This window comes from Moschus berezovskii, chromosome 18 (assembly GCF_049115385.1).
Source record: "Moschus berezovskii isolate FMDL1 chromosome 18, NW_MosBer_1.0, whole genome shotgun sequence".
Taxonomy (NCBI): Eukaryota; Metazoa; Chordata; class Mammalia; order Artiodactyla; family Moschidae; genus Moschus; species Moschus berezovskii.
In genome coordinates, this window is record NC_142477.1 from 73,241,459 (window position 1) to 73,513,966 (window position 272,508).

The 272,508-nt window shown below is 49.9% G+C and overlaps 3 protein-coding genes and 2 long non-coding RNA genes across 5 annotated transcripts; 3 read left to right on the forward strand and 2 right to left on the reverse strand.

Moving 5' to 3' along the window:
* Positions 1-308: 308 nt before the first annotated feature.
* On the reverse strand, positions 309-16,672 carry RPL26L1 (ribosomal protein L26 like 1). The gene is given in 6 exon segments (XM_088827765.1): positions 309-541; positions 543-613; positions 1,323-1,463; positions 6,308-6,484; positions 7,170-7,350; positions 16,261-16,672. Coding segments are annotated over 5 exon segments (447 nt in total). The 5' UTR covers positions 7,185-7,350; positions 16,261-16,672; the 3' UTR covers positions 309-498.
* Positions 16,673-16,859: 187 nt separating this feature from the next.
* On the reverse strand, positions 16,860-130,385 carry ERGIC1 (endoplasmic reticulum-golgi intermediate compartment 1). Its single transcript, XM_055421833.2, has 10 exons — positions 130,015-130,385; positions 77,266-77,327; positions 70,054-70,126; positions 58,901-58,995; positions 54,687-54,811; positions 42,463-42,567; positions 37,224-37,284; positions 32,327-32,427; positions 29,467-29,589; positions 16,860-18,715 (listed from the first exon to the last, which is right to left on the reverse strand). Exons 1-10 carry the CDS (start codon positions 130,383-130,385, stop codon positions 18,608-18,610), a joined length of 1,224 nt encoding a protein of 407 aa, XP_055277808.2. The 3' UTR covers positions 16,860-18,607.
* On the forward strand, positions 128,727-149,069 carry LOC129553155 (uncharacterized). Its single transcript, XR_008685403.2, has 3 exons — positions 128,727-128,961; positions 138,269-138,726; positions 140,083-149,069. It is a non-coding gene; the product is annotated as an uncharacterized LOC129553155 (long non-coding RNA).
* Positions 149,070-187,465: 38,396 nt separating this feature from the next.
* Positions 187,466-190,568, forward strand: DUSP1 (dual specificity phosphatase 1). Its single transcript, XM_055421830.2, has 4 exons — positions 187,466-188,088; positions 188,363-188,508; positions 188,872-189,091; positions 189,517-190,568. Exons 1-4 carry the CDS (start codon positions 187,722-187,724, stop codon positions 189,885-189,887), a joined length of 1,104 nt encoding a protein of 367 aa, XP_055277805.1. The 5' UTR covers positions 187,466-187,721; the 3' UTR covers positions 189,888-190,568.
* A 29,893-nt stretch (positions 190,569-220,461) lies between these two features.
* On the forward strand, positions 220,462-261,370 carry LOC129553149 (uncharacterized). The gene is made up of 3 exons (XR_008685399.2): positions 220,462-220,688; positions 259,892-260,052; positions 260,970-261,370. It is a non-coding gene; the product is annotated as an uncharacterized LOC129553149 (long non-coding RNA).
* Positions 261,371-272,508: the final 11,138 nt, after the last annotated feature.

Sequence of the window (272,508 nt, forward strand, 5' to 3'; positions counted from 1 at the left end):
GAAGCTGGCTAGAGGGCAGCAGGGCAGGCCAGATTGGGAGTACTGAGCGGTGCCACTCTCTTGTGCCTGCCAGGCCGCATCCTGACTTCCGTCGAGCGGGGCAGACCTCTGCATCAGGAACCAGAGCCCTGTCCTGTCCACCCCGTTAGTATGAGGGTCTAAGCAGGAGCAGGGCCGTCTTAATCTCATAGCTGCTGCTGTGCTGCTCTTTGTAGATTAAAAGTATGAAAGACTCCCAACGGGGAATTTAGGATTAAGATGGATTTTACCTATAAAGCAAAAAAAAAAAATACCATTTGGAACAAGAAAACATTTCCAAGTTTTATTCATAAAATTATTAATCAAAATAGCAGAAGTGGATTTACAGAGCCACATAAATAATAATAACAAAACAGGAAGGAAATAAAATACTCCAGAGAGACATCTTGAAAAGTTTTAAAGGCCTACACGCCAGGTAGAAAACCTACAGATAAACCGTGGTTGTGCAACAGGGTATATTCATTCCTGCATTTTCTCAATCAGTTCCTCCTTATATTTTCCCCTGTTGAGATTTGGCTTTGCATTCAAGAATTTTTTTCCGATCTTTGTCCACTTTTAGCCTGGTGATGACCACCTGTTAGGATGAGAAAACAAACAGATCTTGATTTCTTTTTTAAGGGGAAAGGACATAAAAGCGTAATTACCTCACACAGCAGATCTTCCCTCAACGATAGCAGCTTGGGCTCCTTCTGCTACCTGGTCTCCTGCCCCTAACTCCTGTGGGTCTGGGGACCATTTGTGTAGTTTAGTGATACAAAGATCGAAGATTATACTGCCAACATGGATGGTTTATCTATCATCCCTTGGCTGACAAAAGGCATTGTTTTTAAAAATACTGCATTCCCAGCAGCTACTGGGTGATATAGAGATCACACAGATGAGTGAGACCCAACCATTCTGCCCTTAGGATGTGAAACGCTGGAGGAGAGACTCTGCAGTGTATAAGCTGGGAGTTTAAGAGGAACGGTCAATTCCACTAGTTGGGAGTGAGGGCTGAAGGGAGAGGTGTTCTCTCTAGTCCCTCTGTGCACGCCCTCGTGGGGAAGTCATGCCTGCAACACTCCTGCTACCAGCTTGCAGATGGGCCACCACCGAGGATGACAGACACACCAGAAAAGAATCTGGATCCTTGATGCTACCACTAGCCAGTGAACCAACCAAGCCGGCCTGAGCTCCCTCTAAAGTCCTTCTCACATCTGCCTGTGTGGGCAATACCACACCCAACAACCCCAGCGGGAATGCTGGGGTACATAGCCACCACCCTGTGCGGCCCCGGGCCCCACCTTGCTGGGGTGAATGCCCACGAGGACAGTTGTGCCATTAGCCTTCTCGCGCTGCACCCGTTCAATGCAGATGACCTATTTCTTTCTATACACCTGGACTACCTTGCCAATCTGCTGACCTTTGTAGTATCCTCGAACCACCTAAGAGAAAATACAGAAGTGAATTCTCCCCATTTCCAATGCTTGAATATCACAGTGAGGGAACTAATGATCAGGAACATACAGGCTAACAATGAAGCTTTTCGCACAAAAAACAGATTAATCTTGGCAGTCAAAATCAGCCTTTTTTTTTCCTGGTATAAATCTGCTCTGGGTTATTCTAAGTCAGGTGGAGGTTCTTCACCTGGATTTTTTTTCTTCTCTTACTTGAACAAAACATTCCTTGAAGTAGGTTGGTCATTACACAACTAGTCCTGAGAATAAAACTAACACAACATTGTAAATCAACTACACTTCAATTTAAAAAGAAAGAAAGAAATATTGAGATTCTCAGGCAACCATCTAAAGCCCATGTTTTCAAAAAACAATTTATGACCTAGGGAAATGTTCAAGATATGACCTTTAGAGAAAAAAGAACACAAAGCTAAACTGAGTCTGAATCTTGTGTGTACATGCTTCATACATATGGTATACACAAGATGAAAATATATCCCAGTGTCAATAATGGCTGCCATTAGACAGGAAGCAGAATTCTTAATTTATATTAGTCCACATTTCAAGATTTCTACAGTTAATACAAATATTTTATCATCAGAAAAAAATTAAAATGTCAAATTAAAACATTGTGGGCTACTTTCACATACTAAGCATCCGTTCATACTTCAATTCTACTCTAAAAATCAACTAGACTATGGTTTTCCTAAAGGCAAGAGCCTCTGAAACAGCAGCCACATGAGCACACAGAAAATGCCACATGTAAAGAAACAGAGAGTCTCACTACTCCTAAAATGTCTATCTACACTGTCCAGCTTACCAAGGTGATTTTCAGGCTGCAAAGGGAACAGCCTTGCACGCCTCACTGTAAATCCATCACAGTCCGAATGACCAGAGACCCTCATGTGGAAAGTCTGTGAAAAGGCCCCTATTAACTTATCATCATGACTAAAGACAGATTAAAAAGGAGTCAAAGGAACACACCTGTGATAAAAACTAGATTAAACACTAGACCCAGTGAGGAAGGAGACGGGATTAGACTCAGTCAATGGACTGAGAGGTGAGGGATGAGGCAAGGATGACATCCAGAGTCCAGCTGCGCACCTGGATGTACGGGCATGCCTTTCCCAGAGGCAAGGAACATGAGATTCCATACACGGGGAAGGCCAACTGGGCCAGCAACAAAGACTTGAGAGTCATCCACAGAGATGGCAACTCAAAGCCTGAGTTTACTCAGGGAACTGCTGGTATGAGACAAGGGCAGAATGTACAAATCTAAGAACAGCCAACATTTTGGAAGGGTTTACAAGAGACTGAAATGGCCTGAAAGAATGGGAAACCAGGGAGTTTCCCTGGTGGCTCAGGGGTAAAGAATCCGCCTGGCAATGCAAGAGACACAGGTTCAATCCCTGATTTTGGAAGATCCCATATGCCACGGAGCCATTAAGCCTGTCTGCCGCAACTACTGAAGCCCTTGCACCTGGAGCCCATGCTCTGGAACAAGAGAAGTCACCACAATGAGGCCCACCTACTGAAACTAGAGAGCAGTTCCCACTTGCCACAACTAGAGAAAGGTCCACGTAGCAATGAAGACCCAGCACAATCATAAATAAACAAAGAAAAGGGAAACCAGGGAGTATGGTGTTACAGGAGCGAAGAGAAGAAGGTCAGATGCTGTGGAATGGTCAAGAACAGGAAGGATAAAGTAACAGATGACAACAAGCTGGTCACTGGTGGTCGTGGCTACAGTGCTTTTGGTGGAGCAGAGGGATGAAAGTTGTTTATGGTAAGGCTGTGAATTCACCAGAGGTGAAAAGATGAAGATGAAAAAAGCCTGGGCCAAGGAGCTTGGATCTGAAGAGGATCGGAAAGAGGACATGTGCTCTATAGGGATGTGAAGTTAGGGATAATTTTTTATTATTTAAGAAGGGGAAACATTAATGTGTTTAAATGAACAAGTATGGAGGAAAAGGTACAGGAAGCTGTAGAGAAAGGAGATAAGGGACAGAAGGATCTGAAGAGGGGAGAAGAGAGTGGTGGATGTCACATTCAGTGGCAGAGGGAGAGCTTTGGATAGAAACAGGATTTATAACAGGAGGGAATGAAGACAGGAGGGGTGGAAATGCAGGTAGTAAGCCAGAGGGTGTGGAGCCAGGAGCTCTGGAAGTTCCTGGATGATAGTTTTAATTCCCTCTGTAAAGAAAGAGGAAGACTCAACTACTCAGAGAAAGAGGCAGGTGAGACTTAGAAGATACCAAGAGAGAAAAGGCAGTTTTAACAAACTATTTTACTTTCCTGGCTGGAGACGTGCTTACCCTATATAATAACCTCTGGAGTTAAGAGACCTGTACTCCTGGCCTGGACACTCATTTCCTGTATTATTCTTTATTATTTTACCTGAGTTTCACTGTCTTCATATCTAAAAAGGAAACAGTTCTTGCCCCCTTTCTTTATCTCACATTCCAATTCCATCCAGTCAATCATTTTCATCCATTCAATAAATACTGATTGTGCCCCTGCTGTGTGCCAGGCTCTGCACTGAGGTCAAAAAAGTTATCTGGCCTCAGGGAGCTTGGTCTGATGAGTAGTAAGCAGTTAACACGTAAACATACAAATATATGGTCCATGCACAGGGCACATGGGACGATACTGAGATGGTAAGACCTGCAAAATGAGGAGTTAGGTGAAGGGGACAGGAGCACTCCAGGCAGAGGGAGCATTCTGGACAAAGACCCAGAGCATTCTAAGGACCTGAAAAGACCGATGTGTTTGATGTACAGTGCAAGTGGGGGGCTTATAAAATGAGATGAGGCTGGAGAATTAGGCCTGGACTGGATCACTGGAGCCTTATCAATGACTTAGATGTTACAGTTAGCACATCAAGCACCACTGATAGGTTTTAAATAGGCTCTGATTTGCAAACAATCTGTCTGTAGAGAATGGATTAGGGTAACAGTGGAAGCTGAAGATGCTTTGAACTAAAATGGAAATATAAAGAAGTGTCAGATTTAAGACTGATTTTGAACGTAAAACCAACAAGACATAGTGACAGAAGAGAGGGGTGAGGGAAAGTCAAGAATAACTTAAAGTTAGGGTGTATACAGGTGGGGAGAGAGGCATCACTTACTGAGGTGTGAAAGACGGAAGGAGAATCAGACTTCAGAGGCAGTGGGTGTCAGGGTCTCACGCGTAAGAAGCTTGAGACGTCTGTGAGGCAGCCAAATAGATGTTCAGCGGGCAGTTGGATCTTAGGTCTGTGGTCAGAAAAGTGGTTTGAACCAGGATCAAAAGGAGGAAGGTGTTAGCCTAAAGCAGATATTTCAAACTCTAGGTGTAAGTATTACCACCGAGGTAGACAATGTAGGCCAGCCAGTGGAAGAGCAGGTGCAGGCCCTGACAAACTCTAGTATAGGGATCAGACAGAGGAGAACTAGCCAGTAATGGAGACTGAGAAGTTGGAAGTAAACTGTGAGCTTGAAGTGTCACAGAAGCTAAAAAGAGAGACGATTTCAAGAAGTAAGGTGATGCTGCCCATGCCAAATGCTGCCGAAAAAGTCAAGGACAGTGAGACGAAGATGGGACCATTGAATTTAGTCATAAAGAGGTTTTTGGTGATCTCAGCCAAAAGCAGTTTCTATAAACAAAGAATCCAGGTTTTCCAGGTCTCACAGAACTGAAGAATCTGACAACAACTGAAGAGTCTGCACATCCCTAACTGGCACCTACAGGCATTTGCAATTCCCCCATTCTAGAACAAGTCTAATGGGAAGGCTCCAGAAGACAAGAGGCTGGACCAAACTTCCAAATTATTTTTTCCACTCTATTCCTGTCACATTCTCAACCTAACTTATCTTCTGCTTCCGATCTTTTCGTCCTCAAACCTTCCAAGTCCCAGTCCCTTACAGATAACACCAAATTCCTTACTTCATTCTCTAAAATAATGGTTCTCAATTGGGGGAGGTTGTCAGGGGTGAATTTTGCTCCCCAGGGACAATACCTGGAAATACTGATAGTTCTGCTTATCCTAACGTGAGAAAGTGCTACTGGCATCTAGTGGGGAGAAGCCAGGGATGCTGCTAAATATCCTACAGTGCACAGGACAGCTGACCACAACATAGATTACCCAGCCCAAGAAGTCAACAGTGTGGACGTCGGGAAACCCCCGTTCTCAAATGTAAGCCCTATTGCAACAGGGACCCTGTGGATGTTGTTCACCATTAGAGTTCTAGCAAACGGTGCCTGGTCTGGTAAGTGCTCAATATATATATCCCTTCAAGGTGTGAATATAGCTCTGATCTATGTTATTCACCTTCACTTACCCTTCCCTACTAAACATTCTAAGCTCCAGAGAACAGACAGCTTATACTTTCTCAAAATTTCTCTTCTTATAATTTCTCAAAATTTCACACCTCTGATTTGCTTCCCCATTCTCCCTGCCAAATCCAGCACCATCGAATGTTCAGCTTCCACTAAACCCAATGATGCCAAAACCTTACTCTTATTCCAACACCTTCCCCTGCAAAGATCCAACACACTTCCCCCGAGCAGTGTCTGGGAACTAGCAACCTCTGGACTAAAAAAGAAAGCACTGTTTTGCTTGGCTGGCAAAGCAAAGCAAAACTTCTCAAATTATTATTATTAATGAATTGAGTTGGAATGCTCTAAATTAAGCTGGGCCCCAACTCCCGTCACCTGCAGGGTCACATCATCTGCCCCGGTCCTGAGGACGTGAGTCTCTGACTCCTCCACGTCCAAACACTGTTGACATTCTCCAGCAAAGGCGGCGCCCGAGCGCCACGCAGGTGGGTAACTGGAGCCCGGGAGACAAGTACCTGGACCTCGTCGTCCTTGCGGATGGGCATGGAGCGGACGTTGTACTTCTGTCGCAGCTCCTTGGAGAGTGGAGACGACGTGATTTTCCTGCGCACGTGGGAAGGGGCATTGAAGTGACGTTTGCGGTTTTTGCTGCGGTCCGAGGTCAAGAAGGGGTTGATCTTCATCGTGTCCGTCTGCAAGGAGAGGCAAGGGAGGGGGCGAAGGGACGCTCGGTGGGGTACCAGGGCTTTCTCTCCATCCCCACCCAGGGGTTCTAGGGAGGTGGCCTCGGAAGGAGACTGAGGCAGGAAAACGAAGGATACGAAAGGTCTGGGTGTTACACAGAGCAAGACGAGCGTGGAGGGCGCATGTTGAACTAAACGGGGTGGGGAGGGGGCGGCACTGGGGCCTTGAGGCTGAGGGACGAGGGCTCAGACTGCAAAAGAATGCACGGTTGGGCCTCACGCAGAGAGATCTCTGGAGAGGCCGGCAGACCCCCGGGCAGGCAGGATTGAGTCCACTGGAGCGGAGGGCTTCGTAGCCGGAAAATTCACCAGCTCCACGCACCTACCGAGCGACCGCCGAGTTCAGAAGGTGCGCGCGTAGGGACGGAAGTGAGGCTTCCTTGCTGCGCAAGCGCAGAAAGGAAACAATGCTCCATTCCCATCAAAAAGAAACTGAACAGCGCCCCCTGAGGCTTGGGGTGGGGTCGCAGTGGCTTGTTTCCAGGGACCCTGGGTGGCTAGGCGGCTCCGGGGATCACGCCCGGAACCCGGTGACTTGGTGCCGCCAGGGAGAAAGGGCAGGTTTGTAGGGCTAGCAATAAAGACTTGTTGATGTCCTCTTTATGTGTGTGTTGGTCGCTCAGTCGTGACTTACTCTTTGTGACCCCATGGACTGTAGCCCACTAGGCTCCTCTGTCCGTGGGAATTCTCCAGGCAAGAATACAGGAATGAGTTGCCACGCCTTTCTCCAGGGGATCTTCCCGACCCAAGGATCGAACCTGGGTCTTTCTCATTGCGGGCAGATTTTGTATAGTCTGAGCAACCATGGCAGCCACCTGTTGTTTTTAAAGGTGCATTATTAATAGTCTCTTTCCTACTCAAAACTCTTTGCCCCTGTTACCCTCCTCAGAGGTTGTTTAGGCAAATGATTGGGGTGATTAAACATCATGGTGCTTTAAATGCAATTGGCTGACTTGCTTCTTCACAATCACTGAGAAGTCTGTTCAAAATGCAAATTTTCATGTTCCACTACAGCCCTACAAAATCAGACAGTATTAGGTCGGGGTCAGGGGCTCTGAATTTAGAGCAAGCACTCCCCCTCACCAAAGACTTTGAGGTGCACCAATGTTTGAGGGCCATTACAAACCATTTGTCTTTGCAAAACTTCCCCCCAGTCTTTTAGCCCAGTTTAGAAAAGCTGGGGTTGTAGAATGACACATGAATTCAAGTGGCTCTTCAAGTTGCTGAAACTTGGGGAGATGCCTCCATGTTTCTGAGGCTGTTTCCTTATCTGTGAAATGGGGATGATCTTAAGTAGATGACTCGTTGAATTGTTATGAAGACTAAGTGTGTTAATCGGGTTTCGTGTGTTTAGAACAGTGACTGGCACATAGCACTTAATTACAGCTGTTATTCCTAAAGGCTTCTCAGGTAGCTCAGTGGAAAACTAATCTACCTGCCAATACAGGAGATGTGGTTTGATCCCTGGGTCAGGAATATTCCCCTGGAGGAGGAAATGGCAACCCACTCCAATATTTTGTCTGGAGAATCCAATGGACAGAGGAGCCTGGTGGGCTACAGTCCATGGAGTCGTGAAGAGTCAGACACAACTGAGCATGCAGGCGGAGAGATTATTCCTAGAGAGCTTGCTCCACAATGGCCCTAAGGGCAGCCCACACCAGAATCAGACTTCTGCCATTAACTCCCAGTGACGCAAACTGTAAGCTTTCTGTGTTTTATCTAAACACGTTCAGTGCACTCGTGCCAACTGAAGCTGTGCCCATTCTCTCTTTTTAAATTCTGTGAGTCTTTAAAAGCTTGGTAGCACAGCCAAGATTCTTCAGACTAGCGACCCTGCGGGTTTGGAGCCATTGCCCTGCCTGACTCACCCTGGGCCTGCCCACCCCTGCCCACCTTGTCCCCGCCTCGCCCCGCCTGGTTGTGCCGGAGCTCCTCCTTCCACTCCTGGTAGACAGACAGAGAGACAGACAGACAGACAGACACACACACACACACGATTATGTGTGGTGTAGATGGGCAACACCGAAATCAGATTGATTATATTCTTTGCAGCCAAAGATGGAGAAGCTCTATACAGTCAGCAAAAACAAGACCAGGAGCTGACTGTGGCTCAGATCATGAACTCCTTATTGCCAAATTCAGACTGAAATTGAAGAAAGTAGGGAAAACCACTAGACCATTCAGATATGACCTCAATCAGATCCCTTATGATTATATAGTGGAAGTGAGAAATAGATTTAAGGGACTAGATCTGATAGATAAGAGTGCCTGATGAACTATGGATGGAGGTTCATGACATTGTACAGGAGACAGGGACCAAGATCATCCCCATGAAAAGAAATGCAAAAAAGCAAAATGGCTGTCTGAGGAGGCCTTACAAATAGCTGTGAAAACAAGAGAAGCGAAAAGCAAAGGAGAAAAGGAAAGATATAAGCATCTGACTGCAAAGTTCCAAAGAATAGCAAGGAGAGATAAGAAAGCCTTCCTCAGCGATCAATGCAAAGAAATAGAGGAAAACAACAGAACAGGAAAAACAAGAGATCTCTTTAAGAAACTTAGAGATTCCAAGGGAACATTTCATGCAAAGATGGGCTCGATAAAGGACAGAAATGGTATGGACCTAACAGAAGCAGAAGATATTAAAAAGAGGTGGCAAGAATACACAGAAGAACTGTACAAAAAAGATCTTCACGACCAAGATAGTCACGATGGTGTGATCACTGACCTAGAGCCAGACATCTTGGAATGTGAAGTCAAGTGGGCCTTAGAAAGCATCACTACGAACAAAGCTAGTGGAGGTGATGGAATTCCAGTTGAACTATTTCAAATCCTGAAAGATGATGCTGTGAAAGTGCTGCACTCAATATGCCAGCAAATTTGGAAAACTCAGCAGTGGCCACAGGACTGGAAAAGGTCAGTCTTCATTCCAATCCCAGAGAAAGGCAATGCCAAAGAATGCTCAAACTACTGCACAACTGCACTCATCTCACACGCTAGTAAAGTCATGCTCAAAATTCTCCAAGCCAGGCTTCAGCAATATGTGAACCGTGAACTTTCAGATGTTCAAGCAGGTTTTAGAAAAGGCAGAGGCACCAGAGATCAAATTGCCAACATCCGCTGGATCATGGAGAAAGCAAGAGAGTTCCAGAAAAACATCTATTTCTGCTTCATTGACTATGCCAAAGCCTTTGACTGTGTGGATCACAAGAAACTGTGGAACATTCTGAAAGAGATGGGAATACCAGACCACCTGACCTGCCTCCTGAGAAACCTGTATGCAGGTCAGGAAGCAACAGTTAGAACTAGACATGGAACAACAGACTGGTTCCAAATAGGAAAAGGAGTACGTCAAGGCTGTATATTGTCACCCTGCTTATTTAACTTATATGCAGAGTACATCATGAAGAACGCTGGGCTAGAAGAAGCACAAGCTGGAATCAAGATTGCCGGGAGAAATATCAATAACCTCAGATATGCAGATGACACCACCCTTATGGCAGAAAGTGAAGAGGAACTAAAAAGCCTCTTGATGAAAGTGAAAGAGGAGAGTGAAAAAGTTGGCTTGAAGCTCAACATTCAGAAAACTAAGATCATGGCATCTGGTCCCATCACTTCATGAGAAATAGATGGGGAAACAGTGGAAACAGTGTCAGACTTTATTTTTTGGGCTCCAAAATCACTGCAGATGGTGACTGCAGCCATGAAATTAAAAGACGCTTACTCCTTGGAAGGAAAGTTATGACCAACCTAGATAGCATATTAAAAAGCAGAGACATTACTTTGCCAACCAAGGTCCATCTAGTCAAGGCTATGGTTTTTCCCGTGGTCATGTATGGATGTGAGAGTTGGACTGTGAAGAAAGCTGATCGCCGAAGAATTGATGCTTTTGAACTGTGGTGCTGGAGAAGACTCTTGAGAGTCCCTTGGACTGCAAAGAGATCCAACCAGTCCATCCTAAAGGAGATCAATCCTGGGTGTTCATTGGAAGGACTGATGCTAAAGCTGAAACTCCAATACTTTGGCCACCTCATGCGAAGAGTTGACTCACTGGAAAAGACTCTGATGCTGGGAGGGATTGGGGGCAGGAGGAGAAGGGGACGACAGAGAATGAGATGGCTGGATGGCATCACCGACTCGATGGACATGAGTTTGAGTGAACTCCGGGAGTTGGTGATGGACAGGGAGGCCTGGTGTGCTGTGAATCATGGTGTTGCAAAGAGTCGGACACGACTGAGCGACTGAACTGAACTGAACTGAACTGGAGGTGTTAACTAATGCTGTGGTAATCATGATGCAATATGTAGGTATATCAAGTTAACACACAGTACCTCTTAAATTCAAAATGTGATAGTTCAATTATGTATCAGTAAAGCTGAAGGTAAAAAGGAAGTCACTTCCTGTGGGCAAGGCGGGGCAAATGCCGTTATGACTGAGTGCACCTAGATGGTCCTGGTTTCCGGAGCAGCCCTTACAGTGCTCATCAGACCCAGGCACCCGGGAAGTCGTTCATTCAGACATTCATTCATTCCTCGCTCACTGGCCCCTTCTTGGCTCATTCATTATTTCCCTACCACATTCACTCATTTACCCACACACGCATCCATTTGCTTACTAATTTATTTGCCATGTATGTGGTACCTACGTGGAGGCACAGTTCAGGGCTAGAGCAAAGAGATATGGGAAGAAGTGAAACCTGGTCCCTGCTCCCAAGGAGAGCAGGGCCTCACTGGTGAGGGGCCACCATGTGGGGGCAGATCATTACATCCCAAGACTATCAAGATGTATTTACTGTCCACCAGAGAGGACAGCCAGTTCTTCATCCCCACCGTCTGCCCTCTGCTTTAGTCATGTCTGTCTCTTTTCAACCCCATGGACTGTAGCCCACCAGGCTTCCCCTGTCCATGGGATTCCCCAGGCAAGAACACTGAAGTGGGTTGCCATTTCCTCCTCCAGGGGATCCTCCCCACCCAGGGATCGAACTGGCATCTCTTATGTCTCTTGCATTGGCCAGTAGGAGGCCACCTGGGAAGCCTCTGCCTCCTATGGCTCAAAAGAATTAAGGGACATCACCAGATAAAATGACAAGAGACTGAGGCTCTGCCATTCTAATAGGATTTAATATAATTTAATAGATTTAATAGGTAGAAGGTTACTGTCCTGCCACACGCCTCCCTTGGAAACACGCACAGAGACTGGTGTAAAGCCCTAGGACCGAGCACAGTGCCTGGCTCAGAGGGATGCCAGGGGAACATTTTCATGCCTCCGAGGCAGAGGGTAATGTGGTGAGGAAGTGTGAGAGCCCTGGATTCTGACTGCCCGGGTTTGGATCTCCACCACTTACTGGCCCTGGAGCTTTGGGTGAGATATTTAGCCTCTTAGTCACTCACTTTCCTCATCTGTCAAATGGGAATGAGTCCCCACCTCATGAGTCTGCTGTCAGGATTCCGTGAATCTTTAGCACAATGTCTGGCACAAAGTAAGTACTTAACACATGGTAGAAACAATTTGCTTAATTTTTTTTTTTTTTTGCCACTTTATATGGTCATGGGATTGTAGTTCCCTGACAAGGGATCAAACCCAGGCCTTCAGCAGTTAAAGTGTGGCGTCTTAACCACTGGACTGCCAGGAAATTCCAAGAAACTATTATTTCTTAAATGAGTGAATTATTACAGCTTGTTGTATTAGGTTGAGCATTTACTGTCAGACATTGTGCTTCATAAAGATTACCTTATTTAATCTAGTAAACAGTCCTTTAAAGTGCCCCTTTCACAAGTGAGAAAACAGGTTCTGAATGAGACGGGAGGATGAGCCACTGTCCGATTCCTAATCATTATTCCCGTCTTGCAGCCAACAAGATGATGAGGATAGCAACTGTATCAACATAGGAAGGGGTCTGTTACATGAGGGAGAAAGCAAACTACAGTGTTAACAGCATGCTTCCATTTTGTTTATGGAAGAATATCACAAAAGTGTTAATGATGACCCCTGATCACTGAGTGGGATCATGGGTGACTTTATTTTTAATCCTACTTTCATTTACTCTTGATCTGTAAAAAATGTATTGGGTTATAGTTTATTTACAATGTTGCATTAGTTTCAGGTATAATGGGTGACTTTAATTTTCATTTTTCCCTTTTTGCTCTTTTCTGCTTTTCCTCCAGTGGGGCTATGAGCATGTCTTATTTGTGTAATTAAAATCATGTTGTAAGGGTTTAAAATTTTTGCCACTGGAAGAAGATCCCCCTATGGGATTTCCCTGGTGATCCAGTAACTAAGACTCCATGCTCCCAATGCAGGAGGCCTGGGTTCCACCTTTGATCAGAGAACTAGATCCCGCATGCTGTACCAAAAGCATCGAAGATCTAGTGTGCTGCAGCTGAGACCCACCGCTGCCAAATAAACAAACAAACCTCAGCTCTAATACAAACTATTACAAAAAACAGCAAGTCACCCAGTGTTCAACTCAGCTTTCCTTTGCAGGTTGTTTAAAAGGGAGAATACAGGAACCCCAAGTGCCCTCACCACTTTTGATTCCCAGCCCCTCTTTTTAAGGGGAGGAGTCAGTTTACTCTCTCGACAGGGGTGATTGTGGGTAGTAAGGCAGAACCGCACAATCCTCCATAACCCTGGAGGCGTGCAGACCTGGGTCTGAATTCCAGCTTCACCACGTGCTAGCTGTGTGACCTAGATGAATTACTAAGTCTCTGTGTCCCCCTTTAAAAAGGAGGCAGCTGCCACCTTGTAGGACTGCTGTGAGGATTAAGACAAGGCCTGAACCAGCCCTCCTTGCCTGGCACGTGGAGAATGCCCAACCGTTGGTAGCTATTACTACAAGAGTTGAGATAAAAATTACTCATTTTGGTCAGAATACAGTGCATGACCTCATCACACAGAACTGACAGAGGACAGCTGCTGGGAGGGGCGGGGCAGGGCAGCGTTGGGCGAAAGTTCTCCACACAGGCCTCTCACACGGCTTCTATCTGCTGGAGCGGCTAAGGTACCAGCTTCTTAAGATGGGATCAGGCTTGCCAGTGGCCTGCCATTTGTTTTGGGCAAGAACCAAAAACAGGCTTGTGACATTTAGCTATAAAGCCTAACTACACAGCTGCCACTTCTAAGCCCAAGGCTACAGCCTACTTCTCCCCAAGCTTCCCAGCACCACCCCGCCGCCAAGCAGCATGAGGTCAGCATGTGAGCTCTCATGAGCTCCTCACTGAAGCACCTCTGTGACTTTGTCTCCTCTGCAGCTGCAACACCTCCCCAGGAGAATCCATTTCTGCTGGATCTCCCACAGCCCCCAACCCATCATCTAGCCCACTCTGGGTTTGTATCAAAAGCCCTGATTGAGAAATCTTCTCCCATAATAACACTATAGTCTGCACTTGGTTAGGTAACTGAAAGAACTGGTTCAGAAATCATAAAAAACGACACCAGGCAGTCCAGTGGTGAAGACTTCATGCTTCCACTGCAGAGGGCAATGGGTTTGATCCCTGGTTGTGGAACTAAGATCCAGCACGCCAAGCAGCTTAAACACACACACACACATTACCTTAAAGGTTTTTCATCAACGTAAAACACATCACAGCCAAAACACAGTAGCAACCTAAGTGTCCATTGACAGAGGAATGGAAAAAGATGTGGTATGTATATACAATGGAATATTACTCAAAGAATGTAATAATGACATTTGCAGCAACATATCCATGGATGGACCAGAGATTGTCATACTGAGTGAAGTCACAGAACAAGAAATATCATATGATATCCCTTATATGCAGAATCTAAAAAGAAATGATACAAATGAACTTATTTACAAAACAGAAACAGATTCCCAGATTAGAGAATGAATTTATGGTTACTAGGAGAGGGCATGGAGAAGGCAGTGGTACCCCACTCCAGTACTCTTGCCTGGAAAATCCCATGGATGGGAGAGCCAGGTAGGCTGCAGTCCATGGAGTCGCTAAGAGTCGGACACGACTGAGCGACTTTCACTTTTCGCTTTCATGCATTGGAGAAGGAAATGGCAACCCACTCCAGTGTTCTTGCCTGGAGAATCCCAGGGATGGTGGAGCCTGGTGGCTGCCGTCTATGGGGTCACACAGAGTTGGACATGACTGAAGCGACTCAGCAGCAGCAGCAGGAGAGGGCAATGGCACCCCACTCCAGTACTCTTGCCTGGAGGATCCCATGGACGGAGGAGCCTGGTGGGCTGCAGTCCATGGGGTCGTGAAGAGTTGGACACGACTGAGCGACTTCACTTTCCCTTTTCACTTTCATGCATTGGAGAAGGAAATGGCATCCCACTCCAGTGTTCTTGCCTGGAGAATCCCAGGGACGGGGGAGCCTGGTGGGCTGCCGTCTATGGGGTCACACAGACACGACTGAAGTGACTTAGCAGCAGCAGCAGCAGCAGGGGATAGTTAGGGTGTTTGGGATGACATGTACACAATGCTGTATTTAAAATGGACAACCAGCAAGGAATCACTGTGTAGCACAGGGAACCCTGCTCAGCACTGAGGCAGCCTGGGTGGGAGTGGAGTTTGGGGGAGAATGGATACGTGTGTATGGTTGGCAGAGTCGCTCTGCTGTGCCCCTGAAACTACCACGAGATTGTTACCTGGCCCTGTGTTAGTCGCTCAGTCACGTCCAACTCTTCACAACCGCGTGGACTGTAGCCTGAGAGGCTCCTTTGTCCTTGGGATCTCCCAGGCAAGAATACTGGAGTGGATTGCCATTTCCTCTTCCAGGGGATCTTCCTGACCCAGGGATTGAACCCAGGTCTCCTGCATTGCAGGCAGATTCTTTACCATCTGAGCCACCAGGAAAGCCCCAATATAAAATAAAAAGCTAAAAATAACACAAAACATTGGGCCCATCTTTTGACTCCAAGTTAAGCAAAGCTTGTCACTGAGCTTTGCATTTCCTCTGTTGGAGTTCTCCTTTATCCTCCTTTTGTAAACTATGTCCTTACAAAAACCAGTCCCAGGGTTCCAGGTTTCATTTTCTTTACCATGGAATAAGAATTCACACATTTTCAATGTGGATGCAGAATCCTCAAGGACTGTCCTCCCCCAACCCTTTTCAGTCATCTTCTTCACATTGAATTTGGTGGGTTTTTTTGGCGGGGGAGAGAGGGTAGTTGCATGACTCCTGCAGTAGGAGCATGGAGTCCTAACCACTTAAGTGCCAGGGTATTCCCTGAGTTCAGTAGCACTTGGAGAAAGGGGTGGGTGGCAGCTCACCTTTACCAGGTCTCTCCAAAGTATTCAACTTAGTTTCCCCAGATCCTTTCATTTTTCGATCACATTTCACTGGCTAACTGAGTCACGTCACCATAGCACAAAGCCCAGCTGGCACAGACAGTTGGGGACACATTTCTGTGTGTGCACTTAGTCGTGTCTGACTCTTTGCGGCCACGGACTGTAGCCCGCCAGGCTCCTCTGTCTGTGGGACTTTTCAGGCAAGCACACTGGAGTGAGTTGCCATTTCCTACTCCAGGGGACCTTCCTGACCCAGGGGTCAAACCTGTGTCTCTTGAGACCCCTGCACTGGCAGGCGGATTCACCACTAGCGCCATCCGGGAAGCCCACACCTCTGACGACTGGTGGGCATTTACTCCTGGTCACTAGCTTTGAGTGTCACAATAATTCAAATGTCACACAGAACGTCAAGAAGAGAACAGAGAGGGCCAGTCAAGAGTCCCTTGCAGACTGGTGTGCTCTCACACTCATCTCTGACGTGTTCAACCATGTCCGTGCAGAGGAGGCCTTGAAGCCCTGGGCAGCGGAAGGGCAAATGTCCATGGAAGTCTCTTTCTTACAGCTGGTGAGGGGCCTCCCTTACTTGATCTGGGAATACCTATATGGAACAAGTACTGTTTTTGAAAATTTACCATGTACCACTCCCTGCATACATGAGCTTGTTCTGATCCAGTATAATTTATTTGCACAAACTATAGATTTAATTTCTGCAACAGTGCGTTGAGCTTAAGGACCTGAACTGACGCTAGGCAACTGGGACGTAAGTAGGTCAGGTTAACACAGCACAGTAAATCAAGCTCAAATACCTCAATAAAATAAATTTTTCAAAAAAAGGAGAGTAAAGAAAGTAGCCGATTGCGGAACATTCTGTAGGGATTCAATAAAGGAAGGACTGAATCCAAGGGTTCCTGACTTTCTGATCATGCTCACAGATATTCCCCATATTTCCCAGCTTCTCTCCTCTAGAATGAAATTCCATTCTGACTACGATCCCAGGCTCCAGGCTACCCAACCATAAGCAAGTCAAAAGTAACACACAGCAGTGTTTCTGAAAATCAGCCTTTTAATCTATTTGAACCCAACGAGTGGGGAAAAAACTAAAACATTTTTTTTCCCTTGAGATTTTGCTTATGAGTCAGAGGTGTCTCTTCCATAGGAAACTGACATCCCCTATGTCCTCAAGGATTTTTTTTAAATGCATCAACGTGGGATTTCAATTCACGTGCATGCCACACACTTCCCCACCCTGCCCTGCCCACTCTGTACAGGCACACATATTCACACACCCAAGGGACTCCTTTTGTAACGGGGGAAGAGAATGCCAAAAAAAAAAAAAAAAAAAAGAAATCCGTCTGAGTGGCCACAGATACCAGAAATAACCAAATACAGTTTACACTTACATCCATCAACTCAAATGCAAAGGGAAGCTTCTCTAATTGGAATCTAGAGCCAAAAATCACTAAAGGCAGAGACTTGAACCACCCATAGAGATAATTTAAAAATGCCTTCTACTGGACACTCCCCTTAATTACAAAAGTATGCAAACAATCTTGATATAAATGGAAAACATTGGGCGGCTCTCTCGCTGGGGACAGAGGGGCATACCTAAAATTCCCTGTGTGGAATTCTGCCTGGACCATGGCCCCTTCCTTTCAGGACTAAAGAGGAAGGAGAAGGGGGAACAGTGGGGTGGGGACCCACCCAGGAGCCAGTGAGAAAACAGTGGAGCCGCCCCAGGAACCAGGACTGAGCTGCTGTGTGGCCAGCTAACGGGGAGCTTGGTGGGGCAGGTGGGCCACAGCTGGGTTCAGCTGTGCACCCTTGGGAGCCCAAGGTGGACGTGCTAAGATGGGAGACGGGCTTGTCCACTTGGCTTCTCCCACCTAAGGCTTTGGGACCGCTGGCAGCCATCTGGGAGAGGCCAAGACATGATTACTTTAGGGTCTCAGAAAATGATGCTTCCCATCTGGACATCGAGGCACAAACCATGTCTAGTCCTCAAAGGATGACTTCTCAGTCACAGCCTGCCCCTCGAGCAAGCCATGCTGGGGCCACACAGCATGGGGGGCTGAGGCACGTTGGCAGGGGGTGCAGAGGAACGAGTTGAAGAGAGGGAGGGGAAGTCGCCAAGCGCCCAGTGACCAGTGGGCAGACTTGAGTCTATGCAGGCTGCTGCCCTGCCTCTGGGCATCTGCTTCTGGGTAGGAAAGGAAAGGTGTGGGAGAGAGGGCCTTGAGGCCTGGGCTCTAGGTCAAGCAGGAAGGGATGGAACAGAGGCGAGGGCTCCATCTACGGCACCACATTTCAGAGGCCTGCCTGGGAAGTACCGTACTTTGTTGAAGGAGCCAGGTAGGAGATGCCTTTGGGCAGCCTGGTCCAGAACCTGGAGCCCAGGTCTGCAGGCTGCCTGCCCAGGAGAGAACCCAAGTGGCCAGTGGGACCAAACAGTGGGGGCTGAGAGATTGTCAAAGCCTGGCTGCGAGCTGGTCAGCATGGGTTCTGGGCTTACCCCCAACAGGGAGAGGACTGTAGCTCTCCCAGGAGTGCGTCCCCGAGCTGTCCTGGCCTTGTCTCTGGTCTTGGGGCTCCTCAAGGAAAGAAAGGGGTGCCCCAACTTCAGGCAGTGTAATTTATCTAAAATTAAACTTGGGGAAAAGAGGTAGCGTCGAACCCAGGAGCCACCCCCTCTCTCCCTTCACCCCCACTTAGGACACAGCCAGATCTTGGGCCAGACAGAGGGCAGGAGGAGACAGGGTGCTGGAGGCAGGGCTGGTGGTCTCCTGGGTCCGTGGCCGTGGGGCCGGGCAGGTCATCAATGCATCTTGCCCAGCTGGATCTTCTTCCAGGCCTCCGAGGCTGTAAAGATACACGAGTCCAGAATGCCGGCCACAGTGAAGGTCCCACCAATGATGGCACAGATCTGAAAGTGGGAGGAATGGTCAGAGGTCAGTGTGGAAGGAGCAACGGCCAGACCTCCCTAAATCACGAGATGATGAGCTCAGCAAGTACTGATGCTCCGATCCGTTATGCCCACCCCATGGTAACCAGCAGGATTTGGAACACACCCAGGGCTGAAATAAAAACAATACTAATCACTGGACTTCCCTGGCGGTCCAGTGGTTAAGAATCTGCCTTCCTTGCAATGCGGGGGTTCAATCCCTGGTCAGGGAACTAGATCCCACACGCAGCAACTGAAACCCGGAGCAGCCAAATAAATAATTATAAAAAAACTGCTGTCATAAGGGGACGGCCATGAATGTCACCTGTATGTCTGTACTTCCTCAATTCACATAGTAAGATAAGACCTACAGCAAAGCAGACAGCACTTCCACAACACCTTTCTGTGCCTGGCCTGGCCTCGCATGCCGATGTGTCTACCTCACTGAACCCCCAGGCCAGCTCTCGGAGGGAAGCACTGCTCTTACGACTACTGTGCGGCCATGGAGACCGAGGCGCAGGGCCACTCAGTCACTCAGCCAATGCCACAGTATTTAGTGGCTGAAAAGTCAAAGTCGCTCGGTCATGTCCAGCTCCTTCTGTGACCCCATGGACTGTAGCCTGCCAGGCTCCTCTGTCCGTGGGATTCTCCAGGCAAGAATACTGGAGTGGGTTGCCATGCCCTCCTCCAGGGGATCTCCCCGACCCAGGGCTTGAACCCCAGTCTCCTGCATGGCAGGCAGATTCTTTACCATTTGAGTCAAACTGGAGTTCAAAACTCTCAGCTTGGCCATTGGCTGCTTCCCAGCTATGAACAGCCCACCTCACTGAGTTGCTCACTTTGCTTTGAACTTGACAGGACTCCTACTTGTGATGCATCAACGAAATGCTCCTCAAAATGTTCTGGCCTACCTATGAGTGCTTTCTGGGGCTATCAAAGAAACCAAAGTGCCTAAAAGATTTGTAAGGAAACTTTAAATGTGCTTTTTCCCTAAAGACATACTTCAATCATTCATAAAAACCAGTGTTACCCACCACGCCGTATGCCCTGGAGGGACGCACCTCTTCTCTCACGTACCCATGGGGTCCAGAGAGGGAAGGAGTTTGTCCAAGGTCACACAGCAAGGGTATGGCAGAGCTGAGTATGTTTGCCTCCTGAGCTCTCACTTCTTCCCCCATGCCACAGCTAAGGAGCAGGGAAATGACCACGGGGCTCAGAAGCAGCCACGCTGGGCCACCCTGCAGGCCCCTGCCGCTGAGCACTGGAGGATTCTGGGAGACGGCGGCGCCTCCCTGGGTCCTCGGTGCCATGTGGACGAGGCCAGGAGACACAGTGGAGGCAAGAGGGAAGTGTGCATCTCACCAGCATTTATTTTTGAAATTATATTTCCACCAGATGAGCTAAGCGGAGGCCTGTGAGGCTCAGACAGACAGAGCAGGTCTGTATGGATGAGCTGTAAGTAAGCAGCTGGCATTCCAGTAATAACAGCCCCAGAAACCGGAGCAGCCCCCCAGGGAGAGAGGAGGATGGGGGTGCTGGGGGGATTATTATGAAGTGTTTTCAGCGGGCAGGGCCTCTCCCTGCCCGCATGAGAGCATGACGCAGGGCCCCTTTTCAAGAAAGATGACGGCAGGGAAGCTGGGTTATTTCGGTAGAGTGGATCAGATGATGGGCAATTTTATACCACAAAAAGCTTTTAGAGCTTGGATCAGAGGATAGGAAAATGTGACTTAAGTGCAATGGAGCAAATAACAAAAAATAAAAAATAGCCACACACACATATCTGTATTCATCTGCTCGCTCTGGAGCCTGTGCGTGTGATGATCCACCTACACCTGGCACCCAGACTGAGGTCCTTTCACGGGGCTGGCCCCGAGCGGGAGACAGCACGCACTGAGGCCCAGGAGAAGGCGCAGAGCTGCGGGGAGACTGAGGCCCGGGGGCACGGCAGGTGCTGTGGGCGCCCACCGACGCCGCAGCCATGTGGCCCCTGTTACCCTGTGTCCACTCAAGCGCTGGTCACCAGTCAACTGAGGGGAAGTTCTGGCACCTTCAGGGGGACAGTCCTCAGAAGCGGAGAGAAATCTAGCCGCCCGCCTGATGTGGCCACGGCCCCTCGCTTTCCTAATTCTGCCCTTGGCCTGCTGGAGCACCCCACCTCCGCACATCCACAGGGGGTGAGGTGAGGCAGGGGTCGTGAGGAGAGGGTCTTGGGGTGCTCACAGGCTGAAGGGCTCCCTCGATTTCAACAGATGGTGGCCACAGAAAGTCCCATCACCAGGGGTCTGCCACGTCTGGATTCGTCCTAGAGGGTGGTCAGTCATGGCCGTGACCCCCATCCCCAGGAGGTTTCTATGTCTGAAATGCAAATGCAGCTATGAGGCTGCACCAGATGGTCTGTCTGCCTTCAGACTTGGGCCCTCCGTTGCTGGTGGTAAGATGACGGCTTCACCAGACCTGGCTGATATAGGGGAGGAGATGACCAACCACACATGTTAGCAGGCTGATCCGGCTCTTGAGATAAAGGCCTCATGGAAGGGAGGATGGTGACTTGGCATCTCCCTGACCCGGGAGCGGGGACAGCGTCCAAGATGAATACAAAGGAAAATGAAGCAAATCATGTCCACGACACTTGGTTCCCCTGCCTGTTGCTCTGTAGAGCTAAGAGAGCTGGGCCTCTGTGAGTGTGGAGTCTGGGAGGCGTGAACCTCCCCACGGTACTCGGCCAAGGTGGGGAGATGAGGACTGAGGAGCCCGCAGCGGCCTTCCTGGCTGTGGCAGTGGGAAGAGCTTGGCCTTTGGAAGCCGAGTTGTTTTGTGGCTGTCATCTTTTAACTCTGGCCACAAGAGAGCCTTCCTGGGCCCCAGTTTTTTGATCTGCAAAATGGGCAAACCATTCCCACTTTGCCAATGACTGTATTGTAGGCAATGCCTCTGGAGTGCCTAGCACTTAGTAGGTGGTCAGTAAATGGGACCTCATCTCACCTTCCAATTGACTGGAAGGCTACAACCTTGTTGCTAAGATCTGAGATTTTTCTAAGCCTGAGACCCAGTCTAAGAAGAACAACATATAAAATATCACTTATTCCCCAGAGCAGGCCTTTGGAGCTAAATTTCCATTCTCTACCTGACTCTTTAAGCGGAGGACAAGGCAATTTACGGAAGGACAGGGCAGTGAGGGTGTCCCAGGCACTGCAGGCAGGTTCTTTATAGTTGCTGAGGTCTCAAGCCCTCTGAAGGTCCATTCTACAGATGGAGTAGTTGAGGCCCAAACAGGTTTGCAAGAAGCGTAGGTCATGAAGAACACATGTGGGGGCAAAGCACCGCAGACCACAGAGGTTGTTTCCAGCTCTGGGCCAGGCAAGGAGCGCCCCTTAACTCCCCACGCCCTACCCCAACCCTATGGCTTAGAGCTCGCTGTCCTGAACGCCCCAGGGAGAGAAGACAGCAGAAGAGCCGGAGCTACATAGGCTCAGGACATGTTCACTGAATAAAGGAGCGAGGGAGTGAGAAAGAGCAGAGGAGTGGGGGAATGAAGGAGCACATCAGCGTCCCAGGAGAGGAGGAGGGCTCCGCGGCCCAGGCAGGGGAAGGGCGACTCAGTCTGCGGGGGTGTGGGCCAGGGGCCGGCAGGTGGAGGACGACTCAGGATGTTGGAGGCCGCGCCCATCGCTCCCTGAGCCTCAGTTTCCTAACTTTTACAAACGGGAAGGCTGATCCCCACCCCTTCCCGTGTCATACACACCCCCTTGACTGCCTGTTCCCTTGGCCTCCTGCATCTCCCACCTTTAGGCAGGGGAACAACCTCGGGAGTGGGGGTAGGGGAGGGTGGAGCGGGGCTGCTGAGCTGGGAGTGGCCACCCCGGCTGGCACACGTGAGTCCGCTCCGGTCAGCAGGCCCGCTCCAGAAACGGAGACGAGGACAGCTCAGTACGGAGGCCCCAGTGAGTCTGGGAGACGCACATTCCTTTGCTTCCATCAGAAGCCATCCATAATGCCCCTCTGTTCTCAGGCTGACGCTTCCTGCCTGTGGCTCCCCCAGCTGCCCACCCTCCCACTGTGGGGAGAATGAAGTCAGCTCGTCTACCTTGAGAAGAAGGGGTGTGTGTGTTCCCTTGACATTTTAGTCATGGCTCTTGATGCCTTATAATATGAAGAGGACACGTTCCAACCACACTGGCTGGCGGCCTGAATCCCTCTGTTGTTCCACCAGGCTCCGGAGTCAGCATTCCTGGGGGCAGCTCCCAGCTCTGCGACCCCGGCTGGGAAAGCCAGAGGACCTCCCAGAGCCTCACTTTCTCTCATCTGCGAATGGGGTCCAGTAGGAGGCTCTGTCCGGCTGCCTGATGTGCTGCTGGAAGTGCCTGGGAACCGTTCGTTCAGTTTGCTCCTGCAGTCAGCACTGCTTGCAGGGCTCGGGGAAAAGGCACAGTCTGAGGAAATAAATAATGAATCAGAGTCCCATCAGATGCTGCCGGCGGCAGTCAGGCTGGAGCCTCGATGAGAACACTGAGGCTGTGGCTGAGAGCGGTGGGGGCTGTCCCGGAAGGGAAGCTGATGACTGGAGCTGGGAGAGGTGGGAAGGACAGGGGGTGGTGATCTCCAGCCACGGGGTCATGTCTGCCGAACCTCCCACTTGTGCCCCTCATTCCAGGGGGCTGGGGGGAGAGAGTGGAGCCCTTTCCTTGACATTTTTACAGTGGCTGCAGCTGCAAAATGCCCACCACCCTGGAGACTTCCCTGGCAGCCCAGTGGTTAAGACTCGGTGCTTCCAATGCAGGGGGTGTGGGTTCAAGCCCCAGTCAGGGAACTAAGATCCCACATGTCACACGGTAAAGCCAAAACCACAAAAACAAAACAATAAAACCCCCAAACCCTCCCCGTCGCTGCGCCCTCTGTTCAGCACCTACTATGTGCCAGGAGCGAGACAGCACTTTTCTTCTGCTTTCCCACCCCATCGTGGCAAGTGGCGGGACAAACGGGCTGAGCGCCTTTTCATAGTGAGGAAGCAGAGGTTCGGAGAGGGAATGACTTGCCGACAGTCACACAGCTACCAAGTGGGCAAGCGGGATGGGCACCCGGGTCTGGAAGGCTACTTTTCTTTACTTTTCAGGAAAGGACCTGCTTTTCTTCAGTTCTTCCACCTGCTTCTCCCCGACCTGAGGGCTCCCCTCACTCCTCATCTGCACGTATGGGTGGCTTTTTTTTTTTTTTAATGGATGGCTTCTTTCTATTTTGTTTTCTCAGCTCTGTTAAGTCTTACGTATCAGATATCCCGAGGTAAGAAGTCTCTGTCAGGGAAGTTCATGAAGAAGCTGTGTGGCTGTAAAAGTAAGTGTAGTTTATACAATGTAGCCCGTGCCATTCTAATACTCCTTCCTTGTCTCAGAACCTGCCCCAGAAAAGAAGTGCCAGGAGTCTCTGCTCCAGACCCAGCGGGAGGAATCAGTGCCTGGGGCACAACCCTCTGGAAGAACGAACTTGGCTCAAATGCCCGGCAGGACCAGAACTGAAGCTTTGTTATTTTAACCCATTTCCAGACCTGAATAACTTAGCTAATTTGGGGTTCTGTTCTGTTCCTCAGATAATGGAAACTGTCTCGTGGCGGGTGGGCCAAGATGTGTGCCCTCCCTGTGCTGGCTCACTGTTCACACCCCCTCAGAACTCGCTGTGCTATCCCCGGTCTGGAGGAACGGTGCTGGAGCCCGCCCTCCGGGAGAGAGAGACGCACCCAGGAACGCCCGAGTGGGAGAGAACGGAGGCTCTGAAACGGCTGCTGCGCCAGTCCAGCCACCAAGCTGGTCTCTTCCCAGCAGAGTCTCAGGTGGAAAACCTCAGTTTTATCTCCTCTCAGGTTCTGCTCTTTGAACCATCCCACGTGCCCCCACCCCATGCACCTGCTGCCTTTTGTCAATGGAAAAATCCTTGCAGGTGCCCAACAGATGAGTGAGAAGAAATCAGATAAAGGCAGGAAAACCTGCACATCACCAGCTGACCAGTCTCGGACGGACAGTCTGCCTGTTTCCTTAGTTCTGAACGGGTGTGACTTTACCACACATGCTCATAATATCGCCTTGCTTCCTGCTATAATATTTCTTCTTGAGTCCCAGGATAGACGTCACTATATCAGATGATCCTGGTGTCTTATTAAGGGCTCCGTGGTTTCTGGGGGTTCTGTAGCTGGAACATCCTTGAGAGTCTTTGTTTTGGAAACTGCAGGCTCCCAGCATGGCAGAGGCATGTTTGGAGGGCAAAGTCCTGGCCTTGCCATATCCTGCCAAATCCTTCCTATCTTAGAAGAGTTTCTTTACCTCTCAGGGCCTCAGTTAATTTCCATATAAAACAGGAATGATACCGTCTACCTTGGAGGGCTCCTAGTAGGATTAAAGGCAATGACTGTAAGATTTCCTGGTACCCAGTAGCTGCTTAACAAGTGCAGCTCTATGATCACTTCTTTAAGCAGCTGTCCCTTGTACATTTCTGAGCACCTACATCCAGGCCAAGGCCCGTGCTAGCTGTGGGTAACAAAGAGGTGAATTAGACCTGGAACTCCTCATAATCAGGCCTGGCGGCTATGAAGTGCAATCGAAAGACTGGGGCATTATTTCACAGGCAAGAAGCATCATGAGGTCAGGGACACTATCTAACTCAGCCATCCCTGCTGGCCAATGGGGACGTGTCATCACAGCAGCTACTTCCCAGTGGACAAAAACTCACAGCCATACTGACCCAATTTGGTATATACTAAGTGACTTCTGGTTGCTCCCCTCAAGTAGAATAAAACACACAAGGAAAGCAATGTGACACCTCCAAAGCCATCCAATCTGTCACCACTGCCCACTTGAAGGCCATCTCCAAAAAGGGGCTTTGGCAAGTGGCGGCATAGAGAACAAATGTGCGCATGTGGGAGGGGGCACTCTAAAGGATCGCCTGCATGTTGTTAAACACCATCTGTTTATTCCCTCAGTGGTGGAATTTTCTGGAACAACACAAGGTGGAGGTCTGAGCAAGGTTCTCCGGGGATCCAGAGAGAGGAGCCCCGGGCATCCAGAGAGAGGAGCCCCGGGCAGCCTGGTGGAGAATTCAGGAAGATGCCTCCTCTGCTCAGGCTGGGGATGAACAGGTCCTCTGCAGGCAGTAAGAGCCTGGAGGGTCATCCCTGGATAAGCCAGGGCTTTGTTACTTAGAATGCTTCGGGGAGGTCCCACCTGCCTCACCCCTCCACACCCACTCTCCTGCCCCGGCCTGCACCCACCCCTCATTCCAGCCCACCCACAGCTGCCTCCACACAGCCGCCACATGACGACATCCTGGCTTAAGCCCCCTCTTCAACAAGCCCCTCTGAGGCGCTATTTGCAGAGGCCCCCCTTTGGAGGCTCGGGGGCTTTGCACACAAGTGTCTGATTTTATAAAGAGAGAAAGAGAAGTCACAGCAGGTGCCTCCACTTCCCTCTCAGCCCCACCCTGCCCGGCGAGGGCTCCCGGGGGTCTCTGTGCTTGTGTGTCTGCGTGTGAGCGTCATCCCACATCTGCTGCCCGGTGACAGAGGCCTTTGAAGCTCCACAATGACGCCATCTGCCAGGCACAGCCGGCGGGCTCGCGCTGGACTGACCCCACGGTTGCTGTGGCAACCAAGATGGCAGCATGGGGCCCTCAGGAAACCCAGCAGGCTAATGATGTCAGGAGGTACCCTGCGGAATGGTCCCCATTCAGATGGAGGTGGGCAGGGCAGGGGTGGAGGAGCGACTGGTGGCTGAAGGGAAGAGAGGAAGGCCTCCGGGTGATGCAGGACAGGCCTGTGCCCTGGGGGTCTGGGGGACCTCTGGCTCTCAGAAGTCCTTCCCCATCAAAAGAAGCTACAAGGCCTCCACAAGACACGCTGTGCTGTATGCCTCAGCACACACTATTCCCTTTGCTGAGACTCTCTCTCCTTTGCTCACCAGCCTAGAAAACGACTCCTCACCCTGCAAGACCCATCCTGGGGTGTCCTTCTCTGAACTTTCCAAACAGAGAAAAGTCTCCGTCACTGGGATGCCTGGTGCACATCAGAATCCTGGCCGATCTGGACTGCAGCTCTGCATGCTCAGCCATCTCCCTGACCTGCTAGGAAGCAAGCTAAGGTCAGAGACTGTCTAGTTCACGATTCCTGCTGTCCAGCACAGGGCCTGGTGCATGGTAAAGTCTAGCAAATATTATTTAGCAAATAAATGAAGTCACTTCACTTCTCAGCCACTTGGCAAGAAATTTCAACACGCAGAGCCTCAGCTGTCAGGAATGCAGGAGCAAACAGAAAGCGGGCCAGAAGATCCTCCTTGACCCCACGGTGAGGTGTGGGCATGGTCATGTCTCCGCCACTGTCGAGGCTGCAGACCCCAGCGCCTCTGAGATGCAGACCACGTCTGCACAGAGGTGCCTACTTGTGTCTTCGCTTCTGTCCTATTCCAGGCGTGCAGTAGGAGTACTGGCTGAGACTCAGTACTACGACATACTTGGGCTGCTACCCTGCAGGGCCTTGGGTAGAATCACTTGCTCAAATTCCCTAATTTGGAGCCAAAGGGTTAGTGCATCTCCATCCAAAATGGCTGAGCCCATTCACATCAGAGAACATACGTGGGGCCTCCTGCTTCGCATCCTCCCAGTCTTTACAGGGCAGGCCTATCCCTCCCCCAGTCTGACAGGATGCGATTGGGTCTTGCTGTTTTGAATCTCATTCCTCTGGTTTCCAGTGAACCTCGGCATCTTTCCATTGTCAGTGTGGTCTCTTCTCTCAGCAGCCAAGTCCTTACCTATTTTCTTTTTGATCACTTAACTTTGTCTTATTGATCTGCAGGAATTTTATCTTTTTTGGCCACACCATGTGGTCTGCAGGATCCTACTTCCCCAACCAGGGATTGAACCTGGGCCCACAGCAGTGAATGCACTGAGTCCTAACCATTGGACCACCAGGGAATTCCCTGTAGGAATTTTCTGATATATAATTTTGAAGCATACCTCTTTCTTGTGCTGTGCTGTGCTCAGTCGCTCAGTCCTGTCTGACTCTTTGGGACCCCATGGACTGTAGTCCGCCAGGCTCCTCTGTCCATGGGGATTCTCAAGGCAAGAATACTGGGGAGGGTTGCCATGCCCTCCTCCAGGGGTCCTCCCAACTCAAGGACTGAACCCAGGTCTCCCCATTGCAGGTGGATTTTTTACCACCAGGGAAGCCCAAGAATACTGGAGTGGGTAGCCTATCCCTTCTCCAAGGGAACTTCCTGACCCAAGAATGGATCTGGGGTCTCCTGGATCACAGGCGGATTTTCTACCAGCTAAACTACTCAGGAAGCCCCACTCCTTCTTGTACGTGGGGCAAATATCTTCTCCCAATCTGTGTCCGGTAGTTCAGCTTTATGTTAAGTACCCTTGGCTGATGAGAAGTTTCACATTTTTATGGAGTCAGACAACAGCAGAAGGCTATTTTCAGGCTCATACAAGCAGCAAACTTTTGCCATCCTTTGTACCCATATGGTTTTCTCTAACTGCAGAGCAGCCCTTTCCTGATCTGCTCTGAGCCCCGCAAGGCCATGGGAGGACGGAAGAGTGGGGATCGTTACTCCTGTTTCATGGAGTATGAGACGGAGCGCCTGTGGCGGCCACCCAGCCTTTGGCCTCCTCGACTCCTCCCTCGTCCAGTAACCGGCCTCTGACTCTTCCCTGGGGAACCCCACTCCACTGCAGTCTTTGTCCTTGGAGTATGGGTGGGGCTAGCCAACTGTAGCACACTGTTCATTTTCCAGGCCACAAGGATGGCATGGGACCTGAGCCAGGCCAGTGACAATGCTATTCTATCCAGGACTTGGGGTAGAATTACTGAGAAAGAGGCACTTCCCACCGGAAATTCTATTTGAAAATGAAACCAGGTCCAAGGAGAGCAGGACGATGAGAGACGTTTTTCAGACCTTTGTACCTGGATCTAACCATACCTGAAGCCCATGTATCCTTCAGCCAGCATACTGTGGGGGCCTGTCTCTTTTGGATTAATATCAGAGTCCTAATACAGACCAAGTCAGAGTAGGAAATGAAAGAGCCATGACTGGACACCTAACTCTCTTAGTTTAAAATTCTCTCATTATTAGAAGTACAAAGAGGCAGAAAGGCAGTTTCCAGTCTAAGAAGGAGGGAACATCACCCCATCTCGTTCACCTCCACCGCCTCTGGCTTACTAAACTTCTCAAGGCCTCCTGGCCGGGGCAGGGCACTGTGACCCTGCTGTTCTGACCCCAAGGACACTTTGAATGGGAAGTCAGGATAGAACCGTTGACAGAAATAGTACCGAGGAAAGCTCACATCAGCTTGAAACTGCCCCACAGAAAACTGGACTTAGTGGAGACGAAGACAAAAGCGAACAGGCTGAAGGAAAGAGAGAAAGAAACCCTGACAACATTAGCAGCAGCACTGAAAAATTGAGCGAAACCTCACTGTAAGACTTACACAGGAAGGGTAAGCTCTGCTAAGGAATAATTTCCACCACAATGAAAAACACAGGAGAAAATCAGGAAAGGAACAGCTAAGGATGGAATTGCTTAAGGGATGGAAACGAATGAGTGGCATTCCCCTCTGGAAAAGATTTTCTGGATGAAATGCCATTGACACTGATGTATTGCTGAAGACATTTCTAAACACTCTTGCGTGGACAGGCTGAGCGCCTCGCCCTGCGGGCTGCGTCCTGCTTCTCAGAGGCGGCCCCGCACACTCACCGTGGTAATGAACCGGTACAGGGGCTGCCGTCTCTCCGTGTACTTGACCGTGATGGGGCTCAGGTCGTAGCGGAACCAGATGGCGGGGATGATGCGGCCCGTGTGGCTGTAGGCGACGTACTCCTGCGGTGGAAGGGGCGGGGGGTGCAAGACTCAGCCTCCAGCCGTGAGGCACGGGGGATGTGGAGTGGGCTGCGCAGGGCCCCCAGGACCCACTCCTCCCGCAGAGCCAGGCTCCACCGGCCCCTCCTCTCACGCCCTTTCCCCCGAAGCTCTGCCACCAGTGTCTGGAGGGCCACCACTCACTGCGGGCACTGGGGACCCCTCTGGCTGTTTGGAAATGGATGGCATGACCTTGGAAGCAGCACCAGAATCAAAATAGAGGAGTTTGAGAGCAGAGCTGTTGAAGGAGCACTGGGGCATGGGCGCAGTCTGAGTGAAGGCCTGCAGCTCCTGTGCCATGCAGGATCTACTGGTTTATCCAGACTGTTCACCAAGCAGCTCTCCTGTGTGCTGGCCCCATGCCGGGTGCTGGGGACCTCAGGTGAGAACACGGCCCCTCCCCAGAGGGGCCCACAGTCTGGAGAAGGAGGCAGATGTAAAAATATCTGCCACACTGCAGCGCTGCAAGTGCCGTGACTGAGGGACTCAGAGTGCTGAGTGGTCCGTCAGTGAATGGCCGGATCTCCCAGGGGTGTCTGGAAGGCTTGGCGAGGAGGGGACAGGCTAAGCCACGCATGACCTCCTGAGCATTGTGTGTGAGAGAGAGATGTGGGGAAGTGGTTTTTTCAAAGAAGGAACACACCAAACTGGAAAGCCAGAGGGCAAAGCCCCACCACCAGACTCCTGGAGAAGGCACCAGCTGTGACTCCAAGGATACCAAGGGGCTGAATTAACAGTGCATCCACTTCAGGATGCTGAAAACCTCTGGATGACTTTCGTTCGTCCACAGTAACTGGAAACCAAACTAAAGGCCCAACCAAACGCTAAGGGTCAAGCTCTGCAGCTTCTCCAGGGACAACCTTGAAACGTGCCCTCTCTGTTGGACCGCCACCAGTCCCCGTGGGTGCAGCTCCCCTCACTCACAGGGCAGACTGGGGCTGAGGTTGCAGAGAGAGCTGAACACGCAGTCCTGGCCGCTGGGCCCTTGCCAAAGCCTCAGGGGAAGAAGCCTTGGGCAAAACAAGATCAGCTTTCTCCTGGGAGAGTTGATGGGGCAGGGTGACTGTCTGGGTCACGGCCCAGAGCTGAGGAACAGAGGAAAATAATAAAACAGAGCAGTGGTAGGTACCACTTGCCAAAGCCTTCTTTGCAGGCTCAGTGGTTTTAAAAACTCTGCCTCATTTGACGGTGATCTTTTGAGGGGGGGACCATCCCCATTTTACACACGAGTAAACTGAGGCACGGAGTAGTTGTGTGATTTGTCCCAGGTCACAGCCCAAGTGAGTGGCTGAGTTGGGTTTGAGCCGGAAGTTTGCTCCACAGCCCATACTCTTTCTGCTCAGACTGTATCCGCCTTCCCCATCTGTTAGGTGCTGTCAGCACTTGAGGGTTCCAATGAGATGCCCGCCAAGAAACAGGAAGCCTCCGCCCCAGAGAGTTACACCAGCACATCAGTGCAGGTGGAGCCAAGCAGAGGGACCCCAAGCCACCCGAGAAAGAGTAGCTCCCAGCCTGGGAGACTCAGAGGCCCCCTGTTCAGACTGAGTAGGTGATGTGATTGAGAGACCAGGTTCTGGAGCTGGAGAAGTTGGCTCTAATCCCCATTCATCCACCCTATAGCTCCAGGACCACTTCTCAGGGCCTCAGTGGCCAAATCTGCAAAATGGGGACAATAACAGGCCCAACGTCAGAGCTGTTGTGATGACTGAAAAAGATGGTAGAGTAGAGAGCTGAGCATAACGTCCAGCCCGTGGTAATTCTCCATAAATGACAGCTACTACTCTTACTCCTGGGGCTTCCCTGGAGGCTCAGACAGTAGAGACTCCACATGCACTGTGGGAGACCCAGGTTCAATCCCTGGCTCAGGAAGATCCTCTGGAGAAGGGAATGGCTACCCACTCCAGTATTCTTGCCTGGAGAATCCCATGGACAGAGAAGCCTGGTGGGTTACAGTCCATGGGGTCTCAAAGAGTCTGACATGACTGAGTGACTAATACTTTCACTTTCACTCTTACTATTATTAGCGCCAAACAATACATCACTTTAAGGGGTTTGTTTGGTCCTGGAACAGGAAAAAAAAAAAAAAAGAGGGAGGGACCTAGTGTAAAGGGGTCTTTTGGGGATACTTCAACCAACGGGCTTCAAGCATGCATGTCCCATGGCAGGGTCACCTCCGGGGAAGCTGAGGCTGTCTTGGCTTGGAAACCACAGTCAGTCACCCTGTTCTGAGGGCTCTGACTAATCTTTGCTTCTCACCAAGGCCCACCCACTTCCCCATGACACTGAGTGTTGGGGTCCTGGGACATACCAGTTAACCAATAGCCATCGGGTGTAATTCAAGAGCCTCACGATTTTGGATAAAGAGCTTGTGCCCCAAGAGCCAGAGTATCTGTGGTGTGCTAACCAATCAGGGCCCCGTGTCTGAAGGACCAGAGCCAGATACACGGCTGCGATGTTTGCAAACCCTAGACCGTTGGGAAAGGCTACCTGCCTACCCTTTCTCAACCAGATCACACCCCATCTCCCAGTTAGATTTCCTCCCCTTAACTCTGAGACTTGTCTCCCTTCTTTACCCTGGGCAGACGACCCCTTCAGGAAAGGCCCCTTGAAAGGAGTCAGAGAAAATCACGCCGGACACTTGGCGCCTCTGCTTTTGGCCAGCAGAGGGCGCAATTGCACGCAGCTGCCACCCGCGTACCTTGTTGGCCACCGTGTACTGATATGAGTACTGCTGCTTGCCACTCTTGTCTTCGTAAACTGTGGGCACAATCTTCAAGATGTAGTCGTGGGAGGCGAGGGCTGTGGGAGAGACACAGCAGCATGAGGCAGGGTGATGGGTAATGCCCGGTCAGCAGGTCTTTTTACATCATTTCCACCCTAAACCTGCTTGGTACTGTACTGAGATAGGGTGGGGGCAGGAGAAGGGGTGAGAGGGGACTGCATGATTTCACCACCAAACAACCCCAGTGCGTTTCTCCCTCTGGGCACCAGGAATTGAAAGACTGCATCTGTCAGGATCTTCACTCCTGCACTGGACACAGATACTAGATTCTAGAACAGTCCAAATGTCCACCAAAGGGCAATTGCTGCCACTCTCCAGCGGGTTACTGTTAAGTGAGAAGACTCCAAGGGAGGATGGCTAAGCAAAAAGAACAGGAAGACTCACTGCTCTACACGCGTGAATACACAGAAGAATTTTCTGAGACGATACCTAAGAAACCATGAGCAGTTCTACCCTTGGAGCAGGGGAGGCAGGATTTCATAAAAATCACATTTCACTGTACACGTTCTTGTCTGGTGTAAATACTTGTTACTTTTGAAATGAAATGGGTTCAAGATTTTAAAAAAGAAAAAGCCACCAACCAGAAAAACTGCATTTATAGATTACTGATTAACTTCTTTCCCCATTTTCAATTAATAAGAGATGAGTTCTTCCTCCATCTGGCCCTGTGTCCTGTTCCACGGAGACTCTTAGGCCATCCCCGCTGGATGAGCGAGGCTGTGGAGGGCAGGGACTGAGCCTTCCTCATCTCGGTGTCCCTAGAAGCCTGTGCAGGGCCTGGTACGAAGTGGACACTGGCAAATGCCTACTGAATGAATGAACGGATGGAAAGCTGACTGGTCAGACCCATGAATGGGAGAAGAGATGAATCAGCTTCTGATAAGCATGAGGTAATCGGAATCAAACACTAGGCTGAGAGAATGCTGGCCCAAAGCTGCTAAATACCATCCGGGAAAAATGACATTCCCTTGGGCCTCCTGGGATGTGAGGAGAAGCTCAAAGACCCCTCTACTGCTGCTTTCTCGAATCTCAGGTCAGGGCCCATGCAGCTGAAACAATACCAAGATTTAGGTTTGTGGGCTCTAATCCTGGTCTCCTGGCTAAGTCAGTCCGGAGTCCTCAGGCTCATCTTCTATAAAGGGGGAGAGGATGCGGACGGTGTTCACAGCCTCTTCCTGCCAATATGACATCTTAGTAAGGAAAAGGCAGTGCTTCTTGAACTGTCTTGAGACCTGACTCCTCTAAAACTCTGGGAAAAACTCTGTAGCCTCAGGCTAAGCCCATGAAGACCCCAACATCCCTCTGCTCAACCCTGCTGGCGCTGAGATTGTCCAGAGCACTAGGGCCACCCAGAATTTAAAAGGCAGACACCTGGGCCTCACCCCTGAAGGTACTGCGCGTGCTGGGCCTGGGGCGGGGCTCAGGCTTTGTATTTTAAACCGGGAGCCCCAGCACCACACCTGAAACACTGTGCTCCAAATCCCTGTCACCCTTGAAAAACATCTGAAGGGATAAGAGTAAAAACACCCCATGAAGCACTTAACAGCTGTAATAGTTCCGTTCAGTCTGTACAAAACACAGATGATCGTAAAGAAAAAAAATAAAAATCACCCACAAAGCCAGCCTGCCCAGAAAATCATAGATTTGTACTCTCACGAACAAACTGCCAGACTTCTATTTATACATATATTTATGCTTCCCTAAATATAAATATAAAATCGGATCATACAGAACCTTCTTCTGAGAACGGAACGCCGCTGACACTGTGACAGCCTTGGACACAGCATAAGGTCTACCGCCCTGGTTTTTTCCATCGCCGTGTCCCCTCGAGCAGCGCCTGCCACGGAGAAGGGGCTCAAGGACCTCTTGCTGCCCAGACACCAGTGAGGTTCTGACACATCCATCACCATCACAGCTGCACGCATCTTCCAGGAAAGACCACGTACAACGTGCTCAACCAGGCCCCTGGGGCCAGGCACCAATGTTATGGCTCATTTTCCCTCTTATAAACAAAGATCTAATGACCATTATTTTCCTAAATCCTTGCATACTCTTGTTTCCTTAGCTTACTCTCCTATGAGTAGAACTGATGACTCAATGGCAGTGACCAGTTTTAAGGTCTTTGGTATAATTTGCCAAATGTCCACTGGAGACACTGCACCTGATCACACCCGCATGGGCTCCTGGTCAGAGGACCCCTCCTCGGGACTGCCAGCTCCAACCTGATCCCGGCACATCCCATGCCCTGTCGGCTCCCTCCTCCCCCTAAATATCTTTGTAAAAATCCAACAATAAATCACGGGGAGCCACAGGAGGAACCTCCAGGTGCCTGCCTGTCTCCCAGTTTCAGCCATGAACAGCACACGTCCAATTCTGCTTCATCTTGATCCCACTGCTCTTCTTCCCCCAATTTATTTGGAAGCAAATCCCAGACCTCACATCAGTTCCTCCATATATACTTTCATGATGTCACTCTAAAAGACAGAGACACTTTCAAAGAAAGCCACCACAATGTCACCATAATCACAGCTATATCATCAACAGAGTCTCTCTCCAGCGTCATCCACACAGTGGTCTGTGCTTGGGACAGAGAGCCGTGCTGCCAGGCGTGGTGGCTCCTGTACACAGGTGGCCAGAGAGGCTCTCTCTGAGGTGGTGGCATTTGAGCTGAGACCTGAAAGATAACAAGTGGCTTCCACTGGGACGTGGGAGCAGAGTGACACGTGGTGGGTGGCTGGGGACCGGGCTTGGGAAATGAGGAAACGAGAGCCTCGTGGATCCTGGCGGTCCCTCCCCTGCTTTCATCAGCAGCCAAGGAGGAGGAAAGGCTTCCTGCCCACACCCTCCACGGGCTCGCATACCCTTCCTAGCCTGATCTTCCTCCAGTATCAGGTGGCTGAGGGGTCCAGGCTAAACGCAAGTGGGGGCGGGCAGGCCCCTTGCGGGCTGCCCCCACGCAGAACCACAATGATGACCTCACCATATGAAGAATCATTCCCCTCCATTATAACCAGACATCTGCATGAAAACCAGAAGGTACGGGTATGTACTGACACGCTGCTGGAGTGGCATGAGTGGCCGCGGGCCCAGTCGGGAAGCAATACAGTAACGTAAAGCGAACCCCGTGAATATCAGAGGCATTACTGTGGCAGGGACGATAGGGGTTTTCCGTGAAAAGATAGGCTCTTAATAGACCATGGTGGAGCTGCTAGATGGCCAACCGCGTCCATAACCAGTGGGAAACCTGTACGCTAACTGTGGTTACGATACACTGCCAGTCTCAAACATCAGAAAGTAAACGGTGATCTATGCTGGGAAAAAATGACTTCTGCTCATGGACAAGGATTCCCAGTGACACGGAGAAATGAGAAGCTTGGTTTGTTGGGGCGGGTCATGGAGGGACGTTCTCTTTCGCTTGGATTATCCCAGTTCCACGCTTGCTTTGGCAGCGAGTACAGGCGCACCTCGTTTTACTGCCCTGCTTCATTGTGCCTCAAAAATAGTGCTTTTTTTAAACAAATCTGAAGGTTTGTGGCAACTCTGTGTTATCAGGTGATACATTCTTTAGCAATATTTTTAAACTAAGGTATTTACATTATTTTTGAAGACATGCTATTGCACACAGACTGCTGCTGCTAAGTCACTTCAGTCGTGTCCGACTCTGTGTGACCCCATAGACGGAAGCCCACCAGGCTCCCCTGTCCCTGGGATTCTCCAGGCAAGAACACTGGAGTGGGTTGCCATTTCCTTCTCCAATGTGTGAAAGTGAAAAGTGAAAGTGAAGTCGCTCAGTCGTGTCTGACCCTTAGTGACCCCACGGACTGCAGCCTACCAGGCTCCTCCGTCCATGGGATTTTCTAGGCAAGAGTACTGGAGTGGCTTGCCATTGCCTTCTCCAGCACACAGACTGCAGTGTACTGTAAATGGAACTCTTCTTTTGTTTTTTAAATGTAACCTTTCTATGCACTGGAAAACCAAAAAATTCACATGACCTGCTCTAAGATCGCAATCTTCAGTTCATTGGGTTAACTGGGAACCAAACTCACAGTATCTCTGAGGTCTGCCTGTAAATGTACCTCAGGAAATGATTAAAGCCATACCGGTGAAAAGCTGCACTAAGGGGTGGAGATGAAAACAGTCCCGGTAACCTGTCTCTCAGGACCCAGCGGTAGACTCACATAAGCAGGCAGGCCTCCCAGGCCTGCTCTAGGCAAGGCCCCATGGGTGTGCACACACTTGTGTAGGTGTGTGTGTGTGTGCTCGTCTGTTGGTGTGCAAAGACGTGGCATGCTCTTTAATCTGGGCCAAGGTGCCAGGGAGCCTGGGAGGGAGGGGGCGCCGGGAGGGGCCGCAGCGGGAGGAGGGTGGGGTGGGCGGCTGCCCAGGAGGCCAGGCTGAGCGCCCTGTTCTCACGGTGCCGCCTGGAGCCGGGACGAACTCTGGCTGTGTCAGCACTCCCTGGGGGATCTCGGGTGATTATCTCAACCAACAACAATTATGTGGCAGCAATATATTATGAAATGGCAACAATAACGAGGACGGCCAGGTATTCACAGAGCGCTGATGGTGTGTCTCGGGCTGCCAAGTCCGCCCCTGCCCTCCCCCATCAGCCCCGACAAGTCACTTTCCTCCCTTCTCTGTAAGACGGGGTAATTCCGTGTCCTCACAGGCCAACTCGGGGAACGAAGCATGAGCGGCGTGGCTCACCCCGGAGGCTTGGTCAGCGTTCCCTCCTGGCCCCTTCCTTCCCAGCCGCCCTGGGGAGCTCAGGCGGAAAGCTGTTCTGGGGGGCGGGGGTGGGGGTGGTACATACGGTTGGAGGTGAGTCTGTCTGCTCCCCCGAGAGCGTTGAAAGCGCCGTGGACGTTGTGGACCTGCAAGAAGCACAGGGAGGACCGAGCCTGGGATGCCGCCGCCGCCTCTCGGCTCAGGCTTGGGGAGGGGAGTGGCCAGGTGCCAGCTGGTCTAGAGACCTTGCCCGCGTGTAAAAGGGGGACCCAGCCCGGTCTGTCTCGGAAAGTCCCCGGGCACGAGGCACAGAGGAGGCACGAGCTTGCCTCCGAGCCCTCGCTGTGAGACGCTCAGCCCTGGGTCCTGAGTGTCGCCGTCCCATTTAATGCCTTTAAGGGTGGACACGGGCTCGCTTTACAGGAGCAAACCAAGGCTTGGGGAAGCACTGAAATCTGTCCAGTGTCCTGCAGCTGATAAGCGGCTGAGTCCAGCTCAGGTCTGTCTGACCTCAAGTCAGGGCTCGAGCATGGAGGCAGACGGGAAACTCAAGCAAGGGCAGAGGTGGGTCCCAGCACACTCCTCCTGAGCCCCGACCTCCCTCTGAGAGAGGGCCCAGGGGTGCTGGCTCCCACCCTGTCTGCGGTGGGAAACACACAGGAGTTGTGAAGACATGCCTTCTCATGGTGGCCGGCCTGGCTGTCTCCCCCCAGGCAGGGGCTGAAGGGCACCTCCTACTCTCCTCTGAGGCCAGTGGGAAACCAGGTCAGCCTCCAGGAAAACTGAAAGCAGGACAAAGCGTGCCCAGTACATGGAATCTGTCCTCATGGGGTGGGTGGGGTAGGCCTCCTGGAGGGCTTCCTGGGGAAAGTGACAGCAAGATTTGTAGGAAAGTGGGAAGTTAATCAGGCAGGCAGCTCATGCAAACACATAAGCCTGGAGCTGAGAACCAGAGCTTGCTTGGCCCTAGAGAGGAATGGATGAGGGGTGGGAAGGGAAGAGGTCGTGGAGGCAGGAGGGGACAGGCTCCTACAGTAAGGCCACTCCAGGGACAGTGGGTGACCTGGCCCCTGATCCCAGCCTCAGGCCACTGATGTCTATCAAGCACTTAACAGAACTGCACACTCTCAACACGGCCAAAGGAAAACTTGTCCCTTGTGCCCAGAGACCAACTAACGACATGGTTTCTAACCCAAGGACAGTGGCTGTGGAGGCCAGGGTGCTAGAATATTCCCTCACATCGTCGCGTGTCAGGGTTCTATCTGACATTCATTTGTATGATCATTTGGTTAATTTCTGTCCTCTTCTCTAGACTATTCAACACTCCACACAGGCAGGGACCAAGCTCATCCTCACCAACGTGTGGAACACCCAGCACATAGTAGGGGCTCAATAAATATTTGTTGAATGGATGATGGATGATGAATGGGTAGATAAATCCTCAGCTAAATATTTTACATTTAAAAAAAGTCCTATCTCCACCATAAGAAGCAAGTAGAAGGCTACTACTGTCCTTCTGTCCTGCAGCAGCAGACGGCAATGCAAGACCACCCCGTCCCCTGTGTCCCTCCTCTCTCTCCTCCTGTCCCCTGCCCTTGGCTGCTGCCCTTCCCTTACCGCCCCACCTGCAGCCTCGCCTCACCTTCCACAAGGCAGGTGGGTGCTCTTCCTATGATACCCACCTGCCCACGTCAGACCCTACTTTCCTAAATCTAATGTGGGTCTCTCGCTCTACCTAAAACCCACCTCCCTGCTCCCCACTCCAGGTGACACTTTTGAACCCTCTGCACTGACTCTGATGAGCCTCTGGCATCTCATGTAGAGAAGAACACCGTTCTGATGTCATGGACATTTGCTGGTCCACTTTTTTATCTGAAACTGACCTTGAGGGTCTTTTATATGAAAATGACTGGTTGGATGTGCCACAGAGCGGGTGCTCTAGGAGAGGGGTGACATGCAAGATGCTCCCTGCCCATGAGACTTCCCTGTCCTGAGCTTGGCCAAATCCTTCTCACCCTTCAGTGCTTGGCTTAGATGTCATCTTGGATGTCACCTCCTCAGGGAAGCCCTCCCTGACTTTCCAAGCTGGGGAGTACCCTGCCCTCATCTCCACATCACTGCCCAGAAGCCTATGCCTCTCTTGTCTCTTGTAATTACATTTATTTACACTTAGTCTCTTCTTCACTTGAGGGCAAGAATCCACTGCTGTTACCCCAGGGCCTCAGGCAACGCTTGGAGCACAGAAGAAATTTTGAGGGGGTCTGATGAATCCATAACTCTCTGAGGCACAGTCAAGGAAGACCTGGGGCCAGACACACCCAGTTTTCAAGATGTGCACCCCTGGGCAGGTTACTGAGCCTCTCTGAGCCTGTTTTCCTCCTCAGGAAAACTAAATGCCACCCGGCATCCTTGAGGGGGTTTTTGTGATGGTTCAACAAGGCTTCATCTGAACGTTGGTCCCCAGTGACAGAGTGCAGGCTGCAGTGCAGGCTCAGGGGTCAACAGCGCCCACGAGGGAGCATGGTCTGCTGCCACGGTGGGGTTTGGACCCTGGGGGTGCCTCCAGGGAGCTGCGTGACCCTGGGCCATGACTCTGGTCTCAGTCTCCCCGTGTGCACACCAGGGCTCACAGTGCCCCCTCCCGCACCGTGTTAGGATCTGCTGACCTGGTGGGTCGCACAGACAGCTGGGATGCTGCCCAGCGCTCCCAGATGCAGGGCCCCAGGCCCCCCGCCTGCCTGTGGTTGGTCAGCTCCTGTCCCACTGGATGGTGAGCACCCTACGTCTGTCTTCTCTATGGCCGCGGTAGTCCCTGTGTGCTGGCGGCATCTCACCCTGCAGGGCCTGGTGCAGTGAGGGCACAGTGACGACAGAGGCCACAGCTCGTTTCACTCTGAGCCCGGCAGCTGTTCAAGAGCTTCACGAGCATGAATTTATTTTATCTTCACTACAGTTCTATGCAGAAGGTACCACTACTGTTCCCATTTTACAGATGAGATCACTGAGGCTTAGCAAGACTAAATAATTTGTCCATGGTCACACAACTAGTAAGTGGTGAAGCCAGGATCCGAACCCCGAAAGGCAGGCAGGGGAACCGCCACAGAGCAGTCCCTTGAACAGAAAGATGGGAGGCTGTGGGTGTGAAGCCTGTGTGAATTCGCCTTCAGGCAGGGTCCACAGTCCTAGGACAGGCTGTGCTTCCCAGAGTGTGTGGACAGCGAGTCTGGCCCAGAGAGACCTCGCCTGCACTGTTCCAAAGCCTCAACCCCAGAGGAAAACCTCCGGGGCTTCCAAAGAGCCTGGGAAGGTGGTGCTCAATCATGTGGTGGGGCAAAGGCGCCAGGAAGAAGCACGAGTGATGCGGAGGGAGAAGTGAGACAGAGCACACGGAGGCGGCCCCCGGTGTGGCCCCAGGGCAGACTGAATTCAGAGCCGGCTGCTCCGGGCTGCGCCCTCTCTGGGACGACATCTAGTATCTCATCTAGTATCTCTGGGGCTGCTGAGAGGCTAAAAGAGGATTGTGCTTGTGAAGGAAGGTGCTCAGCACACACAGAGGATTCAACAAGCCTCAGCATGTGTGGCACGAACGTGTGAGGGGGGCAGTGGGGGCATGCGTGTGCTTGTGGATCTGTATGGAAGGCAGTCCAGTCTGGGTGTGTGTGTGTGTCTCTCTGGGGTGTGTGTGTGTGTATGTGTCTCTCTGGGGTGTGTGTGTGTCTGTGTCTCTCTGGTGTGTGTGTTTGTGTGTCTCTCTCTGGTGTGTGTGTGTGTCTCCCTGGTGTGTGTGTGTGTGTGTCTCTCTCTGGTGTGTGTGTGTGTATCTCTGGGGTGTGTGTGTGTGTGTGATTATCTCTGGTGTGTGTGTGTGTGTGTCTCTCTCTGGTGTGTGTGTGTGTGTCTCTCTGGTGTGTGTGTGTGTATCTCTGGGGTGTGTGTGTGTGTGTGATTATCTCTGGGGTGTGTGTGTGTGTGTGTGTGTCTCTCTGGTGGTGTGTGTGTGTATCTCTGGGTGTGTGTGTGTGTATCTCTGGGTGGGGTGTGTGTGTATCTGTGGTGTGTGTGTGTGTATCTCTGGGGTGTGTGTGTGTGTGTATCTCTGGGGTGTGTGTGTGTGTATCTCTGGGTTGTCTGTGTGTGTGTGTCTCTGGCTGGTGTGTGTGTGTCTCTCTGGGTGTCTCTGGCTGGTGTGTGTGTGTATCTCTGGGGTGTGTGTGTATCTCTGGGGTGTGTGTGTATCTCTGGGGTGTGTGTGTGTGTGTCTCTGGCTGGTGTGTGTGTGTCTCTCTGGGTGTCTGTGTGTGTGTCTCTGGCTGGTGTGTGTGTGTGTATCTCTGGTGGTGTGTCTGTGTGTGTGTCTCTCTGAATGGTGCATATCTTGTGTGTCCAGGGATGGCTGCTCTGGTTGGGGGCTGCCTACAAGAATGCTGGTGCACCCAGCGTGTAAGACCTGAGTGTGCCTATGTGGTGTGTGTCAGTGTGTGCTCTCAGGGTGCACATACGAGCACATGTATGCCAGGGCACACCTTTCAGTGTGTGTCTGATGAGTGTGCCTGTTCGTGAGCAGACGTGTGTGCACCTGTGCATTAATGGTGTGCGTGCATGCACTCCTGTGCCTACCTGGGCCCCGTGCCCACATCACTGTGCCTGGAGGGCACCAATGCAGCAGCCTCACCCACAAAACAGGATTCTCATCAAGCCAGACTTGGGGGCAGGAGCTGGGGCAGCTAGAGCAGCACCGCGGCTGGAGCAGTTACATCTGCTTCTGAGCCTCGATGGCCCCCTTGTCCCGCAGGGCAGAGCAGCCTCCCCGTCAGCACTGCAGAGGAGGCGGAGGAGAGATGGCGGCCCAGCGGCCTGCCCGTGGGCGGCAGAGATCAGGTGCTCAGCGTCCGCCATTCCGGGGAGGAGACTGTCAGGCCGGCCTGCCGGATGTGGACTCTCAGGATATATCCTTCGTGCCTACTGAATGGACAGGGCCCCAGACGTGAGGCCGACACCCGCTGGCGGGCCCCGGACAAATGGCTCCTCCAGGCCCGGCTCCTGCCATCAGACATGGTGCCCGCTCCCTCCCAAGGCCAGCCTGGCACAGAGAAAGCGCCAGCACTGAGGACTTGCTTGTGAAAGTTGGTCCCCTTCCCAGGCCCAGTCTCAAGGTGAGGCTCCGAGTGCAGTGTGGGTGACAGATCAGCCACGCTCGGAAGGAAGGTGGGGGGACGTTTGGTGGAGCAGAGGCCCGAAGGGCGTGACCCCCCCGGAGGGCCTCTCTTGGTGCCCAAGCAGGGCGGAAGAGGCGGTGATGCCCACATCAGCTTTGGCCCGCTCACCTGCAGCGTGTCCCCAAAGGAGAGCTTGTGGATGACATGGGTCATGTCCGGGTTCTGCGGCTGGGCTGTGGCACTGTGTGTTGACACGTGGAAGTTGCCCGGGACCTGGGGGAGAGATGGAGAGCTCAGGGGCTGGGCTGGCAGCCCCAGCGGGCAGGGTGCAGGGCCTCACCGGGGCTGGATCTGGACTTGGCCGTTTCCCAGCCATGGGACACGGCTCTCTTAGCCGCAGACTCCTCCTCTGTGGAAAGGGGGTGTTAACGATACCCACTGGAGGGGGCTGCCGGGCTGTGGGGTGGAGGGGGCATGTGAAGGGCCCAGCTGGGCGCCTGGTGAAGGACCAAGTCAGAGAGGCAGCCGCCCACCATCAACTCCCTGGCTGTTCCTGCCTTGGGGGGTAGGCATGCAGATTCAGGAAGCGTCCTCACACCCCAAACACCATCACTGCAGACTGGGGGCCCTTGAAGTTGAGACCACAGGGCCCCCCTTTCCCCTCTGGTGCTGAGACCCTGCAGAATGCAGCCTGTGAGCGGTGCTGTGGGATGACCATCTGCTCAGCGAGCGGCACCAGGGAGGCCGCCACAGAGCCCCCGGGGCCTCCCTCCCCACTGCTGCTCAGACCACTGCTCTTGGTGCTGTCCCGGCCCTGTCCTCCTCTCACACGGACGCCCCGCCCATCAGGAAATGCTGCCAGCTCCACCCCCGAGATGCCCAGCATCTGACCCCTCCAGCCTCCACCGCTTCCCTGGATTGGACACGGCAGCAGCATCCCCGCTGGGTTCCCAGCTGCCACCCTTTATTCCCCGGGGCCCTTCCCCAACGGTGGCCAGTGGGGACCTTTTGAACCTAGGTTTGGTCCCGGCACGCCTCTGCTCAGGACCCTCCAAGGCTTCTGTTCTCGAGGTGAAGCCACATAATCGCATCCTGCTCTGCTTCCTCCCTCTGGTCACTCCGGCCTCCCTGCTGCCCCGGGAACACTGCCAGCATGGTACCATCTTGGGCCTTTGTGCCGCGCCCGCTTCTGGAACCCTCTTCCACACAGTTTTCCCTCTGGCCTCTGCTCCGGGACACGCCCCCACCGCCATCCCCCAAGCCCCTGATGCTGCTAAAGCAGTCAGCATCACGTGCCACCTTGTCCTCAACTTGTTCTCATCTGTGTCCCTACGAGAATAGAAGCCCTCCACTGGTAGGGTTTGTGCCTGACTTGATGCTGCATTCCTGACCCAGAGCAGGTGCTTAATAAATATGTACTAAGTGAATGAAAGAATGAAAAAATGACATTAATCCTTAAAATAGCACTTTTGGCTTTGTCATCTGATAACTCCTAAATATTCACTGGAAGGACTGATGCTGAAGCTGAAGCTCCAATACTTCAGCCACCTGATGCAAAGAGCCAACTCATTGGAAAAAACCCTGATGCAGGGAGAGATTGAGGGCAGGAGGAGATGGGGAAGACAGAGGATGAGATGGTTGGATGGTATCACCGACTCAGTGGACATGAGTTTGAGCAAACTCCGGGAGATGGTGAAGGACAGGGAAGCCTGGCGTGCTGCAGTCCATGGGGTCGTAAAGACTCAGACACGACTGAGTGACTGACCAACAACTTCTGTTTTACAGAAAAGGAAACCGAGGCTCAGAGCAGTGAAGAAACTTGGTATTGTCACACGTCAAAACTGGGGCGATTGAACTCAGCAGCCCTGCGCTGGTGCCATGTGGAGGCAGCCCTTCTGAAGTCCTTCAGGACGCCCCAGGCTCGGGGAGATGACCCAGATGAGAGCCTGGCCGGGGATGAGTCCTTGGCCTGCTGTGACACAGACTTAGGATAGAAAATGAGGTTACCTGACCACATTGGTCCAGATGGAAGCAAAGACTGTGGGAGCTATGAGGGAGGGCCCCTAACTCATCTGGGGGTGTTCTCAGGGAAAAAACAGACCCTGTGCTAAGGTTCTGAAGATGAGTCAGGAAGAAGGGGGAAGGGCATTTGGGCAGAGGGACCAGCGTGAACAAGTATGGAGGTCAGAAGCTGCCGGGTCGGTGGGCACGCGTGAGGAGCGAGAAGAGCTCGGTATTGATGAGCCCGCGGAGACCTGGGGCAGTGGCTGCGGTAGGAGACAAAGAGGCACAAGAGGGAGGGGGGCTGCTGAACAAAGGCCCCGAACGCCACGCTGAAAAGCTCAGGCTTTATTTTATTCCGCCTCAACAAAAACTTAAAAAGCTGCAGTGGAGGAAGGAACATGGCTTATGGCTTAGCATCCACCAGCCCACCAGTCCATCAGAGTCCACTTATTTTACAAGCACACCTGTCTCCAGCATAAAGCTGTGGGCTTCCCGCAGCAATATTCCTGTCTTCACTGGGACTTGAGCTTTGGACTGACGGGAGAGGTACCAGGCCAACAGAGCATGGCCCGGACTCAGTGAGTCACGGTCAAGTGTGCCCTGGGCTGTTCGGAGGAGGGGGCAACCTGCTGGGCCTGGCTGAGGGGAACAGGAACAACAGCTCGGCAAGATCTCCCTGGCGGGACAGTGCTGCCCACTTCAGGGGCCCAATGGTAGGGCAGCAGCTGAGGGCCACAGACAGGTTCTGGTCTGGCCTCACTTCCTAGCTGGAGGCCCCTGGGCAAGGTCAGTACCCACCACCCTGTGCCTCGGTTTCCCCATCAGGAAAATGGGAATAATAACCACAAAGGGTTGTGGGAGGGTTAAATGAGATGAGGAATACAAAACTGATGGCAGGTGTTACTGGGTTGGCTTCACGGCATGAACACATTCAAGTCGAGAGAACAACCGTTCTGGAAGAGGGAAAAAATGTATATGGGCAGGGTGGAAATCCTACTGCATTCTAAAAGTGATTTAACCTTCATTTTTACTTAAATAATATCTAGATGTGAAAGTGAAAGTCGCTCAGTCATGTCCAACTCTGCGACTCTATGGACGGTAGCCTGCCACGCCACTCTGTTCATGGAATTCTCCAGGCGAGAATACTGGAGTGGATAGGCATTTCCTTCTCCAGAGGAGCTCCCCAACCCAGGGATTGAACCTGGGTCTCCCGCATTGTAGGCAGATTCTTTACTGTCTGAGCCACCAGGAAATATATTTTTCACTATGAAAACTGTCACGTGATAAAATTAGAACTAAAATCCCATTGCCTGCTGCCCCCAGAACGAAGAGACTGACAGCATCTGGCGTGCATCCTTCCGAGTTTTTCTAGGCAGTGACATGGGGCCCCCTGTGGACAAGGCCGTGGGCAGGGTTCGGAACTGGGCTTGGAGCCTGGGACTCACGTGCCCAGAATCAAATGAGTCAAGGAGGCTGGCTCCACGCATCTGCCACCCGCGGCTGCCCCGCGAGGCTGTGACTCAGTGACCCCTCCCCCTCGGCACAGAATCCATCACAGGTGGCTGACTCATGCCAGCACACGCTGGGCCGAAGAAAGCAGAGACGACGCTTTTAGAGCTGTGACTTAGGAACCGACGTCAGCGTCTCTGATGGGCGTTCAAAAACGTATAGATGGAGCCAGGCCCGCAAATGTCGGCCCGTCCTGTCCTCCAGCCGGGTGATTAAGCAAGGAATTGCACGGCGGGGGGCTGCTTGAGACATGCGAACTCTGGGACCTGGCTGACCTCCGACGAATGGGTGAAGGGGCCACAGGGCAAGCGTGAACTTGCTGCTGGCAGCTATGGGGGCGGGGCTGCGGACCTCACCATCATCACAGCTGCCTTTCTCAGCAAAGCACCCCTCGACTGCGTGTGCCAGGGAGGCACGAACGCTTAGTCCTCCATGGGAGGCGGGCCTGAGCTGTGACCGAGATGCTGGCTGGAAGCCACGCCGAGCAGTGGTGCGGGAGACAGAGCAGGCAGCCTGCTGCCAGGTGGCCTGGCTTCAGACCTGGCTCCTGGCCCTTGAGCAGCTCACATAATGCCCTGCGCGCTGCTGCAAGGACTACATAAGTTAACAGTGGGGAAGGGCCAGGTGAGAACCCAATAAGCGGCCGCCACGAGGTAAGGGCTGGTGTGACCCTGTTCTAGAATCCCAGCCCTCCTTGGCCAGAGAAAACCCACTTCTTGGACGTCATCCCTGCACACTTCGTGAGCACACTGGCACCAGACTGCTGGCAGGTGCCAGCTGATGAGATCATGGACACCCCACTGAGAGGAAATAAGGCCAGCCAGGGAAGGGCACTAAGACTTGTCCTGTCCCCACTGCAACATGCACTTTACAGATTTTAATTTGTTCACGTCTCTCAAGCTGTGAGGGCAGTATCACTATCCCCATCTTACAGACGAGGAAACTGAGGCTCAGAGAGGCTAAAATTGATTAGGCTTTTAACCAGTGAATGTCATTGCTAGGATTCTCAACCACAGGTCTGTCTGACCCCAAGGAGCAAGTTCTTGTTCAGCCAGAGCCAGCAGGAGGCCCATCAGAGCCTGCTGAGGGGAGCCGCCTGAAGCCTTGGGCATGCTTACCACGCCGGGGAGGGTGTGGCGTGGGGCTGTTCACCTGTGTCCTCCTGTCTCTGCCTGGGGCTGAGTAAACGTGGTGCCTCCTGCTCACCATCTGAGGTGTCCATATCTGTTTAACCCAAGTGCTCACACCCTCGCCAGGGAGACCTCCACAAGAGGGAGGTGGATGTGTTGTTCGTTCATCTTCAACCATCCTTCCACCCCAGACAGGCCTTCTCTGACTCTGCCTCAGTGGGTCTCCTCCACTGTAACACTCACTTCATTCTCTCCCAAGCTGCTTCGTTACACACTGGCTTGAGGGTTTACCTGTCACCCTGTAACAGACCATGAGTGCCGCCAAGAGCAGGGGCCTCAGTCGCTCCTCTCGGCACCACATCCCGGTGCCAAACGTGGAGCCAGGCTCACAGCAGGCACTCGAGAGCAGGATGCATGAACGAATGAGCTGGCGGAAGGGGAAGCAATGGTCCAAAGAAGTCAGAATGTGAAGGGGACTGGGGCAACATAAGGACCATGATGGTGTGGGAAATGGAGGGAGGGTGCCCCTGAGGGACCAGGGCCAAGACCTGTGGGAGCAGCAGCTCTCCAGGCAGAGATGGGGGCGGAGAGAAGGCATTGGAGGCGGAGTGAGAGCCTGGCCCACCACTCATTCCCCCACCTCCCTGCACTGTGCGCACACTGGCCTTCCCTCATCTCCAAGGCCCGCCCTCCAAGAACTCTGCTGTGCAGTGGTCCTATTCTCTCTGCTGTGCAGTGGTCCTATTCTCTCTCACGCGGGGGGCTTTCCCTGCAGCGCATGGGCCAGTGGTCGCCCCCGTCCTTGGAGCACCAGCCCTCCTCTTTGACTATGCTCTCTTCCAGATTCCAGGGCCCACCCGGCCCCGGATTCCTCCTATCTATCTGGCTGCTCCTTCTACCTTTCCTCCCCATTTCTAAACGCTGGTGGGCACCAGAAATCGGTCCTCAAGCTGCATCCCTATCAAGATCTTAGGTTCTTATATTTTTGGTGCCATGAACCCTTTGTCAGTCTGCCAACACCTACATTTTAATTACTTCAAATGTTTCAAATGCATAAAACATATAGAATAATAGAGTAAAGAAATAATATTTTAAACAGTAACAAAAATAGATCAAACATCTGCACATGCCTCTTTATTAATGCAGCAAAGACCTGGTCGCAGGCTAATGACTGTAACTTCAAAACTGTGATGAGTATAAACAGCATCTCAAAATGATCTGTGACAATTTTAATGTGATATATGTATTGTGATTTCTATTGGTGGCAAGGTCATGGGTGCTGCTAATGTTACTATGGCTTCCTGCCTACATTCGGCATGGGAGAGAGCACTGGATTGGAGTCCAGCACTCACAAAAATAAACGTGTCATTTGTTTCTCCCATCCAGGTTCACAGACTCCTTGAATTTGAGCTGCATTCCTGGGGAGTCTGTGGCCCCAGGTTTAGAACACTCTACACTTCTCCCGAGGTAATCTAGCTTAGACCAACGATTCTCAAACATGAGTGGCATCAGGACTCCTGGAGGGCTTGTTATAACACAGATTCAGTAGGTCTGATGTGGGGCCTGAGAATCTGCGTTCCTGACAGGTTCTGGGTGATGCTACTGCTCTTGCTGGGGGGCCCACTTAATTTATTTATTGACATATAGTTGATTAACAATGTTGTATTAATTTCTGCTGCATAGCAGAGTGACTCAGTTATACATATATACATTCTTTTTCATATTCTCTTCCATTATGGTTTAATCACAGGATATTGAATACAGTTCCCTGTGCTATCCAGTAGGACCTTGCTGCTTATCCATTCTATCTGTAATAGTTTTCACTGCTAATCCTAAACTCCCAGTCCACCTCTCCCCGTCCCTCCCTGCCCCTTGGCATGCACAAGTCTGTTCTCTTATGTCTGTGAGTCTACTTCTGTTTTGTAGGTAAGTTTGGGTCATATTTTAGGTTCTGCATATGAGTGATATCATACAGTATTTGTCTTTCTGACTTACTTCATTTGGAATGATAACCATCTGGGTCCATCCACGTTGTTGTAACTTGGAGACCCCACTTTGAGGGGTGCTGACATAGACCTACGACAGCCAGCATCATCTGTTCACAGATGACTCCCCATTTATGTCTCCAGCCCAGAGCTCTCTGATGAACTCCAGAAGCACCCCCTCAACTTCCAATGTAATATCTCCAGTGAGAATCCTAAAAGACATGTGTCCAGAATTGATGGACTGAGTCCCATCCCCCACTCCCACAGAATCCATGCTTTTCCATGCTTCCATAAATAGAAAATGGGATCGCCTGGCTGTTGAGACAAAAGCCCAGGAGGTTTCTTTGATTCCACTCTCGCCCTCACCACCCATAACCAATTGATGAGTAAGTCTTGTTGACGCCACCTCCCTGGTCTGGACCCTTCTCTCCAATACCACTGCCACAGCATCGCCTGTGACCTCTGCTCTTGGCCCCCTCCAGTCTACCTCCATGTAGATGCCCAAGTGATCTTTCTAAAGGTCTGCTGTCTAGGAGAACATTCCCTGATGATGGAAATGTTTCATATCTGCACTAATATGGTAGCCACTAGCCACGTGTGCCTATGGAGCGCTTGCAATGTGGCAAGTGAGACTAGGGGACTGAATTTTATTCAATTTTAAAAAAGTTAACTTAAATGGAGCTGTAGGCTACTGTACTGTATAGTGCAATTCTAAAACATAAATCAACTGCACTGTTTTCCCGCTTAAAACCTTCAAACGGGCCCCATCACACGTACCATAAATCCAAGTCACAGGGCACAGCCAAGACCCTGTGTGGTAGCTGATCAACATAGGGACCCCTGAGCCACACCTCCTAGCACACACACCCTTGAGTATTTCTTCCAGTCCCTCCGTATTTCCACTGCAGAACCTGGGCTGGCAGCTAACTCCCACTAACCCTTAAAATGTGGCAGAAGTGATAGTCTCTGCTTTAGCATTTAAGGAGACCTGAGCTGTGATGCAAGAAATCCACATGGAGAGACAAACAGGTCCATTCATCCCCAGCATCTGGGCTGAGCCTCCCAGTCATCCAGGTGGGACTGCAGAAGGGAGGGCACACTAAGTGGGGACGCTAAGGGGGGCACGCTCAGGGGGGCGTCCTAAGGGGGGTGCTAAGGGGGGGCACACTAAGGGGGGAACACTAAGGGGAGGCATGCTAAGGGGGGCACACTAAGGGGGGGCACGCTAAGGGGGGGCACTAAGGGGGGTGCACTAAGGGGGGGCGCTAAGGGGGGTGCGCTAAGGGAGGGCGTGCTAAGGGGTGCACTCTAATGGGGGGCACACTAAGGGGGGCACGCTAAGCGGGGCACGCTAAGGGGGGCTTTTTAGCTCCAGGTTATTGTTTCCGATGAGACTCAGGCTCAGTGCGACTTCTAAAAGCCAGAAATCCGAACCACCATTGACAGGAGGGTGCTGCTGCTGCTGCTGCTAAGTCACTTCAGTCGTGTCCGACTCTGTGTGACCCCATAGACGGAAGCCCACCAGGCTCCCCCTTCCCTGGGATTCTCCAGGCAAGAACACTGGAGTGGGTTGCCATTTCCTTCTCCAATGTGTGAAAGTGAAAAGTGAAAGTGAAGTCACTCAGTCGTGTCCCCAAAAGTAGGTACCCCACGGGCAAAGACAAAGAAGCAGCTGCAACAAGATGGGGGAGGTGTGCAGTCATGGTAAAATCAAATGGGGAGGCAACTCAGACTCCAGGGAGCAATAATACCAAAGAGGTTCTTATACTGTTGTGAAGGTTCTGAGCCTCATGTCAGGCTTCCCAATCTGGGAATCTGCAAAGGGACTGGGAATCCCCAGGGAGTTTGACTCTGAAGGCCAGTGGAATTTGATTACAGGATTTCCACAGGACTGGGGAAAACAGATTCCAGTCTTAGAGAGCAAACAAAATCTTCTGTGTGCCAAGACCCAGGGTAAAGGAGCAGTGACCTCACAGGAGACTGAGCCAGACCTACCTGCTAGAGTCGGAGGGTCTCCTGTGGAGGTGTGGGTTGGCAATGGCTCGCCAAGGGGACAAGGACACAGGCAGCAGCAGTCCTGGAAGGGGTCGCTTGGCGTAGATCCTCTTGGAGGTCGCCATTAACCCTACCATAGAGCCTGTGCCTCAAGCCAATCACCAGGAAGGGAGAGAAACCCACCCATCAGCAGACAACTGAATTAAAGTTTTACTGAGCATGGCCCTGCCCACCAGAGCAAGACCAAGTTTTTCTCACCACCAGTTCTTTCCATCAAAAAGCTTATACAAGCCTGTTAGCCTCATCTACCAGAGGGCAGACAGAAGAAGCAAGAAGAACCACAAATCCTGGCTAGAAACAAAACCACGTGGACAGAAAGTAAATCAGGATGAAAAAGCAAAGGGTTTTGTACTAAATGAAGGGATAAGATAAAACCCCAGAAAAACAACCAAATGAAGTAAAGATATGCAAGCTTCCAGAAAAAGAATTCAGAATAATGATAGTGAAGATGATCCAGGATCTTGAAAAAAGAATGGAGGCAAAGATTAAGAAGATGCAAGAAATGTTTACCAAAGACCTAGAAGAATTAAAGAACAAACAAACAGAGGTGAACAATATACTGGAAGGAATCAATAGCAGAATAACTGAGGCACAAAAACGGGTAAGTGACCAGGGGAACAGAACGGTGGAAATCACTGCCACAGAACAGAATATAAAAAAGAATGAGAAAAAAAAATGAAGACAGCCAAAGAGACCTCTGGGACAACACTAAATGCATTATAGGAATCCTGGAAGGAGAAGAAACAGAGAAAGGACCTGAGAAATATATGAAGAAATAACAGCTGGAAACTTCCCTAACATGGGAAAGCAAATAGTAAACCAAGTCCAGGAAGCAGAGCGTTCCAGGCAGGATAAACTGAAGGAGGAACACACAGAGACACACAGTAATCAAAAATGATGAAAATTAGAGACAAAGATAAAATATTAAAGGCAACAAGCGAAAAACGACAAATAACATACAAGGGAACTCCCATCAGGTTATCAGCTGATTTCTCAACAGAAACCCAAGAAGCCAGAAGGGAATGGCATGGTATATTTAAAGTGATTAAAGGGAAGAATCTACAACCACGAATACTCTACCCAACAAGACTTTTGTTCAGATTTGATGAGAAATCAAAAACTTTTCAGACAAGGAAAAGTTAAGAGAATTCAGCACCAAAAAAAATAGCTTTACAACAAATACTAAAGGAACTTCTCTAGGCAGGAAACACAGGAGAAGAAAAAGACCTACACAAAATAAACCCAGAACAATTAAGAAAACGGTAACAGAATCATATGTATCGATAATTACCTTAACTGTGAATGGACTTAGCGTACCAACCAAAATCACAGACTGGCTGAGTGGATGAGAACGTGTTCATGTATGCACTTCCACTTGCCACTTCACTCTACTTAACCTCCCAATGTATGTAATTATTTTATATTGTTAGGTTAATCGTGTTCCCGTTATGGCTTGCAATTGTAAATATCTTTTGTTTTTTGTCTGGGTATTGATTATGAAAACCAATAAACATCTTTTACTATTGTGATTATGTAACTATCATTCACTTAATACCGTTTGTATCATGATTGGTCAACAGAAAATAATAGAATTCTATAAAATTAAAACTACCATTTAATAGAAAAACCTGAGTCTACTTTTTAAAATCCAGATGCACAACAGGATTATTTTGAAATTTTTTGAAAAACAGAAATGCCCAGGTACTGCTACTCTTCTCCAAAGCTCCAGATGCATTTCTAATAAGCAGCCATGTTTAAAAACAACTGGACTAAATGAAAAAATCATGTTGTACACTTGAATATATACAATTTAAATTTGTTAATTATACCTCAATAAAGCTGGAAAAAAGATAATTGTAAAAATATACATATATACAGAGTATAGATTAGAAAAATTTAAGAAAATTAACCAAACCAAACGCAAGGCAATGTGTGAACCTTGTCATTATTGTTTTGAACATATCACAGAAAAATACATTTTTTTTTAAGAAAGTTGGAGGAATCTGGACACCACATGGATGTTTGATGATAATAAGAGATTATGTTTTAGGCGTAATGATGGCATTGGGACGATGCTAAAAAGAATACTTAGTTTCAGTCACACTGAAGTATTCACACAAATACTGAGTTACTTACAGACACATGATATAATGAAAGTCTACATTACATAACCTAGAGTGAGTGAGTTGCAGCGTGGAGGAGGCACGGACAAAACAAGACTGGCCAGGTGTTTCGACGGCTCTTAAAGAAGGACGATGGGATGTGTGTATGGGGTTAAGTCTTCCTTCCCCTTTTCTGTATTTGAAATGTTTTAATAATAAAAGCTTTATTAAAAAATAAAAGCCAGAGATCTGGACGCCCAGGCTTTGATATTGGCTCTGATGGATCCGAACGCTGTTACAGGGCAAATGTAACTTGTTTTGGGGCTGGGTGTGGTCAGTGAGTTTGCAACCTCTGATTGAGATGGCAGGAGGAAGGGCATCTGAGCAGAGGCTGCCCGCGGGCAGGCAGAAACCAGTGGCTCAACAACTTCCCTGGCGGTCCAGTGGTTAAGAACCCACTTTCCAATGCAGGGGACTTGGGTTTGATCCCTGGTCGGGAAACTAAGATCCCACGTGCTTCGGGGCAACTAAGCCAATGCACTGTAACTACTGAGCCCGTGCATTCTGCAGCCTCCGCAGGCCCGTGCAGCTAGAGAAGTCCGTGTGCCACTATGAAGACCCAGCACAATGGAAAAAAACGCCGGTGGCTCAGTCTGTCTGGGACCGGGAAGGAGAGCTGGGGACGGAGACAGCGGGGCAGCCTTGGCTGATGTAGTTCACCCCTCTGTCCCTCGTGTGTAAGCTGCCACCTCACAGTTGTTGCCCCACTGCAGTGACACTTAAAAAGCCCAGGAGAGTGCTGGCCACCTCCGGGGTTCCCCGGCTTTCCCAAGTGCAACATGCAGACGCCTGTAACTTAGGATCTGAAGTTCCTGGTTTGAGAGACAGAACATCGATACCTGAATGGCCCTTCAGAGCCAACCAGGTATTTTCAAACCCATCCACTCTCACTCCTCCCCTGCTTTACGCCTCATCACAGCACTCATGACCCACGGAAATGCTTCTGAGTTTGCACACTGTCTGCCCTCCTCCACTAGAACAGAAGCCCCGTGAGTGCAGGAACACTGCCCACCTAGTCCAGGCACGGCCGACAGCCCACCCCGGGACACAGCAGGGGCTCCATGAAAGCGTTCTCAATGAATGAATATGTAACAGCTCATTTAATCATCACAAAGACTTTGTGGAGTGAATGGTGTCATATTATTATTATCATCACACCCTGAGCCCAAAGATTTAAAAACTGAGGTTAAGATGGCTCGAGTGACCTGGAGACCTTTGCTTGGCCAAGAGAGGGTAGGGCAAGGATGCACACTCGGGCTCAGGGCTGCCAATCCCACTGTCTTCTCACCACCCACTCCTTCCACATTGGGGAGAAGAGTAGCTCCTTCTTCAACAGACCAGCTGGGGCTCCAAACCTCAGGGAGCCTGAAACCCCCGCTCAAGATTCTCAGCAAGAACTGCCAGGTACCTAGATGCTGGTCCTGAGCTTGCCAGGAGCCTGGGGAGGGAGGGCGAGTGGGTGCACAGCTCCAGCATCCAGTTTCCAAGGAGGAAGGGGACTGTGGGGATGGGGAACAGGCGAGAGGGGACCAGGCAGGGTTTCCTACCTTGTTGATGCTGAACTGCCCCTCGAAGCGGCAGCCCACCCCGTTGTTGAGCGGGATCTTCATCGAGTTGTCGATGTGCCCCACTTCATGCCTGCCCATCTCATCCTGGATGTCGAGCCCGACCACTGCAGGGGGCAAGGAGAGAAGGGTCACAAACACCCAGAGACACAGGGACGCCTCATGCATCCCCTGGATGGCCAGGCAGGGCCTCCAGCCATCCAGGAGCTCACAGTCTCGGGCCACAGTCTAGAGTCACAGAGAAGAGGAGAAAGGGATGGCTGGAGCCAGAGTGAGGCGCACACAGCGTTCCTGTCCCCTGCCTCTACCACCGCCAGCTACAGAGTCGGGGGAGGCAGCAGCTAAGGGTGCAGGGGTGAGGACTCTGCTAGCTTCGAGAAGGCAGGGGGACAGCGGAGAGACAGGCTTAGAAGGTGTCTTAGTCCTGGTCTGGCCTTTTACCAGCTTGCGACCTTGGCTAAGGCACTTCACCTCTCACGTCTTGGTTTCCTTCCCTGTAAATGGGGAGTGGAGGGGTAGGGATGATAATGAAAGCTTCCCTGGAGAATCACAAGGATCAGATAATTAATACGTGCTAAAAATGCTTACAATGGGCCTAGTGCTCAGTAGGTGGCAAGTACCTGATGGACATCAGCACTTACTGCATCTCAGTCCCTGCGTCCCCTGGCGTCATTCAGGCTCAGGCAGTCACTCATTCACAACTCACACCTCCCTCTACCCAGTGCCTGTTCCTGCCCTCTAGGGGCATGGGCACTTTTCTGAGTTCCTCAGCACACTTAAAGGGGAAACCTGGGGCCTGGAGACCTGGTCCTGGCTCCAATGTGACTCTCCATCACCTACTATGACTCAGCTTCCCAATCTGCAAAATGGGCAGCCTCAGGCCAACTGTATTCCCTGAGATGGTCTAAGTAGAAAGCGAGGGATCCCTGTAAACTATGGAGATGCAGAGATGGCCTTGACAGGAAAGCTAAGAAAGCAGGCTGTGATACAGAGAAACAGCAGCTGGAAGCAATTTTCAGTGAACCGACTATAAAAAGGAAAAATGGGAAGAACCCTGTATTCCTCAATGGGGGATGGAAGGACAAGAGGGCCCATCCATAGAAGGGAGTGCGATATGCTATTCAAAATGATGTTCCCGGATCTGTAGTATGTGGGAAATGCTGATGTCGTAATGTTCAGATTAAAGGAAACGCAAGCAGGTCTCCGTTTGACTCAGCAGTTCCACCCCCGGGGAGCTCATCCCCCAGACGCATAGGCATTGAGCCGTGATGCAAGGCTCTGGGCAACCTGGTTTGAAATCATGACGATGGGAAGCAACCCAACTGCCCACCAACGGGGGACTGGTCAATGGCACAGCCCCCTCTAGGACGCTGCGCAGCGGGTGCAAGGAAAGAGCTCAACCCATATGTGGGGAGAGGCAGCCTGAGCACTGGGGCTGTCCTGTCCTGTCTGGGGTTCCTGGTTCTGCCCCTACTGGCCACGGCACCTCGAGCAAGTTAGCTAACCTCTTTGTGCCTCCGTTGCTTGCTCTATCCTAGTTAAAACAGAACTATGGGCTAGACCTTCTTCTAAGTGCCTTTTCCATGAAAAGACACCCTCTGAACACCCCTGCGGGGAAGATACTATCATCAGACCCACCCTCTACTGGGGGACACTGAGGCACAGAGAGTTTAAGTAACTTGCCTGAGGTCTCACAGCTAAGAAACAATGGCACTTAGATGGAAACCCAGAGTCTGGATCCAGACTCTGGCCACTCTGCAAGAACACCTCATCTTAGTGCACTCACACAACCAAGGGATTCGGGACAGGGCCTGGCCCCAAGTAAGGGCTGAATCAACGGCAGCTGTGCTTATTATTTTACCAATATCATGAGTAATATAAGAAGAGCCCCAAGATACAAACGGAAAAAAAACAAGAAATCTCAGAAAGGTCCCCTGTAGTTGGGTCCCAATTATGTAGAAAAAAAAAAAAACCACCACCACCAAACATGACCTATGTTTGCAGACAGACAGACAGACACAGAGGGGCAGGAGGAGGGGTCCCAGCTGCTGACAGAGGACCCCTCCAAGTGGCTGGCACGTGGGATGAACTTACTTCTTTTACTTTTTTTTAACATTACTTCTGTATTTTGAACTTGTATCTTTTTTTTAAGCATCCCTGTATTAGTTGTGTAACAGAAAAATATTATTTCTGAAAGCAGGATATGAGATTGCACAGGCAGCATGATCTCAGCCATGTTTAGAAGCACAGGGAACGGAAGGCCAGTGGGACGGAGCAGCGTCAAATGTCAACTGATGTTGTCATCGGGGGTGGAATTACGGGCGATTTCTTCTCTCTCTGTTGCTCCAGATTTTCCAAAGGTACAATGATGAGCATGAATTTTTTTTCTATAATACAAATCTGAAGTTCCCTAAAGGAAAGTCTGAGTGTGGGGCTCTGGCCGGGTGGGGAGGGCCCCGTGGGTCGGCACAACCAGCAACTTGAGGTCGCTCAGCCCCTCCTGGGCTGGAACCCAGCCTAGAACCACCTCTCCTCCCACCCCTGCCCTGTTAGTCCCAGTCCTCAGCCTAAGAATTTCCTTGTTCCAGAGACATGGCTAACTTCTGAATGAGAAGCTGCCAGACCAAGTATTTTTCTGAGAAAAAGAGAAAAAATAAAAATAAAACCAGCCCATTTCAACAGGTTCCCTGGCTCGGGGCCCACTGTGGATTCACACTGTGATGTAATTCTCACCAAAAGCAATAACAGGGATAAATCTCTCCCTAGCTCTGCTGCAGACCCACCCAATGGTCTGCCCTTCAGGAGGAAGGGAGGGAGTGGGAGGAGGAGGAGGGTCTGCACTGGGTCAGCGCCAGGCTGGGCAGAGGGGCAGCTGGAAACCCAGGCTGCTCATGAACAGACCTAGGAACCAGCTCTGCAGAGCCTCCAACAGCAAGCCGGAGACAGCCCTATGCTGGGCTTCCCTGGGGGCGAGTGGTAAAGAATCTGCCTGCCAACGCAGGGGACACGGGTTCAGCCCCTGGTATGGGAGGATCCCACATGTCGAGGGACAGTTAAAGCCCACGAGCCTCAACTACCGAGCCTGAGCTCCAGAGCCCGGGGGCCTCAACTACTGAGCCTGTGCACCTAGAGGCTGTGCTCTAAAATGGGAGAAGCCACTGCGATGAGAAGTCGTGCACCACAGCTAGAAAGAAGCCCCGCTGGCCACGAGCAGACAGAACCCGAGCGCAGCAGTGAAGATCCAGCACAGCCATAAATAAGTAATATATATTTTTTAAAGAGACAGCACTATGCCTGTTATACAGTTGACGAAATGAGGCCTAGAGGGGTCACCTTAGCCAGGGCCACACAGTTTCAGTAAGCAAAGGAGCTAGAATCTGATCCCTAAACCAGAATCCCAAAGAGCTTTGTTTTAATACAGGTAATTCGTTTTCTTGGTTTTGAAACAATTTTTTTAAAAGCGCTCACTTTGGCAGCACATATACTAGAAAAACAAACAAAAGCCACAAAAGCCCCTCCGACAGACACATAAAGGAGTGCAAAGTAAAAGGGGATGTTTCCCACGGCTAACAACTCTGCGCTCACCCTGTTCCAGGTGACTCCTCCTGCGTAGCTGGAGGTCTCCATGCCTTGGATTGCCTGGGAGGTTATGTGGCCTCCAGCCTCCCTGCACACCACTCTGTAGCCAACAGCCAAGGACATGGATAACCACAGGCCAGCCCCCTTGCTACCAGGCGGGACAAACCGTGGTGTCATTCACACGCCACAGCTCCCCGGGGGATCAGGCTGCAATCAGACGTCAGCTGAGCACACACCTCTGCCTGTCATCTCACCTCCCTCACGTCCTTACAGGTTCCTCCTGGGAGCCCTCGCTCACTCAATCACTTACGAAACATCTAGGCTTTGCTTCTTGGGAACTTAACCTCAGAGACACCCTACCCCTACCTCAACCTGACAACTGTCTAGAGGTAAATTGTTGGCAGTTTCTTAAATATAGTTTTTTAATTCCCAAAAACCTCCAAGTGCGTGCATGTGGCACATCCTCCCCACTAAAAGTAGGGAGGGAGAGATTCCTGCTGCTCCATGTTTGCAGCTTGCCATCCACCTAATGTCCTAACTTAGCTCACCGTTTCTGCACACACAGCACTGCCTACAGGTGGTGTCTTGCGGAAGAGAGGGGTGCTGGGAATACTCACATTCGCAGTGCAAATTGGGGAGACTGATGTTCAGGCTGACGTCAATCTTGCCCCCGCTGTCCTTGTCCGGGTCATCGACGTACAGCTCGTTCACACTGCGAGAGACAAGTACGGGAGCCTCGATGAGACAGGCGGACTCATCCTGGCTACAGGGGACAGCCAGGGACACTTCACTTGGTGACCATGGCTCTGATAACCTGGACTCCCAGTTGGGGGAAGCCTGGGCCTGCCCGGACACAGGGGAGCCGGGCTCCCATCTCCGTACGTGGTTGTGGTTTGGTTGCGAAGTCGTGTCCAACTCTTGTGACCCCATGGATCGGAGCCCACCAGGCTCCTCTGTCCATGCGGTTTTTCAGGCGAGAATACTGGAGTGGATTGCCATTTCCTTCTCCAGGGGATTTTCCTGATCCAGGGACCAAATCCAGGTCTCCTGTGCTGTAGGCGGTCTCCTGCATGGCAGGTGGATTCTTTACCGAGAGAACCACCTTGGGAATTACAACCCATCTCCATGGCATTCTCCAAATTCGGGCCTCACCACTAGGAAGGAGGGAGGGGGACTGGACAGGATGGTGGAAAGAGCATGGCATTCGGAGTCAGACGATTCATTTTCCACTTGTGATCCTGCCACTTCTCTATGGAACTCAGGTAGATAACTTCACCTCTGCGACCCATCGATTAAACGGGGGTACCCCACCCACTGTTCGTGGGGTGTCCTGAACACTTACACGTGAAATCAGACCGTATTAGGGATCAGGGCCTGACGCCAACAGGCACACAGGTCCAGACTCCTCCCTCTTGGAGCTCCCCTGACCCTCGCAAGTGGGGCAGTCTCTGGGTGCTTATCCTCTCCCTGGCTCTCACAAGGCCCTGGGCCAGGCACCACGTCCAAGCCATGACTAGCACACAGATCCCTTTCCTGTGGCTGCTGTTACAAACTATCACAAACCTAATGGGCTGAAACAACACGCGTTTATTCTCTCATACTTTTGGAGGTCAGCAGTCTGAGATGGGTCTGTGGGGCTGCACCCCTTCTGGGGAGGACCAGTTTCCAGCTTCCAGAGGCCTCGGCTCCTGGCTTCTTCCTCCACCTTCTGTGCCAGCCGCAGGGGAGCTGCTCTTCTCTCTGCTCTTCCTCTGTCCCTCTCGTGAGGACTCTCATGATTCCATCCACCCAATAACCCAAGAACATCTCCCGTCTTCAGACCCTTGACACAATCACATCTGTAAAGTTCCTTTTACCTTCGTAAGGTAGCGTACTTGCTGCTTTTGGGAACAGGGACCTGGGTGTCTGGGTGGGGTCGGGGAGGCACGGTGTGGGGCGGGTCACTCCATGGACAGCTAGGCCACCTTGCTGTCAGGGACAACAGTGCCACATTGGAACTGCTAGCAAGATGCCAGGTGTTCAGTGTGTGCTAACCTATCTGATCACGAGCTGTTATTTTATTTAAAAATATTTACTTATTGATTTGGCTGCGCCGGGTCCTAGGTCCTAGGGATATTTGATTTTTGTTGCAGCAAGTGGGATCTGTACCTGTGGCATGAGAAATCTTAGTTGCAGCATGTAGGATCTAGTTCCCTGACCAGGGATTGAACCTGGGTGCCCTGCACTGGAAGCACGAAGTCTTAGCCACTGAACCCTTAAGGAAAATCCCTCAACAAATACTTTTTGACATGTCCTACCTGTCAAGCACTAGAGAGAGGAATCAGATAGACAAGGTCCCTGCCTTCATTTACGATGTTTGCTCCTTGGAAGAAAAGCTACAACAACCTAGACACTGTACTAAAAAGCCAATTAGCCGACAAAAGCCCACATAGTCAAAGCTATGGTTTTTCCAGCGGTCATGTACCGTTGGGAGAGCTGGACCATAAAGAAGGCTGAGCGCCGAAGAACTGATGCTCTCGAACTGTGGTGCTGGAGAAGACTCTTGGGAGTCCTTTGGACAGCAAGGAGATCAAACCAGTCCATCCTAAAGGAAATCAACCCTGAATATTCATTGGAAAGACTGATGCTGAAGCTCCAATACTTTGGCCACCTGATCCAAAGAGCCGACTCATTGGAAAGGACCCTGATGTTGGGAAAGATTGAGGGCAGGAGGAGAAGGGGGTGACAGAGGATGAGATGGCTGGATGGCATAGTTGGATGGCATCACCAACTCAACGGACATTAGTTTGAGCAAATTCCGGGAGACAGTGAAGGACAGACTGGCATGCTGCAGTCTGTGGGGTCGCAAAGAGTCAGACACGACTTAGTGACTAAAGAACCAACAAGTGCCTCCACTGAGCCGAGACACTGTTTGCCTCCTACACAAACGTGTCACCCCACCTACGATGACTGCTTTGATGGAAAGCTTCGGGGTGCTGTGGGAGGGACTCACAGGGTGCTGGACCCCTGCGGAGAGTGAGCTGGGAAGGCGTCTGAGGAGACGAGAGATGAGATGAGGTCTGGAGGGTGAGGGCTGTCCTGGCAAATACGGAGGGAGAGTCGTCGGGACAACCTGTGCAGAAACCTGGCAGCAGGGAGAGCAGAGGTCATTTGGGGAAACGCATGAAGGTCGCCATGGCTGCAAAGCAAAGGGAAATGGGCATGATGCAGTCAGAGAAGGGGCAGAGGCCAGGTTAGGCGGGCATGAGGCTCCGGGAGGCCTTCACACTGCATCCCAAGCACAGCAGTATGATCTGGCTGGCACTTTGACGGGATCCCTCGGGCAGATTCAAGGATGGCCCAGGGGGTGCCTGTTCACCAGGGAGACCCGGAAGGCTACTGTGGTGGTCAGAGGTGGCAGCCTGGACCCAGTGTCCAGGAGGATGGAGAGGAGGCAGAGATGCAGGGTACAGGGTGCAGAGCAGCCAGGACTCGCCGATGGACAGGGCGTGGGGGTGGGTGGAGGGAGGCATGTTAGCAGATGGCCGTGTTTCTTTCTGGAACCACGTGTTAGGCTGGGAGCCCCTGAAAGAGGGAGCCCAGGACTGCTGGGGAAGGAAAAATACCAAGTTCCATACAGCTGTGCGGAGCTCAAGGTGACTTGGAGACACCTCAAGGAGCTGCTGAGTGGACACCAGGCGGCTGTGGCTGAAGCCCACCTCTGATTCCCAGGTCACTCCCCACAGGGAGAGAGCACCAGCTCCAGAGGCCAGCCTAATGGAGAGTGTTTGAGGCAGCCAGGCTGTGGTTATTTTAAACATAAAGTCAGGTCCTGTGGGTCCTGTCCACAGGCTGTAACATAAAGGACTGTCGGCTCCAAACAACTGAACTCTAAAGAGAGCCTTGTGAATGATCACTTCTTTGGGAAAGAATGAGTCAGGCTGGGGCAAAGGCACTTCATTTTCACTAAGACACTGTCCTTGTGTCCCGAGCTCCTGGTGCAATGTCGCTGATGTTCAATTAACAAGAAAAGGCAGGCTCGGAAAGATACCTAGGGCCTGTTTCCTTGGGAGTCACAAGGATGTGCTCAGAGATGAGAGAGTAACAGGCCTGGCTGAGCCTTCAGGTGGCTGGGCCTGCAGCCCATTAAGCCAGGAAAGGCCCAAACAGGTCTGCACACGTTCATGTTATCCCATCTGCTCCTGGGAAATATCCTGATCTCCATTTCATTCTCTTTTTGGCCATGTCACGCAGCATGTGGGCTCTTAGTTCCCTGACCCGTGCCCCTTGAAGTGGAAGTGTGGGGTCCTAACCACTGGACCACCAGGCTGTCCTTGATCTCTGTTCCAGAACGAGGAAACTGAGCCTCAGAGAAGCTGAGCCCTTTCCCCAAGGAGTCGGTCAAGGTGGAGCCCCAACTCAGGTCTGCCTTCCACCAGGCTCTCCAGGGCTCACACTGCCTCCCCTCCCTCCCGTCCTCAGCATCCAGGGTCAAGGGAGAAACTGAAGGGGCCCTGGCCCTCCGAAACCACCGGGTGTGAGAGAGGGGACGGGGCTGGGCTTGGCCCACATAAGCGATCAGGAGGAAAAAGTGAGCCAGCGGCAGGGGAGCAATTAGGACCACAGGAGCTTACACTGGAGGAAGGCTAACTTGTGCACAGCCAGATGCTCCTTCTCAAGGCTTCAGTGCCCCATTTCTATAATTCACAGCCCCACAGCGTTGCTGAGTAATAAGGGCGCTGGGTGATGAACAGAATGTCACGGAGGGAGAGCCCCCCGCTCCCCTTCCCAGCTGCGTAAGACTCTTCCTTGAAGCTACTCTCCGCTCCTACCTGGGAGGCGGGGCCCCTGCACGTCGCTGAGGGCCTGTGGGATGATGTCACTCCCTGGCAATCCTCCTGAGGTGACCTCAGCACAGATGAGGTGCAGCCCAGGTGTGGCGCCAAGGTGAGCTCACCCCCGAGGCTCCGAGAGGCCTCTCCCGGGGGCTGAAGTGCCGCCCCTGGACAAACCGGCCGAAGGACTGGAGAGGGGCTGGGAAACTCACTGGCCTGAGAGCTGGGGGCCAGCCTGGTTACATAAGGCTGGGGTTGGCTGCTCCTTGGCACCTTCCGAAAGGGCCCAGGGCTGCAGGATAAACACAATTCAATCACCTGTACGCCCGCCTGATGAGGTCAGTATAGCTGCCTTCCACATCCAGGGAGAATGTTCCAGGGACCCTGGGCTCCTGCCATGCCTGCCCCCAGTACCACTCACGGGTGCCTGCCAAGCCGAGCTAACCACCACCGGCTGGACTGATTCTGACAGGCCAACCAAGGCTAGAAATCGGCCCACTGTATGTTACACGCGTACCTTAAGGAAAAGGAGGAGAGAGGAAAGGAAAGGGGAGGGAGAAAAGGAGACGAAGGGGGCTGGTGGGTCCAGCGACTTCACAGGCCTGTGTGAGGATTGGTGCAAAGCTGCGGGCTGCCCTGGGCCAGGGGTGTGCGTCAGTCCTCTGTCTGAGGGGCTAGCGCAGAGCACAGACCCTGCCGGGGAGACAGCAAGACTACGCGATGGACCTCCAGGCTCCTGGGGGTCAGCTCCCAGCTCTGCCACCCACGGGCTGGCTGACCTTCTACAGGGGCCTTTCCCTTCTTCACCCACTGTTTTCCCAGACGGAAAACAGGGACACAACCTCAGAAAATCAAACACGCCCAGTGAACGTCCAGTACGCTTACTGTTGTTACCATAACGTTTACTGAGTTCAAAGCCCCAGGGGCAGCGACAGGATCCACTTCACAGCCTTGTTGTGAGGAATAAACATGTGTGAGATGCACCGGCAGCCCCTGGCACAGTCTGCGGTGCCCCGTCGCTCAGTCGGGTCCGACTCTGAGACCCCACGGACTGTAACCCACCAGGCCCCTCTGTCCATGAAATTTTCCAGACAAGAATACTAGAGTGGGTTGCCATGTCCTACCCCAGGGGATCTTCCCGACCCAGGGATCTAACCCACATCTCCTATACTGGCAAGTGGATTCTTTACCACTGACCCACCCGGGAAGCCCTGGTATATTCTAAGGCCTGCACAGAAGCTGGCCTTGCTAACGCAAGGAGACGTTGGCCCAGTTCTGAGTACCCAGCTGGTGCCAGGCACTATGCTGGGGCCTTTCACACATACTAGCTCGTTTAATACTCACAGCACACCAGCGTTTAACAGGGATTACTGTTCTCTTTTCGCAAGGATGAAACTGGGCTCAGACAAGATAGATAAAAGACTGGCCAAGATCACACAGCTGGGAAACCACAGAGGCAGAATCTGAAGCCGGAGCCACTGGTGCCCAGAGTCATGCTCTTTCTACTGCATTCCACCGGATGGGACAGGATCAGTGAAAGACCGAGGGGCAGGTGGCTCCCAGGAGGCCTGTGACGCAGGGGCCACCATCTTTCTAATGAACCCCAGACGTCCAGCCCACCTCACCCTACTCCTGGCCCAAGTACCTACCGGGCATGGAGGTGTAAGGGGTCCACTCCCTTTGTGCCCCTCCCCTTGTCATCTCTACCCTTCACCCCTTGGTGGGCTGCAGCATCTCTCCCCGCCCCCAGCCCCCCGCCCCCAGCCCAGACAGGGGCTCCCTGAACCGGCAGCAGAAAGTGCATGCTCGTGACCTCTGTTGGGGTGAGCCACATTCCAGGTGGGAGACGCCAGACAGCATAGGGGTCAGTGAGCAGCAGCCACATAGGAAGAGCGAGGGAGGGATTGGAGAGTTATGGGCAGGGGAGGGTAGGTGGAATGTGACAGAGCCTCGAAATTCTAGGCTGAGGCGTGAGTCTGATGACATCTACTGAAAACAATTTTATTTACTTTTAGAAGAGTACTTGAATACTCCAGATTCCTGCCCAAAGTCGCTGACCTCCATGCTTAATCATTTGATTTAATGGAAACTTACACAGCAGTGAGGCTCGTGGTAAGGGCCTGGGGTGGGAGGGGTAGGAGAGGGATGAGGTTATGCAGACAACCTTTCTGGGACCCTGAGTTTGAAATCCTGACAGTTCCAGGGGCAAGTGAGTCCCTCTACGACCTACTAGGTGGATGCCCAGAAAGCATCTTTTTCCAGCCACCTAGTCCTGCCGCCTTCCCCACAGCCATCGCCCTGGGACCCTCAGCCCCTCTGTCCTGGGTCATTATCCAGCCCCCCTCACCAGGCCTTGGCCTCCAGCGTCACCTCGTCTCACACCCATCTTTGCAAGAGGTGATCTTTCCGAGGCACAAACCTGATCCCATCACTCTGCTCAGAAGCCTTCAGGCCTCCAGCTGCTCCTCCATGTAGTGACCATGGCTCTCTACCCAACTTGGGGCCCCAATCCAGACCTCAGAGTGGGCAACCTGGGCTCCTAGGGAGCCATCCAGCCCCTCCTGCTGGCTAAGCTACTGGCCACTGCACTCTGGGCCTGCATGTGAGGATAACGCCCAATTAATTCAGGGGAATGCCCAAGTTCCAACTCGGTGGGCAAGGGCCTCCTGCCTGTGCAGCCCCCTCCCCCTAGAATGGCGCATGCAAGTCTCTCAGGGAACTATTCCTAACAGAAAACAGGAGTTCCCATGTCCCCGGGGCTCCAAAATGCTCTGAACAGGAAAGGGCAGGATACAGGAGCCCGGTACCAAGTCTAGGCTTTGCCTTCAGACAGGCCTGGGCTTGATTCTCACTCAGACTGCTCACTAACCAACCTCGCTGTGGTTTCAGCCTCCTGGTGCCTCAGTTTCCCCAACTATAAAGTGAGACTGATGCCAACAGCAGTACTTGGCGCCAGGGGTTCTGTGACCATTAAGAGATGAGAGTGTAAAGTGCTGACTTGGGTGGCCAGCAGAAGGTCACCCACTATGAATCAAAACTGGAAAGTACAATGAGTTGTACTAAGCTATAAACGATCAATGGAGAGATCTAGCGACCACATTTTTTTAATTATAAATCCTCATCAAGTTAATAACAGAGAGGAGCCAGAGCCTGGGCAGTCAAAGGCCAGAATGTACTGTGGCTGTGTCCTCTGAGGATGGGGTACTATTCCCCTGCGAACACAGAGCCTCCAGGCACCCTGCAGGGACACTTTCCCATGGATAATTAATGGTCGGGTCAAAGTCCAACCACGCAGACAAACAGGTCTCCCTCTCACCAGGCTGGGCCAGAATAACCTCTTATGTCACTGATAACCACAGGCCAGTGCTGGAGCGATGTTGATCCACCAGCGGTGACCTCATCTCCTTGGGTTACAATTTCACGGTGGGGAGTGGGGAGGCCGATCCACTGTGGTCACCAAACTGCCAAGGAGGGCCAGCCATCCCGAAAAGGAAAAGAACTGTGACCCACAGTCCTTCCTGGACCAGCAGGGCTTCCTGGGGGCCGGGGGCGGTCAGAGAAGTTTCTGAGAGAGGAAGGACCCCAAAGCACAACCCTTACTCCTCTGGAATGTTCCATGGAGTCCTCGCCCCTGAGGACGCCCTCTGGGCAGCTCCTGCACCTTAGTCACAAGGCCGCAGACAGAAAGGAGGCATCAGGTCACTGCATCATCACAGATGGAGCCTCTGGCCCCAACAGACCTCTCCTCTCACCCCCCGCCCTCCCTGTCTTCCCGTGGGGAAGTGCTCATTAGCCCAGAGCCGGACACAAGGCAGGCACCGAATGAATGGCCCCTCATGTTTGGTTTCTGCCCCTCACCCCTCGTGTTTCTTCCTCTCCAGGCATGCGGTGGGGCCAGTGTCCAAAATGCCCCCAGGAGCCAAGAAGAGGACATCCTGGAACAGGCCAGAGCAGCAGGGAAACACTGTGCTCCTGGGGAAGACGTGGGCCCCGCCCGGTAAGCGGGCGAGCTGGCTGGCCTGCACACGGCCGCAGGCTCCTCCTGCCGGTCACCGGCTCTGACGTCCAAACGCACCTGCTGGGTGCTCCCTCGGCTCCCTGCCTCGCTACGGGCAAAGCGGACGGCCAGCTGAAGGAACTGCCCCTCAGGACTTTGGCAGAAGGCGAGGGAGGCCCCTTCTTAACTCAAGGGAAGGGGCAAAGAAACGAACACTCACAAGAGCACTCGTTACACACGCTGCTTTTTCCTGTTACACGGGGAAGAAATATGAAATGAATAAAGGTCTGAAGGGATGTGGATCTACTGGTATCAAAGTATATAAGGCACTATATTAAGGTCCTTATAGGTAAATAATCTTGTTAAAATTTCACAAAACACCACATACCTTCCTTATCTCCCATCCTGCTTTTTCTTCAGGGCCCCTATCACTGACTGACACATTCCGTATTTCTTGCCTGTTGATCGTCTGTGTCACCGCCTGCATCTGCGGCTCCTCTGGAGCATGCAGCCACATAGGGGTGAGTCAGGAAGACCTGACCCCAGACTTCGGGGTCAGGACCATGGATGAGCCGCCTGAGTCCACGCCGTGCACAGCGGCCACCCGCTCCACGTTCTGCTCCCCCGTTTTGCTCACTGTGCTCCATCCACACGTTGGGTAACTCCTGCCTCAGGGCCTTTGCACTTGCCAGAGCCCTGCCTGGAATACGTAAAGACTTGCACCTGGCACCTGGGACGTGGTCAGGGCTCCCTCCTCGTAGCTGCCACGTGGGGACCCCCTCACCTCATCTAGAACACGAGTAGTCTGCACAGCAGCCCCCCTCCCAGGGAGTGGAGTGTGCCTGGGAGAGACCACCAGGTGCCTGGCACACAGTAGGTCCTTAGTAATGCCAGCAGGTCTCAATTTCTGGCTGCTCTCCCTGCTTCTACCTCCAAATCATGATGGGATGACCCATGAAATATCCGGTGGCCCAAATGTGCACTCTTGACTAGGAGTCCATTCTGGGGGGAACAAAGTCCTCTGTCTGACCCTTGCCTGGTCAAGGCGTCGTGTCTTAGGAAGCATTCAAGTCTCCTCAGACCTGGAAGGGTGCCTTGACTCTGGAGTACCCTCCCTTGTTTGGCCAGCTACACTGGGACCCAGAGAGGGCTGGCACCGTGTCCGAGGTCACAGCGCAGGTAGTGACTGAGCAGAGGCCTGGCCCTGGATCTCCCAAGGCCTTGCCCAGTGTCTTTCTATTGCTCCATGTGGCCTCTGGGGCTCTGGTGCCATCAGGGCTGCAAACAGGATCAGAAGAACAAAGAATACAAAGTGTCCGCGTCACAGAGGAGGGCAGAAAGCTATTTCCAGAAGCAAGCTGTGCTGGTGGGGTGGGGGGAGGGGCAGGACCGTGGGCAGGTCCCCCCGCCTCTCTGAGCCTCAGTTTCATCATCTGTAAAGAGGGGACAACTGCACCCCAGGGCTGCCTGAAGACGAAAGGCGGGGATGGCTGCACAGCTACGCTCCCCATTTCCTATTGTCTTGTGGCTGACAGGGAGGCACAGGAAATCAAGAAATTCCATGAGTGAAAAAGAGAATTCCAGTGTTGGACAGGGGAGTGGGTGGCCACAGCCCAGCCCCATGATGACTTTCAGGGTTATAAACATGGAAATGAAGAGGTCTGGAAGCCAGAGGTAAAGGCAGGAAGCTTCTGGGTCTAATTCATCTTGGAGGGGCATCTGATGAGGCCATGACTGAATAATTCCAGTGGCATTCAATGTTACACAGGCCCCAGAGGATTTACTGGGTTATCTAGACAACAGATGATTCTAGGAATCCGGGATGCATTCACAATGCGTCAATCACTGCCAGGAAGCCCACGCGGACTCCTCACCCAGTGTGGGCTCAGGACAGGGGAGGGGATGTGGTGGATGGGCTGCCCTCTGATGTCAGAACCTTGCCTCCACTTGGGTAGAAAGCTGCCCTCTTTTTTCCTCTGAATTCTTCCAGCTCTAACATCAAATGACCCTGTGATGACTCAGAGGGAAAAAAGCCCATGGGCCAAACACAGAGACGGCAAACATGAGCAAATGATTTCTGCTCCTCTGCGGACCCAGGAGGCACCATCCGGACCCCAGAAGGGAACCAAAGTTTTTTCTTCGGCTTCAAAAAACGACGTTAGTTTTCGCTCTGGTTTTAAATAGATGGAAAAACAGTGGAAACAGTGTCAGACTTTGTTTTTTTGGGCTCCAAAATCACTGCAGATGCTGATTGCAGCCATGAAATTAAAAGACGCTTGCTCCTTGGAAGGAAAGTTATGACCAACCTTGATAGTATATTAAAAAGCAGAGACATTACTTTGCCAACCAAGGTCCGTCTAGTCAAGGCAATGGTTTTTCCCGTGGTCATGTATGGATGTGAGAGTTGGACTGTGAAGAAGGCTGATCGCCGCAGAATCGATGCTTTTGAACTGTGGTGCTGGAGAAGACTCTTGAGAGTCCCTTATACTGCAAGGAGATCCAACCAGTCCATTCTAGAGGAGATCAATCCTGGATGTTCATTGGAGGGACTGATGCTAAAGCTGAAACTCCAATACTTTGGCCACCTCATGAGACGAGCTGACTCACTGGAAAAGACTCTGATGCTGGGAAAGGTTGGGGGCGGGAGGAGAAGGGGACGACGGAGAATGAGATGGCTGGATGGCATCACCGACTCTGTGGACATGAGTTTGAGTGTACTCCGGGAGTTGGTGATGGACAGGGAGGCCTGGCGTGCTGTGATTCATGGGGTCGCGGAGAGTCGGACACGACTGAGCGACTGAACTGAACTGAACTGAGGAAACAGAGGAGGAACTGATGCCACAGGCTTTGAAAGGGCGCAAGGTTCGGAGGTTTCTCTCCTTTGTCAAGCCCCTCCCTCTTCTTGTCTGGGGTCCCCAGAACCTCTGAAATGGCCCACCCTGGGGGGGATACAACTTACATTTCTGTCGTTATGAATCCGGTGAGCTCCGAGAGGAAGAGGAAGAGGATGAAAAGGCAGCAGCAGACAGAGACTGAAAGAAATGACACAGACGCCCAGTTAAGGGGTGGTGGGCACTGACAGGAGGCTGCCCCCCGCCCCCAGACAGAAGCTGCTTGCAGGGAGGGGGACAGAGGCCCACAGACCCCCCAAAACCCCTTCCACCCCGCTGCCCGCCCCCAGACAGAAGCTGCTTACAGGGAGGGGGACAGAGGCCCACAGACCCCCACAAAGCCCCTTCCAACCCCCTGCTCGCCCCCAGACAGAAGCTGCTTACAGGGAGGGGGACAGAGGCCCACAGACCCCCCAAAACCCCTCCCACCCTGCTGCCTGCCCCCAGACAGAAGCTGCTCGCAGGGAGGGGGACAGAGGCCCACAGACCCCCCAAAACCCCTTCCAACCCCCTGCTCGCCCCCAGACAGAAGCTGCTTACAGGGAGGGGGACAGAGGCCCACAGACCCCCCAAAACCCCTCCCACCCCGCTGCCCGCCCCCAGACAGAAGCTGCTTACAGGGAGGGGGACAGAGGCCCACAGACCCCCACAAAGCCCCTTCCAACCCCCTGCTCGCCCCCAGACAGAAGCTGCTTACAGGGAGGGGGACAGAGGCCCACAGACCCCCCAAAACCCCTTCCACCTCTCGGCCTGCATGTGAAGCAGCCCCACTTCCACAAAGGGAGACCACCTCTGACTGATCCGACCCTCCCATGTGGACAGAGCCCCCAGTTTGGGCAGATCCTCCAAGGCAGCAGCCCCCAACCATTGCAGCGCCAGAGACTGATTTCACGGAAGACAATTTTTCCATGGAGGGGGATGGTGGGAGTGGAGAGACTGGTCAGGCAGTCATGCAATAGATCAGAAGCAGCGGACGATGCTTCCTTCCTCACCCGCCGCTTCCTTCCTGCTGTGCAGCCTGGTTTCCTACGGGCCAAGGACCAGTGCCAGTCCTCGGAGGGGTGAGCCCAGCGTCTTTCCACAAGAACATTTTAACACAGACATCAGTCACAAAACGACAGCTGCAAGTCAATGGCCCACAGATGTGTTCTGTTTGGCTTAATGGATATATATGTTAACACTTGGAGGGACTTCCCTAGTGGTTCAGTGGTAAAGAATCCACCCTCCAATGCAGGGGACGCAGGTTCGATCGCTGGTCCAGGATCTAAGACGCCCCATGATGTGGGGAAACTAAACCCACACAATGTAACAGGAGAAAGCCTGTGCGCCCCAGTAAAGACCCAGCGCAGCCAAAAGAAGCAGAGAACAAGAAAAAACCTTGGAATCGACATCAAACAATGTGCAGATGTCACATGACAGTCCAGATTTCTGGCTGTTCCAGAACAATCAAGCCCTGTTTCCACGAGGGGAAACAGTTTTCACCAGTTTGCCTCAGGCCTCAGCATTCCCTCCTGCCACCCAGTTTCCCAGGCTGAGGCAGGGTGTCCACTGCCATCTCTCCCCGCCTGCTGTGGACTCATCAATGTGCCCGAGTCCCCATCAGAGGTGAGAACTGAGGACACCCAGAGCCGTGTTTCCAGAGAAGGCTCTCCGTGGGAGTGACTGATGGTCCTACAAGTCTGAAATGCAGAGAGTGGAACGGAGCTCCAGGGTCATCCCAAGTCACTCAGATTTGTCTTGCCTGCCTGGCCCCTGGCGAGGCTGGGATTTGTGACCCTGGAGTCATTCCTTGGGGCAGGACATAACAAGGACTCCCGGGGCTGGCCCTCAATTCTTCTCCACCCCTATCGCCCGACAGTGCTCCCAACACCTAACTACCCAGCCACCCCGGGCCATGTGCTGGTCCCTAAATGTGAGGATCCTCTGTCTGGAAGGTACCTCCCCATTTTCACTCCTCCTTGACCACCATCTCTGCCTGGTGAACTCCTATTCATCCTCCCAGGTTGGAGCCCAACTCTAATGTCCCTTCTGGTGGGAAGCTCCTCCAGGCCTTAGAGGTGGAACTGGTCCCACTTTCCTCTGTGCTACCGGCCTCCATTTGAATGCCTTCCACATGTTATCGATTATCTCTCGGGGTAAGCTACTTAACCTCTCTCTGCTTGTTTCTTCATCTGCAAAACGGCACCAGTAGTAACACCTGCCTTATGGGACTGCTTGAGAATTTCCACAGCACAGGCACTGGGCTTGAGATGGTGCCTGGCAGGTAATAACGGTGCAAGTCTTAGCTCATTTTAGGATTTTCATCAGGGAGACCCTGGTGGGTTTGCTGCTTTCAGGAGGTGATTTGGCAGATGGGTTGACCCTCAGTTTCCCACGACGAAAAAAGTTCTCAGTCAGTCCCACCTACTGATTTGGTTGCATCCTCAACAGCCAGCACCGGGTGGACTCAGCCATCCTGACGGATGCTGAAGCCAGGTGTGCAGCAGCAGCAGCAGCATTGTCACTGCATCATCGGTCCATGGGAAAACGAGCAGGCAAAAATGTGTCGGGGGGAAGAAGGCGGAGAACAAGTGTCTGAGAGGCACCGAACACATGCCCAGTTGTGGGGACGTTCACAGATACAGATCACGTCACACTGCCATGTGACAGAGGGCACGAGCCCTCGTAGAGGGTGTAGAAATGCAAGCTCAGAGAGGGGAAGGGTCTGACCCCGGAACACACTGGGTGGCAGGCAGGGGGAGGGGAGGGGGGCTGAAACCTGACCATTTTGGAGCCAGTGCCCTAAGAAAAGGACCCCGAGATCTCAGACCCCAAGAGAAGGATGGCACAGGGACACCCCAGAGTCCCCAGCAAGCCTCCAAACCCACACCCAGACGTGGGGCTCACTAGAGGGACTCCCCTGTTCTTCCAAACTGTGAGAAAAGCTGTATGAGCAGAGTTTAAGGGTTTTACTTTAATGATACGAAAAATCATCAATCTTCTTAAAAAGGCATACCGTGTGAGTCTCCTTCTCACTCCCGATCACAGCCCCCTGCCCAGAGGTACTGCCCTTACAGCCTTGTGTCCTGCCATGAGCATATGAGTTTTTCCTCTAAGCAAAGAGCACAACGTCCACATGCAGCTCACGCAGCAATCGATGTCCAGGCAGGAGTCACATCAGTTTATACAGAGTGGCCATGCGGCTTGTTTTCATGGCATAGAAACTAATGTCAAATGTCTTCTCCAGCTGCTGAACAAATCCACTGCAAAGGACCAGCTGGCAATCCAAATTTCCCAGACTCACAGCCTTCCCCTTCTTACCTGCAAATAAGCCACTGCAGCTATAATGCCTCCTGATTAAAAAAAAAAAAAACCAGCCAGCTGGGCAAAGCACCCTTCACCTGCAATCTCCCACCTTTTCTGGCTCACGTTTCAGTCATTTTCACCCCCCCATCCCACCTTCAAGCCCCAGAAGACAACTGTTGCTAAAATGATGAACAGGCACAGACTTAGGAGGTCAATGTTGACTTAGATGAATCCAAATTTTCTAGCTGCCTTCCTTGCCCCAAGCCTGCAAATGGCCCAGGCTTGGACCCAGCAGGGGGGTGAGTGCAGAGTTTGTTCAGCTGAATCGCAGCGTCCAGCAGCCCAGGCTGTGGGTCCACTGTCCCTACAGTTTCAGACTGGGAGGACAGACAACAGCTCAGCGCCACTGGGGCCTCAGGGCCCAGCAGAGTACCTGGCTCAGAGAAGGCAGGAAATAGATATCTGAGTCAGTGAGTGAACGAGTGAAAACCATGAAGACAGGTAGGAAGCATTTCCACCAGAAAAGCCTTCCGATTCTGAAGGGGTTTTCAACCCATGTTTGGGCAAGATGCTCAGGCACTCTGACTCCAGACTTCTTCTGAAACTGACTCAGGCACGGGACAGCAGGAATGTGACCCCAGGAGGATGCTTGCTCCTGGGAGACCTGGTGGAACCAGCCAAGGGGGCACTGGACCCAAGACCCCAGACGCTGGCAAGTCGAGGGATTTGTTCAAAGCCACACGGCCGCCTCAGTGGAGGAGGCAAAATTCAAACCTCGACCTCTGAGTCTCCAGCACCCTTGCTGCTTCCTTCGGTTATTAATAGCACTAAGAGTGACGTCAGGAAATGGTGTATTTCTGTGCCTGCCCTCCTGTTCAGCCATGCGCTCTTCAAGGACAATGACCGAAGCCCATTCATCAATGTGGTCCCAGGACCTGGCACAGGGCCCAGCCCCTGACCTGGTTGATAAATATTTGTTCACTAAATGGTCGGTAAGGGCTGGCTTCCCATGCTCACGCCTTTCCTCTTGTGCAAGGGAACTTGCCCTCTTGCACACTGTGCTCAAGTCTGCAAAGCAGACCACGTCCCCGGAGGGTCATTTGGCAGTACCTTCTACATATTACAATGCACATGTCCTGTGACCTGTTAATTCCTCTTCTAGGAAGATTACCTTACAGAAATAACCATACAAGGATACAAAAACATATGGACAAGGCTGTCTGTAATAGCAATAAGCTGGGATCAGAATGCCCACCCTCAGAAGGCTGGTTGCGTAAACTGTGGGGCAGCTGCATGATGGAACACAACACAGCTGGAAGGCGGTACTTGGCGGCCATCCACATGCTGGTCCGAGAGGCACGCAGGGCAGCTGCTGGAACAGGGCAGGGAGGGGCGGCGTGCCTGCTCTGCCTGGAGACAGCAGGTAAAATGACGACCCAGGTATTTCAAGGCCTGAATATGTTTTTGTTTTCTAATTCCAGGACACAGACCTGATTGTTAAACATATTTGACAAGGGAGAGGACTGCAGAGCCTGCAAAGAAATGGTCTGAGCTCTTGGTTGGTTGCAGGAAGAAGACAGGAAACCTCACTGGAATTTTGTGACCAAGGTTCATAAATTAATTGAATGGACACATGAACAAGCCCCTTTCTTCATGTCCCCCAAATACCTTTTCCTTGGGGATCAAGGCACAAAGTGCCACAGCTCCTGCAGTCACCGATCCTCATGGGCCGCGGGTTCCAGGAGGACAGTAACGAGAAGAGGCGTGTGGTCTGAGCTGGAGGTTTGGCATGCGTCCTACACTTGACAGGTGTGATCACATTTAATCCCCAGATCAGAAAACTGAGGCTCAGAGAGGTGCACCGACTTTCCCAAGGTCACCCAGCTGCTAAATGGGAGAATGAGCCCAGCTATGCCAGACCTGAAGCCTGCTGCCAGGCTGCTCTGTCCTCTTCTCCAGGCACGTGGAGGTCCAGGCTCCAGAAGGCACCTGGAGCTTGGGTGACCGAAGCTGGAGGGAGGGAAAGCTCGGCAGGGTCGGCCGGGCTGCAGGGAGTCCCCAGGGTCATCCCCAACCTGACAGCAGCCTGCTCTGGGAGGCAGCAGTGGACTCTTGTCTGACTGCCCTGCTCCATGGCCCTGCTCAGGGGGTTGGCCATGGGGAGGGTCTCTCTCCCACACCAAGTGCTGGAGAGGCAAGGGTGGGTAGAGGGAGGCCCACCTCTTGCAAGCTGTGAAACTTCAGACAAGTCGCTTCACTTCTCTGAGTCCATTTTCTCATTGGGAAAATGTGGGTAGAGCATTCCTGCTTGCAAGGTGCTTTTGGTTTGTTTTTATGTAAAATAAACTTTATCGCGGAATAATAATAGAACACAAAAATAGCACAGACAGTTCCCATATACTCTTCATTCAGCTTCCCCTTTGTTAACACTTTATATAATGCTGGAATGTTGGTCAAATTGAAGAAATTAACACTGTACAACTGCTGACTAAGCTGCAGATTTATTAGATCACTAATTTCCCCACTGGTGCCCATTTTCTGTTCCAGGACCAGGCCTGGGATACCATTTTGCCATTCGTCATCGTGTCCTTAGTCTCAAATCTGTGATGGTTCCTCAAGTCTTTTCTTGGTTTTCAAGACCTTGCCACTTTTGAAGAGTGCTGGCCAGGTGTCCTACAGAGGGTCCCCCAGGCTGGGGTTGGGGGAGGGGTCTGATGCTTTCCCATGACTGCACCAGGTTGTGGTTTGTGGGGAGGATCCCACGGAGGTGAGGTGCTCTTCCCATCACATCCCACGGTGGGGGCTGGGTGGCTGACATCCACGTGACCTCTCCCTCACTGGCTGATGCTACCCTTCGTCACTCAGTCATGGGGCCACCTCTGGATGTCTTCACCATAGTCACTATTTCCTTTCCATCTGTCCTCTTTAATAGCGAGTCACTAGCCCACACTCCAGGAGAGTTGACTTGTACTTCCCGGAAGGAGGTATATTCATATGTATCATTTAGAATTCCTCTGTAAGGAAGATCCATCCTTTCTCCCCCATTTATTTAGATCACTCCAGACTCACGGACCTTTTTCTTAATTCTTTGGTAATAAGCCAATAGTGTTATTATTTTTATTTCATTTATTTATGGCTGTGCTGGGTCTTCATTGTTGCACGCAGGCTTTCTCTTGTTGTAGGGAGTGGTGGCTTCTCTCTAGCTGCAGTGCAAGGGCTTCTCAATGCGGTGGCTTCCCTTTAGCTTTGGCTCGCAGGCTCCGTAGTTGAGGTGCATGGGCTTGGTTGCTCCGTAGCATGCGGAATTATCCCAGACCAGGCATCGGGCACATGTCCCCTGCATTGGCAGGCAGATTCTTAGCCACTGGATCAGGAGGGAAGTCCATACCATTATTTACTGTGTTACTCAAGCTGCCCCAGGTTGGGCTCTGCCCTCTTCCAGGTCGGCTCCTGGGGCCTGGTGGCATGCCCCCACCCTTCTTTTTCCCTCTGTGTACTTCTTTTGCTTTTCTGCACAAGGAGCCCAGGTTTATTCTGTACACTTCTTGCCCCAGCCCTGCTATCAGCCATTTCTCCAGGAGCCTGGATCCTTTTAGTGAAGACTGGCAGTCAGAAACAGCAATCTGTGAGAGATGGTTACTATTTTAAAGGGATAGAAACATCCTCACATCAAAAACTCACATAGTCCGAAAGGTGTGGAGAGAAAAGTCGGCCGTCCTCCAACCCCCAGGCCCCATTTCCCCTCCCAGGGGCAGCTACCCTTGATGATTTCTGGTGGCTCCTTCCAGAAACAGGTGATGCTATGCTTTGTGGGGTTACAATGAGGAAACGGCCGGGCTGAAGGACTGACTAGACACGGGGTCCGGCAGGCAGGATGCCCGTCCTTTCTCCCCTCTGCCTGTCTCCCCGTCTCCCTCCCTGGCCCAGCGTTTCTGCAGGGGGTGGGTGGGCACAGGTATGGAGGGTGGCACGAGGTCGCGCGGGGGGCTACTCACTGATGGCCCCGGTGTACGTCGGCTGTGTGAGGTCCTTGGGCACCTTCCTGTAGATGTCAAACCTGCGGAGAGCAGAGGGGACAGGATGAAGCGGGTGCAGGGCACAGGTGCCAGGCAGTGGGGGGGAACAGTGCAGGCTGGGGTCCCCCCAGGTCAGCAGCGGCCATCCTTCCCAGAACCAGCTGCTCCAAGAGGCCTGAAGGACCCCTCGGCCGCCACACCTTCCTCGTCACACCTTCTCAGCCCGAGGTAGATGGCCGGGACCCCTCAGATGCCTATGGCTCTTGGCTGGTCTTGCCCCCATCAGAGTGTGTCCTCCACCAGAGCCGGGACTCCTTAGGTGTCGTCCCAGCTGCACCCCCAGCCTCTTGCCTGGGCCTGGGGCACAGCACGTCCTCAGCAGGCGTCAGGGGAGTGAACTGAGCCCGAGTGCTGACGCCAGGGGACAGGGGAATGCAGTCTTTCCTGAGTTCTCTGATGGCGCTGCCTCCTCGCCTGGCGTTACCTCCCCGCTCTCTCTTCCCCTTCCTGCCTCCACCTCCTCCTGTTCCCACTCCCCACTTCCCGGGCTCCTATGGGCTCCTTCTGGTGGAGTCTCCTGAACTCCAAGGCAGGAGGTTAACAGAAAATCCTGCCCGGGGCCGTCATCAGCTCATGACAGCGCTGGCTCCTGCAACTGTAGGTTTCTGCCCAGAGGCAGAGCACGCGCCTTTCTTTCATAAGGATCCCACCAGAGCACAAGGGAGTTGGGGGGTGAAACTGGGGACTCTAGAGTCAGGCAGACACGGCCAGTTGTTTTTAAGAGTTCAGGCCCTAGAATCAGAGGAGTCCTGGTTTCAAATCTTGCCTGGTCTTCTTCCTTGCTGTGTGACGTCAAGCAAATGATGTCAGCTCTCTGAGCGTCAGTTTCCTTTTCTGTAAAAATGGGGCTGCGACCATGAGACCCCGCTCAGCCACAGAGACCCTGCTCAGCCACTGAGAGGAATAAGGGAAAGAAACGTCTGCGGAGGCACTGGGAACGTGCTTCGGGCACTTAGTTTCCCCGCTTCTGTGGGGAGAGGCTGGCTGCTCCATCCCCCAGGGCTGCTGGGCTGCTGGATGGTTCCTCTCGGGTGATTGGGAAACAAGCTTAGTGCCCTGCCAATCCCAGTGCAATGACTTAGAAATCTTGCCTAAGACCAAATACTTGACTCCTGGGCACTCACTCTAATTACATGTGAAAGGTGCTTGGTTCCCCAAGACCTAGAGGGAGAAAAAATTCCTGTGGGCTGCAGAGTTAAAAGGTATCACTTTCTCCCCTACCTGCTCAGCCACCAGTCACTGGTGCTTAGGGCCCAGAGGGCACTAAAAGTGGGGCTGTTATGGTCAGGAGGGAGGGGGGCCTCATGTGACTCAACCATCACCTCCCTAATTCTGAAAATGCTGTCCCTTTGACTTGTGGGAGGCAGGTTAGAGGGGAGAGAGCATGTACTGGGGAGTGAGCCTGCCTGGGCTCAAATGTGACCCTAGGACTGTGTGACCTTGGGTGCCTCACTGACCCTCTCTGTGCCTTAGTTCCTTTGTCTGCAAAACGTGGACAACAAGTAACCATCTCACAGCATAGGGATTAGGACCAAATGACTTGGTGCATAATATGAAGCCTTTAGAGCATGCCTGGAATCTAACAGTGCTCCGTGAGTATCTGCTCTGACTACGATGAATGCCTCTTTGACACACACTTACAAATACCTACTGCGCACTACCCTCCCTCACGTGCTAGGGACATGGAGATAAAACTGGCCCTTGGCTCTGTGCGCCTACAGTTAAGTAGCAGAGACAAAGGAGGACACAAAAGGAGAACACAGTGGTGCTTCATCACAGGGTGGAGGAGCCCACAAAGGGCACCCAGGGTGACCTTGAAGCTTCCTGCAAGACATGATGTCTGAACAGAGCAGGGGGATGGGAGACAAGGGCACGTGCCAGTCCAGGCAGAGGCCGAGGAGAGGACAGACTCTAATGTGCTGGAGGGCTGAGTTCAGCTGCACGTAGTGCGGGGATGGGAATGGAGGAAGCAGATGCTGGAGAGGCAGCAGGGCCCTGGAAGCCAGCTTCCTGGTCCAGCTAATGCCAGGGCACAGTCAGAAACGGGCCCCATGGCTTAAATAATATATGAGCCACTATTTCAAAACTGGGAGTTTGGGAGAAGGAAATGGCAACCCACTCCAGTATTCTTGCCTGGAAAAGAATGGGGCTACATGACTGAACATGAGGGTGGAGGCAGATGGGTTGGTAGGAATAAACTGGTAGAACTGAAAAAAAAATGAAACTGGGAGTTTTATGGAAAGTCAGAGGCCACTCAGAGTGAGGAGGTGGAGGTGGTCTAGAGCAGACTGTCAGAACCAAAGAGGGGAGATTGTTACATATGGGGGAGCTGATCAAGTTTATACATACAGTCAGGACAACGGGGGCCAGGCGCCTCGCTGTTGGAGAAGGGACATACATATGGAGAAAAAGGTAGAATAAACCTTGCGGTGTCACAATGGAAATGAAGGAACTGCTGTGAATTCATGGTTTTCAGCATACACAAACAGAGAGATATTCATGTGTAAATACACATCGCATGTATATTTTTTCCTAGCTCATTCTGTAGAGAGGGTACAGGAACAGCGACAAGTGACAGCCAGACAGCAATGAGCACATCAAGCCCTCAAATCTTGGTTTCTAAATATCATTCTTTACCAAAAGGAATCAGCTCCTTGGAGAAATGGCTGATTTGGGTAGGGAAAATGCAAGATGAACTTGGGAGTATCTTCTTACGTCAGAAAGCAAGAAAGAATGATGAGATGCAGTAAAAGGACAAGCCAGCTTAGGCAAAATCCACTACAATACTGTAAAGTAATTAGCCTCCAATCAAAATAAATAAATTTTTTAAAAAAGCCAGCTTAAAGGGGCTCCCACTGGCCCAAGAAGGGGCAATGTTAGCAGTAAAATGCTATGACCAATGAAATAAAATAGGAAGCCACAAATCTACATAGATGTAATAAGTAAATCCAAAGTCTGATGAGGAACAAGATACTTACATACCTTCTAAGTACCTCCCTCACAAAATCTTTATTAATCATTGAGGGGAAAAGAGTAACTTGACAGAGGAGAAACTCAGCAGACATCATCTTAATCAAGTGATCAACATGAGTGTCACCAGTAAGCAGACACGTCATGTGCCTCCTGATATGACGTACTGGAGAGGGCACCCCATTCCACCCGTGGGGAACTTGCTCAAAATGCACAACTGCAGATGAATTACAAGAAGACATCAAACAAATCCAAACTCAGGGTCATGATGCAAAATGACTGGTCAGCAGCATCTGTCTAGAGTGTCAAGGACGTGGAGGCAAGTGAAGACTAAGGAGCTGTCAGAGGCTGAGACCAAAGAGACACGACAACTAAATCCCACGGGATGTCCTGGGTCAGAAAAAAGATGTCAGCGGGACAACTGATGGCACTTGAATAGGAACTGTAGATTAGTTAACAGGATGGTAGAGTGTGCTCTCCCTGGTTTCGAAAATGGCTTGGTTATATAAGATGTTAACATTTAAGGAAGCTTGGGTAAAGGGCATATGGGAAGTCTTGGTATTATTTTTGCAAGTCTGCAATTATTTCAAAATGAAACGTTAAAAAAAATTTAATGAAAAAGACATTTGACGCTTAAGGGGGAGAGTCCATGTAAAACTCCCACTCAGTCTGCTCTCTGTGTATGGTTGGTCATGCTGGCTTAAACAAATGCTCGCCAAGTGTGCTGGGTGTCAGGCAGAGTCCATCTTTGTTGGGGGAGGGAGGGGAGACAAAGGCTGAGGGAACAAAGGTCTAAGAGGAGAGGTGAGACTTGGATCAAACTACAGGAGGCAGTGGCAATCAGAGAGGGGAGGTGCTTTAGAGAGGGTGAATGACACAAAACCAAGATCACTGGCTTCTCATGCTGGCTGGGTTCCCATATATACTGGTATTTAATTCTCAATAACTCTAAGATATTGACATCCCATTTTTCCAGGAAGAAAACTGAGGCTCAGCCAAAAGCAACTTGCTTAAAGGCAGCAAGTTAATGATTAGCAGAGCTGGAATACAAACTCAAGTCTGGGTTCACAGGCCACTGTCCTTCCACTGCCTGTGCTTGTGGGATTCAGTTTACAGCTCATTTATTGGTCAACTTAAACTCTCAAGTTTTCACTTATTTGCTTTTCTAAAGATGCTGTCCCAGAGCATGTGGCAATCTCCTAGAGGACAGGGAACAGTTCAAAATACATTCATTTGCTCAACTAAGTACCTAGGGCTTCCCGGGTATCTCAGCTGGTAAAGAATCCAGCTTCAGTGCGGGAGACCTGGGTTGGGAAGATCCCCTGAAAAAGAGAACAGCTACCCAGTCCAGTATTCTGGCCTGGAGAATTCCATGGACTGTATAGTCCATGGGGTTGCAAAGAGTCAGACACAAACTGAGTGAATTTCACTAGATCTAGAACAACTTTCACACATTAGAGAAGGAAATGGCAACCCACTCCAGTGTTCTTGCCCGGAGAATCCCAGGGATGGGGGAGCCTGGTAGGCTGCCGTCTATGGGGTCACACAGAGTCGGACACGACTGAAGTGACTTAGCAGCAGCAGCAGCAGAACAGCTAGTAGGAAAATGAAAGTGGTCAAAGTAGGTGTGGCCCCTGCCCTCGTGAAACTGTCAGTCTAGCAATGCAATTGGCTCCCTGAGAAGGGTCAACTAAATAGAATGTTCTTTGATAATGATTCCATTCCCACACCACAAATCCCGGGCTGGGAAGTGGTGGCAGGGTAAAGAGAGAGCTGAAAAAGACCCTGGGTTCAGAGCTGACCACAAGCCAAGTGAGTCAGCAGTGAATGCCACTAAGAAAACGGGCCACTGGGAGGCTGGTGAGAACCCAGGCATGTGACAGATCAGGAAGTGAGCCGTCCTCTCTGGCTCACATTAGTCAGTCCCTCTCTGCGGCGATGCAGTGATGTGATCGGCTGTGGCCACCCACTGTTAAGAGAATGTAAAGAGTAAAGAAAAAGGGGCAGAGGGGAAGGGGTGCTCCGTGCCCCTCATGAGCTCATCTAACTCCCTCAGCCCACGTGCGAGCTGGGGATTGTTAGCCCATTTTACAGATGAGAGTCAGAGGCCGCTGACTTGGCCAAGCTCTCACGTCTATAAAGTGTCACGGCACGGATCTGAATCCGGGCCTAATTTACCTTGTTGCTGCTTTTCCCAATGATGTGGGGATACCTAGGACCGTTTGGGTAGAAAATATTTATTAGGAAGAAAGATTAAAGAACTAGAATTGCTTAATCTTAAATAGAAAAAGCCCAAGGATGGATTCTTGATGTTTATCAAAAAAACAAAAACAAACAAAAAATGCTCTTCCCCCGCCCTCCCTCAAGACTGTGAGTTTCTTCAGGAAAAAACCAGGGCTTCCTTGCTGCTCAGCTCTGCCCAATGCAAGCCCTTGGGGAACTGACCTGAGCGAATGAGTCAACGTATGAGTCTACACAAAGATAAGGTCCACTGGCTGGCCTTCCAAACAAGATTAAGATGAAATGGATGGTGGAGGTACGTCCTCAGGGGTTCCTTGGACTATATTTGGAAATTTTCACTTACGAATCAGGCAAAATGGGCTTAAATGAAAGCAAGAAAATAATCAACTGGACTTAAGAAAGACTAAGCTTAGGTGCCAGGAGAATGGGAGCAGTGCCGGGAGCCAGGTAGACTAGAGATCTGTCACCTGCTGGGACAGGACCCAAACACAGGAATCCTATGGCTTCACCACGCTCTGCTGTGGGTTCTAGAGGGTGTGCTGAGATCACTGTCTCCAACCCATTCATTTTACAGGAGAGAAAGCAGAAGCTCGAAGAAGGAGTGACTTGCCCAATTTAAAGTATGATTAAACTCAGAGTATTTAAAACAAAAACAAGCTAATAAAAAGCTTGTGAAATCCTTGTTATCTCATGCTCTTGAAATGTCATATGCTAGTGACTTTCAACCAGGTGCAATTTTGGCCCCCCAGGGGACATTTAGCAATGTCTGGAGATATTTTTGGTTGTTACCCTGGGGAGTGGGTGGTACCCAGCTGGTAGAACTCAGGATTGCTAATGCATCCTACAGCCCTACAATGCACAGGAGGCTCCCTACAGCAAAGGATGTGCATACGTGAGTGCTAAGTTGCTTAAGTCATGTCCAGCTCTTTGCGACCCCATGGACTGGAGCCCACCAGGCTCCTGTGTCCATGAGATTCTCCAGGCAAGAATACTGGAGAGGGTTGCCATGCCCTCCTCCAGGGGATCTTCTTGATCCAGGGATCGAACCCGTGTCTGTCTCCTGCAATGGCAGGTGGGTTATTTACCACTAGCGCCACTTGGGAAGCCCACAACAAAGGATACAATCCCCCAGCGTCCATGGTGCTGAAGCTGAGAAACCCTTTCGTAGGCAGAGCAACAGGCAGTGGGAAGCTCATCTCCCACTGGGCCTGGGTTGTCTCCACAGAGACGCCTCCAGTTGGCTCTGCTCCAGCTGGGTGATGCCATGGCCATGGCCTTGATCACCCCAATGGAGACCAGGAATCTGGACTAAGTAGTCTTTCCCTGTCCTTTTTTACCCTGTGTCTGAGAAAGCACACTTGGAGAGAACCGGACAAAGGAAACCACAGGGAGAAAATAAAGTCCACCTGGATTTGTGACTTCTTATAAAGGTGCAGTAAGAGTAAGTGGAGAAGACTCTTGAGAATCCTGTGGACACCAAGAAGGTCCAACCAGTCCATCCTAAAGGAAACCAATCCTGATTCACTGGAAGGACTGTTGCTGAAGCTGAAGCTCCAATCCTTTGGCCACCTGATGCAAAGAGCCAACTCACTGGACAGGACCCTGATGCTGGGAAAGATTGGGGGCAGGAGGAGAAGGGGACAGCAGAGGATAAGATGGTTAGATAGCATCACCGACTCAATGGACATGAATTTAAGCAAACTCCAGGAGATAGTGGGGGACGGAGGAGCCTGGCACGCCACAGTCCATGGGGTTACAGAGTTGGACACGACTTAGCAACTGAACAACAATGAAATACAAGTGTCACTGTTTGAATCAAAAAGAAAAAAAAATGTTGTTGGATCCACGCCTCCAACTTCATTACACTTTAGGATCAAACAAATTCCTTAGAATAAAACACACATCAACATCAGAACTAGAAGCTGATGAGGATACAGGATTTACTTAACAGGAAATTCACTGTGCAGACCACCTCCGGTCTACAGAGTGAGGGATGGCTGTGTAACCTCACCCAAAACAAACAGGCATAAGTCTTCTCCTGCTCCCAAGCAAGGAAACAGCCGTTGGAAATCTCTGACTAATGGATTTCTTCTGTAATTTCTTTTCATAGCAGAATGCCTCAGCTCTTGCTATTTTAACTTTTGCTGCTTGGGACCTGACTTCTCCCCTGTTCCTGAAGACGAATCTCAGAGCGCCCTGTGGTTCGCCATGTGTGGGCGGTCACCAGGCAGGCGCTCGTGATGTCACTGTTTCCATGGCCTAATGAAATTAGATGCCACTTAAGAGCAAGTCATTGGAAGTGGTGGGTCACTCATCCCAAAAATAGGCAGCAAGGCTTTTAGTGGGTTCTTTGGCTGCTCACCCTTGCCCACCAGCTCATCAGAGCCCTCAGTGAGGCTCAGGGAGCTGGGTGAAAACTGCTTGTTGGTTCCCTTAGTCATCTCCTCCACCTTACTGAGAACGCTGGCATGTGCGTGCCACATGTGTGTGCTGAAGGGCATACAGAGGTACGTGGACACACCAGAGCTGAGCATGGTTGGGAGAGAACTGTGCGAGCATCAGTTCTAATGACATCCAGAGTCATTCTCACCACTCTGCCTGCCAGTCCGCAGATCCTGTCCTTGACATTCAAACCATATACCACTCTGAGCTCATACACCACACCTCCCTCTGGCAAAAGGAAGGGGAAACAGTCTGCCTTTGAGCCCCATTGGAGGAGCTCAGAGCGGGAATAACAATAGCAAGAGCCGTCACACCCACACTGCTGCCATCCCCACTGTGACGAGCACTGTGCACCTGGTCTTGGCTTGTGCCTGCATTAGCTCACGTCCTTTGCATAGCCCTGTTCAGAGGACAGCAGCATTCTCCCCATTATCCTGGCCCCGGATTCCAGGCCAGGACTCAAACTGCTGCAGCGTGGCTCCAGGACCTCTGCAACCCGCACCTGCCTGCAACAGGGTGACAGGCCGGGAACAGGAGGGGGAGAGGCCTGGATCTGCAGGATGGCTGGGTGATGACGCTCTGTGTACGCAGTACTAAAACACACAGATCCCCAGCCCACCCACTGTGGTTCTCCCTCCATCTCAGTGCCCACATGGAGGTCACCTGTCTGCAGGGTGACCTCCTAGCACTGCAGACACCTGTGATATTTCCTGTCTCAGAATATCCTCTCTGACCACCAAGCCCTAGCCAAAGAAAGAGAGAAATAAATCTGACTGCTGAGCTTCCAGAAGGCACCTCTCAAGGCACCAACCCTCCCCCCACCCCATCTCCCTTGGGCTCTGTGGGCATATGCATTCCTGGCACAGCTCTGAGATGGCTGCAGGGTCTTCTGCTCCTGCTGAGCTGGGATGGTCAGATTTGTTCTTGAATCTCCCGTGGGGGAGATTCGTGCAGGGCTCGGCCCATTAATGGCATTCAGTAAATTCCAGGTGAAAAAATAAAACTATATAGGCACAAGGTTGTTCACCGTTACACTGTCTGTCATAGCAAACAACTGGAGACTGTTCAAATGTCTGGCCAGTGGGACCAGTTCATAAACTACAAACCATCCATAAAGTGGAGTCTGGTGATAAAAATAAATCAACATCCTTGCTTATTATCTTTAAAAAGAAACAATAGAATCTGTAACCAAAAGCTAACAAAAAATGGTTACTTCTATTATTCTTAGGAGATGCATAAAATATATTAAATATTTGGGATAAATATGACAAAAGAAGTGCAAGACCCACATACTGAACACAATGAAACACTGCTGAGAAAATTAAAGAAGATGTAAGTAAATAGAGAAATATACTGTGTTAATGGGTCAGAAGACTCAATATTGTTAAGATGGCATTTCTCCCCAAATTGATATGGAATCAACTCAATTCCAAGAAAAAAATTCCAGCAGGCATTTTTGTAGAATTTGGCAAACTGATTCTAAGATTCATACAGAAATGCACAGGACTTACAAGAGCCAAAACAAGTATGAAAAAGAACAAAGTTGACTCTAACTTCAAGACTTACTATGAACCTTACAGAAGAAAACATGGGAGAAAATCTTAGCGCTCTTATGTTAGGCGAAGACTTTAGACAAGACACCAAAAGCATGATCTCTAAAAGAAAACAAATATAAATCAGGCCTCATCAAGATGAAAAACCTCCACTCTTCAAAAGGCATTGTTAAAAGAATGAAAAGATAAGCTATGGACCAGGAAAAATATGTGTGAGTCATATGTCTGTGAAAAGATTTATATTGAAAGGATTTATATTCAATATAAAGAACTCAAAACGCAGGAATAAGAAAACAAACAACCCATTAAAACTATGGGCAAACATTTGAACATTTAAACAGGCATTCCACCAGAAATTCACTCATGGGAAATAACCAAATGAAATGATGCTAATATCAGAGTCACTGGGGAAAGGCAAATTAAAACCACAGAGATACCACCCTATACCTATTAGAATGGCTGAAACCGTAAAGACTGGTCGCACCAAGTGTTGGTGAGGATATGGAGCAACTGGAACTCTGAGACACTGCCGGTGAAATGCACAGCACAACCATTTGGGAATAGAGTTTTGCAGTTTCTGAAAATGTGAAATAAAAACTTACCATATGATCCAGCCATCCCACTCCTAAATGCCTGGGTAAATTTCAGACATTTACCCAAGAGAAACAAAAGTATATTCCCAAAGACATGTATATGAATATTCATAGAAACTTAATTTGTAATAGTCACAAACTGGAAACAACCCAAATATCTATCAACAGGCAAATGGATAGATGGCACACCCACACAATGGAATATTATCAGCAGTAAAAAGCAGTAACATTGACACAAGCAACAATATGGATGATTCTCAAAATAGTTATGCTAAATGAAAGCTATGTGGTATGACTCCATCCATATAAAATTCTAAAAAGTATAAACTAACCTAAGACAGATCACTGGTCGTCCAGGGAGGGAAGAGGGAGAGACTTAAGGAAACTCTGGGGGGTGATGAACATGTTCACTATCTTATGATGATGGTTTCACGGGTGTATACATATATCAATTCTCTCAAACTGTACACTTTACGTAAGTGAAGTTTACTGTATGTCAATTATACCTCAATAAAACTGTTATTAATAGAAAAAACTTTTTCATGATAGCCATGACTGAAACACATCAAATACACTAAGTGAGTTCTATGAGTTCATAACAATACTTCAAAAAACAAACAAAAAGCCTCTTTAGACACCTTTGAAGGTGCAAGTCATTATTCTGAAAATTGGTAAATAATGGGAAAGCATTTATTCTTTTTTTTTTTGGTATACACAATGTATTTCTAGGAAACCAAATAGCTGATGAGGACAAAGTCCTATTTTATAGAATAATTTCAAAGAATAATGTGGAAGAACTGATAGAATTGGAAAAACCATCACGGTGCATCCTCTGATGAGATACTGGATTTAGGCATTTATTACATAAATTTCATAACAGACAGATCAGTGACCATCACCTGAACCCAATGACAAATCTTAGTATTTAAAAAAAAAAGAAAACCCATTGTTCTGTACCTCTCTCAGTGTGATGCAGTAGGAAAGATACAGCGCATTCTCAGTGGCTCGCCTAGAATAACTTCGCGTTTCACCCTGCATCTGATCCTTATCCTGCAGCAGCCTGCCCGCTTCACCCACTCTTTCTTCCTGCCGTATCTAAAATCACCCCAGAGTCACGACGGGCCAGATGCCACTGGCTCCCCTCAGCACTGCCTCCGCGCCGATTCGGCTGGCTGTCCTTGCCCTCTCAGATCACGCCCTTCTCTTGGCAGCCTGAAGTACCATGGCATCCTCACTCTTCAGCATCTTCTCTGTTCCTTTTCCTTCTCCTGCCTGATATCCAGGTATACCCCAAGCATCTGTGTTCAGGTCCCTTCTCTTTTAATGCCCACCCTCAACTTATCTATGACTTAATTTACTGTGCCAAGTTCAAGAGAGACAGGAGAAAGTCAACAAGACAGAAGTGGTCACCATCCCTGTGGTGCTCACACGGTAAGCCCCAAGGAGCTTCCCCATTTCCAGAGGCATCACCCCTGCCTCTTACACTCGATGTGGAACAAAACAGAACAGAAATCAACAGCTCCTCACATAAAACCTGCTCTTACAATCTGAAAACAACAGAGGTAGGAGGAATTTCCCTTAGGGATCATGGAATCCAAACATACAAATCCACAGATAATTACAAGGAAACACGGGAAGGACGTGTTTCTAGATGTCTAACATCTTGTGTTGGACATAAGGATACCTGATTCTTTCCAAAGAATCAGAAAAGAATACAGCCTGTGTATTCCTAGGTTCCCAAACATCTGAGAAGTAGTAAGATGTGCTGTTCTGGGCCACCATGATGAGCAATGAAGTCAAGTCAGCTCTTGAGGAAGACGACCATCCAGGCAATTTTCAGAGTATTTTAGATGGTCTCTCCACAAAAAGATGGAGGCCTCACTGTGCGAGGCAATGCCCTTCCTGTTTCCTGGACCCAGGCTCCTCGGGGGAGGATAACACTCATGCACAGCAAGGAGTGGGCACTGGTCTTATAATTTATGTTTAGCTGCATTAGCTCTAAATCCTAACGCAGTGGTGTTCCTTGAACTGTCAGGCAAGTGAGCTTTCATCTCAGACCCTTTGCCCTTGCATTCTTGTGTCTGGGATGTTTTTCCCTCAGATCTCTTCCTGTCTTGCTCCTTCAATTCTTTTAGGTCTATATTCAAACGTCACCTCCTCAAAGACCTGTCCCAGCTACCAAACAAAACACACCTCTCCACACTCCTTACTCTGCTGCCTTGTTCTTCACAGCACTTGCAATCAGCACCTTGTGTTATGCGTATCTGTTCACTGCTCCACTCCATCACTAACAGGGGCCTGCCTGCCACTATACACCCAGGGCCCAGAGAAGCACCCAGCACACAGTAGGTTTACAGAAGTGCTTCGCAATGGATGAAGGAGTCAAGTGTTTCTCAGTCGGGTCCATGGAACTGCCTCAGAACCCGCTAGGAGGCTGGTTAAATGTGCAGATTCCAGGGTTCTGCTGCAGAATGGACTAAACCAGCACAGGGTTGGGGAGGGCAAGAAGTCTCACGGCCAAAAAAACTGCAGTTCAGGAGACATGTGGTGTGCAAGGACTGCTAAGGTGTAAGTCGTATGTTTATTTCCCACTTCAAATGTATTTCCTAAGACTTTCTGCTTGTACCCACCTGAGCTGCCACAGGTCAACAGAGCGACAGGCAAAGGGACTGGCATTTCCTGGTCCTGCCCTGTGGGTCAAGCAGTACTTGAGACCCTTGACCTACTTTATCCCACTGAACCCCTCCCCCCCACCCACAAGGTACCAACAACCAAGGAAGAAACTGCCACTCAGAGACGCTTAGCCACTGGCCGAAGCTCACACGGCCAGCAGGAGGCGGGGTCAGGATCGGAGGCTGCACGCTGACCCTCTGTGGCCTCCCCAGAGCTCCGTACTAGCCACTGGGGGCCTTGGCTGTCCGTCTGCCCTCCCTGGCCCGTGCACAGCCTGGTGCCGACAGCAGGCTGGGGGCACTTGGTGAGCGAGGGAAGGAGGAAGGGTCCCAAGGAGCTACAGACTGCAGGGAGGGCCACTGAGGCCCCGGCAGAGCACAGCCAAACAGGGGTCCCTCACCCCTCTGACCTCCCCCGCCCAGCAACAGCCCGAGGAGCCCACGCTCCCCCGGCAACAGGAAAGGGCCTGGTGTCGGGGCCCGAAGTCGTCAGGCAGCCAGGGCTTGGCTGGGAGTCAGCTTCCCATGCATCCAGGCCACGGAGGGGGAAACAGCTAGGGCCCCCAACGTGTTTCCAAATCACTGGAAACAGGACGCAGCCGGCGGCTCCACACAGGGACACAACAACATCCCGAGCGCAGACGCTATAAATGGAAATGTATTCTTAGAGGGGCAGGACCTGAGCGGAGTTTTTTAGAAGTGACCCATCATCGGATAAAAATACAGACGGCCTTTAAATGCTGAGCGGCAGGAGCTATTCAGGGATTAGATTCTCATGGCCATGGCTCCCCGCCAGGGCACGGCCTTCTACAGAGATTTAAAAGGAAGAAACCACTGGCGTTGGGGTTTTTAAGTTTAGAAGGAGCGAGCTGGGGGGAAAGACAACTGTGCCAAGATACCTGTGGAAGGGGCCCTCTTCAAGGGACCCCAAATGCCCTTTGACCTCCACCTGCTCGGGGGATTCAGTCACTCAGCCATGAGACCTCCTTTTGGACAACAGTTCAGGTACTGGAGAAGTGAAGGCTGAGTTCTGGCTAGTCCTGGAGTAGAAGTCTAGGACAGGATTAAGGTTTGAAGAGATTTGCAGGCAAGGAAGTATCACAGAGAAAAAGCTGGTGTCATGGGAGGGGAAAGACAGCATTTACTGAGCACCTCCCATGAGCCAGCCTCTTAGCTCACATCTTCCCATCGCAGCCTCAAAACCATTCAACATCTCAAAATGAGGTTCACAGAAAAAGGAACTGCAGCTCAGAAAAGACTGTGTCAAGAGGCTGAGTTTTGGGCTGGGTCCTCGAGTGCAAGGAGACAAGCGGAAACGAGGCCAGGGCAGCGGAGAGAGAGAAGTCCCGGACAGAGTGACACCTCTGGTCAAGGGTCACGGCTCTGGATGCCTGAGGTCACGCACTCAGCAAGCGGCAAGACCACGGTCTGTGTCTCCGTCTGTCCAAACATGAGGTTACAGCGCCAAGCTTGGGAGTGGCTGTGTGCTTTAGGAAAAGAGTGAAAAGTGAAAAGGTGGGATGTCAGACAGTCCCTGGCTAAAAGGTGCAAGGAAAGGGATTAAAGTGTTCCCCTGTTGACCTGGGGGAGAGCTTGGTTCGGGTCCCTTGGGCACATCCTGGTACTTTTCAGTTATTCCATACTAAACAGGTTACAAGCAGGAAAATAACGGCAGTCAGGGTCTTCAAAAGACCTGCTGTGGGTTCGCCCGCACCTGCCTCTTTATTATCGGCCCCAACACTTGGTTCCAGAAAGGCTCCTTCTGTCCTAGCTCTGTGGCTTCCATAGACAGGGCTCTCGTCGGCAGCAGCCCTCTCTCCTCTGCCAGCTCAGTCCTGCTCTCTGCCATTGCCAAGCGCCCACCGTGGACAGAGCACTGTTCTAGGTGTTAGGAGTACAACAGCGGTCAAGACACAAAACTCTCTGCCTTCACTTAGCTCACATCCCAGGGAAGACAAACAATAATGAACTCATATATGTCAGTGCCATGCAGAAAAATAAGCCACGCTAGGGAGAGAGAATGTCGTGTGGGTGCTGCTCTAGGCGGGTGCAAGAGAAGGTTCACCTGACAAGGTGACATGCACACAGACATCTCATTCAGTGGGACAGCAGCCATCTGGATGTCCAGGGGTGAGAGCTCCAGGCTGAAGGGATGATAAGCGCACAGGCCCTGAGGCAGGGAACATATCTGGCGGGTTTCCTGAATGGCAAGGAGGCAGATACAGCTGGACTGGAAGATGAAGTCAGAGGCCCCAGGTAGTTCTTTAAAACTGAGCTCACACGCCGTTTCCTCTGAGAAGCCATCTGCAATCAGCATCAGGCTGGCTGAGGCACCCTACTCCAGCTGCCGCCGCCCCTGCTCTCTCTCGTCATCTGGCACACAACACGCTGTCACACACGTGTGGCACATTATGTACGTGCAATCACAAATGAACAACTCGGCTCACTCTGTCTCAGTACTATTGCTGCTGTCTTCTATCCACAGGAGGACGGATAAAGGAGGTATATATACATATATATATATATACCCTTTTTAAATGGAGATATATACACACACACACACACACACACGAAGTGCAGTGAAGCGAAAGTAGCTCAGCCATGTCCGACTCTTTATGACCCCATGGACTGTAGCCTGTCAGGCTCCTTTGTCCATGGAATTCTCCAGGCCAGAATACTGGAGCGGGTAGCAGTTCCCTTCTCCAGGGGATCTTCCCAACCCAGGGATCAAACCCAGGTCTCCCGCATTACAGGCGGATTCCTTACAGTATACATACATACAATGGACTACTGCCCAGCCATGACAAAGAATGAAATTTTGCCATTTGCAACAACACAGATGGACTTGTGGGGACTACACTAACTGGAACAAGTCAGCTGGGGAAAGAAACAGTGCATACTGCTGTTTAACGTGTGGCATCTAAAAACACAACAAACTAGGGAACATAAAAATGTAAGAACCCAAACCTGTGTCACTTTATTATCACTTGTTTTTCTTCTGTCTGTCCTTTATAGTGCAGCATCATTTTCATTACAAAATACATTGGTGTCTTCCTCTTTTCACAGATACGAACTCTTCAAGGGCAGGAGCTGGTCTTATCCACTGTGGGGGCCTCAGTATCGGCACTTAAGAGGGGAGCATCATTTTTAAGCAATAGAGATTCATCGAGTCACATAAGACTGATGGTATTTCTGGGCCATGAGCTCACCTGAGACACACAGGTGACTCTCCTCAGAGAACCTCTTGGCTTCCTAACCAGCCCCCAGCAATGAGACATCACGGAGGAGACCTACGGGAGGCGGGGGTGTGTGTGACTGGCAGCAGGCAGGCAGGGGGCCTCCTCCCCACTCCCCATTTCCCCCATCGGCTTCCACCTGCGCTTCCCTCTCCAGCACATGGCTTAGCTGAGCCCTCACTTTTAGGAGAGCCCACATGGGAAAATAAAAATTTAAAACCACTTCACCAGGGGGTGATTATTCACGGAGAGAGAACACTCTTCCCTTTGAAAATGATTCCAGGAAACAGCAAGCATCCCAAATGCATCAGCAGGCCCAGACACTGATCCCCGAGTTGCTCACAGCGTCCAAGGAGGCAACGAGGCATTATGTGTCTCAGAAGGAAGCACGTGCTCCCCAGTGGAAAACTCCCACCAAGGCTGGGCAGGTACTGGGATGTGAGAAGTGGGCTGGTGGAGCCTGGCAATCAGAGGATCCACAGCCCACCTAAAGAGGGGAGAAAGCCTCCAAGCTCGGCCTGTGGCCAGAAGAAGGGCAGCCAGATCAGAGGAAACCAGAAAGAAATCTGGGGTCTTACATGAAATTACCAATTTGAACATGATGGTGGGGATCAGTGGTAAAGAATTCACGTGCCAGTGCAGGAGACACAGGTTCTCTTCCTGGTCCAGGAAGACTCCATACACTGTGGCGCAACTAAGCCCATGAGCCCCACACTGAAGCTCAGGTACTCTAGCACCCATGCCCACAGAGAGGCTACCGCAACGGGAAGCCTCTGCACTGCAACCAGAGAGCAGACCCTGCTCTCTGCAACCGGAAAAATGCTGTGCAGCAGTGAAGACTCAGCTAACTCCAAAATAAAAATAAATACAATAACAATGATGGCAATTGGCATTTTCAGGGTTTTTTAATTTGCTTTTTGTTTTTTAAATAAAATAATACGCACATCAAAGAAAACACTCCTATAGCTCAGATTCAGCCCGGGGATTGGGATTGTTTGTGAACTTGGCCTTCAATCTTGAACTATTTTTGTTACAGAATAGACAGTAGGACTGAAAAGATAGGAGAGGGCAACAGGAGTTGAATACAGTAGAGCTAGAAGGAACACAGATCACGAGTCCCTGTGCGGTCAAACCAGGGCTTCTCAGGGATCGATTCTAGCGGCTGCCCAGATGCTAAAGCTGGGACTGGACTTGGTGCGTGTGTGCTGGGATAGATTAGCAATGTCTGCCAAGGCCAAGGAAGGGGGGGTGGGGGGGGCACTAGTGACAAGCTTCCTGAGTATTCAACAAAGCTGATAGTTCAGACCCATTTTAAAGTTAGAAAAACAGAGGTTCTGGAAACAACACCGAATTGCCTAACGTCACAAGTGAGAACTACCTGTGAATTCTATCTGGGGCTCTTCCCGTGACAGCAAGGTGCCCCTACATCTACCAAAGACTTACCTTAGAGAGGAGTCATCTCTAAGTCAATAACGCAAGCTAATAAGAAAATCTGATTTTAACAGTGATTCATTTCATCCATAGCTCTGTCGGTACAGAACATTTTCTAACCGGTGATGGGGTCTGAGCCCTGACGAAGCCACATGACGATGCTCCCCAGAGCACACACACTGCCCCAGCTGAGGGCCTTGAGCTGGCAGAGAGGCCTGGCACCAGAGCGAGCCTGGGCCCACCTGGGAGCCGAGGCCTGCCTTGAGTTCAGCCCTCCGCCCTCCCACTCGGTATGAGTCATAGCGCTTGACTCCAGGGTGCTGGCTACAAAACCTTCAGTTTTACTTGGCTCCTGAGCAGAATGTACTTTTCCAAAGGACACTGATTCAACTGAACTTGAGTTTTGCAACGCCCTGGCAGGGGCAAGGCCAGCCGCCCTGAGCACACACTGTTCCAGGGAATGAAGACCAAAGAATGTGGTTATCACCTCCCTCACCTCCTCCTTCCTCCTCCCCAAGCGGGAGGATCAGTCCGCCCCTGGCAGAGTCCATTGGCATGCCTGCCATCTCACAGGTAACCCAGGGACGCCCCCACACTCTGGAGAGCTACAGCCCACCCCAACTCACATCACTGCTGAGGGCAGCTGGCAGAACACGGCCCGGAGGTCAGGCTGGCAGTGGCTCAAACATCAAGTGCATTGCGTACCTGTTTCCTTTTTTAAAAACTAGACCACTGCTTAGAGCAGTTTTAGGTTCACAGCAAAATGGAGCAGAAGGCAGAGATTTTTCCATATATCCCCTGCTTCCACACCTACACAGCCTCTCCCACCAGAGTGGGGCATCTGTTACAATGGATGTACCTGCATTGACACATCATTATCACCCAGAGTCCACAGTCTGCATGAGGGGTCACTCTTGGCATTGTACTCTATGTGACAAATGGAAAATGACATATATGCACCATCATAGTATCATGCAGAGAAGTTTTACTTACTATAAAAATCCTCTTACTCTGCCTGAATAACAGAATCCCTCCCTCTCCCCACCATTCCAGGCAACCACTGTTGTCTTTTCTTTTTCTACACTTTTGCCTTTTCCAGAATGTCCTACAGTTGGATTACATAGGTACATAACCTTTTCAGATTGGCTTCTTTCACTCAGCAATATGCATTTAAGTTTCCCCTGTCTATGTCCCGGAGAAGGCATGGCACCCCACTCCAGTGCTCTTGCCTGGAAAATCCCATGGGTGGAGGAGCCTGGTAGGCTGTCGCTAAGAGTTGGACATGACTGAGCGACTTCACTTTCCCTTTTCACTTTCACGCATTGGAGAAGGAAATGGCAACCCAGTCCAGTGTTCTTGCCTGGAGAATCCCAAGGACGGGGGAGCCTGGTGGGCTGCCATCTCTGGGGTCACACAGAGTCGGACACGACTGAAGCGACTTAGCAGCAGCAACATCTATGTCCTTTCATGGCTTGGTAGATCATTTCTTTCTAGTGCTGAATAATAATCCAGTGTCTGGGTGAAGCACAGCGTTCCTGGTTTCTCAGCCCCTGAGGTGTGAGTCTGCAAATCCAGGGGCTCCGTTGCCTCATTCATTAGCTGTGTGCCTTTGGACAAAATTTCCCCTGAGCTTTCAGTGTTTTTCATCTGCAAAATGGGAATAAAATTGCTGACGAGCTCATGGGAGTAAGGGCTGTATGCAGAAGGACGTGTAAGGCACTGCAGACCGTTCACAGCAGGGAGCAAGCTCATGACAGATGACAGACGTCAGCTGCAGTTTTCGCCACTGATGATTACCACCACGACGATGTGGCTGTCGCTGCCACTCGTGGGCCTGCCCTTGCTTCTCCCTGCAGAGCAGCATGGTGGGGTGGGGGGCTCGGGTTGCTCGAAGGGGAGTGGAGACAACCCTAGCTTCGGTCTCACGCCAGCTGGCATTCCGATGCTGACTCTGTTTAAGCAGCTAGCCGGACCTCTCTGAACCCCTGTGGATTACACCCCGACTCTAGTGTGATTCTGAGAAACAAATGGGATGACTAACTGAAATGCAGAAAGAGCCCTTAGCACTCAACTGCTGCTGCTGCTGCTAAGTCGCGTCAGTCGTGTCCGACTCTGTGAGACCCCACAGACAGCAGCCCACCAGGCGCCCCCATCCCTGGGATTCTCCAGGCAAGAACACTGGAGTGGGTTGCCATTTCCTTCTCCAATGAGTGAAAGTGAAAAGTGAAAGTGAAGTCGCTTAGTCACATCTGACTTGTAGCGACCCCATGGACTGCAGCCTACCAGGCTCCTCCATCCATGGGATTTTCTAGGCAAGAGTACTAGAGTGGCTTGCCATTGCCTTCTCCGTAGCACCCAACAGACAATCACAAAAGGTTATTAGTTCAATGTTATCAGGGGGATCCCACATTTCCTGTTAACAGCCTGGCTGAGCTCTGGACGCAGACAAGGCAAAGAGTGGGCGTATTCAAGGATGGAGATGCAAGCCTGCTGGTTAGTACTAGGACCAGAAGGAGCAACTTCAAAGCAGGGTGCCTGTGGGGAGAGGCAACTACTGTCCTGCCCAGTCAGGACCGAGCAGACGTCAGCCAGGAATGGGGGTGGTAACTTCTATGCAGCCTAGCTGGCTGGCTGTCTTCTTGGTATCAAATGACAGCAGAGGGCTGAAATTCAGAGGCAGTGGCCAAAGCCAGTCAGTGTTCCTGCAGTTTCCAAGGGGCAGAACAGGGGACACAGGGGACAGTTACAGGACAACACCCATCAAACAGCTCTCATGTGCATGCAAGTTCCATGCAACTTCAGGGCCTGAGCCAGGAATCCTCTCCCATGAAATCACCCTGATCTTTTGTCTACCCAGGACCCACCTGCCTGGGAGACCCAGCTGCCCCACCCGCACCCAGAATGGCCTGTGGTGCCGCACTCCTGAGCATGTGGTGTCAGGGCCCTGGGAGGGAGGGACCGTCACCAGCCCCTTGTTCCAAATGAGGAAGGTCGAGGTGGTGCTGCTCGGGAGCCGCGGAGCTGCACTGAGACCCCTGGCTCTCAGATTCCCCAAAGCCCGGAGGCAAGCCTGGCGTGTGCAGAACCCACCTCACGGTTCCCCAGCTCTGCTCCTGCACAGCCGCCCATTCATTCATTCACTCAGCATCCACTCTGCAGCTGTCAGCAGCACCACTCTGTGCTGGAAGCTGAGCTAGGACCTCAAGACCCAGTGTGAACCAGACAAAGGCAGCCCCTGCCTGCCTGAAGCCAGAGTCAAGCAGAGGTCTGTGACAAATGCGCGGTCACAGAGGAGACGACCACCAGGAAAAGAAGGCTTCTCCACTGTACACGAGCTGAGGCTGCAGGATGTGCGGCCACAGAGGAGCTGGCCTTCCTCTGTGAGTCCACACTCATCACTTGCTAGCACTGGCCTTGGGAATTTGCCCACCCGCCTTGTGCCTCAGTTCCCCAGTTTGTCAAGCAGTGCCCACCTCCATGGGTGGCCCTGAGGTGGTCCATGTGTTAACACACGGCAAGTGCTAATTTAGCACAGTGCCCAGTCCCGTGAGCGAGTGCTCACCATTCCACTGATTAGTACCAGGCGTCAGGGTGCGTGGTAGAAAAGCCCACAAGCCTTTTCCTCTTTCCAAAGGAGAATCTCATTCTCTCCTCACCAAATCCCTGGGAGGGCGGTCTCAGCAGAGGTGGGACTGCTGGACCCAGGAAATCAGGTCAGAAAGAACAGCACAGTGGGACTTCCCTGCGGTCCAGTGGTTACAACTCTACCTTCCAATGAAGGGGACGTGGGTTCAGTCATGGTGGGGGAACTAGGTTCCACGTGCCATGGGGTCTGGTCAAACCTTTTTTTGAAAAAGAAAGAGAGGCACAGTAAAGTCCCTATGGGTCCAGAATGAGGCAGAAGGCAGGGTCTCTGGAGACCCCCAGGTTACAGCTGCTTCACACGGTGGGGAGTGCTCACCACCCTCTTCTACTGCCCCCAGGCTTCTGTCCCTGCTCTGCTCTCTGCTTACCTCTCCCTCCCTGGCCTTTCCTTCTGGACTCTGCCCAGGCTCTCTTGACCTCAATAGCACAGAGCTGAGGTTCTGAATTCCAGAAAGACTTGGAACATTTTTAAAATATTTTTTATCTGGGTTCAGCAATGCAAAAAAGAAAAAAAGCATGTGCGCACATGCGCGCACACACGCAAATGAAAGACCCATTAATAATTTTCATACACAAACAGTAAACATTTACCAAGCCGTGCGGGAAGGATCAATGCCACCTTTGGGAGAGTAGTTATCCTGGGATGGCTGTGGGGTGGGGGAGATGCGTCAAAGATGGAAATTGGAGATAGGTAGAGTCTCTATGCTATTTGATATGCCTAATATAGTGTATGAAAAGTTCTAAAAAAGCTTAAAGGTACCAAAAAAGAAATCAGATGCTACAACACAGAAGTGAATGACTGACGCACACAATACGCATGGATCCCGCAGACTGCAAGAAAGAAGGCCAACACACACACACCGCAGGGTTCTATTTCTGTGACCTTGAAGGACAGACAGAACTAACCCGTGGTGAGGGAAGCTAGGGGAAGGGGTCTTGACCCCAACCCCCTTTGGTTGGGGTCTTGACCAGGATGGGACGTGACAGAGCCCTCTCGGAAGCAGCGAATGTTCTGTGTCTGGATCTGGGGGCAGGCCTATGTACATAAAAAGCCATTGAGCTGTACACTTTACGGTGGGCTATACTTCAATTTAAAAAGTAATTAAAAAGTTAAGAAGAAAGAACATCAAATCATTGGCCATTGAACCCCCAAATGGGCTTAGGGTAAAAAAGAGACTCTTTTTGAGTTTCTTTCCATACCAACTTGGTGTTTGAGTCTGTCATTTACACATCCAGCCACACCTCCTCTGGGGACCATCGTGAACAAGGAACAAAAGGCAGATACACAGGGGAAGTGCTCCAAAGCCCGAAGGACGTGGGCAACCAGGTGGGAACCTGATTCCGCCCTGACTCACTGTGCGAGCTGAGCTGAGTGCGGCCCCTCTCTGAGACTCAGTGATCTGATGAGCAAACATGGTCAGGGTTAAACGAGACAGTGCTCAGCACTGTGCTGGGCACACACCAGGCACTCAGAAAAATGAGGCCTGTTACTACGGGCCACGCTTTCGCCCTCCAGAGCAACGTTTTACCAACTGCAAGTTGAGACTGACTAGGGAATTGAGGGGCTTCCCTGGTGGCTCAGCTGATAAAGAATCCGCCTGTAATGCAGGAGACCTGCGTTCAAGACCTGGGTTCAATCCCTGGGTTGGGAAGATCCCAGGAAGAAAGGAAAGGCTACCCACTCCAATGTTCTGGCCTGTAGTCCATGGGGTCACAAAGAGTCGGACATAACTGAGTGACTTTCACTTTCACTTTTGAGGGCTTTCCTGCTAGCTCAGCTGGTAAAGAATCCGCCTGTAATGCAGGAGACCCCGGTTTGATTGCTGGGTCGGGAAGATCCGCTGGAGAAGGGATAGGCTACCCACTCTAGTATTCTTGGGCTTCCCTTGTGGCTCAGCTGTTAAAGAATCTGCCTGCAGTGTGGGAGACCTGGGTTCAATCCCTGGGCTGGGAAGATCCCCTGGAGAAGGGAATAGCTACCCACTCCAGTATTCTGGCCTGAAATCCATGGGGTTGCAAAGTCAGACACGATTGAGCAACTCTTACAGGGAGTTGAGAAATCAACTTAGTGGGCTGTGACCAGCATTTTAAAAAATATTACATGGGACTTCCCTGGTGGTCCAGTGGCTAAAACTCCACGCTCCCATGCAGGGGACCGGGGTTTGATTCCTGGTCAGGGAACTAGACCCCACATGTCAAAACTAATAAGGATCTGGTGCAGCCAAATAAACAGATACAATTTTTTAAAATGTTACAATATTTAAAAATTGGAGGGCTGGAGCTCTGAGCCTGGAGGGCTACAGTCCTTAGGATCGCAGAGTTGGACACAACTGAAGTGACTGAGCATGCACACAAAATAAAGTAAAAGGTAACTTTTTGCACTGCCTGTATAAAGGAATCACTGCCAGGCTGAGTTTTCACATGCTGTCCACTGGGCTGCGATATAAAATGCCTTTCTTTTTCTTGGCCATGCCTCACAGCATGTGGGACCTCAGTTCTCAAACCAGGGATTGAACCCTCATCCCCTCGTCAGAGTCTTAACCCCTGGACTGCCAGGGAAGTCCTTATAAACTGTATTTCTTACACAAGGTAGATGTCAAAAGTGATTAAGAGCCCTGTTCCACTGGGCTCCACATGGCTCTGTGGCACAGCAGGTCCCACCGCAGTGTGACAAAGCTCAGTTCTTGGAGTCAAACAGGAACAATAATGTAATATGAGAATAATTCTAGGATCTCCAAGAAAGTCAGATGTTTGCTTTTTTTTTTTAAAGCCAACATGCTCCAACGCTGAGGGCAGATGAGAGACAGCTGGTCAAAGGAGGTGGCTTCAGATGTGGGCACTCATGCTCGGACCTGAATCCCTGGGACCGGAAGAAAGAGGTTCCATGGCTGCACACCCTGACGGTGTGGCCAGCTCAGCCCCGGGGTGTCTGCCCTTCAGGAAGAGCGAGGTGGTTCCAGGGGAGCGTCTGTAGTCCCGCATGAGATGGTTGTAGGTGGAACCGAGACAGCGAGGCAAACCGCCCAGTGAGGGAGCCCCCCCACTCCGCTTCTCCATCAGTTCTCCTCAACAGACTAGAAGAGGTCTCATTTTGGTTCCATGGATCTTTTTAATACCGCATAATCTCACTTTTTAATAAATCCAAGAGCAGGCTTTAGGCTTTGAACTTTCTACCAGCAAACAGCCCTGAGCTCCAATTTTCTTTGAAATTCATGGCTTTGAATTTTATGGATACTTTGCAATAACAACAGAAGATGTTGGTCTTACCTTTTGTTTTTAACTTATCTGTTTAAATCTTTAAAGTCCACATAAATAAAATAGAAAGTTTATAATAGTATGAATACAGGTAGATATGGCAAAAGCTGTCAAATTGGCCCGGGAATGGAATAAATTTAACAAAACTGCTAAAAACTTCCCACATCTGTGGAGTCCTACTGTGGCTTTCTACAGCCTGACATCAATGGGCGTCACTAAAGGACACGCCCTCTTCTGAGTAAGGGATGACAGAGCTCAGGAGAGAACAACCAGAGACCCTCAAGGAAGAGCAGAGTCAAGGCCAGCCAGCTAACCAGCTGTGGGGAACTCTTCGTGAACTAGGAATTTTTTCAATAGAATGGTTTCTATCTCTGAGCCTTAGAACTCAGGTCACCATCACCAGGCCTTTCTGCAAATACACACTCATTTTGCACGGCCATAACAAAGTCTCTGGGTTTCCCAGGTGGCACAGAGGTAAAGAACCTGCCTGCCAGTGCAGGAGATGTGAGAGACGCAAGTTTGATTCCTGGGTCAGGAAGATTCCCTGGAGAAGGAAATGGCAGCCCACTCCAGCATTCCAGCCTGAAAAATTCCATGGACAGAGGAGCCTGGTGTGCTACAGTCCATGGGGTCGCAAAGAGTCGAACAGGACTGAGCAACTAAGCATGAAACAAAGTCTCCGTTAGATTTCTTTACTCTCCCCCTTTAACTAGAGTCACCCACTTTTTGAGATCACCTGAGTCTTAACAGACACACACAGACAGTAGGGAAAATCCCCACACAGTCTTCACCAGTGTCCCCTCATGTTACATCCTACAGAACCAAAGAATACACATAAGAATTCTTGAAACTAGGAGATGACCCTTAGTACAATACCATTAAGGAAAAGACAAACTTATCTGGGATTTTACCAGTTTTTCCACTAATGTCCTTTTTTTTCTAGTCTAGGATCCAATCCAGGATCCTCCTTAGTCTCCAGTCTCTCCTTGTCCGTCATGACTGTGACACTTTTGAAGAGGGTTTGCCACTTACTCTGTAGAATACCAGTCAAACCAGGCTTGTCTGACGTCCTCCGGTGATGCAAGCCAGGCTGTGCATCTCGGGGACGAATCCCACATGCTGTCCCCTCCTGAGAGCCCTACCCTGGGGATGTGAGGCTGTACGTCTCATCACCCGTGCTGTCAGCCTTGATCACTCGGCCAAGACGAGGTCTGCAGGATTCTCCTGGCCATTACTACTTCCTACTTTGTAATTACTAAATATCTGGGAGGAGATACTCTGAGACTATAAAAAAATTTTTCTCTACTTAAACTTTCGCCCACTAATTTTAGCATCCATTGGCACCCCACTCCAGTACTCTTGCCTGGAAAATCCCACGGACAGAGGAGCCTGGTGGGCTGCAGTCTATGGGGTCGCTGAGGGTCGGACACGACTGAGAAACTTCACTTTCACTTTTCACTTTCATGCATTGGAGAAGGATATGGCAACCCACTCCAGTGTTCTTACCTCAAGAATCCCAGGGACGGGGGAGCCTGGTGGGCTGCCATCTATGGGGTCACACAGAGTTGGACATGACTGAAATGACATAGCAGTAGCAGCAGCAGCAGATTTTAACTGAAACAATTATTACTGTGGGGTTTTAACAGTGACTTTTAAATTGTCATTTCCAGATTTATTAATTGAAATTACCTGTGCCCTCCCTCTTTTCTTTTGGTCTTAAAATATATATATATAATATATATCTTGGCAGGAACTTACAAACTTTCCAGGAGGCAAAGTTGGCCTTGAGAGAAATCGTCTCTTTCTACGTTTCCGCTGGAAAACAGTCCATAGCCCAGGCCTTCTTCCTTTCCATGTATTTTGTTCTTCTTTCCTTCCTTCACCTGCTTCTGCAGAGCTGGTGAGCACCAGGTCAGCCTGCTGTTGTCAAAAAAACCTCGCTAGGCAGCATCCACGGAGTCTAAACTAGGATGGACACTCGTGCACTCTGGGTCTTAGCGCGTGCTTCATTTACCAATCCTCGCACTGTCAGTGCGAGGTCTGCCTGAGGCACCTCAACCTAAACACACACTAATCTTTACACCACCTTTATCAGAGCTGCAAGCTCCTTCCCATTTTACAGATGAGGAAACTGAGGCTCATTCGTCTAGCGAACAAACATTTAGTGTCCACAAGTGCTAGCTACCACTGATGGTGTTGGAGAAAGGAGAGTGAACGAGACAGGCAAGGCCCGTGAACCGAGGAACTGGTGTTCTCGTGGAGGGGATGGACAAAACAGACGCGGGGCTGGTTTGAAGCGTGCTAAGTGCACAAAGGAGCACACAAGGTGATGTGGAGGGCATCACGGGGACACTGCAAGGCTGAGTGGTCAGGGCGCAACCTCTGAGCAGAGGCCTGGGGGAGAGGACGAGTCGGCATGCCAAGACCAGGAAGGGCACCCGAGCGGCAGGGTAAGCGGGGAGCGCGGTCGAGCTGGTCGCCCAGCATCAGCGCCTGCACGGCTGGAGCATGGGGAGCAGGGATGGCACCGGATGAGCGCAGCCATGACGGGGAGGGCGGGGCTCGCGGGCCCCTGCAGGCCGGGGGAAGGCCGCTACCGTCCTCAGCAGTGGCTGTGCAATGGCGCACGGAGTGCCCGGGAGGGCGCACCCCATCTCACCCCGAGTGACCCCGGTGGTCAGCAACAGCGCCAGCTTCCGGCTGAGGCTGGCCTGGCCTCCGTCTGCCCCGGCCAGGCCCTGCCTCCTCCACACAGCACCGGCCCAGGCCGTCAGGCAGGGCTCCAAACACTGTGGAACTCAGGGTCTGGCTCTGGAATATGTTTTTGCGCTCAGTGAGACACACGGGTGCGGCCGACACCCTGGCTCCGTGCTCACCCAAGATCACTCTGGATCTCTCGGTCTGGAAGGACCTGAGCCCAGGACGCACACAAGGCACCAGCTCCCACCCAAGCTGGTCTCGATTCTGCCACACGAGCCTCGGGGCAGTCTGCTTCTTTCGCAGTTCTGCAATTTGCACCCTCTTCTTCCTGTTTCTTTCTGTAACAAGTTCACAGGTATGCAGCTTGGTGCAGTTAGGGCCCAGACTGGGGAGCCAGGAAGCCTGGGTTCATTCCCACCTCTGCCACTAGCCAGGTGTCCCTGGGTAAGTTAGCTAGCTCCCGATGTATTTTAAGAATCAGGTGGGTTTCACTTTATTTGTTATTATTATGGTTTTATGACCTTGCTATGCAGCATGCAGTATCTTAGTGCCCTGACCAAGGATAGAACCCATACCCCCTGCACTGAGAGCAGACTCTTAACCACTAGACCACCAGGGAAGGCCTAGCTCCTGAAAAGTACAGCGGTCACAATAACAGACTCTGTACCACCTCACAGCAATGGTCGTGATGAAATCAGTTAAGAGATGCAAGAAGGCCATGCAGGTGCCCTGAGACCGCTCCTGGGGGTTAGCTCTGCCCGTCACCAGCATGAAGGGCCAGGTAGGTCGACATGCCCCCCACTTCGGAGTACCAGCCCCACTGTCACACACAGCAGGGGGACACTGTCCTCGTCGCCCCTCTGAGGACAGGGATGAGTCTGCTTCACCTGTCTCTCTCCTCCCTGGCATGCAGGGGCCTGGTCCTGAATAAACACCGTTTGTTGAAAGAATGAATACGTAATGAACAAACATGTAGGAGAATGGGGTGGATAAATGCGTCAAAGGTAAGATTGAAAACTTGCAATTACTCAGGACAAACACTGTGAGCAGCACCTCTGGCAGAGCTGGGGGATGAAGACAAGGCCTGAGGCACAGCACTGCTGAAAGGCAAGAAATACCGCGGGAACGGAGGCAGACATAACCTAGCCAACAAATAGTGAAGAACCCCAAAGGACTGGCTTTGGGGTAAGAGGAACTAGGCTCCCACATCCAGGAACCACCACCTACTGGCTGTGCTGTGGTCTTGCGAGGCCACCGTGTCCAGCTGGGCAGGCTGTCCTGCCCAAGGACACCTGACCGAGGCAGGGGGTGAGGGCTGGAGTCTTGCCCACACTCGGTCAGAGGAGGTTTTAGGGCTCTATCAGGCTCCAGGGGCCCCACCCAAGGGGCTTTTAACATGACTCCCCCCAGAGGTGGCAGAGAGGTGGCCAGGAGCCCCTGGAAACCTGCCCCAGTGCTCCACACCTCTGTCTCTACATGCAAAGAGGAGCCCAGGAGAGCCGCTGGGCCTCACTGGGTGGGCGGGTGGCACTGTCACCTCTGTGACACTTATTTCCACACTTTCTGCGCCCAGGGCCTAGAACAATGCCTGGCATACAGTAGGCAATTAGTGCATTTGCTGAACGCACGAGTGAATGAACGGGCTAAGGCAGCCCCGACTCTTTCCCTACAGGCGGCCGCTATGTGAGTCAGGCCCAGATGGATGCAGGGAGCTCAGACCACGAACCCTAGTACACTCGCCCACCTCTCAGTCGGGAAGAAAGGCGGAGAGGGCGAGGCTAATTCGGGGCTGGAATGCAGCCTTTTTCAGTCAGCTGGGAAAGGTGATAAGGAGGTGGCCATGGGAACCCGGGGACTGGGAGTGGGGGAGGGACGGCCCATTCACACAGTGCAGGGAGGTTAAGGTTCTGGCCCTGGCGGAATGCGGGCTGGGTGTGGGGCTGGGCCTGTGAGCAAAGTTCCTGAATGACTGGCTGGCCGGGTCAGGGCCCCAGTTCCCTCTTGGGAACCTGCACAGCCAAGAGCAGTGTTTCATCAAAACAGGAAAAATCACAGAGGAAAAATGCACATGTAAGAGCACTGGTATTTACAGGGAACGGCCCTGCCTCAACCCAAGGCCTGAAAGATAAACTGGAGGTGCGGGGCAGTGGGGGGAGACACAGAGGGGGGATATGCATGGGAGCAGAGCCGTCCCTAATAAGGTCACCCGCTGTCCCTGGGCCTGGGGGAGCCTGGGAAACAATGAATGGGGCCTGGGCTAGGTGCAGAAGCAGGCAATATGACTTTCAGAAGTCACAACCTCAGAGAGGTTCTCCTAGTGCCAGGACCTCCTGACCAGGTGCTGCCTGTCCAAAGTGCTTCCGAAACAGGGACGTGCTCTCCCAGGTGTTACCTACAGGCAGGAAGAATGGACCTTGCCCCAAACCTGGCACGTAGGAGCCTCAGGATCCTGGGCAGATCCCTCACCAGCGCCCAACCCTCTTTGCTTTCTTTGGACAACAGGGCACTCCCACCCTGGTCCACAGGGCGCTCGGAAGTTCGGCTGAGCGTATGAACTTGGACCTGCTGGGCACACAGTAGGCTTTTCCTGGGTTCCTCTGAGCCGCCTTGACCATCAGCATCATGACTGTGACAGGCGGTGATTCGGCAAAGGCTCCTGCGCCCCACCCCAAGCTTCCGGGACGCACGGTTCTGCCCTCTGTGGTTTTCTCCTGTATCAACACAAAGACTCTGGTCTTGCCACATGCAAGTCGTGAGTGGCTCCTCTAGCATGTGATGAAAGGCACCGGTGGTGCCACAGTGCGTCACCACCCTCACCTGGACACTGAAGGAGGCTCTGACGTGAGCTGCTCACAAAGACCTGCTTAGAAAGCTTCAAGGGGCAGACTTCTCTAGGATAAAGGTCACCTTCCCAGCTGTGCCCTGCGTGGCCCTAACAGCCTGGCCTGGCTGAGCCCTCCCGTCCGGGGTCTGCCGGGCTCTGTCCCGCAGCCATCTGCACCCGGACGTTCCCTCCCTGCAGGGCCTGCGCCCATGCTGACCCCTCCACCCGGGCCTCCCCCCAGTGATCCCAAAGCATCTCTCAGAAAGCCACTCAAGCATCACTGCTGTGAGGTTTCCCCTGACCTCGAGAAGAGCCCCTGTGTTCTTCCTTTCTCATAGTAGCTGCTAAGTACAAATTTAATTGGATGCTTGATTTAATCGCTGAAAATGGAGACCCCATGACAGGAGGAGCTATATCCCTCTCATTCACCACTGCCCCCCGCCCACAGTGCCTAGCACAACCGCCAGCGTCAGGACGTGTACATAATGAATGAGTGACTGGACGAACGAATTACTGAACCAACAGCCCAGGAATGAAAAACAAAATGGGAAGCAAAGCAAAGAGCGGATGGAGAGCCCCAGATGTTATTACCCCCAGGCCAGGAGCTATAAAGGAAGAAGGAAGGAACATGAGGGGGGAGTGCAGTCATGAGCTCCGCCTGGGGTCCTGGGGTTGAGGGGACCCCAGGAGGAGGGTGTCGGGGGCCAGGTGGCCATGCTGACGACTCAACACTATCGCATCCCGCCTCACTCGGAGCCTGGCGCTGGGCGGCAGTGAGGGTTGCTAGCCTATTGTTACAGATGAGGAAACAGACCCACCGGGATGAAGCGCCTGCCCGGGATCCCACAGCTGGGAGGGGATGGAGTCAGGGCCGAGACTGTTCATTGCCACACACAAGGAAGAGTCCAGACCCTAGTCCAGTTCTAGACTTACGGGGAAGTCTCTTACGCCAAGCATCCCTGCAAGAAAGTGAAACAAATTTCTTAATATCTCCCTGAAACTGCTGGAGCAGAGATGCGTATGTTTTTTAGCAGGTAAGGATGGTAAGAGGGAATGAACTGGACTCTCCAGGCCATCAACTGAAGAACCTACCCCAGCCAAGTTCAGTGCCAAGCGTCTCATCTGCATCAGTCCATTTAATCCTCAGAATAGCCCTTGGAAGCAGGCACTATCCTTAGGACCATTTTACAGATGAGGAAACTGAAGTTACAAGTTCCCGTTATTCCCAATTTAAGATGCTCAGCGCACTGCAGATATTCTCTTTAGTGTATTATTCTAGTGAAATTCAACGTACATCAATATGTTCCTCAGGCCCACGAGTGGCCGTGGGACTCCAGCGCTGTGTTCCAAATGCTTTTTGATTCTCCGTCTGTGAATTTCCTGCTCTGGGGTTTTCAGGGGCTCCAACCCCTGACTTTAGTTCCCACGGTGGCCCACATGTCTGCAATGTGAGGCATTTTTATATGTAGGGCTCCGGTCTCAGGTAAGCCTCCACAATCTGTTTTCAGTCTCCTTGAGGGTGTGAAGGAGAATTCTTCCATTAGGAAGAACAGTCCCCCACTGTTTTGGGAAACATACTAACCCAAGCCAATGGCTCTCAGCTCCCCTCTGTCCATGCCCCAGGTAGTTTTTACATTCACTTGATCCCTTTCTCCTTCCTAAGAACCATCCCTGCTCAAGAACCTGCCATGGCTCCCCAGTGCCTGATGCAGCAGATGCGACCCCCAAGCCAGGTCCCTCAGGGTGGTCTGCACACCAGGCCCACCTCCCCTCCCCATTGCACCCCTGCCATTTCCCACACTGCTACCCCCGCCTCCCAGTCTCTTCAGGCTGCGGAGCCCCGTGGCTAGAGTGTCGCCCCTCCCCTGATCCTGACCTGACTCTTCTCTCAGGGGTCCCTCCTCCAGGAAGCCCCCACCCACCCATTCCCTGCCTGTGCACATCTGCCTTTCGCATTCTCTCCTAGTCACGTGCTGTTGCCTATGTGGCACTGACTCCTCTCCAGCCTGTACGAACTGACCTCACTTTTCTAAGGGGATTCTCTGCTCCTTCTGAGTGCCGCTCAAGTTCACCCACCTGGACCTGGCATTCCAGCCTTGCCACACCTTCTCCAGCCTGGCTGCTACCCCAGCCTCTCAGCCCAGTTTCTCGCAGAGAAGACACTGCCACCCCCTGGGGAATCTGGGGACAGGGGCTGGGGGGTCACAGATCAGGCACCTGCTTGTTCTCTGGTCTAAAGTACTATCAAGTTCCCTCCTGCCCGCAGGCCATGAACTAAGTCATCAATTCATTGTCCTTTCTGTAAATTGAAAAGGATATGACTTGCAATTTAATAAGTGACATTTGATTAGTTGCAGGTCAACATTTCCAAAACATCCAGTCCTTGTGGAAAATGTGAATCAAAGAGGCCTCTTGGCAGGAAGGCTGGACACCACAAGAGCCAGTGGCTGCTGGCCTGGCCCCTGCCGGCTGCATCCAGGCCCAAGTTCGCAGCAGAGACTTGCAGGCTGCCCACAGCACAAACAGATGCCAGCTGCCCACTCAAACCTGCCCGGCTGTGCTGAGGGTCAAGGGCACGCTCCTCATCGCGCCCATGATGCATTCTCTGATCAGTTAACCGTGGGCTGAGAGTTCACTCCTGCCCCTGCCTCTGGACGGGCCAGGACCCCTCACCCGGGCATCTGCCCAGCTCTGCTCTCCACAAGGCCTCGAGGTGGCATGAAGGGGAGGCCGCCCAGAGCCCCACACCAAGTTAGATGAGAATGTCCCCAAAGACCCCTGGACATTTTTGCTCAGGTAAATCTTGATGGTTTAATTGTTGATCTTCCTTGTGGGAATGGAAGCTCCATGAGAGTGGGTACCATGTCTATGGTGTTCAGCTCCGCACCCTAGAGCCAGCCATGGCACATGGCACACAGCAGGTGCTCAACAGGTAACTGTTATAGGAACAAACGACCAAATACGCAGGCAGGGTGCTGGCTGGACGGAGACCATCTCAGCAGACATGCTTTGGGGGAACTACGGCCCAGTCAAGCCACCAGTGGAGAAGTGAGGGGGAACACAGGAGGTTGCATTCCCTGGATCCAGAGCAGGTGTGGCTGTGCTTCCTCTCCCACGCCCAGGGCCCTCTTGGAAACCAGCATCACCATCGCTGCCCGGAGGTGTTTCCTGGGATTCGGAGAAACACCACCCTGGGCCAGGGGTGGGGGTGTGGTGATGGGGACCATCCCTGCCCACTGCCGCAGTCACCCAAGGCAGTCGCCAGCCACGCCCACCACGCCTTGATGGGAGGTCCAAATGCAACCTGCCCCTCGGCAGTTTCATCTCTAAAGTGCGGCAGACATTCCTGGGTTTCAGCACCGAACAAGAAATAAATAAGTGGGGCAGAGCCACCCTGACCCCAGCGTCCTGAGATCCCTACCTAAGGAAGAAGAGAAGACACGGCTGTAAGTGACACACAGGTTATCTTTTTTCCTTCTTAAATCGCCTTTGTAAGACATTGCATTTGGAATAATAGCAACAAATCAATACTCCCTGAATCCTGAGAATGTTATATGACTAATTGCCGAACAGGCTCAGAGAGACAGCTTATGGGATTTTCACAACCACCCTGTGCAGTAAGTACCCCTGACTCCCCTCACCTCACACACTGGGGAAGCACAAGTCAATGACTCGGCTGACTGAGCAAACAGCAGGGCCGGAGCTCAAGCCCGGGTTTGCTTGGGTTTCCCCTCCTCTCCTGATTGTTACAATGTCCCAGAGACGTTTCTCAAAAATACAGAGGCTGGGGCCCTGCTTCCCCACACCACACTCTCTCCGTGGGAATCTGCATTTGAGCCAGCAACTGCCCCAGCTGATTGTGCAGACTGTGACTCCCTGGGCCTCAACTTCCCCATCTGTGAAAGAGGTGACCCCTTCCCCACAGAGCCACGGTGGGCGATCAGGGCACGTGAGCTGGAGAGAGTCGAGGGGTACTGAGCACAAGATGCCCCTGAGGAGGGCGCTCTGGGCAGCCTGACCAGCCCTTCCACTTCTGGAGCCCTTGGGGCTAGAAAGGGCCTCTAAAGACCAGCACACACTGCTGTGGGGGCTGCAGCTGGACTGCTGCAGCTGCTTCCAGCTGGGGCAGGAGCAGACCCAGGAGCCGCTCACACGTCACGGGGCCTGCCGGGCCCAGGGCACATTCCTACTCGGCGTGTCTTCCATGCAACACCTGAAGGCAACAAGCGCGCACGGCGAGCCGGTTCAGCCTGTGGGAGGGCGGACACCATGTCCGCAGCACACGTCTCCACGCCAGGAAGTGACACCGGCCGACAAACAGCTGGCCCTCCCCGGGGACCTGCACCCCTGGTCAAGCCCGTGAGCCCCCTCTCCTGCGGGCTGTTACCACCAGCATGCCTAGGCAGGTCCCAACATTGTAACACCCTACCCGCAGGGGCAGAGTGCCAAGTGGTGGCCTGTATCAAGGTCCACAGAAATGTCTGTGCCAACTAAATAACCGTCACAGCCAAGGGTGCTGCGCGCGCAACAGTGGGTGCTGCCGTGCCGAGCGGTTTCCCGAGTTACCTCACTGACTGTAGGTCCACTGCCCCCCAGGACAAATGTACCATCACCAACCCCGCTGATGACATGGGTAAGGTGCTGGCAAACCAGCTCTGCAAGGAGCGGGGCTGTGGTTCACTGTCGGAGAGACCGAAATTCAATACACCTTTTTCAGTGTGCCCGTCACTGTCCGAGGTCCTGGGGACCTAGGCAGAGCAAGCCATTGACAACCAGGTGGGAGACTCGGAGACCAAGCTCCCAGCCCTGGTCTCCACTGGTTCCTTCCAAAGGGAGACCTCCCTGACGGGGTTCCCCATGTCCACGGCGGGCAGGAGGCCTACCGAAAGACCCTGTGAGGAGGTGGTCTGGGTTAGAGACACTGGCCAACAGGAGCCAAGGCCTGCCGGCTCACCCACGATGCGTGGCACATGCGCAGACTGCAACAGTGTCATGGAGATTAAGTCATTTCGGAGTCTACAGCTTCCCTGGACAGTGGCCCTAAGAGAACCTTTAAGCATTGGGTTCAAAGTGGAGGCACGAAAAATACAATACTGCCACCTCCCAAATGATGACAATATACCCGATTCTGATTCTTTGGCAGTTTCCTTTTGGCCAGTGAAGCCTGGAGCCCCATTCTTCTAGAGGCACTGGAAATCCAGATGTTTATGTGAAATCTCCTTATCTGAAATGCTGGCATCTAACTTAAAAAAAATTTTAGATGGTTTTAGATGGGAGAACCCAATAATCGCACCTGTCATTGGGCAGAATTCGACCCTCAGTGCTGCCAGTTTACAGTCTCTGCTTTAGGATCAAGCGCGACAGAAGTTTCACAAATGCAGAAAGGAAGAAGAGGGTGTGTCATCAGGCCCCACTATGAGCCAGCAGCTGCGGGGGGCGCTCTCAGCCCAGACTGGTAATCCTGTGAGGCCAGGGTGCACATCCCCAGAAAGCAGACTCCGAGAGGTGAAATGAGCTGCCCAAGGACACACGGCAAGGGAGCAGAAGTATCAGGATCGGGACCCAGGTGTACCAGTCTTCAAAGCCCAGCTGTCCCAAGGCTGTCCAGCACCTCCCAACAGTGGTTCAAGAACAAGCTGAGTCCTGGGCAGCTGACTCTCCATGCTCCGGGGCGTGGGGGGCAGGCGGAGGGTCAAGCCCGGTGACGTCTGTGTGGCCCCACAGTGAGGGGCCTGACCCAGGAAGGGGCGGGTGGGGTGTGGCAGGGAGGAGGTGAGTGAGCCCTCTCATTCCTTCTTTGACTCAGGGTTAACTCAGCTCTGACAAACCACCTGGCTTTGAGAATGCCCTAGTTTCGAGGCTCAGTCACCCGAAGCCAAGTTGGGGAAAGCGGGCAGGCCTGAGAGGGGAACCAGCCTGGCCACCTGGCTCGCAAGGCTTGGGGGCGGGGCCCTCGGCTCCAAAAGGAAGGGGTTGGCTCCACCCATCTCCCGGCTCTCCCAAGCTCCAGTGTTTACAGAGTCTAATCAGCCTGGAACCTGAACACCCATCAGTCTTCTCATCTGTAAAACGGGGAAGTAAAAGCCCCCACTTTTGGGTTTGCTGTGAGAGCTGAACACAGTGATAGAGTCACAGTACACAGTGCTGTGCCGGATGCCCAGGAAGTGCTCAGTAAACGTTTACTTCTATCGCCATCCCTTCCAACCGTCCAGCACCTGTGGTTTCTCTCTTCCCTCCTTCCAGAAACATCTGCCTGCAGAGGATGGGTCAGGACTGTTTCTCTACACTGGGGACAAAGGGGGGGGGGGTCAAAACCCACGTGTCAATATGCAGGAGCTGAGGACCTAACACTCACCAGGATGCACACACCTCCTACAAAAAGTAGGAAAGGTACAGAATCCAAGTGCAGAAAAGCTGCATTTCCGTAGCCCCTCTGAACCTCTGTTTCCACATTTGCAGAGAAAAATGATCATTCCAGACCACACGCATCTTCTAAAGGCTTTCTAAACTCTGAAGCCCCATGTGACGCTTCTGTGATGATCATTATTAAGTTAGTAAAGACTTGTGGTACTCAGTCTCAGAATTACATTTGAATAATAACAGGGGCCCTTCCTCAGGTTCCCCAGCTTACCCTGAGAATCACCGAGGACACTTTGAAAGATGCAGACCTCCAGACCTATATGGGTTGGACTTGGGAGTGGGGCCAGGACAGCACCCTGGTGAGTAGGAGAACTGGCCAGATCTAGAGAGGACAGAATCACCGGACTGAAACTGAAAAATGGGCATTTAGGATGCCCACGATCAGGTGATCAAACAGAAAGTCTCATTTTCTGGGGGTTGGAAAGTCTTGACATTAGGGACTGGCTATTACTTTGCTAACTGTGTGACTCTGGGCCAGGCCCTCAAACTTTCTGAGCCTCTGTTGTCTCAAAATGGGAAACAATTAGGCTGAGGCCCCTGGCTGAGGTGAGTTGGAATGTCAGGTGTCTGCCCCCTCCCAGCTTCCCCATCTCAGATTCCAGGGGCTCACGGGTCAGTTCAAGCAAGTGGAGCTAGTGGGGATGAGGGGACCCTGGGAGTCTCCCGTTAGGACGGGCAGCTGGCCACCCACTCCCAGTACGGGCGGCCCTGAGTAATGAGGGGTTTCCTAATTCCTCAGGACACCTTCACTTCCTGTTACCATTACCCATTATGGTAACAGTAACAGTAGAACATTTCCCATTACCACTGCTAGAGAAATAAATCCTTTCTGATGCGCTCAGACTCTTGCAAGAAAACTGAAAACATTCTTCCAAACACAGAGATATGGCAATGACACCCCCAATTCCAGGGGACCCGGACCTCTCTGCCAGGTCCTGGGGCGTCTCATCTGTTTTGGGTTCTGAGCTGTGGGAGATGTGAAGTTTGTAGAGCAGGGCCCACCTCCCACAGATTAAAGATCTGATTCCAGCTTAACTAGACCTCCTTTCCTTCTTTCATTTAACAACCATCCTGAGCACCCGCTGTGTGCAGACCCCAGGCTCAGTACCAGGATCCACGGATGACAGAGAGGTTTGGTCCCTGCCCTTCAGAGCTTAGACTCCACCGAGACAGACAGATGTCAGGTGACAAATAGCACACACAGATCTCAGCAACTGTGCTAAGTGAGCTGATGGACATGTCCAGGTGTGATAAAAGAAACAGCCAGGGAAGGGACAGGGGTTGATACAAACTGGAGAGCGATCTTTTTGGAGGAAGGGCACTGGGTGGCCAAGGTAATCCAGTGAGCTCCTCCTCCACAAACTCGTTATCACCCTGCCTCCTTTTCCTTCCTCCTCAGTGCCCACCACACTACTCAGCACTCACCATGATTTGTGCAATTATTTGTTCACTGTCACTCTACTTACCTTTCCCACTATCCTGGAAATGCCATGACGGTAGAGACAATGCTAGTCTTCTTCCCCCTGGAATCCTCCTCAGTGAACCTCTGAGTGAGTGCCTGAATGGATGGATGAGTGAACCCTGCTTCCCTAGGGCTCCATCTCCTCAGAGAGAGAGAGGAACAATCCTTTTGGCCACGTTGCCGGGAGATCCAGCAGGAGAGGAAGCCGAACTCCTCTACCCCGTGAACAAACCACTTGGGGAGTATCCCCAAGTCAAGAGCGTAAAACAACTTCCGTAAGACATGGCGGGACACACAGGGAGCCCTCCCCTCAAGAGCAGGCAGGGAGGCAGTCCCCAAGGACAGCACCCACTCTTGCAGTCCCCACACAAATCTCGTGTCACTTCCTGTGCCAGTGAGTGTGTGACAAGTTCCCAAGCATGCCTAGGAGCATCTCCTGATTTCCCGACTCCATGAAGCAGGCCTGGGAGATAGGCATTCCTATGCACACACAGTCACGTGTCCCAGGAAGGCAATGGTAAGCAGGGCAGGGAGGTGGGAGAGCATCATGTAGACACATAACCCCTGCCCAGCATGGTCACACCTATGGCAAGAAGCCTTCCCTGCCCAAAGTCAGCAACCAGGGACAGGAGGGGGGCGTGAGTCCTGCAGGAGCCAGGGGTCATGCTCTGCCCCGGGCCTCAGTTTCCCCACTGGTTAAGTGACACCATTAGTTAGTAGTTTGAGTCATGGTGGAAAGGGATGAGTGTCATGAGGTGAAAGGGTGATTTCATCCACCTCTCTCTGCACCAAGTTTTGGATTTGCTTGTGCACAAATTGTGGGCTTTCTGTCCCCTAAGCCAGCATTTCCCAAAGTGTGGCACCTAAGCCACCGGTGTGACCCACAGTGATTTCAGGCCATGCAGGGACCTGGCTGTTAAATGGCATCAGACTTCACAGTGAGAAGGCCATTCCCTGTTCAACTCCCTTGAGGTTACTGAGACCATCAAAGAGAACGTCTTGAAGCAGAGCCATCTGGCCGTCACCTGCTTGTTTCTCTAGCACTTGCTAACACCCCCTTTTAAAAAGACCCAGCCACTGGAGCAGGCACCAGCTGGATAGAAAGGAATAAACTTGCAATTATTTATTTGTATCTGTTTGCGGTAGGTGATACCGTTTGTCCATTTTCAAAGATGTTATAAAGTTACCTTTAATAAGTAAAACGTGTTACATCAAAAAACCCAGTGCTGCCGTGCTAAGTCGCTTCAGTCATATCCAATTCTTTGCAACCCTAAGGACCACAGCCCATCAGTTTCTCTGTCCATGAGATTCTCTAGGCAAGAAAACTGGAGTGGTTTGCCATGCCCTCCTCCAGGGGATCTTCCCAACCCAGGGACTGAACCCGTGTCTTTTATGTCTCCTGAATTGTGAGGTGGGTTCTTTACATTAGCACCACCTGGGAAGCTGAGTACTTTCAATAAAAGTTACTGAATATATAACATATGCTGTTTAGGAACACACCCCCAGAGTAGGGAAATGGCCCCAGGATGTTGGGAGATTGAAAAAGCTGACTGAGTTCCTAACTCTGCTAGTGACATATGCATCAAGGACAGTCCATTTTTTCTTCTTTTGGGGCCCAAAGCCCAATCAGATCTCCTGACCCCTTCTGGAGCTGGGTGAGGCCAGGTCCCCAGGTTGAGGCAGAAGTGATAGTGCCACATCCAGACCTTCCATGAGGCCCACCACAGCGTTCCTTTCTCTCCCCACACTGCCAGGCTTCAGAGAGGATCCAACACACTCTTGAGAAAGACCCACAAGACGGTAGACACCTGAGGCTCTGGGTACAGTGGGGCAGAGGCCCCGCTGCCTCGGGACTTCTCAAGAGAAATGAATGTCTGGTGAATTAGATCACTGAGATTTTCAGTCTGCTTATGAGAATTAGCTGACTGAGGCTAATACAAAGGGGGCATCTCTAGTCCGGTTTCCTGCCAACCTGGAATCTTCTATACCAGCCTGATATCACTGAGCAGCTAACAGATGCCAGGCACAGTCCCGAGGGTTTCATGGAGATGAGCTCAGTTAGCCTTCATGTCAGGACAGGGAGCCAGGCACTACCGAGTAGCGGGCTTATTATGTCTCATTGAGATAAAGGAGACCCAGAGGGCTTCTTGCCCAAAGTCACACATTTGGGAAGTTGTGGAGGTGAGACCTGAATCCAGGGCTGTCAGAACCACAATGCCACGCAGCCTCTGCTAAGCACATCCCCCAGGGACTGCCATGCCCTGACTATGTGTCAGCCCCCGGGCAGGGTCCTGCAGGAGATGGCATGAGTGGCACTGCCATGGCCTGGAGCCCCGCAAGCAGGCGGGAAGGGAGAAGGGAGGCGGCTGGCCCTGAGGCAGGCGGACACAGGAGGGTGCGCTCAGGGAGGGCTGCGGCACGAGCGGCGCGTCACCCCCCAAAGAACAGGGGGTCTCTTGGAGGACGTGGTGCTCAAGGCCACCCAGGAGGGTGGGTGAGATTTCAGCCCGCAGAGATGAGTGGGGAGATGTGCCTCATCAAAGTCAACCTCCTGGAGCCACAGGGGTTAGTTGGGCCAGGCCCACCACTCTGTCTCCGGAGGGGCCTGAAAGACGAGGGACAGTGACGAGGCTTTCAAGCGCCTCCCTGGGCTGGACGAAACATGCCTAGTCCTTTCAAAGTTCCTCAGGGCTCCTCCAGGCCTCGCTACCGGCTCTTCTCTCAAAGGGCACGGGGTGTAAACTCCGCGAGGGATCCCAGAACCCGGTGGTCTGCTTCCCTGCGGGAGGGCCACTGACAGTGAGGGGGAAAGACTACTGATCAGTGAGGAGTGTCAGAGGGCAGCCTGGCAAACACCGTCGGATCTGGCTGAAGGTCGATGTCAAGGTGACGCCACACGGTGTCAGGTAGCCCTGACAGGACGTGCTGAGAAGGGCACTCCATCCTCCACCCAGCCTAACCCCGAGAAAACGTCAGACAAACCCAGGGTGGGGGACATTCTGCAGGACACCTGGACAGGGTTCTTCAAGACTGCCAAGGTCATGACGAACGAGAAAGACTGAGGAGCCGTCCCCAGGCAGAGCTGGGGGGAGACGTGACCACCGAATGCATTACATCCTGGAGCAATCCATGGACACCAGCGGAACAGAGCTGTTTTAAATTTTATATTGTGCTGAAACTTTGCTCCTTTCAGGTTGGGGTGCACTGGCTACCCCACCTGGCTGTGACAGTCATGGTCTGTGGGCTGGCAACGGGCTGATCTTTTAAAACGTTTCTTTCCTACCCAGTCTCCCCTTTCTGGTGAGGTTCCAGTAAGGACTGTTAGGTGGGTACCTTCTCCTTTGGTGTGGTCTCTGTGGGAGCCAGTTGGGAGAAAGGAAAACAATAGTGTAACTGTTTGGATACTGAAAATTGATTATCTTTTTGAAATAAAAAAGCCTGTCCCCCCCTCGCCCCAAAAAAGGACATTAGTGGAAAAGAGGCAAAATCCAAATAAAGTCTGGAGTTGAGTTAATAACATCACACCAGTGTCAGTTTCCTAGTTGGGACAGATGTGTGAACCATGGGGAACATTGGCGGGGGTCTGTACCACCTCTGCAACTCTCCTGTAACTCTAAACCCTTCTAAAATTAAAAATGTCTTTAATTAAAAAGAGAGAGAGAAGCGCCACTCCATTCTCCAGGGGACCTTCCCGACCCAGGGATTGGGCCCAGGTCTCCTGCATTGCAGACAGATTCTTTACTGTCTGGGCCACCAGAGAAGCCCGACAAAACATATGTCCCATGAGGCTGGGGGGCAGGAGCTGGCTGGCTGGCTGAGCGCTGTAGCCCCAGCTTTGAGCACAGTGCCTGGCACACAGCAGGCCCTCAAGAAATATGTTCAGCAGACAATGTCTCCACCACCCCAGCCCAGGGCTGGCCTGTTGACTGGGGCTCCAGAGGCCGCCAGAGCGAGGGCGGGCTGGGTGCCCCACCTGTCCCCAGGGGAGGGCTGCACCCCTCCCCCCAGCAGGGTTTCAGCTGGCCCCCACCCCAGGTGTACACATTTGAATACTGGCAATGGTCTCTGAGGCCGGCCTCCTCGCAGGCAACCCCCCCCCAACACAGCTTCCGCAGCAGCGAACTGTAAACGTGACTGAGCAGACAGCAGCTGGCGTCAGGAGCCTCCATGGAGCAGCCCCCCAAACCAAGGTGAGAACACCCTCTCTGGGGCATGCAAGTTGGGTAAGAAAACCAGCTCTGGCATTACAGACACGTGCTCCACTTGCCCGCGGTCTGTGTGACCTTGGCCAAGTCCTGGCCCCTCTGTGCCCAGCATGCTCATCAGGCAAGTGGAAGTGACCCTGAGTTCCAGCCTGACCTGAGGGTGACCTGAACCCAGAAAGGCCTTCAGCCTGGCACTGGATAAGCAGGGACCATCGTGGGCACTGTGGGCACAGCACAGCACTGGGAGGTACCTGAGAGAGACACCCTGGGGGCTGAAGGTATTCAGGGATTTGGAGAAGGGAGTGCCACTCCGACTGAGGTTTGGCCAGCCCAGAACTGCTGAGGAGGAGTCAGGTCTGGTGGCAGAGCTGGCCATGGGCCCCCAGCACCATCCATGGGAGGAAAGTCCCAGGCCAGGAATCGTGCCCTGAGACTCCTCTGCCCATACCTGGGGGCCCCTCACTCCTCTGCTTCTGGCTCTAAGTCCAGACCCACCAGACCCCCTCCTGAGTCCAGGGGCTCCACCCCAAGTCCTGTCCACCGGGCGAGCGTATGCCGGCTCCCTGGTACTTATGGCACACAGCCCACACACCGCCAGCCACAGGTCTTCGTCAGCCCTCAGCAGGCTTTGGTTTGGCCCAGCATAACGTTCAACAAAAATAAAATTGAAAGCAGTTACTAATTGTTTTCATGCAATTTATGAGATTTTCATCATTTCCTGAAAAACGGGGTGATCTGGAGGGCAACAAGCCACAGGGAGCTGCCCCTTCCCAATGGAGCGTCACCCTCTGACGGGTTCCAGCCCCTGCACCCAGCTGCCCCCCACCCCGTGTCTCTGACGGGCTCCAGCTCTCTGCATCCAACTGCCCCTCCCACCCCAAGGTACCGTCTGGGATCCTGGGGGCATCTGCATGTATGACCCTGTGACCGCTTTGTCTCCCACTAAAGGTTACTGCCTTGGTATCTGGGATCACCATGTGGGTGCCACTTAGAGAAAGGAGCCCAGCTCCGGGCTGAATCACCGCAGGTGTCCTCACCAGAGCACATCTCTGCCCTGCACACCTTACCATGTCTGCCCATCAGGTGCCCCTATGCGTAGGTCCGCCAGGGCTCGGGGTGGAGCACAGCACAGGGCGGCCAGGCAAGGCCAGGATGAGACAAACACAGCCTGTCTTCTAAGCATACTTATCCCACGATCCACATGGTTCATCCCATCCTCATAGAAGTCCTGCCGGGAAAGTGTGAGCACCCCAACACGCACACAAGGAAAAGGGAGGCTCACAGAGTCAGGAGTCCTGTTCAGGGCCTGAAGCCCAGTGAGCACAGGGAGGGGCTTCGAATCCAGGGCGATCTGCCAAATGGGCTGAGTGTGAGGGTCTGTTCCCAAGGGAGGCACTCCGAAGGCAGCCCTCAAGGGACTCGTAGGGAAGAAAGACATTCCTAAAGGGGGCCCACAACCTAGCCCTTGCTCCTGAAGACACCTGCTCCACGTCATAAAGGTACCCTTGGACCCAGCAAAACATCCAAACAAGGCAAGTATCACCAGGTTCCTCCCAAAGTAGTGAAGGGATATTTTAGTTAAGTTCTACTATATCACACTGGCTCCTGGTGTGAAAGCAAGAGAGGAAAGGATAGTGCAAACCCGGTGAGGAGTCACAAAAAGCAACAACGTCTGGGTAGCAGCGAGGCAGGGGAGCGCATGGCAAAGCACCCTGGCTCTTGACTCTCAGACCCCAAGGTCAAGCCCTACTCCCGTACTTCCTCAGCTGCTTACCTGGGCCAGTCACTTCCCAGCTCTGAATCTCGGCTTCCTGTTTCAAAACTAAATTAATAAAGGAAACAATCAGCAGGGTGAAAGGGCACCTTTTTCACTGGGAGAAAATATTTGTGAACTATGTATCTGAAAAGTGGTTAATATCCAAAATACATAAGAAATTCCTTCAACTCCATAGCAAACTACACACACACAAAACACACAGCAACAACCCCACAACCAAATAACCTGATTAAAACTGGGCAGAGGACCTGAATAGACACTTCACATAAGACATACAAACGGCCACCAGGTATATGGAAAGATCCTCAACATCACTAATAATTAGGGAAACACAAATCAGAACCACAGTGAGATGCCACCTCACACTTTGTCAGGATGGCCATCACCCAAATAAATAAAAGATACCAAATCTTGGGGACAATGTGGAGAAACTGGAACTCTCATATACTGTTGGTGGAAATGTCAATCAGAGAAGCCACTACGGAAAACAGTAAGAAGGGTCCTCAAAAAATTAAAAATAGAAATACCAAACCAGTAATCAGGGTATTTATCCAAAATAACTGAAATCAGGATCTTAAAGAGGTATATACACCCCCATGTTCACCGCAGCGTTACTCACAACAGCCAAAATGTGGAAATAATCTGAGTGTCCATGGCCAGATGGATGGATAAGGAGAAGGTGGTATATACCACAATGGGATGTTACTCATCCTTTAAAAAGGAAAAACTCTGCCATGTGTAATAGCATGGATGAACATGGTGAACACTGCGTTATGTAAAATAAGCCAGTCACAGAAAGTGTGTTAGTTGCTCTGCTGCTGCTAAGTCACTTCAGTCATGTCTGACTCTGTGTGACCCCACAGATGGCAGCCCACCAGGCTCCGCCATCCCTGTTGCTCAGTTGTGTCCAATTCTGTGCAACCCCATGGACTGTAGCCTGCCAGGCTGTTGTATCCATGGGATTCTCCAGGGAAGAATACTGGAGTAGGCTGCCATGCACTCCTCCAAGAGATCTTCCCGACCCAAGGATCGAACCCAGGTCACCCACACTGCAGGCAGATTCTTTACTGTCTGAGCCACCAGGGAAGCGGTTAGTCACAGTCACAGAAGACCAAATTACTATGTCCGCTTATAGGAGGCATCTGAAATAGTTAAACCGACAGCAGCAGAGAGTAGAACAGTGGTTGCCAGGGGCTGGAGGAGGAGAAGGAAATGGGAAGTTGCTATTCAACAGGTATAAAGTTTCAGTTATGCAAGACAAATAATAAGTTCCAGAGATCTGCTCTACCACACTGAGCCCGTCGTTAACAATACCGGATGGTGCCCTTAAAAAGCTGTTAAGAGGGTAGATCTCATTTTAAAGTGTTCTGACCACAATTTTAAAAAATTTAATTAATAAAGTGACAGCATTAGAGTTCCTGGGGGGATGAAACGGTTCTATATCCAGACTGTGGGGCGGTCACATGACACGAAGTCCATAGAAGAGTACACCCAAAAAAGGGCACTTTTACTGCAAGTTAATTAAAAAGATAAAGCACAGAAAAATAAGTGACTATAATCGTATCTATCTCGTGGGACCAGTGTGATTTTCTAGTTCAGTAACAGGCCCAGCACAGAGCACAACACGTCAGCACAGCTGAGGAACCATCAGGAACTGTCAGTCTTTACTAACAAGATACGGACCGCCCCCTTTCCTCCTGAGAAATGCAAGCCTCAGACCAAAATTCAAGAGAAAAGTATCGCCAGCACCCGATGTTCAGGGACCTGTGACTAAAGTCTGGTAACAGCCAGGCCGCTCATCTCAAATAGGGTTTCCACCTTTTGGGTAAACAGAACATTCAGTCCATTTCAAACGGATCTTGCTTCCTGTCCAGCTGTGCTGCCCGGAAGGTTCCAAGAGGCAGTGTTCAAGGAAAGGATTATGCTTTCAGGTGTCTGAGCTGAGCTGGTCCCCTGGGGCCCCTTTGAAGTACCATCTGTGTGACCCAGCATCTCTGGGGGTCAATTTCCCTGGATGTAAAATAGGAATAATGCCCAGTCAGAGAGTGGAGAGATTTGTAAAGCACCTTACATATTCCCCTAGCTCTTGGTAGCACAGGGAACCCTGAGTTCCCCTGCCTCTCTTAAAAACGAACGTTGGCAGGCTTTTCTCCCTGTCTGGTACTTTTCCCGCATGCTGTTGTTGTTGAATAGCGAAGTCTTGTCTGACTCTTTTTCGACCCCATGGACTGCAGCCTGCCAGGTTCCTCTGTCCATGGGATTTCCCAGGCAAGAATACTGGAGCGGGGTGCCATTTCCTTCTCCAGGGGATCCTCCCGACCCAGGGATAGAACCTGGGTCTCCTGTGTTGGCAGGTGGATTCTTCTTTACCACTGAGCCACCAGGGAAGCCCTATTTTTCCTGCACAGACCAATGTAATTAAGTTAACAGACCTGAATGTTAAAGTTGACAACAGACAATTAGGCTAATTACCACTTCCTTAAAGGATCAATTAGAGCTGTGTTTCCCAAACAATATTTTGAGAAATGATAGTGGCCGCCCTATGAACCACATGGTGGCTTACATAGTACGCTTGGCAAAAGCTGGACTGAACCAAGTGACTTGGGCTCCTTTTGTGCAGGACTTCTCAAGAGTCTTTAGTAAGCTATGCACACGCTACAGATCTCCCAAGAGGGAACCCATTATGGAGGAGCACAGACCTGGAAATGCTGAGTCAGTCAACCTTACTGTACATCCAAAGCACCTGGGAACCCTAGCAAACTACAGATGCAGATTCAGGGTGGGCCCTGTGATGCTGCCTTTCCAGCAAGCTCTGAGGTGATGCTAAAGTTGTTAATGTGGGACCACAGTTTGAAGAGTAAGGATATCAATGGTAAGGTAACCCCCTCACCACCACTGACCTGCTTTATTGACAGCTTTACTAGTGAAGAACCAACTCAGAGGAGGGAATGGGCTTGCAGGGTTGACCAGTAGGACCAGACTCTGATCCCCAACCTCCCCTGCAGGGACCCACTCCAGCATCTGGCCTTCCCTGAGCTCTCAGCCTGCTAAAGATGGTTCTCCTGATGCAGAGAATCTTCTCAGTCTGAGCCGTGCACTGGATCACACGGGGGCCTTTATAAAATACCGATGCCTCAGTCTCCCACCCTCAGGTCCTGCGTACTGGGCCTGGAGAGCCACCTGAGTTTGGGGATTTTTAAAACTCCTCCAGTGATTCTTAACATTCTGCCAGAGCTTAAAGTTACTGACACAAGGGGAGTGGGTAAGTATCACCCCCAAAAGCCCTTCTCACACCCTGCCTGCCTCTCCACTACTGCCCAGGAGCAGTTTCAAAATTTAAAAAATGAACAGATTACCAGATGGGAAACAGAACTTAATGAATCCACAGCTGGCTAAAGATACTACAGTATTGAGGTCAGGAATCCAAACCGCCTCAGGAGGAGAGATTTTCCATCTCCTTCCAGTTCTGGATGAGCACGTAAACGCACGTCCTACACTCTAGAGCCCCAGGGACTGGAGCAGGAAAACCTGGACCCTCCAGAGTGAGAGGCTCTAAGTCAAGGATCCCCAATCCCTGGGCCACAGACTGATACTGGTCCGTGGCCTGTTAGGAACTGGGCCCACAGGGCAGGAGGTAAGCAGCGGGCGAGCTTCAACTGTATTTACAGCAGTTTCTGATCACTCGCCTTACCTACTGAGCTCCAACTCCCGTCAGATGAGCGGCAGTATTAGATTCCCATAGGAGCATGAACCCTAAACGTAATGCACTTGAATCATCTTGAAACCATTCTTCCCCACCTCCCTGCCCGTCCATGGAAAAACTGTCTTCCATGAAACCAATCTCTAGTGCTGAAAAGGGTGGGGACCACTGCTCTAAATTACTGCACGACCATAGTAGGGGGTGGAGGAGTGGGGGGGGGTGCTTAAAGACAATTTTAGAATCAGGTGTCAGATCACATAAGGCTAGTTAAAAAAAACAAGGGTTGGTGACTTTAAGCTTCTTAATGAGCACTTCTGGGAAAGGATTAGAGATGAGAAAACCAATGAGCCCAATTAGAGGAGGATTCAGTTCTCTCTGAACTTTGTGAATGGAAGGGGAAAGCTTTAGAGATAAGCCTACAGGATACAAGCGGGGCTCTGGGGCAGAGAGCAGCATTCCAACCCCCAGCACTTTCTGCTGATCCATCATGTCCCTTATCTCTGCTGCACCTCAACTGGCTCGTCTGTAAAATGGGATAACAACAGTGTCTGCCTTGCAGGGTTACTGAGAGCACAGGTAGGAGTCTTATAAGTCAGGCGCTAGTTAAGTGCTCAGTAAACACAAAATACTGGCTTGATTTTCACCTAAAATTTTCCTCTGCTCTGATCTTTATTTCCCTTTGCCCTCATTTTTAAGTCTATTTATATATTTTTAAACTTGTTGTAAAGTATGTGTTTCCATCAGCTTACCCAAGTTCTTTCTGGGATGAAGCAGGGCAGAAATGCAGGCACTCAGGTAAGCTGCTATCTGCCGAGTGCTGTGTGCTCAGAGCCCACCATGGTGGCTGGGAGGGTGTAGGGAGTGAGGGGGGCTGCAGGGACCCCCTAAGGCAAGGCCACATGGGGAGCTAAGGAAATCATCCTTGATCAGAGCTATAGGGCCCACTTGAAGGCTGAAACCAGGATGTGAAAAAAATCATGTCAACTTCAGAAAGTTCCCCTGGGGCTCTGAGAAGATCTACGGTCTCTTGGAGATGCTCGACCACTCGGAAGGCGAGAGAGGTGATGGAGGCCGAACCAAGATCCCAACAGCAGAGCCGGCATCATGGGCTTGAGAACCGTGTGGTCACACAGGGCTCCACGCTTGGGGGGCTGCGTTCAGACCTGGCTTAACGTTCTGCTGTCACTGTCCTGACAAGCTTAATACTTTTCCAACAAGGGGCTCTGCATTTTCATTTTGCACTGGGCCCCACAAACTATGTAGCTGACCATACCCTGCAGAGACAGCTCATTTACCCCTGCATTCACCCTACCGGGGAAGGCAACAAAGGTTGCCATCTCCTGAAAATGAAGAAACTGAGGCTTAGAGAAGGTTAAGTCAACTCTCCCAGGGCCTGATGGTCAGTGACAGGGGAGCATCATACCCCAGGTCTTCGGGTATCAACTCAGGGGCTGCCACTATGGGGGAGCTGGCCACCTCTACATGCCCGAAAGTCCTGCTCGGCTCCTCTAGGCCTGGCTACGGAAACTGCACCCCTGCCCCCCACCATGGGCCAAGCCAGAGACAGCAGGTGTTCTGGCCCCTGCCAGCCGGAACTGGGTCCCGGCAGGGCCAACACCCACGGAACTGGGTCACAAGGCCAGTTCTACCACTTCAAGGTCCAGCGACTAACGAAACAAAGCCCTGGGAGCAAGGCAAACACAAGTCACCTTTGAAAGCCTGGGGGCCCTCCTCTGGGCTCTGCCTACTCCCCCAACCCCAGTACAACTTAGAGAAGAACATGTTCAAGGAAGGAAGGGGGGAAATGAACCACCCAGGGCTGAAAAGGTGCCCAGCAAGGAAGAAATGGCATTATCAAAGTATAACTGGCTTCCCTGACAGACTAGAGGCATGTCCTCAGGGCGAGGGTGGCCCTGGCAACTTTTTCTAGGCACTGCAGTTACAACAATGAAGGAAACAGATAAAAGTCTTTGCCTGAGGCAGCTCATGTTTTCATGGGAGGAAGAAAGAAAATAAGCATAATATAATGAAGTGAATTATACAGTGTTAGGAGACATAGGTGCTTTGATGAAATAACACCAATAACAAAAAGAGTGACCAAAATTTCCTGGGTGCTTACTCTGCGTCTAAATGCTTTACACAAGTGGCTCAGTTAATCTTCTCAACAACGGGTACTGCTTTCACCCCCCTTTCACAGACAGGAAAGCATACAGGAGGTAAGGTCCCACAGGCACTGAGAAAGCAAGGAGTGCTAATAAGAAAGGGCAAGAGATCCCTTTCTCCCCCTTCTTGATTTTATTTTGGATTAGGGAGAGCAAAATGAGCAGGAAGCCTTGTTTTCTCCCTGGCCTCGAATTGGGAGAGGGGGGATTCAACCAGAATATGTCCCTCTCCATCTCCCACGGTCTTTTTTTTTTTATTAAGGGTTATTTGGACTGCAAGGAGATCCAACCAGTCCATTCTAAAGGAGATCAATCCTGGGTGTTCATTGGAAGGAACTGATGCTAAAGCTGAAACTCCAATACTTTGGCCACCTCATGCAAAGAGTTGACTCACTGGAAAAGACTCTGATGCTGGGAAGGATTGGGGGCGGGAGGAGATGGGGACAACAGAGAATGAGATGGCTGGATGGCATCACCGACTCGATGGACATGAGTTTGAGTGAATTCCGGGAGTTGGTGATGGACAGGGAGGCCTGGCGTGCTGTGATCATGGGATCGCAAAGAGTCGGACACGACTGAGTGACTGAACTGAACTGAACTGAATTAATGGCAACCCACTCCAGCATTCTCGTCTTGAAAATCCCGCGGACAGAGGAGCCTAGTAGGCTACACTCCACGGGGTCGCAAAGAGTCAGACATGACTGAGCGATTTTTCACTTCACTTCAATTATAGTATGTACATTTCACTAAACATAAGTTGAGCATAAATTGCACTATTATATACCTATAACAAAACTAATATATGTTGTTAAACTTTCATACAGTTGTGACCACAATTCAATGGCTGGATGTTATACTCTAAATAGGTTTATACAAACTACAGAACAAGAGGTGAATCAAGTGGCAAGTGTCAAGACAACTTTTCAAACATCACCTATGCACACACGTGGAAGAGACTATGAAAAGACACATGTAAAACTGCAGGTCATCACTGGGGTTGCCAGGGCAGCCCATATTGCTGATGGAGCGAATCCTTTGTAGTTACTGTTTAGTGATTCTTCTGCGACCACATGGACTGCGGATAACCAGGCTCCTCGACCATGTGATTTCCGAGGCAAGAATACTGCAAGTGGGTTGCCATGTCCTTCTCTCTCCCCCATGGTTTTTAAGAGATCTGACAGGGCTGGGGACCCTCCAAGTCTTCCCTGTTCACCCACGGCCAACAGACCAAGCTCCAAGGCTTTGGAGCCAACAGTCCCCAGTTTGAATCCCAGCTCCATCAGCTCACCACTGCCTGGCCCTGGGCAAACAAGTCACATGTCACCCAGCTCTGCAGTGGGGCATCAGGTGGAGGGCTGAGCACAGAGCAGACACTCAGTAAATGTTTGATCAATGAACACTGAAGTGCACGGGAAGGCAGACCCTTCCTTTGAACCTGAGCCCTGGAAGGAACACATCTTAGAAATGTAGGTTACTAGGCTCACCCTGCAAGGTGCGAATGGAAAGTGTTGAATACATTCTCACTGTTCTGGAGTAGCACAAGCTTTCAAGGAAATTGATTAAAACACCTCATTAAGCTGGGGCTCCCATGGCACCTGGACACGCCCAATCTCCAACTCAAGGGGCACCAAGTTAGGAATTCTGTGCAACCTGGGACCCTGGCCCACCCTTCAATCTAGGGCAAGACCCTCAGCCCTCAACTTCCTTCCCTTAAAATGTGAGGTTAGGTGCAGAGTGAATGAACGGTATGCCCCAAAGCAGTGACTTCTTCAATAAAGTCAGAATCACCAGAACCTACTGAACCACACAGAAGACAGAGGCGAGGGCAGGAACTACCAGCCTGGGTAGGGGGAGGCTTTATGGGACCAGGCATCGAAGTGCCAACTACAGCTCTCTCGTGGCCTGAATGTTAACTGTTGGTATGAGGTCTGCCCCTGAATTCCATCAGAGGAGCCTTTCCTTGTGTGAAAACTACCCTGGTGTCAGCCCCAGGGCTGCGTGGAAGGGGCAGGCTGTGAGACAGCCACGGTGCCCACGGCAGGCCGAGCTCCATGGCTGCCAGTGCAAGAGTTCCCAGGCCACTGTGCTCTTCAGGCTGACACCCCAATACGCCCACATGCCTGGGGGTCAATGCCAGGCTTTTCTGCCAGGAAGGCTGGCACTTCACCCTGGCTTCGTTCACGCCTGCAGGGAGGGACCAGAAGCCCTAGTCTGTGGGCGAGGAAATGGCATCATGGAAGGCGGCTTGTCCACTAACATCCCACTTCTGAACTCCACACCCCACCAGCCTCTGAATTAATCGCCTCTCCGGCTCTCAGCCCTACCAGGTGGGACTTTATTTTTAGCCCCAATCTGCAGGTGGTGACAGACACTGAGAGGGCTCAGACACTTGCCCAAGTCATCCAGCTGAGCAGCTCAGGGGAGGTCTGTACCAAGAGCCTTCGCCCCAACTTCTAGAACATACCAACCTGCTCAGTGGAGGGGACAGAGACAGGATTCTAATTCAGCTCGCACTAAATTCTAACCCATTAAAGCCCTGTTATTTTTTCTCTGGTATACAAGTCCAGTAATGTTGCCTCAGGCCAGGGCAGCCCCGGGGGCTCCATACCTCAAGGGAAAGTCTGGTGGAGACCCTTGTCAGTCAGGCTTCCAGAAGGCCTGGCCTAGCCCAGCACAACGTGGACCAGGTGGCGGCCGGACCCCACAAAGGGCTCACTGTGGTGACTGCAGAAAGCCGAGGCCAGACCCCGCTGGGCCCTCTCTGCAAAGCCCTGCCCACAGGTCCCAGGCCTGGTCTCCTCCCCTCCCCCAAGGAGCCCCCAGACCCAGAGCACTGGAGTTGGAGCACTGGAGGGAAAGGCTTCCAGCTGGAGCCAGTGGGGAGAGGCTGAACCTAGGAAACCTGAAACCCTCCAGCAGCTGCCTGGTGGGAGGCGGCTGCAGACCCCTGTGGACCCCTGGGGGCTCATCCAAGGTACCCTGGACGCACCTGTCACTGGTGGGGGGGGGTTCAGGAGAGGCTCTGTAGAGGGGAGGAAGGGGATGGCTTCTTAGCTTGTTCGCTGCCATCCAAGGGAGGGAGGAAATCTGTTTCCCAGTATGGAGGGAAGGGATGCGACTTTGCGAGGTGTCAGGGGAGCCTGGGGAGGGGGACCCCGAGAGGGAAGGGGCGGAGCGGCCTGAGAGGTGGGTGGCCTCGCTTCCCGCTGCACGAGGAGGCCCTCCGAGCCTTCGGTTGGCTTTGTGTGCGGCAGGGGGCCCGTCTGGAGTCCCCGAGGGCCGGCGGAGGCATGCACAGGGTGGGGGACTGCTTTTGCATTCAGGCGGGAGGGGTCCGCAGCGTGCCCGAGCATGCCCCGCGCCGGTGTTGCCATACTCACCTCCTGAAGTCAAAGGGCATCGTGCCGCCGCCGCCGCCGCCGCCAGGGATGGGAGCGCTGCAGGCCAGGTGGGCCGCGGCGCCGCGTGGGTCCCAGCCCGCTGCCAACGCCGCCGCCGGCCGCCCCGCCCCCGCCGGCCGCCCCCAACCTCCGCCCCTCGCCGCCGCCTCCCGCCGCCGGGAAGTGACGCTCCGCTCAGCGCACTGGGCACCGCCCCCGCCCCCGGCCGCCCCTTCCGCCGCACCGTTAAAGGGGCCCGGGGGCTGGGGTAGGGGCCTGGGTGCCGGGACGGAGGGGCGGGCCTTAGAGGGGCGCGTGGTGGGGCTCGAGGCTTGGAGAGGAATGGACCACCCAAAGATACAGTTATTCATACCTTCCCAGCCCCCGCCCCCCACTGTGTTTTCCATCAATTTCTCTGTGGCCTTGAGCAAATCCCACTGCCTCCGTTATTTTGTATTTGCAAACCGGTTTTCCTGAGTTGAGGCCTCCCTGATAGTTCAGTTGATAAAGAATCCGTCTGCACTGCAGGAGACCCCGGTTCGATCCCTGGGTTGGGAAGATCCGCTGGAGAAGGGATAGGCTACCCACTCCAGTATTCTGACCTGGAGAATTCCATGGACTGTACAGTCCATGGGGTCGCAGAGTTGGACACGACTGAGCGACTTTCACTTTCTTGAGTTGTGCAAATTAAATGGCATGGTACAGATTTGGGTTATGCACAGCATCTAACTCTGAGTAAAGGGCCTAATACCGTGAAAGAAAGGTGGAGGTCAGGCAGGATTAGATTTGTAAAGTGGACCCAACCCTGCTGAGCTTCTCTGGGAAACACGCTGGGCTTCTCTGAGCCCACACCCCTTTCCACGTCTGCAGGAAGAAGCTGATGACATTTACCGGAGAAGGTTTTTCCTGGGGATCGAATGAGAAAGTTGGGAGACTGCGTAGTGTGATGCCTGGCACCTCGAAAAGGCTTGTCGCCTGAAGCTATTGTGGTTGGCCTGCTAGCTCTGCTTGCATCTTCAGTACATGGCTCATTTCGGTGGTATTCACTGAGCCTGGCTCTGAGCCCAGTCTATTGTGGACGGCAGACCGAGTCCTGGTGTGTGACTTGGCCCAGGGTAGACCTCTCTAAGCCTCAGTTTCCTTCTGTGAAACTCACAGGTAATCAGCATCTCCTTTCAGGATTGCTGAATGAGAAGAGCTGGTAGTTGTAATACAAGACCCGGGTGGAGGAAACTCATTTTGAACTTCCCCTTCTATGACTGGCCCCACCTCCAAGGCTTTGCTAACACAGAAGCTTGAAAAATCCCAAGGGAGGAAGGTGGGGTGGGGGTGGGGGGGTTCATGTTCAAAAAGCAGGGCCAGCAGGCCATTTCTCATCTATAAATAGAGGGAAATGGGGGTACCTGTTCCTTTGGGAGGATTCAGGATGCGTGGTGCAGCTCCTGTCTGGTGTAGGGTGTGGCTGTGAACCACACTCTTCCTCTGGACCCTATACAGCGTTGCCTCTTTTTCCCTTTTCATTCATTCATTTGTTCAGCCAGCAAGGGGCCTGGCGCTCTTAGGAGACAGAAGGAAATCTCAGCTGGAACTTGAATCCCAGGAGCAGTAGAAAGGTTGAAAGGGCCTTGAGTAGCCACTGACTGAAAGACTGTTTGCCTGGCCCTGTATAGGAGGGGAGTCATACAGTGGTAAGCATTTGACAATGAGTCCTCCCTGTCAAAGTCTGGCCCACAGTCTGGTGGTGGTCCACCAGCCAACTGCTTCGGCACCATGGGGCAAATTCTCAGCCCCAACTCAGACCTAGTAAATTAAGTGTGCATTTCACACGGTCTCCAAAAGATTCATTGGCACATTTAATTCCTAGAGACACTGTAACAAAGGACCACGTTTTGGGGGGGATAGGGGACTTCTGCATTTGCTGTTTCTTTTGCCTTGAGCACGTTCATCTCTCTGTGTTCCACCCTGCTGTTATGAACAGAGAATATGCATGCCTCCCAGTAGATTCTCCCTTTCTTCATAACTCTTAGCTGTGGTAACAGAGCCCATACTCAAGCCAAACTGTGTGGGGTCACATTATAATCTGTCTACTTACTACTTTATTTTACTTCTGTACCTCGGTTTCCTCATCTGTAAAATTAGGACAATAATAGTACCTTCCGCATAGACGTGTTGTAAGGATAAAATGTGTTGATAAATGTCAAGGATTTAGGATAGTGCCTGGCACAGAGTAAATGTAAGAGAGGTGTGACTGTGGTTGCTATTTTTGCATGAAGATGGAGCTCCCAATTTTGGGCTGGGCATGTGGGTGCTGAGAATGAAAGTTACATTTCCTAGCTTCCCCTGCAGCTAGGCGTGGCCATGTGACTAAGTTCTGGCCATTGAGATGGAAAGAGATGTAGTTGCTGGTGGGATTTTTTGGTGGGTCTGCTTTAAGCTACTGTTATTTTGTATTTTCAGACACTTACACCTGACCCTAATACTAATATACCTGCCCAGCCTAGTTAATTTCTTGACTTGGTTCAACTACCACATGCAGAATAGGCCAGGACACCCATTATATAGTCATATGGCACCCATAGGTTTTTAGGGGGAGAAATTGTCACAGTTTGTGATGAGATTGTTATTGATTGGCTAATGTCTACCTCCCCATGTTGACTGGAAGATCTCCATGGAGGATGGATGTCTGTTTGCTCATCACTGTATCCTAGCACCCAACAGAGCCTGCACATGGTGGGGCAGGTGGTGGGGGCCAAAACTATGTATTGAAGGCTAAATGGCAGTTTCCCAGAGAGGTAGGTCTTCTGTAAGAATTCCCAGAGAGAATGGGGGGAGAGGACACATCAACAAAGATCTCTGTGGGGACTCTTGAGGTCTGTAAGCCAGTCCCAGTTGGTCTGTGTACCCAGAATACAGTGTAAGATGGAACAAAGGAAATCAGATGTTGTGTTATAGTAAATGAGAAAACCCTGCATCCCTTGATCAAGGGAGTAACTTACTAAAAACTGAGTTTTAGGATTGCTGCTCTTTCAGCACCCTATCGTAGCCAGCCTCAAGTGGCTGATATTCCCATGTCCTTGTGTAATCACCTCCCACAATGTGAAGTGCCAAGCTGGGTAACCAACAGGACATTGCAGAAATCACCTCATATGACTCTGCAGGCTAGGTAGTAAGGGCATTGAGGCTTCTCCTTAGGCTCTCCTGAATCACTTGTTCTGGAGAAAACCAGCTTCTAGGTCATAAAGATACTCAAGCACAGTTAGAGAGGGGTCGGATGGCAAAGAACTGAGGCCTCCTGCCAACAGCCATGTAAGCAAGTCATCCTAGAAGTGGATCCTTAGCCTCTAAGTCTTCAGAGCTGCAACTCCAGCCCACAGCTTAACTACAGCCGAGGGAGAAGCCCTCATCCAGAGCCACTCATCTAAGTCGCTCCTGGATTCCTCCTGACTCTTAGAAACTATGTGGGATAATAAATGTTTGCTGTAAGCCACTGACTTGCGGGTGTTAAGTTACACAGTGTAGACAGTCAATAAAGACTCCACCCCCATTCGTTGTTCTACCAGCACCTTCTCCCTGCCTTCTTCCACCTCACCCCCAACAGGCTTAGTGAAATGGTAAAGCACTGCAATCAGATGGCTCTCTAGCTGAGAGACATGGACACAGTTTAACTAGCTGGCTGTCTGAGTATGCAGTGAGTGATAAAAATACCTTTCCTGTGGCAGGTAACCTCTAAAACCACCATCCCAATAAACCCACCTCCTTGTATTCAAACGCTTTCATAATCTCCGTCCTTAAACAGTGTAGGCTGGACTTGTGATTCACTTTGAATGAACAGAATATGGCAGATACAGTGGCATGTCGCTCTTAAGACTAAGATACAGAAAGATTGTGGCTTCTGCCTTGAAAACTGTTTCTCAGATCAACCGTTCTGGGCAAGCCAGCAGCCCTGTGGAGAGGTCTTGTGGTAGAGCTCACTAGTGAATCTTCTGGCACCTGACAGCAACCATGTGATTGAACTTGGGGTGGATCCCTCAGCCTCACTTGAGCCTTGAGATGACTGCAGCCCTGACCCATAACTTGACTGCAACCTCCTGGGAAACCTTGATCCAGAGGCATTCAGCTGAGCTGCATCTGGATCCCACGAAATGACAAGTTTGTTGTTCTAAGCGACTAAGTTTGGGACAATTTGTTAGGCAGCAACAATTAACAAATACATGGCCCTAAAAGCTTGCTGTAAAGATGAAGTAACATGTACAGGGCCAGGGATATCAGTTCAGTTCAGTTCAGTCGCTCAGTCGTGTCCGACTCTTAGCGACCCCATGAACCACAGCACGCCAGGCCTCCCTGTCCATCACCAACTCGCGGAGTTCACTCAGACTCATGTCCATCAAGTCGGTGATGCCATCCAGCCACCTCATTCTCTGTCCCCGTCTCCTCCTACCCCCAATCGCTCCCAGCATCAGAGTCTTTTCCAGTGAGTCAACTCGTCGCATGAGGTGGCCAAAGTATTGGAGCTTCAGCTTTAGCATAAGTCCTTCCAATGAACACCCAGGATTGATCTCCTCTAGAATGGACTGGTTGGATCTCCTTGCAGTCCAAGGGACTCTCAAGAGTCTTCTCCAGCACCACAGTTCAAAAGCATCAATTCTTCGGCGATCAGCCTTCCTCACAGTCCAACTCTCACATCCATACATGACCACGGGAAAAACCATAGCCTTGACTAGACGGACTTTGGTTGGCAAGGTAATGTCCCTGCTCTTTAATATGCTATCTAGGCTGGTCATAACTTTCCTTCCAAGGAGCAAGCATCTTTTAATTTCATGGCTGCAATCAGCATCCGCAGTGATTTTGGAGCCCAAAAAAATAAAGTCTGACACGGTTTCCACTGTTTCCCCATCTATTTCCCAAGAAGTGATGGGACCAGATGCCATGATCTTCATTTTCTGAATGTTGAGCTTCAAGCCAACCTTTTCACTCTCCTCTTTCACTTTCATCAAGAGGCCTTTGAGTTCCTCTTCACTTTCTGCCATAAGGGTGGTGTCATCTGCATATCTGAGGTTATTGATATTTCTCCCGGCAATCTTGATTCCAGCTTGTGCTTCTTCCAGCCAGCATTCCTCATGATGTACTCTGCATATAAGTTAAATAAGCAGGGTGACAATATACAGCCTTGACGTACTCCCTTTCCTATTTGGAACCAGTCTGTTGTTCCATGTCCAGTTCTAACTGTTGCTTCCTGACCTGCATACAGGTTTCTCAAGAGGCAGGTCAGGTGGTCTGGTCAGGGATATAGCAGGTGCTAATTAAATGCTTGCTGAATGAATCAATCAATAAACACATGAACATTCTATAATGTAGAAAGTTCCCTGGCTCCAAATGTTCACTGGTCTCTACCCCCTCTTGCCAAACACATCACGGAAAATTGTTTGAGGCAGGGAAATGGCCAGGTAAGATTTGTTTTTCTGTAATAGAAGCCTGGTTTGTGTTCTAGGGGTGTGGCTGGTTCAACTGTGGCCTGGATGAAGAGATTAAGAAATAATAATCCTTTGTCAGCTTGAGATGTTGAGGGTAACTTTGGGCCTCATAACAGGCTTCTGAACAAATTCTGCTTTCTTGCTCTGTAAAGTCTCCTGGCCAACTAGAGGACTGTCATTCATTCACTCATCCATTTTAAGTTATTCAGTGGACACCTCTTTATGCCAGATCCTCTGGTTGTAGAAAGAAACACGACACATCCCTGCGTTCAGGAAGCAGGGAGGAGGTAAGCAGAAGTGCGCTGCTGTAACAGAGGCTCGATCTCAAGGGCCCCAGTTCCTTGTGCAGGTACAGTTTCATGGTAGTGCTGTGTTAGGGGCAGCACCAGAGGTTCTAGGAGGCTGGTAGAGTGTTCCTAATTCTACCCATGGAAATAAATTGGTCTGAATGCTTTCAGTTCAAGGTGGCTGAGATCGTCTCAACTTAACATATCCTGCCGAGGCCCAGAGAGAGAGAGAGAAACAAAGAGAAGAGAAAAAAAAAAAAAAAAAGAAGAAGAAGAAGAAGAAAGAAAAGTCCAGATGTAGATTTGGTTTCAGGCACTTCAATAATTGCATCAGGAATCTCTCTCCCCATCCCTAGGCTCACCTTTTTTTAATTTTTTTTTTTTTCTTGCTGTGCCACAAGACATGTGGGATCTGCCGTGGATGTGCAGAGTCTTAACCACTGGACCACCAGGGAAGTTCCATAGGCTCATCTTTTAAATTCTGACTTCGTCTCTAGAGAGGCTTTCCTTTTGTGCTGGCAAAACGCTTGCCTATAGCTCCAGGATGTTTTCCCAGCTCTGCAACTCCAGCAGCTGAAGGCAAGCTGTTTCCTGGTGCCTCAGGCAAAGGCTCCTGGGCTGACCCTCAGGGGTTCACATCAGTGGCAGACCAGAATCGTGGGCTCAGGAGAAGGGATAGGCCAAGCCTAGACTGAATGCCCACCCTTGAGCCTGGAGTGGAATCAGCCTTATTCAGCACACACAGATTCAGATGGAAGAAGTGTGGTTTCCTAAAGAAAGGTCGGGGTGGGAATTCCCTGGTGGTCCAGTGGTTAGGACTCAGTACTTTCACTGCTGAGATTTAATCCTTTGTTGGGGAACTAATATGCCAGCAAATTTGGAAAACTCAGCAATGGCCACAGGACTGGAAAAGGTCAGTCTTCATTCCAATACCAAAGAAAGGGAATGCCAAAGAATGTTCAAACTACTGCACAATTGCACTCATCTCACATGCTAGTAAAAAGTCATGCTCAAAATTCTCCAAGCCAGGCTTCAGCAATATGTGAACCGTGAATTTCCAGATGTTCAAGCAGGTTTTAGAAAAGGCAGAGGCACCAGAGATCAAATTGCCAACATCCGCTGGATCATGGAGAAAGCAAGAGAGTTCCAGAAAAACATCTATTTCTGCTTCATTGACTATGCCAAACCCTTTGACTGTGTGGATCACAATAAACTGTGGAACATTCTGAAAGAGATGGGAATACCAGACCACCTGACCTGCCTCTTGAGAAACCTGTATGCAGGTCAGGAAGCAACAGTTAGAACTGGACATGGAACAACAGACTGGTTCCAAATAGGTAAAGGAGTATGTCAAGGTTGTATATTGTCATCCTGCTTATTTAACTTATATGCAGAGTACATCATGAGGAATGCTGGCTGGAAGAAGCACAAGCTGGAATCAAGATTGCCGGGAGAAATATCAGTGACCTCAGATATGCAGATGACACCACCCTTATGGCAGAAAGTGATGAAAGTGAAAGAGGAGAGTGAAAAGTTTGGCTTGAAGCTCAGCATTCAGAAAATGAAGATCATGGCATCTGGTCCCATCACTTCTTGGGAAATAGATGGGGAAACAGTGGAAACAGTGTCTGACTTTATTTTTTTGGGCTCCAAAATCACTGCAGATGCTGATTGCAGCCATGAAATTAAAAGACGCTTGCTCCTTGGAAGGAAAGTTATGACCAACCTAGATAGCATATTAAAAAGCAGAGACATTACTTTGCCAACCAAGGCCCATCTAGTCAAGGCTATAGTTTTTCCCATGGTCATGTATGGATGTGGGAGTTGGACTGTGAAGAAGGCTGATCCCCGAAGAATTGATGCTTTTGAACTGTGGTGCTGGAGAAGACTCTTGAGAGTCCCTTGGACTGCAGGGAGATCCAACCAGTCCTTTCTAAACGAGATCGATCCTGGGTGTTCATTGGAAGGACTTATGCTAAAGCTGAAGCTCCAATACTTTGGCCACCTCATGCGACGAGTTGACTCACTGGAAAAGACTGATGCTGGGAGGGATTGGGGGAGGGAGATGACGGGGACGACAGAGAATGAGGTGGCTGGATGGCATCACCGACTCGATGGACATGAGTCTGAGTGAACTCCGGGAGTTGGTGATGGACAGGGAGGCCTGGCGTGCTGTGATTCATGGGGTCACAAAGAATCGGTCACGACTGAGCGACTGAAGTGAACTGAACTGGGGAACTAAGATCCCATAGCAAGGCCTTTAAAAAGAAAGAAAGAAAGTCAGGGCAGCATTGCCAAAGAAGGAGAGGATGTTGGGAGGAAAAATCGTCAGGTATCTTCTGCAGGGAGTTAGGAAAAGCTTTGAGGAAGAAGAATCTGAGCTGAGGCCTTGAAGAATAAGTAGATTTTAGGGAGAAAGCAGGTTGAGTGCATTAAGTTATCTATTGTTGTGTAACAAATTATCCAAAACTTAAACAGCAATTTATTGCCTTGCAGCTTCTGATGGTCAGGAATCCAGGAGCAGCTACCTGGGTGGTTCTGGCTCAGGATCCATGATGCAGCTGCAGTCAAGCTATTGGCCAAGTCTGCAGTCTCAAGACGACTGGAGCTGGTGGATCCAGGCTCACCCACGGGGCTGTTGGAGGAGAGCTTAGCCCTCCCCACCTGGGCCAGTCCTTAACACTGGTCGTGACGTGGCTTCTCCCTGCCAAGTGAGAGAGTCAGCCTTCTATGAAGTCTCTCCGAGGTGTGTGCTGTCATTTCCACCTTCTTTTATTTGTGAATCCAGCCTCCACTCGAAGGGAGGGACTCTCACAAGGGTGTGAATACCAGGAGGTGGCGGTCATCATGGGGCCCATCTTGGGGGCTGGATGCAACCTGGGAAGGACACAGGAGCATGGCAGCGGGAGAGCAGGCGGCAAGGCTGTGGTCGTGGGTTGCATCAAGCTGGAGAGGTAAGTAGGTGGGGGCTGGGTTGTGAAGGGCTTTGAGAGACGTGTTCAAAGCGTGAACTTTCTTCTACAGACAGTTAGGGGCCCTGAAGTATATAAAGCGGGATTGTGTCACAGTATTTTGATCTGAGGCTTTGAGGGAGCCCAGTATATGTACCCTCTTTCCTGGCTGTGGTTGGAACAAATGGGACTACCATCTGCACTGGGGCTTCCTGATGGCGAATCTTTGAATTTGGCATACAGACCCAGGCAGGCACAGGAAGGGCAGGAAAAGGTCAGGCCTCCCTGGGGTAATCTGGGATAAGGCAGAGCAGAACGTGGTTCCCTGTGGGCAGCCTCGTTCCCAAAGAGCTGGACAGCATAGTCACAGACCCCAGTTGACAACTTGCCAATCAGAATTCACCCATCTCCACAGACAGTAGGTGAGGGGACCCCACAAGTATTGAGGGAAACCGCTTCTCGTGAAAATCAAAGGAGAAAGCAAGCATGCCCCCCATCCACTGTCTGCAAGTTTTAGAAGGGCACATCTGGCTGCCTCTGGTGTGGCACTTCATCCATACTTTTCAGGACCTGAGAAGGTCACTGGGCTGAGGTCCCACTCAACCCAGGGCCACCTCTTGCCAGCAGCCGGCAGCCCCGCTGGCTTGCTGACTCAGCATCCCCTGGGTGTCTTCCTCATCTCTTTCTGGCCTGGAGTTCACCTGGACCTTTTCCTCTGCAGTCTGTGGTGTGGCCTGGGGCTGGGTGGGGCCTGCACCTCGGGTGTCTCCCAGCGGCTTCATCCCCCATGGCTCCTCCCTCCGTTCCTGCCCGTTGGCTGAACCCGGGGACCTTGGGGAGGCCTTTGTGTGTGTCATGGTGTGTGGGTATCACTGGGTGTCGGCAGCACTTACACCCGGGGAGCAGATGGGGCTGTTCTGGCTGAGGGCGGAGCTGTGTTTCCTCAGGGTGGGCTGGCGGTAGGCTGGGTGCTAAGCCAACCTTGACTCTGAGGAGGAAACAGAAAAGGAACCCTGGAAGGCTCTGGGTACGATTCCCGTGTAACTGAAGTAAATCCTGTCAGTTCTCTGAGCTTCAGCCTCTTCATCTGTAAATCGTGGCTCTCCAGGATTAGAAGTTTTTCACTCATCACTCAAGCTGATGATTTGCTAGTGCACAGGGCCGAAATTCCCCTCATGCAGGAGTGTATAGCTCCCCCCAAACAGTGGTGAATATAGGTAAGCCCAATAATAAAAGACGCTTACTCCTGGGAAGGAAAGTTATGACCAATCTAGATAGTATATTAAAAAGCAGAGACATTACTTTGCCAACAAAGGTCCGTCTAGTCAAGGCTATGATTTTTCCCGTGGTCATCTATAGATGTGAGAGTTGGACTGTGAAGAAAGCTGATCGCCGAAGATGCTTTTGAACTGTGGTGCTGGAGAAGACTCTTGAGAGTCCCTTGGACTGCAAGGAGATCCAACCAGTCCATTCTAAATGAGATCGATCCTGGGTGTTCATTGGAAGGACTGATGCTAAAGCTGAAACTGCAATACTTTGGCCACCTCATGCGACGAGTTGACTCAATGGAAAAGACCCTGATGCTGGGAGGGATTGGGGGCAGGAGGAGAAGGGGACAACAGAGAATGAGATGGCTGGATGGCATCACCGACTCGATGGACATGAGTTTGAGAGAACTCCGGGAGTTGGTGATGGACAGGGAGGCCTGGCGTGCTGTGATTCATGGGGTCGCAAAGAGTCGGTCACGACTGAGCGACTGAACTGAACTGAACTGAACTGGCAAGGTTCATGTATTCCAAAGTGCCTGCAAATGGAGAAAAATCAGATGAAAATTGGGCTCCCTGGAACCCCAAGAGCTGCATGATGAGAGGTGAGGTCAAAGGTGGAAGGGGAAGCTTTGAAGTCAGAGGTCAGAATCCCAAGCCTAGTTCAGCTGATACCTGTCTGCGTCACCTTGGGGCTGTCTAATTTCCCACCATAGTCGCCGTTTCCTGCTCTGCAAATGGAGAGAATGCCCATCTCACAGGATAGTTGAGGGGGTGAGTGTTTATCCAGTGGTCATATGTGAAATCCCCCTGCCTTGGATCTGGGTTTAGCTGGATCTGAAGTCCCATCCACCTCTCTGGTCTCATGGCCGTATTGGTGAAGTGAAGAGATCTGAAGGACAGACAAGCCCTCTCCTTGCTCTGTGAATTCATTCTGTCCTCTCATTTTTTCTCCTCCTTTTCAGAGCAAGTACATTTTTAGCAGACCCGAGACATGTTTTCCTATGTGAGTTAAATTCAATAAATCCTTAAAAAATAAAATAAATAAAAAGTATAAATGAAAGACATCCTCATTGAGCTCTAGTCAGTGGGTTTTTTTTTTTTTTTTTTTGGGCTGTGCCCCATGGTATTTGGGAACTTAGTTCCCCAACCAGGGATTGAACCCAGACCCCCTGCATTGGAAGCATGGAGTCTTCACCAATGCATCACCAGGGAAGTCCCAGTATTTAGGTATTTTGGATAAAGGAGACATTAACTCTACCTTCCGCTCCAGAAGAGGCACCCCACTCATCATTCACACTTAGAGTCATCAAGAGACCACTGCTGTTTCTGCCCTGACTCCATTCAAGTCTATATTGATCAAAGACTCTAATCTGGCCTCAGTCAGTGTTTTCAAAACAGGATTAGCTTTTGTGAGATGTTTTTGTTTTCACAAATTAATTAAAGAAACAGTGACAATTTAATTAAAAAATAACTATTTAAAAAGATATTCAAACAGGAAAGGGGGTTCACAGTGGAAAAGGAAGTCTCTCTTGTTCTCCCAGCCCCCAGCAAAGACATCCACTTCTGAAGGTTTTCTTCACTGGACTGGGCCTTTTGGCAGCCAGGGGTGACCCCAGCCTTTCTTTGGGAAGGCAATGGAAGCCAGCTTTGCCAGCCAGGAGCTCTGAGGCCAGGAGAGAGGAGGCAGAGTGGAGCTTCCCAAGGAGCCGAGGGTCTACCAGAAGGCCAGAGGGAGAAGCAGTGTCCTGGGCAGGGTGGGGACACTGAGGATGGAATTGAGTCCCTCAGGTAGTCTTTGGGGGAGACTGTGGGGTCTCAGGTTCACCAAAAGAGACCTTTAACCCACTTGCAAGAGACCCACTACCTTCTCAGAGAGGTCTTCTACAAATATTTGTTGAGTGACTATAACAGACCTTCTGGCCTTCACCTGGGGTTGAAATTGGGGAATGGGGCTGGAAAGGCCCCAAATCTCACTGTGAGAGCAAGCAGGGGGGAACACTGACCAAACATCTTCTCACTGTCAAGGACTTTTGTTAGGTTATTTTTAAATTAATTTTTAAATACACAAGTAGTATAGAAATACATTTTCCATGTAAAAAAAAGAAAAGAAAACTTTACAGATAAGGCTAAATCTTCCTTTGATCTCTAACTGCAGTCTTGGTTTTCTTCTACCTCTCTAGACGGAATCGCTATTTTCAATTTGGTGTGAATCTTGCTAACTTTTTTCTCTGCATTTTGGCTTGTATTTGTCTCATACATATTCTTCTGCCACTTCACTTTTGGATTAATAATATATCTGGGAGGTTTCTTTTCAGGCGGATACAGATCTATGCTCAGAGCTTCCATGGGTGGTGTTTCACGTCAGCCCCACTCCAGAAGAGCAAGCATGGCTCAGAGAGCCAGGTGACTCACCCCAGCAGGTGAGAAGGGGAGCAGCATTCAGACATGGATTTGTCTGAGTTTGGATTTTACCTACCCTTTACCCAATCTGCTTGAGGTTTGTGCTCTAAGTTTCCTGGTTTATGATACCATCAAATGGGCTATTTTAATGGCAGATTAATCATAATGAAAGAAACAAATTGACTACCTCCCTGTTAAAATACCTAAAATGGCCCCCTAGTTCGCAAAGGACTGGGTCTAAGTCCCTCAACTGGGTAAGAATAGATCTTTTAGACAGAGGGCTTCCTGTCATTTCTCCAGCTCCCTGTGGCCAGGCCCCGCCTTGTCATCAGATCTCCATTCAGCGTGTGTTTTCTGACACCTCCGAACAATTAGCTCCATTCTGATGCTGTCTACCTGGAGATAGCATTAAATCCCACAAGCTAAGTGCCCACTGCCCCGCTTCGATGCCATTCTCAAGTCCAGGTTGTCACCTGTGCTTCTGAGTGGCCAGCAAGGGGAGGTTCCCGTGAGCCCCTCTTTGGGTTCAATTAACTTGCTAGAGTGGCTCTCAGTTTACCAGTTTATTATAAAGGATATTGTAAAGGATACAGATGAAAGTCAGATGAATTACTTTGGACGAGGTATGTGGAAGGGGCTTCCATGCCTTCTTCAAGGAACCACTCTGCCAGCACCTCCACATGTTCACCAACCTGGAAACTCTCTGAATCTCATCATTTTGAGTTCTTACAGAGGCTTCATTAATTACATAAGCACTATGGATTAAATCATTGGCCATTAGTAATTGAACTCAATCTCCAGCCCCTCTTGCCTTCTTGGAGTTCAAAGAGACAGCTAAGTTACACCCCTCCAATTACGTAGTTGGTTCCCCTGTCAAACAGCTTTCATCCTCAGAGGCTTTCCAAGTCACCTTATTAACATAAACCCAGGTGTGGTTGAAAGGAATTTGCTATGAATATCTAAAGACAACTTTAGGGGCTTCCCTGGCTATCCAGCTTTCCTGATAGCTCAGTTGGTAAAGAATCTGCCTGCAATGTAGAAGACCCCGCTTTGGTTCTTGGATTGGGAAGATCCCTTGGAGAAGGGATAGGCTTCCCACTGCAATATTCTGGCCTGGAGAATTCCATGCATTGTATAGTCCCTGGGGTCCCCAAAGAGTCGGAAATGACTGAGCAATTTTCACTTTCACTTTCTTTTCACTGGCTGTCCACTGGTTAAGACTTCCCCTTCCAACACAGGATTCCATCCCAGATCAGGAGCTAGTGCCGCACAACAAGAAAACCAAAGCCTAAAACAGAAGCAGTAACGTAACAAATTCAATAAAGACTTTCTAAAAATTTAAAAATTAATTAAAATCTATTTTTAAAAATTCTTATTTAAAAAAACAACAACTCTAATCACTGAGGAAATTCCTAGGGTTTTAGAAGCCCTGCACCAGAAACTGAACAAACACCAAATATATATTTCTTATTATAAATCACAATATCACATTCCAGAAAAAACAAGCTACTTAGGGTTCTCTTCAGGCCCCATTATTTCTCTCCTCCTCATCCTTGCCCATGCAGTCCACTCTGCGTGTGGCAAACCAACTCCCCATCTTAACCCCTCTGTGCCTGCTTCACTGTAACTCATCCTTTGCACCTTGATGCAGGGGCCATACCCTTGCGGGTGCCTCTCCTGTTGCCCATAAGCTAAGTTAGATGTTCCTCCTTTGTGCCCTCAATGTCTTATACTTATTGTTATCAAAGCATTTCCCCTCCTAGTCTAATTGCCATTATATTTGCCTTCCTCTTCTTAAGGGTGATGACATAAAATTCATACTTTATGGCAAGGTAAGAAAAATTTAAACATAAAATTTTTCTTTGCCTGTTTGGGCCCCTTCCCTCCCCGTTAGTAAGTATTGTACAGCTGTGTTAACTAGACGTCCTTTGGAGATAACAGTCCTTTTCAGCCTCAGCTTGGGACCAAGATGATCCATGACGCACTACTCTTTGTATGAGTAGATTTGGATTGTGTAAACTGTCAGTAATGAGTCATTGACATACAACTTTGTCTCAAAAATTTATATTACCATGTTTTAACCTCTAATGGGCAGAGCAGTCCTTAGAGTGTTCTGAAAGACTATCTCCCAGGTTATAATTGGCTCAGTTCCTTTCTTAGGTTGAGTATTAACTTCTTCATTGACAGGAGTTAGGTCCTTGAAGTGAGGGTCACTGTCTCATTCACCTGCACCTCCAGGTCCCAAACAGTGTTTGTGGAATACACGAATGCCTCTAGAGGGTGAACAGTTGAGTTGTTCACTCGTGTTGAGATTCCACTGACGTGAGAGAGGAGATACACAGGATAATAGTGCTGGGAAGAAAAACCTGTGATCTCTTGAAGTAAATTTGCCCAAACACAATTGTACCATCTAATTGTGTGGCGACTGTATGGGACCACATTTTCTCAAGCCATCTCCTAGCTCAAATGTTTCTCTTAGCTCTGTGATGTTACTCTTATTCTTCTCTTTCATTGGGTCTTTAAAGCTCTTGAAAGGGGATGCATGCCCTGATTTCAGGGGATCTGAAATCAATCCCACCAAGGTCTGGTTGAGCTGCGTGGCTTCATCTCCTTAGTGACGTCCTTGTTTCAAAAGGGCATCAGAACCCTCTGCCCACTCTTGAAACTGGCAGGGATTTCCTGAGAAGAGGGACAGGGGATTTCATTTTGGGAGGAACGGTTCCCCTCCTCAAGATAACAATTAAAATTCATTATCTCTTTGCCTCAAAATCCCGAAGTCATCTGTTAATACTAAAATTAGGGAAAGCCCAAAGTTTTCACCCATTTTCTCTCATTTCCCTTTTCTCTGAGAAAATCTGAGGGAAAAGCTCTCTTCGTTTTTTTTTTTCCTTAATATGGTTTAGTGCTCTTTTCAGTATGAAAGGGTGAAAGAATATTTTAAAACAGAGAAAAAGAGAAGGTAAACAGAGCGCCACTGCGGCGATACCATCACATTTAGAGTCCTTTCAGTATTTTTTTCTATGTAATTTGCTGTTGTTGTTCAGTCAGGTTTTTTAAAAATGTATGTAATATAGATAGACCCAAAGTATATGTAATGCAGATGTATAATTTAAAGAATTACAGAGTGAATACTCATGTATCCATCACCCATTTTAAGAAATAGAACTTCACCAATAGCTTAGAAGCAAGCCCCCTGTGTCCCTGTCTCCCAGCCCACTCAGAGGCAGCCGCCATTTTGAATTTTGTGTCATTCCTTTGCTCTTCTTACAGTTTGACTGTATTTGTATTGTGTAAACATACAGTGTAATACTTTTTACCTTGATGTAATTGAAGCGTATTGTTTTCCACCTTGCTCCTTTCACTTGTGGTCTCTGAGAGATTCAGCCGCACTGCTGTGTGCGAGTGTAGATGATCCATTTCATCCCTTCGTGGTGGCACACTGTGTGTGTATATCGCATTCCAGTTTATTCATCCATTCTCCTGCGTATGGACTTGTGGAGAGCTTCCGGGATTTTCTTCTCTTTAAAATATTTTATTAAATGGAATGATTAAAGATATATTTTGTTGTGATAAAATATATATTAACATAAAATTTACCATTTTTAACCACTTTTAAGTGTATAGTTCAATGGCATTAAGTGATTCACATGGTTATGCAAACACCACTGCCATCCATCTGAAGAACTTTTTTCATCTTCCCAAGGTGAAATCTGTAACGATTAAACGGTAACTGTCCATTCTCTTCTCTCCACAACGTTTGACGGCCACCATTTTACTTTCCCTCTCTATCAGGTTTGACTGCTCTAAATATCTCACGTAAGTAGAATCATGAAGTCTTTGTCTTTTTGCGTCTGGCTTATTTCACTCAGAATAATGTCCTAAAGATTCATTCATATTGTAGCATGTGTTGGAATTTCCTTCTTTTTAAGGCTGAATAATATTCCATCATCTGTATGTACCACATTTTGTTTATCCATTCATTTGTTGATGGACACTTGGGTTGTTTTGACCTTTGGATCCTGAGAATAATGCTTTTATGAACACAGGTGTACAAATATCTGTTAGAGGCCCTGCTTTCAATTCTTTTGGGTGTATATCCAGACATGGAATTGCTGGATCATGTGTTAATTCTACTTTTCATTTTTGAAGAAATGCCATACTGTTTTCCGTAGTGGCTGCACCATTGTTCATTCCTACCAGCAGCTCGTAAGGATTCCAGTTTCTCCACATGGTTGTCAACACTTGTTCTTTCTCTCTTTCTTCTTATTCTTTTAGCAATAGCTATTCTAATGTGCATATAAAGTGATTCCAGAATTTTTGACAAACAAAACAGCCATGACCATGCTAGTACATATAACCTGGTACACATGTGTGAGAGTTTTTCTAGTAATATAATTGATAATTGAATTGTTGGATAGTAAGATATATATATGTGTATTATTTCCCAATGTGGCAGGATCAATATATTCATAATTGAGAATAGAGGACTGTTCTCATTTCACCACACTTGTGAAACTTACCATTTTTGCCAGTTTGGTGGGTGTGAAGTGATATTTCAGTGTGGTTTTCTTTTACATTTTCATGAGTAGTAACAATATTAAGTATCTTGCCATGGGTTTCTTGGTCATATTTATTTCCTCTTATGTAAAATATCTAAGTGTTTTGTCCATTTTCCTATTAAATTGTTTTTCCTTAGTTTTATGAATTGGAAGACTATCTATTTTGGATACTAAACATTTATTGAGTATACATTACAAATGTCTTTTCCAAATTTATGGCTTGTCATCTCATCTCTTTTGATGTCTTTTGATGAAAAGGAAATTATTTTAATTTAGCCAAATGTTTTTCTTTCAGGTCTTTTTCTTTATGATTGTACTTTCTGTCTTTTGCTGAATTCAGAATCTGTCTCTACCTGAGATCATAAAGATATTCTATATTTTCTTCTGAGGCTTTTCCCCCAAGCTGTGTTGAGACATAACTGACAAATAACATTGTGTAAGTTTAAGGTGTGCAACATGATGATTTACTGTATGTGTCACATATTGTGAAATGGTCACCACAATAAGGTTAGCTAACATATTCATCAGCTCACATAGTTACTATCTGTGTGTGTGTGATGAGAATATTTAAGATCTCCTCTCAGCACATTTCAAGGACAGAATACAGCATTGTAAATACAGTCACCATGTTGTACATTAGATCCCCAGAATTTATTCATCTGTAACTGGAAGTTCATATCCTTTGACCAACATCGCCCATTTTCCCCACCTCCAAGCTCTGCCAGCAGATGCCACGCAGCATGATGTCACACAGCATTTGTCCTTCTCTGACTTACTTCCCTTAGCATGATGCCCTCAAAGTTCATCCATGTCACAAACGGCAGGGTTTCCTTATTTTTCATGGCTGAATAATTCTTTTAAGAATTTTAAGGTTTTTCTTTCACATTTCAGGCCTTGACCCACCTGGAATTGATTTTTTTATGTGCTAAGGGGTATTGTTTTCCCCATCTGGATAGCCAAATTCCCCAGATTTATTTGTGGAATCAATGTTTATTTCCTCTCTGGCCTTCAGGGCATCTGCCATCCAAATTTTCTAAAGAGTAAATAAATGAAAGTAAAAAGCAATAATAAAATAACAAAATCAGGCTTTCTAATATGTGTGGATCCCTTTTGGGGGCCCCTCATTTTATCCCATTAATCTATTTGTCAATCCCTGCACCAACTTCATGCAGTTGAACTTGTGGTTGCTTTACTAATTTGATATCTGGGAGGCTAAGTCCCTGCCCAGAAATCTGCTTGGGATTGTCTTAGCCTTTCTGGGCCCTTTGCTCTTCTGTATATTTTGAAGATACAACATGCCAAGTTATACAAAAAACTGAACTGGGTTTTTGCCTGAAACAGTGTTAGGACATTTGGAGGAAAACTGCCTTCCTATCCACCAACATAGCATGTGTCTCTGTTTAAGTTTTCTTTAAGGTCATTTAATGAAATTTTATAACTTTCTTTTAAAGGCTTTCACAGATTATCCTCAGTTCAGTTCAGTCGCTCAGTCGTGTCCGACTCTCTGCGACCCCATGAATCACAGCACGCCAGGGCTCCCTATCCATCACCAACTCCCGGAGTTCACTCAAACTCATGTCCACAGAGTCGGTGATGCCATCCAGCCGTCTCATTCTTGGTCGTCCCCTTCTCCTCCCGCCCCCAACCTTTCCCAGCATCAGAGTTTTTTCCAGTGAGTCAGCTCGTCGCATGAGGTGGCCAAAGTATTGCGGCTTCAGCTTTAGCATCAGTCCTTCCAATGAACACCCAGGATCGATCTCCCTTAGAATGGACTGGTTGGATCTCCTTGCGGTACAAGGGACTCTCAAGAGTCTTCTCCAACATCTCTGCATTCAGATGCTTATATCTTTCCTTTTCTCCTTCGCTTTTCGCTTCTCTTCTTTTCACAGCTATTTGTAAGGCCTCCTCAGACAGCCATTTTGCTTTTTTGCATTTCTTTTCCATGGGGATGGTCTTGGTCCCTGTCTCCTGTACAATGTCACGAACCTCCGTCCAAAGTTCATCAGGCACTCTATCAGATCTAGTCCCTTAAATCTATTCCTCACTTCCACTGTATAATCATAAGGGATTTGATTTAGGTCATACCTGAATGGTCTAGTGGTTTTCCCTACTTTCTTCAATTTCAGTCTGAATTTGGCAATAAGGAGTTCATGATCTGAGCCACAGTCAGCTCCTGGTCTTGTTTTTGCTAACTATATACAGCTTCTCCATCTTTGACTGCAAAGAATATAATCAATCTGATTTCGGTGTTGACCATCTGGTGATGTCCACGTGTAGAGTCTTCTCTTGTGTTGTTGGAAGAGGGTGTTTGCTATGACCAGTGCGTTCTCTTGACAAAACTCTATTAGCCTTTGCCCTGCTTCATTCCGTGCTCCAAGGCCAAATCTGCCTGTTACTCCAGGTGTTTCTTGACGTCCTACTTTTGTATTCCAGTCCCCTATAATGAAAAGGACAGATTATCCTAGGTACTCTATATCTTTTATTGCTTTTGTGACTAGTATCTTGTGTTCATGGACTCCTAAAATGCACTTGTAGTCACACTGTATATAATGTGCTTTTCCCACTTATATCATATTGCACAATGTTTTCGAAGGGTTGCTGATTATTTGTAGGGAAGAGTGGCTACCCCACTATTACTGAACATCCCAGACTTCTGCTTTTCTGTTTGCTCTAGTCTCCTTAGATGTTTCACTGTCCTCTATGCACTCAGGGGTTTGAAGTCTGACGACCTTGAATCACGGTCCTTGCCCTCTCTCACCTTAGACAACATCCTCAACCTCTCTGAACCTGTGTTCCTCATCTCTAAGAGTGAAATCATGGGTGATACCTGCTCCATGGGCTAATCGTGATGATTAAATGAGAAAGAAAGAAAGTGAAGTCGCTCAGTCGTGTCCGACTCTTTGAGATCCCATAGACTGTGGCCTACCAGGCTCCTCCGTCCGTGGCATTTCCCAGGCAAGAATACTGGAGTGGGTTGCCATTGCCTTCTCCAGGAGATCTTCCTGACCCCGGGACCGAATTTGGGTCTCCTGCATTGTAGGCAGCGGAGAAGGCAATGGCAAGCCACTCCAGTACTATTGCCTAGAAAATCCCATGGATGGAGGAGCCTGGTAGGCTGCAGTCCGTGGGGTCGCTACTAGTCGGACACGACTGAGCGACTTCACTTTCCCTTTTCACTTTCACACATTGGAGAAGGAAATGGCAACCCACTCCAGTGTTCTTGCCTGGAGAATCCCAGGGACGGGGGAGCCTGGTGGGCTTCCGTCTATGGGGTCACACAGAGTCGGACACGACTGAAGTGACTTAGCAGCAGCAGCAGCAGCATTGTAGGCAGACACTTTACCGTCTGAGCCACCAAATGAGCATATGGAGTAAAATGACTGTCATGGAACCTGGCACACAGTAAGAGTTCAGTGAAAATTAGATATGATCACTTCTTAATAAAAAATTTGTTTTCCTTCATTTTTTGCCAGGTTTTGACTGTTCTAGCTAAAACTCAGTGTTCGAAAAATTGGGAAAGAAAACAGTCAGGTGTCCCCTGACTTTCACCTTGCCCCCTGGCAGGCTCTCCCTCATCCTGCTCCTCCTGTCCCCCTGCCCAGGGTTAAATCCAGGAGACCAGTGCTGCACAGAGGCTCTCAGACCCTTTAGTTGACAGGAGTGGACAAAGAGGACACCTCCTCCCGAGAGGACGCCAGTTCCAGGCCAGCTCTCAAATCTATTCCTCCTCCTCATTCTCCAGCCACGGCCTGGGTTCAGGTCTCACAACTGCTCCCCTACCTCTTGCCTCTCTCTGTCTTGTTACCTTGAGCAAGACGTCCCCCTCCATAGCTCCAGCACCGAGCAGTTCCACCACCCGCTGAGAGTCATCATCGCTCCCCCAGTAGGATGAAGCCCAAGTCTATTAGTTACTTTTCAAGGCCCTACATGATCTGCCCTCCACCTAACTGCTAACATTGACCAAACTCCTATTTCTCCGTACCTGACACATGTCAGTGATCTGTGCTACAAAACTGCTGGGTAGGAATCCTTCTTCCATTTTGTATGTGAGAGCACTGAGGCTCAGAGAGGTAAAAATGACTGACTCATCAGAGACCCCACAATAAGGGAGCACAGACACAAAAATTTGAACCCAAGTCTCTGGCTCCCAGCCAGCTTTTTTCCCCCTGAGTGAGTGGCAAAGCCTCAGCTTATCCAGTATAACCTGCAAATAACCCTGGGAGGGGTAACACGCTTGATTTTTGCTCACTCACAGGGTTTCTACAGGAGTAAAAGGGTCTGAAAGGGGTCAAGGAGAGGGAAAAGGTCAAAAGAGCATCCTGAAGAAAAAAAGAAAGTGTGCCCTCTTGGCACTTTTCCTCGGGCTGAACCCGGGAGTTGGGGGTGGGGGGGAGTCGGCTAAGCCTGGGGCAGGGAGCGGTGATGTGGCTCATGGGAGAGGCAGGGCGGGGACAGTGAGTGAAGCAAGGACTGAGAATGACGTCGGGGGTGACAGAGGAAGTGATTATGACCAGGAAATAAGCTTTCTGAAACCGCCCTAGGAGGATCGTCAAAACATTCCTGGCATCAAATGGCATTTAAAAAATAGTAATAGTTACATTTTTAAGATGTGCCACTCATTTGCCTGGCCACTCCATCCTTTCAGTGACTCTGAAAAGTGGTTATTCCTCTTACCTTTTTACAGAGTAGGAAACTGAAGCTCAGACGGCTGAGAGAACCTGCTCAAGGACTCTTAGCAAGGAAGTGAAAAAACCCAGAATACCCTACAGATCTGCCTGGTGCCCCAGCCCTCCACTGTGCCATCCTGCAGTCAGATAGATGCCCCAAAATGTGGCTGAGTAGTCTGGGGGCTACAGAGATCATACATGTTCTGCTAGATGGAAAGGTTCCAGCAATACTGAAGAATGTCAGAGGAAGACAATCGTAATCCTACCGTTGGGTGGATGCGGTATTAAGACTTCCTGTGTGTCTCAGCAGCCGGATCTGTGCAATTCCAGCCTGAACATTCCCAGGTCCACTTCCAGAGCCTGCAGAGGCCTGTGTCTGGTCCTACCTGACAAGGGTAGGCCTAGTGCAGAGGAGTGACCAAGGATCTGCTTTCAAGTGTGGGGAGTGAGCCAAGCAAATGTGAGCTAGGCTGTCCTCCCACAGCTGCCCAGAGGCTGGATCTGGGATGGGAAGGGAAGGGGCAGGGCAAGCAATGGTCAGAGGCCTCTTTCTGCTCTCTTTGTCTGAGCCCTGTAATGATAAGGGCAGGCTTAGATGGCAGTATAATTATTTTTTAAAAAAAACATAAAATTAGTGTAGAGAAGGGCTTCCCCCCTGGTGGCTTAGACAGTAAAGAATTCGCCTGCAAAGCAGGAGACCCGGGTTCAATCCGAGTCAGGAAGATCTCCTGGAGGAGGAAATGGCAACCCACTCCAGTATTTTTGCCTAGAGAATCCCATGGACAGAGGAGCCTGGCGGGCTATGGTCCATGGGGTCACAAAGAGTTGGACATGACTGAGCGGCTAACACTTTCACTTTTCAGAGAATAACTTAATTGCTCAGAAGAGTGGAAAATGGCATGCCAAGCCTCTCCAGAAGAGACCACTCTAAACAGCTTGAGGGCACAAGTGGGACCCCGGGATGCCAAAGGGCAGCAGCGTCCCAGCCTGACCAGCAGCCCACTATTTGCGTTGTCAAGTGCTCAGGGTGCTGAGCTTTGGTCTTGCCAAGCAGGAAATGCCAGGAAAAGCAAGAAGAAGGGAAAGGAAGCCAAGGTGCCTGGAGAAGGGGCCTAAGAGTGGAAAGTTGGGGAGTGAGGTGGAGAGAGAGGCTTTGGGAAAGGAGCAGGGTACTTATGGGCAGTTTCCAGAAGCCTCCACAAGCCCTGCATCCTGTAACCCCCTTCTCTATCTCTATGGGAAACCAGAAGTAAAATCTATTATTGAGACTTCCATTTCTGACAATACAGTGGACCAGACTGTGCATACTCTTTATTCGTATATTTCATGATAAAGAAAGTGAAAGAACAGGGACTTCCCTGGCGGTCCAGTGGCTAAGACTCTGCACTCCCAGTGCAAGGGGTGCAGGTTTGATTCCTGGCCAGGAGATTAAGATCCCACATGCTGCACAGTGTGGCCAAAATGAAAGAAAGTAATGAAAATCAAAAGTGGAATGCACATACTTGGTAACAGTTCAGGATTGGGTTTATGGAGGGAGGTGGTCAGGCTATGCTGAATCTAGCCTCAGTTCAAGAGCAGGGCAGCTGCAGGGTTGGTTCCCACTGGGCAACAAGTCTGTGCAATTTCCTCCCTTCCTTCCTCTTTCTCTCTGGCCGTTTCCTTCCCTCCTTTCACCGTATCTATCTCCACCTATCAATTTATCATCTATTTATCATTTACTCACTTTTCCCGCACAAAGTGGATTACAGTCTGCTACAAACTACTTTTTCAAAATTCAGTACCATCTCGTGGACAGCTATGCCAGCCCATGATCGTCTTATACAAAGACTGTCAGTTTTAGGAGCAACATTCTCTAAGGTTAGAGAGGTCTCATGTCTTCCAGAGCTTGCCTGGAAGAGATCTCATATCCTCCACCAGCTTCTGCTGCTGGCGGGCAGGCCATTCATCCATCTGTTTTCTCAGATGCCTTTATTGGCTTCTCACAGTCGCCAAGCTTCCAGAGCCCCATCTCCCTGGGCTCCCAGGTGAAGAGGCCCTTTCACATTCCCACCCTCCCTCCTGTCGCACTCAGCTTCCCTGACCGGCTGCTGCTCTTCAGATCAGCCTGCACCCCTCGTCCTGAGCACTTGTGCTTCACTGAGCTTGGGACAGCTCACCCCCAACATCAGCAACTCCTGCTTCATCTTCCTGGGGTCTGTGCCCTAGCGTCATGTTCACATGAAGTCCTCACTCTCTACCCCAGGCACGCTCCACTCTCCTCCCCTGCTTTATCTCCACCCCTAGCTGACATGTCGTGCCTTTTGCTTATTTGTTTACTGGCTGTCTTCCCCTCTTCCTCCCACTAGAATGCCAGCTCCATGAGTGCATTTTTAATCTCTATTATTTTAATCACTATTATGTGCTGCTTTTTAGTCTCCATTATTCCCAGGTGGCGTTAGTGGTAAAGAATCTATCTCCCAATGCTGGAGACGTAAAAGACACAGGTTCAACCTCTGGATTGGGAAGATCCCCTGGAGGAGGGCATGGCAACTCACTCCAGTGTTCTTGCCTGGAGAATCCCACGGACAGAGGAGCCTGGCGGGCTACAGTCCGTAGGTCGCAAAGTATCAGACACGACTGAAACCACTTGGCACACACACATTCCCAGAACAAGTCTAATCATGGCGTGTGTGCGAGCTAAGTTGTTGCAGTCGTGTCTGACTCTGTGTGATCCTCCTCCATGGGGACCTTTCTGACCTGGGGATCGAACCCACATCTCTTACACTAACCTGCATTGGCAGGCAGGTTCTTTACCACTAGTACCACCTGCAAAACCTGGTTAATCAGAGACGTTCACTAAATATTGGTTAAATTGAATCCAATATGGAAGTTGATTTCTGTGCATCCTTGCTTGTTGAAGAGAGAGAAGCACTTCCTTTAACCCAGCTCTGAGGACCTCTCATGAATTTCCCTTCTGACCACTTATGTCTTCACTGGCCCTTTGCTACCTGGACTTATCCTCCAGATGCCATGGTACACCCTGGTTGGCATCCAGCCCCCCCAAAGGCCACGTCCTGTCCTGCATCTCTACCCAGAGAACCCTACCCTGGATAACTTCTACTGGCCTCCAGGCACAGCTGTAAATGCTCACTCCTGCAGGGGGTGTTTTCTCCCCTGGCCAGGTGATAGGACCCCTGGGCTCCTCCAATCTCCTGGGCTCCCCTCTCTCTGGTTCCTATCTGTCACCCTTTTCCCAGCGGCCTGCTTCTTCCTCTGCCTCCCTAGGGACTCCCGACCCAAGTACCTGGCACACAGAAGGGGTCACAGATGGGTACCAGGAGAGAGGGTGAAAGGCAGAGTGAAGTGGCAATTACAGGGGATGGGACGGTGGGCAGGGGGGACTCACCTCCGGCACCACTGTGTCGAAGGCTGCTCTAGCCCTGATCCAATCACAAAAGAAAGTCTCCACTCATGAAAGAACTGAGAAACAGATGAGCAATCAAATGCCTGATTACGGAGTAATGATGATTAAGGAATGCCGGGAAAAGGCATTATTACATGGCTCCAAAAGCATTTGAAAGCTCTTCAGGAGAGTTCAGGAGAGTGTTTTGGGCAGGCGGGGCCTGACTCTTATCAGAAGATGCCAGACCCCTCATTCCTTCCCCGTTAGGTCACTGTGAGCTGAGAGCAAGGCTCCATGTCACTGTTTGCACTTCACCTTAGCTCACCCTCTTTTGAAAGGCAATGATGGGCAGATCTGCAGAAGGCCCCTGCGGGTAGGTTTTAGTATTAGTATTGGCCACTCCTAGTTGGCAAGTGGGATCTTATTTTCCCTGACCATGGATAAAGCCAGTGTCGCCCGCATTGGAAGCTCTGGAATGCCGGAGAAGTCCTGTGGCTAGGTTTCTAAAGCAGGAGAATGTCATCTATAAAATGTGATAACAATCACGAGACAAGATTTGTCTCCTGAAGCAATTAAAGAGATGAGATGAGATACTGCCGGCACGATGCGGGGTACCGGGCTTGGCATATGTGAATAGTGCTGTTGCTGCTGCTGCTAAGCTGCTAAGTCACTTCAGTCGTGTCCGACTCTGTGCGACCCCATAGACGGAAGCCCACCAGGCTCCCCCGTCCCTGGGATTCTCCAGGCAAGAACAATGGAGTGGGTTGCCATTTCCTTCTCCAATGCATGAAAGTGAAAAGTGAAAGTGAAGTCGCTCAGTCGTGTCCGACTCTTCGAGACCCCATGGACTGCAGCCCACCAGGCTCCTGCGCCCATGGGAGTTTCCAGGCCAGAGTACCGGAGTGGGGTGCCATCGCCTTCTTGAGCCTTCAGCAAGCACGGTAGGGCGTGATTAGCGCGTTTGTTTCCTCCAGAGCGGCAGCCCCCTGAAGCTGGGATGGGATGTCTGCCTCTGCGATGTTCCCAGAGCCGGAAGCAGCACCTTGCGCACACCGGGCACTCAGTTCACAGATGTCAAACGCGGGTTACCTAACCGTCTTCCGGCAACAGGGCCGGCTCTGGGTTCCCACCGCTCTCGGTGCTGCAGTCTGCCAGAGCTCCGCGCCGCTCTGACAACGCAGTGACTGCCCAGGGCACATGATTCGCAGGGTACTTTTCTAACTGCTCCCGGGGCCGAGGAATCCCCAGGGCCTGGCTCATCAGAACAAGCAGATGACTGGGACCCAGCGTGGTCTGCCTTCCCAGTCAGCAGGCTGATCTGGAGGTTCTGTTTGGGGAAGGGAACAGAACACGCAGCCCCGGGAGGAGGGACAAGCACAGTCCCCCTGAAGCAGGAAGTGTCTCTCACCACGGCCCCTCTCGGAAGCTCACTTCCCTCCCTCCTCTGACCCTGCCTTCACCCTGGAAGGCGATTGGGCTCTCTGTTGGAGTCTTAGCTAACTCCTGAAGGTCAGGTTCGTGGACCATCTGTCAATACTAATGGCCAACTTTGATGGAGCACTTACTCTGTGCCAGGTCCTATGCTAAAGGAAAAGATTTTATTTCATTTCCTCTAAAGAGACACCCAACTGTTCTCCAAACATTCTGTCCTTTGATGCATCTGGGCCTTGGCACAGGCTGTTCCTCAGTTTGAAAGGCGCTTCCTCGTTTTATCTGCCTGGTGAACACTCCCTCTTCAGCCCCGGCACTCTCTGTCTCTCCCTGTGGGAAGCTTTCTTAGCTTGCCCGAGACAGTAAAATCACAGCCTCCCGGGGTCCCCACAGTCGTCATGTGGGTGTGTGTCTCTCTCCCCCAATGCTACAGGCTGCCACTGTCACCTCCTTATCCTCCATGGCCACCTCCACATCCAGCTGGGGCACTGGAAATGTCGGTCCCTCCTTTTTCAATTCCTTGGCTCATCATCTCTATCCTTTGTATGCCCCTTATCACTTTGTCTGTATTCCAAGTACAATGCTTATTACATGCTGCTGCTGCTGCTGTTAAGTCTCTTCAGTCGTGTCCGACTCTGTGCGACCCCATAGATGGCAGCCCACCAGGCTCCCCTGGGATTCTCCAGGCAAGAACACTAGAGTGGGTTGCCATTTCCTAGGTATTTATAAATGTAAATTAAATGACATAAATGAAACTATGATCTTATTTCAGGGTACCAGATAGGAAGTGTTGCTGTAGACTGCTTGGTTACCTCTAGCAAGAAATCATCAGAATAGATAGGGAAAGAAGAAGTCAGAAGAAGGAAGAGAATGGGAGGAAGCGCTGGAACGAACATTTTCTGAGCATCTAAAGGTGCCAGGGATGTGTTTTGTTACCTCTCCACTATAATCCAGTGAAGTGAGTATTACAATCTCCTTTGTATAGACAAAAAAATGAAGGCAGAGAGGTGAAGTGATCTGCTTAAGATCACACAGCTAGCAAGTGGCAGAGCTGAGATTTGAGCCCATCTGCCTACTTCCACCAGCTGGATGGAGAAGGTTGGGTGGCCCTCAAGTGTGAGAGGGTAGGGGACAGTGAGGAGGGGCTGCAGGACTCTGGCAGAGAAGGATACGTCTGTCCTGTGGATCAGACCCAGACCCCTGAGTCTGCATCGTCCCTGCCTTAGTTTCCCAGAACAGAGGTTTGCTGGCCTGTGGACCCACCCAGATTCCTCCAATACATTTAACTGCTTTCACTTGAGACAGTTCCTTTATAAAAAAAAAAAAAATTGAAGTACAGTTGATTTACAATGTTGTGTTCATTTCTGCTGCAGCAAAGTGACTCAGGAATACACACATATACATTCTTTTTCATATTCTTTTCCATTCTGGTTTATCCCAGGATGTTAATGAGTGTTCTCTGTGCAATACAGTAGGGCTTTGTTGTCCATCCATTCTATCTACGATAGTTTGCATCTGCCAATCCCCAGCTCCCTGTCTATCCCTCCACCTCCCCTAACCCTTCAGTTCAGTTCAGTTCAGTTCAGTCTCTCCATTGTGTCCGACTCTTTGTGACCCCATGGACTGCAGCATGCCCGGCCTCCCTGTCCATCACCAACTCCTGGAGCTTATTCAGACTCATGTCCATTGAGTCAGTGATGCCATCCAACCATCTCATCCTCTGTCGTCCCCTTCTCCTCCCGCCTTCAATCTTTCCCAGCAACAGGGTCTGTTCAGATGAGTCAGTTCTTTGCATCAGGTGGCCAAAGTACTGGAGTTTCAGCTTCAACATCAGTCCTTTCAATGAATACTCAGAAATGATGTCCTTTAGGATGGACTGGTTGGATCTCTTTGCAGCCCCTTGGCAACCACAAGTCTGTTCTCAGTGTCTATGAGTTGAGACAGCTCCTCTTTACCAGTAGCTTTTTTTTTTTTTCTAACATCAGTCCTGTCCTAAACACTTCCCTCTCAGTCTCTGGCCCACAGTTTGGGTACCCCTGACCCCACAAGATTGTGCAACACTCGCTGAGGGCTCCAAGAACCCGCAACTTCTCAATAATGCTGAACTGGGTGAAATTTCCCAGTAACCTCCTCCCCCGCCTGACTAACGCTCTCTTAACTTGGCAATGCAATGTCCTATTTTTAAGGAACCCAGTCATTTGGTTTAGATTTTTTAGTTGTTTTATTTTAATGACCTTCTGAATCATTCATTTTTCTTCTTTTAAACTGATTCATTCTTGGCCACTTCCTTGTATAGAAATCCAACCCCTTCTTTAAGACTCAGCACCAACCACCCCCTTCTCCTGAAAACGCTCTTCATCCATACCATCCCTCTCCAGGAAGAGATATTCCCCTCCCTCTCTTTCTGAACCATTCATCTGGCATTTGTTATATTGTCATCATCCTTGCCCTAAATATAAAAATGATATGCCAACTATTTGAATTGTTTCTTATCGTTCTCATGATGACTCTAGAAAGAAAGTAATTATCATTTCCACCAAAATGTAGTGAAATTGATCCTCAGGGAGCTTACTAAGCCTCTTGCTCCAGGTCACATGAAATTAGTAAAGAAGCCAAGATGCTAAGCCCAGAACGACTGTAGAGGGAGTGTCTTGAAATGTAACTATTTGTGTGTGGGTGCCTGCCTCTTACTGCGATGTCTGTCACCACCATCTCCCCGCTCCCCAGACGGTAAGCTCTGTGAAGCCCTTGTTCCCCATTGCACTGTACGTGATCAATACCTGCAATAAATAGCTGATGTTCCATGGATGTTGACCAATGGCTAGGAGACTTCCTGTCCCTCCTATAGAGTTAGCTGCTCCAAGCTTTACACAATCTTTGCACGCTTTCAAAATCAAGAACCTGGTAGCAAAAACAATTAATACATATTGACTGAAGGAAGTAAGAGAAAGGCATGGGCTTGGAAGACTCCAGTGGACATATTTTCCAGTTGAAAATTTTCAATCGGAAACTAAAAAAATTCTCTTTGTAGCTCAGGACCCATGCTACCAGACAAGACCTCCTCCTCATCACTTTTTCAGGTTGAACTAACATTTAACAGACTAAGGGTTCAATTTAAGCTCACTCCACCCATCTTTAATGGATGTCTACTCTTAGCCAGGCCCCTTGCTCACTCAGATTCGTGCTGAAGTTGGCTCTGTGAGCAACTCACCAGGTGGAGGTCTTCTGGATGCCCACTCCCCTTCCACTCCTCTGCGATGCAAACTCCCTACTATCTTGAGAGCAGGCAACGGTGGGGCCTTGGAAACAGGGGGACAGATGGGCAATGGCTCTGTCTGTTCAAAGAGGAACCAGGCAGGAAAGATCTCAGCAAGACAACAGCCGCCAAGAAGTGAATGCGGGCAGCAGTGTGGAGACCTGGAGGAGACTGGCTCCACACTTCAAGTAATATGAAGACAGGTGTTGGACCAGAAAGCAATAATGAAGAACTGGATGAGGTGGAAAGGTCTGGGAAGGACATTAAAAATAAGAATCAATGGGACTTCCCTGATGGTCCCGTGGCTAAGACTCTGTATTCCCAGTGCAGGGGGTCCAGGTTTGATCCCTGGTCAGGGAACTAGATCCCACATGAAGCAATGAAGATCAAAGATCCCAAGACCTGGTGCAACCAAAACAATAAATTAAGAAAGCCAGTTGATAGGCTCCAGTTTAATCCACCTCATTAAGACTGATTCAAATGTACCTCTTTTTAATGGTTGAGTAATACTCCATTGTGTATATATACCACAGCTTTCTTATCCATTCATCTGCAAATGGACATCTAGGTTGCTTCCATGTCCTGGCTATTATAAACAGTGCTGCGATGAACATTGGAGTAAGCCAGAAAGAAAAACACCAACACAGTATACTGACGCATATATATGGAATTTAGAAAGATGATAATGATAGCCCTGTATACGAGACAGCAAAAGAGACACAGATGTATAGAAGAGTCTTTTGGACTCTGTGGGAGAGGGCGAGGGTGGGATGATTTGGGAGAATGGCATTGAAACATGTATATTATCATATGTCAAATGAATCGCCAGTCCAGGTTCAATGCATGATACAGGATGCTTGGGGCTGGTGTACTGGGATGAACCAGAGGGATGGGATGGGGAGAGAGGTGGGAGGGGGGTTCAAGATGGGGAACACACACCCAGGGCAGATTCTCATCAATGTATGGCAAAACCAATACAATAATGTAAAGTAATTAGCCTCCAATTAAAATAAACTAAAAAAAGAAAAAGAAAGCCAGTTGAGGATAGCACGTGGAGGCAAAGAGAGTTAAGGCTCCCCTTACCATCCAACTGGATGCTTTTTTCTTCAGATCGTGCTCTGTTATCAACATTGTCAGCCCTGCTTTCTTTTGTTCATCTTTTCCTGATTATCATGTCTTTCATCTATAACCTCCCAGGGATACTTGGAGTCAGGTGGGTCTTCTGTTACCAGCATTTCCTTGGTCATTTGATTTGGAGGTTTGGGGGCCAAACTGTGAGCCTCCTTTTTTGACAGGAGCATTCTTCCTGGGAAGCAGTGGAGCCCAGTGGTTACCACAGGCTGCTGGGCTAGAGGGTCTGCTGACAGCCTGCCAGTATTCCACAGGGCAGTAGTGCACACCGAGTGCAGTCTCACCTGCTCCCAACCCAAAGATAAGTTAGAACAGAGAGTCTCCGCTTGACAGATAAGGAAACTGAGGCCCAGAGACATGAAGTCAGTTGCTCGAGGCCACCCAGAGGGAATGTTGAATTGACCTGCTCAGGGACCTACACATTTGGGTGAGCCAATGACTGTCTTTGAGCTTCTTAGATTCTGCTGGAAGGGCAAGGAGCTCTCGCTCACTTCTTTTCATGGTCAAGAATGAGACTCAGGGACTTCCCTGGAAGTCCAGTGGTTAAAACACTGTGCTTCCAACAAAGGGGGCACAGGTTCCACCCCTGGTCAGGGAACTAGGATTCCATCTGCCACATGGCCAAAAAAAAAGAATGAGACTCAGACACATTGACGGCAAAGCAAAAACAATAGTGGTAATAATACTGGCAGCAAGCGTTCAGGATTCACAGTGTGCCCAGCACCATGCCACTCGCTTTACGTGTTTCTTCGTTACTTTTCTCAGCATGACGACTAAGAGCCAAGACTCTGCAGCCTGACAGCCTGGGTGTGAATCTCAGCTTTGCCACTTACTGGCTGTGTGAGCTTAAGCAAGTTACTTTACCTCTCTGAGCCTTAGTTGCCTCATCTATAAAATGGGGTTGGTGATAGCACCTTACAATAGATCCCTCGCACATGGTTCAGTTCAGTTCAGTTCAGTAAATGGTAGATAAATATTACTGTTCCATTTTAAGAAACCAAATATCAATTTCCTCTCTCCTTGGCTTATGAATGGCAAGCATATAAAAAAGAAAACTGATAGAAGGGAAGGGTTCACTTGTTAGAATTGCAAGCAAAAGGGGAGATTTTTTCAATAACGATATTAGAGTCGTTTGCTGCGATCACCGTTTACAAACGGGGAAGCAGGCTCAGAAAGTTGGCAAGTCAGTTGCCTGAAATCACATACCAGCACCAGAAGGAGGATTTGAACGCAGGCCTGTCTGATATCACAGCTCCTGTCCTTGGTTCCAATGTCTCATGGCCCGCCCTGGTGGTCATGGAAAGATCTGGTCCCTGGCCCGGCGTCAAAAATGGAAACATGAGTCACCGGCCATCCCCGGGGACGGCTGGGGAGTGAGAGGCTCTCAGCAATGGGCCAGAATGTTCCGCCAGATGCTGAGGAGGCTCTGCCAGCAGCTCCGGCTCCTTCATGCTGAGGAAAGGGAGGAGGGGAGTGTGGAGGAACGCGGGTCACAAGCCAGCGGAGCGCAGCCTGGAGCGGGCCACGACCTGGTGAATCGCGTCAGGCCCGCACATCTGGCCTCTGGAATGCTGAGGCCCCCGGGGAGAGGCCTGGGGTTTTGCTGCTCTTTGGGGCTGGCTCCTCCTCCGAAATGACCCAGGCTGCTGGGTGGAGAAAAGTTTCGGGCTTTCTAGACTCTCCTGGCCCAACTCATCTGGTGATCTACAAAGTGGGCATTCTTTGCCCACTGATGGAGACTGGTTTCTGTAGACACAGGATCAGAAGAAGCAAGGCACCAGAGGCAGACGGCTCTGGAACCAATTCCTGGCTGGGCGACCCTGGCCCGTGCCTTGGTTTCCGCATCCTCGCGGGAGCGTCACGGTGAGCAGGGTCTGCAGGAGCAACAGCAGTCTGCGGAAAGCCTGGAGGCTGCTGGCCACCCCATCAATACTCCTGACCCGCCCAAGTCAGTGAACAAGTGAGCAAGCTTGCGTGGTGTCCAAACAGCCACCTCAGAGTGGGGGGTGAGGGTCACCACCTTGCCGCTGGTCTCCGTAGAGGCCTTGTGGCTGACCTTCCTTTTCTGGTTCCAGTTTCCACTTTGCCCCCAAAGAGCACCAAGTCCTGTCTGGCTTCTTTCAGGGGCCAAGTTGAAGGTGAAGAGTAAGGGAGAGCACAGCCTTAGCCTTTGTGCACTTGATGGGCACCCCCTGATTCATTTGTGATGCTTGGGACTCATTTGCGATTCTACCTGGGAAAGTTTGGGACTGGCCAGTGTGGCTTGGTGGGATCTGTGATTCATTCCAGTCCCGAAGGGAACAAAAACCCAGATCCTAACAAGGTCCCCTCTGCTCTGGTCAGCCTGGTCCTTTGGTTGGGGGATGAATCAGGCCTGCTCCTATTTTCACTTAGCCTGGGCCTTCAGAAATCAAACAGCCAGTTCCTCTTTTCGTGACTTTTGGAGGGGATAAGGTAAGTATGGAAAGGGAGGACTGACGGGAGGAACTAAGCTGCCATTGGTTCCAGGGCAGCCCCTGAAAGGGATTACATCTCAGGAAGGAGCTTGTAGGTGCAGCCTTGCCCTTCCTCACAACCTCTTTCCTGCCTGGCTGGAGGCAGGGCCTGCAGCCTCCACCTCCAGACCCTCTCCCTCAAAGTGAAAGACAGCCCACCCTCTACAATCTGCTGGAATTTTCAAGTATCCTAGATGATACAATTTGCTGAGGACAGTGGTCACTGGTTCCCTGCTTAGATAAATCACATGAGCTCCATTTCCCATGAAATGAAGGTTGTCACATTGAGCTGACAAAGTTTTCATGGGCCAAAAAGATGATGATGAACGTGAAACATGGTGCATGTGCCCTGGTGAAATAAATGCCTCCCCTTCCCCGCCTCCCCGGTTTCAGTGAGGAACCAGGAAGTAGGTGTGATGTGAGCTTCTCCTGTGACTCGTGTCTTTGTTCCACCTTCAGTTCAGTTCAGTTCAGTTCATTTCAGTCGCTTGTTCCACCTTAGGGCTCCGCTTATCTGGAGGTCAGACCTCCTGCCCAAGGCTGGGCCCTTGGTTATCTGAAGCTCAGCTGCAGGGCCAGACTAACAAGACAGGAATTCTGAGTTGGCAGTGAGAGTCATAAAGCCCAAGCGTGTTTCTTTAAAGCCTCAGCTGAGTCGATCAGGATAAAAGAAGATAGAAGCAGGATATCCTCAGAGGCCATCATTTCACACAGTGTGACGTGGGCTGACTCACTTCCCTTTTCTGGGCCGCAGGTTTTTGGTTTTCTTAAATCAGTGAAACAGATAATAATTCTCACCTCTTAGGGCTGTAGGGACTTGGGTATGACCTACTGATCGGGAGCCTGGCTCTTGGGTTCAGATCCCTGGTGAATGAGGCCATTTCACTGCATGGAACCTACCTGCTCAACCTTTTGGTGGGGATGGTCAGGTTGCTGTGGAGATTAAATGAGATAATCAGTAGACTGGTCATGGCTGGTGGATGTCAGCATTCAATAACTGATAGTTGCTGTTATGTCCATTACTGCATTTAGTTTTTAGCATATGTCAGGTGTTCAATCAGTGCTAGCTATTGTGGCGATGATGATGCTATTAACAGAGAAGACAAAAAATAGCATATTAACTGTCAAAGCAACACTGGAGGGAGATTACAATCTTATTTTAGATCATCTCTTATTTTACCACAGAGGATGAGAAGGCCCATGTAGGATGAACACCCAGCCTGAGGTTACCGTAAGCTCATTTTCCCCAATCAGGGCTCTTGGAAGACCCCACTTCACCCTGTAGGCTGGAGCCATTTGGAGTGAAGACACTCACGGGCCTTGGACTCTCCCTAGGATTTGCTGTGTCATGGCCCAGGGTAGGAATGGAGGGCTTTAGGGTGGCTGGAGTCATCCAGAAAGAACTGGAGGGCATCAATGGTAGCACAGGGAAATGCTGATGCCTTTTCAGAAAGTTCTGTCCCAGTGACTCAAGGTAACAGCCCTGCTTCTGGAAGCAATCCAGGAGCCGGGTGAGTGTGCAAGTGTGTGGCTCAGAGACAGCTCTTCTAGATAATAATGATGGCCATGACTTGGTGACGTTGCCTGTCGGCTGGGCCCTGGGCCAAGTGTGTGCCTCTCACGGATCTTCCGTGGGACGAGTACTCTGTTACCCCAGCAAGCCGAGGCACATACAGGTGAAGAAACTGGTTCAAGGGCCCCCTGCCAGGCCATGGTGGAGAGACTCAAGCCTAGGCCCTGTGGCCCGGAGCCTGTGACCTGCACACAGCCCAGATGTGCCATGACTCACACCTGTGTCACCCTTTGCACCGTTTCACATGGTTTTCACCCCTGTGATATCAAAGGCAACTCACGTGCAGCCCTTCAGCCTCATAAAAGGGGCCTTGCTGTGTGCCTCTTATCTTCACAGTAACCCTTTCATGGTATTATATATATTGTGATTATCACTGCATTTTGGAACAAAGAGACTGAGGTTCTGAGAGGTATGCAAAGTCACAGAGCTGGGACTGACAGGGTTGGCAAATGGGGGGTGTTTCATCCCACAGCCCAGGTTACTTCCTCTCCGAACATTGGCACTGTCCATCCAGAGCCTTCTCGTATGCAGAGTGCCTACTCTGTGACAGGTGCCCTACTAGGTGCTGGGACAGGTACACAGGGAATGGGCCAGGTCTGTCCCTGTGTGGATCACAGCCCATGAGAAGTCTGTGAGGTAGTTTTATTACTCACTGGAGGCAAAGTGAAAGCTCTGTCCCCTCAGCTCAACTCCTCCCAGATCTACCACAAACCTTTTAAAAACATTTTTTAAATTTATTTTTGTTTTATCTTGGAGTATAGTCGATTTACAATGTTGTGTTAGTTTCAGGCATACAGCAAAGTGACTCAGTTGTACATGTACATGAATCTATTCTTTTTCAAGTTCTTTCCCGCATAAGTTATTACAGAATACCGAGGAGAGTTCCTTGTGCTGTATAGGAGGTTCTCGTTGGTTATCTATCTTATATATAGTAGGGTGTATATTTTAATCACAAACTCCCAATTTATTTCCCCCCTCAACCTTTCCTTTTTAACCACGTTTGTTTTTGAAGTCTGTGAGTCTTGTTATTTTGTAAGTTCATTTGTGACATTTTTTTAGATTCTACATATAAGTGATATCATGATATTTGTCTTTGACTTCACTTAGGATGACAGTCTCTAGGTCCATCCATGTTGCTGCCAGTGGCACTATTCTACTTGTGACCACTGCCTTCTCTCCCTGCGTCTCAGTGCCATGGCTATAAAATGGGGAAAGTATTCATTTCTACTCCATCTGGCTGTTGGGAAGAATTCATTAGGGAATGCACATCCATGCCCAGCAGTTACGACAATAGGTGGCTCAAGGAACGTGCTCGGTCCCCTGTCGAAGCCTGTCCTCATTCAGCCTGCAAGGATGCACTGCAGAGCTGCTGTCACTGTCAACTCCACTGACAGCTGAAGAAACCAAGGCTCTGAGGGACCAAGTCTGTGGCCTTACACCGACTAATAGGTGAAGCTGAGACAGAGCCCTGGAGGGTCCTGGATGCGTGCTCTCTTCCCCTGAACCCATGGCACCAGCCTCTTGTGACCCCTACCCTCTGGGTTCTGGAAAGGAGGCCGGGGGACGAGGGCTTAGGCAGGTTGCTGGCACCACAGCAGAAACTTCAGGAAGCGCAGCACTGAGAGGACTTCTAAGAAAGAGGGAGGCGGGAAGGGAGCCCTTGTCCTGCCCTGAGAGCCAGAGGTCCGCCTGGCTCCTGGCCCAGGGGCTGGCTCTCCAGAGGCCCTTCCTCTGGCCCAGTCTGGCTCAGCCCACACACACGGTCTGCAAGGCTGAGGCCAGCTGTGATCTGCCCGCATCCAGCACCTTCTCCTGGCCTTCCTGGTGGATGCCTGAGTGTAATAAATGGGGGGAGGTGGCCAGGGCTGGAGGGAAGCCCTTTGCCCCTGCTGCATCCGGGCTCTCTGAGAGCACTATAGGGCCTGCCCTTCAGGATAGCCGTCTTGAGTTCAGTCTGGCTTCATCCCATTTGTGGGGACACAGGTCACGTGCCCAAGTGACTCTGAGCCCCAGTTTTCTTGACTATAAATGGGGAAAATAATAACACTGTCACCCAGAAGGCAGGTGACGCTTTCCTTTCTCTAAGCAGCTGGCCTGGAGCAGGTGACTCAGTGATGTCATTTCCTGTTCTTGTAGGCGGGGCAACAGGTGATGGGGCCTTGGCATTCCTGGGTCTGGGCCTGGGGTTTTTCGGTGCTCTAGGTCTCCTGGGGGTCACATTACCAGGGCCACTACTCTCTATCTAGCAGTGGAGAGACCACCAGGCAGAGTCCCTGGGACAGTGTGAGTAGGGAACGGCCCTCAGCCAGGCTTTGTGGGCTGCAAGGTGCCGTGGGTCCTGAAACCAGGGATCTGTATGGCTTAGGACCAGCACCCGGGGACCCTGAGCCTGGCCTTGGTGCCCTCAGCAGCAGCTGGGGGGCTCCTGCTGGAGCCCTTGGAGCTCTGTGTGGCCCCAGGCTGTGTGGAGGTCTCATTAGATAATATGGGCCTTCTGGGCTCTCTATAGCCCGGTCTGGAGTTTCCTCTGAAATGCCCAGAGGCAGGGCCAGGTGACTGTGTCAGAGGGAGGTCACCAGGATGACTTGGCCCCAGGACTGTGAGCCAGTGGAGCCCCGAGGCCAGTCTCCAAGGGTGGCTGGCTTGAGAGTTGGAACCCAGGCCCCTTCCTGGCTCTCGGGGTCTACTCCAGGAACTCCCTGTTCCTGGGATGCCCTGACCCTTTGCGGGGTCCAACCTGCCTACCTGGAAGGGACCTGGGCACTTTGGAAGGGGTTTTGGAGGGCTGAGCCAAACAACTTGGCCCGGCTGGCTTCGACTCACTGACTCAACCCTCACCTTGACCTTTCCTTCCCACCAGCTATTTATGGGTGTTTCCTGTCCCCTGAATAGGTAAAGAAAAGGGAAGTGAGAGAAGCTCAAGGCATGGCTGCTTGATTTCTCTTTATTAGTAATTTTAAAAACGACATGTGCTTGGAGTGAAAAATGCCACTGCTTGAGAAGCACATACTCTGAAAATTGGAAGTTCCTCACCTCCCCATCCAGAAGGACGTTGTGTCGGTTTGGCTGGAGCCCCATCAGCTCTGTCCTGAGTGATTGATTGTAGCGCCCCCGCCCCCGCCCCACACACATACACACTATCTTTGAAAAAACAAAAGCAGGGAAGCCACTCTATGTACATCTACATGTAATCTATATACATATGGGACTTCCCTGGTGATTCAGATGGTAGAGGATCTGCCTGCAATGCAGGAGACCTGGGTTCGATCTCTAGATCGGGAAGATCCCCTACTCACTCCAGTATTCTTGCCAGGAGAATTCCATGGGCAGAAGAGCCCGGCTGGCTACGGTCCATGGAACTGCAAAGAGTCGGACATGACTGAGCATCTAACTAACACTTACATTGAATGAATATACACTGAGTATATTGAATGAATATATCACATTGAATGAACATACAGTGTGAAAAAGCTACTACCTGATTTCTCCCTCAGCAACAGGTGCTGGGCCTCAAAGATAATCCTTTAGGTCTGAGTTTTCAGCCTTGGCTGGACTTCAGAGCCCTTGGGCAGATATGGAAAGTCTCAGCACTGAGGCCCCACTCTAAGTGAGTTACATTAGAAACTCTGGGGATAGGACCCAGGTGTCAGGACTTTGAATCCAGGGGCTCCAGTGTGTGGCCAGGACTGAGAATGCTGCTCTGGGCTCCCCACCAGCACCTGGGAGCAGGAACCAACCTGCCTCGCGGTATGTGGAGTGGAAGCTAATGTGACCAGGACTCTCAGATTTTATTTATTTATTTAAGGCCAAGCCAGTCAATTTATGGGATCTTAGTTCCTTGACCAGGGATCGAACCTGTGCACCCGGCACTGGAAATGAGCATTCTTAACCTGGACTGTCAGGGAAGTTCCAGGACTCTCTGCTTTTTAAAGCTGACAGTGCTGAGTTCTGTCTGGGAAAATGAAAGAAAATAAAAAAATTTTTTTTATAAAGTCAGAGAAATATCCCCAGTGTCATAGTCTCTCTTTCTCTTTGGGATGGTTACTTTGCCAGGGCTAGGACTGGGTGGGTTGAAGGTTCTCCTGCCTCTTTGTCAAAGAAACCTGTCAGTTAGGAACTGGAAGAGACACCCAGCTTATCCTTGACCAAGTAAGCCCCATGGGTCACCTACTGTGTTCATTTCCATGGAAGGCATTTTATAAACACTACTCCATTCTGGAATTTGATGCTTTGACAATTGGAATTTACTAACGGTATATGTCAGTCATTGATGCTTTGAACTGTGGTGTTGGAGAAGACTTTTGAGAGTCTCTTGGACTGCAAGGAAATCCAACCAGTCCATCCTAAAGGAAATCAGTCCTGAATGTTCATTGGAAGGACTGATGCTGATGCTGAAACTCCAATACTTTGGTCACCTGATGCGAAGAAGTGACTCATTTGAAAAGACCCTGATGCTGGGAAAGATTGAAGGCAGGAGGAGAAGGGGATGACAGAGGATGAGATGGTTGGATGGCATCACCAACTCAATGGACATGAGTTTGAGCAAGCTCCGAGAGTTGGTGATGGACAGGGAAAGCTGGTGTGCTGCAGTCCATGGGGGTCACAAAGAGTCAGACATGACTGAGCAACTGAACTGAACTGAATGGTATATGTGTCTGGGTCTGTGTGTGTTTACATGTGCATCTGTGCATATATATCTGTGTATATTTGTGTCTCTATGTATGTGTGTCTCTATGTACGTGTGTGTATGTCCATGTGTCTGTGTGTGTATTTGTGCTTCTGTGAGTGTCTGTATATCTCTGTGTGTGTGTGTGGTCTGGGGAACTATGTCTCATTCACCCTGTGTCCCGGCTGGCATGGTCTGTGGTGTGTCAGTAAATATCTGCCAAATAAAGGCCTCTGAATAGGTGGTGCTGTTTGCGAGACACTGACTCCAGGCCCTGGACTTCCGCCTCACTGGATCGGCCTTACCCTCAATGACTCCTGTAGGAGGTGTTGCTGCTATTTGCCCATCTCCAGGTGAGGAGCCAAGGTGGTGGTGGGTGGCACGGTCACGGTCACTCTGTATTCCACCTGTCTTCAATGCATGGCACCGTGCCCTCTGGGAGCTGACCACCAGCCCCGGGGCTTCCCCTGAGGGATGGGCGTTTGCTGAACCTGGCTTTCTGCAGGTCATGAGACAGACAGCTGTGACCTCAATGAGCTGTGCTTCATCCCCCTGGACTAGTGGTATTGGGGATGAGACAGTGATCGTGACGCCAACTAGTGAGTTTGGTGCACTCTGTGTCACTGTGCTATGACTTTGCACTGTGAGCTCATCTCATCCTCACACTCCCAGGTGAAGTGAGTCTTTATTACCCTGTTGACACATGTCCTCCTGGTCACTGCTCTGCCCACAGCCTCCAAGTTCCTGCCTGTGAAGCCGTGCAGGGTCTGGCCACTCTGCTTCCTTCTTCCCCAGCTCCCTCCCCAGGATTACTAGGACTCTGAGAATAAACACTAAATATTTGTTCTCAAGAAGTTTATACCAAAGTGAAGAGCCCAATGTGTAAACCAGTAGTCACGCTCCACTGGGGCTGTGCCATGGAACTAGGACCCACGGCACTCTGCGGCCACAGGGTGATAGCTATCCCAGCCTGCCACAGCCCAGGAAGGGCTCCTGGGCCAGGTGTAAAGTCAGTCTCAACCTGAACCTTGAACAGAGGCTTTTTAAAGAACTGCTTTATTGAGGTATACTTTAAATATCATAATCTTTAAGTGTACAATTCAGTGCTTTTTGGGGTAGTTTCACCCAGTTGGTGCAACCATCACCATAAATCAATTTTAGAACATTTGCATAGTCCCCAGTCAGATGCCTTTTCCACGCCCATTTATAGGTAGTCCCTGTTCCCACCCAGCCCTCAGTTCAGTTCAGTTCAGTTCAGTCGCTCAGTCATGTCCGACTCTTTGCGACCCCATGAATCACAGCACTCCAGGCCTCCCTGTCCATCACCAACTCCCAGAGTTCACTCAAACTCATGTCCATCGAGTCGGTGATGCCATCCAGCCATCTCATTCTCTGTCATCCCCGTCTCCTCCTGCCCCCAGCTCCTCCCAGCATCAGAGTCTTTTCCAGTGAGTCAACTCGTCGCATGAGGTGGCCAAAGTATCGGAGTTTCAGCTTTAGCATCAGTCCTTCCAATGAACACCCAGGACTGATCTCCTTTAGAATGGACTGGTTGGATCTCCTTGCAGTCCAAGGGACTCTCAAGAGTCTTCTCCAGCACCACAGTTCAAAAGCATCAATTCTTCGGTGCTCAGCTTTCTTCACAGTCCAACTCTCACATCCATACATGACCACGGGAAAAACCATAGCCTTGACTAGACGGACCTTGGTTGGCAAAGTAATGTCTCTGCTTTTAAATATGCTGTCTAGGTTGGTCATAACTTTCCTTCCAAGGAGTAAGCATCTTTTAATTTCATGGCTGCAATCAGCATCTGCAGTGATTTTAGAGCCCAAAAAAATAAAGTCTGACACTGTTTCCACTGTTTCCCCATCTATTTCCCATGAAGTGATGGGACCAGATGCCATGATCTTTGTTTTCTGAATGTTGAGCTTTAAGCCAAACTTTTCACTCTCCTCTTTCACTTTCATCAAGAGGCTTTTGAGTTCCTCTTCACTTTCTGCCATAAGGGTGGTGTCATCTGCATATCTGAGGTTATTGATATTTCTCCCAGCAATCTTGATTCCAGCTTGTGCTTCTTCCAGCCCAGCGTTCCTCATGATGTACTCTGCATATAAGTTAAATAAGCAGGGTGACAATATACAGCCTTGACGTACTCCTTTTCCTATTTGGAACCAGTCTATTGTTCCATGTCCAGTTCTGACTGTTGCTTCCTGACCTGCATACAGGTTTCTCAAGAGGCAGCTCAGGTGGTATGGTATTCCCATTTCTTTCAGAATGTTCCACAGTTTATTGTGATCCACACAGTCAAAGGCTTTGGCATAGTCAATGAAGCAGAAATAGATATTTTTCTGGAACTCTCTTGCTTTCTCCGTGATCCAGCGGATGTTAGCAATTTGATCTCTGGTGCCTCTGCCTTTTCTAAAATCTGCTTGAACAGCCCTACACAACTGCTAATCTGCTCACTGTCTCTGTCGATTTGCCTTTTCTGGACATCTTATATAAAGCAGAATCATACACTATTTAGTCCCTTATGTCTGGCTTTGTTCATTTATCATAAATCTCTGAGGTTCATCTGTATGGCAGCATCTGTCATTTGTCTGTTCCTTTCTATTGCTGAACAGTTCTAGTGTATGGATTGACCACATTTTGCCTATTCATTTCATTAATCGGTTGGTGGACATTTAGGTTGTTTCCACTTTGGGGCTATTATGAATAACACTTCTGTGAACACTGACTCACACCTCTTTGTGTGGACGTATGTTTTTGTTTCTCTAAGGTGGAGACCTAGGAGTGGAATTGCAGGGTCATGTGGTAGGTTTATGTTTACCTTTTTGAGGAACCTTCAAACTATTTTCCAAAGATGTTGCCCCATTTTATGTTCCTACCTGCATGGTATGAATGCTCCATTTCTCCACATCTTGGCCAACGTTTGCTGTTATATGTCATTTTGATCACAGTCATTCTAGTGGGTATGACATAGGCCTCATTTGACATTTGTGCTTCCGTAATGACTAAGGAGCATCTGTTCAAGCACTTATCAGCTATGGGTATATCTTTTTTGAAAAAATATCTGTTCATATTGCTTGCTCATTGTCTGATTGGGTTGTTTGTCTTATCATTGAGCTGCAGGAGTTCTTTGTAAATACCAGATCACAAGTCCTTTAAGAGATTCGGTTTTGCAAATATTTTGTCTTCGTTTACTGTTTACCTTTTCATTTTCTTAATGGTGGGTCTTACGCACAAAAATTTTGAACCTTGATGAATTTCAGCTTATTGATTTTTTTTTATTTTATAAACCAAGCTAAGAAAGCTTTGCCTGACACAAAGTTTATAAGATTTTCCCCCCAGTGTGTTCTTTTTAAAGTTGTATAGTTTTAGCTCTTATATTTAAGTTAATGATCTATTTTGAGTTAATTTTTGTATGTGGTGTGAGGTAAGGGTGAGTTCTTCCTTTTGCAAGTGGACAGATAGCCAATTGTTCCAGCACTATTTGTTAAACAGACTATCCTTTCCTCCAATGAACTGCCTTGGTATTGGTGTCAAAAATCAATCAACCATAAATGTAAGGGTTTATTTCTGAACTCTCAATTCTGTTCCATTGACCCATACGCCAGTATCACAATATCTTGACAGTAACTTTATAGTGAGTCTTGAAATCAGGAAGTGAAGATCCTACAAATTTGTTCTTCTTTTTCAGGAATGTTTTGGCTATTCTAGGTATTTTTCATTACCATATAAATTTTAGGATCAGTTTGCAAATTTCTGGGGAAAAAATGCCTGCTGGAATTTTCATAGTGATTAAGTTGAATCTAAGGGCTTCCCCAGTGGCTCAGCAGTAAAGAATCTGCCTGCAATGTAGGAGACCCGTGTTCAATCCCTGGTTGGGGAAGACCCCTGGAGGAGGAAACGGCAACCCACTCCAGTGTTCTTGCCTGGAGAATCCCATGGACAGAGGAGTCTTGCAGGCTACAGTCCATAGGGTCACAAAGATTGAACACGACTGAAGTGACTGAGCCAGCGATGTTGAATCTATATATCAACTTGGAAGACCAACATTGTCTTCCAATCTAAGAAAGTGGAATATCTCTCCAATTACTTACAGTTTAATTTCCCTTGGTGAAATTTTGTAATAGTATATAAGTCTTGTATTTCTTTTGTTAAATTAATTCCTAAATATTTTATTCTAGTTGATACTATCAGTAATTTTGGGTGTGTGTGTGTGTGTTGCACGTAGCCTGAAGGATCTTAGTTCCCTGACTAGGGATTGAACCTGTTCCCCCTGCAGTTGGGAGTGCAGTCCTAACCACTGACCTGCCAGGGAATTCCCTGGAATTATTCTTAATTTCATTTTTGGCTTGCTCACTGTTTGCTATGTGAAAATAAAATTGACTTCTATATATTGATCTTGTATCCTATGACCTTGTCCTCGTTTACTAGTTCTCATAGTATCAAACTTTTCTTTCAGATTCCATAGGATTTTCTCCATGTGGGATTACGTCATCTGAGAATGAAGCCAGTGTTCTTCCTTTCCAATCTGGATGCCTCTGGCCTGTTTCTTGTTCTTGCGAGGCTCGTTTCTGTTTGGGGGTGTCTGCCTGAATGGTTCTTCCCCTAGATGCTCCATGGCTCACTCCCTCACCCCCTGAGGTCTTAACTCAAATGTTGGCTTCTTGCCAAGGCCTTCTTGGAACACCCTACTTACATTGAACCCCTCCCCCAACCCACTCCTACTTCTAACCCTTTTCTTACTTTCTATCAATATTTCTCTACAGCACTGACCATCTCAGACTTTATCCCTCTCCCTTCTCAAGATGGTCCTGAGAGTTCCAAGAAGGAATAATGTGCCTGGAAGGAGGGCCTGAGTTGGTCTTAGCCACTGGGGGATGAAGGAAGGCATAGAAAGCGTGCCTCTGGGGCTCTCAGATCCCTGCCCCACCCTTCTTGGCTGGGAGGGGAAGGGTCTCTACACAGATATTCAGGAGGCAGTGGGTGGGGGTACCCAGGGAGGCTCATATATATCCAGGCCTGCCTGAACACCCCAGCCGCACCTGGACAAGGCCCCACCTAGAAAAGGGATCTACCTGAAGCTTGATTTCACCGGAACAGAAAATGCGGGAACTCAGGAGATGGGGAGAATAGAGATGGGAGCCCCGTGACTCCTCCAGCCGCTGACCCTTTGGAGACCATCCTCTGCCCCTGGGGATCAGGAAAACACATTCCCTCTCTACGCTGGATTAGGGAACAGGATCTCTTTACACCCTCTCCCTTGTCTGGAGCGTGTCCCAGAACTAGGACAGGGGTTAGGTGGGGGAGATCCCAGGGCCCAGTCTAGGCGTTTGTGGGTGGGCTCTGTGGCGGAAAAAGCCCCCAGCTGGACGTCAAGCGATCCTATTCTGCTCTGTGTCTTTGCAGCAGAGTGGCCTTGAGGCCAGAAAGTCAAGCCTTGGGTAGGTTTCCATCTCCATCAGATAGACCTGAGGAAGCCGCCTTATTCTTGGGGAGAGGGGTTGCTCCCCACTCTGGGCCTCCATTTCTTCATCTGCACAACCAGTGTAAGAACACCTCCTCTGGTCTGGGGACTGCCCCAAAAGATATTAACCATTAAAATATGGATTACATATTCATATACAATATATATACTTTTTTAGTGAAATACACATAACATAAACGTTATCACCTTAACCATTGATTAAGTGCAGAGGTGAGTGGCATTAACTGCATTCCCATTGTTGTGCACCCCAAGAAGGTACTGTCCTTTAAACAGTGCTGTCCATCCCCCAGGCTCCCCTCTGGGGTCCCACACCTGCACTGGGCGTCATCCTCTGCCCTGTTCATGTGCACTTGAGTGGCAAGATGATTTATGTGTTCCTCTCTCTCCAGGCTGAGACCATGTATTGGTCATCTCCTGGTCCCCAGTGTGCTGCACAGGCTTGGCACAGAGTGGACACTCCATAAGAAGGAGGGAGTTAGCCTCGTGGGAGGTGGAGCCATCACGACCAAGCCGCTGGTGCAGTTTCTCAGGGTGGTTCCACCGGAGCTCGATGGAGAGGGTCTCAAACCACGCATATCTCTCCAGACAGCACATCCAGATCACTTAACCCTCCGGAGGGCTTTAGAGGAGGGTGCTAGTCATCTCCACTTCAGAGATGAGGAAACTGGGGTCAAGGGAGGGTGTGTGACTTGCCCCAGCATCGTCCTCTGAGGTTACTGGCAGAGCTGGGATTCCAACCCAGGTGCTGGGGTTGGGGTTGCACTAGTTTTCTTTAAATTATGAAACTTTTTAATTGATGAAAGCACTTTACATCATTAAATGCACTTTGAAAGTGATTCCACTCCACTTCAATTGTAAGTTATCTTTTATTAATACACCTTGATTTAAAGAATACCCTAACTTTGCACTGACAGGTGGCTAGGTGAATCATTAGACTGAATGCACAACTGCTTCATTACAATCCTGTCCTCTCCTCAGTGAGTCTGAAATGACTGAGTCTAAATTAGAGAACAGGACAGTAGACCTTACAAATGGCTATTGTTTCTAAGATGCATCAGCAAGATCTCTGCCAACCCTTTGAATGAACCCTTTTACTTGAGGAAAGAACTTAGTCCAATTTAATAACATTTGGATTTAAGGCGGTGGGCTACAGTCCAAAGGGTCAGCCACGACCGAGTGACGTCACTTTTCAAAGCCTATTAGCAGTTCTCAGGGACTGGCTCAGATTAAAATCAGTCAGCAGAGCTTCCAGAGTTCAATCTCTGTGGGTCTGGCAGATTGCTGATGCCTCAGTTTCCTTGTCTGTGAACGGGGACAGTAATGATTAATGAGTTGGCTGATGAAATAGTCCCCGGTGCCCACAGCATCAATTATTACTGTCTCAGCTGAGCTAGCTTCTTTCGCTGAGAGCTTCCACTTCACCGAGTTCACCTCGAGGCCATGTGACTGGAACTCACGTTTTATTATGAAAAATTTCAGGCATACAGAAAGGGTGAAAGAAGAATACCAGTCACGGACACCCTTATACCCTACACAGACTCAACAACTGTTCATGTTGTGCTATTTAATTCATTTACTGGTGTGTGTATTTTCTTCTGAACATTTCAAGCAAGTTGCTAACATCATAACCTTTTACCGCCAAACACTTCAGCATGCATCTTTTAAGGACTAGACATTTTCCTAAGCAACCGCCAAAGTGAACATTTCTACAATATCTTCTAATGCCTAATTCATATTCAAATTTCACTTCTCAGCAGAGGGTACCTTCAAATTTTTGGATTTTTGCCAACCGGAAGGATGAGCGTCTCTCAGCATAGTTAGAATTTTTTTGTCTTTTATTATGATTATGAATAAGCATCTTCTTACATGTTCTGGGTCCTTTTGCAGCTCTTTTCCTGGAACTATCTCCTTGTGGTTTTTGTCCATTATAAAATCATGCTTTTGTTTTTTTATCTCTATTTTTAAATGCTCCTTAAATACCAGTGAAATTAGCCTTTGTCTTCCACTTGTCTTTTTTTTTAACGTTGCTTGTGAAGTTTTATTTTTGCCATAAAAAGATTTTTAAAAATTTAGCTTCAATTTTTATGTAGTTGAATGTATCAAGTTTTCTTTTATTGTTTCCGGATTTTGAGTCCTAAACTGAAAGGCTTTTCTCACTCCTATGTTGTACAGGAATCCCCTCATGTTTTCTTCTACAAGTTTTATGGGTTCACTTAAAAAAAATCTGAGTCTCTGGTCCATTGGATATTTATTCAAATGTATGGTGTGAGGTATGGTTCTTTTTATGTTTTTTCAAAATGGCTGTCCAATTGTCTCAAGATCACTTATTGTAAAAGTCCATCATGTCCCAATGATTTGAGATGCCACTTTCATCATACATTAAGTTTCAATATGTACTTGGGCAAATTTCTGGACTTCCTATTCTGTTTCATTGCTCTGCCTGGCTATTCATGCTCCTAACTACACCATTTTAATTGCTGGGGCTTTATGATATGTTTTAATATCTGGTAGGACTTATCCCCACCACACTGCTTTTCTTTTTCAGTTTTTCTGTCTATTCTTGATTATTATTTCATATCAACTTCAGTATCAACTCCAGGAAAAACGAAAAACCAACCCATCTTCAGTCTTTTCATGAAGATCATGTTAAATGGATATATTGATATTTACCTGGGCCATGCTGAACATGTTATTCTTAGGCAGCTATCTCTGGGGCTCTGTTTTGGGTTGAATTATGTTCCACCCAAAAGATACGCTTGAGTCCCAACCCCCACTTCAGAATGTGACCTTATTTGGAAACAAGGCCTTCACAAAGGTAATCAAGTTAAAATGAGATCATTAGGGTGGAACCTAATCCAGCATGACTGATGAAGATGGAGGCAGAGATTGGAGTGATGACTCTACAAGCCAAGGAATATCCAAGACTGCCTGCCAGGCACCAGAAGCTAAGAGAGAGGCCTGGGACAGATGCTCCCTCACAGCTCTCAGAGGGAACTAACCTCACCAACACCTTGGTCTTGGACTTCTGGCTTCCAGAACTGTTAGACAATCAGTTTCTGTTGTTTTAAGCCCCTCAGCTTGTGGTACTTTGTTTCAACAGCCCTAGTAATCGACTTTAAGCCCCCCAGAGGATCTCTTAGGCTAGAAGTGAGTTGCCCAGCCATGATTTCAAGACATCGAGAAGCATTTGTGTGCTTTCCTGACCCCAAGTGAGGCCAGCCAGGCCTGTTTCTTGCCTGCCCGAAGTTGGGTGAGTGAACCAATGAAAGCGTTGGAAAGCTGGAGGTGTGACTTCACTCTCAATGGGTGGCCAAACCCACTGAGGTTCAGGCCAGTAAATGAATCATTTGTGCAATGTGGCTCAGTGAGTCAGGGAGGGCCAGGCAGAAAGCCCCAGTTTGAGGTCTATTTCCTTTCCCCCTTCTTTAGGAATCTAGAAGCAGCCCCCTAAAAGTCATTATCCCACGAAATGACCGCGAAATGATGCAACACTCTATCCTTATGATACACCCAACATGTGCTGTGGGGAGATAAGGACAAAGGACTTAGAGAGGAAGTGAGAGGCCCCAGGCAGCGCCTCTTACTTGCTGTGTGCCTTTGGACAAGTTAGTTAACTTCTCTGAGCCGCAATACCCTCCTTTCTTATTGTGGGGGTGTTTAATGGTACCTACCTCACAGGGCTAGTGTCATGATCTAAGAGGAAATGTATATAAACCACTTGGAAAAATGCTAGGCTCATAGCAAGCACTCAGGGCTTAGTCTCTCAGTCATGTCCCACTATGCAACTCCATGGACTGTAGCCCTCCAGGCTCCTCTGTCCATGGGATTCTCCAGGCAAGAATACTGGAGTGGGTTGCCATGCCCTTCTTCAGGGGATCTTCCTGAGCCAGGGATCAAACCCAGGTCTCCCACGTTGTAGGTGGATTCTTTACCGTCTGAGCCACCAGTGAAGCCTAAGTGCTCAGTCAGTCAGTCAGTTCAGTCGCTCAGTCGTGTCCGACTCTTTGCGACCCCATGAATCACAGCACGCCAGGCCTCCCTGTCCATCACCAACTCCCGGAGTTCACTCAAACTCCTGTCCACAGAGTTGGTGATGCCATCCAGCCATCTCATTCTCTGTCGTCCCCTTCTCCTCCCACCCCCAACCTTTCCCAGCATCAGAGTCTTTTCCAGTGAGTCAACTCGTCGCATGAGGTGGCCAAAGTATTGCAGTTTCAGCTTTAGCATCAGTCCTTCCAATGAACACCAGGATTGATCTCCTTTAGAATGGACTGGTTGGATCTCCTTGCTCAGTAGAGATTAGCAATTATTAGTAAAAATTGCCCCCAAATAACTTAGCCATGAAGGCAAAATTGGTAGGCACAATTTCTGAGTCTTCAACTAGGATTCTGAACACACCACTGGTAACTTCTCCTTCCTTCAGGGGAGAGTTTGGAAGAGACAAACTATGACCTCATTTGCTCCCTTCAACGCTAATTAATGTTTTCTAATCATAAAAAGGAAATTACGTCTCAATTCATACTCTGTCTAAAAAAAATTAACAACAGAGATCTGTCCCTTCTCACTGTGGTGTCAGTTCCCCTGGTGGCTGGGGTGGGGCTTGGGACCGTGTTGGCAAGTGGTGCCCTGGGTTCAGGGCTGGGCCTGTCTGAGTCACAGAGCCCTGCTACTTCCTGGTCCCTCTCCTGGGCTCCTGGGTTCATCTGCATGTGTTTATCCAACAAACCTGCTTTGGGGTTTGTGCTGGGGACCGAGAAAGACAAGAAGTCTTGTCTGTGCTCCCAAGCTAGTAGTAGACACAGAGATGATTGGCTACGGGGCCTGTTCACAGAGGTCGCGGGGCGGTTCATCTGGTCCCACATCAAAACAGAGAGTTGGCCTCTTGGGACTCTTACTGCCCCCGTTTTATACAGCAGAAAACTGAGACTCGACTCTCAGGGTCTGAGCAGTAGATCACTGAGACCCATCTCGAAGAAGTATTTCATCCAGACATTTCTGTTCTGCAACAGTCTTTGTTTCCAGGGAGACAGCCCCTCCCCTGGGCATCTTTCCCTCACATTCCTCTCCTAGCTAGGGGAGGGCCCCTTTTCTGGTCTTTCTGATCTCTATCCTGACTCTTAGCACCTGAGCTGCACTTGTCTAATTGACAAATCTGTCCCTCTGACAGAATGTTTATTGATGAAATGACTGTAGTAGTTTAATTCCTGTCCACCTAAGATCTTCTAACTTCACTGTATTCTACTGAACTAAGAGGTCAGCAATTCTGAGAACCCTCCCCTCTTTAATGTATACACCATTAAGAAAGAGAAATGCTGGGGATTTCCCTGATGCTCCAGTGGTTAAGAATTCACCTTCCAACGCAGGAATTCAATCCCTGGTGGGGGAACTAAGATCCCATATGCTGAGGGGCAACTAAGTCCACGGACTGCAACCATTGAGTCCACATGCCATGACTCAAGAGAAGCCCGTGTGCTGCAACTAGCGAAGCCCACTCTCTGTGATGAGATCCCAGTGCCACAGCCAAATAAATAAATATGGAAAAATTAAAAAAAGGGAAATGCTGGCTATTAACTACGTCAATCAACTATGCTTTGCCTCTGACCATAAGTCTATATTCCTCTCTGAGGAACGTTAAAATATGAAAAGTGTGTTTTAGGCTCAATGAAATATATTATAAAAGCAATTGTTGCTTTTGAACACATCCTATGGAAAGAAGATTTTGTAGATATCCATATATTAATAATAACAAAATTCACTAAATATCCTGTGCCAGGCGTTGCTCTAAAGTGCTTTTCATCCATGATCTCATATCAGGAGTTGGCAAACTTTTCCTGTAAAGGAACAGAAGTAAATATTTCAGGCTTTGTGAGCCAGACAGTGTCACAGTTACTCACCTCCCACTGTAATGTGAAAGCAGCCACAGAGGATAGTACCAATGTGTATAGCTGAGTTTTAATAAAACGTTATTTGTGGACAATGAAATATGAATGTCATATAACTTTCGTGAGTCACAAAAATATTCCTCTTCTTTTGATTTTCCTCCCAACCATTTAAAATATAAAAACCATTCTTAGCTTATGAAGCATACAAAAAGGGAGCAGGCTAGATTTGGCTCATGGGCTGCAGTTTGCTGATCTGTTTCATATGATCTTTGCATCAGCCCTACAGGATAGATGTTGTTATTGTCTTCATTTTCTACATCAGGCAACCGAGTCTCAGAGAGGCAAAGTAACTTGTGTGAGGACAACTTGGTGAGTGGTCAGACTGGGATTCTAACCCAGGCAGTCGAACTCTGTACCTTGCTTTTAACAAGTTTCCTGAAATATGGTAAATAGGGCTTATCCTAGATATGGTTGCCTTTTAATACTTTTAGCTTTCCCCCCAACTACAAAAGTTCCACATTTGTGTTAGAAAATTCAAATCATACAGAGCTTTGAGGAAGAAAATGAAAGTAATCCCACCCTCCAGAGACAAACACTTAAGATTCTGTACACAGAGTTCACACAATGCTGACTAGATGTGGAATGTTCTGGACACTGCGTGACTTTGGATAGGTTGCCTAATGTCTCTGGGTCTTTGTCTCCCAAACGAGGGGGCTGACTGAGATGATGCACTCCCATGGGCCTTCCCGGTCCTGACCATGGCGATCTGCTTTTAAGGATTGTGCAATGGCAGCCGGTTCTGTCCTAACTGCCTGGGTGTGGAGGGTGAAGTCACCCCTTGCCAGCCCGGCTGCTGAGTGTCTGTGCCTACGCGTGTGCTCAGTAGTTCAGTCGTATCCAACTCTTTCTGACCACACAGATCGTAGCCCACTAGGCTCCTCTACCCAGGGGATTCTCCAGTCAACAATACTGCAATGGGCATTCCCTTCTCCAGGGGCTCTTCCCGGCCCAGGCATCAAACTCCAGTCTCCTGCACTGCAGGCAGATTCTTTACCATCTGAGCCACCAGCTGGGCCTGTGGCTGTCCCAAATCCCGAGCACTGAGTGACTGCAGAGAGGCAACAGGGACACCAGGGCTGGAGTCTGGGGCTCCAGGAGGCTTAGGCTCCCTCTAGGGCTGGTGCCAGAGGCGGAGCTTCAGGCAACCTGAGAGGCAGAGGCTTCAGCCAGAGCTGTGCACTTGTAACAGGCCGGGAGGCAGAGGCTTCAGCCAGAGCTGTGCACTTGTAACAGGCCGGGAGGCCTTACAGACGGTTTCCTACCGCAGGATGCCTGGGTCCCCCTCCATATCGCCATCAGACAGGAGCAGGATCGCATCTGATGATTGCCAGCTGTGTCACCTTGGGCACATTCTCCTCTCTGAGCGGTTTCCTTGCCTGAAAGATGAGAATAACGATCACCTCATGCTGGTATCCTTAATGCAGCTGACACAGGGTGAGGCTTCATGAACGGCCATTCCTTTCCCTTTCTCTCTTACACTTTTCAACAGCACCTCATAGGAAATTCTTCCACCATGCTACAAATTGTGGACCTACTATGTGCCAGGCACTGTAATGATGATAGTAGGGTGGGGAGATCAAAGATCAGAAAAACATACTTCCTGCCCTTAAGCAACTCAGGGTAAGATAAGGATCTAAGAGATGTTTACATAATTAGAAAGTTCTGGACAAAGTCTTCCAGGACCTAGGGTTAAAGTGATGGTGGTAATGGTTTAGTCGCTAAGTCTTGCGACCCCATGGACTGTGTAGCCTGCCAGGCTCCTCTGTTCATGGGATTCTCCAGGCAAGAAAACTGGAATGGGTTGCCATTTCCATCTCCAGGGAATCTTCCAAACTCAGGGCCCAGGAATCAAACTCATGTCTCCTGCATTGCAGGCAGATTCTTTACCCACTGAGCTATGAAGGAAGCCCTAGGGCAGAAGTTGGAGAAACCAAAGAAGGCTTCCTGGGGATGGCACTCCGGGATTTGGACCCTAAGGGGAGCATCCTGGCATGGGAAGGGGGGCAGTGTGAGCAAAGGGGTGGGGGTGGGAATGGATGAGAGATGCATCCAGGGGGTTGCCTAGAACACAATGAGAGAATCAGTGGTGCGGGCAGGGCCAGATGAAAGGGTGGCGCCCAGTGGTGGCATTTCCCGGGATAGAGGGAGTTATTAGGGTACTAAGCAAAGACTGGCTTCCCTGGTGACTCAGAGGTTAAAATGTCTGCCTGCAATGCGGAAGACCCGGGTTCAATCCCTGGGTAGGGAAGATCCCCTGGAGAAGGAAATGGCAACCCATTCCAGTATTCTTGCCTGGAGAATCCCATGGACAGAGGAGCCTGGTAGGTTACAGTCCACAGGGTCGCAAAGAGTCGGACACAACTGAGTGACTTCACTTTCACTAAGCAAAGGCAAGAGCTGCCTGCCACACAGCATGAGGGAGCCCGTACAAGAGCTATGGATCTCAGAAGAGAACATGAATGGTGGGAGCCAGCACCCTCTCTTGAAAGCACCCCCTCCAGATGGGACCCACAGCAGGCCCTAGACGGATGGTACTCCTAACAGCCAATTCTGACTCCAGATAGATCTGTTTCTTTGACTTTAACCTTTTTCATTGTTTTTGTTCCGTTCCGTTCCGTTCTGTCGCTCAGTCGTGTCCGACTCTTTGCGACCCCGTGGACTGTAGCCTAACAGGCTTCTCCGTCCATGGGATTCTCCAGGCAAGAATACTGGAGTGGGTTACCGTTTCCTTCTCCAGGGGATCTTCCCGTGTTTTTGTTATTATAATCATATATAATCACCTGCCTCAGGGAACCCTGCCCCTCCGCTTGAAGAGATTAACACACTCCCTCCCTGAGGTTGGCCATTCCAGGAGATATTTGTAGGAAGTCTTTACTTCCTCAACACCTCTCTGTCCTATAAAATAATGGGCATCCCAACGTCCCCTGTGCTGGGCCCTGCTGTGCTTAGTTGCTCAGCTGACTCTTTGTGACCCTATGGACTGTAGCCCACCAGGCTCCTCTGTCCATGAGGATTCTCCAGGCAAGAATACTGGAGTGGATTGCCATCCCCTCCTCCAGGGGATCTTCCCAGCCCAGGGATTGAACCCAGGTCTTCCGCATTGCAAGTGAATTCTCTACTGTCTGAGCCACTAGGGAAGCCCAAGAAACACTGGAGTGGGTAGTCTATCCCTTCTCCAGGGGATCTTCCCGACCCAGGAATCAACCCGGGGTCTCCTGCATTATAGGAGGGTTGTTAACCAGCTGAGCTAGAAGATGGTTATTTTGAGACACTAGTCTGCCATCTTGAACTGGGTAGCACTCCTAGTTTACAAATGGAGAAATGGAGGCTCAGAAACATTAAGCCACCTGCCTGCCAAGGTCACAGAGCAGACAGTGAGCTGGGGCTACTTTCTGACTAGCATCTGTGGGAGCACCACTTTTTCTCCTTCAGTGACCTCAGAACAGGTCCAAAGTCAACTCTGAGGGCAGGATTTGGACACAGATTGTACTGTAATATCAATCCTGGCTACATAGTCTCCCCACAGCCCCTATGTCCTTACCTCCATCACAGGAAGGAGGGAGTCGGGGCATGAGAGGAAAAGTCACTTTTCGCTGTTAAGCTGCACATTAACGGTGCCTCCAGGTTTGTTCCTGAGCACATCTAAGATCAGCAAGAGCCCAGGTGGGAAAGACCAGGTTCTCTCCCCTGAGTCTAAATCCCTTGGTGTTCTTTCATGTTTCTCTGCCTACCAGGACCACAGTTCCAGTCCCTTCTGCCTCTGCAGTCACCACAGACCAGATTATGTTGGGCCTCTCTTTGGCTCCGTCTCCACCCAGAAGCAGCACCGCTACATCCTGGACTGAGGGCCTAGGTGGCCACCCCTTTACCACCAGACTCCCTAACCTGAGCCATTGGGTGTTGACTGGTCTCAAGGAGGGACCTCTGTACCAGTCACACCTACCGGCATCCTGTGGTGACCTTCTCACCAGGCTCTGGTGCCAAATGCTGAAACACAAAATGGCATGATTATATAAGAAGTGCTCTTCTGGGAAGGGGAAAACCAAAAGATCTAGTGAATCATAGCAAGAAGCGATGGGTAGGGCCTGGGCTCCTTATATCTATCATCTCTAACTTGGGCCTCAAATCATTCACAAAGTAGGTAGTTGTAAGACAATTGTTCAGATGTCAGCTTAGAGGCTCATTAGGGAGAGATTCAACTAGGATCACCCAGGAGCAAAATGACAGCCTGGGGTTCAAGCTCTGCTCTTTCTAGACAGGCCAGAAAGGAATACCCTGCAGAATTCAGCAGACACCTGACTGTATGGCCACACTGCCACTTACCGCTCTAACATCTGTATAAAAAAAAGTCTGCTTTTTGAAAATGTGTAGGTATTAAAAACAGCTTTTGGTAAAACACACACAAAAAAAACTTGGGATAGATCAAAAAGTATGCTGTGAAAAGTCAGCAGCTGTAACATTTCATGATTCAATGCATAAAATATGTTGAGTTCCTCAGCTGAATAAGTAGTATAAACAAATACTTTCTTTTTTTTTTTTTAAAGATACAGGGCGGTGTTGCCATTATCTAAGGACCTCTTTGCTGTCCTCAGCCAGTGTTCACCTGAAGGCCAAAAATGCTCTTTTAAAAAAGGACTTAGCCTTTTACCTTTTAAGAATTTAGGTAGAAAGTCTGAGCATGTGAGAACACAGAAACTAAGCAAGGCAAATGCAGGAGTTGCCTCTGCTGATACAAGCAGCAGATCAACGACACTGGGTGGCAGTGAAAGCCCCCGCTCTCCTAGAGGAGAGGGGAAGAAACCACAGAATGTTCCTGACTCAGCACCCCAGCCTGATGGCGCAATATTTATGTTTGTGTACCTAGCACTTCGGTGCCGCCAGGGGTGGGGAGGTCGGATGGAGGGCTTCACTAGGGCCCAGGATAAGGGTGACCGCATGGGGTCTCCCCAGACCTTTGTCCAGGTCCTGTAAATCCTCTTAAAACGCTGTAGGACTGTATTTCAAGACCAGCTCACGTTGATGGCAAGAGCCAGGGCCCTGGGGCTGGACCGGGCTCCTGTTCCCAGTTGCAGTCCCCAGCCCAGCGCTTAGTAGGCGCTCAATCAGTACATATGTAGGGACTAAACGAAAATGCCCAGGAGAAGGGAATTGTAACCCACTCCAGTATTCTTGCCTGGGAAATCCTATGGACAGAGGAGCCTGGTGGGCTCCAGTCCATGAGGTCGCAGAGTCTGAAAAAACCAGCACAGAGATGGAGCCGCTCAGTCTTAAGTAAACGTGACCAGAAACGTATCTGACGGCCCCTGGCGGGGGCGCTGTCGATCCGCACTGGGGGGTCGCCTCACTAAAAGCCGAACGCCCACAATCCACAACCGCACTGGCGACCCCCACCCTCATTTCAAACCCCTGACCCGCCTTCCTAGGCTCGCAACCACGTAAGGACCACATGACTAGGAGTGACATTTTTCTGCTTGGGGTCTGGTTGGACGGCATTTTACTTGTTAAATGTACATTTCAAAGTAACAGGAAAGCCTGGGGAACAGGAATGTTATTTCCCTGAACACCTCCACCCCAACCTACCCCTGCTGTTCTTGGGTGGACAAACTCAATTTTCCTCCGACCCTCATTTCATTGTCCTTTTGGTCCCCTCACCCCCGGCAGTGCGATACTGGGCACGTATAATAAATCGCTTCTCCTCGGGAACACGCGTTTCCTCGCCTACTGGGTACGAGGAAATGAGAGAAAGGGGCGCATGTGTATGCAGTAACAAAGGAAACCCCTCTCGGCTCCGGTCGGCGGAGGAGCGGGCGCCGGGAAGCAGCGCGGTGGAGCGGGAGGAGGGGAAGGGGAGGAGGGGAAGGGGAGGAGGGGAGTTGGGGGGGAGGAGGACGAGGAGGGGGAGGAGGACAGGGAGGGGGAGGAGGACAGGGGGAGAAGGGGACGGGGAGAGGGAGGGGGAGGAGGGGAGAGAGGGAGGGGGACGAGGGAAGGGGGTAGGAGGGGAGGGGGGAGAGGGGAGAGAGGGAGGGGGACGAGGGGAGGGGGGAGGAGGGGAGGGGGAGGAGGGGAGGGGGGAGGAGGGGAGGGGGAGCGGGAGGAGGGGTCCGTGGCACGCGGCCGGGTCTCCCAGGCACTCGCACACGGGAGTCAGCCGTCGGCTGGCAGAGCGCCCACCCTCTCCCCTCCCCGGTGGGCCCGGAGAGCGGCGCGGACCAGCTCCCCAGGGACGCGCCAGGCGCAGGCCGGACGGCCGGGCGGCGGCCGGAGCCCGAGCCAGAGCTTAGCCAGCGGACCCCACTCCGAGGCCGCTGACGTCTTCGCCTTTGGCGGCTCCGGCGCCAAACCGGGCAGGGCGGGTGACGTCACCACACCAGTCACGTGACCGTCATTCAAACAAACAATCCCCTCCCCCACAGCGCGCGCGCGCCCCGCCCCGCGCCGCCCCGCCTGCTTGCGCCGAGCCGCAATATAAGCGCTGTCCGCCGGGTCGGGCTCGCTGCGAAAGACTCCGGGGCTCTGGGCAAAGCGTGGGAGGACAGGCCGTCGGGAGAGCAACAAGGAAGCCGAGGCGGTCGAGAGTCCCACACAACGACCCCTCGCTCGGTCCAAAGACAGTTTGGGTTTGGCGCAAAGAAAACTGGGGTCGGGCTTTTGCTCGAGAGCCGTCGCCCTGCTGTTCGCTTCCCGGGACAAAGAACTCAGGACGACTTGCACACTGGGGGCGCTGGGGCCGGCCATGGTCATGGAAGTGGTCTCCCTGGACGCCGGAGGCCTCCGGACGCTGCTGAGAGAGCGCGCGGCGCAGTGCCTGCTGTTGGACTGTCGCTCCTTCTTCGCTTTCAACGCCGGCCACATCGCCGGCTCGGTCAACGTGCGCTTCAGCACCATCGTGCGTCGGCGGGCAAAGGGCGCCATGGGTCTGGAGCACATCGTGCCCAACGCCGAGCTGCGCGGCCGCCTGCTGGCCGGCGCCTACCACGCCGTGGTGCTGCTGGACGAGCGCAGCGCCGCGCTGGACTGCGCCAAGCGCGACGGCACTCTGGCCCTGGCCGCCGGAGCGCTCTGCCGCGAGGCGCGCGGCGCGCAAATCTTTTTGCTCAAAGGTACGCCTTCGGGGACGCTCAGGGGCGGGCCATACGCCCTCCGCCGTCTAGTCTGGAGACCCCTGGTTCTCAGCTCCGGGGGCGCTGCTCCACCTGGAGCGCTTGGAGGCCTGAGTCGCATTGTGGCAACTTGTTGGCTTTGTTTGGCTCTGGGAACAAAGACTCGCCTGGGGTTCTCCGGGCTAAACTTCCAGCCCTGGTGGACGGGGAAGTTGTATGAAGGTACCCTGTCTCGGCGGTACTAATGGAAAAAACTGTCTGTTTGTGTTCCCAGGAGGATATGAAGCTTTTTCTGCTTCCTACCCGGAGCTGTGCAGCAAACAGTCGACCCCCATGGGGCTCAGCCTTCCCCTGACTACTAGTGTCCCTGACAGCGCCGAATCGGGGTGCAGTTCCTGCAGCACCCCACTCTATGATCAGGTTAGTAGAGGGCTGTGCCGGAGGGGAGAAGGAACAGCTGGCAAAGGTGGCAGAGCCGCGCTAGTGAAAATATAGACAAGTGACGTGCAGCTTTATTTATAACAGGGGACACAGGGAGATTTCCTATATCCCATGGTTAAATGGTATGATGGAGCCGAGCCTCTGTTGGCATTACAGAAATTAGCTTGTTGGCCCTGCCTAGGCAAATGGGTTTAGTCCCCTATTTATTTACACACTTAACAACAGTGCTGTGAGGTTCACCCAATATTGAAACTAACGTCCAGCAGGGAGGTTTTGTGGATGTGGGCGCCACCATTGACGTTGAACAAAGCTTGACAAGCGTTGAATGTTTCTGGATTTCAGGGTGGCCCAGTGGAGATCCTGCCCTTTCTGTACCTGGGCAGTGCCTATCATGCTTCCCGCAAGGACATGCTGGATGCCTTGGGCATCACTGCCTTGATCAACGTCTCTGCGAACTGTCCCAACCATTTTGAGGGTCACTACCAGTACAAGAGCATCCCCGTGGAGGACAACCACAAGGCGGACATCAGCTCCTGGTTCAATGAGGCAATTGACTTCATAGGTAAATAGAACAGATGCCTGGGACTTTGTCACACTCCTATTTTAGCGACTGAGACTAAACTCTGGCACGAACTTGAGCGACATAGTTTTAAGCTTTCCTCTAGACATTAAAATCAGTCTGGCATGGGCTGCATCCCTGCACAGTACAGATTTGATGTCCCACTTTATAAACTAGCAAACTGAATCTCAGGTTGAATTGATCTGTCCAATATCAGTCTGCTTAGTGGCGATGCCTTGCCTGGGTTTAAATCCCCGGTGGTTTAAATCCACTGTGCCCACACTGCCTTCACGAACAGTATGTCTGTTATGACATGAGGTGATATCGACCATATTGGACAGGACACATGTGACATTTCTTAGACACCTGGTGTTGGTTGGGGTCATTCTCCTGGGCTCTCAAATAACCAGCTGCCCTTTGTTTTCCAGACTCCATCAAGAATGCTGGTGGAAGGGTGTTTGTCCACTGCCAGGCTGGCATTTCCCGATCAGCCACCATCTGCCTCGCTTACCTCATGAGGACTAATCGAGTCAAGCTGGATGAGGCCTTTGAGTTTGTGAAGCAGAGAAGAAGCATCATCTCCCCCAACTTCAGCTTCATGGGCCAGCTGTTGCAGTTTGAGTCGCAGGTCCTGGCCCCCCACTGCTCGGCAGAGGCAGGGAGCCCCGCCATGGCTGTGCTTGACTGCAGCACCTCCACCACCACAGTCTTCAACTTCCCAGTCTCCATTCCTGTCCACCCCACAAACAGTGCATTGAGCTACCTTCAGAGCCCCATCACGACCTCTCCCAGCTGCTGAAAAGCCACGGGAGGTGATCTTCACAACCCACCGGGATTCCAGGCTCCTGGAAAGTGGAAATGCAATAACTCCAGGGAAGGGGGCTCGTGAGGGCTGGTCCTTATTTATTTAATTTCATCCGAGTTCCACTGGGTTCCTGAGCAGTTGTAATGATGACTCCGTGCCAAGATGTTTGCTGAACTCAGCACATTTCGGGACCAACATACAGTGGGTACATCAAGTCCCTCGGACAGAAAGGGGCAGGAGAGAGAGGACTCAGGTGTGAGACCCAATTTCTTTTTGCTTGTCCCTGTTTTCTGAAGACACTTTTCATGCTTGACATACCTACCAGTATTACCATTCCCAACAACACATATACATATGAGTATACTTTGTTTTATTTATTTTTGTGTAGGCAGTCCACCTTCACAAATGTCAGTGTCTACTCCTAGAAGAACCAAATACCTCAATTTTTGTGTTTGAGTACTGTAATATCCTGTAAATATATCCTAAGCAGGTTTGTTTTCAGCACTGATGGAAAGCACCAGTGTTGATTTTGTTTTGTTTTTTAAGTTGCCAACAGTTGTATGTTTGCTGATTATTTATGACCTGAAATAATATATATCTTCTTCTAAGAAGACATTTTGTTACTAAGGATGACTTTTTTATACAACAGAATAAATTATGGCATTTCTATTGAAATCTCGATGCTTTATTTCTTGGTCAGCCCCTCTGATTCCTTTCCCATCACTGAAATAGGGGAAAACAAGGTCCTTCAGAATGTGTTTTGGCATCTGATCCTATACTCCTTGGTGGCCCCTCAGTCCCACGAGATGGCGGTTGCCAGGGTGGAAGAGAAATGTGATCAATTATTTTAAAAAAGTACTATATCTAAGCTCTTGGTGTTGAATTCAAGTGTCTGCCTATGTTTTTTCCAACACGTCACACAGGGAACTCAAGTGTACTCGGAGCCAAGGCTCAGAATAATGGCCATTTGCATGGTTGCTTTTTTCATTTAATACCTTCCCCCAGGATAATCTTAAAAAGCCTCCTTCCCTCCTCTGATCTCTACTAAAGAGATAAAGATAGTTTCCCAGTACATTTGCCACCAGTGTGTTTCTACTATGTGCAAGGTGGGCTGTGCTTACCCCAGAACAACTCAGCAAGATCTGCAAAGGATAGAGACCCAGCATAGCTAAGGAACACAAGTGGGGGAGTTGGGCCCTGTGTCTGTTTTGTTTCCTAATTGTACGGCCTTTTATTTTATCACTTGCTTCTCAGGCGCTCTTTCTCTTTTGGAAAGACCTTTATTAATTGTGAAAGGAATACTGAGCACAGTAAGCCAATACAATGCAGTCATCTGGAGCCCCCACCCTACCCTGACCCTTACTGTTTTGGAGCCAGTTCCCTGGGCATCTCTGCACCTGTTCCCAGCATTTTTGGTGGCTGCCTCCTTCAGGTCACTTGCTGCCCTGATTTTATAATTTTAAGAAGATAGACAATTAAATCTGGCTTGCTCTAGGGCAATATTCTGGATTTTCACTATCTTGCCAAACAGCCCGAAACAGAAGGTGTAATTGGCTACCAACCCGCAGCCCAGTCTTTAATGTTGAATTAAACAACAGGGAAGCTTCTGGATTGCTGGCCCCTTCCTTTGTTTCTGGATAAAGTGCTGTAGAAAGCCAGAAAGCAAACAGCTTACTTTAGTTTCCCAGGGGTTCCCAGAGCAGTGGTCTCGGTGCAGCCCCGTTGTTCAGGCCTTGACGCAGAATCCGTGTCCTTGACCTTTCTCCACTGGTTCACCGTGTACTACTTGACTCCCAGGGCCTGAAAGATTCCTGTGTTCCCTGTTCTGAGAACTTACCCTGGGCCGGCAAGCTCATTTCCTCCACTGGGCTTCCTATTTCAAGTGTGTTCACGCCTTTCAAAACAAACCATATCCAGTTTTGTTTTGTTTTTTATCAAACCCTAGAAATTTACTGTTGCAAATATCTCCCTTCATGGAAACATACCAGCGACTTCAAGTCCATGGCAGATGCCACGGCTGGCATCGCTGTGGGCTTGGGCCATCACTTTCTGCTTGGCAGGCACTGGCTGAACCAGAATTAATCTCCAGTGTGATCCACACAGTGGAAAAATACAGTGGCTGCCTAAGGGAGCCACTGGTGAAAACAATTCACTCACTTATCCCAGTGCAAGCTCCTTAACCTCCCTCCAGCCAGGACACACAGCATTATAATAACCCCTCCTCCTTGTGTTCAATTCCGGTCTTCAGGCCCTCCAGAAAATGTCACTTTGGGCCTGAGACTGCTTTTCTTAGGAAGGATGAGGTGAAGTAAAGTGAAGTCACTCAGTTCATGTCTGACTCTTTGCGACCCCATGGACTGTAGCCTACCAGGCCTCTGTCCATGGGATTTTCCAGGCAAGAATTACTGGAGTGTGTTGCCATTTCCTTCTCCAGGAGATCTTCCCAACCCAGGGATTGAACCCAGGTCTTCCGCATTGTAGGCAGATGCTTTGCCTTCTGAGCCACCAGGGAAGTCAAGATAAAAATTACCTAAGAAGAGAAGAAAGATGCTTTATCTATTAAAATGTTTCTCAGCTGGGAGACTGACACAGGGACAACTCAACCATTTAATACTGATAAATGTAATAACGGCTGTCAGTTTTAGAACTGGTGCCCTGTGCCAGCCACTGTACTAACTGCTTTCCATAGAATTGAATTTAACCTTTAAAGCAAAATCCATTTTACAGAGACGGAAACAGAGGCTCAGAGAGGTGAAGCGACAGCCCTCTGATTGTAGCTCAAGGTCATACAGCAAGTAAACGGCCTTGCAGAGATGGGAACGTGGGTGTGTAAAAAGACTAGGGAAGGAAGCTCCAGTTCAGTCCAAAAGACAGCTTGTGGGAGTGAGGAAAAGATGAGCTTTATAGCCAACCAGGCATCACCATGGTTTTACCCCATGATATTGAGGTGGAAAAACCATTTATCCCTTTGGACCTCAGTTTTCTCATCTGTAAAATGAAGATAATAAAACCTATTGGACTTCACCTGGGAGGGAGAGATAGGCTCTTGAATGTAGAAGTCCCAGGCAGGTTGTGGGCCCTGGAAAAACGTCCTTTCCTTTCCCCTCTCCTGATGACCAGTAGCGGTTCTTGGGGCCCAGTTTTCCCACCCAGAAAATGACCAGTTTGCACTGAATCTAAAGGGTAAGCTTCCTCCCAGCCCTCTAATTCTAGGACGTAGAATATGCATCAATGCATACTTTATGCTTTCCTGCGGTTTCCAGGCATCCATTATTCCATTAGGAGACTACCAACCCCAGACGTTTCCACCGCATCCTCTCCTTTCTTTGGAATTTTGCAAATCGCAGCTAATTTGCTTTAGACTTGCAGCCCCTGGCCTCCATTTCCCTCCCTCCCTCCCCTGGCTCTTGACAGATGACATCATGGTGTGTACACCTTTAAGATTATATAAATCGATGATCACACAGTAGCCTCCATCCCCATGGAAACGCGGAGGAGTTTCCCTTTTGTGAGGAAAGCTGTCATGTCACTTCCTGCTGCTGACAAATCAGTTTAGGAGATTAAAATAAAGGGGGGGTGGCGGGAGGTGGCCTCTGAGAACTGCTGGCTCGGTGGTTTCTGGTTGCCATACACAGAGGCAAACAAAGCCGAGGCCGAGTGGGGTGGCCCCGCCCAGCGCCAGCCCCGGCTCAGGTTTCCCACACCTCGCCGGGCGGATCCAGGTCACCAGGGGCTGTTTTCATCCGCAGGTTGCATTCTGAGGAGCAGGTGGGAGGGCTGCCCACTTCTGGAGACTTTCCTGGGGCTCTGCAGGGCGAACTTGTTGGAGAAGAGCCTCAGGGTCCAGCCAAGCCTCTGCTCCCCTTTATGGGCTCAGGAGGTGTCTTCATCTTCCAAACAAAGGGTGTGGCTGGCACCACAGTGCACACAGCTGTGCCCGCGGAGGGAAATAGGGTCGAGGCACCTTCTTTTTGACTGTGGCTTTTTAGGTTAAGGGTAGTCCATTCATTCCTTTGTTCGTTCATTCATTTTTTTATTCATTCATTCAACAAATATTTATTGACTCTCTATAGGCCCAGGGAGTTGGACTGTGAAGAAAGCTGATCGCCGAAGAATCGATGCTTTTGAACTGTGGTGTTGGAGAAGACTCTTGAGAGTCCCTTATACTGCAAGGAGATCCAACCAGTCCATTCTAAAGGAGGTCAATCCTGGATGTTCATTGGAGGGACTGATGCTGAAGCTGAAACTGCAATACTTTGGCCACCTCATGCGACGAGTTGACTCACTGGAAAAGACTCTGATGCTGGGAAAGGTTGGGGGCGGGAGGAGAAGGGGACGACGGAGAATGAGATGGCTGGATGGCATCACCGACTCTGTGGACATGAGTTTGAGTGAACTCCGGGAGTTGGTGATGGACAGGGAGGCCTGGCGTGCTGTGATTCATGGGGTCGCGGAGAGTCGGACACGACTGAGCGACTGAACTGAACTGAACTGATAGGCCCAGGGATGCTTTGGTGCTAGATAAAGTTCCTGCCGATATGTTGCTTACTCCGTGGAAGGAAAGTTATAACCAACCTAGACAGCATATTAAAAAGCAGAGACATTACTTTGCCAACAAAGGTCCGTCTAGTCAAGGCTATGGTTTTTCCCCTGGTCGTGTATGGATGTGAGAGTTGGACTGTGAAGAAAGCTGATCGCCGAAGAACTGATGCTTTTGAACTGTGGTGCTGGAGAAGACTCTTGAGAGTCCCTTTGACTGCAAGGAGATCCAACCAGGCCATTCTAAAGGAGATCAATCCTGGGTGTTCATTGGAAGGACTGATGCTGAAGCTGAAACTCCAATACTTTGGCCACCTCATGTGAAGAGTTGACTCATTGGAAAAGACCCTGATGCTGGGAGGGATTGGGGGCAGGAGGAGAAGGGGACAACAGAGGATGAGATGGCTGGATGGCATCACCAACTCAATGGACATGAGTTTGAGTGAACTCCGGGAGTTGGTGATGGGCAGGGAGGCCTGGAGTGCTGTGATCCATGGGGTCACAAAGAGTTGAACACAACTGAGCCACTGAACTGAACTGAAGTGAAAGTTCCTGCTCTCAGGTAGCTAACAATGGTGGTGTTGGCATGTATAAATAATTAAAACATAAGATAAGGATGAAGGCTCTGAAGGTGAGATATTAAGAGGGGGTCCTTTAGATTTTGCTGATCAGGGAGGCCTCTCTGATGGGGTGACTAGTGAACCTAAGACCTGAGTGATACAACCTATTTGAGAGGTAAGCTGGGAAGATGATTCCAAGCCAGGAGGGCAGTAAAGACCTGAGGTTTGAGAGGGATTTTTGTGGATGGTAGGTAAAGCACTTGACTTGGAGTCAGCTAGACCTGAATTCAAGACCTGCTTCTGCCACTTGTTTTGTGACTTACTTACTGTGGGTAAGTTATCAAACTCTTTAAGCCTCAGTTTCCCCATCTGTAATATGGGCCAATAACTTCTGACCTTCAAAGGCTTTTTAAGGATTAAATGAAAGGTGGTCACATCTGGGCTCATCAGAGAGGCTTAGGAAAGGCCCATTGTCCTCTGGTGACAAAACTAGTTCCCATTCTGGCCCCATTCTGTCACTTGCCCAGCAGCACCCTTCCCCAAGGAAATGGCAGCCCACTCCAGTATTCTTGCCTGGAGAATTCCACGGACAGAGGGGCCTGGAGGGCTACAGTCTATGGGGTTGTAAAGAATCGGATATGACTGAGCGACTAAACAACAACCCTTCCCTAGAGTGTCCTGGTGAAGGAAAACAGGGAGAAGTGAGTTGTCTTGCCCCATGTCTGGGCCCCAGAACTTACTCTAAGGGTTAGGGAGCAGCAGGTGCTTATACATGTCTTTTGAATAATGGAGTGAGTGACCATCCCCTAGAAAGTGCTCGGTAGATATTTGATAATATCTCCCAAATTCTGAGACTTTGTTTCACATGCCTGAACAACAATAGCTGTATGACCTTGGTTTCCTTCTCCACTCTAAGTCTCAGTTTTCATATCTCTAAAAAGGGAGTCATGAAAGTATTTGCTTTACATGGTAGTTGTTAATATTAAATGAAATAATGCATATAAAATGTTTTGCACAGTACTCAACACACAATAAACAATAAGTGCTAACCATTTTAACCATAACTATTATCAACACTACCACCCCCACCTCCATCATCATACAGGAAAAATTTTTAAAAGGAAACAAATTTTAATCTTTAGCCCGGACCTCTCTCCTAACTGCAGACTCCAACAACCTCCTTGACATATCCATTTCTTTGTTAAGGATTTCCAAATTTGGCAATTCCAAAAACAAACCTTTGATTTACCCCCAAACCAGCGCCATCCGTGCTCTTCCCATCTTGGTTACTGGCAACTTCGTTCTTCCATTAGCTCAGGTCAGAAACTTTGGAGACATCCTCGACTCCTCTCAGTTTCTCATAGCATGTGTTTGATTCATCAGTAAATTAAGAAGCAGGTCCATTTTTAAACCAAAACAATTTTCAAAGTAGACCTGCTTTTCATCACTTCCAAAAACCAGCTCTCTGGTCCAGGCGCCCTTAGCAGTTGCCTACATTACCACAGCAGCCCCACGGCTGTTCTCACTGTTTCTGCGCTGCTCCTCTCAGCCTGCCACCAGAGGCTGAAGCTATCCTTCTAGGGTTGCCTATACATAGGACACGTCTTTGACGACAAATTCAGTTTTTGCTTCCCTCAATTCAGTTCAGTTCAGTGGCTCAGTAGTGTCTGACTCTTTGCGACCCCATGAATCACAGCACGCCAGGCCTCCCTGTCCATCACCAACTCCCAGAGTATACTCAAACTCATGTCCATCAAGTCGGTGATGCCATCCAGCCATCTCATTCTCTGTCGTCCCTTTCTCCTCCTGCCCCCAATCCTTCCCAGCATCAGAGTCTTTTCCAGTGAGTCAACTCCACATGAGGTGGCCAAAGTACTGCAGTTTCAGCTTTAGCATCAGTCCTTCCAATGAACACCCAGGATTGATCTCCTCTAGAATGGACTGGTTGGATCTCCTTGCAGTCCAAGGGACTCTCGAGAGTCTTCTCCAACACCACAGTTCAAAAGCATCAATTCTTCGGCGCTCAGCTTTCTTCACAGTCCAACTCTCACATCCATACATGACCACAGGAAAAACCATAGCCTTGACTAGACGAACTTTGTTGGCAAAGTAATGTCTCTGCTTTTTAATATGCTATCTAGGTTGGTCATAACTTTCCTTCCAAGGAGTAAACGTCTTTTAATTTCATGGCTGCAATCAGCATCTGCTTACCTACACATTTTTAAAAATTCACTTTCATTATTGAAAAATGTTTTCACGGGGCAAAGAACTCTAATTTTAGTCTTATTTCTTTAACGATTTTGAAGGCACATCCCATCATCTTCTGAATTTTGTTGTCTTTTGGGAAGTCAGCTTACTAACTTAGTGTTGTCCGTCTGAGGGTAACTGGTCTTTTTTCCTCTGGTTGCTTCAGATTTCTCTCTCGCTTTCTGTTTACAAGCAGTTCTTGTTAAAATGTCTCTGTAGTTTTCTTCCTATTTACCTTGCTTATGATTTGTAGGTTTTTTCACATCTGTGGCTTGATGTCTTTCTTTGGTCTTGGACGATTCTGTTACCCTCCACTCTGATACTTTCACATGTAAAACAGCTATTTTAATGTCTGTGACGAATAACTCTATGGGTTCTCTTGTGTTGCCTATTGTTTCTTTTGTCTTTGTAAAATCGCATCTCATTCCCACATATGCCTGGTTATTTCTGATTGTCAGGGTCTGTGTATGAAAAACTTTAGAGATTATTTAAGGTAGTGTTACTTTCTTTTCATGAGGGTTCACTTTGTTGTAGGTGGCTTGGAGGCCTAGGAATCTGAGAAAACCTTAACCCAACCAGAGACGGAGACGGCTTGAGAGGACCTGAAGCTGCGCTTTAGACCCTGTGAGGACTGCAGTCTTCTTCTAAAGCTGTATTCTTTAGTAGTTTCAGGGCGTCTCTGGTGGTGGCTCAAACGGTAAAGCATCTGCCCGCAATGCGGGAGGCCCAGGTTCAATCCCTGGGTCAGGAAGATCCCCTGGGGAAAGGCATGACAACCCACTCCGATGTTCTTGTGAGGCATAGTTTGGGCAAGGCAGAAAAAGGAAAGACGACCTCAACAGAAGTAGGTTACCTTGATTCAGGCAAGGAGGGGGCAACAGTCGGCCTAATGACCAGCCTGAGCGCTGAGAGGGATCAGGGAGGCTCCATATTTATAGGGAGGTTTGTGGAAGCGATAAGGAAAACGTTAATCAGGCGGGATGGTTTGGGTATTCTTTAGTTGAGGTGGCATTTGTAGTTGGGCAGGGGATGATAAGTCTTTTGGGCAGGTGTAAGGAGTGGAAAGTTTTCGGGCAGAGGGTGATAAGTCTTCAGGACAGGTGTCGGGGGCGGAAGGTTTCTGGACAGGGGGTGATAAGTCCCAGATAGATGCAACTGGCCTGGAGCATCAGGGTGGGACCTAAAGTTCTGTTTTGTTTTCTCCGACGTTAGGTGATTCAGCAAGGGCCTTTGAGACTGTTGCTTTCTTTTCTAGGCCTAAAAGACTCCTTCAGTTCTTGCCTGGAGAATTCCATGGACCGTGGAGCCTGGTGGGCTACAGTCTGTGGGGTTGCAAAGAGTCAGACACGACTGAGTGACTAACACTTTCTTAGTAGTTTCAAATAAAAGTTTGGGGAAGTTCCAAGCCCCCTGAGCCCATATTACTTTTTGGGGTAATATACAAGAAAGCCTAGGAGTTTACCAGATTCCTTCCTGGTGTGCGCTCGACTTCAATATCTGTCCCATTATACTCATGAGTCTTTTAAAATCTCTGCTCACGTTGTTAGTCTTTCAGCCTTCCATGCAGAATTGGCTGATAACCCTTCGGGGAAAAGAGACACCCAAATGCTATTCTCGTCACTCATGGTTTGCCTCTTGATCCCACAATTCCTCACTGCCCTTTCAGTGCTTGAATGTCTTCAATCTGAAATGCTTAAAAATATGTTGTCCAGCTTCCCTAGTCCTCAGCAGTAGAGTGGTTCTGAATGATGTGGTCTGTCTTATGGGAAACGAGTGAGACTTTTAAAACCCCTCCTTGGCACCCACCTCCTTCATAATGAAAGGCCAAGTCTCTACAAAGGCTAAAGACTTGACGTGACTTGTCTGGCTGATACGTCTCTGACCACATCTTCTGCTGCTCTTCCCTTTCAATTATCTTTTCAAGACAAGGTGGCCTCATTGATCTTCCTCGCATACACAAAGTTCACTCTTGCTTCAGGGACCCATTCTCTTCCTTCCACCAAACAGACCTCCCTTGAGATCCCTGCATGGCTGACTCCCTCATTTCCTTCAGCTCACCTCTTTAATGGGCCATTTCCTGACCTCCACTCCATTTAAACTGAGCAACCACCCTGCCCCACGGCCACCCCATGTACCTTTTTCTGTTTTGTTTCTCCATGTAGCACTTATTACCACTTATCGCTGACTTCTTTGTGTATAGTCTCTCTCCCTGCTGGAATGGAAGGCCTTGAGGGCAAGGATCTTGTCTGTCTTGTTCACTGTGGGGTCTTCTGCCCTTACAACAGAGCCTGGCATGTAGTGGGCACTCGGTCAATACATGTGGTGAAAAAATAAGAGAACCTGGACAGCTCTAGACAATCCCTCTCCTTTCTGGTTGGGTCTTGGGCCCAAGCTAGGGGGAAGTGGTTCTTTTCTGCTCAACCGACTTCTTTCCCTTCCACATGAGGCAATTTCCCTTGGAGAATTTCCAGTAACAGAACAGTGGTGTGCAACTGAAATAAAGCCTATAAAAGCACTTGGTAATCAGGAAATAACATGAGGGTCCTGGCTCACCCCGGGGCTTCGTTCTCGGGATCAGGGCTGAGACTCTGGCAGGACAGCAGTGGGGAGAGCTGCTCAGGGACTCCATTCTGAGTCCCAACCTCCCACACTTTCCCCCACATTTCCTCCCTCCCATCCAAAGAAGAATTCCCCGCGGTGGGTGCCTCTAATGCGGAGATGGGGCAGTGGGTGATTCATGGGGAAGTCTGTAGCGCTGCTTGGGGGTTATGACTCACAGCTTCTCATCTAATAAGAGGATTAGATCTCCATACTGAGTCTTCTGGAAATGTCCCCTGTCAAGGGCTCAAGTGACGATTGGGGATTCTCCCCCACAGAGCGCTCAGCAGCACCTTCCTGGCACGCCTCAGTCTGTTCAGCTGTCTGTCTGTTGCTCAGTAAGTGCATACGGAAGGAGCAAAGGCAGGGAGCAGAGCGGAGGAGGGGAGTTCAGGGAGAGGACATCCGACTCTCACCACATTATGAGCCACCAAGGGCAGGATCCTGCCTCTCTCATTTCTGTGTCCCAACAGGAGGCTGGGCTTATAGTTGGGGAAAGGAGAGGTTGGGGAAATGGAGGGATATTGGGGGATCTTGAGGGACCTCGTTCTAGGATATTGCCAGCCTGGTAGAGCCCCATGCAGTAGCAGGCGGCGGGATGTCAGTGCCAGTCAGACTAGGGTTTGGTATTTATTGTGATGACACTGGAGAGTCTAAGGCAGATGGTCCTGGTCAAGATAAGTGCCTTAGCCCACAATCCAGGCATGAAAGCTAGACTTCTGACTGGTGCCAGGTCCCCCAGTGGACACTGGATGCACGGGAATGGAGAGGACACGGTCCCTGACCTTGGCTTCTCCCAGCAAGTGGCAGAGACTGATGAGCTGACCCAGGATTTTAGTGTAATGGTCTGGGAGCTGGTGGTGAGGTGTGGAAAGGACATGAAGTGGGGAGATGCAGGAAGGAGAGGGTGGAGGGCAGAAGAAGAAAAGGCTTTCTGCAGGGATGACCCTTAAGCCCTGGAAGTCTGGGGACATGGCACAGAAAGGATGCCTGTCCTCAGGGGTATAAGGAGTGGTCTGAAGCCAATTTATTGTTGTTTAATAGATTTTATAGAAGGAAGAAGGGCCCTAGGACTTGTCGTAGGCCGAAACTGCTTGTTCTAGAAGTGAATTCCCAGGAGCCGTCACGAGAGTCCCCGCACCTGTTCTGTCCTTACACGAAATGGACCAGAGCCCTGTGCCCCACATACTGGACATCTCAAATTGTGGGCACTGTGGGGCCCTGAGTGAGTCCAAGGGCATGGCCCTCAGGGAAGAAAGACTGAAAGGCACTAGCTGGGAGCCTGGCCCCAGCTTCCTCTCCATATTCTCATTGAATGAATTTGTGAGGCTCTTCTCATCATGGACCCAAAAACTGTGGCGAGTACAGTATTTCATGAAGATGAGACAATATGATTATGACTGCCTTGCCCCCATGGCCCAGAGTCAGCCCTTTGGGTTCCCATTCACATTGACTTTGAATGTGACAGGACATAGCATTTAAGCCCAGTTATTGTACTATGAGCTGCTTCTCTGGTGTGAAGGGTCCTGCAGCCTTGAAGAGTCAAGACCTGGGTTCCACTCAGGACATTGCTCATCCTGGGGACAACTTTATCTCTGATATCTCTGGCCAGAGCTGCTGCTGCTGCCGCCAAGTCGCTTCAGTCGTGTCCGACTCTGTGCGACCCCATAGATGGCAGCCCACCAGGCTCCCCCATCCCTGGGATTCTCCAGGCAAGAACACTGGAGTGGGTTGCCATTTCCTTCTCCAATGCATGAAAGTGAAAAGTGAAAGTGAAGTCGCTCAGTCGTGTCTGACTCTTAGCGACCCCATGGACTGCAGCCTACCAGGTTCCTCCGTCCATGAGATTTTCCAGGCAAGAGTACTGCGTGGGTTGCCATTGCCTTCTCCGCTGGCCAGAGCTAGTGTTCAATATAGCCATGATAGCTCAGGGTCAGAAAAGAGAGATAAGGGGACTCTCACTTATTGAGCACCTCCTATGACTATTGCTTTCCATATGTGCTTTATTTAATGCTACCATCTAGCCTCTTCATCAGGGTTTATGATTATTGCCATGTCACAAAGGGTAGTAAAAAGTAGAGGGGCCTGAAAAAGTAGAGGATTCACTTAGAGTCACAAGTTGGGCTGAATTCAGTGTCTGGTCCAAGGCCCAAGTTTGGCAGGGTCTTTCCACTGCACCAAGCAAGACAAGGGTGAGTCCTGCCCTCACTCTGGGACCTGCCATCACTCTTTAAGATTGGGGAAGATGGGAAGTACTGATGAGGCTTCCCATATTCCCAGGGATCCTGGGAAGTGGGTTGATGTATCCTTGTATCCTCAGCGTTTTCAATAAGTTCACAGATCATAATTAAACTGACAAGGGCAGAGATGGCTAATGGCCACTAGTATCTGTTCTTTCTTTTTTATTTAGCCAGGTATATGTCTTACATTTGCCAGTCTCTCCTGTAGACTGTGCGTCTGTTTGAATAAGTCAGGCCTAATGTGTGTGCAACTTCCCGAGAGTATCCTTAAAGATTGTCCTTAAAGACTGCTTTTCTTCCCCTTTTCCTTCTTCTTGTCTGGAATACTGATGTGATGACAGGAGCTGAGGCAGCCAGTTAAAACCATGAAGCATACTGGGAATGATTCATGCAGAGCATGAATATCTTGCAGAGCAGCAAGATAGGGGTCTGGGTCCATGAGGACTGTCAGGAGATAATTCTCCATGGCATTTTTATACCTTCTGTGACACGTTTTATACAGAGTCACATCTTTTTGAGAATTTTTAAATGGCAAATAGCCTGAGGGAAATAAGATAGTGTCTTCTTTTGGAATAGGGAACAGATCTGTTCTGAACAGGATAATAGAGATGTTATTCTCCAGAACAAATGCTGGCTAGATTTTTTAGCAGCCTCCTAGAAGATAATGGTTTTCCTAAAGTCAATGTGTCTCAGCTCTGATACAAACCCACAGCATCCATCTGGGATTACTGCATTGGTCCCACGGAACTTGGGCGGCAAGAGGACCCAACGCAAATAAGAACCTCATGCTGCCCATTGTGCTGTGAGAAATGAACTCCCCTGTCTCTGACCCAGGAGTCCTGTGTCTTCTGTAAGCATCTGTAAAACTTTGGTTGGCTCACTTGTTAGTTAAGAAAGAATCTCATTGAGCAAAGTAAAATCATTAACCCTAGTGGGATTTTTTTTTCCCTTCCTTTTTTCTAATTTCATTGAGATAAATTTTACCTCAATAAACCTATTTTAATCTTATGGTGTAGTGATTTTTGACAAATCTATATAATTTTATATATATTTGAATTTTAACAAATGTATACAGAATACCCAGTAACACATCCAAGATCTAGAGCATATCCATCATCAAAAATTCCCTCAAGCGTCTGCCCAGTCAATCCCTACCCCAGCCATCTAAGGATATATCTTTTGTCACCAAAACTTAAAATTGTAATCTTAGGGTTTCCTCTGCGACTAGGTTTCCTCTGCGACTAGGGTTGTGTCTGCATTTTTTCAATCAGCATGCTTTTTTTCCTTTTCAGTTCAGTTCAGTTCAGTTCAGTCGCTCAGTCGTGTCCGACTCTTAGCGACCCCATGAACCACAGCACGCCAGGCCTCCCTGTCCATCACCAACTCCCGGAGTTCACTCAAACTCATGTCCATTGAGTCGGTGATGCCATCAGCCATCTCATTCTCTGTCGTCCCCGTCTCCTCCTACCCACAATCGCTCCCAGCATCAGAGTCCTTTAGCATAGTCCATTTTGTTGTCTGTATCAGTAGTTACAAATTGTTTTAGTGGATTTTACATTTTAGAGCAGTTTTAAATTCACAGAAAATTGAGTGGAAGCACAGAGAGTTCCCATGTACCTTCTTCCACATACAGGCCCCAGCCTTCCTGCATGTCAACATACAGCCCCAGAGTAGGATGTTGTTACAATGATGCTACATCATTACCCAATATTCCCAGTTCACATTCGGGATCACTCTTGGCATTGTACATTCTACAGGTTTGGAAAAATATATAATAACATGTATCCACCATCACAGTATCTTACAGAGTAGTTTCACTCCAGTAAACATCCTGTGATCAGGACTTCCCTGTCGGTCCAGTGGTTAAGGCTCCATGCTTCCACTGCAGGGGGCACTAGTTTGATCCCTGGTCAGGGAACTAAGACCCCCTCATGCCACATGCAACAGCAAAAGAAAAAAAAATCCTGTGCTCTACCTATTCAGTCCTTCCCCTCCCCGGAACCCTTGGAAACCACTGATCCTTCTACTGTCTCTGAGGTTTAATCTCTTCCAGAATGTCACTCCCCCTTCGTGGATTACAACCTTGCTGTGGTGAAGGGGCTTGCATAACTCAATGAGCCATGCCCTGCAGGGCCACCCAAGACGGACGGATCACAGTGAAGGGTTCTGACAAAACGTCGTCCACTGAAGAAGAAAATGGCAACCCACTCCAGTATTCTTGCCTGGAGAATCCCATGGACTGAATGAAGGCAAAAGAAGAAGGGGGTGGGAGAGGATGAGATGGTTAGATACCATCACCAACTCAACGGACAGGAATCTGAGCAAACTTTGGGAGATAATGTGGTGCTGGTGGTAAAGAACCCACCTGCCGGTGCAGGAGACGTCAGAGACGTGGGTTTGATCCCTGGGTTGGGACGATTTCCTGGAGGAGGAAATGGCAACCCACTCCAGTATTCTTCCCTGGAGAATCCCTTGAACAGAGGAGCCTGGCGGGCTGTTATCCATAGGGCTGCAAAGAGTCGCACACGACTGAAGCAACTTAGCACACAGCACCAGGAGACGGTGGAGGACAGAGGAGCCTGGTGTGTTACAGTCCATGGAGTCTCAAAGAGTCAGACACAACTTAGCGACTGAACAACAATACCAATAGCAATGTCATTCATGATTATACAGTATGTAGCTCTTTCAAACTGACTTCTTTCACTTACTAATACACATTTAAATTTTCTGCATGTCTTTTCGTGGTTTAATAGCTGAATCGTATTCCATCATCTGATGTATGACCATTTATTTATCGTTTTGTCTACTCAAGAACATCTTGGTTGCTTCCAAGTTTTGGTGATTATGAATACATAATTATAGATATAATTCATAAATAAATATTATAAATAATTATGAATAAAGCTGCTCTGGGTTTCATGGATATAAGCATTCAGCTTCTTTAGGTAAGTAACAAGGAGAATGACTGCTAGATTGTGTTGAAAGAGTGTGTTTAGTTTTGTAAGAAACTGACAAACTGTCTTCCAAAGTGGCTGCACCCACTGCCGTCCCACCAGCGATGAATGAGAGTTCCTGTTGCTTCACATCCTTGCCAGCATTTGGTATTGTTAGTGTTTTGGATTTTGGCCATATTAATGGGTGTGTAGTGGTGTTTTTGTTTTTAATTAAGTATGGTTCATGTACAGTATTACATAAGTTACAGGTGTACAATACAGTGAATCACAACTTGTAAAAGTTATACTCCATTTATGGTTATTTTAAAATATTGACTATATTCCCTGTGTTATACAATATATCCTGGTATCTTATTTTGATATCGTTTTAACTTGTGATTCCCTAGTGACATATGTTGGGTATCTTTCCATATGCTTATTTGCCATACTTATGTCTTCTTTGGTAAGCTGTCTGTTCATATCTTTTGCTCATTAAAAAAAAAAATCAGGTTGTGGGAGTTCCCTGGTGGTTCAGTGGATAAGATTCTGCACCTCCACTGTAAGGGCGCCCAGGTTCTAACCCTGGTCAGGGAACTAAGATCCCACATGTCAGGCAGCACGATAAAAAAAAAGAGAAAAAATCAGGTTGTTTTCTTAGGTTGAGTTTTACGATGTTTGTGTGTGTATTTTGGATAACAGTCCTTTATCTCTCAGCCTGTGGCTTGTCTTCTCTTTCTCTGGAATCTGGTGGGGTTTTTTGCGTGTGAGAAAACTCTATTCCATATTCGTGTTGTTTAAGCCACTATTATCCTGGACTTTTCTTGCACCTGACCCTAATTCTGACTAATGCCTGAAGTCATACTTCTGCTTAGAACTTTGCAGTGACTTCCAATCATACCCAGAATAAAAGCCCAGCTCTTTCCCTGGCTCCCATGGATTCAATTTGCCGGGTGCCTGGCAGAGCAGTTAAAAGAGAGGTCCCTGAAGCCAGGGTTCAAACTCTGTCATCTTGGGGAAGTTATTTACCTTTTTGGTGCTTCAGTTTCTTCATCTGTATAATGGATTAATAATAGGAACACTTCCTCAAGTTGTGGGGCTAAACGAGTTCCTATGTGACATTGCATCTGGCACAAGACAAGTGCCCCCCACATATTGCTACTGGCATAGTGCCTCTTCCCCACGCCACCTCAATTTTCTTTCTGAATCTCCTCTATTTTCTTTCATTTACTTCAATAAACAGATTGTGTTGTCCCACTGCAGAACATTTGTACCCTTCCCTCTATCTGGAACTTGAACCCCCACGCCCAACACACACTCACACCCACACTCACACACCCACACACACACTCACCTGCAGTCACACACCCACACAGACTCAAACACACACACATATCCACACTCAAATACATATGTTCTCACACAGATACTCACACTCGCGTGAATTCACAAACACTCATACACTCACACACACCACCACACTCCTTTGTGAGGCTGGCTTCTCCCTTTCTCAGAGAGGTCCTGCCTGAATACCTTCACTCCAGGGGCGCCTCCCTCCACTTCCACAGCCCCGCACCTTGCTACCTGACTACAGACCATTCCCGGCAAGGGCTGCTTCTGCTTAGCCGACATATATCAGACAGTGAGACGCACCAGGCATGCCCAGGCCCAGCTTCTGGTCTAGAGTGACAGTGGATGTTTCTGCTCCCCGGTCTGCACTGTAAGCCCTAGTCATTTGCTGGGCAGGGCCCTCATCAATCTCTCTCACTGGTGCATCCCCAGCCCCAGACCAGGTCTGGAATATAGTAGGTGCTCAATGGCAAGCCACCCCAGTACTCTTGCCTAGAAAATCTCATGGATGGAGGAGCGTGGTGGGCTGCAGTCCGTGGGGTCGCTAGGGGTCGGACATCACTGAGCGACTTCACTTTCACTTTTCACTTTCACGCACTGGAGAAGGAAATGGCAACCCAGTCCAGTGTTCTTGCCTGGAGAATCCCAGGGACAGGGGAGCCTGGTGGGCTTCCGTCTATGGGGTCACACAGAGTTGGACACGACTGAAGTAACTTAGGGGCTTCCCTGGTGGCTCAGAGGTTAAAGCATCTGCCTCCAATGCGGGAGACCGGGGTTCGATCCCTGGGTCGGGAAGATCCCCTGGAGAAGGAAACGGTAACCCACTCCAGTGTTCTTGCCTGGAGAATCCCAGGGACAGGGGAGCCTGGTGGGCTTCCGTCTATGGGGTCACACAGAGTCAGACACGACTGAAGTGACTCAGCAGCAGCAGCAGCAAGAAATGCTTGGGGAAGTGAATGAACGCACGGGTGGGAAGGGCCGCGGGGCGTCTGAAACCACCTTCAGTGGGAGCTGAGGCTGAGTGAGGGGCAAGGGCCCGGCCCAGGCCAGAGCGGGGATGGGGTGGGAAGCCTGAGTGGAATTCAGCTTCCTTCCTCGGCGTTCACTTGGGGCTTGTCAAACCCTGGCGGGCAGCTCTCTTTCCTCTGCTTTTCCACAGGACGAGGATGTGGCCTCCACTCCATGGAGGGCTGCTTCCGGAACACATTCCTTCTTCTGCTTCTGCTTTCTTCCCAGAAAGAAGGCAGACGGGCCAGGGTGGGGTTTGGGCAACAGCACAGACAGCACCCAGAATAAAAACCCAACTCTTTCCATGCCGTCCATGGACTCAGTCTGGTCTGTTGGGGTGCGGTGGAGGCCTGGCATGCTGCAGCCCACGGGGTCGTGAGGAGTCGGGCACGACTGGGCCGCTGAACAACAACGAACAACAGGGAGCACAGAGAGATCACCTTGCCGACAAAGGTTCACATGGTCAAAGCCGTGGGTCTTCCAGTGGCCGAGTACGGGCACGAGAGCTGGACCATAAAGAAGGCTGAGCGCCGAAGAACTGATGCTTTTGAACTGTGGTGCTGGAGAAAACTCTTGAGAGTCCCTTGGACTGCAAGGAGAGCAAATCAGTCCATCCTAAAGGAAATCAATCCTGAATGTTCATTGGGAGGACTGTTGCTGAAGCTCCAATACTTTGGCCACCTGACGCAAGGAGCTGACTCACTGGGAAGGACCCTGATGCCAGGAAAGACTGAAGGCGGGAGGAGAAGGGGATGGCAGAGGATGAGATGGTTAGATGGTATCAGACTCAATGGACATGCGTTTGAGCAAACCAGGGAGATAATGAAGGACAAGGAAGCCTGGTGTGCTGCAGTCCATGAGGTCGCAAAGCGTCGGACACGACACAGAGACTGAACAACAGCGATGCAGGGAGCACAGCGTGTGACTGCTCCAGCGTGTGGCGATGCCCCGGGGGTGCCGGCCCCGGGCCTGGCCCCTCTCCACGCAGGCACCTTTCTACCCCCTCCCACCTCAGGCCAGGACTGTGAGCCTCAGGCTGGGAGACTTGGAGGGGACCTGGAGCCCCCACAAGGGCCCCCAGCCATCCTCTCTCTGTCTGTCTTGGACTTCACTGATGTGAAGGGAGGGAGGTAGGGGGCAGATATGAAATCTTGGGAGTCGTAGGTATTGACTAGCTTGAAAATGCATATTCATCCTTTTATTTATTTTTCTTTTTTTAACCTTGGGTACCAATAGCAAAAAGTGAATATCTTCTTAGCATTTGCAAGGTGGTGGGGTTGCCGAGAAATTGAGGCAAAGGTATTAAAGATTTGGAAACACTGCTTTAATTAAGAAATGGCAACCCACTCCAGTGTTCTTGCCTGGAGAATCCCAGGGACGGGGGAGCCTGGTGGGCTGCTGTCTATGGGGTCGAACAGAGTCGGACACGACTGAAGCGACTTAGCAGCAGCAGCAGCAGCAGAGACAACTGAGTAGTTGAAAATAGATACTAGAAAATAGATACTTGGTGTGTGCGAGCGTGTCACTGTTTTGCAGGTGCTGAACTATGCATGGGGTAGGTGGCCAGGGAGGGGGCCTCCTGTGTCCTTGCTGAGTCCTTGCTTGTGTGAGCACCGTGTAGGCCCTTGTGTGACTGTCCAGGTGTGAACCCAGGCAATGTGCCGTCTTGTCTGGATGGAGGGGAAGGACATGCCATGGGGTAGAGAAAGGATCATCTCTGGGTGGCAAGCAGAGTGGTCCTGACCTGACAGCTGGCCTGAGGAAGCTGAGAGGGAGTCAGGCTTTTCTGTGTCCACTGCCCTTGGTCAGCAGGACTAGCAGAGCTCATGGTCATTTAAGGTGCTGGCTGGGTCAGACAGCTTGCTGGGTGGCAGGCCACCCGGGGCCAAGATGGTGCAAGCCTTCCAGGGGGCCATGGGAGCTATTTTTAGTGGCCTGGGCTGATTCCCAAATCCTGCTGACTATTTCTGGCATCAGAAGATTGCCCTGAAGGATGTGGAAAATTTTTGTGTTGAGAATGTCTGGTTTCCCTTTGGCTATGCAAGGGCAGAGGATGGAGACCAGGACAAAGGGCTTGAGGCCTGAGGGCTCCTGGGAAAATTCACCAGCAGTGTGAGCATGGAATGGCTGTCCTCCCACCTTCTGGAGACCAGCATGGACTGTTCAAAACACCAGCAGCATGATGGGTGACCATCCCTGCTGGCTTGCCTAGGGCATCCTGGTTTTGGCACTGGCAACTGGGACAGTCAGTCACCTGAGTTCCACTTCAGCCCCATTTAGCTCCAGAAATGAATTAATAAGAATAAGAAAGAACCACCTGCGTCATCTTCCAGAATGTTCACCATCATCCTACACAGTAGGTACTGGTATTGTCTCCATTTTACACGGAGAAGGAAATGGCAACCCACGCCAGTACTCTTACCTGGAAAATCCCATAGACAGAAGAGCCTGGAGGGCCACAGTTCACAGCGTGGCTAAGAGTCGGACACAACTGAGAGACTGAGCTCACCATTTGACACCGGGAAACGCACTGAGGGGCGAAGCAAACTTGCCCACTGCGGAACAGTGTGCCGAGTTAATGGCGCCAGGACCTGAATTCTGCTGTTCTGGGGCCACGGTACCCCAGTTATGCCAGGAAAAAGGAGGACTTTGGACTTAAGAAAACCCAGGTCCAGTCACTTCCTAGCCAAACACTCAACCTGGGAAAACAGTGTCTATTTGGTTAAGGCTGTCATGAGGGTCAAGGAGCGGCACTGCAGGAAGCCTGACCTTAGCAGGCGCTCAGGAAGTGACGGCTCCTTTCCCCACTGCTTGTCCCTGTTGAGGTGGCAAGACCTGGTCACGTAAATCCGCCGTCTCAGTGGTCCCACGGACACTCCTGCTGGCTGCACCCTGGGGCACCTGGGTACCGAAGCCTCCTGCCAGGCGGTCCTCTTTCCTGCTCCCTCCCCGGCAGTGAAGTGGGGAAAACGGGCGGTGTAGGTAAACAAAACACGGCCTCCAGCCATGAGCCCTGGTTCTGCCCTTTTGCCCTGGGCATCCTAGCTGCCTCTGGCCTCCACTTGCTCAGCTGTTTGAATGGGCGACTGAGCCGGGGGCGGGAAGTTTCAGGGAGATCGCGGGCATCTGGTCCCCGACCCCCAGACTCCCCAGAAGCCCCCTCCCGGGGCAGGTGGGGAGCAGGACCGCGGGCGCAGGGCGCTGGGACCCGCGCTGGGACGCCGCTGGAGGTGCGGACGTGCGTGCGGCCGGGCGGGGCCGCAAAGGAATGCAGGGGCCGAGACGCGCGGTTCCTTCCGCAGGCCCACGTCAGCGCCGCAGGAAGGGCCCCGCAGGCCACCCTCTCCGGGCTGGGGAAGTGGTTGAACAATAGGGCCTCCCGGAGGGATAGTGCTGGGAGTGTGGGTGTGTGTGTACACACTGGGTTGTGTGTGTTCACCGGGCTGTGTGTGTACCTGTGTGTTTCCTGAAGGGGGAATGCTGGGAGAAAGACCCGTACTGTGTTTCTCTGGAGGTCAGGCCCCTGCTGTATTATCTCACGGAATTCCCACAGCAGGCATGCAGAGGGTCATCCACCGCAAACAGGGTTTGTGCATGGCTAAAGGAAGGCCGTGCACAAATGCCTTGCACATTCTCATGGGTTTATCTGGCGGCTCAGACAGTAAAGAATCTGCCTACAATGTGGGAGACCTGGGTTCAGTCCCTAGGTTGGGAAGATCCCCTGGAGAAGGAAATGGCAACCCACTCCAGTATTCTTGCCTGGAGAATTCCAAGGACACTACAGTCCATCAGGTTGCAAAGAGTCAGACAGGACTGAGTGACTGACATTTTCACTTTCAAGGGAAGGCCTGCTGGCTTCTGCCATCTTCCAGCCGTGGGGTTTGGGATGGAGGCTGGGTGAGGGGTGGGAGGAGGCAGAAAAACCCTGCTGCGTGCCTGGTTCTGCAGTTCATAGAAAGTCTGCCTGCGCACAGCCTTAATGAGAGAACTGAGCACACATGCCAGAACAGGTCTGTGAGTAGACCAGCACCCCCATTTTATAGGTGGGACATCAGAGGTTCAGAGAGATGTGCCTGCCAGCACACATTTATTGTACCAAAAGGGATTTAAGCTGCTTCAGAAAGAGAAAGCATCATGAGTAAGTCTACCTTTCTGTTTAGAGAAATAGAAACTTGCTTTAAGCTTTAAACTTGCTATGCCTGCTTTAAAATGTAGCAAAAATGATCAAATTAGACACTCATCATTGTGTCACCCCTAATGGATGAATTGGCAGCTGCGGCTGCTCACAGCACAAAAAGACAGTGTGACCTCCTGATGCAAAATACGCGGCACCCAGGAAGTAGTCTTGGCTGAACTCAAACCTGAATTTGATCAAACCCCTAGATCAGAACAATTTATAGGAACTACAGGGGACAGAGGAACATGTTAAGTGGCACCTTGAAGATGCAGTCAGCCAACTTCAGATGTGGGCAGCTCTGTAGATACACAGGTGGTTTCTTCTGTAGATAAATTGCAAGGAGAGAGATGGAGGGAGGGAGAGGAGCAACAAGTATGAAAGTAGTAATAAGTGGAGAGGAGATCAGTAGAGTACAGGAGATTCGGAACCGCAGCAACCAGTCTCCAGGTGCACATATCATTTGGGATTCCAATCTGAACAAGTTATAAAACAAACAAACAAAACCCCCAAACAGACGGAAGCCATTTGAGAAATAAGAAGTCCTAACGGATGACCTGACTGGAGGCTGGTGATCTGTTTTAAAGTGATGACCCTAGATGGGATTGTTGAGATCAAGCAGCTTTGAGATCCCTGACTCAGGGTGAAATGGGAACTGCCCTGGGTCACTGCTTCCCCACTGGGCACCCCTGGCAGATAGGCACTCACTGGAGTTTGCAGAAGGAGGGAGAGAGGAAGGAGTAGGGAGAGATCATTTCCTCTCTCCTGTCCTCAGCACTCAGGGTCATCTTTTTAAAGGGCATGCATCTTGGAGGTAGCCAGGATCTGACCTTTCTGTTCTGTCTGCCCAGGACCTAGGGTTTAAAATTAGACCCTTTGAGCCGAGGCTACTGTGATCCTTCCCCCTGGGAACTGGTGTGAGCAACAACCTCCAATTGCTAGGACCTAGAACTCATGCCCAAATTAGGGGTGGCCCTCAAAGGTGACATCCCACACCTGTGAGGACAGCCCTGCCGAAATCCAGCAGTGACCCTCAGGCCTGAATCACAGCAGTGGGCCCTGGGACATGAGAACAGCAATCCGGTCTCTTCTCCGGATCGTCCTTCCATTTTAAAGATGGGGAAATGGGGTCATTATGAGCCTTGCACAAGGTCAAAGAACGTTATTATTATTATTAATTCATACATATCAGCCAAAAAATCTTATTTAAAATGTCTTGCTTTCATTTGCTGGTTTGCTTTCATTTTAAAAGTTCATGTCCATGGCAAAATATTATAAGTATCCCCTGATCTGATTAGTAATATGTGACTTCTTTACACACCTACCCATAGTCTCCTGATTCCCCGTTTCAGGAATTGCATTATCAGTTTCTCAAAGACCATCTGGTTGGCCTTTCTCAGTGGGGTTTCCTTAATGGCTCACAGGATCATTGTGTGTAAGGAACTAGCTTCTTTCCTCTGCATCCTGAGTGGTACTAGTGATGAACAATCCTAGGGTGAAGTGAGGATGTTTCCGTATGTCATTTTCCATGTTCTGTGTCAGATCCTGACCCCCAGCTGAGTCATTAAACATACTGTCCCATACCTTTCTTTTTCCCTTACTTTATCTTGGAAATGGCATATTGTTAATATGCAGAGATCTGCCTCTTTGCTTTGGCTGTTTGGTACCCGTGGTATGGATGCATGTAACTCACTAATCTGTCTCTTCTGATGGGCATGTAGTTCATTTCCAGCCTTTTGCCCCTATACATGAAGTGTTGGCGTATATTCTCATGCACACATATGAGGGAATCTGTGAAAGAAATTCCCAGAGGAACAAGGCCTTACTGATTTGCTTCGAACTGGTCCTAGTGACCAGGCTTCTGGAACAAAAAGGTTTTATATTCAGTCTGGGAGGAACTCGGCCTGGACGTGCAAACAGTCTGGAAGTTTGAGGAGCAGGGCAAGAATTCCAGATGTCCAAGGAAGGGAAGGAATGGCAGTCCTGTGAACTGGGCATTTCTGTTTCACTGCAGAAGCTCAGAGCGGTTGAGTCATCTGCCCAAGGGCACACAGTGCATAAGTGGCAAAACTGGGATTTGAACTCCAGTGAGTCTGAACCCAAAGCCGGTGCCCTTTCTGTTCCACTGTCTGATGGGCTGCCCCTGTTTGCAGGACGGCCAGGAGTCCGGCTGGCGTGTTGCCCACCGTGGAGGGTGTCGCTCACATCACTGTCTGTTTGCTTGACATCCCCGGCCTTGTGCAGTGCACAGCCTGTGAGACTGCACGGGGCAGCCCTCTGGGATGTCCATGCTCTCTCTACTTTCAACAATACCACTAAACACAGTTGCTGCCTTCAAGAACGTGGGATGGCGAGCCAGCTGATTCATCAGTTCTTCCATGTGTTCATCAGTTATTGGTAGGTACTAATGACGTCAAAGTTGAGAGGAGAGGCTGTTTTCTGCCTTCCAGGAGCTCTCAGTCACTGTGATTTAGAAGCCCTGTGATGAAAGAGGAGGACTGGGCTGAGTCTGTTGGGCTGAGGATCAGGGAAGCTTTCTTGGAGGAGAAGGAGGCAGTTGACTGGGCCCTGAAGTATGAGTAGGAGTTTGCTAGGTGGGAAAGGAGTAAAGGAGGCATCAAGGGTAGAGGAAGGGGATTTCAGCAGAGGGAACAGTCAGCAGGAGGCCCAGGTTTGCGATAAGCCGGCCAGTCGGGACTGCAAGTTCTCGGGAAAAGGGAGTGTCAGAGGGAGTGCGGAGCAGGTGGGGGGCCACTGAAGGGGATTAAAACCCACAGACAAATACACATGTTTGTGCAGCGAGCAAAGAAGGGACCCTGGAGTCCCTGACTTGGCTTTAACTCCTGATCCTCACTGTATGACCTTGGGCAAAGCCCTCCCCGACTCTGGGCCCCTGGTCTGCTTGTTGAGGGAGTGGAAGGGTTGAGGGAAGGTGCATCAAGGGGGTCCTTGGTTAGGGCTGTGTGCTGAGCCCTGAGCCATTCCTCCGCAATGTGTATGCATCTCCTTTACCGTGACCTTCCCTCATGGGGTCAGTCCCAGCCAGTCAACCTGGGGACTCCCGGGGTGTGGACTGGGGCATGGTGGGGCAAGAGGACAGGCCTGCTCGGCTGGCCTGGGAACCGGCTGGGCTGGGCGTGCAGACAGCCGGGAAACTCCTGACCATCCTTGGGATGGTTCGGCTGGAGACTGTTTAGCCTATACTGTGTGAGGCAGTGTTCTAAGTACTTCGTGCATGTGTAGTTCTCACAACAACCTCATGAGGTTGGGTTGTTATTATCCCCACTTCACTGAAGAGGAAACAGGCTCAGAGAGGGTAAGTAACCAGCTCAAGACCACAGAGCCAACAAGTAGAACAGACAGGGCCTGTCGAATGCTTGAGTCTCCAGTCCCAACTTACATAACACTGCTTGTCAAACCAGCATGAGATCATTTGAGCTAGTACTTGGATTAGCTTTTTGATTCAATAACCAGGTATTTATTTTAGAGTGTGTTAGAAAAGAAGTAACTAGTGTATCAAACTCATATGTTTCTGGTGAACTATTAGTCTTGTAATTTCACTAATCATCTTCAGTCTTAAGACTGTATTCACTTGTTCATTTAAAACCATTTAATGGCTGTGTTTTTATGTTAATTATGTTAATGGGCATTAGAAAGAAAAATGGAAGTCATGCATTAAACTCGTGATTTTTGGGAGTGATATAATTTCCTTTTAAAAAACAAGGTAAGTAAAAATAGCAATTAATTTAAAGGAAAATTTCAAGTACAAACAGGAAAGGTATAGCAAAAAAAACCTACTGCAGTGACACTAGCAAGAGGGGGATGGGACCCTGTGGCCTCCTGGAGACAGTGGAAGAAGTCAGGGCAGAGGGAGCCTGACCCCTAAGGGACTGAAGCCTGGCCCCAGGTTTCCCCTTACCCACCACCTGTGTGGTCTCTTTCTCCCTTCTGCAGCCAGAGCGGCCTTTGAAAAATGTAAGACACGTTCTGTTCCTCTCTTGTGAATCCCTCCAATGGCCTCCAGCTGCATTTAAAGACAGCAAACTCTTCCCCAAGGTGCTGCTGTTAGGTCGCTTCAGTCATGTCCGACTCTGTGCAACCCCATAGACCGCAGCCCACCAGGCTCCACCATCCGTGGGACTCTCCAGTCAAGAACACTGGAGTGGGTTGCCATTTCCTTCTCCAGTGCGTGAAAGTGAAGTCTCTCAGTCGTGTCTGACTAGTAGCGACCCCATGGACTGTAGCCCACCAGGCTCCTCTGTCCATGGGATTTTCTAGGCAAGAGCACTGGAGTGGCTTGCCGTTGCCTTCTCCGCCCAAGGTGCAGAAGGCCCTGTATAATCCAGCTTGCACCAGCCTGTTTTCTGGCCCCCCTCACTGGCTGAGAGTCGTGATCATGGTGGACCCATTGCCATGACTGCCTCGGGGCCTTTGCACGCGCTGTTTCCTCTGCTTGTTGTTTTCCAGTCACTCGGTCGTGACTCTTTGCAACCCCATGGACTGCAGGCCTCCTTGTCCTTCACTTTCTCCTGGAGTTTGCTCAAATTCATGTCCATTGAGTCAATGATACTATTTAACCATCTCATCCTCTGCTGCCCTCTGTCTTTCCCAGCATCAGGGTCTTTTCCAGTGAGTTGACTCTTCATAATAGGTGGCCAAAGTATTGGAGCTTCAGGATCAGTCCTTCCAATGAATGTTCTGGGTTGACTTCCTTTAGGATTGACTGGTTTGATCGCTGAGCAATCCAAGGGACTCTCAAGAATCTTCTCTAGCACCACAATTTGAAGGCATCAGTTCTTCAGTGCTCAGCCTTCTTTATGGTCCAGCTCTCCCATCCGTACATGACTACTGGAAAAACCATAGATTTGACTAGATGGATCTTTGTAGGCAAAGTGATGTCTCTGCTTTTTAATGCGCTGTCTAGGTCTGTCATGGCTTTTGTTCCAAGGAGCAAATGTCTTTTAATTTCATGGCTGCTTTCCTCTGCTTAGACCAGTCTTTTTCTAGATCTTCACATACACACTTCTTTCTCACGCTTCTTCTCCCCATTGAAGCTGCTTGCTACTGCTCCCCCCACACCTAGACATAATGACTTCTAAGTTCCACCATCACCTCATGCTGGCTTATTTATCTGAACATCACTTCTAACACCATCTAGATTTTTTTTTTCTTTTAAAAAAACACTGTATTTTGTGTTGTTCCATTAGAGCAAGGATTCTGTCTTGTCACCGATGTGTCCCCAGACTAGTGTCTGGCACATAGTAGGTGCTTAGTAAATAACTTGTTGGGCACATACATGTGTGAGTGATCGCTGAGGGGGCTGGAGAATGGGTTTAATTAAGCTCGTGCTGCCTCATCTGGGAGGCAAGCTTCTCCAGAAACAGCTGAGAGGTTTGAGGTCCTCCAGATGAGCAGTCCAGGCAGCTGAAACCAAAAATACAGATGGGATTAGTCACCCTCAGAGCCTGGTAACGCTGGCCCCAAACTCACTCCCCATCCAAACACATCACAACACTGCAGGCCCCTGTGTCGTCAGGGCTCCAGGTGGCAGCTCTGGCATTTGAGAGCTGGTGGCAGCTGAGCAGTGTGGGCAATGGGGAGGAGGAGGCTGGGGAGGGGTGCAGAGCAAACTAGGTCAAGGGCTACAGACAGGGTTGCCTGGCCTGGGGACAGAGTGCTGGTGGAAGGCAGAGTGCTTCTGAGCACAGACCTTGAGAAAAGACGCCTTAAAGAATGAACTCAAAGCTGTTGAAAAAGAAAAATTCCGCTCCTAAACCTAAGCAGACTACTCGGCTGTGAAATCCACCCCCACAACACTTTGCCTGCTTGAAAGAGGAAATTCTCTGCTTTCTTTCTTTTTTTTTGCTTTTATAACAGCTTTATTGAAATATAATTCACCCGTTTAAAATATACAATTCAGCAGATTTGGGTATATTCAGAATTTTTCCAGCATCACCACAATCTCTTTCAGAACATTTGCATCACTCCCCAAAAGAACCCCCTTTCATGGCCCCGTTTCATGGCCAGTGCTAAGAACCATGAATCTGCTTCACTAGGCAACCACGATTCTACTTCGGTTTCTATAGATTTATCTCTCTGGACACTTAATATAAATGGAATTATACGGGATCTTCTGTGACTGGCTTCTTTCCCGCAGCACAAGGTTTCCCAGGTTCATCCATGTTATAGGATGTATTAGTACTTCATTGCTTTTTATGGCCAAATAATGTTCCATGGTATGGATAAGCCACATTTACTTTATTCTCTTGTTGGTTTATGGACATCTGGGTTGTTTCCATTTGGGGAGTATAATGAATGATGCTGCTGTGCACATTCAACAAGTTTTACGTAGACATATGTTTTCATTTCCCTTGGGTATCTATCTAGGAGTGGAATCTGCTGCTGCTAAGTCACTTCAGTCGTGTTCGACTCTGTGCGACCCCATAGACGGCAGCCCACCAGGCTCCCCCATCCCTGGGATTCTCCAGGCAAGAACACTGGAGTGGGTTACCATTTCCTTCTCCAATGTGTGAAAGTGAAAAGTGAAAGTGAAGTCGCACAGTCGTGTCCGACCCTTAGCGACCCCATAGACTACAGCCAACCAGGCTCCTCCATCCATGGGATTTTCTAGGCAATCGTACTGGCTTGCCATTGCCTTCTCCGAGGAGTGGAATCTACTTTCTTCTAAAAGGAAAAACTATCCCCCAAGTCAGCATATGTGTAGGGAGAGTGGATTTAAAATATCACTTGTAGCTGTGACAGAGCAAGTGAGCTTCAGAGTGTGGGGGATACAACTGTGCCAGGCACATGCTAGAAGCTAGTGAACACTTTCAAATGCATGTTCAAAGACTTACTCATTCTGATATCCTCAGGGAAAGGGCCCAGGGGTGGAAATGCAGCAAAAATGGCTCTCTACCCGTGCATTCATTCATCTGTTCTTTCAATGAATACAGTGGCACAGAGCAGTTCATTCCTGTCATTTGAGTTTAGTCAACTGTTGAGAGTCTCTTGCACAATGCTGGAGAAGTCCTCACCCCTGCGTGTGAGGGACTCAGTCGCGATGGGAAAACAGACAAGTCACCCGCACCGTGACACGGGAAGGGAAACAGGACACTTTCTGGCCCCTCTCATTTTTGATGTTTCCTTTTTGAGCCAACAACGCTTCCCCTAAGTTCTTGGGTTGGGGTTCCTCTTGTCCCCAGGGCAGAAGCAGTGGGGAAAGAAGCTGCATCTTGAAGGGGAGCTGGGTCCGCCCTTAAGGATCCATCCTTGGTGCCCTGATACCTTTTTGTCTGAAATCAAGGGCCTACCTTAACTTGTTTACAGAGTCAACGTCATCTTGTCTGTTGCCTTTTTCTGACTGTTGACCTGTTTCTGCTGGACTCCTGAGAGGAGCCTAAGCTGCGTGGATGCCCTGGCTTCAGAGCTGTGCAAAGACAGTCCTTGTGTACGGATCTGCAAGACCGATGGGCAAGACACGGGGTCCACGAGCGGCCCGGCTTGGTAAGGGGACTCAGATGAGGACACGGGTGTTGGGGCTGCCGCTGGGGATCCCGTCTGAAAACATACAACCTTCTGTGTTTTATTGACTTGTCGGACACGTTCTCACATCAGTTCCTGGTACACTTAGAGCTTCCATGTGTATTAAAGGAGATATTGATTTGTTCATTCGTGAACATTTATTGAGTACCTACTGTGTACCAAGCCCTCAGAGGGACAGAAAGATAAGTAAAACTGTGCCTCATAGCCCAGCAAGAGATAAAGACAAGTAAACCACAGGGAGCCCTGAGTGTGTGCTGTACTGGGAGATACACAGGAGATACAGTATTTTATTCTATCTCACATATAATTTTCTCATTTAGAATATATTATTTCTACCACATATATCATATATTATTTTAGTCACATATCTTAAATATAGTCTGTTCTCATCTGGTTTATATGTTAATTATTTATATTATCTTTGCTTTAAATGTTATATTTTTGCATCTTTTCTCAAAATATATTTTATAGCTTTTTACTGTATCTTTGGGTTTCATCTTTTTAACAATTTGATCTTTTTAAAAAGGTGCTTTCTCCTTGTGATTTTAATGATGGTGTATTTTCAATGGAAAAATTTTAGAAAATATAGAAGAAATAAATACGTAAATAAAAGCAGCTCAAAAAGGAGGGGATCTTGTATATATATAGCTGATTCACCTTGCTGTATAGCAGAAACTAGCACAAATTTGTAAAGCCACTATACTCCAATAGAAATTGATTAAAAGAATAGCTCCTACTCTCTTACCATCCAAAGACAGAAACTGTCCCTCACCGTCTTTCCTTCTAGTCTGTCTTCTAGGCAAAATGCAGTGTTACATACATTCTTATTAAGACTCATGGTATTTAATTTAATGATACTGGTAGATGGTGCAGATGTGTCAGAGGATGGAGCATCTTTACTTCCATTCCCAAAGAAGGTCTTGCTTTTCTTCCTCTCTGGATCACCAGTCACCCTATCCTGGCTACTAAATTGAGGCGCCCCAGGCAGGGACAGGGGAGATTGGTGGGCTTCCATCTATGGGGTTGCACAGAGTCAGACACAACTGAAGTGACTTAGCAGCAGCAGCAGGCATAACCAGCCAACATTGGCAGTGAGGGTTTCTGGAAGGCCTGGGACTAGAGTTCTGAGGCTGTGCTCAAAGCTGGGGAGTCAGCCTGGCTCCAGAGCCCAAGGCCTTGTTTACCCTGGGGTGGGGGTAGAGGTGAGGGGAGAGTAGTTGGGGGAGTGTGTCAGCTCCCCCCGCCTCCCCCGCCGAATAGCAAAGGTTCTAAATAAGGCCCTAGAATCTGCTGTGTCAAGAGACAGCTGGGAATCCGTGTGGCCCTGTGTCCTCTGCACCAGCCCCAGCGGGACATGTGTCGGACAGGGGGCCCTGGAAAGCCAAGAGCCACCACCCAACATGTGGCCGCTGCCTAGCTCCCTGAGAAAGGGACTTCTCAGAGAGTGGTGCATGACAGACATGGAATGTTAAACCCAGGCTCGGAAGTTCTGGTGCTCTTTGTTGAGTGTTGGCAGCCAGTTTTCACAGAGCTAGAAAAGAAAGAACACCCACTGGCGGCCTGGGGCTGTGGACGGCCTCATAGGACCCTCGTGATGGTGCTAGGAGGTGGGTATCTCTGCCCCCTTTACAGCGAGGTGGCAACTGAGGCTGGGAGAGGTAGGGGGAGCGGTCTGAGGTCACCCTAACACAGGCACTGTCGACGCCTGTGCGCCCCTGCCCCTAACCCGGGCCATGCGGGGCTGTGTCCGGGCTCTCTCCTCTGCAGGTGCTGAGCCCTCCGCAGGGCGAGTTTCCCGGCCTGGCCCCCTCACTCCCCTCCTCCCTGCATCCTGTGCGGGCAGGAAATACAGGCTCCATGGCTCTGCTTCTCAGCAGCCCCCAGCTTCGGCCTTCACATATAAATATTTATCTAGTGAGTTAAACACAGAGAGAGCAGCCTGCAGAGAAACCCAGACTGGAGAATAACCCTCCACTCAGGTTCTCCTGGAGGTCCCTGCGTGCAGAGCTGCAGTGATGTGTGTGTGTGTGTGTGTGTGTGTGTGTGCATGCGCGTGTGGCGGCGGGGCGGGGAGGGGGGCAGTGGTGACAGAAGAACCGGATAACGGAGGGCAGTGGTGTCACACCCAGACTCTGGAGCCGGGCTGCCTGAGTCTGAATCCCAGCTGTGTGACCTCGGACAAGTGGCCGCCCTCTCTGTGCCTATTTCCTCCTCTAAGACAGTGCCATGGTCAACGGTCTGCGCCTCCTAATTCACTCAATGGCACTGGCGCTGGAGTCAGCACAGTGCCTAACACATAGTAAAAGCTTTTATTTTAGTTTTGAGAATATTTATTTATGTGTTTGACTGCACCGAGTCTTGGTTACAACATGTGGGATCTAGTTCCCTGACCAGGGATGGAACCCGGGCCCCCTGTATCAGGACCGTGGAGTCTCAGCCACTGGACCACCAGGGAAGTCCCAGTAAAAGCTTTTAGAGTGAAACAAAATATTGGAGAAACTGAGTCAAGATTCTGAAATGAAGTATCTTAACAAGAGAGAGGCCACTTGCACCAGGAAGCTCCCCAGAGGAGGTAACATCTAGAATGTTCTGGAATTCTGCCTGAAACCCACCAGCGGCTCCTCTGCTATCCTCAGGACCAACGCAGAGCAGGTCTGTTTATTGTTTCCATGACTCCCAAGGCTCCACAGTGTCTGGACTCCAAACTAACCTCCAGATTTTGCCCCCACAAACACACTCCGCTTGCATCTTCCCCATCCCATTCCCCTCCCCCCAGCAGTGGCTCTGCCTGCAGCCCCAGAGATGTTTTTGACTCGGCCTCCCCTCTCTCATACCCTGTCCCTCCAACAGGTATTCTGAAACTCTTGCAGGAGGGAGGCCCCCTTCCAGGGCCTGAGAGTGTGCGTCGTCCGAGGTGCTGAGAAAGCAAGAGCCTGGGCTGGGAGGGGCCCCCCTGGGGGGGAGAAGGGTGACAGGACCCCAGAGGCCTGCTCTGCCACGCGGCTCTCAGTCTCGGCTTAGTTTCTGAGCTGTCTCTGGCCAATCACTCTGACTCGGGGTCCTTCCCGGTGGCATGCGCATCTTTAAGCCAGGATGGGTCCCAGCGAGCTGGGTTCTCGGAGGTTGGTGGGACACATGAACTGGTGTCTCCTTCTGACGTCGCTGATTCCCTCTGGTTGGTGGTACCTGGTTAGCTCTGTGTTCCTTCCCAAGACCTGTCATTAAGATAGCTCATGCAAGTGGCCGCTACCTGGCCTGGCCAGGGCAGTTGCAGGCAGTGTTGCCCCTGAGAAAACCAACCACCTCTCCTGAGGGCCACCAGCGCTAGCCCCTCAGGCCTGACCCGTGTCCCGCCCGGATGCAGCGGGAGCCTCCTTCTGCCTGACATCTGCTCCACCGTTGACCCCTGGGCAGCCAGAGAGCCTTTTAAAGCCCGGCCCTGGTGCTGCCATGTCTCTGCGTCCTGCTCCCAGGAGCTTCTCGGCACGTGGAAGAAAACCCCAGATCCTCCAGCAGCCCAGCAACCCCCAGACCCCAAGGCGCAGCTCTCTGCCTCTGTCCCGTGCCTCTGGCCACGGAACCACACGGCCTCCTTGCTGTCTCCCTCGCAGCCTGTGGGCTGCCCTTCCCTCCCCTGAGGTGTGCCTTTCTCCCAGTCTCCTGTGTTCCCCTCCAGGTCTCCACCTAAATACCACTTCCTTGGGGCCTCCCCCGACCCCCGGCTTCGGTGCCCCCAACTTTCTCCCAAACGTACACCCGAATCTCCTCTTCATCTCTTTCCTGCTGCATTTTTCTTCAAAGTGCTCATCATCTCTGCCTGAAGCTATATTACAGGGTAATTTTATTTATAAAATGTATAAATCAATTTTACAACTGTCTCTTGAACACATAAAGCCCGGGGAGAACAAGAATGTTTCCTGAAGGAAAGAGGGCAGGGAGAAGGGATGCAGGCAGGAGGAAGGAAGGAACTGAGAGCTTGTCTGATCTGATCCCATCCAGCTGGGAGGACACAGGAAAGAGGGGAGAGGTGAACCCCAGGTACAAGGATATTTGGGGGACGGCCAGTCTGGCTCGCAAGGCACTGTGGAATATGAGGCTGGGGGAAGACTTTAGGACAGAATCTATGGAGTTTGAAATACCTGAAAAGGGAACCAAGAAGCAGAATTCAGTACTGACCCTAAAATATCCTCCTTTTCACTGGAAGGCAAGTTAGCATCTGGAAAGGACAGTGAGGATCGAACCGTATAAATCATATTCCAGTCTTGGTTTGAGCTGCTCTCCTGACGGTCCCTCCGCTCAGCAGCTGGGGAGGGTGTGGATGCGGGGTCTGGGGCCAAGGAGGAACTCGAGGCGGCGTCACACCCTCTGGAATGCTGTGGCGGCTATGAACTCGCTCCAGATTTGCACAGTTCCCGTCAGAACATGAAACCAGAGGAAAAAACCCCACGAGGTCCAGACTGATCAGCACAGATCTTAGCAACAGCACAACAAGCTGGAGTTAGCCCACTTCTTCAGCTGAGGTGCTTTCCCCCAGGCCCAGGGCTGGGGAACTTGCTGCCTCTGTGGGCCAGGGGCCCAAAGCCTCACTCCATGGCAATGGGAGGTGGTGGTGGGTGTGGAGCTGGGCTGGAGCTGGGATCACAAGGGCTCCAGGAAAGGCTTCAAATCCCGGCATTCCCCGTGTACTCTAGGGTCTGAGGACGGAATGCGATGGGTGACCCCTCGGGCACCCTGGTTCACCCTGCTCTTTGAAGGGCTCACCCTGTGCACACCCTTGCCAGAAGCTGGCAAGTGGAAAGGGGACTTCACAGTTTCAGAAACATCCAGAACATCCCAGCATTTCTCAGTGAGTCACAGCCTCCTGTCTTCACCATCACAGCTGGACGATGAGGAGCTTGGCCAGCTCCTGACCCAGTTTCTCAGACCTCCTCCTGCCTTCCAGGCTACTGTGATTGTATCAGAAAATAGCTCAAGCATATGGCAAAGTTCAGGAAACCATATTGAAGTCAAGCATCCCCTCACTCCTATTTAACCCTTAACCATCTGCCTTATTTGCTTCATTTTCCCTCCTAAAAAATAAGGTACATAGGGCTGTGTGAGCGTGGCCATGGTAGGCGGTGGTGAGGTGCCCCCAGGCCTGTCTAGGGAGATAAGCACCAGCAGATCATCCATCCTGCTGATGAGAGGGTGCCTAGCCGATGCCTGACAACAGGACTGGCACACAATGCTCAGCAAATAGTGGTTTTCCTGATAATACGGCATCTCACCCACCTACGGCCTCTGAGGTGGGCAGTCTGCAAATAGGGCTCAGGGTCACTCAGCCAGGAAGGGGCCCGGGACTGTGAGCCTTGTTGGGAGCTGAGAGAGGACAGCCAGTAGTCCCCTGTGCCATCCCTTCCTGAGGGTGCAGGGTGGAGTCCCTCCAAGAGGTGCTGATGGCAGGAGCCTGCCAGAGAACAGGGACATGAGGGAAATGCCGGGATGTTCCTGAAGCAGCCATCTGAGGGCTTCAGGGCAGGGTCAGGGGTTTCTCCAGGGAAGGGGGTCTCATCTGGAGATACCCTCTGCAGCAGCTGTAGCCCAGCCTGGTTGTATCTGCTCATGGCCTTGCTGCCGTGGCAAGGAGCTGGGGCAGCCTCATTGCAGCTGGGGGTCCACAGATGGAGTGGGTGAAAGGGTCTGGAGCCCAGGGATGCAGTGACGCCCACACCTGTTGGCTTGACTCATGGACTTGGAGACTGTGACACTCACCGAGGACAGAGCACCCTGTCCTGCCCTCCAAGAGCCCCATCTTTGGCCCTGTCTCAGAGCCAAGGAGTAGGGGAGGTCACTCGGAAGCCCTAAGCCCCCAGGGTGGAGTTCCTGCCCCAGCACGGAAAGGCTATGTGGATCGTGCAGGCCATCTCTGCCCACTGAGTCTCAGGGCTTCGTCATCTGTGAGCTGGGAGGATCAAGCGACTGGCGTGGCAGCCTTTCTTCCAGCAAATACTCAGGCACTCCATGCTGCTGTGCTGTGCTAAAGCAGCAGCTCTCAGCACCAGACCCTGTAGCCTCAGCAGCACCTGGGAACTGGTTAGAAATGAAAATTCCCAGGCCCCACCCCAGACCTAGGGAATCAGGAGCTCGGGGACAGGGCCCAGTTGTCTAAGAAGCCCTCTGGTGCCCACGCACACTTGGGCACCGCTCTCAGGGCATCGACCTGATTGTGTCACTCTCAAGCTCTGTCTTTCCAAGACTCCCCATGGCCTTCTGGATAAGGTTCAAGGGTTCTAACCAGCGTTTGAAGCCCTTCCCTGGTGACCCTGTCTGATGTGAGGTGCCAGACCTGTTTCCCCGGTCAGATGAGAGGCTGTGGAGGGGCCGTGCCCGTGACTCAGGCCTCCACCTGCTGTGCCCTGCCCCAGTGAGGCTGACCGACCTCGCAGCGGGCAGGAGAGGATGGTGGCACGTGCTGACTGTGTGTGCGGCTCTGAGCAGTGGTCTGATGTTTGGAGGCTGGCCGTCATACATGAACCTGGCCAGCTGCTGCACAGTTTGGAGCCTCAGAGCCCTCTTCTATCAAATGAACTTGATAATAAAGTGGCTGCTGAGGTTACTGTCAGGATCAAATACGGGCAGAGCGCTTAGTTTAGTGCCTGTAAAAATAATAAGAGCCTTAGGGTATCAGGGGTTCACAATCCCTTATCCCAAATTGCTGGGGTTAGAGGTTTCAGAAATCCGAGCTTTTCAGATTTAAAAAAGGGAAATATATCTTGTATCTACGCAGCACATCCAGTGGGAGGGGTCTTCTAGAAACAAACACACTGATCTTTCTACACCAAAATGTATGGATACACAAAGAAAGTGCAAATAGTGAAGACTATCTGTAAATAGCCTCCTATCGGTTCAGATCACTCCAAAGCCATGGGGCTTTTCCAGAAGACGATGGAGAGCCATGGAAGGATTTAGAGCTGAGAAGTGACACTGGTTGATGCTCTGAAAGGGCAGTGCCCACGCAGGAGCGAGCATCAGAATCCCCTAGGCGGCTTGGTGAACGCAGATCCCTGGCTCCCCACACACGGCTACTCTGGCTTTGTGGCAGCTGGTGAGGAAGGCATGGTTTCTCTCCCATTTCTACAGAACACTGAGGCCAGGGAGAGGAAATCACTCGCCCCAGGCCTCACACGCTGGGCGCAGTGAGAGGCCTGTGACTGGGAGAAGACGCAGCTTTTGGGATTCAGACTAGATCTGCTGTTTCTTGGTTGTTTCACCTGGGCTCACTGAGCCCAGGTTTCCCCATCTGCAAATTAGTGTTGGCAGTCCTTCTTTGCAGGGTGGAGGTGGGCGTGCTGAGATAGAGGGGTGCTAGACTCCTGGTGGGCGCTCAGGAGAAGCAGGTCTGCTCTCAGCTGGGGTGTCGGGCTGAGCCCCAGAATCCTGGCCCACGGCCCAGTGCAGCTGGGCCTGGGCTCCACAATGCAGAGGAGCCCTTCCAGCCCGTGTCACCCAAATCTTGCAAAGACCTGGTGGGGTGTCTCCACGGTGATGGCACCCTGAGTGGGATGGGGGTGAGGAAACCACCTGTGTGCCCGGCACCCCAAGGTCCTGCCCCTGGGCCTAGGGCACTGCAGGAAGCAGGATGGCTCACACAGGCTGGCATGGCCAATGCCATCCCAGTGAAACTACAAGGGCAGCTAGGCCTGGGCGACGAGCCTTCTGGGAAATTCAGCAATTTGGGAAGCCCAAATCTGGGTGCTCCAATGCTAGGAAGTGTTAGTCACTCAGTTGTGTCTGACTCTTTATAACCCTGTAGACTATGGGCTCCTCTGTCCAAGGAATTCTCCAGGCAAGAATGCTGGAGTGGGTTGCCATTCCCATCTCCAGGGCCAATCCTAGAAGCATTCACATTTCCAACCCAGGCACTGACTATTGAGCTGTTTCTTTCAAAAACTCTTTCATCATAAAGTTCAGTGTTTGCTGAACACCACAGAGGGTTAGGGAGCGCAAAGTCTCCAAAGCCAGAGCCCAGGATTCAAATTCCAGCCCAGGCCGGGAGCTCAGGAAGATTACCTGCCTCACTGCACCTTCCTTTCCTCATTTTTAAAGGAGTTGGCACTTCCATCCTTCCAGGGGCTCCGATCAAAACTTCAGAGGCAGACTTGACTCTTCTCTTCCCCTCATCCCCACATCTGACAGTCAGGGAGTCCAGTCGGCTCTACCTTCAGATTTATTTGGAATCCAATTACGTCTTCCTCCCCACCCCGACTCTGCAGCCCTGCCCGTCACTTCCCTGCTCCTTCTGCTTCCACATGGCCTCCATCAGCTTATTTTCCGTGCCCTTGGCGTGCCTCCCCACCTCAATCAGTGGGAAAACTCATGGCCTCGGTGGCCCACGGGCCCTGCCACATGGCCTCCCCTCACCGCGAAGCCTCGTCTCCTGTCACCCTCCTTTCGCTCAGGCTTCGGACACCAAGGAAAGACTTGCCCTGGTGCATTCCCCCGGCCGTTCTCTCCGGCTAGAATGTTCTTTCCCAGATTCAAGCCTGCCTCGCTTTCTGACGTTCCCCTGGTCTCTGCTTAAATGTCATCATATCTGACTCCAACATGTAAAGGACAACCCCCATCCACCCAAGCCTTCTCTTTCCCCCTGCTTGCTTTATTTTCCCATGTGGCTCTAATCACCCTTCATAATCCTGAATTTTACTTTAATATGCGCGTGTGTGCTCAGTTGCTTCAGTTGTGTCTGATTCCGTGAGACCCCACGGGCTGCAGCCTGCCGGGCTCCTCTGTCCACGGGGATCTCCAGGCAAGAATACTGGAGTGGGTTCTTGTGCCCTCCTTCATTATTTAATTAAATATTCATATATTTAATCATATATTATATATAAACTTGTACATTATGTTATATATAAAAATATTTATTTATTTGGCTGCACCAAGTCTGAGTTGCAGCCTGAGACCTCTGACCTTCATTGCAGCACCCAGGATCTTTAGTTGCAGCATGCAAACTCTCAGTTTTGGCATGTGGGATCTAGTTCCTTGACCAAGGATTGAATCTGGGCCCCCTGCATTGGGAGCATGGAGCTTTAGTCACTGGACCATCAGGGAGGTCCCATAATCCTATATTTTATTTTAGTTGCCCAGAATGTACCCTGCAGAGGGCAGGGAATTTTGTGAGATCTGTTCTTTGCTGTGTTCCCAGCACCTAGAACAGCATGGTCCACAATAAATACATAACTATTTCACCTGATGCAAAGAGCTGACTCATTGGAAAAGACCCTGATGCTGGGAAAGATTGAAGGGGATGACAGAGGATGAGATAGTTGGATGGCATCACTGATTCAATGGACATGAGTTTGAGTAAACTCCAGTAGTTGGTGATGGACAGGGAGGCCTGGTGTGCTGCAGTTCATGGGGTTGCAAAGAGTCGGACACAACTGAGCGATTGGACAACAACAAATTCTCTGAATGAATGAATGAGTGACTAGTGCCTATTGTGAGCTTGTTGTGAGGATTCAATGAGTTAGTGCAAAGCACTCAGAACACGCAGAGCTCTTGAGAAGCTCAGCATAGACTTGTTACTGCCGTTGGTTGGGGTGTACAGAGAGGTACCGAGCACAGCGATGGGAGAGGCCAGTTCTGCCCCTGCCAGGAGGATGTCCTGAATGAGACTCAGCCCAGGCAGACCCCTGGGGCTGAGAAAGGGCCCTGTACTCTGGGATGCTGAGCAGCCAGGTAAGCAGGGCTGGGGTGGAGGATCAGGAAGCACCTGGAATTCCAGGTGAGGGGCTGTGCTCACTGTGGGGGCAGTGGGGGCTTCAGGATGGCTCTGCGTGGGTGTGAGGGTGGGGGCGGGGATTGGGGAAAAGGGTTGATGATCCCAGAACCAGGGCCTGTGTCTTTTGAGGTCTTAACAGGGAGGGTAACTGGAATCTTTGCTTCAGCAGCAGGGGACTGAGGACCTGTTCTAAAGCGACAGTTTCTGTTCCAGCCCTGCCATGGCTGAGAGGAGCCCTTCTAGTGAGCAGGAGGGACCCCCAGGGACGCCCCCCCATCCCGTGCCATGCCCAGGGTTGGGGAAGGGAGTTGCCCATCTCTGGCAGTGTCCCAGCAGATTTCCCGGGACTGTCGGGGGAAAGAAAGGGGCAGCTTATGTGGCCCCCTGATGGGTAAGAGGGGCTCAGGTGGATCCTCAGTGAGGGGCAGTGAGGTGGGCTCTGCGGTCTGGAGGCTTCCGGGGAGGGTCTCTTCATTAACCCTCCAGGACGTGCTCAGCGAGCACCCACTGTGAGCCAGGTGCTGGGTGTACAGTGGGACACAGCCCAGGCAGGGTCCCTGCCCTCCTGGGGCTGACAGTCCAGGGTGGGAGGCAGGAAACCCACCAAGGAGCAAACAATTACAAATATGAGAAGTTCTGTGAACCAAACATGCCTTCATGGCATGAGACCGTTGCATGGCGGAGGGTTGGGGGAAGACCTCTCACAGAGGATGACATTTGAGCCAATATCTGAAGGCTTAGCTGGGGGTCTTCATGCAAAGAGTGAGGGGAAGAGTGTGGCTGGCAGAGGGCACAGCGGGAGCCTGGCTCAGGGTCTGCTCCCAGTCCCATGCTATTGAGCATGATGCTAGGTTTTCCAGGGCTGGTCACAATCAGCGTTTAAACCCACTTTAAAAAAATTTTTGCTTTACTTTAAAATTTATTTATTGATTTGGCTATACCGGGTGCTTGTTGCAGCACATGGGATCTTTAGCTGTGGTGTGTGGAGTGTAGTTCCCTGACCAGAGGGCAAACCTGAGCCTCCTGCATTGGGATCACAGAGTCTCAACTGCTGGGCCACCAGGGAAGTCCTGGAAACCCACCTTTAAGAGCGAAACTATTCTGGGAATCCCTGGTGCTCCAGTGCTTAGCAATTGCCATTTTCACTGCTGAGCACCTGGATTTGAGAAGGTAAGGGGATTCCAGAAAAACATGTGTTGCTGATTCATCGACTACACTAAAGCCTTTGACTGTGTGGATCACGACAAACTGGAAAGCTCTTAAAGAGATGGGGATACCTGACCATCTTACCTGTCTGCTGAGAAATCTGTACGTGGGCCAAGAAGGAAGACTTAGAACCGTGTATGGAACAACCGACCGGTTCAAGATTGAGAAAGGAGTATGACGGGGCTGTCTGCTGTCACCCTGTTTGTTTATCATACACGCTGAGCGCATCAGGAGAAATGCTGGGCTGGATGAGTTACGAGCTGGAATCAAGATGGGCAGGAGACACATCAACAACCTCAGATATACGGATGATACTACTCTAATGGCAGAAAGCGAAGAGCAACTATAGAATCTCTTGATGAGGGTAAAGGAGTAGAGTGAAAGAGCTGGCTTAAGGCTAAGTATTAGAAAAACTAAGATTATGGCATCCGGCCCCATTACTCCATGGCAAATAGAAGAGGAAAAGGTGGAAGTAGTGACAGATTTCCTCTTCTTGGGCTCCAAAATCACTGCGGACAGTGACTGCAGTCATGAAATCAGAAAACAATTGTTTCTTGGCAGGAAAGCGATGACAAACCTAGACAGTGTGTTGAAAAGGAGACATTACTCTTTGAGCAAAGGTCTGTACTGTCAAGGCTGTGGTCTTCCCAGTGGCCATGTACGGTTGTGAGAGCTGGACCACAAAGAAGGTACAACGCCAAAGAGTTGATGCCTTCCAACTGTGGTGCTGGAGAAGACTCCTGAGAGTCCCTTGGATAGCAAAGAGATCAAAGCAGTCAATCTTAAGGGAGATCAACCCTGACTATTCACTGGAAGAACTGATGCTGAAGCTGAAACTCCAGTATTTTGGTCATCTGATGTGAACAGATGACTCATTGGAAAAGTCCCTGATGCTGGGAAAGATTGAGGGCAGAAGGAGAAGAGGGCGTTGGAGGATGAGATGGCTGGACGACATCACAGATGCAATGAACATGAACTTGGGCAGACTCCGGGAGATGGAGCGGGACAGGGAGGCCTGGTGTGCTGCAGTCCATGGGGTCACAAAGAGTCGGACTCGACTGGGTGACTGAACAATAGCAGGGAACTGGAAAGCGGAAGTGAAAGTGAAGTCGCTCAGTGGTGTCCGACTCTCTGCGACCCCATGGACTGTAGCCCGCCATGCCTCTCTCTCCATGGGATTTTCCAGGCAAGAGTACTGGAGTAGGTCCATTTCCTCCTCCAGAGGGTCTTCCTGACCCAGGGATCGGACCTGAGTCTCCCAAATTGTAGGTAGATTCTTTACTGTCTGATCCACCAGGGTCAGGGAACTAAGATTTCACAAACCATGAAGCATAGCCAAGAGAAAAAAACCACAAAACTTCCCTAAGGGAAGTCAATATCAGGCTTACTATGATCTCCCCTGCTCTTCAAAAATAAATTTTCTAAGATCATCTTTCCCACTCTAGAATCAGGAAAAAGAGTTTGGTAAAGTAAAGATTGGAAAGGAAGAGAAGTAGAGTCAGAACTTTTCCTTTTGGAGGTGGGAACAACCTTAACACAGAACAGAAGGGTGATGAATTAAAGTATTTCATTCTTTCGAGTATTTGTTGAGTACTTACTATGTGTCAGGCCTTGTTCTAGAGAGTGGATAGCTGTGAACAGGACGAAGTCCCCACCTTCACGAAGTTTACTGTCCAGCAAGGGAGACAGTGAACAAGCAAGCCAGTCAAAGTACCGTTTCAGAAATGCAACGATCCTGCTATGAAGGACATAGGGTCTGGGGAGAACAGGTTAGGGGCTTTCCTGGTGGCTCAGATGGTAAACAATCTGCCTGCAATGCAGGAGACCCGGGTTCAATCCCTGGGTGGGGAAGATCCCCTAGAGATGGGAATGGCAGCCCACTCCAGTATTCTTGCCTGGAGAATCCCATGGACAGAGGAGCCTGGCGGGCTACAGTCTGGACTCCCAAAGAGTGACTAACACTTTCATGTTCGCTTTTTTTCACTTTCACAGTTTAGGACTGGGGTTGGGGCTCAGGAAGGGCTTCCCTCAGAGGGTGCAGTTGGAGCTGAAGCAAGCGGGGGAGGGAGACTGACAGGATATGAGGTAAAACATCCCAGACAGAGAGGTCAGCTAGTGCAAGGGTCCTGGGGCTGGGGGGCTGTTTTAATTGGTTTGAGGAGCAACAGGGAGGCCAATGTGGCTGCAGTGATGTGAGGGAGCAGAGTGGGGGTAGGGAGTGCTGGGTAGAGAAGTGCTGAGAGCTGGTTCGGGCAGGGCTGTCAGAGGCCTCGGAATTTGATAATGCCGTCTTCAGGGCTCCGGGACTGCCACAAATGGTCTGGAAAGGCTGGACTCAAGTCCGTGTTCTCAGACACGGACCACGTGAGACACCAGTTCCGTGCAGCGGCTGTGGTGCCACACCTCACCATCCCTTCCTCTTCCTTCTTGTCCAAGCCTTTCCTTCTGGAATGTTCCATTAGTCAAGTTTGAGGAGGCAATGGGAGTTGCAGGAGTGAAGGGCTGTAGCCAGGGAGCTTGCTGTCTTTAGAGGGTTGCAGCTGGTGGCCCGAGGTCCTCCATCTTGGGCATGGCTCTTCTTGCCCCGTTCAATATACTGGCTGCATTAGCTTCCTTTCCCTGCTGCCTGCTCCAGATCCCCCCTTGCCTGGCTCCATCAGAGTCCCGACACTCCACGCTGGGCCCTCTGGGAACTCCAGGCCACGTGCTGCTCCCTGCCCAGCCTTGGCTCAGACACCTTCCTGCTTCTCTGTGAGCATCTCGCCTGCCGCCCACCCTCTGTGCTTCGGGTCTGGGCTTCCATGCTCTGCTTCACCTCAGCTGACTCTTGGCTTTGGCCTCCTTAGCTGATGGCACGCACGCACCATCTGATGGCCAATTAATAGATTCCCAGATGCAGAAGATGGTGTTGTGAATTTGCCCAGGTTGACACATAATCGCTGTGGCTAGGTCCTCTGTGGGGCAATGAAGATAAAAAAAGATACAAGGAGCTCACAGGCAACAGGGACCATGGAGCTCTAACAGCTCGGCCAGAGGAGTGAATGCCCCTCCCTCTATACCCCTCCGACCCTCCGTGGCTCACCTGGTAAAGAATCTGCCTGCCATTGCAGGAGACCCAGGAATGTGGGTTCCATCCCTGGGTCAGGAAGATCCCCTGGAGGAGGGCATGGTCACCCACTCCAGTGTCCTTGCCTGGAGAATCCCATGGACAGAGGAGCCAGGCGGGCTACAGTCCATGGGGTCTCAAAGAGTTGGACGTGACTGAGGGATTAAGCGCACACACACACTACACCGCCCCCAGCCCCCATAGCCACTTTCTTTTACCAGAGACTGTTGTATCCGGCTCTACGTAGTCGTTCGTTCTCCACTTTCACCACACCCTGAAAGGGGCTCTGGGCGGAGATCAGGAACTCTCTGTGCTCTGGAGAAGCTGGCAGAACAGGCCTTTACATGGTTAGGTATTTTCAGGAGAAAACGTTATGAACCCAGTTTCTTGCATCTCTCCACACTGCTGCTGCTGCTAAGTCACTTCAGTCGCGTCCGACTCTGTGCGACCCCACAGACGGCAGCCCACCAGGCTCCCCCGTCCCTGGGGTTCTCCAGGCAAGAGCACTGGAGTGGGTTGCCATTTCCTTCTCCAATGTGTGAAAGTGAAAAGTGAACGTAAAGTCGCTCAGTCGTGTCCGACCCTTAGCGACCCCACGGACTGCAGCCCACCAGGCTCCTCCATCCATGGGATTTTCTAGGCAAGAGCACTGGAGAGGCTTGCCATTGCCTTCTCTGCTCCATACTTAGGCATGTACTAAAACTATTAACTGAGATATCTATTCCTTGAGACTAGCAGCAACCCTGCTGAGAGATTTGCATGACTACATGTACCCCTTCTCCAAAATCCTTGCTCATCTGCCCCTGCCTCCCCCACCGTGGAGCAGTTCCTCAGAACTATCTGACAGTCGGTTTTCTGGACAATGGTCCTCAGTGAGTCCCCAGATAAAACTGGAACTCATAGTTCTCACGTTGTTCATTTTTATTTCAGCCAACACTTTGCTGTGTGGTCTGTTGTTTTAAAAATTTTTATTTGGGAAATTTTCAGATCCGCAAAGTTGTAAGAATGGCTCAGTAAACGCCCCTCGGTCCTTCACCTGGAGCAGCGGTTCTCAGTCGAGGTGATTTTGCCTTCCAGGGGACAGGTCTAAAAGCACTGTCTGGAGATATTTTTGCTTGTTACTGGCACCCCGTGGATAGAGGCCAAAGAGGCTGCTCAACATTGCTATGATGCTACTCCATACGTAGTATGTCATGACTGCCCCTCCCAACAAGGAAAAAAATTTTAAGTGTGTGAGGTGACGGAGGGTAAGATGGTTGTCAGCTTCCCTAGTGCCCGCATACATGCTAAAGAATCTGCTTGCAATGTGGGAAACCCAGTTTTTTTCCCTGGGCCTGGAAGATCCCTTGGAGAAGGGAATGGCTATCCACTCCAGTATTCTTACCTGGAAAATCCCATGGACTGAGGAGCCTGGTGGGCTGCAGTCCATGGGGTCGCAAGGAGTCAGAGACGACTGAGCGAATGTTTCCGTTTCATACACACACAAACACACACACACACACACACACTCACTCACTCTCTCACACTCATACCAGAGAGACAGAGGGGGTTCCCTCTATGACAAAGTACTAAATCTCATGGCATTTGGGTGGTTGACCTCTATTCAACCTAGAGATTACATCGCTAATGTCCAGCCCAACTTTTACAACCAAGTGATGAAATTGCCATGTGCAACTCTTAAAAAAAAAGAAAGAATTTTCTGGTTGACAGTGTCGATAAGGACAAGGTTAAGGGCTTCCCTGGTGGTCCGGCTGTTAAGAATCCACCTGCCAATGATCCCACATGCCACAGCTACTGATGCCTGCAGACCCTAGAGCCCACGCTCCAAAAGAAAAGCCGCCACAGTGAGAAGCTAGCACACAGCAACAAGACCCAGCACAGCCAAAAGTAAACAGATATTTAAAAAAACGGTTAAGATGAGAGACTCCCCGTCTACAAAATAAGGACAAGGTTGAGAAATCCTGCTCTAAATCGACTAAGTCATGTGCTTTTGCTCTATGAATCTATACACCTTCTTCCTGCTACCCCTCCTTCTTCTGCTTAACCCTTTCAAAGTATGTTGTGGCCATCATGACTTTTCACCCCTACACACTTCCTTACCCCCACATAATCACAACATTCATTTGATACACACGATTATCTGATATAGAGTTTATATTCAGGTGTTGCCAATTGTCCCAGGAGTACCCCGATAGCATTTCTTTTTTTTTATTTTTTTTTAAATTTTATTTATTTATTTATTTTTTTGCATTACAATAGTTTAATATGAACAATCAGAACTAATTAACAGTATAACAATATTTTACAACTGAAATAATTAAAATAAACTATAAAATTACTACATAAAACAGGTCTGATCTAGCTTATTTACTTTCTATAATCTCTTCAGTGCTGCAAAACCATTTATTTCTTTTTTTTTTTCATGTTTTAATAAACACTTCGTCTTTTTGTATTGCTTTTTTTTTTATCACAATAATAGAAATATAACATCATATATCACTGTAAAACACATTTCCACATAAATGCTGATAAGCACAAAATATTTTTCATCATTTACATTTTAACTGTAATAATATATGGCAGAATTAAAGCTGCATCCATCATGTGTCTAACTCACCTTGCTGTAATGAATTTTTAAATGTAATGGTTTCTGTCGCAAGGTAAAATCGTACATAATGTCCAGTGACACAGTACGCTGGTGGATGGGTGGATTTGGAAAATGGAAATGCAACTTCATTTTTAATTAGATTTATAAACTTCACCACCTCCACCTCCAGCCAGCTTCCCAACCCTCCCTCCCACCACCATTATTTATTTATTTATTTATTTTTTTAAAATGAGGCTTTTAATTAATGTTTGACAGAGCTGATTCAGGTTGAATAGACTAAATTTCTTTAAACAAACTTACTTATACTCCAGAGTCCTTTAAAAACTTAATAGCATTTATACATTGAAGGTATTTGATTTTCTTGTAACTAGCACTTCAAATGCAACAAGCATTTGAAGCAACAAGCATTTGACCCAACAAGTAAAACTTTCTACAATTGATAACTTTTATAAATAAAATAAATTAAATGTACAGTGAATAAGTTCTCTGAAATATTTCAATATTTCTGCAGGTTTAGTAACATCGTAAAATACATTTCAACTAAAATTCACAAATCTAAAAACCTGTTAGGCATTTTTAGGCGTTTTAAGTTGGAAATGAAGACCAATGTTACATCGTAATATGCCAATTACAAATAGTACTTCAAATAGCAAATACTACAGTTTGTCCCAAACTTTAAAAACTATTCATGAACTCAACACTGAACTATTGATGGCTATGAGAATTGTTTCGTAGCCTTTTTGAAAATTTCAACCCATTTACGTTTAAGGTAATTATTGATAAGTACGATCCCGTAGCCATTTTCTTTATTACTTTGGGTTCAAGTTTATACACTCTTTCTGTGTTTCCTGTCTAGAGAAGATCCTTTAGCATTTGTTGGAGAGCTGGTTTGGTGATGCCGAATTCCCTCAGCTTTTGCTTGTCTGTAAAGCTTTTGATTTCTCCTTCATATTTGAATGAGATCCTTGCTGGGTATAATAATCTGGGCTGTAGGGTATTTTCTTTCATCACTTTAAGTATGTCTTGCCACTCCCTTCTGGCCTGAAGTGTTTCTGTTGAAAGGTCAGCTGTTATCCTTATTGGAATCCCCTTGTGTGTTATTTGCTGCTTTTCCCTTGCTGCTTTTAATATTTGTTCTTTGTGTTTGATCTTTGTTAATTTGATTAGTATGTGTCTTGGAGTATTTCGCCTTGGGTTTATCCTGTTGGGGACTCTCTGGGTTTCTTGGACTTGGGTGATTATTTCTTTCCCTATTTTAGGGAAGTTTTCAACTATTATCTCCTCAAGTATTCTCTCATGGTCTTTCTTTTTGTCTTCTTCTTCTGGGACTCCTATGATTCGAATGTTGGAGCGTTTAACATTGTCCCAGAGGTCTCTAATATTGTCCTCATTTCTTTTAACTCGTTTTTCTTTTTTCCTCTCTGTTTCATTTATTTCTACAATTTTATCTTCTAGTTCGCTAATCCTGTCTTCTGCCTCTGTTATTCTATTGTTTGTTCCCTCCAGAGTGTTTCTGATCTCATCTATTGCATTATTCATTGTATATTGACTCTTTTTTATTTCTTCTAAGTCCTTATTAAATCTTTCTTCCATCTTCTCAATCCTTTTCTCCAGGTTATTTATCTGTAACTCCATTTTGCTTTCAAGATTTTGAATCATTTTCACCATCAAAATTTGAAATTCTTTATCAGGTAGATTCCCTATATCTTCTTCTTTTGTTTGTGTTGGTGGGCAATTATCTTGTTCCTTTACTTGCTGGGTATTTCTCTGCCTCTTCATCTTGCTTATATTGCTTTGCTTGGGGTGGCCTTTCCCTCTTCTTGCAGTTTGTGGAGTTCTCTTTATTATGTAGTTTCTTCACTGTGTGTGGGGTTGGACGGGTGACTTGTCCGGGTTCCCTGGTTAGGGAGGCATGTGTCAGTGTTCTTGTGGGTGGAGCTTGATTTCTTCTCTTTCCTTTAGAAGACAATGGCTGCTTTTCTGGGAGCCTGATATCCTCTGCCAGTATTCAGAAGTTGTTTTGTGGACTTTACTCTGCATTCAAATGTTCTTTTGATGAATTTGTGGGGAAGAAAGTGGTCTCGCCGTCTTATCCCTCCGCCATCTTGTTCCTTCCTCCCCAGAACACTGGATTCTTATATTCCACTTGATCGTGGAGTACCTCTTCCCAGCTGCTCCAGCAAGGCGCAGCCGCTGTACCTTACCTTGGACGAGGGGTATCTCCTCAAGGCCGCCCCTCCTGCTTTGAATGTGGATCAGCTCCTCTCGGCCCTCTGGTGCCCAAGCAGCCACCGCCTCCTGGAGGTGGTACAGCTCCTCTCGGCCACCGCCCTAACCCTGGGTGCGGGGCAGCTCCTCTCAGCCACGATTCTGCACGTGGTCGGTTGCGCCGGGAGCCGGGCGTCTCTCGCGTCTGCGCCGCCGGGAGCCGGGCGTCTCTCGCGTCTGCGCTGCCAGGCGCCGCCGGGAGCCGGGCGTCTCTCGCGTCTGCGCCGCCGGGCGCCGCCGGGAGCCGGGCGTCTCTCGCGTCTGCGCCGCCGGGAGCCGGGCGTCTCTCGCCCCTGATAGCATTTCTTTTTCCCATCTGCAGTCCAGCCCAGGATGAAGTCTGTATTCAGTTGTCCTGTCTCTTTTCTCTCCTTCAATCTGAAACATTTAGTTCCTCCATCCTCTGTGCCTTTCGTGACCTTGACATTTCTGCAAAATCCAGGGCCATTATTTTGTAGAGCGTCCTTGTCCTTTGGTGTCGGTTTGTCAGCTTGTTTGCTCAGGATCAGACCCGGGTCCCGCATCTTGGCAGGGCTTCCCCGGCGTTGCTGCCCAGTCCTCCGCGCAGCACATCAGGAGGCACGTGAGGGCCAATGGTCCCAAATGAGCTCTTGGCCAAGCTGGGCTCTGCCAGATTTCTCTGCAACAAAGGTCCACTTTTCTCTTGTAGGATTAGCAAGCAATACGGAGGCTGAGCTTTGGACCGTGCATATACCCTGTCTACCCTGCACAAACCTCCCCCCACTGATGACTCTTACTTAAATCAATTTATGGATCCAAATGGTTTTCTAATTCCATCATTCCTTGATGATTCTGCCCTGATGACTCTCCAGCATCCACTGATGACAAAGGGATTAGTTTTTTACTACAAATGGTTGTCAAAGATGTTATAAACCCATCATTTCCTCTTCATTCATTAGCTGGCATTCTTCTCCAAGGACGGGCTTCCCTCAAACCCCTCCCTCTGCCCCATTTCCTTCCTCCCTCTTTCCTTTTCCCCTTCCTTTCTTTCTTTTTTCTTTATTTTACATTTATCAGGGGGAATTTGTGGGTCTTTTTTTTTTATTCAGCATGGTACGATCTGCTGCCATCATCATTCAATGCTCGATTGTCCCCTCCAAGTCAGTACTTACACTGCTCCGCAGCAGGCAGCAGTGACCTCCTGGCGCTGCCTGGCGTCCTTTCAATGTATCGTTCTTCGGTCACTTCCTTATTTTCCGCCAAAACCTGCTGTTCCAGGCTCATCTTGTATTTTTCTTATTCCCAAACTTGGGATTGTCCATTTTCCCAGATGGCCCTGGTTCCTAATCCTAAAGGAAATCAACCCTGAATATTCATTGGAAAGAATGATGAGGAAGCTGACGCTCCAATACTTTGGTCACCTGATGCAAAGAGCTGACTCATTGGAAAAGACCCTGATGCTGGGAAAGACCGAGGGCAGGAGCAGAAGCAGGAGACAGAGGGTAAGATGGTTGGATGGCATCACTGACTTAATGGACATGAGTTTGAGCAAACGCTGGGAGACAGTTAAGGACAGGGAAGCTGGCACGCTGCAGTGCGTGGGGTTGCAAAGACTTGGACACGACTAAGAGACAGAACAACAATAACAACATTTACAGCATGAGCTCATACTTTCCCCTCAAATTCCAGTTCAACACCACAGGAATTTTCTCCCTCCCATCTTTGTATGTCCCTTACTGAAAACCCTGACTTCCAAAAACATCAATGTGTTTGCTCATTGGCTCAGTGCTACAATAACCACAATGCAGTTTCAGACCTGGTGAGCCACAGCCAACCTATTGTATAAAGCTCGGTCTTTCCTTCCACTTCTGTTGCCTTTAGCTCAAGGGCAGCACGGCGTTTTGGCTGTGGTAAGAGGTGTTTCCATCTATTTCATGGGAAATAGATGGAAAAACAGTGGAAACAGTGTCAGACTTTATTTTTTTGGGCTCCAAAATCACTGCAGATGCTGATTGCAGCCATGAAATTAAAAGACGCTTGCTCCTTGGAAGGAAAGTTATGACCAACCTTGATAGTATATTAAAAAGCAGAGACATTACTTTGCCAACCAAGGTCCGTCTAGTCAAGGCAATGGTTTTTCCCGTGGTCATGTATGGATGTGAGAGTTGGACTGTGAAGAAGGCTGACCGCCAAAGAATCGATGCTTTTGAACTGTGGTGTTGGAGAAGACTCTTGAGAGTCCCTTATACTGCAAGGAGATCCAACCAGTCCATTCTGGAGGAGATCAATCCTGGATGTTCATTGGAGGGACTGATGCTAAAGCTGAAACTGCAATACTTTGGCCACCTCATGCGACGAGTTGACTCACTGGAAAAGACTCTGATGCTGGGAAAGGTTGGGGGCGGGAGGAGAAGGGGACGACGGAGAATGAGATGGCTGGATGGCATCACCGACTCTGTGGACATGAGTTTGAGTGAACTCCGGGAGTTGGTGATGGACAGGGAGGCCTGGCGTGCTATGATTCATGGGGTCGCGGAGAGTCGGACACGACTGAGCGACTGAACTGAACTGAACTGAACTGAAGAGGTGTTTTGGATTTGTTCTTTTTTCCTTCTCCGTGGTCTCAAGATACCACAATGATAGATCAATTTGCTGTACAGTTAGATTAATTTGATTTTATTTGTTTAATTTTAGAATTTCGCCCATTCTTCTGCTTCCTCTCTGGCTCTGCCTCCTACAGTTTCAGACAGTCTTCTGAGCTAAAATGCCAGGGTGGTGCTGGCGATGCTGCTGGGAGCTCCTTCTGCTCCAGGTTCCCAAAGTACGGGCTGCACCCTACCGGCTGAAGCAGAGACAATTTTCCAGACTTGGCATGAAATAACGGTAGACCACACCACGAGAAGTCCATTTTTTTCCGATTCCCCTTCCATCAGTGTATTATTTCAGAAAGCTTCAGGTTGGTGCTATTGTGGTTTTAATGCCTTTTTAGCAATCGCTGATCTCTGTAACAAAGAAAGAGGCTTCAGGCGCAGAACCCGAAGAAGACGATACTATGTAGACAGAAGACAAGACAGTTTTATCTGCTTGTTTCTCAGAGCCAGGCTGCCCGGCTTCCGATGGTAACCTTGCTGCTTCCCAGCTGTGACATTGGGTGGGGTTCTGTGCCTCAGTTTCCCCATCTCTGTACTTGAGACATGATGGGATCTCATCCTAAGGTTGCTCTGGGGCTGAACGAATTAACGTGAGTTCACAGCGATGTGCCTAGCAGAGCACCTGGCACATGGCAAGCACCAGTTCTATTCATTTTTATGAAAACTTGTTGTTGATGGGAAGTGATTCTAGCTTCCGTTCAGGATAGTGATGCAGCATTTCCTTTTAAGATTCATTTGGTTCAGTGAGCCAATTTAAAACAAAGATTAAGGTTAAAAACAATGGTCTGTAGATTTAGCAAAAATCATCAAAGCCCTGTGGTGTGAGGTGTGGCCCCTTCCCTGCGGGTTTCCTCGCTGCCCAAACCTCTCAATAAAATAATGCAGAGGAAAGAACGCTTGACGCTCCTTCCTCTTGCCCCTCCTTGCCCTCCTTTCCCATTCTCCATCTTGCCCTGCTCCCATCTCTCTCATCCTCACTCCTACCCTCCCCGGCTCCTTCCTCTCTCCTTCCCCCTCTCCTTCCGCAAATAATAAACATCCCAGCTAGTGCTGTGCCAGGTACCGTGGCTTCAGAGGGAAGTCGTGATGCCCACCCTCTTGGAATTCACAGTCCAGCAGGAGAGGCAGACTGGCAACCAGCTGATTGCTGCTCTATGGTAATGGCACTGACAGACGGTAGAGCTCAGCATGGCATGTGATTGGAGCAAAGAGGAGTGGGCTTGCCTCGCCCAGCCTAGGTGTCGGTGGGTGGGTCAGAGATGGTGGCTGAAGGCAGAGCTGCACCTTAAAGACCATGTAGGAACTATTGGAGTGAAGAAGACCGGGAACGTGGCCCTGACACAGAGCTTTGCCTGTGTAAACGTGTTCAGCCTTTGAGAGCACGCACCATGTGCTTATTCAGGAAAATATAAGCACTCAGGGTGACGGAGTGCAGGGAGCTGAAGCAGGAAGCTGGAGGGGTCTCCACGGGTCAGCGAATGAAAGAGCTAGAAGGTCAAGTCCAGAGCTAGGGTTTCATCCTGTACCACTGGAGAGCTGAGGGAGTTCAAAGACTAGCAGGACACGGTCACATTGCATTTGGGAAGATTATTTGGGTGCTGGGCCAGCTTGGGGGGGCAGGCCTGGAGACTGCACGTGGGAACGCTCTTAAGCCTGGCCCCACATCTGAGCTATCTGTGCTTCTGGCTCCCAAGAAAGAGATGCCAGGTGCAGTCTCAGCAAGGACCAGACCAGCTTCACCTGGCATGCTAACCCAGCTCGGCCACCCTCTGACTGGGCGATCTTGAACAAGTCACTTCCCCTTCAGGAGCCTCAGTGTCTTCATCTGCATGGTGGGCAGAATCTCACCCTCTCAGGGCCCACAGTGAAGCTCAGTCATGGCACCACAAGCGAGGGTCCTTCATGCCTGTGCAAGACTGTGTCCGTGCGTGGGGTGGGTGTTTGTACTCAGTCTTCAAACTCCAGAAGCACCTGACTGAGTCAAAGCCTTGACATGCTTCACTGCTGCCTGCTCCGGTACTCCACCCATTCCTGTCCTTTCCAGGAGATGCTCCAGGTCATGTCTTGGGGTTCACGCATCACTACTCTGTGCACAAAAGAGGTTGCCAGCACCTGGTGATGGCCTCCCTGAGCGCGGACACCTGCTCCTGAGCCCAGATGGTCGTACCTGGAGGACACTTACTTGGCTCCCTGATGCCATCTATGCTCTGACCTCCTCTCTGGGAGTCACAACACTTGCTCAAAAGTTTTCATCCACCCATCCCTTTGTTCATCTTCATTCAGCCTCATCCATCCATCCCTTTGTCCATCTTCATTCAGCCTCATCCATCCATCCATCCCTTTGTCCATCTTCATTCAGCCTCATCCACACAATCCATCCCTTTGTTCATTTTCATTCAGCCTCCATCCATGCATCCATCCCGTTGTTCAGCTTTATTCAGCCTCCATCCATCCCTCCATCCATTTGTCCATCTTCATTCAGCCTCCGTCCATCCCTCCATCCCTTTGTCCATCTTCATTCAGCCTCAATCCATCCATCCATCCATCCATTCTTTGTTCATCTTCATTAAGCTTCCATCCATCCATCCATCCTTCTGTCCATCTGCATTAAACTTCATCCACCCATCCATCCCTTTGTTCAACTTCATTCAACCTCATCCAACCACCCATCCCTTTGCCCATTTTCATTCAGCCTCATCCACCCATCCATCCCTTTTTCATCTTCATTCAACTTCATCCACCTCATTCTGATTCATCCACCCATCCATCCCTTTGTCCATCTTCATTCAGCCTCCATCCATTCATCCATCCATTTGTCCATCTTCATTCAGCTTCATCCACCCATCCGTCCCTTTGTCCATCTTCACTCAGCCTCATCCATCCACCCATCCCTTTGTCCATCTTCATTCAGCCTCATCCACCCATCCATCCCTTTGTTCATTTTCATTCAGCCTCATCCATCCATCTACCCATCCCTTTGTCCATCTTCATTCAGCCTCATCCACCCACCCATCCCTTTGTCCATCTTCATTTAGCCTCATCCATCCACCCATCCCTTTGTCCATCTTCATTCAGCCTCATCCATCCACCCATCCGTCCCTTTGTCCATCTTCATTCAGCCTCATCCGCCCATCCGTCCCTTTTTCATCTTCATTCAGCCTCATCCATCCATCCATTCCTTGATCCTCTTCAAACAGCCTCATCCACCCATCCGTCCCTTTGTCCATCTTCATTCAGCCTCATCCATCCACCCATCCGTCCCTTTGTCCATCTTCATTCAGCCTCATCCGCCCATCCGTCCCTTTTTCATCTTCATTCAGCCTCATCCACCCATCCATTCCTTGATCCTCTTCAAACAGCCTCATCCACCCATCCATCCCTTTGTTCATCTTAATTTGGCCTCATCTATCCATCCATCCTTTGTTCATCTTCATTCAGCCTCATCTACCCATGAACCTTCATGAGCCTGTTCTTTGTGCCAGGTGCAGTGCTAAGTTTTGAGGAAGGAGGGTTGAATGAGATGGACTTGTGTCTGCTTTCATGCACAGGGCGTTTGTTCAGGAAAATGTGTGTGTCAGGGTAGAGGAGTCCAGAGCACACGGTTTAGGGGGTTGAGAAATGAGGCTGGAGAGTTCTGCAGGGATTAAGGTACAGTCAGATGGGGGAGATTACCAGACAGAAGTGAACTAGAGCATTTTAGACTGTCACAGTATTAGGGTACAGTCAGATGGGGGAGATTACCGGACAGAAGTGAACTAAAGCACTTTAGACTGTCACAGTATTAGGGTACAGTCAGATGGGGGAGATGACCGGACAGAGTGAACTAGAGCATCTTAGACTGTCACAGTATTAGAGTACAGTCAGATGGGGGAGATGACCAGACACAAGTACACTAGAGCATCTTAGACTGTCACGGTATTAGAGTACAGTCAGCTGGGGGAGATGACCAGACACAAGTACACTAGAGCATCTTAGACTGTCACAGTATTAGAGTACAGTCAGATGGGGGAGATGACCGGACACAAGTACACTAGAGCATCTTAGACTGTCACGGTATTAGAGTACAGTCAGCTTGGGGAGATGACCGGACACAAGTACACTAGAGCATCTTAGACTGTCACAGTATTAGAGTACAGTCAGCTGGGGGAGATGACCAGACACAAGTACACTAGAGCATCTTAGACTGTCATGGTATTAGGGTACAGTCAGCTGGGGGAGATGACTCTACACAAGTACACTAGAGCATTTTAGACTGTCATGGTATTAGGGTACTGTCAGCTGGGGGAGATGACCAGACACAAGTACACTAGAGCATCTTAGACTGTCATGGTATTAGGGTACAGTCAGCTGGGGGAGATGACTCTACACAAGTACACTAGAGCATTTTAGACTGTCACAGTATTAGGAAGGAAGGAAACAGGGCCCAGCCGTCCAGGGAGAGATGATGGGATGTGTGGAGTGCTGGCAGTTGTGGGGAGGGGACCTCGTGGTTATATGGACTGGACAAGCTGATGGGCAGGATCAAAGGATCCTGAGGAGCGGCAGCCAGGGTGCCTGTAGGGCCTGAGGAAGGTTGGCTTCCAGGGGGCTCTGAGACCTCGGGGACACAGGGAACCACCTGTCTCAATGAGGAAGACCCAGGTTCAAGTCTTGGGTCTGCTACTCCCTGGCTATGGCCTCAAGGAAGTTAGCTCTCCTCTTGGATGCTCAGTCTCATGATCTCTAGGATGGGGATCACAATGGCACTGTCCTCTGGAGTAAGGATGACGATGGGCTCAGCATCAAAGGCCCAGCAGGGTGCCTGGTGCCCAGAGGCGCTAAATACATGTTAAGTTTGCCCTCCTTTCTCTCTTTCTTCTCACCGGTGGCCCCTGAGGTTTCCGGGACCCCTGAGGACCTTGCCGTAGCTGTGGCTCCTCCTACAGTTTCCCCAGCTGTAAAGTGGGCTGAGACTGGTGCCTGGCACCTGGAGAGCGCTGTCAGTGTTCGAGGTGGTTGTGGTTGCTGCAGCCTTGCAGACCCCCTTGCACGTCTGCCGAGCCTGGCATTTTGGCCCCATGTCCGTTGCTGACCTCACAGTTACCTCTTGCCTCTTCCCCAATATATGGTGGGCTTGAGTGCTTCAGAGCCTTCCCACAGGCTGCTTGCTCTGGCGGGCTCACCCTTCGCCCAGCTTCCCACAGCCCTCCTTACCTCTCTGCTTCAGCACTGGATCCCATCAGTCGGTTTTATTCTTTTCCTGATACTTGCCAGGATCTGGAAGGATCTTTCTCGTTTCTTCAGTTTGTCTGTTTATTTTGAGTCTCACTGTTAGTTCGGAGGTTCCAGAAGGCACAGGCTTGGTCTGGCTCCCGCTGCGTTCCCAGCTCATCATACAGAGCGCATAGTTGGCACATGGTGGGTATTTGTCGAGAGAAGGAAGAAAGGAAGGGAAGGAGGAAGGAACAGAAGAGGTGAAGGAGAGGAGAGGGCGGTGGCGGCGGGGAGCTCCAAACCTCCTCTGCTTCCCCCGCCATCCTGTCTTCAGATTTCAGTGATGGTTTTCACCAGAATTTCTTTTCTTCCTTGTTTTTTTTCCCCAAAGTATCTTCTTGTGGTATGAACACTTAAGTCAGACCAAGAAAGACAAATAACGTATGATACCACTTATATATGGAATCTAGAAAAGGATACTAATGAACTTGTTTATAAAACAGACATAGACTCACACATTTAGAAAGGGGAAGGGGGAGGGGGATAAATTGGGAATATGGGACTAACACATACGAACTATACATAAAGTAGATAATCAGCAAGAACATACTATACAGCACAGAGAGCTCTATTCAATAATCTATAATAACTTAGATAGGAAACAGGGATGAGATGGTTGGATGGCATCACCAACTCAATGGACATGAGTTTGAGCAAACTCCAGGAGACACTGAAGGGCAGGGAAGCCTGGTGAGCTGCAGTCTGTGGGGTCCCAAAGAGTCAGACATCAATGAGCAACTGAACAAGAACAATATGGGAAAAGAATCTGAAAAAGAATAGATATATGTATACGTAACTCATTTTGCCATACACCTGAAAAGAATACATTGTAAATCAACTATACTCCAACACACAAAAAAATTTGAAAAAAAAAAAAAACCTGAGATCTACTGTCCTCACAGATTTCAAAGTGCACAATGCACTAATCAGGGTCAGCTGCACACAAGGCTGTACAGATCCCTAGAACTCACTCATCTGGAAACTTGATATAGATACCTTGTTTAGCAACTCTTTTTGCCCTGGCCCTCGGGCCCTGGCACCCGCCATTCTGCTCTCTGTTCCTATGGATCTGACTCCTCTAAAGACCTCACGGAAGTGGACTCACGCCGTATGTGTCCTTCTGTGGTTGACTTATTTCACTTGGCACACTGTCCTCCAGGTTCATCCACGTTGTTGCAAATTGCAAGATTTCTTCTTTCCCAAGGCTGAGTGATACCTCATTGTATGTGTGTGCCACATTTTCTTTATCCATTTTTCTGTCCGTGGACATTTAGGTTGTTTCCACACCTTGGCTATTGTGAGTTTCCACACCTTGGCTATTGTGAATAGTGCTACAGTGATCATTAGGCTAAACATTTCTGCAAAGCAAAGGACACAGTGAACTGAATGAGAAGGCAGTCTACAGAATGGGAGAGAATATTTACAAAAACCATTGATCTGATAAAGGATGTATATCTGAAAGACATAAGAAACTTCTAGAACTCAAACTAGTAATCCGGTTTGAAAATGGGCTATTGAACGCACATTTCTCCAAAGAAGACTTACAAATGGCCAACTGGTATATGAAAAGATGCTCAATATCACTAAATCATCAAAACCTCACACCTGTCAGGATGGCTATTATCAACAAAACAAAACAAATGAAAAGAGAAAACATGTGCTGGTGAGAATGAGCAGAAACTGGAATCTTTGGGCATTGTTTGCAGGAATGAAAAATGGTGTAGCTATTGTTGAAAACCGGACTGAGGAACGCTGGGCTGGATGAAGCACAAGCTGGAATCAAGATTGCTGGGAGAAATATCAACAACCTCAGATATGAAGATGACACCACTTTAACGGCAGAAAGTGAAGAGGAACTAAAGAGCCTCTTGATGAAAGTGAAAGAGGAGAGTGAAAAAGCTGTTTAAAACTCAACATTCAGAAAACTAAGATCATGGTATCTGGTCCCATCACTTCATGGCAAATAGATGGGGAAACAGTGGAAACAGTGACGGACTTTATTTTGGGGGGGCTCCAAAATCACTGCAGATGGTGACTGCAGCCATGAAATTAAAAGATGCTTGCTCCTTGGAAGAAAAGCTATGACCAACCTAGACAGCATGTTAAAAAGCAGAGACATAACTCTGCCAACAAAGGTCCGTCTGATCAAAGTTATGGTTTTTCCAGTAGTCATGTACGGATGCCAGAGTTGGACCATAAAGAAAGCTGAGCACCAGAGAATGATGCTTTTGAACTGAAGAAGACCCTTGAGAGCCCCTTGGACAGTAAGGAGATCCAACCAGTCCATCCTAAAGGAAATTAATCCTGAATGTTCATTGGAAGAACCGATGCTGAAGCTGAAGCTCCAAAATTTTGGCCACCTGATGTGAAGAGCTGACTCACTTGAAAAGACCCTGATGCTGGGAAAGATTGGAGGCGGGAGGAGAAGGGGATGACAGAGGATGAGATGGTTGGATGGCATCACCAACTCAAAGGACATGTATTTGAGTAAACTCTGGGAGTTGGTGATGGACAGGGAGGCCTGGCATGCTGCAGTCCATGGGGTTGCAAAGAGTTGGACACGACTGAATTCAACTGTTGAAAACAGTATGGAGGGGCCTCAAGAAATTAAAAATAGGGACTTGCCTGACAGTCCAGATTCCTTGCTTCCGATGCAGGGGACATGGGTTCAACTTCTGATCCAGGAACCAAGATCCCACATGCCATAGGCATGGCAAAAAAAAAAAAGAGAGAGAGAAGAAATTAGAAATAGAATTACCATATGATCCTACCATCCCACTTTTGTGTATATGTGCAGAATTGAAACCAAGCTTTCTTTCGAAGTGGTCAGTACTCTCCTTCCCGACCTATCAATTGGCCAGAAGTCCCTGCACTTTCCCTCTATTCCCACTGCCCCTGGGCCTGGGTGCTTTGCTGGGGTGCTCAGGAATCAACTGCTGATGGGATTAACAATTCTGAACGCTCAGGAAGCTGTGGGTCACCAGGGATTTCAATTAACAAGGAGTCTCTGCCGTCACCTACTGGGCATCTGGGGAAGGGGCTTCACAGTCACCCAGTGAGCTCTTCCTGTTGTCCGGACTCTAATGAAAAAATACCAAGAGCATTATCAACAGCTATGATTTTATCAAATGACTACTCTATGTCAGACATTGTACCAGGTACTTTCAAAACATCATGTCTTAATATCCAACGATCTTGAAATGAGGCTGCTGTTATGTTGATGTATTTATACAGAGAAAGGAAAAATGGTCAGCTAGTGACGGCCAAGTCTGGATTCTCTCCCAGGTTCTCTGGCCCTAGAGTGGGGCTGAGCAGAGTCCTGGAGAAAGGCAGAGAGGCCGTGGGAGGGTGGGCAGGCAAGGCAGAAGAAAAGAGTGGAGGGCGGTAGAAGGTTCTGGAAACTACTCCTGCTGCCCTTCCCAGGGAAGTTCACTCCTGGTTTCTCATGCTGTCCCCAGACCTTGCTCTGAGCCCTCCTCAGACATCCTCCCAGTGCTCCTGGGCGTGCTCTCTTCCACTCCGACCACATGGGGGTGGAGAGCCTGAGCCCCTGTGCTCCAGGGAGCGTGGGGTGGGGGTGAGCCTGCTGCTCAGGGAGTCACGGGTGATCAACCTGGAGACGGGTGGGCAGAGCTGCACACAGGTTTGGATGGTCTGGGCCACCTCCTCACATTCTGGGGGCCTGCAGGTCAGGCTGTCTGAGTGGGTCCAGGGGCAGATTGCCCAGCGTGCTCTGAGGTGATGGCCGTGCCACGGGCAAGGGGGCATGTTGCTGATGCCGGGGACGCACAGTGCTCTTTTTCTGGCTCTGCCGCTTTCTAACTCTGTGAGCTTGGGTGGCTTCCTTCACCTCTCTGAGCCTCACTTTGCTGTTGGTTTTGTTTAGTTGCTAAGTCGTGTCTGGCTCTTTGCAACCCTGTGGACTATATGTAGCCCCACCAGGCTCCTCTGTCCATGGGATTTGCTGGGCAAGAATACTGCAGTGGTTTGACATTTCCTTCTCCAGGGGATCTTCCTGACCCGGGATTGAACCCACATCTCCTGCACTGCAGGCAGGAGACCCCAGTTCAGTTCCTGGTTTGGGAAGTTCCCCTGGAGAAGGGATAGGCTACCCACTCCAGTATTCTTGGGCTTCCCTGGTGGCTCAGATGGTCTCCCACAGTGCAGAAGACCTGGGTTTGACCCCTAGTTTGAGAAGACCCCCTGGAGTAAGGCATGGAAACCCACTCCAGTATTCTTGTCTGGAGAATCCCCATGGACAGAGGAGCCTGGTCATCTACAGTCCATGGAGTCATAAAGACTCAGAAATGACTGGGCAACTAAGCACAACTCAGCTCCTGCGTTGGCAGGCAGGTTCTTTACCACTGAGCCACCAGGGAAGCCTCAGTTTAACCTCCTGTAAAATGGAACCAATCCCAGTCTCTATCCCTTAGGACTAAATTTGGAATCGATTGAAAACACATAAACCTCTGAGGGCGTGGCAAGTGCTTGATAGGTGATATTGTGAAGGACCCCGCAGATGGACACACATCAGCCATGCCCACTGCCTCTGCAGAGCTGGGGAAACGGAGTCACTGGGCCAGGAAGTGCCTGCATCAGGCTTCAGCCTGAGTCACAGGCTGATGCTGGGAAAACTCCTTGCAGCCACCTCCAGAAATGCTTTGGGCCACAGTCTGCTGGCTTCAGGGCCTCCTTTCCTACCCCCACCATCGGCCAGGTCAGGCTGTTGTTCTTCAGTCTCCAAGTCGAGTCCAACTCTTTGCGACCCCATGGACTGCAGCATGCCAGTCTTCCCTGACCTTCACCGTCTCCCAGAGTTTGCTCAAACTCATGTCCAGTGAGTCCATGATGCCATCCAACCATCTCATCCTCTGTCGCCCCCTTCTTCTCCTGCCCTCAATCTTTCCCAGCATCAAGGTCTTTTCCAATGAGTTAGTTCTTCCCATCAGGTGGCCAAAGTACTGGAACTTCAACTTCAGCATCAGTCATTCCAGGTGAGGCTAATATGTGTCCGAGGAGTGAAGGAGGCTTTGGAATGGACACTTATAGATCCTTATAGCTAGGGAAGCTGAGCCTGGGAAGGGGGAGGTGGTTTCCTTGGACCATGCAGCCGTGTTGGGGTAGGACCCTGACTTGCCTATAGGGGCATCCATCAGAAAAGAAACCTGCTCTTGTGGCTGAACTCCCTCTGGGCTGGCTCACATCTCCAGTGCAGCCATGGGATCAAAGGCGAAGCTGCAGGAAGCCCTTCCCATCCCGACTTCCCTAGAACTAGGACACGCTTTGACGTCAGCACATCCACATTCTTGCCCTCCAGCCCCAGGGTGGGGGCACTGATTTCCTCCCACCAGCCTTGGCATCACAAACAGGAAGCTGGGTCATGTGGGTGGATCGGGCCAGGGCACAGGGAGGAGAGGGGCGGGAGTCCAATCTGGGCATCAGCTCCCAGCCTGTCACCCGAGGAGGGCCAGGGGGTCCTGTTACACTGTGTCCTCGGGCCACACTGTTCCTCAAGCACTTGCAAGGGGCCTTCAGGGACTCGTCCTATTTGGTCTTCACAAACTACAAAATTCACTGATTACGACTCTTTGTTGTTGTTCAGATGCTAAGTCATGTTTGATTCACGGCAACCCCATGGGCTGAAGCATGCCAGGCTTCCCTGTCCTTCACCATCTCCCGGAGTTTGCTCAAATTCAAGTCCATTGAGTTGGTGACACCCTACAACTATCCCATCTTCTGTCTTCCCCTTCTCCTCCCATTTTCAGTCTTCCCCAGCATCAGGGTCTTTTCCAACGAGTCAGGTCTTTGCATCAGGTGGCCAAAGTGTTTGAGCTTCAGTTTCAGCATCAATCTTTCCAGTGAATATTCAGGGTTGACTTCCTTTAGGATTAACTGGTTGGATCTTTAAGTCCATATCTGAATGGTCTAGTGGTTTTCCCTACTTTCTTCAATTTCAGTCTGAATTTGGCAATAAGGAGTTCATGATCTGAGCCACAGTCAGCTCCTGGTCTTGTTTTTACTGACCGTATAGAGCTTCTCCATCTTTGGCTGCAAAGAATATAATCAATCTGATTTTGGTGTTGACCATCTGGTGATGTCCACGTGTAGAGTCTTCTCTTGTGTTGTTGGAAGAGGGTGTTTGCTATGACCAGTGCGTTCTCTTGACAAAACTCTATTAGCCTTTGCCCTGCTTCATTCCGTGCTCCAAGGCCAAATTTGCCTGTTACTCCAGGTATTTCTTGACTTCCTACTTTTGCATTCCAGTCCCCTATAATGAAAATGACATCTTTTTTGGGTGTTCTAGAAGGTCTTGTAGGTCTTCATAGAAACGTTCAACTTCGGCTTCTTCAGCATTACTGGTTGGGGCATAGACTTGGATTACTGTAATATTGAATGGTTTGCCTTGGAAACAAACAGAAATCATTCTGTCATTTTTAAGATTGCATCCTAGTACTGCATTTCTGACTCTTTTGTTGACCATGATGGCTACTCCATTTCTTCTAAGGGATTCCTGCCCACAGTAGTAGATATAATGGTCATCTGAGATATGACCTAAATAAAATCCCTTATGATTATACAGTGGAAGTAAGAAATAGATTTAAGGGACTAGATCTGATAGATAGAGTGCCTGATGAACTCTGGATGGAGGTTCGTGACATTGTACAGGAGACAGGAACCAAGATCATCCCCATGTAAAAGAAATGCAAAAAAGCAAAATGGCTGTCTGAGGAGGCCTTACAAATAGCTGTGAAAACAAGAGAAGTGAAAAGCAAAGGAGAAAAGGAAAGATATAGGCACCAGAGATCAAATTGCCAACATCCGCTGGATCATGGAGAAAGCAAGAGAGCTCCAGAAAAACATCTATTTCTGCTTCATTGACTATGCCAAAGCCTTTGACTGTGTGGATCACAATAAACTGTGGAACATTCTGAAAGAGATGGGAATACCAGACCACCTGACCTGCCTCTTGAGAAACCTGTATGCAGGTCAGGAAGCAACAGTTAGAACTGGACATGGAACAACAGACTGGTTCCAAATAGGAAAAGGAGTACGTCAAGGCTATATATTGTCACCCTGCTTATTTAACTTATATGCAGAGTACATCATGAGGAACGCTGGGCTGGAAGAAGCACAAGCTGGAATCAAGATTGCTGGGAGAAATATCAATAACCTCAGATATGCAGATGACACCACCCTTATGGCAGAAGGTGAAGAGGAACTAAGAAGCCTCTTGATGAAAGTGAAAGAGGAGAGTGAAAAGTTTGGCTTAAAGCTCAACATTCAGAAAACAAAGATCATGGCATCTGGTCCCATCACTTCATGGGAAATAGATGGGGAAACAGTGGAAACAGTGTCAGACTTTAGTTTTCTGGGCTCCAAAATCACTGTAGATGCTGATTGCAGCCATGAAATTAAAAGATGCTTACTCCTTGGAAGGAAAGTTACGACCAACCTAGACAGCATATTTAAAAGCAGAGACATTACTTTGCCAACCAAGGTCCGTCTAGTCAAGGTTATGGTTTTTCCCGTGGTCATGTATGGATGTGAGAGTTGGACTGCGAAGAAAGCTGATTGCTGAAGAATTGATACTTTTGAACTGTGGTGTTGGAGAAGACTCTTGAGAGTCCCTTGGACTGCAAGGAGATCCAACCAGTCCATTCTAAAGGAGATCAATCCTGGGTGTTCATTGGAAGGACTGATGCTAAAGCTGAAACTCCAATACTTTGACCACCTCATGCAACAAGTTGACTCACTGGAAAAGACTCTGATGCTGGGAGGGATTGGGGGCAGGAGGAGAAGGGGACGACGGAGAATGAGATGGCTGGATGGCATCACCGACTCGATGGACATGAATTTGAGTGAACTCCGGGAGTTGGTGATGGACAGGGAGGCCTGGCGTGCTGTGATTCATGGGGTCGTAAAGAGTCAGACATGACTGAGTGACTGAACTGAACTGAACTGATCTTTAAGTCCAAGGGCTCAGTGAAGCCACTGACATGAGTGAGGGAGGGCTGTGGCGAACACCTTTCAGTTTTACCTCCATCAATAAAATGGCCTTTCTGAATGAAAACATAAGAAGTCTTCTCTAGCACCACAATTTAAAAGCATAAATTTTCCAGTACTGAGCCTTCTTTATGGTCCAACTCTCACATCCACACATGACCAGTGGAAAAGCCATAGCCTTGACTAGACGGACCTTTGTTGGTAAAGTGATGTCTCTGGTTTCTAACATGCTGTCTAGGTTGGTCATAGTTTCTCTTCCAAGGAGCCAGTGTCTTTTAATTTTGTGGCTGCAGTGATTTTGGAACCCAAGAAAATAGAGTCTGTCACTGTTTCCACTGTTTCCCCATCTATTTGCCATGAAGTGATGGTATCAGATGCCATGATCTTAGTTTTTTGAATGTTGAGTTTTAAACAGCTTTTTCACTCTCCTCTTTCACCTTCATCAAGAGGCTCTTTAGTTTTTCTTCACTTTCTGCCATTAGAATGGTGTCATCTGCATATCTGAGGTTGTTGATATTTCTCCCAACAATCTTGATTCCAGCTTGTGCCTCATCCAACCTGGCGTCTCACATGATGTGCTCTGCATAAAATGACGGTTTTTACTGATGAAAAGCAATGGCTACCCTGGGTTCGGCACTTACTCTGGCCTTGTGTTTTATGTCTCTCACTTAATTCTCATAATCCTCTTATTTTCATTTAGCAGATGAGGAAACTAAGGCATTGGCAGGTTAAGTCAAGTAGGTCTGCAACAGTGGGGGAGTGGGCAGGGCGGGGACGTGGACCCTGGGTGTCTGGCCTGGGGCTGTTACCAGGACCCCCAGTGGATGCAGCCTCCTCCCCGTCTCAGCCTCTGCCAGCACAACGTTGGAAAATGCAAATCTGATCGTGTGTCTCCTGGGTTAATCCCTTTCATGGCTCCCCTTTAGCCCAGGGACAAAAATCCATGCTGTAAGGATGACATGTTGCACCCCTTTCTTCCTGCTGCCCCACCTCCCCGGCCAGCTTCCCTGCTTTGAACGCCCTGAGCCACTCTCGGTACACTGAAACTACCCTCACGTTTTCACCACGACTGCATTTTATACAGGAGGGATCCGCAGACGGAAGAGGGGGTAGAATGTGGATCATATCACAGCACCCATGAGGGGCAGAGGCCTGGCAGGTCCGAAACCTTCCAGAGCTCCCCAAGGCCACAGGACAGAGAAATGACCAGGGGCCTCTTCCCAAGGCAGCTTCCTGGCCCAAGTTGGGAATGCAGGGGAGAGGCATGGCGGTAGTTGCTAGTGAATTCCCTGGGACGTCTGAGCACCTCCTTCCCAGCCCTCCACAGCCCCCAGGGCTGTCGGACTGGCCCCAGTGGTCACAGAAGCTGCAAGACCTGCTGGGGGGTTTTCCAGCTGGTGGGTCCTGCCCCCCCAGGGCTCCTGGCAGCCAGGCACTGCCTCGACTTCCTGCTCCTCTCTCGTGGGGTCGCGAAGTGGCCCCTCCATGCTTCCTTCCTCAGGGTCCTTCCCTCCCTTCAAAGGAGGGAACAAAACTAAGTAGGTTTGTTGCCCACGCCTGAGGACAGGCTGCTGCAGCCTGGAGGTCTCACACTTGACTGTGCCCCGGAGGGCATTCAGACCCTGATCACCAGGCCTAGCCCCAGTTTCTGGTCAGGAGGTCCATGTGGGACCTCAAAACATGCATTTTTGCTTGTTTGGTTTTGGCCTTTTTGTTTTTGCTTTTCGTGTGTGTGTGTGAAGCCATCTCATTTCTCCATAATTCCTTCAACTCAAAGTACAAATTCTCCAGATTCCTAAAAGGGGAAATTTAGGCTTATTGTGAGCCCCTGGTGGCTCAGACAGTAAAGAGTCTGCCTGCAGTGCGGGAGACCTGGGTTCGATCCCTGTGTCTGGAAGATCCTCTGGAGAAGGAAATGGCAACTCACTCCAGTATTCTTGCCTGGAGAATCCCATGGTCATGGGATCGTAAAGAGTCGGAGGCTTATTGTGTAACTTTAGCAACACCTGATCACTGATTTTTATGGAGGATTTATTTCTGGGTATTTTTTTCTGGACTTTTCAGCATAGCTGCTTCATTCTTCAAGTTTAGATGCTTCACACACAGTCAACCCTTTTTAGAGCAATGTGTGGGGACCCACGCTGCCCTGCCAAGGGAAGAATATTATTCCTATGGCACAAAGGGAAGTCACTGTGGGTCATTCAAGGTTAACCTTAATATAGGACTCTTTCAGTTCAGTTCAGTTGCTCAGTAGTGTCTGACTCTTTGCGACCCCATGAATCGCAGCATGGCAGGCCTCCCTGTCCATTACCAACTCCCAGAGTTTACTTATGTCCATCGAGTCGGTGATGTCATCCAGCCATCTCATCCTCTGTCATCCCCTTCTCCTCCTGCCCCCAATCCCTCCCAGCATCAGGGTATTTTCCAATGAGTCAACTCTTCACATGAGGTGGCCAAAATATTGGAGTTTCAGCTTCAGCATCAGTCCTTCCAATGAACACCCAGGATTGATCTCCTTTAGGATGGACTGGTTGGATCTCTTTGCAGTCCAAGGGACTCTCAAGAGTCTTCTCCAACACCACAGTTCAAAAGCATCAATTCTTCAGTGATCAGCTTTCTTCACAGTCCAACTCTCACATCCATACATGACCACGGGAAAAACCATAGCCTTGACTAGACGGACCTTGGTTGGCAAAGTAATGTCTCTGCTTTTTAATATGCTGTCTACGTTGGTCATAACTTTCTTTCCAAGGAGTAAGTATCTTTTAATTTCATGGCTGCAATCACCATCTACAGTGATTTTGGAGCCCCCCAAAATAAAGTCTGACACTGTTTCCACTGTTTCTCCATCTATTTCCCATGAAGTGATGGGCCTGGATGCCATGATCTTTGTTTTCTGAATGTTGAGCTTTAAGCCAACCTTTTCACTCTCCTCTTTCACTTTCATCAAGAGGCTTTTTAGTTCCTCTTCGCTTTCTGCCATAAGGGTGGTGTCATCTGCATATCTGAGGTTATTGATATTTCTCCCAGCAAACTTGATTCCAGCTTGTGCTTCTTCCACCCCAGCATTTCTCAGGCTAGGTTAAAAATCTCATTTGGGAAAGGGGACAGAGGATCTGAATAGAAATTTTTTTCCAATAAAGACATATAGACGGCCAATAGGCACACTAAAAGATGTTCAACATTACTAATTAGTAGGAAAATGGTAATAAAAAGTACAATGAAGTACCACCTCATGACTATTGGAATGGCTGTCATCAAAAAGGCGAGCAAGAGTAAGTGCTGGAGAGAATGTGAAGAAAAGGAAACCCTCCTATAAGTTGGTGGGAATGTAAATTGCAGCCACCGCGATGGAAAACAGTGTGGAGATTCCTCACAAAGCTAAAAATAAAACTACCATATGATCCAGCAACTCCACTTCTGGGTATCCATCTGAAGAATAGGAAAACACCACTTCAAAAAGATACATGTGTCCTCATGTTCACAGCAGCATTATTTCCAATAACCAAACATGGAAATAACTTAAATGCCCATTGATATATGAATAGTTCAAGAAGTGTGTGTGTACACAACATAATATTATTTCATCATATAAAGAGGAAACATTGCTGTTTGGAGTAATGTGGACGGACCTTGTGGGTATTATGCTAAGTGATATGTCAGATGGAGAAACACAAGTACAAATCAAAAGAAACAAAATAAGCAAGCCAAGCCAAATGAAGAGTCCCTTGGACGGCAAGGAGACCAAACCAGTCTCTAAAGGAAATCAGTCCTAAAGGAAATCAATATTCATTGGAAGGACTGATGCTGAAGCTGAAACACCAATACTTTGGCCATCTGATGCGAAGAACTGACTCATTGGAAAAGACCCTGATGCTGGGAAAGATTGCAGGCAGGAGGAGAAGGGGATGACAGAGGATGAGATGGTTGGATGGCATCACCAACTCAATGGACATGAGTTTAAGTAAACTCTGGGAGTTGGTGATGGACAGGGAGGCCTGGTGTGCTGTGGTCCATGGGGTCGCAAGGAGTCAAACAGGACTGAGCGACTGAACTGAACTGAACTGATCCTTGCATCTCCTCATATCTAGAGAAGCACTAAATTCCTTCACAGTGACATCAGAGTCTAACAAAAAAACCTTTTGTAAAATGAGTACTTCATGGTATTGAACTTCCCCTTCACCAAAACCTTATATTGACTGCTGTTTTGGAGCAGTCTCTCAGAGCTGAGGTGCTGCCTCCCGGGCTACAGTCCTCATTTTGCCCCAAATAAAATTTAACTTGCAACTCTCAAGTTATGCACCTTTTTTGTTTGCAAATATTATAAACAATGTTATCTCAAAAAAAAAATTCACTTGGTATCATGCTGTATCTCAGAAGACTTACATGATCGCTATTTGTTGACTTAAAAAAATATCCACAATCTAAAAGTTGAGAGTTATGTTTTATGCAGTGTGAATTTTGAGGACTTCAAATCTGGAGACAGCATCTCAAGTCACCCTGAGAGAAGTGCTCTGGAGGAGGCGAGGGGAGGAGCCAGGTTATATAGAAGTTTGCAACAAACGGCAAGTAGTCTGAACATCAAAAGATTAGTGTTAAAGAAAAACAGGTATCCCAAGTTAAGGAGTTTAGAGCTTTTCTATGTATGGGAAAATGCAAGAGTCTGAGCTCGCTGAAATCATTCTTTTCATTTGCATCTCTGCTCCCCTGGGCCAGTATCCCATTATTCAGTCCTGAGCGCCCCTGCAGAGTGGCTTGCAGTCCTGATGGCTGTCGGATGTTCTTCTCCTGCCTGAGTGTCCTAAGGGTTCAGGAGCTCATGTTGAGGCAAGTGCTCAGTCTTTGTGACCCCATGAACTGTAGCCTGCCATTCCTCCGTCTGTGGAATTTTCCAGGCAAGAACAGGAGCTCACATTGGAGGGCTGATGGCTGTGACATCCTTGTTTACCAATTTGGCAGGAAATACTCCATTTTTCACTAGCTATCACTGAGCACATTACTAAGACAGTTTGGGAAGATGGATGGTCCCAGGGGTGCTGTATGCCTGTGGTCAAAGGGCGTGGATTTCTAATATGTGCCCGGGCCGTGCTGCTGGCCAGGGACCACACTCTGAGAAGAGTTCGTCTACAAGAGGCCGGCTGGAGGGGTGGTTGGCTGGCAGGCAGCGGGTGAGCAGGGGTTCACCACACCTCACCAGGTACAGCTGTGCCTGCTTCCTTTTCCATCAAGAAAAGGGAACGACAATAGGTACATCTTCGAGTCTGAGTGACACATGGGAGGAAGGGACCAGAATTGTTCCCAGGTGGTGCAGTGGTAAAGAATATGCCTGCCACTCCAGGAGTCGCTGGAGATGAGCGTTCGATCCCTGGGTCAGGAAGATCCCCTTGGAGTAGGAAATGGCTACCCACTCCAGTGTTCTTGCTTGGAAAACTTCTTGCCCGGAGGAGCCTGCTGGGCTGCAGTCCATGGGGCTGGGAAGAAAGAGTTGGACAGGACTGAGTGCGCACACGTTTATTTTTCTTATCCACTCAGGAGTCCTTTTTCAGGCTGGCCCCTTCCACAGAATATTCGGGGCAAATACATCTGTGTTCCCCCTTGAGGCTCTTAAGCGCTGGTTTCCACAAGGACAGCGAGGGCTTTGGCCAGCACCCTGAGGTCTGTGAGAGGGAAGTACCAGCTCTGTCAGGCAGGAGCGGCTGATTCTCCTACTCCACTTGACAGATCGGGACACCGGGGCTGAACGACCACTGCTCACACCGCAGGGAAGCGGCAGAGAAGGGAGTCGGGACGGGTCTGAGTTTCCTGCTGCCCCGAGTGCTTCTGCGGGAGGCCACCGTTCTCCCCGCGGAAGGAGCGGTCCAGGCAGCGGGGACCCGAGGCCGCTGGGCGGTTTCTCGGGGGACGGCGCCCTCTAGTGGTCCGCGCGCAAAAGCGAGCCCGCCTGGCAGCCCCTCTTGGCCAGTGTTCTTTCCTTTCTTCTTCCCTGCCTACCACAGACACTTCCCGAGGCCTACTGAGTGCTCGCCGGGACACGCGAGGACTAACAGAGACACGGTGGCTGCCTTGGCCGCAGTTACAGTCCATCTGAGAGAACAGAAGTTACATACCCATGCGGATGCATTCGGTTGGCCAAAGAGATCGTCTGGGTTTTTACAGGGTATTGGAAACATCGAACCAACTTTTGGCCAACTCAGTTTGGGCTTCCCTTGTGGCTCAGCTGATAAAGAATTCGCCTGCAATGCAGGAGACCTGGGTTTGATCCCTGGGTTGGGAGGATCCCTGGAGAAGGGAAAGGCTACCCACTCCAGTATTCTGGCCTGGAGAATTCCATGGACTGTATAGTCCATGGGGTCGCCAAGAGTCAGACACGACTGAGCAACTTTTACTTTCACTTTCGTAGAAATACAGCTTGTATTAGAAATTCATGGAGGAACCATTCCAGGTGTGTGAGCCTGTGCCTGAGGCGCTGGCCTGTGGCTGGGTGAGCCAAGGCCTCTCTGGGATGAGAGGTTTGTTGTTCAGTCACGAAGTTGTGTTGGACTCTCTGGGACCCCATGGACTGCAGCACGGCAGGCTTCTCTGACCTTCACTATCTCCTGGAGCTTGCTCAAACTCATGTCCATTGAACTGGTGATGTCATCCAACCATCTCATTCTCTTCTCCTCCTGCCCTCAAATCTTTTCCAGCATCAGGGTCTTTCCCAATGAATGGGTTCTTCGTATCAGGTGGCCAAAGTATTGAGAGGCTTGACTAGGAGTTAAGTGGGAGAAGAGGGTGGAGGGGGAGTGAGCATCAGTGGGGAGATTTGGGCGGAAGACATAACATATGTGTAGGCTCTGAGCTGGGGATGCCTGGGGAGCCATGGGCTGGAGGAGTCCAGTCAAGCCGGGCAGCTGGGAGGGGGCACCTTCATGGGAGGAGAGCTGGGGCAGTGAATCTCACAGAGCTTTCTGAGCCCCAGCCAGCAGGTCTCTTGGGTGCTAGGTACATTAGGATGGTGTCAAGATTAAGGGTGTGTGGACTGTGGCTCCAAGTTGCCTGAGTCTGAATCCTTTCTCTGCTTTTGCCCGCCAGGTGACCTTTGGCAGGTTGCCGATGCTCTCTGAATGATTGGGATGTGCACACAGCCCTTGTAGTGAAGAAGGAATTCATAGGGCCTGGACTCCATCTTAGGCCTGTTCATGCTGATCATGATCAGCCACCTTTCCAATGGACTCTGAACTGTGTGTTTAGTGCCTACGAAAACGACAACAGAAGGATAAGACCCCCTCCAGACAGGGGAACCTTGAAGATTGTATCTAGGTTACTCATCGCCTAAGAGAAAACATACACTAATCACCGCTTCCTCCAGACAGGCCGTAAATTTTTCTGTATCTATCGGAGTGTAACCTTGAGCTATTGATTATTGGCTAACTGTTTGACTGTTTGAGCACATGAGCACATAGCACGTGAATGATGGGGTTACTGGGGTTGTGTTTTCCTTGGTTTATGTAAGTCTCAAGGAATTTGGGGTGGTGGGTTCAGACACGCACGCATGGGGTATAAAAGATTTTCATAAATGCTGGTCGGGGTTCTTGGCTAAGAGGAGACTCTGCCTTGGGCCTGCCGGTGTAATAAACTGCACTCCACTATCTGCATTGTCCTTCTGAGTGAGTTTGTTTCCCGGAAAGCATGGCTACAACAGTAGGGCTCCTGGGAGGGGCAAGAGCGTCTGCGCAGGGAACACGCCTGGAACAGTGCGGGGCCCCTGAGTGCTGGCGGATATTGTCACTGCTGTTGTCATGGGAGGATTCTGGGCTGGCATGACAAGATCAGAATCTCAGTGGGGGGGCGGGGACTCCAGCCTCTGATGAAGAAGGCTTGTAGGGGGTGGAAGCAGGGAGACGAGGAAGGGGCTGTTGCAGCCCTCCTGAGGGGGATGACAGCCACGTGAGCTGGGAGGCTCTGTCAGAGGACTAGACAAGACACACTGCCAGGATACTTAGGAAGTGAGGTCAACCCCGCTTGGTGGATGGATTGGAGATGGGTGTGGAGGGTGTCGACTTGAAAAACAGAAACAACCTAAAAGCTGAGAGTTGTTTTACTCAGGGGGAATTTTTAGGACTGCAAGGCTGGGAGACAGCATCTCAGGCGACCCTGAGGAACTGTTCCGAGACAGTGAGGGGAGGAGTCGGGTTATTTAGGAGCTTCGCAACAAGGGCAGGTAGTCTGAACGTCAGATTATTTGTTAATTCAAGTTACAGAATTTAGCGCTTTTCTGTGTATGGGAAGATGCAAGCGTCTGGGCTCACTGAAATCATTGCTTTCATATGCATTTCAGCTATGTGGGGCCAGTATCCTGTGTTTTTCCCATCCTAAGTTCCTCTGGACTCCCTGTAGGGTGTGGCTGCAGCCTGACTGATCACAGGGCTTCTTCTCCTTCTTGAGTGCCCTGGAGGACTGGAATCGCTGATGACTCTGACATCCTTGTTTATTGATCTGGCAGGAAATATTCCAATTATCAAGGGTGAAAGAGAAAGGGTCCAACATGATTCCCATGATCCAGGACTTCACAACTGGCTAGAACAGGAGATGAGGCCCAGGGGGTTGCTGTTTGATTGACAGATTGAGTGATTGAGTGATGGGGAGGGTGCTGGACCATCCAGGGTCAGATTGCGGTTCCTGAATGTGGGCTGGAGGAGCTGGCCAGGAGACACTCTGGTGTCTGCTGGGTCCAGAGCTCGGAGAGTGGCCCGGGTGAGACAAGGTTTCAGGATCACCCTCAAGCGGTAGTCAGGATGGCCGAGAGGTCTAAGGCGCTGCGTTCAGGATCACCCTCAGAAGTGCCCTTATTAAAGCTGGGGGTGAGGATGTGGAGGTGGGGTACCCACCCCCACCCCCACAGTGGCTGGTCATGCAGGAACAGAGGGAAAGGACCCTGGGGCTAGAGTCTCTGGATCTGCCAGCGCCTGGCCCGGAAAGGTGCATCTGTCTGCTGGACTCCAGTGCTCCTCCCTCCGTGGCACCGCTTGGCCTCAGTCCACTGTGTACTTTGCCCCTGTTTCTTTTAGATGCTCCTCCCTGACACCTTCTGCCATCGCGTGGTCATCCCGGTAACATTTGCTTCCTTGCCTGGCCCTCTGGTTCCAGGCCCTTCCTCTGTGTGCCCTGCTCTGCTGACACCCCTGGCAACTCTCCATGCTTTTCATCCTTCCAGCCCCCAACCCCTTCCCCCGAGGAGGCCTCTCCCCTGAGGTCATTCAGATGGGAGTGTTTGGGTTTTTTTAAATTGTTTTGGCTACACTGGTCTCTGCTGCTGTGCGTGGGCTTTCTCAAGTCGCAGCGAGCAGGGGCTACACTCTCGCGTGGTGCTCAGGCTGCTCACTGCCGTGCCTTCCCTTGCTGTGGAGCCGGGGTTCTAAGCATGTGAGCTCAGTAGTTTCAGGCTTAGTTGCTCCATGGCAGGTGGACTCTTCCTGGACTAGGGATTGAAGACCTGTCCCCTGCATTGGCAGGCAGCGTCTTAACCCCTGGACCAACAGGGAAGTCCAATGGGAGTGGCTGGATTTTGTAAAACTCATGGATCCCGGGGTAAGTCAACGGAGTGGATGTCTTCCTTGATTCCCCGAACCTCTTCAGGACCTTCTCAGGTCAGTTCAGTTCAGTTCAGTCACTCAGTTGTGTCCGACTCTTTGCGACCCCATGAATCACAGCACGCCAGGCCTCCTTGCAAAACACCTGACTCGTTTGAGCTCTAGGTGTTCGACCACCCCCACCTTTCCCTTTGCTCTTCTCCGTCCTTAGAGTCAGCCTCCTTGACCAAACTTCCATCCCACCCCTTCTCTGAAACTTCATGGAGAGTTTTAAACCCTGGGGTCTACCTGTTCACGGGAAGCGTCTCCATCTGCTGGCCATCGGGCAGGTCCAGTGCCTTGGCCATTCCTCGTCCTCCTTGTGTCCCTGGATTTGACATTTCTTTCGGTTCTGTCAACTTTTACCTTATGTATCATGGGGTCATGTCATTAAGAACGTGAAGACCTGGAACTATTACAGCTTCCTAATAGACTAAACCTTTAATCGTATGAAATCACTCTCTCTCTTATAGTCTTTGTTTTAAAGTCTACCTTTGGGGGATGTTAGTACATCTACACTTTTGACTCTTGTTTGCATGATGCTTCTCTTTCTATATTTTTATTTTCTACCTTTCTTAACCTTACATTTGTTTTTTTTTTTTTACATTTTGATTTTTTGGCTGCAAAGCATGTCGGATCTCAGCTCCTCAACCAGGGGCCAAACCCGCAACCCCTGCATCGGAAGGCAAAGGCTTAACCACTGGACTGCCCAGGAAGTCTCATTTTAGCCTTACATTTCAATTGTTAAAAAAATTTTGTTTTCCTATCTGATATTCTTTGTGCTGATTGTAATACTTGCTCTGTTTTTATTAAAGTAATTACACACTCTGAGTCTATGCCTGCCACAGTGCTATGTGGTTTTCGTGTCTTCTACCTGTTTTATATTTCTTCTGTTTTTTTTGTTTTTGCCTTTGTACCAGTTTTCTAGGGCTGCCATGACTAAGTGCCACAGGCTGAATGGTTTAAAACAATAGAGATCTATTCTCTCAGAGTTCAGGAAGCCTTCTGAAAAAGCAGGGTGTCATCAGCAGCATTGTTCCCTGTGGGCGGCGCTAAAGCAGGCCCCCCTTCCCCCATGCCTCTCCTAGCTTCCGGTAATGGCCAGCAAGCCTTGGCACTCCTTGACTTGTAAATGTCTTCCCAATCTGCCTTCGTAATTATCTGGTGCTTTTCTGGGTCTCTGTGTATTTACGTTGCTGTTGTCGTGCAGCCGCTGAGTTGTGTCTGACTCTTTGTGACCCCATGGACTGCAGCATGCCCGGCTCCTCTGTCCTTCACCATCTCCTGGAATTTGCTCAGATTCATGTCCATTGAACTGGTGATGATATCTAACCATCTCATCCTTTGCTGCTCCCTTCGCCTTTTGCTTTCAATCATTCCCAGCATCAGGGTGTTCTCCAATTTCTTGGTTCTTTGCACCAAGTGGCCAAAGCATTGGAGCTTCAACTTCAACAGCAGTCCTTCCAGTGAATTTTAAGGGTTGATTTCCTTTAGGATTGACTGGTTTGCTACGTGGTCATCTTATAAAGACTCCAGTCTTATTGGATTAAGGGCCCATTCTACTCCAGTCTGTCTTACCTACTAATTATATCAGCAAAGACTATTTTCAAACAAAGCAAACTCTGAGGCACTGAGAGTTAGACTCAACATATTATTTTTGGAGGGCATAATAATCTTCTCTTGAATTAAATATTTTTGGGGAGGGGCTGATGCAGGGTGTAGCATGTCGGATCTCAGTTCACCAACCAAGGATTGAACCTGTGACCCCTGCATTGGAAGAGCATAATCTTAACCACTGGACCACCAAGGAAGTCCCCTGAATTAAATACTTTTTATTACTCCATTGTGCATCTGATAATCTCTTAGTTACGTATTTTATTACTATGTTTTTGGTGATTATCATAATGATTGCAGTATGTACCATACTTAATCAAGTCTAATGTTAATTAGTGTTTTTGCCATCGTGGACAATGCAAAGACTTAGGAACCCTGTAACTGCATTTTCTGTCATACTTTATGTGCTATTGTTGTCAGATATATTTTAACTCTGCTGCTGCTGCAGTTGCTAAGTCACTTCAGTCGTATCCGACTCTGTGCGACCCCATAGACGGAAGCCCACCAGGCTCCCCTGTCCCTGGGATTCTCCAGGCTAGAACACTGGAGTGGGTTGCCATTTCCTTCTCCAATGCATGAAAGTGAAAAGTGAAAGTGAAGTCGCTCAGTCGTGTTCGACTCTTAGCGACCCCGGGGACTGCAGCCTTCCAGGCTCCTCTATCCATGGGATTTTCCAGGCAAGAGTACTGGAGTGGGGTGCCATTGCCTTCTCTGATATCTTAACTCTACATATATTAAAAATTCCATGAAATGTTATTCTTGTTTTATATAACCAATCTTTATTTACATAAATCCTATAATTACCTTTTCCATGTGTTTTTTTCTTCCTCTGATACTTCTATCTAAACTTACTTTCTTTCTGCCTGAAGAAACTCCTTTAATAATTTCTTCACTTGAGGTGGGGGGACTTGCCTGGCTGCCCAGTGGTCAAAACTCTATATTTCCACTGCAGGGGGTATGGGTTCAATCCTTGGTCAGGGAACTAAGATCCTGCATGCTGCAAATCATGGCCAAAAAAGGTGGGGGGGGAATCCTTTACTGGAGGTCTACTGGCGACAAATTAGTAGTTTAGTCTCCTCTCCAAATTTTTGTCTTCATTTTGGAAGGCAATATCCACAGCATATCAAATTCCAAGTTGCAGGTTTTTAAAAACATTTCACCTCTCTTAAGACATTTCATTGTCTTCTATTTCTATCTTGACTCTTGAGAAGTTAGCTGTCAAGTGAATATTGTTTTGAAACAAACATATCTTTCTTCCCTCTCGTTACTTATAAGAGCCCTTCTTTGATTTTCAGTCATTTTTCTGTGACTTGCCTAGGTGAGTTTGTATTTGTATTTGTTTTGCTTGGAGGTTCCTGGCATTTCTTGAAACTTTGCCTTGAGGTCTTTCATAATGCCTATAAAATTTCAGCTACTATTTCTCTGAAAATTGCTTCCACTAACCCCAGGTATTCAATATGAATGTGACTGAATTTGGAGGGAGGGCCTTTAAAGAAGACATTAAGGTAAAACAAAATCAATAAACGAAGATTCTGTCTTACAGCAGCTTCCAGGAAGTTTCCAAGACAAGTACTGTGCAGAGGCAAGAATGAGGATGGCATATAGTAGTTGCTCAGTAAATGATTATTGGACAAGAGATTGAAGGTAGCAAAGAAGCATGGAGGGGAAATGTGAAAAATCACTTTGAAGGGTAAAGTTACGGATTTCCCTGGTGGTCCAGTGGTTAAGAATCTGCCTTCCAATGCAGGGGACACAGTTCAATCCCCGGTCAGGGAACTAAGATCTCACATGCTATGGGAAGCAATGCCTGAGCACCACAGCTACTGAGCCCATCTGCCCCAACTCGAGAAGCCAAGTGCCACACCGCAAGGTCCTGCTTGCCACAACCAAGACCCAGTGCATCCGAAAACAAAGAAAGAAAGGGACGAAAGGCAGAGCCAGATTTGTACTTCAAGAGTTAAAGCAAAACAAATTCTAGATGATTCAATTATCTAAATGTTAAAACAGCATAAATGTACTAGAAGATAATGTAGGTGATATTTACATAATTTTTGAGTTGGAAATCTTCACACCAAAGGCAAAAACATAACGGAAAAGATCGATAGCTTTGACTACACCAATTAGATTTTTTCTTCTATTAAAAACCGTCAAAAAGTTTTTAAATTCAAAGTCAAATAATCAATGAGAAGCATTTTCAACATATACAACCAGCAAAGGACTGTTGCCTTTACTAGCATTCTTACCTAACCAATACCACTTTGCCAAAAAATCCCCAAAGAATAAGGAAAAGCAATTCATGATAAGAGTGCCCATACTCAAATAATAAAATGTGTATGCTTGCCCATAAGGAAATAACGGCCAGCATATGCAACAGTAGTGAAATGCCATATATTTAAAAATCTAATTAATCAAAGATGAAAAATAAATACTCACAGTTAGTAAGGTTACGAGGAAGAGGATATTCCCATAGTGCTGCTGAAGTGGTAAACTGTTTCAGTCTTTTCAGAAAGCATTTTGGCAGCACAGATCCAATGACTTAGATCTTTACATATTTTTTGACCGAACAATTCCTCTTCAAGGAACTTATCCTGTGGAAGCAGTTGTGAGATGAGTGAAAGGCTTCAAAGACCTACACGACAGTGATGTTAATAACTGAAAAAATTTGCATAAAATCAAAATGCTCATTTACAGGGAATGATGAATAAATCATCTAATCAATGGAATCAAGTGAAATACTTAGACTTGATAAAGGCATTCAGTAGCAATTTTGACAATGCGAATACATGGCATGGGAGCCTGAGGAGCGGTTGCCATAGAAACCACCACTCACTTAGGGTCATAGGAGTTGAGCAGGGTGAGACATCCCCTCCGACCCAGACCCTCAGGAGGACCCCTCATACCTCAGACATCTCCCAGACCTTCCCTCAGCCCTGTCCTGCCCTGTTCAGCCCCTCGGCTGACCGGATCCCGTCCATCTTCCCTCTTCCCCTTCCCGCCTCCCTCCCTTCCTCCCTACCCCTATACAGTAAACAAACCAACCCTCTCCCATTTACACACACCTACACACACCCACACTCACAGGCATTCCCATACATGCACCTTCACCCCACACTCACCACCCACACATTCTCACACACACTTTCGCTACGCCCCCCACACTCACACTGGAGACATCCACCCTCGCCCTCTCACACCCACAAGTGTTCACTTTCACACTCGTCCAGACTCCACACCCCTACCCCCACACAGATACACACCCGTGCTCAATGTACACACTCATCCATGAACAGTCATTCACACACACTCACCCACTGACGCTCACACGAGCATCTGTCCTCACACACACTCACCCACTGACGCTCACACGAGCATCTGTCCTCACACACACTCACCCACTGACGCTCACACGAGCATCTGTCCTCACACACACTCACCCACTGACGCTCACACGAGCATCTGTCCTCACACACACTCACCCACTGACGCTCACACGAGCATCTGTCCTCACACACACTCACCCACTGACGCTCACACGAGCATCTGTCCTCACACACACACTCACACATGACACCATCCACCCTTGACACATTCACATGCCTGCTTACCACCCACGATCACTTGCTCACATTCACTTACACGTGCAGACACGTAAACTCACCCACTCACCACGCCCCGCCCTATCTCCTGTTCTCTCTGAGGTCCGCGAGCCTGCCTCTGCACCCAGCTGGCTGGCAGCTGCTCCGAGCCGTCCCTTCCCTCCTGCCTGCCAGGACGTGGTAGCCTCTAGGCACCTCAGGTGGAAGATGTTTCCATCGCACACCGGTGGTGCCCAGGAGCCTGGGGATGGATTTGTATACTCCTGACTCCTCCTCCTCCATGGAGACTCTGCCACCTGACTCTGTCATCCACTCCTGCCTCAGGGTTGCCTTCGCCAGTCCCCTGGACGCCCCCTAATTCACAATGACTGAGGTCTCTTGAAGGGACTCTGATGCTCATGGGAGTGGGTGACCCTTCCAGACCCCAGGCTCTGCAGCCTCACCCCTTCCAACTCTGGTGACCTTCCCATCCCTGCATCTCAGCCACCTACCCCACTGCAGCCCTGGACTCTCAACTCCATTGATCCCTCAAGTCCAAAGGTCCAGCTTCCGGACGACACCTCCTGTCCCACCAGCTTACACACCCAAGACCCTCTGTCTGTTCTCACTCTCACCCTCCCCATTGCTCCTCCCTCCTTCCCCAGCTTAGATCTCAGGGCCCATCATTAACCCACTTATAAATATCCCCCTCCTCTCCAGCTTGCGTGTCTGTCAAAACCCTGACCCTGATGAACCCAACACTTTGGCTTCTGCAGACCCATCCCTGAGCAGCTGATCAGTCCCACTGCCCAGCTCACTGAGTTCACTTTCAATTCAGTTTTATGATCCAAGCAGTCAGGAGGTCCCTCCCTGCTACACCACCGTGGTTCTCTAGAAGGTTCCCTGTCTCCATCCCAAAAGCACAGATTTCCTTGGTCTCTTTCCTCAATGCCCTGACATTTCCCACACTCTCAGCTGGTGACCTCAGCTCACTTCACAGAGTAACAGATGTCTCTGGGGGCAGAACTCACACTGCCACCATCACAGCTCCCACCTTCTTGCATCTGACCCACAGCGGCAAAAGTTCTCCCCACCAGGCCCACCACACCTTTTGGGTTCTAGATCCCCTTCAGCTTTTTCAGGAGACTTATTTGGCTTTTTCTTTTCTCAGCACCACATATGCCTTTTTCTTTAACTGGTCCCCACCAGCATGTAGCCATGCCAGGGCAGGGATCCACAAACCCCAGCTCAAGGGCCAAGCTTGGTCTGCTAACTGCCCTTGTAAATAAAGTTTTATTGGCATAGTCAGACCTATCCATTCAGGTACATCAATGGCTGCTCCTGCATTAGAGCAGCCGAGTTTAAAAGTTGTGACAGAGACCTGATGGCCTGTAATGCTGAAAAATTCTACTATCTGGCCCTTCATGGATCCAGTTTGACTGCCTTTGGGCTACAGCATTGGCTCCTGGCTGTGTTTTGGTGTGACAATTACACACAAGGGGGCTTTTGGAAATGAAAGGGTGTGGTTTTTGTTGTCACCTTGAGGGGCTCTGCTGGCCTGTACTGGGAGGAGCCAAGGACATTAACGTTTGGCGGTGCACAGACTAGTCCTGGGTCACAAAAAACTCTCAACTGCCAATCTCTCCTGTGATTAAAACAAATCAATCCCTCCCATAGTCAGCAGTTCAGACACTGTGTGCTCCCAGCGACTCCATTTCTCTATTCACCGTCACAGCCAGACTTGCAGCAAGATTGGCTGCAGTTTCATCTTCCCTTCCCTGGCCACTTTCCACGGCACTTTCATCAGACATCTGTGTCCACCATTCCGTAGAAATTGTTCTTCCCAAGTTCCCTAACCCCTGCCCGCCGCCGCCCCCATTGCTAGTCTACTGGCCTTCCCTGTTCTCACCATCAGAACCTTCTAGCAGCATCATAGCTGTTCATGTCTATTCTTGAGAAGCTCTGCTCAGCTCAGGACACCACACCAGCCTGCTTCTCCACTGGCTGCTGCTCCTCTACCTGCTCTCAGATCTTGGGGATCCCCAAGTGTGGTGCTGAGCTCCCTCTTTCTCTTTACAGCTGAGCCCATACAATCTCATGATTTTAAGAACCTTCTGTTTATATTTCAAATCTAGACTGTTGCCCCAGCTCTGGCTGGATTCATACATCCATCAGCCTGGGCCACACCTCCTCTTGAATGTGTCACAGACAGCTCATAATGTATACATCTCAAACATGAAGCGTAGGCTCACCGCTAAAACTTGCCCTCCAGCCCACATTTACCAGCACCACCATCAACACAACTGCTCCAGTTGGAAACTAGAAGTCATTCCTGATTCCTTGCTTTCCTTTCCCCAATCTATCAGCATATTCTGTTATCTCTGCCCCTAAAACACACCCTCCCCCTGTCCATTTGTGTCTGTTGGCCCCAAGTCCCCTGAGTGCAGACCACCTTCCTCCCCGCCTTGGACCTCTGAGGGAGCCCCGCACATCTGTCTGCCTGGCTGTCCCGCAGATCAGGTCACTGTCAAGAGCCCTCTTCCAAGACCGACTGAACACCTACCATGTGCCAGGTGCCAGGGGAGCAAAGTGAAAGAGATAGACTATCTCTGCTTCCTCTCACCTCCAATAGGGTGAGGTAGAGAGAGTAAATGCGATAAATGCTATGGAAATAGACAAAAATCCACATAGCGTGGTCATGAGGGGTATTCAGAGTAAATGATGTTCAGGCTGAAACTTTGAGTTGGCAAAGCCTTGTAGGCCCCCTCTAAGCGGCTTTGGGCTTTCTAGGAGACTCTTTGAAGGATTTTAAGCAGAGGAATTATATAATCTGGTTTATGTTTTAAGAAAATCCTTCCAACTGCTGTGTGGACAGTGAATCTGGTAGGGCGAGGTTAGAAGAGGTGGAAGGCACTTGTTGGCCAGGCTGTGTTCATGGCTCTCAGCTGCGGCATGGAGATCAGCCAGCTGGATCCATGTGGATGGGTGGGGTAGGGTGGAGTCAGGTGGGTGTCTCCCCTGGGGAAGGCTGAGGCTGTTTCCAACATAAACAGAAAGAAGCCTGGGTAGGGAAATAAGGTCAGAGCTGCCCACTTCAGGGACCAAGGGAAGAGCATCAGAGGCAGCATTCTGCAGATGAAGAGCAGGAGGAAGCAAAGGGCCTTCTACAGCTGGGATATATGGGGGCTCAAGAAAACTGGGAAAGACTGAGGGCAGGAGGAGGGGGCAACAGGGGATGAAATGGTTGCATGGCATCACCAGCTCAGTGGATGTGAATCTAAGCAAGCTCCAGGAGATGGTGAAGGACAGGGAAGCCTGGTGTGCTGCAGTCCATGGGGTCGAAAAGAGTCAGACACAACTTAGCGACTGAACAACAGCAAGGAAACTTTACTGAATGAAAAGCTAACACAGATCTAAAACATGAAGGGCTGTGCAGAGAAGGAAAGAGAAATCTTTCTTCTCTTCTGCTGATTTGGGAGGAGAGTGAGAGGAGGGGCGAGAGCTCTCTGCGGTGGTTCCTCGAGGCTGTCTTGCCTACAGAGCTGTGGCCCACCTGGCCCAGCCTGAGAAAACCACCGTGAGATCAAGACCAGAGTGCAATGAACAGAAAAAGCGGTGTCGACACAGCGCGGCTCCCCCATTGAGTCTCCCAGTCGCCATCACAAGGCCTAACTTCCCGCCTCCCTCTCCCACCCATAGTGCTCCGGCCCTGTCTCCCGAATCCCACTGTCCTCCCTGCATGCCTCTGGTGCTTCCCTGACCATGCCTGTCTGCTGAGAGTCTTCCTAAAAAGGAGACGGGGGGAAAGCGGGA

What these genes read in the sequence shown, in the direction of transcription:
- ERGIC1 (XM_055421833.2), bottom strand. Translation starts at nt 130,385, where the DNA reads ATGAATAACTGTATCTTTGGGTGGTCCATTCCTCTCCAAGCCTCGAGC. An exon ending in GACGTACACCGGGGCCATCA is followed by an intron (nt 70,127 to 77,265) that starts GTGAGTAGCCCC and finishes CATTTCTTTCAG; the next exon opens with TCTCTGTCTGCTGCTGCCTT. An exon ending in AGTACACGGTGGCCAACAAG is followed by an intron (nt 29,590 to 32,326) that starts GTACGCGGGTGG and finishes CTTCCACCGCAG; the next exon opens with GAGTACGTCGCCTACAGCCA.
- DUSP1 (XM_055421830.2), top strand. Translation starts at nt 187,722, where the DNA reads ATGGTCATGGAAGTGGTCTCCCTGGACGCCGGAGGCCTCCGGACGCTG. An exon ending in GCAAATCTTTTTGCTCAAAG is followed by an intron (nt 188,089 to 188,362) that starts GTACGCCTTCGG and finishes TTGTGTTCCCAG; the next exon opens with GAGGATATGAAGCTTTTTCT. An exon ending in TGAGGCAATTGACTTCATAG is followed by an intron (nt 189,092 to 189,516) that starts GTAAATAGAACA and finishes TTTGTTTTCCAG; the next exon opens with ACTCCATCAAGAATGCTGGT.